General features: G+C 36.5%; 2 protein-coding genes across 7 annotated transcripts; both read left to right on the top strand.

Annotated features, from left to right (window-relative positions):
* Window positions 1–59,333: 59,333 nt before the first annotated feature.
* Window positions 59,334–128,739, top strand: LOC131049518 (transcription initiation factor TFIID subunit 6). Of its 6 annotated transcripts, XM_057983590.2 has the most exons (14): window positions 59,335–59,697; window positions 60,947–61,057; window positions 70,007–70,150; window positions 86,834–86,920; window positions 96,390–96,491; window positions 96,586–96,694; window positions 96,955–97,061; window positions 97,244–97,381; window positions 97,467–97,562; window positions 98,190–98,314; window positions 127,189–127,321; window positions 127,573–127,698; window positions 127,985–128,099; window positions 128,195–128,739. In XM_057983590.2, exons 3-14 carry the CDS (start codon window positions 70,025–70,027, stop codon window positions 128,584–128,586), a joined length of 1,656 nt encoding a protein of 551 aa, XP_057839573.2. In that variant the 5' UTR covers window positions 59,335–59,697; window positions 60,947–61,057; window positions 70,007–70,024; the 3' UTR covers window positions 128,587–128,739. The 6 variants fall into 6 exon arrangements, with proteins under 6 accessions (XP_057839578.2, XP_057839573.2, XP_057839574.2 ...); XM_057983595.2 differs by lacking the exon at window positions 60,947–61,057 and having other exon boundaries at window positions 59,334–59,420; XM_057983591.2 differs by lacking the exon at window positions 60,947–61,057 and having other exon boundaries at window positions 59,335–59,507.
* A 53,380-nt stretch (window positions 128,740–182,119) lies between these two features.
* Window positions 182,120–277,393, top strand: LOC131049496 (mRNA-decapping enzyme subunit 2). Its single transcript, XM_057983563.2, has 8 exons — window positions 182,120–182,407; window positions 196,871–197,022; window positions 198,240–198,367; window positions 220,186–220,284; window positions 275,090–275,242; window positions 275,683–275,786; window positions 276,680–276,747; window positions 276,911–277,393. Exons 1-8 carry the CDS (start codon window positions 182,328–182,330, stop codon window positions 277,126–277,128), a joined length of 1,002 nt encoding a protein of 333 aa, XP_057839546.1. The 5' UTR covers window positions 182,120–182,327; the 3' UTR covers window positions 277,129–277,393.
* Window positions 277,394–288,358: the final 10,965 nt, after the last annotated feature.

Below are 288,358 nucleotides of genomic sequence, written 5' to 3'. Positions count from 1 at the left end.
AGCTTTTGGGATTGATATTATTTATAAGGGTATCATAATCCTAAATAATATTTCACTTAGGTCCACGCCCACTAAGATCTCTTCACCACAAGATATTTTTCATACAGATGATTTGACCTATATATTTTAATTAGTTACAATAACCTTCTCAAATAGACCATGTGCATTGTGTAGCTTTCAAATAATTCAAGTCTCACTACTAAACCCATTACCCAAAAAGAATTTAAATATTCAAGACAATATTTATATACATATATTCTTAGAGAAAAAGGAAAGACATTTCCTTAAATATGAAAACCAATTTTTGAAACTAATTTAACATTAGCCAGAGAAAATTTTGCAATACTTGTCCATTACTTTTAAATTAATTTAATTGAAGAATCCTTATCTAGGATTCCGAAGTGTCAAAGATAGTACACATATCTAGCATTGTTCCATACAAAGTATTCATAAATATAGCCCACACTTCCACTACCACTAATCTGCTTATGAAAGATTTCCTTTGTGCATCCTAAAAATAGTAAAATTATATTGAAAATGACAACCTAGGAACCAAATCATGTGGTTCTCATTGCAATACTTTTAAAAGAAAAATAGGTTATTTCACTTATGATTGAAAAAATAATTGTTAGAAAGTAAAGAAGATTGGAAAAGATACACCTTGAATCCTATGAAATAGACGGATGAGGAGGTAGAGAAGAACTCTAGAGTTTTTTTGGTGACTGGGAAACAATTTTTTAAGGACTAGGAATGAGAAAGTATGATATGCCTTCATGCCTACAGAGGTTAAGACAATGAAGAACAAAGAAAAATTCATGATGGATGTACAAGAGATTTTAGAATATTTCTCAAAAAAATTAATGAATGAGTTGTCAAATGGATTGCCACCAAGGACAAGCATCAGTCATTGTATGGATTTCATACCAAGGGATAGCTTACCAAAAAAATTAATGGAATGACCCCAAATAAGAAAGATGAGAGAAACAAACAAGTGTAGGAGTTGTTGGACAAAGGTTCAATCAAAGAAAGTTTGAGTAGATATGTGATATGTATCATCAGTTTCACACCAAAGAAGGATGTAGAATGGCAAATTTGTATTAATTCTAGATCCACAAACAAGATAGCTACCAAGTATAGATTTCCATTGCCTCAAATGGATGGTATGATAGACTAGTTGAGTGGAACTAGATACTTAAAAAATATACTATAAGAGTGGATAACATCAAATAAAAACCTGAGGAGATGAATGGAAACTAAGTTCAAAATGAAAGATGGTTTGTATGAGTGGATGGTGATTTTGTTTGAGTTGACAAATGCCCCAAGTACCTTCAAGTGGTTGATGTGACACAGGTTTGTACTTTTACCCAAGTACCTAGTTTTACTAAGTATGTAAAGTAAATTATTATGTTGTACAAGGTGTGTGAGAATTGACATGAACACATAAATTGGAGTGTTTTACAGATGACATTAAAAATATCCTTTCTAAATCTTAGAACTTGGAATGTGACATCATTATAATCATGATAACACACAAGAACATACATGCCCTAGAAATGCATCCTAATGTTGTTTAGAAGAAAATATAAGAAAACACTTATTCCCACCTACATATTTTCTAAGAATACAAAATAAATATATAAAATAAAACCAAATAAATAAGGAATGAAATTAACAATCAATTCATTAAAACCTATAATAGGACTTTAATTATTTTTTACATGAAGAGACATAACTAGAAGGGGTAGAGTGTCATGACATAAGCATGTTAACAAAAACTAAAAGACAACTAAAATTATAAAATATAATAAAGTAACTCTTATAAAATAAAGTCAAATAATGTATATAACCTAAAGTAATTCTTAAATATTTCTAAAAAATGATTCCTTTGAATAAATAAAAATAATTCAAAATAAATAATATAAATTAATTAAAATATTTTTTCAATAATTCTAAAATAAAAGATAAATGCAATTAAAATATCTATATATTTATTTTTTTTTAGTAAAGGGGTAAAAACTTTATTAAAGAACAGAATCAAAAATTACAAGAGAGAACCAGAGTCTCAAAGCCCCATGAGGGAACCACAAGCCCAACCCAAGAGAGAACCAGAGTCTCGAGGCCCCAAGGGGGAACCACAAGCCCAACCCAAGATCAGTTGGCTTCATAACTATCCATATCCTCAACAAATATCATATGCAGGTCCTAACAGTAATCCAATGAGAGTTGCTCCCAACCTTCAACTTTCTAATCATCATTATGTTCTGAGGCCCACTTAGCCAAACAATCAGTTGCTCTATTCCATTCATGAGGAATGTGGATGAAAGACACCTTCTCCATCATAGAACTAATATCAAGAATATAGTGAACAATCCATGTTGTTGCCAATGAACCCCACTCACCTTTTGCTCAATCAACAAGTTAACAATAATTTGCGAATCCGATTCGCAGATAACCTTCTGCCACCCTAACTCCAAGGCCCTCTCCATAGAGTACAAAATTTCCAATCCCTCCATAAAGTTATTAGATTGCCGCCCTTTATGCACCAAGAAGAAGAAAACGACCTCTCCCCTACTATCCCTACCAACACCGCCAATCCCAGCAAGGCCCAAATTACCCCTAGAGGAGCCATCAGTGTTAATCTTGATGGACTCATCCTGAGGGGAAATCCACCTTCCCATCCTCTGAGCCTTCTTCATAGCATGTCTACCTCTCCTTACACATGCAGAGGCGAGTGACATCTCCTGTAGACCCAACCTACTCACAATATCAGCCTCTCCTCTATCTAGAAGAAAATTCACCACACATTTAGCTTCCACCATCTCCCGAATCATACCAATGATTCTATTCCACACTTTTTTAACTAACAATCTGACCTCCCTAAATATCCTTCTATTCCTCTCTAGCCAAATCTGCCATAGTATAAAAATGGGCCCAATATGCTAAATAGTCTAAAGAAGAGAGGACAAGATAGGAGGTCTGCCCAAACTGCTCCAAAACTCTACCAAAGAATCTACGTGAACACAAGGATGCTTCCACACCCCCCACCAGTAATGCCAATTTAGCAGCGAGAAAGGGCATCTGAAGAACAGGTGTAAGGAATCCTCCTCCCCATTACCACACAAAACACAAATGGAAGGCCCAAGGAAACCCCTCTTACGAATGTTGTCCCAAGTTAGACATCTATTCAAAGCCAAAGTCCAAGTGAAACAGTTACACTTCGGCCAAGAAAAATTATTCCACACATGTTTCCACCAAAGAACCTCCCTCCCCTCCAATCTTTGGGACAACAACTCCTAGTAACCAATAGCAATAGTGAAAATGCCCTTAGGATTCGAAGACCAAGAAAGTCTATCCCTACCCTTAAGGGAGCTACAGTGTCTACTTACCAGAATGACATACAGCTTAGCACACTCTTCATCCATACCAATAATCGGCCATTCATTAGGACCCTTGCACCGCTTCAACTCCAAATGCCCACACCTATAAACAGCCTTAAAGTCTCTCACCCTAGACCACCCTACCTCCAGGAACCTCTGGAAAAGGTTCCCAAGGTTGGGAAACTGATCAAGGATGGGGGGATACCCATCCCAAGAGTCAAGCCAGAAAAGCACCTCTTCCCCCCTCTTACATATCCAAAAAAGTCCTTCCTTTATAAGAGAAGCCCCTTTCTTGAGAGTATTCCAAATTGAAGAACCTTTTCCCTCAAGTGGATATCTTGGGATTTCCTCCTTTGGGATCCTCTGCATGTATTTGAAGGCCAAAATCCTAGCCCAGCCTAGATCTTGTTCAACACACCAATTCCAATACAATTTAGCCGCCTCTCCAAATAAAACAGACTGCCTTAAGCCGAGCCCACCCGGCTTCTTCAGGCTACACACCAAGTCCCAATTGACAAGATAACATTTGTAGGAGGACGGGTTGCCTACCCATAAGAACTGCCTTGCTAGAGAATCCAATCCCTTCAAGAACCACTTAGGGGCCACTTGGAGCATACACCAATAAATCGGAAGAGCCTAAACCATTGATTGGATCAATTGAACCCTCCCAACAAAGGATAGCCATCTATGTGTCCAATGTTCAACCTTCATACAAATTTTTTCTAAGATACCTTGCCACGAATCCCTAGGACGGTTACCAGTAGAGATAGGTATACCCAAGTAAGTCAAGGGAAGAGAACCGACCTGGAACCTAGGGATATGAGCAATCCTCCTCTAAATATTTCTAAGTGTGTTGAAGAAGATAATGGAAGATTTATCCTCATTGATCAACTGGCCCAAAGCAACAAGATAAATATCCAAGACTTTGCGCATATTCAAGGCTTCTCTAATCCGAGCTAGTCCTATCAGGGTCGTGTCATCAACAAACTGCAAATGGGATTGAGGATGCAAGTCATTTCCCCAATTCCAACCTTGAATAATACCTAGACCCACATTATGCTTAATCAACCTCCCCAGACTCTCAACCAGAAGAATGAATAAGTATAGGGAGAGGGGGTTACCCTGGCAAAGACCCCTAGAAGCACAAAACAACTTTGTATGATCTCCATTGATTAGCATAGAGAAGGAGGTAGACGTAACACAACTCATTACCCATTGAATCCATTCATCAGCAAAGCCAAAGGCCCTAAGGATCTTCTAGAGAAAGGACCAACAGACTCTATCATAAGCTAGGCTTAGCCATATCCAACTTAATAAACATAGCTTTTTCCTTGGAAGCCGCCATAGAATGAATGGCCTCAGTAGCAATGACCACACCATCTAGGATTTGGCGACCTTCCACAAACCCACTTTGCTCCTTTGAGATGACATCCTCAAGCCAATTCTTCAACCTCTCTGCTATCAAATTAGAAATGATCTTATAGATCACATTATAGAGAGAGATAGGGCAAAACTGGCCTAATCAGTCAGCCCCCTCACACTTGGGGATTAGTGCAATGAAAGCCGCATTCAAAGCCCAAAGCATCTGCTTATTCCTTTGAGACTCCTAGACCACCTCCAATAAGTCCAATTTGATAATATCCCAGAAATCTTGAAAGATCTCAATTGGGAACCCATCTAGACCAGGGGCTTTTCCTTTCCTCGTGAGAAAAACAATCCTCTCAAGTTCTTCCAACAAAATAGGACCCATAAGCTACTCATTCATCTCCCTAGTAACTAGAGAAGGAATACAAGCAAGAACCTGATTCTCCTCTTTCGAATCCTCCTGAGTATCCTCGCTAAAGAGGGACTAAAAATAATGTAAAGCCTCCCTAGAGATCTCCTGCAAGGATAAACATTGCTCCCCTCTATCATTGACTGGCATAGGAATAGAATTACCATGTCTTCTTGCTTTCACTGAATTGAAGAAGAACGCAGTATTCTTGTCCCTTGATTGAAGCCAATCAATACGAGCTCTTTGTTTCTAATAGATTTCCTCCCTAAGATCCCATTCCTCTAAATCCTTGACAACCTTTCCTTACTCCCTAAGCAAGGCTCCAGACAAACCATGCTCTCTTATAACCCTGGTAATGTCTATTTGAGAAACTTTCTTAGCATGAAAAATATTCTCAAAACATTGGCAGTTCCACCGTTTAAGCTGAGCCTTAACAAATCGCAGCTGCTTGGCAAAAGTGTACATAGTAGTGCCAAAAGCTTGCCTCCCTTTCCTTCACCACTCCACAACATGATCCTACAAAGAAGGATCTCGTAACCACATAAGCCGGAATTTGAATGAAGGAGTGTGAGCGACCCGAGCAGAAGAAGATACCAACTTTATGGGCCAGTGGTCCGATCCTCCCCAGTCAAGAATCTCCGAACATGTAGACCACGCCCCACCAACCCAAAAACTAGAAACCAAAAAGCGGTCCAACCTCTCTGCAATCCAAAAGTTCCCTACCCTCCTATTGTTCCAAGTGAATAGACCATTACCAGGCTTAATGTCAACAAGATGCAATGAAAATATACTATCCCAAAGAAGGAAAGAAGAAGGTTTCAAATGCATAACACCACCCTTCTTCTCACACAACTCTAAAATGGCATTGAAATATCCCGCCATAATCCAAGGATGAAAAGGGAATATGCCTCGCATAAAAGAAATGTGAGACCATAAATTTTGCTTCCCTTGAAGATCAATGGGGGCATAAATGTTAGTAAATAAGATATATTCCCCAGTCTCAAGACTAGAGGCTACCCCAGACAAAGAAGATCTGGAATCAACCCACCAAATAGGATGAATCCTCAAGGGGTTCCAAAGGCAGACCACCCCTCTAGAGGAGCCAACTACCCCAATACATTGACACTCGCCTCGCCCCCAAAGCTTCGGTGCCACACCCATCATACTCTCCATAAAAAGTTTAGTTTCTTGCAAGAACGGGACATCAGGTGAATGATTCCTAATCAATTCCCGAACAACTTTTTGTCTAGGGCCACTGTTCAAGCCCTTCACATTCCATGATAGCAAAATAATTTCAGAGGATTGGAAAAGTGAGAATCTAGAGTCTTTATTGACCCCAACTCAACCAAATTATCCCCCATCAATTTGATCTTATCCAAATCCTTTTTTCTGCCAACCTTCGAATTCTTCTCTGAAGCACTTTTCATAATATCTTTCTAATGAAGACCCAGGTGTATGGAGGTCTTATTACTTTTGACCCCCACCGGTTCCAATTTCAAAGCTATCAGAGAACCCTCCCCCCCAACCAAATTCACTTCCGCACCAAAAGTGGGTCCCAACTGGACCACTACTGGCTGATCCATCTCCATTTGCTGGCTTCCAACCACTTGTAGAACTTGGGTAGAGTCCCCGATCACTCTTTCCAGAACCACTCCTAATGCACCTTGATCCAAATGGATTAACCCCGGATTCACTTCCTGTTGGCTAAGGTCATCCAAGGCTTCAAATATGTTAAAGGTGTCCTCCTCTTGTCTCTCCTACAAGGACCTCTTTTGTCCTTGATTCATGTTCTTTGTCTTAACTAAGACAAAACCATCAGCATCCACTACCTTGTCCGACATAGCAGCTTTCCCTTTATCAGCCCCATCTAGGTTATGGCTTGGTTGCTAAAGTTGGCGCACCAATAGTTTATATCTAGGGCACTTGCACTGTAAATGACCATACTCATGACACAGATGGCACCGAAATGGTAAATTCTCATAATCTAACTATTGAACCCAAGAATAAGAGCCTACACACATATATATATATAGCATTTGGCAAAGGTTTACTAAGATCAATTTCAACACAGATATGAGCAAAAGTCATTACCTTTCTCCCCAGGGTTTGAGTTGAAGATCCCACTGGCTTCCCAAGTAGTGAGGCAAGCATCCGCAACACATCCTCCCGGAAACATTCCACCAAAAAATGCGGTAAACGAACCCACACCAGAACCTTATTCAAGAGCTCCTTCGAAGGGTTAAACCCCACATGCCAAGGTTTGATGAACAACCCCACCTGGTTGTAAAAATACGGGCCTCCTTCAAAAACCCTATTGCGATCCTCCATGTAGTTGAAAGGAACCATGAAGTATTTGTTTGCCAGCAGCATAATCTCCATTTCCCCTTCCGGTGCCCAAGTCCTCTACGCCCAGTTTTCCAAAAACTACAAACAAACCCTCATTCCCAAAAACTTGCAATATAGTGAGTGTTTTGAAAAGTATTCAACATCTTCAACTATCATCTCTGGAGGAATAACCAGTCTCGGCCTCTCATTGCATCTCTCCATACAACCATTAATCTTCATAATCTGAGAGCCACCAGCACTACCAGACCTCGAATCAGAGGAAAAAAGATTATTTTTAAAAGTTTTCATACTTTGTGATGGGGATTTTGAACCCACGGCAACACGAAAATCCATGGCGGGAGGTGCCTTCGAGGCCTCTCCACCAATACTCGACATTGGACCTCACAAAAAAAAAAAAAAAAAATCCACAACCCAAAGGGGGCAAGCTAGAAAACACGGCACCCAAGACCCTACCCCTCCCAAATACCACTGAGAGGCAGAGCCAACCACAACCCCCTATCCCACTGGCAGACCACAGGCCCATAGAGAATCTTGAACCCTAGTTGCGCGTAGCACAACCCCCCTCCCGCAGATCACCGCTCAACCCCGAACACCCTCAGCTACTCCCCGTCCTGCACAATCCTCCACTGCCCTCCCCCGACGCACCGGCAAGCACGGCCACCCACGAGCTAGGGCATCGGTGCCCTAGCTCAACAACCTGCATTCTCCCGCACGCACGATGCCATCACATTCTCCCACTTCAAAATATCTATAATAATTATTATTATATAATAATAACAATATATTTAATTATGATCAATACATTCTCAATATAAAATCTTTTTTTAATATTTTTTTTAAAATTTCTTAGTATAACTATAACATAGACTCCCTAGTTATCTATTTAATTAATTTTTTTAATAATTGTAATTTATTGTTAAAATTAGATTTTTTTTGGTTAACCCATTAAAATGTAATTATTAATAAATAAAGATAAAACAATTAATCGATAATTATTGTATTTTTTCCTAGATATTGTTTCTTTCAATTTCTTTTGCCCTGCATTCTAATAGAATGTGAAAGGATTTTTTTTCGAATTGGAATGGATTTTTTTTCAATGGAAGAGAATGTGAAAGGTTTCTCATTCGAAACGACTGGAGGAAATGTGAAAGGTTTTTCATTCGAACGGACTGGAAGGGAATATGAAAGGTTTTTCATTGTTTATTTACTGCGTGATGAATACAATTCTTTATTTCATGCGTTGGAAAAATCTATATGAATGGATGAAATGTGTCTGAACAAATCTGCAGATGAAGAGGAATATGATCCTCAGAATTACAAATGGATTCTTCTGGAATGTGAAGCTTTTATGGAGAGATGTACTGTGTGGGGGTTACAATTATGGAAATGGTTTTTCACGGTTCTGGTTGTTTTTTGTGGGAGGCAAGTTTGAAGAGTATACACTTGTGCCAGTCCACAGTGATAATGGATTTGTAAAGAGGGAAATCCTTCTGTCAAGAGAATGCACGTACAACCAATTTGTATTTTTGAATACTCGTTTATACTTCACTAATCCTCATATGTCTGTCTGCATGCCAGAGTTCCAGCACTCATCCATGTCACATGCACAGAAGTTATCTTCCAAGCATGAAGACTGAAAGAATAAATCTAAAAACATGTATGCAAAAAGAGGGAGCGAATTGGTGTGCATCGACTCTTGGGTGCAATTAAAATATCACTTATTTCCATCTCCCATAAAACTTTTGGAGGGAGAGAGAAAAGTATCTCTAGAAATAGAGATTTGTCATTTGAGAAACAGAATCCATTCTCGAACTAGAGATGCTCTCCCCTCTCCCTCAAAAACTTTTATGGGAGATGGAAATACATGATATTTTGAATTGTACCGAAGAGTCAGATGCACAACAATTTGTTCCCTCTATTGTCATATGTGTTTTTAGATTTTTTCTTTCATTCTTCACGTTTGAAAGATAAACTTCTCTCCAATAGTCTTGCTATGGAGTCTCCAAATTTTTATGACTGCATGTTATTTTGGATGACTGCATGTAGTTTGTATTGTATGATTAATATTGATGCTAAGAGCCAATGTTCTCAAACGCCTAACTCTCCTGAAAATGTCGAGAAAACTACATAGACATGCCAAAACAAATAGGACCACACAATATCAGACAAATCTGCAGCTCATGGTTTTTTCACTTCTGGGAAGATAAATATGTTTGAAACCTTTTTCTTAATCTTGGTAGAAGCTTGAATTGGAATTCCATCTTCTATAAGTACTTTGAGGAAGATGATATGCTCAAGTTAATGAGAAAATAAAACAGACAAGCAGAGTCTTTTCTCAATATGAAGGAGCCTTGGATACAAGTAAGGATCATTGCATCATCTCTTACAAACTGGGTGGTATGCTATTTAAAATTATTCATAGTGAATACTGCATATAAATGTCACTCTCAACATATAACTGCATCTAGTTTTGCTTGGAATGTTGGCTCATTTCATGTTTTCCTTGCAATATTTTTTATCTAGTTCTGTTAGCTGTTTCCGGGGATACATTGACCAATTTATCGGTTTGTGGCAGGTGAGTGTATTTATAGAAAGGAAATCAATTTCTCAATCTTAATGACTCCAAAACAGCAGTTAAACAACTATACAGAGTCGTCAATGCAGTCGTGAATATAATCATACTAATTCTTTTTTTAACTCTTATGGAAATTGCCACCTTCCATGTTATTGTTGTTATATTATCTCAACTGCTACTTGTGGCATTCATGTTCGGAGAATCGGAAATACATGCAAAGCACATGCAAAACAATCTTTAAAGCTATTGTGTTTGTATTTATCATGCATCCACTTCATGTGGATGATCGGTGATTCTTGGTGTTATTGATGAAGTTCAGATAAAAGTCATCATTAAGGATGGAATATTTACTAATTTTCACAGATAACTAAAATGGGTGATTTGGTAATAGTAATACATCTGGCTCAAGTAGACGAGAGGAGTGTTCACCAGCCTGGAATTTGACAGTCACCCCTACCTGTCATATGAATTTTTTATGACGGTGTAGTCATTTCAATGTCTTTTATTTGACGTTTTCAGAAAAATATTAACTGTCAAAAAAAATAAAAGTAGAAGATTGAAGCAATGAAAATCAATGCACATCTTTCTTGGGAAGAAATGAAAATCATTATCTTAATGAGAAAATAATGATAAATTAGTAATATATGCAAAAATTTTAAATTTATTAAATAAGTTTCTAAATTAATACACTAATATATATTATATATTAACATTAAATGATAATCAATTAATAATTACTAATTTAGTAATAATAAACATTTAAGTTTTAAAATTATATATTATGACAAGTTTCTATAACAATCTTATTAAATATATTTAAAAACTTAAATTGACTAAGTTTCTAAATTCATATATAAAAAAATAGAATATATTGTAAAAATTCATATTAAAATATTTTATCAATTATATTCTGTGATTTCAATTATGACAAGTTTCTAAATTCATATGAAAAAATAGAACTATTCTAAAAAATCGTATTAAAATATTATAAAATTAGAAACAACTACATCCTTCAATATTACCTACTATATTTTTTTTACGGTTTATTTATAATTTGAAGTGTCATCTATACAGTTTTAGAAAAAAATAGCATGTCAAGCATACGTTCTACTAATTTTTTAAGCTGTCAAATACAGTTCAAAAGTGAAAAAATGACCATTTTGCCTGAATACAACCTTTTAATGCTGTACTACTCTTATCTATCAGGTGAAGGATATCCCAAAAATAGTGTAGGAATGACATTTGAAAAATGACCAGGGCTAAAGGGATCCATTGAAATTATCCTTGGCTTACTTCTATAAATTTAAGATCACCTTTTCTATCAAGAAGTGGATGCTAATTTTGTTGAGTCTACTGCAGATGGGTACACATTTCCAATGAGTTGAGGTAAAATGCAAAAGAAATTGCATTTCGAGCTTTCATATATTTCCGTCTCTCCTTTGATACTCTTGGGGCTTTTGGAAGAGGTAAATGAAGAATATATATAGAGATATATATGAAGGATATATAGAGATATATATGAAGAATATATATATATATATATATGGATGGGGAATGTTTCCATTGTCGATTGAAGGACTGTATCTATAACTATTGTGGAATCTACAATAAGAATTATTATGATATTTTTTGGATTGTGTTTTGCAGGCAACAAAGCTATATTGCTTTCTATACAAGGTATGTGTTTCTGGGAATTGCCTTCTCTTGTCAAACATAGATTATATGAGGAATGAAGTGCAGACAAAAACATATTCATTTGGCTTAGCTGTTTGCATAGGTTTTGTTTTTCAAAATTTCCAGCATTCTCTCCATCATAAGAGTCTGGGAGTCTTAGAAAACAAATAAGAGAAAATGTGATATTGGTTATAAGGGTTTTGTTGGGTCTTATGTTCGACAGCATTCGAAACTTATCTGATTTATATCAGGAGGGCTTATGAATCTTTCTGTTAGTGTCAAATTGATTCAATCAAAAATTGTTTAAAATTGTGGTCATCATGGTGATACATCAGTTTCTTGTTTGGATCTACACCTTTGACAAAGATTGAGCCAGATGCTCCAAATAAGGCTTCCTTTGTTGAACACATTCGACATTTTAATACTAAAAAGGTCCACTTTGCAACTGTCGTTGTAGTGTGCTTCTCTTGCAAAGGGAACCTTCATTGGTATGTGTATGATAGATTCAATTGGAGGTTTCATAGAGATGAGTGATGTATGCTTTGGATGTTTTGTATATTTGTTGATTGTGGCATTGTTGGTTTATTTCAGATTTTTCTCAAGTTGTTTGTGATAGCTTTAGACATTGTTGGGTCTTAAATATCACAAAGTTCAGGATGGACCATGCAATACGTCTAAGGATTATAGATAATTATTTTGATTACCAATTTGAGATTGGAGGTTACAATGTTTTGAAAATTGCAAATTGAGATGAGATGATTATGCATGGTCATGGTTTGGAGTGAGCGCAAGTGAGGAGAGTGACTCGCTGATCGTCAACTATAGATTGATCATCCTTAATTGGAAAGTGATTGGATCAATGGTTGGAGATTTCAAAGCTTTGCTTAATGCTCTTCCAAATGTTCATATGGAGAAGAAATGATAGAATACTGATCAATAGGAAGGAGAATGTAGGATAATGAACATTATTAGTTCTAGTTGTAGATTTTAATTTTCTGTTTTGTTACTCTTTTTGGTCTATAAATGTACAACATCTATTTGCAAAACTTAATGGAAATTGCCGGAAAGCTTTCTCTTTTAGGTTTTAAATTTCTTTAACCTTGCATAGGCATGTCATGAACTCGGGAATGAGATGATAATGACGCTGTCAAGTCACTTGGAAAGCAAGAATTTCCATATAAAAGGTGTTTTATAATGTTCCCAATCAAAGTATTTCTGCAATATTATGATTATTTTGTAATTTTCTATATTTCTGAACAAATAAATATTTATTTATTTTTATTTTTTTGAATAAATGCTATGGCAAACTTTATCAAGACACTCTTCGATCTGAACATATAAATGATGTAGTAGCAGATTGGAAACAACAAATAAATTTTGAAATTTTATTTCAACTGTTGAAAATCAGAAACAAAGTCCTCCAAACTGATATCCCCTTGAGCAAAAATTAATGGTAGCAATAACGGATGACGCGGCTACCATAAATGCATGAAAAACTCCTCCAAAACCCTTAGATCTGTAACTCGCCCTGCCCATTAAATTATTTCTGAATTTAATGGATGATGTACGGCCCCAACTTAAATAGCAGCAAATACCGTAGATCTGAGTTGTCTCGCTTGATAAATTTTTCCTGATTTTTTTGAAAAGTGATATGGTCTTGAAAACCTCATAAATCAAATATCTTCAAAATGATTCACCCTCCCCTGAAAAAACCCTTGAAAAAATGAAGTTGTATAAGTCACTGTCATAAAATTCTGTCAACAATGATTTTAAGGGTAATATGCAAAGCTATTTCTCCAGAAGGTATCATCCTACTCAGTTTCAAAAAGTTACAACTACTTTTAAGACAAGAATTAGCTTTGATTGTGCATACTGAAACTGAGTAGGTTTGGAAGGATTTGATAGTCCTATTGGGGTGAGCCAGATGGTTTCTTTCCTTGTGTATGTAGGTAGAGAGTTTCCTTGTGATCCAACAGCTTGGCTAATGTAAATCACTGTTTCTCAAGACTAATATAAGTTGCATATCTTCCCATAAAAACAATTTGAAAAAGTTTTTTAAGAACTGCAAGTACAAAAATAATTATTGGCTATGGAAATGCTATTTGCAAGCTATCATTAGTTGTTTGACAATGGTCTGTTCCAATGTGAGACAAATGATTCTTAGCTATGGAAAAGCTATTTTACACTCTATAATCAAGAGTTCCTTGAAAGTGAGGCACACAACCAATTGCGACCTGCAAGAAAGGTCATATCCAATAAAGAATAACTCTAAAACAATGAGAAAAATAGAAATCAAGGTGCGTTCTCTCATTAACTATGATGGATAAAAATAGAGAAAGTTTTAAAAAATAAAGGGGAAGTTCTGTGTTCTATATTTATAGCTAAATTATTTGCATAGGGAAAGAAACAGGAAATGAGAGTGTATACCACACAATTTGAACATTACACAGCACATTATTACATAATTCAACTTTGAGTTTTAAACCTGAAAATCAATTACAAAATATAAAGAAGACCAGCAAAGTAATTATTGTCAATGTCCTCTATCAATGTCTCTTCTGGGTCTAGCAATATGGTCAAGGCAAGTAAGATATAGCTTTCTATGCCAAAGATGTGTATTAACATATGCAAAAACATATGAGAATTGATCAGAAAACTAGTGCGAATAGGGTAGTAACAAAGCAGGGTATTGAGTTAATATGGTCAGTAGAATTGTATAAGTATATCGTGTGCAGAATCTCAAGGGAATGATAAGTAAAACTCCAAGCTAAATATAAAATTAGCAAAAAGTGGCTAATTAGTATAGTGCTAATTATATCATTTGTAGTGCCTCAAAGAACTGCTAAAAAATTTCCAAATTACATATGTAATCACAAACAATAAAGAAATAAGTAGCAGTTGTGTAACAATATCACCAAATCCTCTGCAAATGATTAGCTCCCTTGGTCAATCATTATCAGTGTTTATCCAAGTTTCGGGGATGGGCGGACTGGAGGACGGGGTATTGGCAACCATAAATAAAATAATATACAAATTTAAGATTAAAATTTAAAAAATACAAATAATGAAATAAATTAAAAATACGAGCAAATTAAAAGATTGAATTTTAAACATCATGATTATTTACCCTCTCTTCCCCCTTGCTATTGTTGTCGTTTAGTGGATTATTTTTTTAATGTATACATATAATACTATCTTTATATAAATAGTAATGGGCACTTCTAAGTTTTATATATATATATATATATATATATATAAAAGTTGCAGCAAGGAGGATGCCAAGGAAATTCATCTTTTAGGGAAAAATAGAGAAATGTCTTGATGTCCTCCTAGTTTTTTCAGGTGGCTTGGCTTCAAGGATGTCCCCTGGGGGATTACTGATCATTATAAGTTCTACCAGATTCCTCTCTAAGGGTGACAAATGAAGACCTATATTCAATATGAGTTAATAATTACACAAAGCTGAGAAGCAATTGCGTTACTTGCACATCTCCTATCATACACCAGATCTGAAAAACAGCTTTTAAATTCAATTGCAGCTAAGTAAGAGTTTCATTATGTCTTAAAAGCCCTAGAATGTTGACATAAGATTGTAATTTGAAACTTTGTCTAGGAGCTCTTGTTGAAAGGTATTTTTTGTTAAATCTATGTGCATCACTATAATTAACATCCACTTCACTTCAAGAAAGGAATAAGAATATGGGATTTTAGCATCAACATTGATTACTTAAGACAAATCACTATATTTAATGTTCAACAAAGCCCTCTTGATTTTAGATTGTGGGTTAAATTTCCAAAAACTAGGACAAATTTACCTCAGATATCAGTATGGTTAAGAAATAGGATACCAGTATAAATGCCAAGAGTATTGTTTGTTACAAAATTGTTTTGGAAGAGCCTACAAAATTGGCATTATATATCGATCATTATCATATGCAAAGAAAAAGAGTGTGAGTGGATGTAAATTTATTAGAGCAGAGAAAAGCATATAATAAATATAAAACAGAGAAAGAAAATAGCACAAGGACATGAGACAATGAGATTTTTAGTGGTTCACCATAAAGGTTGCGTCTACTTTCAACCAAGGAATACATTTCTATTAATTGTTGTCCATTATATGACTATACGTGCATTTATTTATACATTTACATTCAGATATGAAACGAAGAGATGGAGAATGTGAAAAGTCATGTGACCATTGGACTTCACATTCCCAACAGTAAATTCATAGAAAACTAAACGAAAACCAAGCAACTCATTGAATGATAGAGCCTATGTAAGGTGAATTTGTCACTTCAAAGAGCGATTCAGTGGATTCTCACCCCAGTGGCAATTTGTATGACAATATTCATAGTTGAGAGGAAGAGGGCCCTCTACTTTGTCTATGGATACAAGCTTGTTAAGATCTGTTCTACTTTTGTTGGTTTGGAATTTCATGTTTGATTAAAACAGAAGTTGAGATTCCAAACCACCAAAATTAAGCAAAAAGTTAATTCTTAACACTTTTGAAGGGCTCCCTTCTTCGAAAACATTTCCTCACCACCATTAATACTGCCACTTAAATTACCCACATGGGAACCAATCTCCCATAGAAAATAATCAAAACCAAGAAAATCCATTTCTGAATAATTTGGTTCTCTGAAACCCCAGTTAAGGAATATGTAAGAAGAAGGATGTAGGTGTATGATGTCACTAAACTCTTTTTAGGTGTCCCCATGTTGATGTTGAAGGTTGTCACTATCAAATTAGGTGTTCTAGGCCACACTACAAAAGATGACAATCTAGAACCTAGTGGAGATGGATGTAGAACAAAATCCAGAGAGAAAGGTATCTCCTCTAAAGACAAAGGTGCCTCCTCCAAATGTTACTCAATAGTGGCCATAGTCATGTCAAATTGTGAGGAATGATCATGTGGGTAATGAACAAGAGGTCAAAAGGTTCCCCCTCAACACTTGAAGAAGATGAAGTAACTTCATCAAAGAGAAGATGTATGTACCCAATAGTGTCCTCCAAGTCTGCAAGATAGGACTCGCAAAGCAAACCTGCAATGTTTGTCATGTACTCATCCCAAGTAGTTGTGTCTAGAAGACAATGAATGTCCCGCTACACTGAATCAATAGGAGCCATGGATGTAGCGATACTAGTATCATCAGAATTCATTATCATTGTAGGAGATGAAGTATCAACATGTCTCTTGAACTTCAGTTGAAAGAATACCAAGATTCACTTGACCATATTGAATCTCCACAAAAGTGTCCACACTAGATGCCCGAGTTTGTAAGTCAGCCAAAGGAACAACAAAGGAAAAATGTGAGAAGGTGTATACTCGAGATTGATAATCCACCTCCCTAACTGCAACAATATCTCTGCTAAAATTGGTGAAATCACCAAAAACAACCCTGTGTAGGTACCTTGTGTACTGCAAAGGGATCTTTTATTTAATTTTATAGTTTTTAAATAAAAGTTATAATAAACTTTTAAATATAAAACAATTTTTTTTTTTGAAATAATATATTCTTTTTTCAAAAATAAATTTGTACCGTATTATGGGTAAGGGGTCAATTTTGTCTCAAATCTAAATTTCAGCAAAATATAGAGTATCTTATATCAAAATTCATTTGTTCAACCTTCTATACTCAATGGTGATGTCCTTTTGACTAAAAATGCACCTAGAAAAAGCTCATTGTTGAATTTCTCTCAAATTCAAGAAGAGGCTTGCAGATATGGAAGCTCTGATACCATGTTAGAGTCACTGATGGACTCAATCTCCCAAGATCAATCTTCTACATGAGAGAAACAATGAGGATAAAATGTTGGAATATGGTGCAATAATAGAATAATGATTATCACACTCAAAATGATACAATATAGATTAACACTCCCTTGTACTAACTGGGTTGATATGTGCTCAAATGGATTGAGTTGTAAGGGAGAGGCGAGTACTAACTATATAGGAAAATGTGAGCAAATAATTCCAAGAGGAATAATAACTCCCAAATAACCAAATTAGGTGGGAGTTGTACCTACTTGGAAAATGCCAAATGCATGGTTATGCCAACACAGGTAAAGACAAGAAATGATTATAGGGAGGTGGCTAATAAATCCAAAAGAGGGTGTGACATTCAACAACCCAAATGTTGGTGTGAATGACACATGTGATTGTAGGATTATGCCACATGTCCTCATACAAACCATCCTAATGTAAGCTAAGTATGCTTAATAATGTGTAGGAAAAATAAACATTCAAAACCTACGCTAACAAAATTCAAAATCATAATTGCATTTTTTTGCTGCATATACCATGCTCAAATTTTTAAGAACAAAATAATTAGGAAAAAAGACTAACTTGGTTGAACATTGTTGGATGCATTTTCCTATAGCTTACTATGATGATTTTTTGGGGGGCAATTTTCAATGTAGCTTTAGGACTATAACCATTCTCAATATGATTGCATTCTTGATAATTCACCCAAATAAGCAACTTAATGCATTGCAAACTAAGATGAAAAAATTAAATCTCAATAGCATTAAAAATTCCTCTAGATAAAGTAGAACAACCTTTAGTATAGCTTGCAACTCAACATTCACTTAGACATGGTTAAATTCTAATTCACTAACTTTATCTTTGTAAATATCCACAAAATGACTTAATATCCATAACATATAATTTATAGATTAAGGACATAGCTAATCACATCCTTGAAGAGAACCAATTTTTTTTTTTGTTAGTTTGAAATCTATTTGACTCAATTGACACTTATGACAACCAGTAACACAAAAAGAATTATTGTTGCTTCATTAATTACAAAAAATACTCAATACCATTTCAATTAGAAAAGTAGAAAAAATGCAACAAATATAATTACATGAAAACCTTCAATTAGATTTGTCTTTCAAAAATTAGGTGCACATCTAAAGGACATCCTCAAAGAGGACCAATCATTTCTTTTTGAGATTATACAAAATTTTAGTTATATAACAATATAAATGTATACATAAATCACTTATATCAATTGAGATGTTTTTTTCTATAGTCTACTTATTTTGAACATGATTAGGTTATCAACAATATAAGTGGTCCATAGATAGTTGTTGACTATTGACATATGTGAAATTTGGAAAGATCATTAAATGAGAAATTAAATGTAAAGACAAAGTTTAAAGATAGTCCACAAAGAATGATTGCAAGACGTAAAGTGGCCAAAATAAATAGAAAAAAGGATTTGGTATAAAATGAAATATTGCAACCAAGTTTCAATTGAATACTAGATTTTTTTTGAGTGATCAAATGCCTATAATAATGAGATGCATTGACAAAAGTATTTGAATGAATAAGATACTTACTGTCCCTTTGAAGCATATTAGTCTCAGTCACCTATTTTGTCATTTTTATTAAAAGTATTCCCATTTTGATGAATTGAAGGAATTCTAAATATGTCAATAGAAATCTAACCTAACCCCTATGCACTTTCAACTTTGTAGCATAAGTTGATAAATTTGTAACTAGAGAACTTAAATCTTCCAGCTTGAAAAAATCACCCCAAGATGTTTAACTTTAGATGGTTTGTTTGGGAGTGAATAAAAAAGTTGATCTCGCTCATACATTGTCATTGAATAACTTCATCCTTTATTGTATGAATTATGAAAAACTTGGTCGACAAGATGCACACAAATGAAAACTTTCATTCTTTTGCTAGCATAACAAAAACTCTAAAAACTTCATCCTTTATGTGTTCTCTCCAATTTTCCTTTGATCGTGAGCTAGATCATAACCTATGTGCACCACCTTTACTACTTCCATTTCTTGAACTCGATGTCAATTTTAATAAGTTATTTTTAGATGATCTTCAAATCTTCTAGCCAAAGTCAAGCTGAGTGATTTAGATACGAAGTAAAATTAAGACTAGAGAATGGCAATACAACCGTAGATTATGATCTAGTTCTCACTAGGATACTCTTGTGAAGTCAATAAAGTTATCCAAAAACTTAGTCTATTGAATACTTGTATAAATTACAATAGTGTTAAAATACAAGCAACAAGGACATATATGACTTTGTCATATATAGAAACATAAGTGTGAGAATAATAACTTCATAGTCAAGTTTCAACACAAATTTGAATACAATGCTATAGGTAAACAATTGTTATTGAACACAATAACTTATATATAGTATAGGGACAATTGATATTCCAGAATCAATAAATCATAAAAATTGAGAAGTCTAGAGAGACAGACACATACACACACACTTTTATACTAAGAAAGGGGGTGAATCAGTATAAGACCAAAAAATTTAATTTTTCATTTTAACAGTCATAAAGCAATAATCAAAGCATCCACACAATTAAGATCTAATAATAGAGAACATGAGATGCCTACATGATTTTACATAGAAACCCTTGCGAGAGAAAAACCACAGCAAAATATTGCTTTTATAGAAAAATTATTTCATAGGCACCAACCTACTAGAGACACCAATCCTCACCATAGGGCACCAATTTTGCAAGAGACACCAATCTCTCAAAAATGAGATACCAACCTCCAATAGAATATGGTAAATTTTTTAGCTTCTTTATCGATCTCTACTTTGTATATGTTCTCAAAATTGAGTAGATTTGCCTCAAATGTCTTCACACAAAACTACTCAATTTACCTTGAGGACAACTTGATGAATTCTTCCACAAGTTTGCAATAATTCGCTAAAATCATATACTCGTGAATCTAAATTATTCCTTCACACAAATTTGTATCAAGATCATCTATAATTATTCGTGAATCTACAATATAGCCCTCACATAATTTGCATAGTATCGCCTTGAATATTTTCACTAACATGTGTTTTGTAATGTCCCCATTCACGATTCACCTTGATTTAGACTTGTAGACACCTAAAACTTGCACAAATAATTAAATAAATTTTGTATTCATTTAATCATCATTTATTCGCTTATTAATTAGACTAAGGTTTAATTGATATCCCTATTCTTCTAATCAGCCTATTAATCAAATTAAAGATTTAATTAAAATCATTTTCTTCTACCCTAACCTATTAATTAAACTAAGGTTTGATTAAGTATCCTTTAGCCATTTAATTGAATAAATCCTATTTATTTAATTAAAACTTATTTTCCCTTTTAATTGAATTTACATTTGATTAAAATCCCTTTGCATTTAAATAAATCATTATTTATTTGTGAATAGTCCCCCACTAGCAAAATCCTACAAATGCAAGTTGCATCCCTTTTGGCTAAAATAAATCTTTAATTTTATCTAAAAATACCTATTTTCCTCCACTTGCATTCTCCTACATTTTCCATTAGCATGCTAATATTCAACTATAACCCCTCTAACCCCTCATTAATTAGCCTAATTCCTCTAATCATGTCACATCCCTAAATTTGGGGGAGTCACTTCTCCAAATTTGGAGAAAGTCTTCAAAATGTGTTGAAGACTTTACCTTCTTCAACAACTTAACATGTTGAGTCTTCCAAACTTGTAAGGTTATCTAAATTTCAACAAGTTAACCTCCAAAGTCTTCAAATAGCATTTAATGTCTCTTACAAGATATCATTCTAGCCCATGATGGTTGTCCCTTTGGCCATCCCTCAACTTTGCACAAGAGTTTACCTCTTGGACAATAACATGCTCCCTTGGATAATAACATTATCCAATGATATCATCCCTTGATGATGTCTGTAATGCTTACTTAGCATTTAATGCTTGTTTAGCATCCTCTCAAGCCATCTCAAGGTGACATTTGTCAACTTGGTATTGGATTGAATTCCCCTCATGGATTGATAACTTTCAATCATATCCCTTGTTAAGATTACTCAATCTTGGCCATCCATTTCTCTATTTTCTCTATAAATAGAGCCCCTTCCTTCACTCTTTATCAATCCATCATCTTTTGCATCCATATTATAGTTATTTTATTGTACAAGTTATCAAGGAGTTCAAATTGTTCACCCTCAAGCATCTAGGCCATCCTAATTGCATTATGGTTTAGATTATATCATGTTTTAGATTATCATTTAGAAAAATTTCATATCAATTCCATAGCATTCTCATATCTCATCTTCATCTTAGCTTAATTACATCGCTTAATCTTTCAATTTGGAAATACATCTCCATCTTGCATATCATATCCATAGTTTTTCATCTAATCACTAGGATCTTAGTTGCATCTATTTTGATCCTAGATCATCTTTCATATCTCATTCTTTAGGTTGTCATCCAAAAGATCAAGTGCTCTTCCAAGTGAGGGTCACCTTGAATCGTGAAGATCCTTGGAGATAGAGGACCATGAGACAGTTTTGAGCAATTTGACTTGATGAACATGTTTTCTTCATTTGGATTTCTTGATATAATGTTTCATGGGTGCATTTGATATTTGCTTGTTGTCTTGCAGGCCTCCAACAAACTAGGTGCACATCCTGAAACAACATTTTTAACTTAAAGTGAGAATTGTACAATACATTTATAAATATAATTTTATTAATTCCGGAGACATTTTACTATAATATTGAACTCATAATACTAAGAATAGTTTTTGGAAGAAAGAACTTATCTTGATAAGTTTCCCAATATCCCCTCTAAACCATGTGTTGACTCTTGTTGTTGATCATGTTTTACTGCAACTTTTATCCGATTGATATCTCACAATTAGTGAAGGATGGGTAAAAAACACAAATAATTTTATCAAACAAAAATCTTCAATCTTCAACATGTTGTGGACTCCTCTTAGACCATCATTGACCTTTTGGTAGTGTTGATTGTTCAAATCACAATCAATAATCTAAAAGACTTAGGTGAGGCTGAAATAAAACCACAATCAATATTCCAATGTCTTCCAAGTGGGTCCCATGAATTCCCTTTAGTGGAGTTGCTGCTAAAAACACAACAATAATGGTGAAATCTCTGAAACATTTTCTAATGGCTGCAAACACTGTTTTAGGATTCTTTTATTGTAGAAATTATCTGAATAATTATTGTGTGTGCCCACAAAGCAGTTTGGCAAGTTATTCTAATACTAATAAATCTGAATTTCTGTTGAAGTCCTCTTTCTTTAACTCTGATATCTAAGTCAGATCAAAGATCCTCCCACGTAAATTTTGACGTATTCATCAAATCAAATATATCATCGTAATATATTTGCTATCCTGCTGGTCTGATAATGCATGGTAATTCTGTGACGTGTTTGTTATGTCGATATACTTGAACGTCAATCACAAGGTGCTGCTATATTCGATGTGATAATTTGGGTATTCAACAAAGATGGTGATATTCGCTTAGATTGGTGAAGTTGCTGTGTCTAATCTGAACATATATTCTAGCAACAGTAATGGTTTGTCTCTAATGTATATTTAGATCTCTTAATTGATCGATTATAATCTCCTTTATGTATCTATCCTCACCGAATAGTTGCATCTTTGAGAGACGTACATTTTCTTTAATTTGTATCTTTTCACTAGAGACCTATCTCTTCATAACAACACTCAATGCGTAATTGTTCTTAATCAATGATAGTTATAATGTCATTGGATCTCTTTATTCCTTTATAAATCGTTGGTCATCGTGCGACTTCCTTTAACATAATCTGTATTCCTTCATACTGATCGCACCATGGTCACTCCATTAGGGTTGCTGATAATAGATATCGTCTTCGATTTGTATGGGTTGTTAACAACCCCAACATAATGATAATTTTTTAGATATCGATTATTATTCCGTCGCTGATCATCACTTGGATCCAATCTATTCCTCCTAATGTAACTAGGAAACCGTCTTATTTTTAAGACCTCGCAATTTCCCCATATCTAATTCTTCTATTAACATATAACTACTTCTAACTACTACTATAACTTTTCTAGCTATTGCTCCCACTTCTTGATCACTAAGTACTTAATTGTTTTAGTATGACTGATTCAAGAATGGGGACATTACAAGTTTGAATAAATCTACTCAAGTATATGATAAATAATTTTTTTTCTTCCCTTCATAAATAAGAAGGTCTACTCTAAAAATCATAATGATTTGCAATGAATTGGTGATATAATTAGAGTGCCAAAATACCTCACATACACCTTTTCTAAAATGTTCATATCTTTTTCAAAACATGTCACGAACCGTATTTTTGATAATGTGTTATTATGAGATATAATGTAGGTTTTTATTTATGAATTGAAATTGAAACAGATAGGAGCATTCATTTTGAAGATAATGCAGTTGTATACAAATAATAGGAAATGATGTATGCATTTTACTCATGCAATATGTAATTCGATATCTAGTATTATCTTAATTGGGGATCGTCAATGCTAATGAATTATTGAGTGCAAGTGATGCAGGGACAGGTGAACGAAGATGAAGGCGAGAACATGACTCAGGTAGAGTTGTTTTTAGCTTATGACTTTGATAGACTAGGGGAATCTCACACACCACAATAGAAAAATTGTTTGTGCAAATATGACTTCATCAATGCATCATTGCTTGAATTGTGACTTCGTCGATGCTTATTTTTTAAATTGAAATGATTTAAGTAAAAATTAGTCGTTACATTGATTGCATATTTGAAAATGTCCAATAGTTGAAAATTAGGGTTAATTAATTAGCGACTTAACATTTTTATTAAATCTGATTTAGAATGTAAACTTTATGTCGACATGATTTCAATGGTAGGAAGTTGATTATTGTTTTGTTCGTTGGAAAATGAGTATTATGGTCTCGTTGATTAAGTTATTGTATGGAGTTCACATATGTTATTAATTTATTAAATATCTTAAAAGTTTTAATTAGGTTTTCTTTTTATTTAACATTTAATAATTAAATGCAATGTTTATATTGTAACTTTTTTAGGCATTATAGATTAAAGTTTATGCAAAAAGGTGGTGGGTTGGTTATTGACTGTTAGAAGTTGATAGTCGATCTGCAGTCAATTCCTCCACACGGTGGCTCACGACCTTTGGGGGAGGAAGGCAACTTGGCACGTAGTGCCATGGCAAACTAAACCTGCAGATTACTTCCCTATCTCACGGTGGTAGTAGTCGATTTGGCACGTAGTGTTCTCTGCAAGAAACGATTGCAGTTAACTCCTTGTTTCCACGGTGATAGTTGTGAAGTTGTTCCACAATCTATGGCGAGAGGAGATCGACTCAGCTCACCATGACTATAGAGAACAACCGTGAGGATCCAAGAACCATAGACGTGTAGACTAGAGAGATCGCTAACTAGTAGCACTTTAGGAAAAGGAAGATGTGGAATGGTTAAAGCAATAGACCTATCGATAATGCAGAAAAGACTTCAAATTGATAACAATAATCGAGCCTTAGACGTAGCATATATCATAGGGAAAAATAGTATAAATGCAAGATAGGTTTGATAGGAAGGGAGAGGAGAAAAGATAGAAATTAGCAAGCAGAGTGGATAGAGAGATATTGAGCTAGAAGAGAGATTAGAGAGAGAGAGCATTTTAGAGCAGAGATAGAAGGAGAATAGAAGATCTGTGAGAGAAATTTTGATCCATCAAGGAAGAAGTTGACCAATTTAGAGGAGGCACGAAAGAGCTCATTCCAAGCCAGCCTCAAGCATAAGAAGGTAGGAACTTTATTTCATTTTGGTTATTTTGCAATAAGGAAGGTTAGTGAAATAAAGCTATGGTTGTAGCATACGATTTCAATTATGATATTCCATGTGTTTTTTTATTGAATTTGTTTATTTATTCCTTGAATATACATAGAAGAAAATCATTGGGTGAAATAGTTAAGATATGCAATTATATTGTTTCAGAATGGTGAATAATGTCAATGGGTTAGGATAGATTTTCAATTATAGAATTTGTACTCAAAATTTAACTCACTTATATGAAAAAAAATCATACTTGCGTTACACCTTCTTCTTACTTTGTATTTATTCAAATATTTTTGATGAAAATATATTTGTTTATCGAATTACGAAAGATTGTTTGCAATTAGGTGAAAGTTATGAAATAGTGTTTAATTTATGAAAGTAATAGGAAATTTGTTAGATCAATTAGTCAAAAGATTGTATTCTTTAAATGTATTCTTGTTTGTGAGAACCAAGCTAGATAGGCTTGTGAATGGAAAGTTACCTTCCGAGACGGGTGTTGAATATGGAATCTTAGAGAGAATAGTTGTTTTTTCCAAATTATTTATTTTTTCTATGCATGGCATTACACTTGGCCGAGTAATGAATTGAATTATCCATTGAAATAGATGGAATTCCTTATTTTATGCTCTCTACCATATCCTTGAATGATGATGCTTGTTTCTTAAAAGAATTAGAAAAATAAAAATGCATGTATCATATAGGCACTCACCAGATTCCCTCTTGTCTTTCGAATTATTTGGTTAAAACGATTCGTGCAGGGTCGGGTATTCTTGATTGACCAAGAATTTCGGGGAAGCGTAATCTTCAAGGTTGGGCGGAAAAAGCATCTGAATCTTGTTCTCGTCTTCATTCAATGGACTAAAAGGAAGTGACTCAGATTGGAGATCAACGGATGTATCTCACTTTCTTTATGTTTGTATAATACTTAAGGCAATTAGAAAGCCTAAGTATGGTATAATGATATGTAATGAGAAATTTGTACCTTCCATTGTATATGAAAATTTTATTTAACTCTTTGATATCTATGATGGTTTTATCAATTTATTAAACTTATTTTATATTATGTATGAAATAGACTTCTTAATTGACCTATGAGTTTATTTATGATTAAAGAGTAGATTATGTCTTATAGATTAATTTATGTCTTTACAAAACACCTTTTCATTCTGAGGGATACAACCTATAAATCGGGTCGACCAACAAGTAGTTATTTTTTAATTTCTTATTGCTTTAAAAACTCTTGCCCAAAATGGGCACACCAATCAAGGAGGTTGTTCCTCTTGATAAGGGACACCAAAAATTAAATTAGAAATTATTGTAATTACCCTTGACAAGGGGTGGCTCCAAGAGGGGGTTTGTCCCAAAAGGAAATTGCCTGAAATAAGTCACCTTTATCATGGATGCCATAATTTATTATTTGTGTAATTTAGTTAATAAATTGCCTTCCCCTTGATTTATGAAATCTCAATCTCAATGTCATAAATTTAGCATAGTGTAAACTACACACCACTAACTGGCCCTTTGAGATCAATGGTAATACATCCAACAGTGCTAAAAGAATATCAATATTAGCAAAGGTTGAAGCATGACACTAGTGTAAGGGGCATTAACTAAACAAATGAGCTTTAGGAAGATTATTGTGTATTGGAGCAAATTTCACTTTATTTAACAAGTAGAAGGTACAAATAATAGTAAAGATTGAGAAGAATATATAATGGAAACTAAAAACAACCAAAAGATAACTTTATTGTTCCTTCCACCACATAAGAAAACTATGATTGTAGTCTCTCTTTTAGTTTATATTTCTTAAGTTGCATAAATGTTCTCTTGATGAATAAAATATGCATCACGACATATTAAGGTGTTAGTGGGAGGGTGAATAAAATACTTTTTGGAAAGGTGGTCTAGTGGATTTGCCCACCTTGTGGTGTCCATTGCACACAATATCTAACTCACATTTAGCATTGAAACACAATGCATACATGTTGTTTCACATGAAGATTTGGATTGTGGAAATGATGATTGGGTAGTGACTAATCTACACTTTCGCTTTGTCCAATTATGCAAATTGGATTTTTCCATCTAGTTTCTATAAAGATAAATAGTTATTTACTTTATAGTTTTCCTTTCATTTAGTTATACCTCAACAAAATATACAAGTAAAACATTTCTTAATGATCTTTCTTACTAGCCTCTACCTAGCTTGCATGGTGAACATGTTTTGGGCATTGTTTTTATTTAGGTAAGTAGGGTTTTGAAAGGGCTTAGAACCTTTTACATTAAGAGAGACACGACATTAAGCATAGGATGTCAAAAGGACTCTTAAAGAAAGACAACAACAAAACAATAGACACAACCAACCACAACTAAGATGTTTTGGGCATTGTTGAGAATAAGTTTACACTTATTATGTGGGTGTTGCTTGCAATCACACAAGATATTAACATATCATTCTTAGTATAACAAAACAAATATAATAATTGCTAAATAAATGTGATCACAAATCACTTTCTTGGGAACTAATAATGCCTTGCTTCATCCAAAGCCCATCATCCATTACTTTGTCAAAAACTAAGAATTCAACCATATAAACAATTATAACATGTGATATGAGCTCATATTATGAAACTAAAATTAAAAAATTAAAAAATTAAAATATTGTTAAACTAATTAAACATCTAAAGAACTTGAACAACATGAAAAACAAATCTACTAAAAAAATAGAAAACACAAGAACACAAAGCCCTAACTCTTGAAATTCTGAAATGTCAACATATAGAAAGGCACTAAACAAATATGTTAAAAATTGTAGCTAGCTCAGATCCCTGACTATTGAATTTTAATGTTGTCAATGACAATTAAAATTCCTATGTATTATCTCCCATGCAATTTGAACCACTTAGGGTTGGGCCCAAACACATGTAACGTGAAAGCAAATGATGTAACTTAGGGTTGCGATCAAATACATGTAACTTGAAATAATATCTTGCTATGGAAAGGACAAGACCTATATATAATGTAACTTGTGGATAGGACAAGACCTATATATATAAATGTAACTTGTAAATGATTATTGGTCTGACCCTATATTGGGCGCCAACCTTGGATTATTATGAAATTATTTAGCAAGGGCGACCTAAGGCTTCTAGGTTAGTTGGTCACATATATATATATACAAAGTCATCTACAATCATTATATATACATTTTGGAAAATACATTCCTATCTGTCATAAGCGAATTACTTCAGTGATCAGCATATTATGATCAAAGATCAGCAAACATCATCTAAAGGCAGCAATCATCATTGAGTGCACAAAGAACATAATCAAGGGACAACGAACACTATTAGAAGACAACGAATATTATTGGAAGCTCAACGAACCTTATCTGAAGCACTGCTATCACCTCGGGAGGTCAACGAATTCCATTTAGGACAGCAAACTTCATCCTTAGGATAGCAACGTCTGAATTGCAAATAAGTTCACTCCCTAGATTGAAGCTATTATTCTCCATTATGTGCTGACAACTTCAAGTACTTAAGCATATTGTAAAATCTCTTCTGATTATTGCCTAATAAACATCTGAGACTTGTTGTTGGGTTTTTCATCTCCAAGAGGGAGTTTTTCCTAGGGTACAGTTGTGTTATGTGTGTTTTCTTTGTTATTTTCTGCTTACTATGATCTGTCTAGTCTTAAAATTAACATGGTATCAGAGTGGGTTCCTTCTATAAAACCTAACAGCTTGAAGGTAGATCTTGTATTACTTCTTTTGTAGGACTAGGGCTAGCATGAACCAGCAACAAATCTGGACAATATACCTACTGGAAAATTGAGGGCATCGATGGGATGATAGCAAGAATAAGATTTTAGGTGTTCTCATTCCTCTATTCTCAATTGTAGGGTCCACTTGGTTTGGAGATTTGCATCTGATTGCCTTATTATTACTGGTGTCTTATCTAGTGCACAAAGTTCTCTTGCTTGTTAACTACTTCATCTGAGGGTGCTTTCTTATGTCGGTTTGTGCACTTGTTTGTTCAAATCTTAATATTTCTTTAAGGGATGCATAACTATCTTCCTAGGGTTTATAACAAATCACCCTAGTTCGAGCTTTGTTCTTGTGTTAAGAATTTGTTCTAATCCAGTTTGAATTATTGAATTTAGTTATGCCCTACTCTCTATTTTGAGTATGTTTATCTCTCAACCTACTTGATGTGGTTTGTAATGATACGAATTGATGCTTTGGCACTTAAGTGTATTCAGATATAAATCTAGGAGTATTATGATGGATATAACAGCAAGCACAAATAGGAAGATGAATAAATTTATAGGAGATTCAGAAACATGGAACCTTAGTCATTGGTGTGGTAGGCATGTAAAGGTAAGATGTCTTAGTCATCCTATTTAGTATCTATGCCCAATGATGACCTTACTATCTTCATCTGATCCTTTATGATACTTGTTGCATAGGTCTGATGCACCGTATTCTATCTAAGTCTTCAAATGCTCAATAGTCTTGCTGCTCTAGATTTATATACTCGTATGGTGTGTCTCTTGATTTGCATCAAATCTTTTATGGGTTGTATCTTATGTTCTATGAGTGTTTTTGTTTGGATAAGGTTGTCATGTAGGGTTGTGGTCGTGCAATGCTTGGTTCTCTTCAGCTCTTCGTAAAGCTCTCATGATCCTTGTTATACTTTTATTATAACCTTGCTCTGCTCCTCTTGTGTAGAGGATTACCTTTAGCTCTAATGCATTTTCTGTCATGGCTTTCACCATCCTCACATAATATTCATTGTGATATTATCTCTTCAATTTGAGCATTCTACCTATTACATTCTTTGAAGTAAGTATTCTCTTGATGATGAAACCTAAGATGAATGAGGTATCTAACTTATTGAAGTTGTATTTTTTGATCACATGCTTGTGCTCAACTACAATGTGTATCCTTTTGAATTATTGATACTGATATCTAATTTTATGCATTGGCTGGAAAGACAATTTGGCTTATATACCGTGCTTATGGATTTTGTAAAATATTTTCTAAAGTCATACACTTGCCTTAGTTTTTCTTATATATCTAACTCTCTGTTATTCAACTATGGAAAACAAATTTAGAATGTTTTGTAGCTTTAGACTATGGTTGAAGTTGATCATAGACTGGCAATATCCTTTTGAGCAATCTTGGCATATGTTATCAATGGTGGAAGTCTAGTCAATAAAGAGATAAGTTACTTTACATGTTAATTCATTCTATTGGGATATTTAATCATGTTGATGCTTCTCCTCAAGAGATTATTGAATTACCATGTCTTCAAGCTTAAGAGGGAGCTTAGTTTCTCCACTTGAAGGTATGCCTCGATCATAATGATTGTGCTATGGGTCCATTTCGTAAAAGTGAAGTAAGGAAAAGATTGGCATTTCTCATCTTTGATTTATGGTTGCCTTCCTTGATTGATTCTTATATTATGCAATCTTCATGAGACTTGATTACCATAATTTAATATTAAAGCTCAAGAGGGAGCTCCATATGGAAGTGTAGCTCATAGTTAGAAGGAAACATTTGCTCTTGCTACTATATGTACTAATATTAGAACCATTATAGCTAATGATGCAAGCTGGAAGTTAGATATAAAGACCATTTTCTTAATGTTGTCTATATTGAATAACTAGAAAGTTATGAGAATCATGATAGAGAATCTCATGTGTGTAGATTAAAGGAAAAAGTTCTTTATGGCCTCAAGCAAACTTCTTGAGCTTGGTATGAGAAGATTGTCAAGTATTTGATTAGTTTAGGATCTTGCAAGAATGATCTGTTGATTCTAATCTTCACTTTAAACATATTCAATAGTGAACTGCTAATTATGTTTCTTATATATATGTGAATGATTTATTTCTCACTATTGGAGATAGTCTCATCATTAGACGTAAGAAAGAATTAGCCACTTAATTTGGAATGAAGGATCTAGGTCTAATGCATTAATGTCTAGGGCTAGAAGTATGGCAAAGATATTATCCTTAGTTAAGAAAATATGCCATTTATATGATGGATTGCAAATCTATGTCTACTCCTATGGAAACTAGCTTAAAGAAGTTGAGTGTTTCTGCAGCTAATTCTGATGTTACAGATCCTTCAGAGTCCAGGCAGTTGATTGGATCCTTGATGTATCTAGTTAACACTAGACCAGATATTTGCTATGTAGTGAGTGCACTTAGCCAATTCATGAACCAGTCAAAGCATGTTCACTTGGTGGCAACCAAGCACATCTTGAGATACTTGCATGAAAGAGTTGGCTATGGGTTGAAGTATCCAATCAACACAGTGATCAATTTGGAAGGCTAATCTAATTTTGATTGGGCTAGAAGTGTTATTGATAGCAAAAGCACTTCAGGAATTTGTTTTAGCTTGGATTCTGCTATGATCTCTTGGGCCAGTAGGAAACAGTCCTTAGTTGCATTAAGTACTGCAGAAGCTGAATACATTGCTTCAAGTGTGGCAACGAGAGAAGCAGTTTTGCTTCGCAAACTTCTTGTTCAATTGTTTGGACAACCTTGGGAATCCACTGTTATTTATTGTGATAACCAGAGTTGTATTAAAATGTCTAATAATCTCGTGTTTCATGACAAGTCAAAACACATGAAAACTCATTATCACTATGTTCGTGATATCGCACAAAGAGGTGGGCCATCTAGCTGAAATATATCAACACTGATGAATAGGTTTCAGATGTTCTCACCAAGCCTCTAGCTCAAGTGAAGTTTAAGTACTTTAGAGAGAAGCTTAGAATTGTGGAGAACATAGTATTGATTAAGAGGGAGTCTCAATCTTAGTGATGCAATTTAGTTTGCATCTTCCACCCTCTGCGGGCAATGCAAGGTGGAGTCACCCTCTGTAGGCAATGCAAGGTGACATTGTATCCTTCTCTGGGAGAAGGTTGCGGTGTAAGACCTCTTTCACCCTCTACGGGCAATGCAAGGTGACATTATATCCTTCTCTGGGAGAAGGTTGAGGTGTAAGACCTCTTTCACCCTCTACGGACAATGCACTTGAGGTGACATTGTATCCTTCTCTAGGAGAAGGCTAAAGTGTAAGACCTCTTCCACCCTCTACGAGCAATGCAAGGTGGATCAATCCTCTACGGGCAATGCAAGATGGACATCATGAAATGCGTTCATGATATTTATGTGTTTTATTGCAGGTATACTCTATAGAGCTTATACATTCATCCTTGCAGGCAATGCAAGATGAAGGTCATGAATGGATCATGACAAGTGGCAACTATCCTCCCTAGCTAAGAGGGAGCGTTGAAAATTGTAGCTAGCTCAGATACCTGACTATTGAATTTTAATGTTGTCAATGACAATTAAAATTCCTATGTATTATCTCTCATGCAATCCAAACCACTTAGGGTTGGGCCCAAACACATGTAACATGAAGGCAAATGATGTAACTTAGGGCTGGGATCAAATACATGTAACTTGTAATTATATCTTGCTATGGATATGACAAGACCTATACATATAATGTAACTTGTGGATAGGGCAAGACCTATATATATAAATGTAACTTGTAAATGATTATTGGTTTGACCCTATATTGGGTGCCAACCTTAGATTATTATGAAATCATTTAGCAAGGCCGACCTAAGGCTTCTAGGTTAGTTGGTCACATATATATACAAAGTCATCTAAAATCATCATGTATACATTTTGGAAAATACATTCCTATCTGTCATAAGCGAATTACTTCAGCGATCAGCATATTATGATCAAAGATCAACAAACATCATCTAAAGGCAGCGAACATCATTGAGTGCATAACGAACACAATTAGGGGACAATGAACACTATTAGAAGACAATGAATATTATTGGAAGCTCAATGAACCTTATCTGAAGCACTGCTATCACCTTGGGAGGTCAACGAATTCCATTTAGGGTAGCGAACTTCATCCTTGGCATAGCAACATCCGAATTGCAGATAAGTTCACTCCTTAGGTTGAAGCTAAATTATTGTCCATTATGTGATGACAACTTCAAGTGTTGAAGCATATTGTAAACTCTCTTCTGATTATTGCCTAATAAATATCTACGACTTGTTGTTGGGCTTTTCACCTCCAAGAGTAGGTTTTCCTAGGGTACTGTTGTGTTATGTATGTTTTCTTTGTTATTTTTTGCTTACAGTTATTTGTCTGGTCTTAAAATTAACAAAATGGATATATAAACTCTGGATAAAAACTGAATCTTATTTCCATTTTTATTTAAATTAGAAAAAATAAAAAAACAATTTATGCCAAGACAAGAGATAAAAATAGAATATTGAAAGGAAAAAGTTAATGAATGAATGAATGAATGAAGGAGTCTTAATGATGTCCACGAGACCCAACAACCTAAGGAACCTAGAATTTCCAAATTATCCCAGTTTCAAGTTCTTTTCCATGTTGAATCTTCTCTTATGAATCATGATTAAGAGGTTTATTGTTTTGTGAAGGCTAGCTTGACTCTTCAAAACACTCATTCAGATTGTCCACTTTTAATACATTATCAAGTTAGTTGTGAATGTCTTCATATGTTGCACACTACATAATGAAATGCCATTATGTTTCTATTGCCTTCTTGCTGTAAAAAATGCACTTTCTTTCTTCCCACTCTTATTTTGGCACCTTCCATCTACTCGTTTCACATCTCAAATGATGAGATCCAGTCCTTAATTATGCAATTAGAATTTTGGCCTTTACATTGATTGCGAATCTCAAATATTCTTTTTCATCATGCTCTCAAGTAGGGTTGAATTCTTTAATATAGTCTATTTTTTTCCTACCTAGCTGGTTTGTCCATATGGCCTTCCTGAATTTCTCTAACACCCACTTTTTAATCCCCTCTTTACTGCTAGGACAGTCATGTCAATTTATGTCCCACTTGTTCATCCAATGTACTCAAACAATATTCAATTGTAACTCGACAAACTCGATATGTTCACCTCGACAGGATGACTCACTCACTCATGAATGTTGATAGGTTGATGATTAATATACTTAGGAATTCACCATGTATGTACATAGATTGATAGTTTTGGTATTATTAGTGACCTTGTTATATATATTAGCTTCATGAATGTTATTGTAGCGTCGTAAATTGTACGCACTCGCTAGGGTGGTACAATTTCACACCTAGTCTACTCACAAATTTCATCACTTTCCCTAGTAAGCATTAGGTGATTTTGTGATCTAACGTTTGTTTTGTAGGGTGCGGTTCCTAACTGTGTACTGCAGATACCGCTGGGGGCTTCGTCCGATGACTTATGGATATATCCTTTTTCAAATAATGTTTACTTTTCTGTACTTTAGCTTGCATATGCACGTAGTACTCATATGACCGCTAAAGTGGGGGCTAAATGTAGCGTCGTAAATTGTACGCACTCGCTAGGGTGGTACAATTTCACACCTAGTCTAGCACCCGCCTTAGTGCATTTTGCATTCTGCATTGCATTTCTCCTTAAGCACTTAATTAATCAAATTAATTAGGTCTAAGGTCTTATTTCATCATTCTCTACATCATAAAGTTGGGCCCTTTCACTAAAGCGCGCCCTTCGCATTTTATTCCTCCAATACATCACTTAATCAAAAACCCTAATTAAGTCCTATTTCGAACTTGGGGGCTTGGTTTTGGGGGTCTAAACATCTCGAAATCACCTGTAACTTCGGGATTCTCTCTAAAATCATCATATCCGACGGCCCTGAAAATTTGGTGAAAAGTTGTCGGGACCATGGCGCCCGTGCAACATGGTCCCGGACATTTTTCCCAAAATTTTGGGAGCACGATCCAATCATAAAATAAATCTTAACCCCAAGAAATTGGCGGGATATTCAATCTCTAGGTCGGCCAAAATACGAATTTACGACCTAGGGTTTCATACATAAAAGCTCTCTTTCCTCATTTGAAAGGATCCGATTTTTGTTTCCAGGAACTTGATATGCAGCGAAAGGGCAGATCTTTGAAGACTTCAGCATCTTACAACATCTTTCTATCAAGCATCTATTAAATTCACTCATCCACTTAGGGCTTGGAAGACATTGAAGAACAATAGGAGATTACCGACTGAAGATTGGCTTGTACTCCTCCCTTGAGGGTTGGGTATGATTTCATATTGTTTTCATGTCTTTACATAAGCTTTGATATATCATTTATTCATGCTTTAGATCACATTGCATCTTGATTTAGAGCATTTGCATTATCATTTACAAGCAATTAGGGTTTACTTTCTAGGTTGCTCTAGTTTGCTTTCTTGCATTTTGGACCTTGCACACACACTAGGTCTGCACACACAATACATTTTACAAAACAACTTGGCTATTCGTGGAGGTGGAAATCACCGAAGCGGGGGTTTGACTAAGGCAAAACCCTATATAGCCGCCCTTCCCCCCTTTTTCAGATATTATTGTAGGTTTCGGGATTCGGACGACGCCGCGGGATACAGATCCGGAGAGAGAAGGCTGAGACAGAACCCTGTGTGCAATTGCAGATTAGAAGACTGGGACAGGGGCGCTGGGCGCCCTGGTCCTGCCAGGACAGGGGCGCTGGGCGCCCTGGTCCCTGGGACAGAGGCGCTGGGCGCCCTGGTCCTCCGGACAGACAACTTTCCGACAGTTTCCAGACAGTGTTTCAGGGTGCAGAACGGTGGTTTCCGGTGCAGTTTTCAGGACAGTGGCGCCCGCGCCCCCGTCCCGAACATTTTCAGTCCGATTTCGACTCCGGGTACATATCTGCATTCTTATTTTATCCTTACATTTACAGCTGTTCATTGCTTAATCTCAATTCTGCAAACTTGTTACTAGTTCATACTTACATTTTGAGGTTAGGGTTTGAACTTGTATCATTTTAGCTTTCAATTTCAACAAGGGAATAGAAATCCTAATAGATATCCCGTGGCTCTCTCTTTCACCAAAAGAAGTAGCCAACCGTGTGATATCTCTAGGCTCTTTCGTATTCCGTAATGTGTGTCAAAAGGTAGGATTAGGGCATGATTAACCTAGTCTCGCTTTTTCCCCTACACATTTTGGTGAACCCGACGTGAATCTATCATTGCTTCCTCTTGCATTGCATTTGTTAGATCTAGATCTAGATTTAGTGTGTTTTTCATTTCATTAAAAGAGAAAAAGAAAAAAAAAAAGAGAACTTGTGTTTCTTTGCATTGTGTGTTTCAATTTTATGCAATCTTTTCAAAATGTCAGACTTTTATTTGCAAAATGTTCATGCATTTGATGATTATTATGAGTATAGCCAAGATGAATTAGATGAAACTTTAGATGAGTTTTTGAACCCTAAGGATGCTAAACCTTCATTTTACCAAAAACTCATAAACCTTGTTACTATGCCATTTAGGTGTGATGAGAAAGATAAGTCGAATGATTCCTCTCAAGGATACATTCCTATCCACTCTTCCCCTGAATCTAGTAACATGGTTGTTTTCAATAATCCCCTCTATGAGGAGATGTCTCCTTTTGAATCAAAAGACAAACCCTTTAACCGATATGATTATGCTTTGTTGGATTATGCCCTTGATGACTTTGTGGCTTTGTCGAAACCTATAAACAAAAACAAGACCTCTAAGTTGGTTAACATGATAAATTTGAATGAATATAACAAACCTCTCTTTGAAGTCCAAGGTGCTTATCCTTCTCCCACCTTTCAAATTCCTAAGACTCCTCTCCTTACTGTCCAAGGGAGGTATGATCATGATTCCTTTTGTACTCCGAATAAACCAATCATTACCATACAAGGAAGACAACCTATAAGTCCTTATAATTATGCTAAGCAAATAACTAGAGAGAGTTATCATGCGGTTGCCCATACCTATCATACCAGAAATAATAGGCAACCTAATCCTCCTCCTATTGTTCTAGTCTCTCTTCCTAATCCTCAACCAATTCTTCCTCAAGCTCCCTGTATTTCGCAAGTTATGGGTAAGGAATATGATCTCATAGAACAGCTTAAAGCTACCCCTGCTAAGATATCCCTTTGGGATTTGATTCAAACTTCTTCCGCTTATCATGGAATGTTACAAGATGCCTTGAAAGATTTGAATGTTCCTCCACCGAATACATCTAGTAACATAGCATCTTTTGTTAACTCTGTGATGAATCCTAAACCTCAAATTGTGTTTACGCAAGATGAGTTGCCTACTAGTGAAGTCCGACAACAATATGATCCCTTGATGATTGTGGTTGTCATGAAAGACACTGCTATAAGACGAACACTAGTAGATAATGGCTCTGGCCTTAATGTGTGTAGCATCAATCTATTGCATAAGATGAATGTGGATACATCTCTTATGGAGCCTGACTCTCGTTCCATTCGTGGCTTTGACAATGTGGCTAAGACTTCATTGGGTATCATCACCTTACCTCTCACAGTGGGACCTGTTACTTTGCCTACTCCTATCCATGTTATTCCGGGAAATTTAACATACAACTTGTTATTAGGGAGGCCTTGGATTCACAGCATGCAAGCTGTCCCCTCTACATTGCATAGACAAGTTAAATTCATCTATAACAATAAGACATATACTTTGATGGGAGATACTAATTTTCAAGCATGTCTACAAACATCTAAAGGAGATTCTCCTAAGCCATCCTCGTCTAGTGATGACTCTTTAAACAAAAAACCTATTGATGAGTCTTCGTTTTCCGAGGATCAAAATCCTTGGGATGAATCTGGAATTCCTAAGGAAGATCCTTCTCGGCTTGAAACTACACATAAAAAGGATTTTGATCCTGAGAAGGTTCTCGTAGAAGATGATTGGGGATCTCTTGACTTTAACCCTACCTTTGTGGGTGAATATAAAATTCCTTCTAGAGAACTCAAAGTTGAAAAGAAGGAAGAAACTGAAAATCACAAAGTTGAAAAGAAAGAAGAAACTAAAAAACAATCAACCCTGCCTGAGGCTATGAGTAATAACTTTGTGGTCGCTTCTCAAACCTCCTCTTCTCACATCTATAATTATGAAGAGTTTGATTCTTTGTCTTTTGAAAAACCACCTTCTCTTCCTGAAATGGCTGATCGTTATGGTCGTGGTTTTCGCATTTTTGCTAAGCATGGGTATCATGGAAAAGGTTGTGGTGCTAATGAACAAGGGATTAGAGTTCCTCTAGAGACTAATTTTCACAATTATGCCTTTGGACTTGGTTATAATCCCTGCAGACGTACTAAAGCCTCTAAAAGACCATGCATTAGTGTTAATGCTATCTCTACATCTTTATCAATACAACACCCTGAGTATATTGATGAGGATTCTTCGGGTGATTGTGCTCTAGATATCTTCCCTACCGACGATGCTTTAGCTGAGTTCTTGGGAGCCTATGACACTCTTCCTCGTTATCATCACAATAGGGGACTCCCTTATTGTTTGAACACTGAAGCTTATTTTGGAAAAGAGATTGATAATGATAAGATTGTGAAAGAATTCCCTCAGTTAAAGGATACTCCTCAACAAAGTAATCTTCTCATAAGTGACACCACTGATGTTAAGATGGATCCTTGCAATAAAGAGAAAGTCATTAAAGTTGGGAAATGTTTGGATGAAGAGGAACAGAAACAATATGAAGAACTATTGCATGAATTCCCTGAGATCTTTGCTTGGGCATATTCTGACATGCCTGGTATAGATCCTAAGATCGTTACTCATAATATCGTCTTAGTACCTAATGCTAAGCCCGTAAAACAAAAGATTCAAAAAATGAATCCTAAGATAGCTCTGCTTGTTAAAGCTGAGATTGAAAAGTTATTGGAGGCTGGATTTATCCGCCCTATTGACTATTCCCCATGGATTTCAAACATTGTCGTTGTGGCTAAACCAGATAACAAAATAAGAATGTGTACCGACTTTCGGGATCTAAATAAGGCTTCTTTAAAAGATGATTTCCCTCTTCCAAACATTGACATGATAGTTGATTTTACGGCAGGACATGCCCTCTTATCCTTCATGGATGGTTTTTCAGGCTACAATCAAATTTTCATTAACCCTCAAGATCAATACAAAACCGCTTTCACCACTCCTTGGGGTACGTTTTGTTGGATAATGATGCCTTTTGGACTTTAAAACGCTGGTGCAACTTATCAACGAGCGATGACCCTTATCTTTCATGATTATATGCATAAGATTTTAGAGGATTACGTTGATGATATTTTGGCTAAATCCTTTCTTCGCATGGATCATGTTAAAGTCCTTCGTCAAATCTTTGAAAGAATTCGTAAATATCACATGCGCTTGAATCCCCGAAAATGTGTTTTTGGTGTGGATAGTGGAAAACTATTAGGGTTCATAGTTTCGCATCGTGGGATTGAGGTGGACACTAAGAAAATAGATGCTATTGTTAACATGCCACCTCCTCGAAATGTCTCTCAACTTAAAAGCTTACAAGGAAAGATTCAAGCTATTCGTAGGTTTGTGTCTCATCTTGCGGATCGTACCTTTCCTTTTACTCAACTTCTTAAAAAGGATATCACTTTTCAGTGGAATGAGGATTGTCAGCAAGCATTTGAAGATTTAAAAGTGTATTTGGCTAGTCCTCCTATTCTTCAACCTGTCGAACCTTCTAAACCCTTTATCCTGTATACAGCTGCTTCTTCTCATGCTCTCGCAACATTGTTAGCACAACATGATAAAGATGGTAAGGAGTGTCCGGTGTATTACATAAGTCATACTTTACTCGATTATGAGACCCGATATTCTACGATAGAAAGACAATGCTTGGCCATGGTGTTTGCGACTCAGAAATTGAGACATTATCTTTTAAATTCAGAAGTCCACGTCATGGTTAAGTTTGATCCGTTGAAGCATCTTTTCTCTAAAACTGATTTATCAGGACGTCTCGCTAAGTGGGTTATGATGTTAACTAAATTTGACCTTAAATTTGTTTCACAAAGAGCAATTAAAGGACAAGCGTTGACCAATCACTTAGTTGAGGCCCCTTCACCCTTCTCCTTCCCTAACCCTAAGTCCTTTCCTGATGACTTCATTCTTTCTATAGAGAAAGATGAGACTTGGGAGTTATACTTTGATGGCTCTAAGTGTCATACGGGATCGGGGGCAGGTGTTGTTCTGGTTTCTCCTACAAAGAAACCTATTACCTTATCATATCGTCTAAATTTCCTGTGTACCAATAACATTGCTGAGTATGAGGCTCTTATAGCAGGAATAAAAGCAGCCTTAGCTCTTAATATAAAACACATACATATCTATGGAGATTCGCAATTGATTATAAGACAAGTAACAGGAATATATCAAGCAAAACAGGACAAATTATCACAATATAAAGACCTTGCTATATCTTTATTACAAAATTTTGATTCTTATACCATGGAACCTGTTCCTCGAAAAGATAATCGACATGTGGATGCAATGGCATGTGTGGCTTCGTTAGTATCTTTAGAGGACCCTATGGTCGATCTTAACTTCGTTATTCACAATCTTATTTCTCCAGCTATTGAAGATGATTCTAGCTTGGTAACATGTTGTGACTTTGTAGACTCAGATGAATGGTTCTTGCATATTGTAAGATATTTGACCGATGGTACCTTCCCTGATTCTGCTAATAGGAACACTAGGGCTAGAATCCGCAAGTTGTCTGCTAGATATATCATCCTTTCTAATGTCCTTTATCGAAGGGGTTATGATGGTCTTCTCCTTCGTTGTCTTAACAAGTCGGAAATCCCTATTGCCCTTGAAGAGGCACATTCGGGTGCCTGTGGGGGGCATTTTGGGGGCAAATCCCTGGTTCATAGGCTGCTTCGTATGGGATACTATTGGCAAACTATGCAGAAGGATTCCTTTTCATTTGTTAAGAAATGTCATCAATGTCAACAACACAATAACATGATTCATGCTCCTGCCCAAGAACTTCGCTCTCAAGTAGCTTCTTGGCCCTTCTCCGCATGGGGTTTGGATCTTATTGGAAAAATCTCTCCTCCTTCATCTCAAGGACACACCTTCATTATAACCGCAACGGATTACTTTACGAAGTGGGTAGAAGCTATTCCTCTTCGCTCTACTACTGCTGAAGTGATTTGTCAATTTCTTCTAGAAAACATTATTTCTCGATTTGGGATACCTTCCACTATCATCTCAGATAATGGAACATCGTTTAAGAACAAGGACGTGAAGAAATTCCTCGAGAAGTATCATATCAAACATCGATTTTCTACAACATATTACCCTCAGTCAAATGGTCAAGCCGAATCATCCAATAAGATAATTGAGCAAATTCTTCGTAAAACCGTAAATAAGCATGGTAAGGATTGGAGTAACCAGCTAATCTACTCTCTTTGGGCTTACCGAACAAGTGTACGAATTGCTACGGGAACTACTCCTTATAATCTTGTTTATGGTGCTGACGCTATTATGCCCTTAGAGTTAGAAATTCCATCACTTAGGGTTTCTCTTAAAGGTATAGTAGATGATGACTCTTATAGAGAACAACGACTTCAACAGCTTGAGATGCTTGATGAACAGCGTATAAACGCTCTTGAGCATATTCAAGCGTATCACAAAACTCTACAGCGAAGCTATAATGATAAGGTTATTCAACGTTCCTTCTCAGTAGGTGATCTAGTCCTTTATGAGAATCAGCACAATGTGAATGCCTTGCCGGCCGAAAAGGGAAAATTTAGCCCTAATTGGCTTGGACCACATGTCGTTATTGAGGATTATGGATCAGGTGCTTACAAAATAGCGGATGTAGACGGTACGCCTCTTAAAGAACCTATCAATGCTATGCACTTGCGTAGATATTATGCTTAAATTCTTCATTTCTTATCTATCTTCTTTTCAAATCTTCAACATTGGATAATATGTTAGTGTTTCTTAATTAAAGCAAAATAGAATTAAATGTTATATTGTTTAATCTATATTGCTTCGTTCCTGACAAGCATTTCTTCTTACTTTATAGTTTGTTTTGAATTCATTTATGTAAATTGTGCAAGATTTACATTTCCATTATGCTAGCATATTATACAGTGTCTTTATGTGTGTTAAGTAGAATCGTATCATGTTGTGTTTAAGTTCAAAATTAAATCACATTAGTTATATGATTCTTAGACTTAATGCATATTTCTTCCTTATCATCAATGTTGTACTTGATTAAATATTTTAATTAAGTCACACATGTATCAATTTAATCATGGAGCATTGAGAAATCAATCACATAGAAATTAAATCCTGAACATACATGTACATTTACCAAATGTATTAGATTTAATCAAAACAAAATATACATTGTTTTAGGCATTAAAGATAACACATTTGAGACAAAACGAGAAGCATGTATATATACATATATATGTGTGGATCGTGTACAAACATGGGTCACTGTATATCCAAAATGTGACCTCTCTCTTACATCATACAATCATCTCCTATCCCTAGGGCTAGTGGCTGGAGAGTGTCGACTGGATGCTCCCTCCTGATCTGGCCGTGGAGGTGGACCCATGGGTGTGTAGCGCGATACAGATCGTGAGTGACTCCGAGAGGAACTCCTACGATCTCTATCCATGAGGATCGCACGATAGGTGGTAGCCTCGGTGTGGGCCGCTACTAGATCTCGCCGCACCTGCTGGAGGTCCTCTGATAGGACTCTCTCTCTCTGCCCCGCCTGATGGAGATCCTCTGATAGGACTCTCTCTCTCTGTCGCGCCTAATGGAGATCCTCCGATAGGACTCCCTCTCTCTACCGCGCCTGACGGAGATCCTCTGATAGGACTCTCTCTCTCTCTCCCTCCATATATCTACCTGTAATCGGAATGGGAAAAACAAATCCTCATGCCGACCTGCGTTCCCCTGAGGCCTGTAGGTAATCTGTGAGGAACTAGGAATCTGTGCTATCATGGAGATGTCTGTCATTGCCTGCTGAATCAAGGAACGCCATTCCTGCACATTAGCTGTGGCAGTAGAATAGATCTTTGTTAGTACCATTCTATATCATCAAAGCATTAATCAATCAATATAAACCTACTATACCTGGATCTCCCTCGCGCCAGTAGGGATCATGATATGGTAGCATCTGTGACTGGGAACCGCTAGGCTCCCCTCGCTCGAATACTCTATCCACGATGGGTGTAGGCTGGACGGTACTGGTGACAGGTCTCCGTATCGCCTCCTGTTCCCCCTGTTGGGGAATAAAAGGTGGATCCAGAGCTATGGTATCGTCTCTTGAATGGTGGGGAGCTGCATCCGACTCCTCCTCATCATCTCTATCATCCTCCTCCTCGTCCTCCTCGTCATCCTCATCCTCATCCGCATCATCACCTGCATCCTCCTCGTCCTCCTCATCACCTGCATCCTCCTCCTCCTCCTCTCTATCTGCATCCTCCTCCTCCTCCTCCTCCTCATCACTGGGCTGATCGCCTGTAGGTGGATCAGGGTCTCCCGCCTCCTCATGACCCTCTCCCTCCTCTGGCTCCTCTGACCTGGATCCCTCGTCCTCGTCTCGGTCTCCATGTCTCCATGGGCCTGGATAGCCTGTCGGATGATCTGGTGGAAAGATAGGACCTGGATATGATCTCATGAACCATGAAATATATCTACGATGTGCTCCAGGCTCTGCAGAATAGTCAGTGACTACACCCTGATCTGATCCCTCTAAGTCTGTCGTCTTGATATCATCCACCGTCGGTCTCGCTACTGCTCTAGGTCTGGGAAGGACCCGTGAGTGTCGAGTATAGATGGGCACATCGGCTGGAACACACTGCTCTAGTCCGAACTGCCTCCGTACTCGGTCAAAGTAGAAAGGGACTATGATGTGTGCATATCGTCCTCGCAGTAGGCGGTTCCTCTGTAGACATGCTAACTGTCTCTCCATACCATCCCATCTGTGCATCCGTAGGTAAGGTCTCCACACTGTCACCTCGGCTGTCAGTCGGTCAATAGTCACTCTCCAATACAACAAATCTCCAAATCTCCACTCGCGGGTAAGTGGATAAGCGAACACCCTAGGTCGCTCGCTCGCTATACTCAGTGGAAAGCCGACGGGCCTGGTGCATGTGAAGTGCTCTAAGATCCACACCTGCAGAAGTGTGCATGTCATCAAACTACAACCCTGTCCGAATACATACTCCTCAAGGTCGTGATAGAGATGTGCAAGCATACTCCGACCCCATGCATAAACTCTCCTGTGTCTCTCCATCCCTCTGATACACCATGTGAGGCCCCCATGCATGTGTGTCCCTCGCCCATTAGGGCAGACGGCTAGTGCTATGATGGCTATCATGAGGCGTCTCAGAAGTGGTATCTCCCCTGTAGGATGTAAGAGCCAACTGACCATGATACGACCTCTCGTCTCGCTCGGCATGACTCTCCCTATGTTGTACATCTGCTCCCTCTAATGATCCTCTGCTACCCGATCAGTCGCATATGTGACTGTCGCTCCTCTGATAGGAAGACGCAGTATACGGTACACATCCTCGAGTGTGATCGTCAGCTCTCCTACCAGAAGGTGAAAGGTACAGGTGTCAGGATCCCATCTCTCCATCAGTGCCATCAGCATCGCAGGATGAAATCGAATGGCAGGCATAAGAATCACGTACCACAATCCTACTATCGATAGGGTGTCTCTCTCTGACTAAGTCAGCCGTGGAATCTGATCTCGCAAAGTGCGAAGAATGTGTCCCGCTGTATGCTCTCTCATGTACGGGAGACCCTGCAAAACGAAAACATGACCATAATCAGTACTCAATCATCAAAATCGCAAATGCAAATTGTCACACACTATATGCTCGCCTTGTAACCCCTCGCCAGGCCCTGATTGGGGACCATGGCGCCCTGTCAGGGACCATGGCGCCCTGCAGGGACCATGGCGCCCCTGTCAGGGACCAGGGCGCCCTAGGTGGGCCCCGGTCGGCGTTCCAGGACCGCATTCGATCACGGAAAAGTCAAACATGCGAGAAAGCAAAAGTCAAACGTTCAGTCAACTCACCTCGTCCAGTGGCTTGTCGTCGATCACGGCCTGGCGCAGGATCTCGATCCTCGTGGGACGCTCCGGTCGTCGTGAAGGCATGGTGATGGCTAGGTGGGCTCCGCTGCACTGAATAGTATCCTGAAATCGACAAAGTGACGAATACAAGTGTCACTTTCGAGGTATATACTCTCGTTTCCTTATTCTTACTTCTTGAAACCCTAATTTTTCTCCTATCCTTCATTTTATCATAACCTGAGTTTGGGAGATGCGATTTTCGAACCGTTTGTTGCGTTGGAATCGTATTTTCCTTCTCCTACTCTCGGGATGTTCCAAAAAGTGCTCTGATGAAGCCTATTTAGTGAACACCCCTCATCAACACTCTATTACACAATTTGTCGCAAGTAAACATGCTACCCTGTTTCACCTCCCTAAATAAGCAAGTCGAAACAGGGGGGGGCATATAGCTACTCACAGATTTCATCACTTTCCCTAGTAAGCATTAGGTGATTTTGTGATCTAACGTTTGTTTTGTAGGGTGCGGTTCCTAACTGTGTACTGCAGATACCGCTGGGGGCTTCGTCCGATGACTTATGGATATATCCTTTTTCAAATAATGTTTACTTTTCTGTACTTTAGTTTGCATATGCACGTAGTACTCATATGACCGCTAAAGTGGGGGCTAAATGTAGCGTCGTAAATTGTACGCACTCGCTAGGGTGGTACAATTTCACACCTAGTCTAGCACCCGCCTTAGTGCATTTTGCATTCTGCATTGCATTTCTCCTTAAGCACTTAATTAATCAAATTAATTAGGTCTAAGGTCTTATTTCATCATTCTCTACATCATAAAGTTGGGCCCTTTCACTAAAGCGCGCCCTTCGCATTTTATTCCTCCAATACATCACTTAATCAAAAACCCTAATTAAGTCCTATTTCGAACTTGGGGGCTTGGTTTTGGGGGTCTAAACATCTCGAAATCACCTGTAACTTCGGGATTCTCTCTAAAATCATCATATCCGACGGCCCTGAAAATTTGGTGAAAAGTTGTCGGGACCATGGCGCCCGTGCAACATGGTCCCGAACATTTTTCCCGAAATTTTGGGAGCACGATCCAATCATAAAATAAAGCTTAACCCCAAGAAATTGGTGGGATATTCAATCTCTAAGTCGGCCAAAATACGAATTTACGACCTAGGGTTTCATACATAAAAGCTCTCTTTCCTCATTTGAAAGGATCCGATTTTTGTTTCCAGGAACTTGATATGCAGCGAAAGGGCAGATCTTTGAAGACTTCAGCATCTTACAACATCTTTCTATCAAGCATCTATTAAATTCACTCATCCACTTAGGGCTTGGAAGACATTGAAGAACAATAGGAGATTACCGACTGAAGATTGGCTTGTACTCCTCCCTTGAGGGTTGGGTATGATTTCATATTGTTTTCATGTCTTTACATAAGCTTTGATATATCATTTATTCATGCTTTAGATCACATTGCATCTTGATTTAGAGCATTTGCATTATCATTTACAAGCAATTAGGGTTTACTTTCTAGGTTGCTCTAGTTTGCTTTCTTGCATTTTGGACCTTGCACACACACTAGGTCTGCACACACAATACATTTTACAAAACAACTTGGCTATTCGTGGAGGTGGAAATCACCGAAGCGGGGGTTTGACTAAGGCAAAACCCTATATAGCTGCCCTTCCCCCCTTTTTTAGATATTATTGCAGGTTTCGGGATTCGGATGACGCCGCGGAATACAGATCCGGAGAGAGAAGGCTGAGACAGAACCCTGTGTGCAATTGTAGATCAGAAGACTGGGACAGGGGCGCTGGGCGCCCTGGTCCTGCCAGGACAGGGGCGCTGGGCGCCCTGGTCCCTGGGACAGAGGCGCTGGGTGCCCTGGTCCTCCGGACAGACAACTTTCCGACAGTTTCCAGACAGTGTTTCAGGGTGCAGAACGGTGGTTTCCGGTGCAGTTTTCAGGACAGTGGCGCCCGCGCCCCCGTCCCGAACATTTTCAGTCCGATTTCGACTCCAGGTACATATCTGCATTCTTATTTTATCCTTACATTTACAGCTGTTCATTGCTTAATCTCAATTCTGCAAACTTGTTACTAGTTCATACTTACATTTTGAGGTTAGGGTTTGAACTTGTATCATTTTAGCTTTCAATTTCAACAAGGGAATAGAAATCCTAATAGATATCCCGTGGCTCTCTCTTTCACCAAAAGAAGTAGCCAACCGTGCGATATCTCTAGGCTCTTTCGTATTCCGTAATGTGTGTCAAAAGGTAGGATTAGGGCATGATTAACCTAGTCTCGCTTTTTCCCCTACACAGTTATGGACTTGAAGCAATTGGCTATATTTTTGTTAATACAACATAATGCCATCAAATGATGTCAGTTGTTCCTCGTTAAAGAACATAAGCATTATGCCAATTATGGCACCATAAGTTAACTGAGTTTCTATTTCATCCTTCATATCTAGAATGCAAGAAGCTAGTCTTGTCTAGAACATCTATATATAAAGAAACTACAATGAACAAACATGGAAAAAAAGAGAAAGGATTTTAGTTGGATGACTGAGGATTAAGAACTATATATGGTGAAAATGGATAACAATAATAATGATATTGAAAGGCTAAATGAATTCAACCACAAAACCCTAGCCTAACAACAACAAAGATCCACCATAACATATGAAGATTACCTAAGACAATGCAAATCAAATGAAATCACAAAGATTATACCATCACATGTCCAATAGGGTTTGGATCTCCATTCTTCCTATCTCCATTGATCTTGCTTGATATATTTGCTCTCGGATTTTATGTGCACAAGAGCTCAACAAAGAACAGAATGTGGTTGCAAGTAGGATCGCCTATGTTCAAAAGCATAGTGTAGTCAAGTAGTCAACGAGGGCTTTGATAATGAAGGAAGCATCTCCTTATATAGAAGACACTATATGAAATAGAGGGATAAGATTGAGAGGTGTAAAAGGAAGTCAGCTATGATTAGAGGGTAGGTAAAGAAAATAATAAAATAATGAAAGGGGTAGGTAGTGTAGGAATTAAAAGATGAATGACATGTGTCATGGGTAGAAAAGGTTAATGAATTAATTAAATAAATAAAGATTTTTTTAATTAATAGGAGTGGGATAATTAAATAAATAAGATATTTATTTAATTTAGAAAAAGGAAAATTTAAATAAATAAATGTATTTATTTAAATAAGAAATAAGGCTAGAAAAGGATAAATGAATTAATTAAATAAATAAAGATTTATTTAATTAATAGAAGAATTAGGCTAAAATAGTTAAATAAATAAAATATTTATTTAATTAGACATGACAATTTTAGGTGTTTACATTTTGCCCCTATTTGAGACAATGCGGCTTGTCGCGTTGTTTCAAAGAAGGTAAGATGAGCTGATATAGAGTTGCCCCAAGATGGGAATGATATGCCCCCTCGAGAGATTGGATGAAAATGTCTGAAAAGATCGCAGACAATCTCTTAATAAGAAAGATAGCTAGAATGGACTGACTGGATAGGATAGAGTGACAGAATCACGAGATAATGAAGACTGACACAGGAGACTAGGGCTAGGGCTAGGGTAGTCTATAAGATAGACCACGAAGGGAAAACATCCTCATTGTCATCCACACATCCAAGAGATCAGAGTGCAGAGCGAGATAGAGCAGCAGCAGTCAACATCGATGGCAATGGCTCACAAATTCGATCGCGTTCGTCGATTTCAGAGGCCAGCAAAGGCAGGAGAGCCGGTAAGTATCACAAAACCTCCTTGTGCGTTGATACATTTATTGTTGTCATTAATGCATGCTAGGTAGAGTAATAAATGCGCTTAGAATAGGGTCCAAAAAATGTCAAAAATGTGTAGGTATGTTTGCGTTGGTGCCAGGCGCATTTATGCGGTCTAAAAAAGCATTTATGTCATGAAAGCACGTTTGTGTCCAAAAATGTGAATTTGTGTCTTCTAGGTCAAATCGACAGTTCTGTGATGAACATACGCTGTCGATTGGATAAGCTGCTGAGAGGATACACTCAAGTAGGTCCTCTAGAGAAGACTAGGATAACAAATAGGGCTAAGATTGACAATTCTGTGATAGAACATATGTTGCCAATTAGAAAACTTCTCAAGAGGATTCACTCAAGCAGAGGCCCTAAGATAGGATAGATCAAGGCACTTTGTGATGAACAGTGAGTACCAAGATATAGTACTTTGTGATGAATAGGGAGTACTAAAATATGAGTAGCACTTTGTGATGAACAGCGAGTGCAAATATGAGCAACACTTTTTGATGAACAGGGAGTGCAAATGTGAGCAGCACTTTGTGATAAATAGGGAGTGCAAATGTGAGCAGCACTTTGTGATGAACAGGGAGTGCAAAACACGTAGTACTTTGTGATGAACCAGGAGTACCACTAGGATAGAAGCAACACTTTGTGATGAACAGTGAGTGTCACTAGGACTGAGATGATTGATTTGTGTGACTGCAGGAGTATTTGTCTATGCTAGAGTCACGGGAAAGATTCCCATCGACTTAAAAGTTGCAACCTGAGTTGACAGCCGAGGACTGAGCTGCGATTGAGGCTATGGGATTGAGACATATTCTGTATGTGCCTGAGTTTTGGGCGAACATGGGATTGCTGACTGCACTGGCAGAGAGGTGGCACTCTAAGATTTGCACTTTTCATTTGTCGATGGGGGAGATGACAGTCACCCTGGAGGATGTATAAAGGATTCTGTGGATATCAATTGATGTGGAGCTGATTCTGTACGATCGAGATGAAGACAGGGATGCACTGAGACGAGTGTTTCAGGATCCAGGACTGGAGATGAGGGTGGGACATGTGGCATGGGATACCATGACATGGACAGGATTAGCACTACCAATAGTGTTGGCAGGAGTTATCAGTGGGTTCCTTTGTCTGGATAGGGCGACATGAGGGGTGGCTGCAGAGGACACAGGGGCCAGGAGAGATGATCTTGGGGCGGGTCCTTCTAGGGCTCAGACTCTGTCGAGGCTAGCTGGCTCTGAAGTAGGGAATTCATCATAGTCGTAGAGGGCTCTCTATGTATCAGTATTGTACCATTTTTGTATGATGATGTAGACACCTGCGGGTGATTGTAGCCATATGATTTTGACATCATTGTATCATGACACTTTATATATATATATATATATGAGATGATTCATCTTTGCGATAGCTTTATGCATGTGTACCTATGTGACGAGATGTTCTTATGTGATGCTTATGATATGGATGCAAATATATATATGATGCAATGCAATATTTTATTTTTTTTGTTCTTTTATGTTTTATATGTGTATGCATGATGCAAATGTGAATCTATGTAATGTAGATGAATATGATAATGCAAATGTAAATTGTGCTAACATGTGTTGTGTGTAGGATGTGATGCAGTTGTGATATCTATATGTATGTATGAAATGCTTATATGTGGTAATGCAGGTGCAATTACATGAAATGCAAATGTTTTTGGTGTGTCATTATACTCAGTCATGTGATGGCAGGCTACGCGGACTTGAGAAGGACGATAGAAGTCAATCAAGAAAGGGGGATGGAAGACAGAAGATATGAAAGTGAAAGAGCTTCTTGTGCTTTATCATCATTGAGCTTTATTATGGCAAAATAGGTTATGACAATCAAGGCATATGTTCGACCCAGAAAGTCATTGTACCCATTTGCATGGAGATAAGACAGTTGCAAACAAGGAATGCCCCAGTTCACACTAGACTCTTAGTGTCCTCATATCTGTGGACAAGTCATAGCATTACTAAAAGACAATCCACAGACAGCAAATACAAATAGGTGACGATACCCCATCCTCGCCTTTCTAGTCAAAGACATCCTGGAGATAGAATCTCTAGTCGGAGACATCTTGAAAAAGCTAAAAGACATGTCACCAAAAGATAAAATCAAAAGAAAACCAAGACTCGACACCAACATCCACTGTAGTCCTCAAGTTTAGTGTCTCTTGTCACTTGTATAAGCCTTGTTTGATTGTGGTCACAATGTTTACTTTCATAAAAAGGATAGATAGCACGGAACCATATGTTGTATGAGTCTGTTGAAAGATTTGATTTTGTTGAAGCCCATTGTTGCTGTTGTCTCATCTGAAACTAATTGAATCCATGAAACTGATACTTTATTGTGGAGAAGATGAAACTTTATTGCGGATCTGTGATACAAATGTTGCTTTATTGCGGATTGTGTGTGGATAGACTGAAGAAAACTAGATTAAATTGTACTCCTCAGAACATGTGATGTTCTCAGTTCCACACCCATCACTAGACATAGGATTTGCCTTAGCCACAGATAGGAGCTGATTTATTATGGATGGAAAGGGAGGTGAAAAGGGAGGTTTATTATGAATGGCTAACCAATCTTGGGTAGATCAATAACAAGCCATGACGGGAATGGGTAAGTTTATTGTGAATGAATAAGTTGTGAGTGTGTGCCAAGTGAAAGGATGTGATGGAATCCTAAAGGAGGGAGGAGCAATGTCTCTACGCATGGTGCTGGTGACCCAGTTTTCACCATGGTACTTGCCCAGGGCGCCATCGAAGTGGTTTTCATCATAGGAAAAAATTATTTCTCTTTACTTTTTTGATTTTCCAATATTTTTTGTGTCACAAGGCGCCTGTTTGCTAGGTTTTCACCAAGTAACAATTTTTTATATTTTATAATTTTTTTTGTATTTTTGAATTTTTTGATTTTTTTTTGTATTTTTGAAATTTTTTATTTTTTTGTACTTTTGAAATTTTTGATTTTTTTGTATTTTTGAATTAGGATATTCCAAAGAGCTATGTGTAGAACCTACGAAGATGCATGTTGTTGATAGGATCCTCCAAAGGTTCACCTTCTGTAGTTGAGAGCTGATATGCCCCAGATCCATATGTTGTTGTAATGATGTAAGAACCAAGCCAATTTGGTTCGAACTTGCCCTTCTTCTCTCTGTCTTGCTAATTTTTGGGGTTTTCTCTGAGAACCAAATCACCTACCTCAAATGTGTGAGGCTTGACCTTATGATTGTAACTGCATTGTTTCTCGACTAAATGATGTGTAGCTCAAGTGACTGTCTTCCTTGATAAAGGAATTGAGATAGAATTACTAATGTGTGGACTACGTAGGCCCATATCCATGTCACCTAAAGAAGTTTGGACATCCTTGACAACAAAGTCCTTCGAGGAAGCTCCATTAAAGGTCCATGATGTATCGCCAAAAAGGGATGGATGTGTGGAACAAGTGGATGAGGAATGAAGGCTTATGATTGCAAAAAGAATTGAAAGTAGGATAGCATGATGGAGACTTAGGATCAACAAGTATTCTTTTTGACTTGCAATTGTAGAAATTTTTGAATTTTTGCCCCTAGTTATTTTGATATTAGGGGAGATCAACTCTTGTTCCTTTTCTTTCATAGGATTTTTATCCTTGACTTTGATTTTTGCAGAGTCCAATAGCTTTTGATTTTGATTTGGACTAAAGGACTTCTCTTTATTTTTGACTTTTAGATTTTTCTTTTCAAAGCTTGATTTTTGATCTCCAATGAGTAAGGGCTTTTGTAATTCTTGTTGATCCAAGTCTAGAAGTGGAGTGGAAATGGAATGAGTGGATGATATGGTAAGGCTATGTGAGTTATCAAGAGGGTTGGCGATACACTCAATAGATTCTTTGCTAGAACCACTCTTAGGACTATTGATATCAAGAGCTGCTTGCACCACTAGAGGAGATTTGCATTCAGACTTAGTAGCCACAACACTAGGTGGTTCACACCCAATTCCTTGGCATTGCAAATTGTTTGTAGTTTGTTCTTGTCGACTGAATATCTTACCAGATAGTGGGAGTTGATCAACATGAAAGATATACTCACCACATCCCAGATCTTTAGTCTTGAATTTTTCTTTGAGCTCTGCTTGCTTTGATGTAGAAGCTTTTAAGGATTCTAGATCCACATATGCTGAAGAAGGAATAGCCTCTCGATTGGCTGGAATTGTTATTCCTGATCGAGGTTGTAGATTGTTGCAATATATGAATGGATATGGGTCAGCTTTGATAGTCACTTCAACTCCATTGTGTGGAAACTTGATACATAGATGATATGTAGATGGGATTGTGCTCATTTCATGAATCCATGGGCATCCCAAGAGTATGTTGTATGTGAGATCGAGGTCAAGGACTTGACAAACCACATCCTTTGTAACTGGCCCAACCCTGAGAGGTAAAATGATTGTGCCCTTGGATGAACACTCTTCATCGTCATATGCCTTGATGGTGATTTTGTTTGTAGAATTCACAGCTTTATCAGAATATCCCAATTGTTTAATTGTGCAATGTACAAATGTTTAGACCTACTCCTTTATCTATCAAGACTCGTTTGATTCTATGTTTGTGTATGAAGGCTTCAATGTGTAATGGTGCATTATGTGGCTAACTTACGGAGGCATCATCGGCTTCTGTGAATGTAAGGGAATGTGGAACGGAAAGGTATCCCACCATGGCTTGAAACTGGTCCACGTTCAGATCAGTAGGAATGGCAGTGTCTCTCAAGATTTTGTCCAGAATAGCTTTATGTGCGGGGGATATGCGTAAGAGCTCAAGGATGGAGATGAGCGCGGGTGTCTTCCCTAACTGTTCTACAAGGTCATACTCAGGCTTAGTTGATGAGGAAGTGGTGTTTTTAGCTTGAGCACCTTGCAAAGTGAATTGACCTCAACAAGTTGTAACATGACATTCAGGGGTAGGTTAGAAAGAAGATCCAATGCCTTTTAGGACAATCTTGGGTCTTTGGGTAGAATTCTCAGGCATTTTGTCCTTGATGATAATGGTAGAGACGTAATTGTCCATCGAAATGTGATTGATAGTTGAATCATAGGTATAGGTTGCTCTGGTATAGTTGGTTTGGTCATCTGTGGCTTTAGCTTTTCCTTTGTCATGTTTTGGGAATGGTTCCTTAAACATTTCATGTTCTTGATTGGATGAGTGCCCTTCAATCTCAATGTCACCCCTATCAATGAGATCTTATATGATGTTCTTCAGTTGATGGCAATTTCCAGTCTTATGACCCTTGCTCTTATGAAATTCACAATATTCATCATCATCCCACCAATTTGGTTTAACCTTTGGTTCATATGGAGGAAAATCTGGAACTGTGATTAACTTGTTTGCCACTAGCTTCTTGAAGACTGACTCAAGTGGTTCTCCCAATGGAGTATACTTCCTTTGTGATTTAGAAGTTGTTTGAGTATTCACTTGATTGTTTGTAGAGCTTGATCCCGAAAAAATGATTTTGGGTCGCACTGTATTGGCATAAACAACACCATCATCGACTATGTTCTTGTTTTTATTCCAAAACCTTGGCTTATCTTTTCCTTTAAAGTCATCTTTGTTTTTCTTGAATATCTTAATGACTCCTTGTTCAATTAGGACCTTCTCTATTGCTAAGCCTTTTTCAATGACGTCCTTGAAGGTGGACAAACAAGCTTTTCTTAAATCATAACCAATGTCTTTGTTAACATTCTGGGTGAACATCTCCACCATTTGTTTTTGTGAAATTTCACAAGAGCATCTGCTGGCTAGATACCTCCATCTTTGTAAAAATGATGCAAAAGACTCTCCCTCTTTTTGCTTGGTGTTGCACAAAGTAGTGACTGATATGTCTGTCTCTATATTGTAGGAGAAATGTTGAATAAATGCCTCTGCTAAACCACACCATGACTTAATTCAAGGTGGAAGTTGGGAGAACCATTCCATAGCTTGATCGCCTAGGCTCTGTGGGAATAATCTCATCAAATATGTCTCTTCTGTTGCTACCTCAATGCAGGTTGTGAAAAATTGTCTTATATGTGCCTTAGGATCCCCTTTTCCTTTATACTTATCAAACTTAGGCGTCACAAAGTATGTAGGAAAAGGAGGCATTGGAATGCTCTTGTCAAATGGATAAGGACGTATGTCTCTCATTGTGTATGTTGGCTTTGGTGTATTTATGTCCTCCGTTTTCTTTTGGAAGTCCCTAATTTGTTGCTCCAAATTGTTCTTAGGTGGAGATCGACTTCTTGGACCATACCCTATGCTTGAGGCACCAATTGGAGGAGAAGCATGTTGCATATATGGATGATATTGATCATACACATGTTCATACGGAGGAGGTCTATAGTGATGCTGCATATATGGACCACTTGGTATAGATTCATGTTGAGGAATGAAATATCTATTTTGTCCATGTATACCATACTCTACAGGCATGTCATGTTCTAATGTGTTGCCCCCAAATTTGACACGGAGTTTCCTTGTGTCTAAATTTTGAGCATGCCTTTGAATATCCAATTGCTTTGGTGGTTGATCCTTAGCATTGGTATGTGATTGAGCATATCTTTCTCTATAAGACTTCCATAATGGTCTGCGAAGGTGAGTATCATATGCTTGACCATGTGTATGTGGGACCTCTAGTTTTTGAAACAAAGATGATGGTGATTCAGGAACCATATGTGGTCCTCTATTGCCTCCACTATTAGGTCTCCTTTGATCCATGTTGGAGTGAGATTGTTGCAAAGGTCGATTTTCCATTATTTGAGACATGTCAAAATCATGAGGTATCTTGGCTCCACTTTGTGCCATCATTTGTAAGAAGTATTGTCTATCCCTCCTTATTATTTCCTCAACCAATCAATTGAAATGGGGATCCATAATGGATTCTTCTACATTTGTTGAATGTACTGAAGAGTTGTCCATATCATCATTGTGTGTATCATTGTTGTTTGTAGTGTCCATGTTCTCAACATTTGGAATGTTTCTATAGGCATCCATGTCAGGTAATGTGTTATGATCAATATTGAAAAAGACATCATTGTCATACTCATAGACACTCATATTTGCGGACTCTTGAGCCTCTTTAGTTTCTCTCCTAGATTTTTGAAGACGGGTTTCAACCATGAACTAGGTATTGATCGAGATGTGTGAGACTAGATGAAAATGAAAAAGGTATGGAAGACCAAGAGTTAGATGTAATGTAAATGAATCTGAGGTTTACTTGCAATGTCCAAAGTGTAAGACCAAGCATGTATGTAGTAGAGTAGGTGTGATTTCCAAAGAGAGGATAGTTTCTCTTGATGAAGTAAGTTGACCTTGACTCTAAGTAAAACCAAATGAGACCCGAAGGTGATAGACCTTGATGAGGGACCACTTAGCAAAGTGTTGTTGTATGTAGTGTGTTGACAAAGTATGACGAGGACAAGCAAGTGACCTTTTGACTCAAGTTTAGACAAATGTAAATTTAATGCAAGATGTAAAGCAATGATGGACTTTGTGAGACCCAAAGACAAGTTGAATGCTAGATGAAAACCTAGAGAAACAACCTAGGAAGCTCAAGAATTTTGAAACTGATTGCTCTTGTTTGTTGGACTGTAAAATTTTTTCAATTTGTGAAGTTGTTGGTTGTGACCAAATCTGAATGTTTGACTGTTTTTCGTGACAAGAGGACACAATGTTGATGAGGATTCAATGTTTGCAAGTGTTTAGACTCAAAATGACTCCAAGAAAAGTGTGTTGTTTGATGTAAAAATGTTTTGCATATACTTGAAGACACAAAAGACACAATGTTTTGTTGTTTGGTCTTGAATGTTTTGAATGCTTAAAATAAGTCAAGCATAATTCTTATGGCTAGCCAAGACAATAGTTGTTGATCCCACATGAGGTTTTACCCCCGAGGCTACGCTATTCAGAGCGGATACTTAGATGCTTGATCTCACTGGCTCCACCCTCGACACTCACTTCTCAGGTCAGCCAAGCATCAGTCCCCACGAAAACTCCCCGTGGCGAACTTTGTATCTCTACTAAGAATCGTATGTATGTGGGCCACTACCAGAGGTTCGACCTCCTACCTCAACAACTAGAAGGATTTTGGCTTCTAAAACAAAAAGGTGCTAGTAAGGGCATCCGCTCATGTGGCCATACATGCGGCACTTTTAGCTTTGTAAATACAGAAGGCTCCCAGCCGGTAGGGGTTACGCCCTACAACTGATCAAATAAATTTGATCAAACGAGTTTATGGGGAGACATAGTGTCGGTATGAACTAATCAACACACGTTATCCATAGTTTTCACCATGAATACAGTTGTTTATAGTGGTTCGGAAGAGGTGGATTTTCCTCGCTACCACTTGGGTCGTTCTCTTCTCACTAGTAGTCCTAATGACCACACGGGAAGACAGACCCTCTAAAGATTAAACAAAAAGAGCCTATTGCTCAAGACACAAAAGACAATGATTTAATTTTAGTGCACCAATTGAAGTGTTTGCTAGTCTATAAAAATAAGGCACACAATAAAAATCCAAAAACCCTTGCCAAGGACCTGCAACAAAGATTTATTAGTAGTTTGGATTGTTTCAAATGATCACCCCTTCCTGCAAGCACACAAGTTAGGTAAATTTTAGATCCAAAAGACTTTGTGAAATAAGGGCCTTCAATAATGCGTTTTGTTGACCAATTTAAAGATCTGATTCATCATAAAAAAAGACCACCTGTAAAATTTCAAGAGATTTCCAGAAATGTAAGAAAATCCAAAAAAATTGCTAATTTGCTCCAAAAATTAATTTTTTTATGAAAAAACATAAAAAATTCATATAAAATGCAAAATCGATCCAAAAAATCTGAAATTTTTACTTGAGAGTCCTGATGGTCTTCCAAACCTGCATAAAAAAATTTCTATAACAAATCCAAGCAGTTTGTGGGATATGAGTAAAATAATGCAAAACCCTAATTTTCGAAGATCTGATTTTTGAGGAATAATTTTGCATCAAATTTAAAATCACAAAGAACAGATCCTGTGTATAATTCTAACATATTTCCAAAAATGTAAGAAAATCCGAAAAATTCGCTAATTTGCTCTCAAAATTAATTTTTTATGAAAAATCATAAAAAATTCATATAAATTGACAAAATGATCCAAAAAATCTAAAATTTTTACTGAATCCTTCTAATAATTTTCCTAACCTACACAAAAAATTTGATGTCAAAATTCAAAGCCGTTTGTGAGATCTGATCAAAATAAGGAAAAACCCTAATTTTTAAAGATTCGATTTTTAGGAAAATATTTTGCATCAAAATTAAAATCACAAATAACAGATCCTATGTATAATTATGAGAGATTTCCAAAAATGTAAGAAAATCCAAAAAATTCTCTCATTTGCTCTCAAAATTAATTTTTTATGAAAAATCATAAAAAATTCATAGAAAATGAAAATGTGCTCCAAAAATTTTGAATTTTGGATTTAGATCTCCTGATACTTTCTTCAACCTACAAAAAAAAATTTGGTGCAAAATTTCCAAGCCATTCATGAGATATGATCGAATCTCTCCAAGATCTTGATTTTGTGTCCAAAACCCTAGTTGCACAAAATTATTCTCCAAATTGTTTTACAAAACAGCAATATAAGGTTAGAAAAATCTGCAAAAAACACAAATCTAACAAAAATCCATGTCCCACAGGGCGTGCCAAAATGTATATGGTGAAAATGGATAACAATAATAATGATATTGAAAGACTAAATGAATTCAACCACAAAACTCTAGCCTAACAACAACAAAGATCCACCATAACATATGAAGATTACTTAAGACAATGCAAATCAAACGAAATCACAAAGATTATACCATCACATGTCCAATAAGGTTTGGATCTCCATTCTTCCTATCTCCATTGATCCTACTTGATATATTTGCTCTCAGATTTTATGTGCACAAGAGCTCAACAAAGAACATTATTCTCATCACCCTATCAACGCCACATAAATTTAATTCAACATTTCCCTAAATTTCTTTTTTAAGATGCACCTTTTTTCACAATATTCATTTATTAATTAAAAATTAAAATACAATAATGTTTTATTTTAATTAATTAATAATCATGATTAAAGGTACATCCTGTATTCGGCAGTCGCTATAAATTAAGTCTGCACCTCTTTTAGTCGTGGTTTTTTTCCCGGTAAATTTACCATCGCCGGCGCCGCGATCGAGTCCCGGGAAAATTCAATTTGGTGCAGTGCAGAAGGTTTTCGTATGTGCAATTTTGAACATCATTTTCGTAGATTTCTATAAGTGCAATATCGAGTGTTGCGGTTTTAGGTCTTGCTCGTTATTTCAGGTTTTGGCATTCACTGTTTTACCAAGTGCAATTTTGAGCATTTGTTGTGTGAGGTTTTCAGGAGTGCAACTTGGGCACAATTAGTTTATTTCTTTACCTGTTCGGCTTTGATGCTGTTACCGACTGTGGGGAAGGATTCCGTTTCCATCGAATTGCTTTTATGAATGCCATTGTGTGCGTGGTTATTTAGGTTTGTGTGTCTACAATTTAAAATATCTTTATTTTTAAGGTTCTGACCGGCAATTTTGAGCATTTGTCGTGTGAGATTTTCACGAGTACAAATTTTAGCATCATTGTTTGTTTGTAACGCCACAATTGTACGATCCATTTTGTCACACTCATTTTCCATGAGTACAATATCGAGCATCATTATTTTAGGGTTTTAATGCACAATTTGATAAATCATTATTAAAAAGATTTTCGTAAGTGCAATTCTGAGCATTAGTTGTGTTTCATAAGCACAGTTGTGAGTATCTGTTTTAGGTTATCATATGCTTAATTGAGTGCATAATTGTTTTAGGTTATCATATGCTTAATTGAGTGCATAATTGTTTTAGGTTTTAAAATTGCAAATTTGAAAATATGTTATTTTAAACTTGCAGAAATGCACCTTTGGACGTATTATTTATTTTAGGTCATTTACGTAAATGACGGTGGAAGGAACCTCTGGGCAGTGAGGCATAAATAGGCGGCCCTGACCCTGAACTTTCTTTTCTTTCTCTAGGATCACATTTCGAAGTTTTATTCAGTGTTTTTTAGTTTTTGTCAAACTTTTGGATTTTTCATTGTTTTGTTATTGTTTATTTGCTTCATCCGTAAGTGAACACTATGGTGACCATTTATCATTTTTATGCATTTGCCCAATCATTTGTACACAGCTTAGTTCTGGTTTATTTTAATTTTGTTTGTTAAGCATGTGCTTGAGTGGTTGCTTCTCTATTTTCTTTGCTCGTGCCTTTTGTGTTCAATGAGTAACCGGCGTTTTAGAGTTTCTGTTGATTATTTTTCTGAAATCATAAACATTTATTTGTTTGATGATAATATTTATGGAAGAAGTTCTGTAGGCTTTTCTTGCAGATCATTTTTCTTGAATGAGGTGTATGGTTACCTCGTTTGCATATACAGTTCACTGTCAGAAATGATTTGAAGGAACTGCTGAAACCTGAAATTTTAATTCTAGCATTTTGCATTGCATATATACCCAATGTATGTTGCCATAGGAATTGAGCCTGAGTGATCTCATGTTTTCTAGCTGGTTAAAGTGGTTATATAGGTTTCTGTGACACTGAAATGTTGAATGTCTTCTTGCAATTCATATTGGTTTCTTATATCATGGATTAGGTACTTCTCTTGCCAAAGAACTTTGCATGGTAACTTTGCAATGAAAATTTGCCTTTCTACCAGTCTGCTTAACTCACCTGTGTTTTGCTTCCAAGCAGGCGTGGCATACTTTTCTGTACCAAATTCTCACGTTGTTTAATCACACTGTGCACTTTTTGTGAAGTTAAGCTATTTAGCAGCAGTGGCATGTTTTTGTTGTGTACACAAAGGTATGGAGTGCCATGTTTTGTTTTTGAAAAAAAAGGATGCAGCCAATCTATGCATTTTCTTGTTTATCATTTTCAATTGCCCTTTTTGTCTTGTAACATCAGGATTTTATTACCTTTAATGTTATTCTGTTCAGCTCTTTATAACGAAACACAGCATGGAACTAAGGCATACATGAGTAATTTATTTCTAGGACAATTAGTATGAGTATCATTTTGTAGTCAATCTTATCAGTCCTTGACTTTACTAGGGAAATTTAAGCTTTGTATTCTACCTCCCATAAATAAGCTGTGCAATATTGATCCCCATAAATATATTTACAGGCAAAGCTATAGTATATTTCACAACTGTCACGTCCTTCTCTTTGATACTCATTTATGATACCTTAATATTTTAAATTATTGTTACTAATTTCTTTATCTATTAGGTGAAAAAAATGAATCAAATTTTAATTAGTTAAATTAATTATAATTAAATAACCAGCCATGGAACATGTATTTTTAAATGCTAAATACAAATACTAATTTGAACTCATAAGTTTATTTTCCACTTTCCATAAGATGGTAGTTGTACCATGCATTAAGTAATGGCATTATTTCCCTCCACATCACCTAGTTAGATTCCTACCTAATCTCCCACGCCCTCATTAGCACAAAGACATGACAACTTAAAAGGAAGAGTAGGAGATGCACATACCCATGTTACCTAAGAAGTGGAGATCAACTCCTCTTAAAAATACTAAATACAAATACTAATTTGAACTCATAAGTTTATTTTCCACTTTCCATAAGATGGTAGTTGTACCATGCATTAAGTAATGGCATTATTTCCCTCCACATCACCTAGTTAGATTCCTACCTAATCTCCCACGCCCTCATTAGCACAAAGACATGACAACTTAAAAGGAAGAGTAGGAGATGCACATACCCATGTTACCTAAGAAGTGGAGATCAACTCCTCTTAACAGCACAAAAATGAGAAGAAGCCATGGCAACTCTTTCCACGCCACAGAAGATTGGAACTGAAGTTTGCCATATTGTACAATAGAACAGGGACTCTTACTTACGTTTGAGCAAGAAAGGAGGAAAACATAGCCATAAAATAAGGTGGGGGATTACTTCCATAGCAAGTTATTGATTCTTCATCCATTCTTTGTTCACATTTTCTGAGATTATCTGCCACTTTACCATCAGTCTCAGGCTTCTATTAACATTTAGTTGATATCAAGAGTAAAGGAGGTGGGTAGTTGACCTTGCTAGGGGGAAGGAAGAGCACTATTGCTATCATATGAAGGGTTCAAGCATCGTGCAGATTACATAGTCAATCCTTGGCATGCTCCATTAATTATTTGAGCCTTTCTTAGAGAATGGAAAGGAGGGTCAAAAGTTGATAGAAGACATGACTTGCTGAATTGGATTCATTTTGAGGGCAAGAGAAGTAGCATGACCAAGCTGTGTTTACAGGTTGCATAAAGGTCTGAGCAAATTTAGTCTTCAACTTAATTAAGGGAGTGATAACAGGTATGTAAATCTCTACACAATCTTTGTCTTATGGGAATCCATTTGTAAGTTCTTAGATTAAGCCATCAAAATATAGAATGATCGATTCATATTATTTTATAATAAATTATAAGTTATGCTGGGATTTTGATACCAAGGTTCCTCTAAACTTAGATACAAAATAAGACTCTTAATATATAGGTACTCATGCTTAATGATCCTAGAAATACATATACATGGAAACTATAATAGAAGCTATTGAAAGATATAATTATATATATAGCAATGCCATATAATCATACCTTTCAATAGCTTTTATTATAGTTTTCATGTATATTCAAATTTTCATGGACACGAATACAGATACAGTATTGAATGCGGATATGGCCATTTTCTAAGACCCCCAATATTAATATGGTTGGATACGACATTCATAAAAAACACACACAGATATTTAACACAATTTTCTAAGTTATTGGAGGAGATTTTCATGACTTTAAAAGCAATATAGACACTTAATTGCTACATAAATAATTATAAGTTGATTTAACAATTTACAATATGCAAAATTGTATAGTTGCATTGGAAGGTAACCCCAAAAAATGGGTTGCAGAAATAGAAAAACATTTCATTTGTCTTTCTCATTGGTGTAGGTTTTGTTTATACCATTTTTTTTAAAAATTGCATGAATGAAGTTTTTTAAAATTAAATATAGGAAGATTTATGTCTACTTTTAAAAAATTAAATTAAATAGCATTCGGCACAGTTGGAAATCAAGGTTTTTTGGGCACACATGGGTACGATATGTGATATGTATCTGAGCCATATCAGATACTTATCCATTTTGGTTACGAGAATACACGTGCCCAGGAAGGGACAGCAAAGTATCCAGCTACTTTGTGCATATATCTCCTTGAACAATGTTGTGAATGTAGAGATGTTAGAAATTTATGTAAACATTGCATCTTGTGAGACATTTTTGACAGGATTAAAAACATCGATAAGACTCTTAAATATCCTACTAGATCATTTTCGTATGATAAACTAATTATATTCTTCTTCATAGACTTTCTATCATATTCTACTCAGTTTTTGTGTCATTATGTTGGCTCTTGAATTTTAAAGTCTAAATTATATGGGGGCCTAGACAACGCATTGAATTGATTGATAGAATGTCTCAAAGAAGCGTGGTCTCACAGACTGCAATAACTTAATTTATGCAAAGGATGGATTTATTGAAAATAGTAAAATACCTTAGGCATGTCCATGCAATTGCAAATAGATTAACTTAAAATCTTTAATACAAGTCTTTGTGTTATTATATTAATACCAAGTGTTAAGATTAGTGCACGATTAGACATAAATGGTACAAAATTGAAACATATATTATGCATGTAAAAAGATGGGAATAAATGGATAGAAATGAGTATAAGATACATATATAGAAGAGAGAACTCAAATTTTAATTACATGATTATATTGCAAACATAAATTTTATACATGGCGATATGCTATTTGTTGAAGACAATAGTTTATGTCATATAGAGTTATGTAGACTTAAATAACAAATAATAAATATATAAAAAAGATTGAGAGTACTAAATGTATGAACCATAGTTGAACTACTCACCAAAGACAAAAACTCACCAAGGCCCGGAAAAAAAAGTCGACAAACACTCAATGAAAACTTGGCAAAAAACTTGGGAGCTTGAAAAATTGCTGAAATTTAACTAGAAATGCATTTTTTTTTTGCAAAATTCAATGAGGAGATGCATCCAATGAGTCAATAAATGAGTAACACAAGAAACAAGCTGAGTCTAGATATATTTAATATATTTAAATGCAAAGTGGGTACAAAATCGCATCCTCATGAGGAATGCTGATGGCTGGAAGCAAAATAGTAAATAGTTTTTGTAAAACTAAAAGTAAATACATTAATACAATTACATCTTCCTTTTCCCAACTCCAATAAAAACTAGGGGAGAGGTAGAACTAGAGGGTCCAGTCCTAGAAGTCTACTGCGGTTGTGCCTCCTCACTCGGTACAATTGGCTATGGCTTGACCTCCATCTTGGTTGTAGCTCTGTCTCTAGCTGCTCTTGACACTGGCAATGGCTCCTCATCATCCTTAGCTTGCTCAATGTCATCCAGTGTGAATCCAAATCCACCCCCTCCGTAATTTGCCTCTCCAAATCATAGATGTCATCCTCGGTAAACAATGGAGACTGCTCCTGCAATGTCCAATCACCGTAAGGATCTATATCATTTAAATCAATTGGACCAGCTAGTGCTTCCTCTACCTTCATTATGTGTAACCAAAGATTATATTGCACAAAGACAAGGTCACTGAGGCGTTTTTGAGCTAACTTGCCCCTCTTCTTCATGTGGATAGCGAACAAGCTCCAATTGCGCTCACAACTAGATGAACTACAAGGCTGGCATAAGTTTCTAAGGGCAATGTTTTTGAGATTTGGGGTATTTCCACCCCAACTTTGCCACCAAGCATCTACAAAATAAGCGAAGGGAAAAGTGAAAACATATTTTAGACTCCAAATATTATACATGGGGTTTGAGTGGTTCTTCCTCTCTTAGCCAGCTCTGAAGAGAACAGCATACCCCTTGCTTCCTCGTAATTTTGGAGTTCAGCCACAACAAGTTCTCTCACCTCAACCTCAAGTATCATCCTCTGAATGCATGTAGTGACACCCTCCATGACCTCTCCATTGGGATCCGAGTAAGAATCCTCGAACTTAAAATGACGGTTGAGGTAGTACCCTATTGCATGAATGGGTTGGTGGCGCTGATTGTTCCACCACTTATCAATAATTTCCCATATGGGATCAAATTGAGTCTATCCACCTTGTAGTGATTTTTGATAGACTTCTTGGCCCTATCCATGTCCTCATAAGCATACCCCATTGGGGTTTGATCCACATCTACCAAACTCTAACCAAGGGCTCTGACACCTACAATTGAAAAATAGTAAAATACAAATTACAAAAAGATGAATTATTAAAGTTACAAATTAATAGTGAGAGAATTGAATCAAGAATAATTAAATATTCAAATTTTGAAGTTACCTTCACAATCTCAACAACTCTTTGTGCAAATAGGTTGTCGAAGGCTATGCTTTCAACACCCTCTCCTTCAGACTTCTTTGAATAAGGTAAGTCTAGCCATGCTTGACTCAAACATTTGTTTCAAAGCTGTCAATGCACCAAGAATGCTTTGCAACGTTAAGAAAATCGTTGCAAACCTTGTGACACTCGCTCTTACCAATTCTTTCCCTTGGGCGTGCACTCTTATCAAGTGAAGAATCCAGAGGTGATTGTAGATGTATTTTGTGATCCTCGTTGCATCTTCTACAACTGGTATCACCCAATCAGGTTTTCCTATGTCTTCCAAAAGTGTCAAGGACATGTGCTACACAAGGTGTCCAAAAAAGAATGGGGTGTCTCTCTTGGAAGATTTTACTTGCTGCCACATATGCTGCTGGATTATCCATAATTATTTGCACCACATTGTCAACTCCCACCTACATGACAATTTGCTCCAACATTAGAGCCAATGTTTCAGCATTTTTCACTTTGTTGGAGGCATCCACCGATTTCAAGAACACTACATTGTTCTTGCAAGCAACCAAAAAATTAATTATGGTGTGGTTTTTGCCATTTGTCCACCCATCGGAAAGAATAGTGCAGCCATATTTTTTCCATTCTTTTCTTTGGTCTTCCACCACTTGTCTTGCCCTATCAACTACATTTGTGAGCAACCTACAAGTACAAAGTGAAATTAGGTCTTAGCACACAATTTTGATTTAAAAAACAAAAAAACAATAAAAAATGGAAACAAGTGGACTAAGTTACTAACCTCCCACCCAAGTCCCTGCGAGAAGGGGCCTTGTATCCTTTTCCCGAAATTGTCAATGTGGTAACCAAATTAAGCCAATAAGGATTGTTTGCCACATTGAATGGGATGTTGCTGAAGTACCAAAAATCGACAAATGCAATATCTATTTTCTCGTGCACCTCCCTATTCCACACAGTTGCCTCTAATGATGGTTGTGCTCCAGGTGTGTTCTTGGTCATAAAATAATTACTTATAGACTGTGGCACTGATGGTGATGTACTAGGTGCTCTACTAGAAGACGCTGAAGTGGTGGTTGAGGTGTTGATGGGTTTGCGGATACGTGAGCCACGAAGGGAGCCCACTATGCCTTGAAGTGCTTCTTCTTCTTCTTCAAGGTCAATTAAAGCACCTTGAGATTCAACTATGGATGCTCTCATGGCTAGTTTTGCCCTCTCCCTTTGCAACTTTTTCTCTTCCCTAGTTGCAAGTATGGCATTAATGTCACTTTTAATTTCTTGTGGCCCTAGGACATACCCTAGCATCATGCTTCTCGATGCCTGCAAGGTGGTATTTGAGGCTGTTTATGCCTCCATGAAATAATTTCACATTTAATGCATATTACCAACTTAGGTTTCGGTCCTTGAAAGGCATACTTCCAAGCCTTGTCTCTCGCACCTTTAGGACGAGTGCCTACATATCCAGATGGGCATGCATCTACTGACGGGGTAGACCTTATAGCTGAACTCGCTGTATTTGACATAATAAATTAATGGATAACTTTTAACCTACACATACAAAGTGAAAAGACAAAGTTAATATTTTAGTTAAAAAATTTAGCAAACTAACTAAATTATTTTAAATTTTTTAGACATTATTGAAAGTCCATGTAAAAGTATTCAAATTTATGTTCAAAATTGGAATGTTAAGGATTTTATCTTTCCTTAATTTCTTAGACAATATTCAATGCCATTAATGTGTGCTCTCTTAGTTATTTCTGATCATGAACTGAAACTTCTTTGGTTGCAGGTGGCTGTAGATGATATTTATTAATTTCGATATTATCTTCAGCATGCTTCACGGCACATATATAGGCATTGCCTTGTGAGATCAAGGCATGCCTTGACCGGACATGTCTCATGACATGTCCAATCAAGACATGTCTTGATTCAAGGGTGGTGCCTCTTTGTGGAGCAAACCGATAACTATTGGTTAATGTCAAAGCCGATTCATAACAAATGCTAATCGGTTTGTTATTAAATGCGGTTTGCTTATCATTGTATCCGATAATAAATTGGTTAGATTCTAATGCAATTTAATCATTAACCGATCATCAATCGGTTTATAGTTAATGCTATTTTGTGGTAATCGGTGGTAAATGTAACCTGATTATGAATCGGTATAAGAGCAAAAATATGTTAAGGTAATAACTATTGTAGTTATCAGTTGTCATATGACAACTAGAATAGATATACAAAACCGATTACAATCACAGCATATGAAATCACTGTATAGCAAATACAATCATATCTTGATGCTTATAAAGATGATTATGATGTCTTCCATTAGTATGTAGATTTATTGATAGGATAGATGATTGAATGAGAGACTTCATTTATCTCTCATTCAATCATTTATCTTACCGAAGCTACATTGTTTCAACAGTCCAAAAATAAAAAAAACTGTTAGGGTTTGAATTTTTTTGAAAAACTAGAGATTCTTGAAAAAACAGTGAAAAAACGAATTAAAATTGTCAAAAAAATGATCCTAAATCTTGTTCATATGACTCTAAATCAATTTAGACCACTTAGGAAAGGCCATTGTTGATTTTCTATTCATCTAGATGCAACAAAAAAGAAACAATGTTTTAAAAAAAACATAGGTAAAAAAATCAGAAAACCTACATAAGAATCCGATTCTGCATTGGAAACCACTCCAAATCTGCTTATAATTGATAAAAATTGATGGAAGTCAGGTTGGAAATGCTTGGGAGGGTGTTTTTCCTCTTAGCAGCAAATTACTGAACACAGAATGATGAAATGATGAACTTTTTTGACATTTAAATCTTATGTTGCTGCATGGCCGAATTTTAAACACGGACTCGCTGAGTTTTCACCAAAAACTCGCTAGTTTTTGACTACTCGCTGAGTAGTCCATCTATGGTATGAACTACTTCATTTGTGGAGAACTTTAAATGTTATACATCTTTTTCATTTTAAGCTGTATTGTTTATTTTTCAATAATATAAAAGATCCCATTACAATAAAGTATCAGCTAGATAACAAATCATAAGTTGTTAGGGAAGAGAACTTGTCCATTTGCAATGAGTTTACCTTTTATTGAGCCATGAATAAGAAAATTAAATATAAACAATTTAAAGAATTATGACTCCAATAAAGTAATACTAAAGTTAATAATCTGCTGTTTCCAGATTAGATTGTGTGTGAATTTTTGCATCAACGTGAGTGTGATTCGAAATGTTGATGCAAAAATTCACACACAATCTAATCCGGAAACAGCAGATTATTATCTCATGGATTGTGGAAACTTAATGTCTATCAATATTAAATTTTAAAAATCCTCACTCTCATTTGAAAGAAAATTAAATTTATTGTATAGGATTTCTAATTAAGTAAATGAAGGATTTAAATATACGTTAATACCATTATAGAAGTTATTTACCAACACCATTAGGTATTTCTTTAGGATAAAAATAATTACGTGGAGGGTGTATAATTTCTCTCATCAAAATTGCACAACTTATTATGCGGAGGGTGTATGAAAATAATTCTGCGTATGAGTTCTCTCATCAATATTGCACAACTTATTTATTGGGGGCAGAATACAAAGCTTAAGTTTACCTAATAAAGTCACGAGGACTGACAGGATTGACTACAAAATGATACTCACCCTAATTGTCCTGTAAATAAATTACTTATGTATGCCTTTGTTCCATGTTGGATATCACAGCTAGACATGGAATTACTGGGAATATGAAAATAATTTTCAGCATTGTTTTAGTTTCAAACTTCTAGTTTATTACCAAGTAAATTGGAGACCATAGGAACCAAGAGAGATCATGATCAATTCTATTATTTAATCATCTGGTTTCTTTTTTTGAGATTCCCTGGCTTGATTTGACAATTGACTTGCACCACTTTGTTTTTTCTTGTGATCAATACAATAACTCCCATTGTTCTTTTGAAATTCAGTCAAAAATTTGAACTAATACATATTTTCGTGTCAAAATATTGATGGACACGATAATGGTTTACATCATGGAAGAGTACAATGTTATTAAGAGATAAGTGATGTATGAGAATCTGGAAATGTTTTTCACATATTTTATAAGGTGTATTTCTTTACCTAATGGAAGCTATTTTTGATATAAGTATATTTCTTTATCCAACTGAAGTTATTTTGGATAAAACTGTATTTTTTAAAGCTAGTGAATGGACTCTGAAGATCATTAAGAACTAACTTGGATTAAGTTCTAGCCACCTAAATGGAAACAATAAATGATGATGTGAAAGATCATAAATAAACTGTTTTAAGAGTAATTCTTGTCCTTTATTAATGTCTGATTTTTATTTTTTGGTGGCTTTAGGCTTCAACCTTGGGGAGGATGGGTCTTCTTCCAAATGATACAATAGAAGTGATAGCTCAAAGTATTGGTATAAATAATTTGTCTCCAGATGTTGCCCAAGCTCTTGCTCCAGATGTTGAATATAGAATGCGTGAAATCATGCAGGTTCTTAATTTTGACTTATATCCATGTTAGTTCTTTTGTCTATTCTGGATATTTATTTCTCAAACTGTACATGCTTGTAGACAAATAGTATACATACATAAATATAATAGAACTTTAATTGCAATGTAGAATTCACACTCTTGATGCTAAAACTAATTGAAATTCTTTAGGAACTATATAAAATGATCCTAAATCTTATGTTCATGCAGAGTTTGTTTTGCCTTACTTCTCTATTTCGTGTTCAAGATTCACAAGCTAACAAGAATTTTTGTTATAATTTTAATGATATTTTTACTCATTCTATAATCGAGGTAGCATGGATTGTAAGGGTACAAGCCAATCAGTGTTGCAGAAGACTTTTAGATGAAAACCACTACTGCTTTGGAGAACAACATTGTTGCTTAAAATCATATGTTATTTGCAGTTTGAACAATATAATGCTCTGGCTACTTTGTTGAAATGTCTTGTGAAGAGTTGAAAACAGTTCTAGATTATTGTATGCAGCATGTTAGATAACTGTTTAAGGTTATTAGAAAAATGCATGAAGATATTTTACTTAGTAAAATCGTCATTGAGTCCTGTAGATTTTCTTTTATATAAATAATTATTGGGATATTTGGTAGCAAGAAACGTATTTCGTTTGGATCTAGATAAGATCAGATTTGTGGATGAAAGCATCACAAATGGAAAAAGTAACAAGTCTTTTTAGGACACTGGTTATATTGTAAGAGGCTTAGAAACTCTATCCATATGTTCCCATCCAGTATAATATTTGTAAAGAGAGATTGGTATGTTCTGAATAAATTTAAACCAATAAGCTTTTGGTAAGTTGAAATTCTTGTGGGTTTAGGCACCAGTTCTATTTCATCTAAGATTTTATAGATAATTGCATGTGCATGTAGATGCAACAAGTTGGGAAATAGGATGTTCTTTTGGCCTAAGGAGGAGATTAGAAGATGGATCACCTAATTTGCTTTGCAAGCAGGTTGTTCACTAAAGTGCGGTGAAAAACATACTACAGTTCAAAAAGAGGTCTTCGGAATGGTCTATTTGATACAAAATTTATGCATCATTTGCTTGCAAACAATTTATTTTTTTAGATCATCAGCCATCAATGTTTATCGTTAAAAAATTAGTGATGCATGGATGAATTTCAAGATGGTGAGTTTTATTTCACAATTTTATTTCTCCCAGAATTGCTAGCATAGGGGAAAATGTCAAAAATCAACTAAATATTTTAGGATTTTATGGTCCTATACCATTTATAGTTTTGTACTACTCAAGCTAGATATTTTCTCTTTGTATAAGTCGCATGCAATTCATGACCCACAACATATTAATTCAATCACGTGTAATTGTGAAGGTTTTGTCATACATTAGAAGGATGCTTGAATGACATATAAAAAATTAATGTAATCATGTGATTGTAAAGGTTTTAGACTTAGTATAATTTCAGGGACCTCTTAATGATATATGAAAGCCACCAAGTCATTTATGGTCTATAAAATGTCATGTCAAAAAAAAATTTGTGTTACAAATGTTTAGTACTGTTTAGTGTTTGATCACCCATGCCTCATTGTTAGTGAACAGATTTTTGCCTTTCTTCAAATTAAATTGTTTTAAACTCCGTCGCCTTCTTTGAAAGACAAAAGTTCAACTAAACAGTTGGGTAAGTGTGACATACACCACTTCCCTTTGAATTTTTGATAGGTACAGCTCCCTCCATTAGTTATTCAGGGAATAATCTAATTAAATTAAACTGGTATGCTTTTAACCTGAAAGCACATAAGGCTGCCTACTTCATTCTTAGATGAGAGGCTAATGGTTCACAAATATTTCAGAGAAAACTATTCTTCAAAACGCTTCAACATGAAAAACGGAGGTGATCAAAACAAAGTTCAAAAACACCGATTTAGCACTTCATAAAAAGAGGTAAGAGAAATAAAATCTCTTTTCAAACACATCTTTTAAAATCACACAAAAAGGAGCTCTAGAATAATAACAACATTTACCATCAGAAAGGTGATCACAGTCGTTCAATTAGATCAATATTTGCAAAGAAATACCACTCCACGGATTCAAAACTCAAAGGTTTTTCTTCTCCAAAACGCATATGATCTTTATATATATATATGTATTTCATGCAACAAAGACACAACAATACACGTATAAGTTCTTTCTAATTTCCGATTTCGAGAAACTGGTGATTTCCTTCCAACAAAAACAAAACTTCTAAAAACAAAATCTAAGTAACTTCTTCTAAAAACCCCTTCTCTGTCTATCTTAATCTAATTTATAGTAGCTTTAAAGAATAGAGGAGGTCTCCCTTAAAACCCGACCTCCTTTGAAACAGTTATAAAAACCAACAGAGTATTTTAGGGACAGATGTCCCGAAGTCATTGCAAGATTATGAAAAACACATAAAATAAAAACAGAGCATTATCATCATGCTACGCTTCTTCTCCATCGTCATCCTCTCCTCCACTTTTTTGGGCATCGTGGGCGGTTGCAAGCTCCTGAATTATAAACTGGCTAAGATTTTTCATGGCATTGATCTTTGCTTTTGCGGCTTCTTTATCCCACCTGTGCTTCACCATTTTCTCGGCATGCTTAGGTAACTAATTGTTATCGATAAATGTCATGGACTCAATTCGGGCGACTTGCGTTATATCTTCGGGAATGAAATTGCCTTTGGCCTTAACTTTCTCCATGTGCAGCCTAAAAGCCTTTATTGCGTCTTGCGTGTTCAGTCCATAGATTCCCAGTTGCCAATCGTGGTCTGGATTAACCACTTTGTTGTCATTAACCAAGCTGCACTAAAGGTCTTGAAGGCTCATAAACAGAAGTCCTGGCATCAGAAATCACAGACTTGAATGTGAGTACCCGCCACATTATAGTTTTCTTCAATACGAAGAGTTGGCACTCATTAGTTACCAACTTGATTGAGTTTTCTGTCAAAAATTTTGTGGCTCCATACTCTTCTATCTTGGTGAGCATGGGTAAGACATTTTCCCATTTATGCTCTTCTTTTTCCCATGGCACAATCTGATTCCGAATCTCTGCAATGAGGCTTTGCATTTCATCGCATAACTTCCTGGAGCTTGTGATATACTTTTCACCATCTCTAATCACTCCTTCAATCCATTTCTCCACAACCCCCGCGATGCTTTTGGCTCGTTGAACTTGACCCATCAGCTTCTTGTTCTTTGGCGTAGTAGGGTCAAAACTTTTTGAAGCGTGTGATATGGGAAGTGCTCCAAAGCAGTCGATACTATCAATGAATTGAGCAAGAATTTTGATATGCCGCTTCAGCTCTCTTTTCTCTTGCCCATCTTTTTCTGACCTAGTGAGCATCTTCTTAGCCGATACTTGGAAAAGGTGATTATCCGAATCCCTACTCATGTTCCCGAGCTCCACTTTGGTGATCTCAAAGTCCTCTGCATTTACCTCCCTTTTCTCATCTTTGGGCTTATAAGAAGCGATCTCGGCAACCCACTTCCCAGTCTCTTCATCAGCATCCAATTTGGCAGTTGTTTTGAACTTCTTTTGTTTGGGACCCTTCTCCGTGTACTTAACCACCATGTCCTGAATTGGGATGGTTACGGGAATGAAACTCCGTTTCTTGCTTACTGAAGTGGTTAGCCATTTAGGAGTTGCACTTGAACTAGCTGTTCCTCCGATCACCTTAGGTGGCGGCGTCATGGCTACGGTGACCGCATGAGAATCCATGGTGTTGACAATGTCGCTGTCAAGGTCATCGACTTCGAAAATTTGAGCATCAAAAATTTTGGCTTTTGCCTCTGTGTCTTTGATCTGGTCCATTCTTTTCTGCGCAGCACTCCGTGACCTGGTATATCGAGGAGCAGAAAAGTCTAGAGCCGGGTTAGACTTGTGCTTGGTGTAAGGTGGCTTCTTATCTTTACCTGCATGAATAGGCATAGAAGTGGGGTTAGAAAAACGTTTTGGGGAACGTAGAGCAACTTCACTACCTCTTGCAGAGCCAATCTTGATGCCTAGTTTCATTGCTCTTCTCTTATTAACCCATTCTGCGGTTCTTTCCAAGACCCTCTTTGTTTTAAGCTATATGTCATCCTCTTCTTCCACATCCCAATTAATGCAGGATGTTTCAGGTTCAGCTTGGTCCAGATATCCTTGTTCAAAGAGCTCTAGATAATCCTCTTGGATTCCAGTTATATCAAGTTTCACTTGTAGTGAAACCACTTGTTCCAGAACCATTCTCATGTTTGCTCTTTTGAACACTTCAAGCTCATCATTGCAATCTTCCCAGAAATCCTCTAGGTGTGGGATTGGAAGGTGTGGCATCAAACCAAGACTCCGTGAGAAACCTTTATTGTCAAAGCCCTTTCTTTCATGATACAGTGGAAAATTGAAGTTCTTCAAGTCGGCTCCAATGCTTAAAGCATCTGACGTTGAACTACAAGATAAAATACCCAATTGAATAGGAAAATGATCCTACCATTTATCTCTGGGTTGAGTCTTCTTAATTATGGTAGCCAACTGCCTACAAATCTCAGCAAGAACAAAACAATTCGAACAAAAACGAGGAAGCCTGAAAAGCTCTTCCTCAAAACCGCCTACTCTTATGTAACAAAAACGAGGAAACTGAACAAAGAAACTACCATATCGCTTCACTAATGCCTGTGCATCTTCAGACATCCTCTTGGTTTTCATGTTCTTTAACTCATAACACAAATCTCCCAGGAAAGCATTATGTACTCTCCTAAAATCTTGCAATGCATTATCCTTTTGTAACATAGGGTAAAAGTCATACACAAAAACCTCTCCCTCAGCGAGCTGCCTAGGTATTCCCACTATCTCTTTAACACATGCCAAGCAATATATCAGATACGAGGACATAAAGAAATTTTGCTTGAACTTGTTCGCCATACTCGGTTGTTCCCTCATGGAGTCAGCAATCAGGTCTGCCCAATCAAGATATTGCTTTCCTTCCAAATTATTTTAAAGATGCTGCTCAAATTAAAGATTTTCTAGAGTGCACCCATTCATTTGAGCATTTGTATCAAATACTTGCCAATGATTCACGTTGTCAGGGACACTAGGCCTATAAATCATTTCAATCCTATAAGAATCATCCTTAAAATATGGGTGTGGTAACAAGACAGAAGCTGAAACGGCCAATGAATCTGCCCTAGTGTTTTGCTCCCTTGGTATAGCTTCAATTGAGAAAGCATCAAAAAACTCTATCTCGTTGCAAACCCTGTTTCTATAATGTTTCAGTCTATCATTCGGCAAGGATGGAGAATTTGATCAAAGAACAATTCTTGCCTTCAGATTATAGTATACATGTGAGGAGGATGAGACAAAACTTGAAGCAAAAAGACATGGATGTAATGTCTTATAGTGAACAATTTCACAAATTGAGTATTAGAGGAGGATATGAGGAAGAAGATGAGAAGGTAGCCAGATATGTCAATGGCTTAAGGTATAACTTGCAAGATGAGATTGGTCTACAAGTACCAAAGACCATTGGGGAATGCTTTCAGTTGGCTATTAGAGTAGTAGAAAAGGTGAAGAGGAGACAAGAAAGAACAGGTAGAGGAGGTAATGCAAATAGAGGAAGAGGTGGAAGAGGACAAGGACCAAGCCATGAGGATAAAGGCAAGGAGTCATTTTCAGATTCAAGGGGTGGATACAATCAGAGAGGAGGAAGAGGATTTGGTCAAGGAAGAGGCACATTTAGATGTTACAATTGTAATGAACCAGGGCACCCATCATTCAAATGTCCTAAATGGAATGAGGACAAGAAGGAAAGGAGGGTTAATTTGACACAAGAAGACAAAAAGGAAGAACAAGAAGAAGAAATCATGATACCACCAAAGGAAGGAGAGTTGTTACTCATGGGGAAAGTACAACCATCACATCAAGAAATGATCTTCAGAACAAATTGTAAGATCCATGGCGAGGAATGCAATTTGATTGTTGATTCAGGGGCTTCTCACAAGTTGGTTGCTTATGAGGTAGTCAAAAAGTTGAATTTACAAACCCTTGCACATCCTAATCCATATTTTGCTACATGGGTCAATGAAGGTCAAAATATGTTGATAAGGGATCAGGTAATCATAAATTTCTCCATTGGCAAGTATGTTGATAGCATTTTGTGTGATGTTATGGATATGAGTTGTGGTCATCTCATCTTGGGCAGACCTTGGCAATATTCTAGAAAAGTTATACATGATGGTTATCAAAATACTTATTTGGTTCGTAAAAGTAAAATTAAGTATAAGTTGTGTCCATTGTTTCAAGGTGGAAAGGATCATACTGTTATGTGTTTTGGTGATGAGTTGTTTGTCAAGGAACAGGATGCAAGGAGGGCTGATTTGTAACCAAAGGACAGTCCGGTTCATGAAGAAGTGTGGGGTCAAACATATGTACAAGTGGGTGCAGTACAATGTCCTATTGTTGGACAACAAGGAGAGAGCGGGTTTGATGAATTGCAGCTGCCTCAAGGCAGAGGAAAGAAGGCAGTTGTAACAGCAACATCAACCAAGGATACCATTGGTTTGGGGCAGCCAAATCATAATGTTTTTGTTTCTAATACTTGGTGTGTGAGTGCAGGTCATTCCAAGAAGAAGCAGGTCACTTTGGGGGACTATCTTGTTCCTACATATCAGTTGCACACAAGCAAAACCAAGGGAGAAGCATGGATGAGTTCTTGGGACAAGAACTTTTTCATTCATGGGGAGTATGGTGCAGGGGCACCAAGACCAACAAAGGCAACCATACAACCATCTGAGGCTAAGAAGGAGCTTAATTCATCAATGAATGTCAACATGATCAACTATGAGTTGTTAAGGCCAATAATGGCTTTTGAAAAACAAAATTGTAAAATGTTGTCATTTTATCCTGAAAAATTGTCATTTATTGTCAAAAAATGTAAATTTGGTCAAAACACCCAATAAAGGATCTAGGAAGGTTTAGGATGGTTAAATATGCCATATGGGATGCAAATCCATCATTAATAATGTTGGTTTTCAGTTTGTAATACATTTTCCAAAAGTTGAAAATTCAAATATTTGAATTTCAACGTCTATAAGGAATTAGGTGGGAAACTTAGATTAGTGGTTTTTTTATGCAAAATAAATATTGTAACCAACCAATAAGTGGTTGAACAACCTTGGGGGAGTTATTTTAATGCTTGGTATGGATTGCAAGAGAAGGTTGAATAAAATTCAGTTCTCAAGCCATTTTTCTGCTATTTTATGATTTTGTGAGACTTCCTATGCTTGTTATTTATGGTATATCATTTTTGAGTATCAACTTGGGCATATTATACATCTTTGAATGCTTTAGGGTCGTTGTTTAATCAGCTTTTTGACTGTACATTTATTATTTCAGCAATTTAGACTAGTTTCTTCACAATTTCTGACAAGTTTCTAACCATGGAGGGTCATTCCATGAATGTTTGATTTCTGTTTCTCATGGATAGTGAAGAGGCTAGGTAGGATGAAGGTTGGAGAGATCTATCCATTGGAGGGGTACATTTTATGATTTGGATAGATGTAAAATTCCTATCTAAAGGTGTAGCAACAATCATTTGTTTCCAGAAGTGAGTGGAAGTGGGAGATAGGAGAAACCCTTGGTTTTAAGGGTTTAAGAGAAGAATTTGGGGTTTGTGGGCTTAGAGGCCTCATACATTGAATTTGATTTCATTTTCCGCCCTTATTTGCCATATTATTCTATTGTTTTGAGGTTATAAGTGACAGGGAGTCATATTTTCAGTACTTGCTTTGTAAAACCACCCTTTTTAGTGCTAAAAAACAGGGCATGTTGTAAGGACAGCATATATTTTTCAAAACAACTTATTAAACCCTTTGAATATGTTATAGAGGAGCCAAAAGGGTATCCAAATCTGTATTTTATTTGTCTTGTGTTTTGGAAGTTTTTGGAGTTATCATTAAATTTCTGTCATTGTTGCGCTAGTTGAGATTCTAGGCCTAGAAGGAGCAAATTTGGAGTTTGAGCTTTTGGGTATTGAATAGAAGACTAAAACCAGTTGAATCCTTTTATATTAGACCTAAGAACATATTCTAAGTCATCATTTTCCTTAGGGGAAGTCTTGATCCATATTTGGTCCATTTGAGCCATTTAGGGTGTTTGTAGGCTGAAGGAAATTTGCCATTTCTTACCTTGATATCATACAAAATATTCATTACCTATTTGGGAATTGTTTCATTACCACTTTGATGCAGAGTAGGCAGAAATATGGTGGTATAAGACAATGCCCAAACAGGTATATATGACTTTGTAAAATATAAGGGAAATACAAGGTAGGAAGTGATAGATCCCCTTAAGCCTACAAACACCCTAAATGGCTCAAATGGACCAAATATGGATCAAGACTTCACCTAAGGAAAATGATGACTTAAAATATGTTCTTAGGTCTAATATAAAAAAATTCAACTGGTTTTAGTCTTCTATTCAATACTCAAATGCTCAAACTCCAAATTTGCTCCTTCTAGGCCTAGAATCCCAACTAGTGCAGCAGAGAGAAATTTAATGATAACTCCAAAAACTTCCAAAACACCAGACAAATAAAATGGATATTTGGATACCCTTTTAGCTTTTATATAACATACTCAAAGCATGACATAAGTTGTTTTGGAGAAAACACGCTATCCGACCACTGAGCATAAAATATGGTGATTCTACAAAGCAACTACAAGAAATATTATTTCTGGGTACTTCTAACCTAAAAACAGTCTTAGTAAATGACAAATGATGAAGGAATCCACAATAAATTTCAGTTTGTGAGGCCTCTAACCCCCAAAGCCCCAAATTTTCATCAAAAGCCCTAAAATCAAGGGTTTCTCCAATCTCACACTTCCACGCACTTCTGGAATCGATTGACTGTTGTTTCACCTTTAGATAGCCAACATACAACTATACAAATCATAAAATATACCCCTCCAATGGGTAGATCTCTCCAACCCTCACCCTACCTAGCCTCTTCACTAGGCTTTCCAAGCAAACAATGGTGATCACAAACAGAGTGCACCTGTTCATTTGAGCATCTGTCAAAATAATTTGGAAGGAAAGCAGTATCTTGATTGGGTAGAGCTGATCGCCGACTCCATGAGGGAACAACTGAGTATGGCGAAGAAGTTCAAGCAAAATTTCTTTATGTCCTCGTATCTGATATATTGCTTGGCATGTGTTAAAGAGATAGTGGGAATACCTAGGCAGCTCGCTGAGGGAGAGGTTTCTGTGTATGACTTTTACCCTATGTTACAAAAGGATAATGCATTGCAAGATTTTAGGAGAGTACATAATGCTTTCCTGAGAGATTTGTGTTATGAGTTAAAGAACATGAAAACCAAGAGGATGTCTGAAGATGCACAGGCATTAGTGAAGCGATATGGTAGTTTCTTTGTTCAGTTTCCTCGTTTTTGTTACATAAGAGTAGGCGGTTTTGAGGAAGAGCCTTTTAGGCTTTCTCGTTTTTGTTCGGATTGTTTTGTTCTTGCTAAGATCTGTAGGCAGTTGGCTACCGTAATTAAGAAGGCTCAACCCAAAGATAAACCGGAGGATCATTTTCCTATTCAATTGGGTATTTTATCTTGCAGTTCAATGTCAGATGCTTTAAGCATTGGACCCGACTTGAAGAACTCTAATTTTCCACTGTATCAAGAAAGAAAGGGCTTTGACAATAAAGGTTTCTCACGGAGTCTTGGTTTGATGCCACACCTTCCAATCCCACCCTTGGAGGATTTAAGGGAAGATTGCAATGATGAGCTTGAAGTGTTCAAAAGAGCAAACATGAGAATGGTTCTGGAACAGGTAGTTTCACTACAGGTGAAACTTGATATAAGTGGAATCCAAGAGGATTATCTAGAGCTCTTTGAACCAGGATATCTGGACCAAGCTGAACCCGAAACGTCCTGCATTAATTGGGATGTGGAAGAAGAGGATGATATACAACTTAAAACAAAGAGGGTCTTGGAAAGAACTGCAGAATGGGTTAATAAGAGAAGAGCAATGAAACTAGGCATCAAGATTGGTTCTACAAGAGGTAGTGAAGTTGCTCTACATTCCCCAAAACGTTTTTCTAACCCCACTTCTATGCCTATTCATGCAGGTAAAGATAAGAAGCCACCTTACACCAAGCACAAGTCTAACTCGGCTCTAGACTTTTCTTCTCCTCGATATACCAGGTCACAGAGTGTTGCGCAGAAGAGAATGGACCAGTTCAAGGACACGGAGGCAAAAGCCAAAATTCTTGATGCTCAAATTTTCGAAGTCGAGGACCTTGACAGCAACATTGTCAACACCATGGATTCTCATGCGGTCACCGTAGCCATGACGCCGCCACCTAAGGTGATCGGAGGAACAACTAGTTCAAGTGCAACTCCTAAATGGCTAACCACTTCAGTAAGCAAGAAACAGAGTTTCATTCTTGTAACCATCCCAATTTAGGACATGGTGGTTAAGTACATGGAGAAGGGTCCCAAACAAAAGAAGTTCAAAACAACTGCCAGATTGGGTGCTGATGAAGAGATTGGGAAGTGCGTTGCTGAGATCGCTTCTTATAAACCCAAAGATGAGAATAAGGAGGTAAATGCAGAGGACTTTGAGATCACCAAAGTGGAGCTTGAGAACATGAGTAGGGATTCGGATAATCACCTTTTCCAAGTATCGGCTAAGAAGATGCTCACTGGGTCAAAAAAAGATGGGCAAGAGAAAAGAGAGTTGAAGCGGCATATCAAAATTCTTGCTCAATTCATTGATAGTATCGGCTGCTTTGGAGCACTTCCCATATCACAGCTTTAGAAAGTTTTGACCCTACTATGCCAGAGAACAAGAAGTTGATGGGTCAAGTTCAACGAGCCAAAAGCACCGCAGGGGCTGTGGAGAAATGGATTGAAGGAGTGATTAGAGATGGTGAAAAGTATATCACAAGCTCCAGGAAGTTATGCGACGAAATGCAAAGCCTCATTACAGAGATTCAGAATCAAATTGTGCCATGGGAAAAAGAAGAGCATAAATGGGAAAATGTCTTACCCATGCTCACCAAGATAGAAGAGTACGGAGCCACAAAATTTTTGACAGAAAACTCAATCAAGTTGGTAACTGATGAGTGCCAACTCTTCGTATTGAAGAAGACTATAATGTGGTGGGTACTCACATTCAAGTCCGTGATTTCTAATGCCAGGACTTCTGTTTATGAGCTTCAGGACCTTCAGTGCAGCTTGGTTAATAACAACAAAGTGGTTAATCCGGACCACGATTGGCAACTGGGAATCTGTGGACTGAACACGCAGGACGCAATAAAGGCTTTTAGGTTGCACATGGAGAAAGTTAAGGCCAAAGGCAATTTCATTCCCAAAGATATAACGCAAGTCACCCGAATTGAGTCCATGACATTTATCGGTAACAATCAGTTACCTAAGCATGCCGAGAAAATGGTGAAGCACAGGTGGGATAAAGAAGCCGCAAAAGCAAAGATCAATGCCATGAAAAATCCTAGCCAGTCTATAATTCAAGAGTTTGCAACTGCCCACGATGCCCAGAAAAGTGGAGGAGAGGATGACGATGGAGAAGAAGCGTAGCATGATGATAATGCTACTATAAATTAGATTAAGATAGATAGAGAAGGGTTTTTTAGAAGAAGTTACTTAGATTTTGTTTTTAGAAGTTCTGTTTTTGTTGGAAGGAAGTCACCAGTTTCTCGAAATTGGAAATTAGAAAGAACTTATACGTGTATTGTTGTGTCTTTGTTGCATGAAATACATATATATGTATATATAAAGATCATATGCGTTTTGGAGAAGAAAAACCTTTGAGTTTTGAATCCGTGGAGTGATATTTCTTTGCAAATATTAATCTAATTGAACAACTGTGATCACCTTTTTGATGGTAAATGTTGTTATTATTCTGGAGCTCCTTTCTGTGTGATTTTAAAAGATATGTGTTTGAAAAGAGATTTTATTTCTCTTATCTGTTTTTATGAAGTGCTAAATCGGTGTTTTTGAACTTTGTTTCGATCACCTCTATTTTTCATGTTGAAGCGTTTTGAAGAATAGTTTTCTCTGAAATATTTGTGAACCATTAGCCTCTCATCTAAGAACGAAGTAGGCAGCCTCATGTGCTTTCAGGTTAAAAGCGTACCAATTTAATTTAATTAGATTATTCCCTGAATAACTAATGGAGGGAGCTGTACCTATCAAAAATTCAGAGGGAAGTGGTGTATGTCACACTTACCCAATTGTTTAGTTGAACTTTTGTCTTTCAAAGAAGGCGACGGAGTTTAAAACAATTTAATTTGAAGAAAGGCAAAAATTTGTTCACTAACACTCATGTATGCCATTATGGAGTAAATTAATAAAACAGGGTCCTTGTATTTTTCTCATGCTCTTTTTTCATTGACTTGGTTTTTCACCAATGTAATATTTTTGGTCGAGTCCGAAATGATGTGGTAAGTAGTAACTAATACTTGCTTATGGAATAATTAAAACACCACACATGAATTATGGAACTCCTCATTTATTCCAGTTAAGGCCAAGAAATGTTCTCAAGGTTATTGTACATCTCTTTAAGCTTTGAGGAATCATGTATCAATCATTCATGGAGACTTGAGGAAAATTACTATCATTTTATTGTCTTAAAATCAGTGTCCATAACCTGCGATATTAATATTTTATGATGTCATTCTAGATGTGCTCTGTTTAACATCCATCCAAACAAATTACCATCAAATTTTGTTATTTGAAATTCATTCGTCTTCCTATCAAGCTGTTTGCAACCTGTGTTAACAATGCCTAGTCTGAAAGTGTCTGATCTACGGTAGTTAATACAGATGCAAAAGCATATGGATTTCAAAGAATCGATGTTGTTCAATTAATCAAGGAGACAAAGCTCCTTTAAATAGAGTTACAAAGACGATGTTTCTAAAAGAAACAATCGTTAACTAGAGATGAAATTAGAAACAACTTAAATGACCATTAATAACACAAAGAGAAAGATATTATTCTAATACCCTCCCTTATTTCGAATAAACAAAGAAATTTTTCAAAAAAAACTGTTAAAAATTCATGACGAATTTTTAATTGAAAAATTATTTGGAAAATAACCAAGGCTCTAATACCATAATACAGATGCAAAAGCATATGGATTTCAAAGAATCGATGTTGTTCAATTAATCAAGGAGACAAAGCTCCTTTAAATAGAGTTACAAAGACGATGTTTCTAAATGAAACAATCGTTAACTAGAGGTGAAATTAGAAACAACTTAAATGACCATTAATAACAGAAAGAGAAAGATATTATTCTAATACTAGTGGCATTGTAATTTGCAACATCTCACTCTTCATCTGCATCCTAATATTTCACTATATTCAATGTCTCATCTTCTTGTCAAAAGCACTTTAGTGGTTTAACATTACATCTTTAATTTATTTCTCAATACTCTGCAATTTTATCTTTAGGAAAGTGTGACTACATCATGCCAGATCTGCAACTATCACTTCTTCATGTGCTTAATTGTGTCTGACAGTCCTCTATTTTTAAGTGCTTGTTATATGGAGAGGTGCTCTGTAGTTGTGTATGGGTATGAAAACCTGTGTACACGAACACTATACATAATTTAAATTGACACCTATTTAACTGTTTTAGATGTTTTACAGCTACCGTGTAGCATGCATAAAAGCTTTACCCCCAATGGTCGACTATCCTCTAAAAATCAATTAGCAGTATAAAGCGAAGAATTTTATTGAAGTAGTTTTTATGAACATGGGCTTTTCACACCCATATACAACTGTAGAATGCCTCTTGGCATAACTAGAAGGTGCTTTTGTAGTGATGTAGACATGTGATTCAAACATATTATTATATAATAATATTAAATATAATATGATATAATTATTGTATTATATTATTTATTATTTTATATATGAGTACAATATGCACTTTAGCAAGAATGTCTTAAAGATATATATGCTAGTTACTGTCACTGACCTTCTGCCAATTGAATGCATTTTTTTCCATATCAATACCAAACTGGCTTCTTTTTTTCTGCTTTTTGAAGTCTCTACCTTGATACAGTCCAATGCATTCTATTGCATCATCACACAAACAATGTCCTCAAACAACAACTTGTATGCTCTTAATGACTATCAACACACTCTTAACTGTGCACTATGACCTTGCTGTCTATTACACCTCATCAACTGAAGAACTCAATTCTTTGCCTTGGCAGACATAACAATTTGGCCGCTTCTTCTGCAACAGTCAACTTTAACTTGGCTTTTAGTCACGTTACAATGACATGGCTATATCACTACAAAAACGCCTGCTAGTACCTTAAAACCAGAATGTAAGCCTGTGTGTGAGGTCATTTCTTCTCTGGCAGGCCAGGGTCGCAGTGACAGGCTAGGGCATGGTTGGTGATCACACTTGAACTGTAATGTCCCCTACCTGATCTATTTCAATATACTAAAATTGATTGATATTTTTCAATTAGTTATTAACTAGTGCTTATTTATTTTTCTCATTAGATGATTAATTTCATTATTCATAGTTCTTAATATAGATATTAGACCCTGCTACTACTACAGTTTTAAGGGAGAAGGGTTTATGTATGTTACCAAAGTGCTTAGAGACCAAATACAATAGGCTCCCTCAAAGTTTACAGATCCAAGCCCTTACCTATCTTGGGTCTATACCCTCAAGGTTTATGGGTTGCTGATCCCCACCTGATCCCCACCCTATCTTGGGACTTAACCTATTGTTTGGATTTAGATTGCCCCTCTTTGGAACATCTCATTCCCATCTTCTTAAATACTGCCAGTAATAACATGATCTAGACTATAAGTATACTAATTTCTTATGTATTATGAATATATATATATGAAATTAAGGATGCCTGTCATACATATTACAGTCCATATTAATATTACTATTAATTCTCATAAGAACATTATCAGGCTTCATATATTAAGCATACTTATTAAACACATCCCCATGCATACCACCAAGAACAAGGATGCTACTGCCTGTATTTTAAAACAGTTCTGATCTGATCTGATCCGATCCATGTGATGTCACTGGATGCTTGTGGTTCCTTTCCTTTATATCCCTCAATGTGAAGGAGAGGTCACACCTCTTCATCATGTGTGCCCTTTGGCAAGAGACACACCCTTTGAAAGAGTGTAACTTTTCATTATTTATGCCCTTTGAAAGGGACACAACCTTTCACAATCAGATCTGCACTTCTCATTTTCCAAATTCTAGCCCCCCTCAAATGAGGTTCTCTTCTCCCTTTTATATCTCACGTTTGAGGGAGTCACAACTTATCATTTCATGCCTTTTGACCATTCATTAACTTTAATCAAATTTTAATTGTATTCTTTTTTTTTTTTTTTAATTTTTATTTTAATTCTTTTGTATTTTAATTTTTATTATTAAATTATATTTCAAAGTGGAGACATTACATGAACGGTCTGGGAAAAAAATGTTAAAGGCAAGGCATGCATCTGTAAGAGCAAACCAGCTGCAAAAATCTATATTAATTAATTTCTGTTCATATTTGCAGCATTATCATTGTAATAGCTATTATGATGTTTTACTTTAATTAGTTACTAGCTTGGCATTTTAATCCTTCCAGTCATATTATGATCTGTTTTATCTGTTATAGTCTATTGCTTAGACTTGTTTTATAGTACAGGTGGTCTGGCAACAACTGTAATATAAAACAGTTCATCTTCAAGGCAGACTGTTTTTTTTCTCCCCTTTGCTACAACAAACTCTTATCTGGTAAACCGTAATTCACATCAATTTCAGATAATCTACTTGAAGTTGAAATCCTTGACCAAAGATTTCTTCTTGTTAATCTCTGTTGACATTTTTAACCTGTATTTATCCACTATTATAGAACGTGTTTGTCAATCATGACTTGGTGGGAATGCATAGTTTTACATGATAATATTATAATGAATTTTATATGCAAAAAATCGTTTGTGAAATGCATATCATTCATCTGCGCTTGTTCCTTATAAGGCAGCAATGAACCAGTGTGCTGTTGGAATGATGTGGTTATGTATATAAGCTTAGGAAATGAAGTCCAATAAAATAATATTGTATGGAGGATTTGCTTCAAAATGGTCATAAGTCGCCCCCTTTTCAAAGTCACCTTGTCATAAGGACTTTTTTGACAGTAATGTCTCTCCTTTTTGTGGGTTGGTAAATTCCTCCTGTGGGTTGTCCTTAGGCTTGCATACCACAACAGATTAGTAAATTCCCCCAAGACTTGCACCTTGTTGCATATTTTGGGGTACACCGACCGAGAATTGGTTGTTGTAGTTTATCCAATTCATCATTCAACTTTCGGCACACTTAAATATGTTATGTGCTTTGAGTTTACCCCTTTTGATGATGGTGGCATCACTTGTATAATAACATAGGCTTTCTACTAAATTTGATATTTTTTAAGAAATCTTCCTTGAATTTCTTGAATTCAAAACTGGAATTTCTTGTATTTTCATTTTGCTTAATTTCAATGATGTTATTCTTCAGAAGTACACCATCTACTACTGAGTTGCATACATCTATTTCACTAACTAGGATGATAGGAAAAATGAAGCTTTCTGTTGTATTTCTAGGGACCTGAAGTTTACTTTTAATGCAACTTTAACTGCTTTATCGTGGCAGGAAGCTGTCAAATGTCAGAGGCATTCAAAGCGAACTATTTTGACTACTGAGGATGTGGATAGTGCACTCAGCCTCAGAAACGTGGAGGTAAGACTTTATATCATTAGTATCTGATGATCTTTTTGATGCTTGCTGGGATGATTTAAAGTTTCTATCTTTTGATCATTTCATTTGATTTTCTTTCTTGAATTGTGAGTTTGTTGAGTGTCTATAGAAGAAATGCATGGTATTATAGGTTTTGATTGATGCCATTTCCTTGGGCCATAAATGTTTCCCTGTGAGGGAAGGAAATAAATTATTGTAATGTCCATAACTAAAGAAAGTTAGTCAATGGAATTCAAAATTATATTTAGTTGCATCACAAAATTAAGCAAGCCAAAACAAATCCTACTTTTTTCAAAATAATATACATACTAAAATAACAAGCATAACGAGAGGGTAAATATAAACAGCTAAACCTTTAACCATATAATACTAAGTGCATGTTTGAAAATCCGTGCAAGGGGAGCACCCTATAATGTAACAAGGAGTCCATGAAGATAAAAAACTGGAGAGCAGACTGGGTACTATTACTGCAAGTATCAAGCCATGTGTTAGAATAAACAATACCATCATCCATACCATGAGAAATGAAGGATATGAATCATGATAATGTTCTAGGGAGAACGCCCAGGGTTAAGGGGACACAAGAACTCAGAGGAAACATGACTCTGGAATCTCTTGCTGTCCAAGAACCTCCTTTAGACATGAGACATGTAAAACATTATTAATTTTGGTTTCCCAACAAAAGCTCTAACTCATATGCTACTTCACCAGTTCTTTTGATGATTCTATAAGGTCCATAAAACTTGGTATTGAGCTTTTTAGTTCCATTCTTTTTCGATGAACTCTGTTTATAAGGCTGCAACCTAACAAAAACCAGATCACTTATCTCAAAAACTCTTTCTGTTTTCTTGTTGTTTGCATACATATTTTGTTGATTCTATGCATGTTAGAGATATTCCTTAAGTGACTTGAAGATTTCTTGACTTTGATTTATAAGATCACTTGCTGCAGGCAGTCTCTATTTGAAAACAGTAAGTCAGCAAAAGAAAGTGCATCATATCCATAAAGAGCTTTGAAATTGACATGCCTATAGACATGTGATGAGAGGTATTGCAACAACACTCTCCAAGATGCAACCATTTCACCCATACATCTTGTTGATTTGAAAAATAGTTTTTAAGCTATCCTTTTATCCATTTTTAAACTGTTTCTGTTCGACTATCAGTTTGTGGATGGTAACTTCTATTTGGTGTCAATTTTTTACTTATCAAGTGGAAAAGCTCTTTCTAGAAAGAGCTGAGGACTCTACTATCCCTATCATTGACAATGTTTCTAGGCAATCCATGCAATTTGAAAACATCCTTGAAAAACAACTCTGCTACTTGTGATGCCTTTAATTTAGATGTAATAGGAAAGAAATGTGCATACTTTGTTAATCTATGCACCACTGCATAAATACAATCTTTACTTTTAATTTGAGAAATCTTGTGATGAAGTCTGTAGAAATGCTTTCCCACTTTGTTTAGGAATTTGTAATGGTTGGAGTAGTCCTACAGAAAAGATATGCTCACATTTTCTTTTGTTGGCAAACTGTTCACTCTTTGATGTGTTTGAGCACATTCTCTTTAACCCCTTCCATGCAAACCTCTCCATGATCTACCTATAAGTCTTATAGTACCCTTGATTGTTGAAAATGTTAGCTAAGTTCGGATATCTGATTATCAAACTTTGATGTCGTCAAATGACAATCAAATATATATGTATTATCTCAATGTACTTGTTATTGGGCTGGACCCAAATGTAACGTGGGAAAGGCAATTCAATGTGTCATTGGGCTGGGCCCAAAATGTAACGTGCAAAGGCATTTCAATAACTATTGGGCTGGTCCCAAATGTCCAACGTGGGAAATATAAAATAACAATATAACATTAAATAAATAATGTTGCAAGCTGACCTAAGGATGTCTACTGCCAAAAGGAGGATATATATAATCAACTTCAAGATGAAGTCAAACACACATTCATTGATATAGCAATGCGATCTGCTCTTCTACACTTAGCGATCTGCTTTTCTACACTTAGCGAATCTGCTGTTCTACACTTTGGCAAACTTCAAGGACATTGTTGAGCAAAGTTGTCAAGATCGTCTATGATTCTGCTCCAGCCTATTGGAGTCATCTTCTGCTGATCTGCTCCTTTGGTCATCTACCGCTGGTTAGGGCTGCATCCTCTATCATCTTGCCAACTTGCTGTTTGGACAGCAATCAGAGATAGTCTGTTATGTTGTAATTGCCTATCATTGAGAATTTGAGATAATAAATTTCATAGTTTAAGGCTGGGTTTTTCACCTCCAAGAGGGAGGTTTTCCTAGGGTATTGGTGTCTTGTGTCTTGTGTTTCATTACTATTACTGTTTATTCACAGTCTGATTATAGTTAATTGGTTTGTTTAACATCTGAGCACTTAAAATTAACATTGATGACCAGCCAAGGGTGTATCATGAAAAGCTCTCAATATTTTCTCCTTAATCTTGGATCTTGGCACCGAAAAAGTCTCGTTCTTATAATAAATCAGCCCATCAACCATTGTGTATTTGTCATCCAATTCATCCAAAATACTAGAAGCAAATGAATCTTTTGAATACTTTTAAATTATGGAAACCTTCCAATCAGCAGAAATAGTGGACAAGGAACATAAAGTGGGACTACTAGAAAGAGCATCAACCACTTAATTTTTCTTTCCTTTCATGTACACAATTTCAAAATCATATGCTTGTAATTTAATTACCCACTTCTTTTGGCGGATATTCAAGTCTTTTTGATTCAAGAAGAACTTGAGACACTTGATCAGTCTTCACCACAAACTTTTCACACAAGGTACCATATAAAATTTTCAAGAGTATGAATGATTGCCAACATTTCCTTGTCATAGATTGAATATTGTAATGACCCTTTTGGGGAGATTCTTATATTTTGCCCTAAAAAACCACAAATTAATTAAAATAAGAAATGTAATGTAGTTAAGAGTATATATTTACCAATTGAAATGTCTTTAGCAAGAAAAATCCTGGTTTAGGTTCTGCAATCATGTTAGTAAACATTAGAAATGTAATCCATGAGGCCAACTATTTTCATATGAGTTAGAAATCATATAAATACATACATAATCAGTAGCAATAATAATTATTAAAGCATATTCATATAGTAACCGTATTAGGAATTAGATAGGAACTTCGCAAACCATAATCTCAAGGATAGTTGTCCTTGTATTGCGAGAGCATGGTTGGAAAGTGGTCCACTCCATCCCCTAGTCCACCTTGGAGGCACTCCATCCTTCTCGATCAAGCCTAGGAGCATTACTTAGCCTCCTAGCCCACGGGCGCTCCATCTTGGGGTGGCGTGCTTGATAGGAGCATGAAGACTATCTTCTCCAAGCTCAGGAGCACACATATGCCTCTTGGCCCAAGAGCTCTCCATCTAGGGGTTGCATGCTTGGTGAAAGGTGGGTTCTTCACCTCTTGTGAACTCGAAAGGTTGGTCGGCCTTCCTATTTTGCAATTATTTCTATCCAGTTCAAAATAGATTAACTAAGGAATATGCCATCACATATTTATCAAAGTAGAAATACAATAATTCTACTTGAATCAGAAAGCAATACTTAAATTGGAAAACAATACCATTACTTACAAATTATCACTAAATAATTTCAGCAAGGAATAATTATTTAATTCCTTAATTCATATCAAACACAACTTACAAATTCGAGGTTGATACCATCACTCAGATTTCTGCTTTTGTTTTGTAGTGATTCTGATTTCCAATCAAATACTCATATCATTCGATTTTCTGTTATTTATTCCATTTTTTCCTCTTTCCCCCAATAATCACATCCCCTTTTTATACCCCTTGTGGTGGGATGAATGGTCACAACTTCTATGATTATCTCACCCCTTTCATAAACCAAGCGCTGCATGTCAAATCACCTTTATTAAGAATCATTGCCAATTAGTTTTGATTAATAATAGATTGCTGCTGTTGGCATATAATCTAATCTTTTTTTATTATGTCATGACTTGACCCAGTACCAAGTGAAACAGTTAATCATAAAAATGAAACTGTCTTATGAAGTAAGACTTCACAGTTTCAGAAATCGAACATGCTACATCAATTGGGGTATTACAGATAGAGATGATAAAACTTGGCATTTGATCAACCCTCTCTCCCTCTAGCAATAGAAATCTTCTCTAGAGAAGATGAAAGGTTAGTTTAGTGATAAACAATAAAGCATTAAGAAGAGCAGGTTAAGCATGAAGAGTCAAATGGTTGAAAAGGGACACCACCCATTCAACGGTCACCACTTAAGGGAAAGACATAAGCCTCCACCCCGATTGAGGGGTATAAAAAAAGCAACTTTTAGCATCTAAGGACCATCAAAGAACAAGATATTTTGAGAGTACCGAGCATCAATCCAACATACAAAGTCAGCAACCCACATGTGGGGTATGATGTGCATATAAGTATATGGCCTAATAATTATGCATTATTAAATGCTAGATATAATCTTCTTGCTGATTTTTTGTAGATATTAATATCTTTGCCATATCTCTGTCTGTATATATGTAATACATATGACAATTCCCATAAGGAATTCCTATCCATTGGGCTATCTCATTTTGGAGGGGAGACATGGTACATACAAAGGATTGCAAGCAGCTAGGAAGCCACATTGGTAGAGACACCCCAAGTGGGGCTGGGAGGTGAGAATAGAGATTGTCATTCCATGCTTGTGGACTAGGTGGAACAGCTTGAGGCGCCTTGTATGATGGTCTCCCAACTGGTGCTTCCTAATGATGATGAGTTGGTTGGATAGATCTTCAAAGGGAATTCCATATGTACATCTTAGATGTTACAATAGCAAATCTGAATTCTATTTGTTCAATATTGGTTTATATGTTTATTTATATTGTGATACTAACTTTGTTTCAGCCTACATCAAGAAATTGCAATAACAATTTCCATTTCAAAGAATTATTCAAACCCTAATTGGAGAATTTTAGGGCAGATTTGTTGACATATTATCGGCTTATGTGTTTAGCAGCGGGAGACATCTCAAAGATATTAATACGTTATGTTTTATATTTGCTATGTGGGCCAATCACCATCCAAGTTGTATTTATTATGGGGCCGACATAACTAAGGGACATATATCTTCGCCTTGGATAGTCGCTACCTTAGAAGAGTTGTCCCTCTTGTGAAGAGGGCCGACTCATGAGAAAGGACAATCGGGTATATAATGAGGTTGAAGTCCTCATCTGTGGCATCATCATAGGATATGTTGTGGTTGCATATGTGATACCTGTGATAAAACAAGATTATGTTAAGTCCTAGTAGGAGACGTTACATATTTTGATTATATTTTGGTGTTTAGAGAAATCGATGGAGGCAGAAGAATAACACACAACTTTCCATATTTCAGATTTATTTTTATGTTTGTTCATTGTCATCTTAGTCTATTAATCGATCCTTAATAGAATCATTGTTTTATTCCATTGAGTCTTAAGGGCTGCAATTTGACTGAGATAAAGGCTGTGTTGTAATTGTTAAACAAGCTGCAATCTATCTCAGCGGGGGCATGACAAATATCCTCTTTGAAACTTGCTTAATTTATTGCTATCAAATGCTATTTGATGTCCCTTTTGAGTTAGGATAGCTCCTATACCTTCTCCTGATGCATCACATTCAACTAGAAAAGGTAGAGAAAAATCAAGAATTTCAAGCACTGTGCATGAGCTCATTACCTCCTTATTTTGTGTGCTTCCTTTGACAATGCAAAGGCTCCCTTCTTGGTCAAATCAGTCAATGGGGCAACAAGCTTAGAAAAACCCTTTAGAAGCCAATCTAGGATTGCTTGAATATCCTGTTGGTCTACTTGAACTCCCTTGGAACAGATGACAAGCCCCATCTATACAATTTTAATCAATTCAAACTCACATTTGGACAATTTAGCATAGAAGGATCGCTGCTCCAAAATGCCCAAAACAATATCGAAATGCTCAAAATGGTTGTCCCATGTTTTGTGACATATCAAGGTATCATCAAAAAATACCAAGACAAATTTTTGAGCTGTTTACTGAATACTTTGCTCATGCAAGATTGGAATGTTGCTGTAGCATTGGTAAGGCCTAAAGGCATGACCAAATTCAAAGTGCCCGTAGTGGCAATAGAAAGTTGTCTTTTCCACAGCCTTCTCCCTCATGCTAATTGGACGATACCCAAATCTCAAATCAATTTTGGAGAAGTACATTGCTCCATGTAACTCATTTATAACTTCATCTATCCTTGAAATGAGGTACCTATTCTTAATAGTCTTCTTGTTCAATGCCCTATAATTTATGCACAATCTCAAGGTACCATCTTTTTTCTTCACGGGCAGTAGAGATGATGCAAATGGGCTAGTAATTGGTTTGATGAAGCCCATATCCAGTATCTCCCTAATAGTTTTGTTTGCTTCCTCTTTGTAGCCTCTTGGATGTCTATATGTAGTGGTTGTAACAGGTTTCAATGATGTGTCTCTAGAACTACCCTTAGTTTCATTGAAACCTACACTATGCTTATCTAATTTTTTTTTTTTTAATTTCAAGATGAAATTTACCTTGTTCTTTGGAAGAGCTGGTAGGATGAATTAAGACACTCGCTGCCCAGACTACTTGCCCCCTTTAAAAAGTCCTCTCCATCTTCTTTGCTGTCACCACTTTTGCAGCTGTATTTGATAGGCCTTTGAAAACTACTTCTCTCTCATTTGATTAGAACTTGAACGCCAGAGCTTGATAATTTTGATAATATCCTCCAATTGAATGCAGCCATTGAACACCCAACACCCAACACAGCGCTGGTCTCTCCAATACCAACAACATAAAAATCATCACATACCTTGTAATGACCCATTGTCATATCGAGTTGCCAAATCACTCAGGTGCAAGGCATAGTGAATCCATCTAGGGTTGTGACATTGAAGCCTTCAAACTCGTCTTTAGCCTTCATCACCAGTGTGGGTTGATCCACTATCAATCAATACAATCATTCTTTGTTAAGCTTGAGTACCATGAACCCTAAAAGGACGATATCTAGGAGCTCCAAACAAAGTTGCTAAAGAATCTCTCTTGCTGATATCTTTTTCTTCTTCCTCATGAACGATACCTTTTCTTTCATGATATTCCTCATTCTCATCCAATTTATGATTTGAAACAATCTCAATAAAATGCACTTGCCCCTTACCCAAACAAGTATGGCTTGGAACCCATGGCTCAATGCAAGTAAGACGGAGCTTCTTTCTCCTAAGCTCACTCTTTGTTTCATCGTCTACCTTATTATTTGCTGCTGGGTGGTGCATTCTTCTATGTAGGGGTATGGTAGGTCTTTTTCTGAAAAACCCCCTTATGTTTCAATAGAGTAGAAACCTTAGCTTGTGAGTCACAATTTTATTTGGAATGGAGATCTCAAGTTGCAAGCTGCTTCTAATTGCCTCTTGTAAGGTAGAGGGTGCAAATTTTTTGACAAAACCCCCTTAGGGTTCTTCAAGCCCTTCAAGGAAAAGATGATTTTTTTTCCAACATACTAGGTACCATCATAACAATTTTCTGATTTTCATCTACATATTCATTGATGGTGATTGTTTGTTAAATTTTTGGACAGCTCTCTAAAAATAGTCATCATCCTTGAGTTCAAATCTATCCAACAATCATTGATTGTAATCTTCAAATGTTTTTGCTTGACTCCGGCCTTGGGTAGCCATCCCATGATACCACCAATCATAAGCAACGACCTCAAGATGTAGGGTTGCATACTAGATAGCAGCTTTTTACTTCATAGGGTTGACAGTGAAGAAAGTCTTGAACTTCTGTAACCAAGTTCTCTCTGAAATCTATCACTTTCATCAAAAGTTGGAGTTGACAATTTGTTTGATTTTCTCTTGAGCTCTTTTCCACCTTGGTCCTGATTTCTTTTATATCCCCTTCTTGGTAGCAAAGTATTCATAAACTCCACATATTCCCTGAAAGGAATTGAACTTTTGAATGCCTCATCCTGATTATTATATTTAGCTCGAATTGAAGCTAAATCTCCTATAGTCTCTTCATAGGACTGATGGAATGGTCAACTCTTGGTTGCTCATTCTCAGGAAGGATGTGGGTTGTAGTGTCTTGAGAGTAGAATGCTTTGAAGCCTTGGAATCCATTAAACAACTCCTCTCTGGTGCAGACACAAAACCATGTAGTTTTCAGCTAGCATTTTCATAACATCTCTTGTTTTCATGAGGATGTCTACAGTTCTTTGATTTTCTTGGATGTCCAATAGGGTCTTTTTATGTAATTCTTTAAGGCTAGACATTTTACTCTTCTTTTGGATTAAATATCAGATCTGAAAATAAATTTATCTATTCATTTGCGCATTTTATCAAACTCATTCAAACAATTGATGCCAAACAATGAAAATTTGAACTTAAAAATGTTTCCAAACACCCTTAATTGAAATTTATTATCATTTCCACAATTAATTACAGAAATAGAGATTTGTTACAGACATTCTCTATGTGCAGCAGGTTATGCTATAATATATAAACTCTAATTAGAAACTCACACCAAACAGGACTAATTCATTTAGTGCAGGGCACCTGAAAAGCTAAAAATATATGGTAAACTCTCCCAAAATTTCATAGTATGATCTTGGTGTTTGGAAAGAGGGTATCTATAGTCAAATAACAGCAACTACAACTACTTATACAGAAAACTCAATAACCAATCAAACCTCAAACCTAGAACATTGGAAACCACTCCAACAAATCCTATAAACTACAGCATTGGAAATTGCTAAAACTACAAACTTTTCCTGTACAAGCATAACCTCTGGATGAGATTACTCACTGCAATACAAGGCCTCCTATTCTAAGATCATCCGAAACCGATGGGTATCTTGTCAACAACCCTCCAGCTCCAATGGTTTATCAGCTATTGAAGAAACACAAGCAAAGTTCTGTGAGATTCAAGATAAAATGGCAATAATTCTAAATGAGAATTTTCATGTGTTAAATATGCAAAAGGCCTAAAATTGGTGTCCAAGATTAGCCCCTGACAACTGTTGTCACCAATAAGCTCCATTGGTTATAACGGTCAATTAGTCACTGAATTTCTCTTCCAACAATTGCTTAAAGACTCTAAAAAGACCCCCATGCCAAAGAGAGCAAGTTAAATAATTATTTATCATTTAACTTAATATTTTGTTCAAAATTAAAATATGAACAAATAAAATATTAAATTAACATCTTTTTTCTCAATGTTGTCTTGTGACCCTAATTTATTATTTCTTGACAGTGGGAACTTACTATATTATGGAAGTGCTATTTTTGGAAAGGGGAAATGACTGATTGGCTAGATCAGTTTTCTTTTATTTTGTCACAATTTTCAGCATTTTACATTAAATGGTTAATTTTGCATCCTAATTATGCTCTGTTGTGGTTTAGCCCATTTATGGCTTTGCTTCAGAAGATCCTTTGAAATTTAAAAAGGCAGTGGGGCATGCAGATTTATTTTATGTTGAGGATAAAGACTTGGAATTTAAGGATGTAAGTTTCTCTTTTTTTTTATGGAATCTTTATCAACTGTATTTTTCATTGCATGTCAAATGCTACTCTCTAACATATATAAATGGATTGGCAGGTTATTGAAGCACCTCTACCAAAAACACCACTGGAAACTGCAGTGGTAGTTCACTGGCTGGCCATTGAAGGAGTGCAGCCAGCCATTCCTGAAAATCCTACATCTGGAGGTTTCTATGTTCATCCCTTTCTCAACATTTATATGTCATTTGAGTTAAAGCTGCTTTTCCTTAGTTGGATTTGGAACCTTGTAGATTTTTAGATAGCCTTAATTATATTTTTACTGAGTCAGTCAGACTGACCAAATTTCATTCTGTTCACCCTTGGATTTTCATATTTGACAATCATTCCACATAAGCTTTAAAATATTTGCTAACCTGCTTTCTGAAATTGCATTGGCCCCATTTAATATTTCTGTATCTGTTTTCAGCACTTGTTGTTCCCTCAGAAAACAAGAAGACTGAACATGACAAGGATCATGGCCTTCCTATTGATGTGAAACTTCCTGTTAAACATGTGTTATCAAGAGAACTCCAGGTATAATTAAAGTTTTTTCTGTACGCTATTTAGTTTGAAACATGGACTGTATTTGTCAACTTGATGGTCAAGTCCATGGAGAGCATTACAAGCTTATACTATCCATTAGTAGTAGTGTATAGATCCAAAAGTCCTTTTGATGTGCTAAGAAAGTGTTAAATGAAACAATTCCTTTGATGCAGCTATACTTCGAGAAAATCACTGAACTCATTGTTACACAAGCTGGCTCTACGTTATTCAAGGAAGCATTAGTTAGTCTGTCTACAGATTCTGGACTTCATCCATTGGTCCCATATTTCACTCAGTTCATTGCAGATGAGGTGATTTTTCTTTTTAATAATAATTTTCAAACAGACAGACATAATTGATGAGATGTGGCATCAATACTTACATGTTTCATGTCAGGTAACCAGGAGTTTGGGTGATTATGCTCTTCTTTTTGCATTGATGCGTGTGGTGCGGAGCCTTTTACACAATTCACACATACACATTGAGCCATATGTAAGCTTTTAACTTTTTCATTTCATAACATTTACAGTTTTTTAAGAAAAGTTTTGTTTCATGGATCTACCCATGTCAACAGCAGTACAAAACAAATGCACACAGGACATTTTAGCCAGGCAAAAGTGGAAAATGATATTCTACATTTTTACATCAGTTTTCTTTTAATATTGGCACAATATAATGAGAGCAAATGAAGCCACTAGTCAACAAATGTGTCTTTACTTCCTTTTGCACCCCTTTTGCATGCTCTTTTGTAGCTTATAGCTCACATGCTGTTATAAACAAAACAGAAACACAATATGCAGAACAATTCCACAGCTTTCACCTCCTCCGTCTTTTTTCTAATTGTGTACTTGTCACACAATGAACCTTGTGCCTTTAACAGTTGAATTTTATTTCTTGTCGTATGTTTACATGATTACATCTAATGAGAGAGCTAAGTTTCCTATTTTCTTAAGTAATGTGTGTCTCAATGTTGTTTCAATCCTACATGTATGGAAAAGCCTTAGAAATAGGCAGGTATATATTTATTCATTTGGGTTGTGCAGGTTAATGGCATTTTGCCTCAGTGTTTATGTTTCCTTTATTTTTAAGGGCATTCCTGACATAGGAATTCATATGCAGTTGCATCAGCTTATGCCCTCTGTGATTACATGCCTTGTTGCTAAAAGATTAGGAACACGATTCACTCAAAACCATTGGGAGCTTAGAGATTTCACAGCAGATCTGGTCGCATTTATATGCAGACGGTATTTATATAACTTATTTTTGTAACCTGAAAAGTTTATGTATTAACTTACTGGAATATAACCTGCTGAAAGAAATATGCATCTTTATTTATTAATTATGATATCTTTTCAGGAAAGTTTGGCAAAATATCCTCTGGCATTTATATTTTTTGTTGCATTTGAATTATTCATTTTGTAACTTAGGAATTTCTGTTTTTGGATATCGTTCTATTATTCTGTTAGTGAGAACCATCCCAAATAGTTATATAAAGATTCCAAAATCTACATATTTGTACCAAAGAAGGGAAGAAAGAAACTAGGTAACTGTTTGAGTGATTAAAGTAGGTCAACAGTAAAACGTAAATTTGGTGAGAATGGCAAATTACTATAGTAACACTACATCTTTGATTCTTTGTTGGCATGCACATATTTTCCGAATTTCTTTAGATTGAAAGGGCAACTATATAAAGGATTTGGCTTATAATACCAAAATGGGAAAAAATAACTCATGCAATCTTTTCATCAGGATGCCTGTTCTGGTTCCAGGCAGCACCTTCAAGTGAAGGTTGCACACCAGGAGTATTATGAGGAACAAAGAACACATGTGAGTGTGCAACTGACTAGATAATCTCCAATGAATGAATCCCATATCCATGGACCAAGAAAAGAGTCCATTACATCAGTCTGAGTCAGGAGGAGAATTTATTATTATTGCAAATTGCAATTGCCTCTTCTTTTCTAATTTATTCTCCTTGTACAAAGCAAGGACTCTCTGTAATGTTCCTTCTTGCATTTAGTCAGTTTGAGGTTTCCATTAGCCTATTCTCGGATTCCCGTAGGCTAAGTGGATGTGGTTAGGGGACTCTGTCTTGTGGAGAGCTGTAGCAAGTGTTTTCAGTGTTTTCCAATAGACTTTGTATTTTTAGCATATTGCTATTTTTAGTGCTTGGTCTTGGCTTCTGTCTCCTCTCAATTCAAAGTGAAATACTTTCCAATTCACTTTATAACTTGAATGGAGGGGTTGAGTGTTCATAAAAGTGTTCTACCTATTGCTATGCCTAGGGAAGGGGGTCAACTAAAGCATTCAATAAACCTATTATGTGAGCTCATAAAGGGACACCTACTGAGAGATTTTAATATTGTTTCAAAAGGTTTAATGAGAGGGAAAATAATTCATATTTAAAAATGTGTTGCCTTAATTTCTCCTTATAAATATGGGTTTGAGCTTTCATTTGCATATACTAGATTTGACAATTAAGAAGATGCTGTTGGAATGAGCTCTAAGAATTCTTCATTTGCAGCTTGAGGATGAAAACCGTCTCCTTGGTTGTTGGTTTTGGCTTCAATTTCATAGTGATTTTGGCTTGTGTTGGAGCCATGGTTTTGAGAATGGTGAAGATTTGTGAAGATTTATGATATGGGTATTTAGTTTTTGGAATGGCGTGTTGGAGACCAAACTCTTCTCTACAAAAGACATAAATATGGGAATTAAAAGGCTGGCTGGTGGTAAATCTCAGGACATAGATGGTCTTCAAGCCGAATTCTTGAAGTGGGGTACGAAAGCTCTTTCTCCACAGATTAAAAAATATATTTAATCAAGTAATTCCAAATGGTTTTCCAGCAAATTGAACAACTAGTATTGTCGTCCCAATCCTCAAGAGCAGTGATGTCACAACCTAGCAAATTTTTGCACAATAATGAACAACCCCCTATTTGGTAAGGTCTTTGGAAGTATGGTGGAACATAGGATCAGTCTTTGGGCTGAAAAAGAAAAAGGCAAAAGGTCAAGCTAGTTTCAGACCAAGGCACTCTACTATTGACCATTGCATCACGCTTAGAAGGTTTCGGAAAAATAGGATGAAGAGGTTTTTTGCTGTTTTGTGGATTTTAGAAAATCTTTTGACTCCATTCCTAGAAGTAAACTATGGCAAATAATGGAAGAATTGGGACTCCCAGATCATTATAGGGCAGCAATCCATAGGCTATATGAGCAGGTTTAGGGCAAAATTAGAACTAAGGATGAGCTCTCACAAAGTTTTGGAAGTGACATTGGAGTCAAACAAGGGTGTCCTCTATCCTCCACTCTTTTTGGACTCTATATAGACAAATTGGAGGATTGGATAGTCAAATCATGTGGTGAGAGTTTGAATTTGGCTACTTATGTAATAAATTTAATGTTATGTGCTGATGACCTTGCTCTTCTAGCTAAAATGGCTGAGGGTCTTCAAGATCATCTAAGAGCTCTAGAATCCTTTTGTCATGAAGCGGTAATGCAAGTGAACATTGGAAAAACCAAAGTTATGATTTTTACTTTGAGAAGAAAAAAGAAGCAGGTAAAGTTTGAGTTTAAGGGCAGCCCATTACAAGTGGTGAATGATTACAAATACTTGGGCCCAGACTTTCATAGCAACCTTAGTTGGGAGGCCTGTAGAATGAAGAAGATACAAGGGGGATGGAAAGCATTATACATGCTTCAAAACAGATGTAGATCAGCCAAGTTATGGGATTGGAAAACTATGACGACATTATTTGTGTTACTTGTTATTCTGGTGGTTCTGTATGGATGTGAGATTTGGGGCAGCAACACCTCAATATCAAGATGGAGGCAAATAGAAATATTACAAAGGTACCTTATTACAAGCAACTTCAATATTAAAACCACAGGCCCATACGAGATGATCTTAGCCGAAGTTGGAGCCTTCTCGGTTGAGGCTGCTGCAATGATTAGGCTGCTAGGCTATTTGAAGAGAAGAAAGAAAGTGGAAGATCTCCGTTGGCCCAAAATTGAACAAAGAAAAAGTCACATAGAATAAAAAACACTTGGATGAAACAAAATATCAAGTGATTGAGTAGATGGGGAATTAATTTGCATGAATGTCTAAATGTGAATGTTGAAATCAAGAAATATGTGAGAGAGTTAAAAGTGACATTGTGGTCAAAGCAACTTGGAAGAAAAAGGGAATACGGCATCTAACATTTTTAATCCCACATGTGAACATCAACAAAAGCACCACATAGAGGTGGATATAAAATGGAAAGCAAAAATGCCAATTGCCCAATTAAGAACTAGCTCACACCATCTTAGGTGTGAAACGGGGAGGTAGAAAACACCCAAAGAGGAATGGGTTGACAGGGTTTGTCTTCTTTGCACATTTGGATCAGTGGAAACAGAATGGCATTGCATCATGGATTGCACGGCTTTTAATGACCTTCGGAGTAAATATACAGATATTCTAAAAGTTGGATTGTTCAGATGGCAGATTACTTGGTCAAAATTCACAGCAGAAGAAGCCTGATTAGCAAGGTTTAGTGATCGCTGTAGGGCTGCTTCCAGGGTTGGTTGGTCGGTTGGCTCTTTAGAGATCATTGTGTTGTTTTCCGTTTCGGTCCGATAGTCTGCCTAGTTTTGTGGACTTTATTAAAAATCTTCATTCATTTATTCATCTCTTAGAGTGCTGTTTGAGTTTTGTGGTGATTTGGTGCTTTATTTAGTGTGTTGGTCCTCATTTGCTTAACTTCAAGGAAACCAGATTTTATTCATGATTTGTAGCAAGGCATATTAACTTCTAGGTATTGACTCATACTTCTTTTCAAACCTTGGCGATCACTTTTGATATGTCATTTGTGATATTTCATTAAGATTTGAATCTGATAGGAAAATCGCCCTCTTAGGTAGAAGTGCCACTTTCCTTGCTGGGCACATGGGAAACTTGGAGGCTCAAAACCTCCACTTTGTTTGGTTCTTTCACTTGCAACTGAGGCGCTTGGATGACGAGAATCGTTTGAGTTTGATTTGAACTGCTTGGGGAAGTGTTGGAAGAGTTGTGATACTTGGCTTCCAAATTTCTGTAGCAAACTTCTAAGTGCTTCTTTATGAGTGTTTTGAAGCTTTTTTGTGAGGTTTATGGTTGCAGACTTGATTAAATCTTCATGGCAGACCTGTGACTACATTGCATGAGCCTTTGATGGTGATCATTGGGTGTAACAGTTTGTTGTGACCATTTCACACATCGCCCCATTAGAATGGGGGCCCCCTCTTTTTCGCTTGGTTTTGCCTGTTCCTCTCTCTGTTTTTAGGGTTTTGAGTGAGTGAGTTGTCTGGACTAGGGTTAAGCCTTAGGGGTTCCTTTTGGATATTTTCAAGCCAAGTCCAGTCGAATTTTGGAAGATTATTAAGCATCCTCCCGAAGATTGCAAATTTTGAAATAGGATGAGCCTGTCAGAAGGTCAGGTATGTCTCAGGATAGGTCCAATCAGGATTTTGAGGGCAAATTCAAGTTATGCCTAAGTGTTAGCATTTTAATGATGGAATTGTACATTTTGTCTAGGTGAATTTTGACCAAGTTTTTGGAAGCAAGATAATTGATCCGGGCCTTGAAGATGACCTAACCCTGCATGATGAAGTGATTTGAAGAATTAAATTGTGGATATTTTAACTTGAAAAGGTGAAATCGCCCCTGTCCCTCTCCCAGGGACCAAGGCGAAAATGTTGTTTAAATGCATATTTGTCTCTAACTTCCTTTTATTGTTCTATGCAGGGTCGCCAGGGGATATAATTGGACGTAAATTGAAGATTTTGAAGATTTTGAAGACTCGAAAATGATGAATTTTGAAGATTTAAGGTGAATTCGCTCCTGTCCTCCACTGGAGGACCAAGGCGAAATAGTTTATTTTGGTCATTTTTGGCCTTGGTTGACCAAATTGAAGCGTTAATGACACAATGAAGAATGAAATGAACATGATAGAACATCCAGACTTAGTCAAAGGCAATGAAAGGTTGAGCAATTTGTCCAGCAAAATGAATTCGCTCTTGTCCCTCACCAAGGGACCAGAGTGATTTTCTTTGTACACACCTTCTTGGACCTTTTCTGGATTTGGGCTCTCATTCATGGATTGTTAAATGATGATATTTTCCCCAGCAAAGGAAATTTGAAGTGAAAAGTGAAAGGATTTGGCCTTGAGGACAAAAGGCGCTCCTGTCCCTCACTGAAGGATCGGAGCTTGAATTCCAATTTTGTATTTTCCTTGCAAGATTTAAGTGATTTTACGATTCGAAGACGCCAAGGTAAGTGTGCCTTGTCCATTGAATATAACTTGAGTGGGCCACAATGAAGAAAACCAACCTAAGTGACAAAATCGCTCCTGTCCCTCACCAAGGGACCAGGGCGATTTTCAAAGGAGGCTCATGTCCCTCAGCAAGGAACCAAAGCGATTTTCTAACAAGGCAAATATCTGGCAAAGGAAAAGCAAGTTTCGCGTTTGAGATGAATAAAGGAGGGCGTAATCAATCCATTGAAGATAATTTTGAGTGTTAGCAAAGCATAAGTATGCTCATAATTGCCAAGGCGCTCCTATCTCTCTCCAAGGGACCAGGGCGAAAAACACATTAACAAGCCTTCCCTTCCAAATTTGGACGAATCCAGACCAAGGCACAAGATTGGAATGATATTTAAAAGTGTTTCAAGGAAGAATGAAGTTGCAAAGATCACGAAATTTGATGAAAATGGCTAGGGCGCTCCTATCCCTCTCCCAGGGACCAGAGCGAAATCTTCAAATATGCCCAATAGCCTAACATTTTCGAATGCTACTTTCGTTCCAAGACTCAAGATGGAATAAGGAATGATGTTTTATGCCTCGAGGGTCATTAGAAGTTGATGTGATCATGAATTTGTGCAATAAACCAAAAATCGCTCCTGTCCTTCACTGGAGGACCAAGGCGATTTCTGTAAAATCAACAATTTTCCTCCAAAGCCACGCCAAGACAAGGTGATACAAGATGGGAAATGCCTTTTGAAAAACAATGGACAAAGAATTGACCCCGAGAATCAACAATCCTAGGCTCAAAAACTAAAAATCGCTCCTGTCCTTCATTGGAGGACCAGGGCGAAAGTCTTTGGGAGGCACATTTTTGTCTTGGAAAGCAAGTTGAACATGCATAGAACGAACAACAGAGATCATTGCTTACCTCCAAACTTGAATTGGCGATTTAAAAGACAAAGACCAAGGCCAAAGGGTGGAATCGCTCCTGTCCCTCACCAAGGGACCAGGGCGAAAATGTTTTAAGGCAAGCTCCTTCCAAAGATTGAATAAATCAAACTCAAAGTTCCAAATGAAAATCCCATTTTGGATGTCCAGGAAGAGATTTTAAACGTGAAAGCAAGGAATACAAGGCCAAAAATGAAAAGGCGCTCCTGTCCCTCTCCCAGGGACCAGAGCGAGGTTATTAACAAGTTGATATTTTTACCATGCCTAGACGCCAATGTCCTCCAAATCACATTAAATGCCAATTTCACGAAAACTCCAAAATATTTTAAAAAATTAAATTGGTATTTAATAAAAGCGCATAGCATTTAAATAATTAATTTTGAGCCTTAGAAAAATCGAAATTTTTAATTATAAAGGCATTCAAAATTAATTATTATTAAATTAAATTTAAAAATGGAGTGCTTTGAGGTATTATTTTAATATTTTGTCAAGTCGGCCTATGGGAAAATGAAGTGGTGAGTGCCTATATAATGGAGGTGTGTTGAGCGATTTTAACCCATCATTCAATCATTCATTCAAGTGCGATTTGGAGAAGCAATAAAAGGTGCGAAGTCTGGTTCAAGTGGAGCGAATTTTATTGAAGGAGAGGCGCATTTTGCTAAAGGGAGTCTTAATCTACATTTTTTTTGCCTAGCAAATTCACCTTATTCTTGTATCGTTTTCTAGAGTTAATTCTCAAGTGGAGGTATGGCGAGATTATCCTAGTCTCAATTTTGAATTTTGAATTTTGAATTTCAAATTGTGTAGTTATATTTAGGAAATGATAATTCAAAGATTTATCATGAAGTTTCCTAAATTAAAAGCTTCAATCCTCTTCCTAGTCTATATTTCTACGTTGCAAAATATATTACTCATTATGAAATATTATGTAGGTATCAAGATGGCGACCCCAAAGGCAGGAGCATCCACTAGTCGTCCAACTCTCATGAAGGAAGATCAAAAGAATGAAGAATTGGAGACCAAGATCGTGTCGAAGTGGAGCAACATTGGAGACACCAACTTGGGAAACATCAGTGTGAAGAAGTTTCGAGAGGTCCCTTACATTGGAAAGCCATCACCTGTCGCAAAGAGAATAATTGAAAGTGGCATCATCAAGGCGGTCGGTTTCCCTCCAGCAGTCCAGTGCCATGAGCTGATGATCGAGTGTTCTCGCCATTATGACCCACAATCAAGATCAATCGTGTCTAAGGAAGGGAACACTTTGGCTTACCTTTCAGAAGAGGCTATAAGTGAGGCTCTCCATCTTCCAGAGCATAGAGATATGATTTACAAAAGCTTAGAAGGAGCTAGGTCCATGTACGAAGATGATCCAGACACTTGCTTGAGCATCATCAATAAGAATTGGTTACTCAAAAGTCATCCTCGCCTGAGCAAGATTCCCAACACACCACATAGGATTGACTTCCAGGAGGAGTATAGAGATTTGATAACTTTGCTCAACCGAGTTACAGGGGCTCCTCAAGCCTTCTATTTTGAGAAGTGGATGTTCTACTTCATCCGAGTGATAGTTCAAGGAAAAGGAACAATTCATTGGGCTAGAATGATTAGCCATTGCTTGGACGTGCAGTTAAGAAGACTGAAAGCTACCAAGTCATTCCACATGAGCTCGTACATCATATATGCCTTGATCAGGAGTTTTGAATATGCAGGACTACCTCACAGAGGATTGATCGGAAGAGGACCCGGGGAAGTCAGAGTTTGTGATTCTTACGTCCATTTGCATCATCCACTTGGAAGTGACTACAAGTTAGTCAATGATACCTTCACGATGAACATCACCAGGACATTGTAAGGCAGGATTCACAATCGGCTATCTCAAGATGCACAAGAACTTGTAAAGAGGTATGGTGCTTGGTTCATCCAATTCCAAAAATTTACATATATTAGAGTTCATGGGTGTCCTTCACCTCCCTACATGTTGCCGAGATATCCGACAGACAGGATAGTGCTACTTGAGGTGACTAGACAGTTGGCAGCTTATGCAAAGGCATTCAGACACCGGCATGGAAATGGAATTCCTATGCCTATCATACTAGGAAATTCAGTTGAGGTATGTCGTAATGCTCTAGCCATGGATGACGCAGAGAGGGAGTTGGCCTTATATTCATTTTCATTCTTTGCCTTGAGAGAGAGTTTTGATCCTTATGGGTATATAGAGGAGACAGTTGGTAGAAAGTACAAGCATGAATTTCAGGTAGAGGACTTTTGGATGAATCTCTCAAATGATTTTGAAGTAAAAAGAAAAATGCATTCCAGATTGCCTTCAGATTTCATCAGGAGATGCAAAGTCTACAGAGTGGCCGATCAAGCTCAGGACAGTGGCAGACATCTCCAATCGTCCTATGACCGAGAAAACAAAGCAGTGAGGATAGATTGGAACGAGCCTGAGGTTTTGGATCTAGATGCTTTGATGGCTCCAGTTTTGTCTTGTACTCGTAGATGGGTTGATGTGCAACATCAAAAGTTGAGAGAACAGAACATATCTATGACTTTTACTTTGGAGGAAAGACCAGGGGAAGGAGGAGCAAGTGTAAGCGAAGGCAATCTTCATCCCAAAAGCACAAGCGAAGGCAACCTTCGAAGCGCAAGTGAAGGCAATCCTCATCCTAGAGGCTCGAAGAGGAAAGAGAGACCTGAGAAAAGGGAATCCTCCAAGAAGAAGCAAGAGGCCAATCGAGATCGCTCATCCGGCACATCTTCTCGACAAGAGAAGAGGACACTTGAAATGGAGGAATCTATGGAATCAATGGTACAGAATGATAAGCATGAAGAAGGACAAGCACCTCAACGTTCATCAAGTCGATCTCTCCAAGTCAATGAGCTACATGAAGACAAGGATGGTGACGAAGTGACATCTCCTCTCCGAGAAGAAGAAACATTGCCTAAAGAGATACAAGTTAGAGAGATGAGATCTGCCATTCCAGATTGGTTGAAGGAGAGATTAACAAGGGTGATTGTGATCGAGGATGAGGATAATGTGATTGACTTAGAAAGCCTTGTAGGAAACTCTCAGGGAGTGACAGAAAGGAGGAAGGCCACCAAGATGATCAGAGATGAGACAGGATCCAGGAAATTGCAAATAGCTACACCAGCAGTGGACAAGTATGAAGGTGAGATCCTTGCAGAAGAGTATGATGTAGAAACGTTTGAGCTTGGTCCACTCACCGTCGAGCAAACACTGGATGAGGCAACTGACTCATTCGAAGCACTTAAAGACAAGCTTAAGGAAGAAATGGAAAAAAATAGAAAGCTTGAGCGAGAGGTCGATGCTTGGAGAGGCTACTTTAGCCATCTCAATCAGCCTTTGGAACGTCAGGATCCAGCAGTATCTCCTATGCAAGCACTTCCTCTTGAATCAGTTGGTGAGGCAGAGAGAGTCAAGAGCTTGGTCCAGCTTATGAGCTCTTGGATTGACAAATCCCATACAGTTGTTGTTGAATTTGCAGCAAGAATGATGCAGACCATCCACCGAGCTATCTAGGTTCTTGAGATCACCCACAACCTAATGATAACTGTAGCTGCTTTTGCTCATACTAAGGATGTTATCATTCCTATTCTACAAGTAATCAAGCAAACATCAAGGAAGATCCTAGCACAAGAAAAGATAATGGATGGAGGATCTCATAATTTACTCCAGTGGTCAACTTTACTCCAGATGAAGGAAGTTCTTTTCGAAGACATCAATACCAAATGCAATCAAGTTGAAGAAGTCATCCATCCGATTCAAGACAGGGTGTTCGAAGTGTTATGTACTATTCTTGGCAGGAGGATCGAAGTTGAGACAGATGTGGATCTTCAAGAATTAGAAGAAAGAGTCAAGGTCATCTTTTGCAAAGATGAGAATGTTATCACAGATGAGCAACGGGATCAAATGTTTGCTACCATGCTCCTGATCGAGAAAATCAAAGAACTTGAACCTGGATGGGATGCGGCTCTTCTCAAGGCTTTCAATCAGGTCATCCACTTGGAGGAACGAATGAGGAATCTTCCCGAGATTCCTATTGCTGAGATTGAAGGAATCATGTCTAGATTCATTGCAAATGCTAAGAAAGAGCATTGGAAAGGGAATAAGATTCTAGAAGAAAGGTTGTTATAGATGATGTGGCACCTTAATTGTCATTGGTCTATGTTTCCTAGATTTTTGTGCCAATTAAATATTTGGCTATGCATTTAATATTGTTCAATAAAAAGGGGACTATTTGTAATAAACCCTAATTAGGGTTTAGGTGTCATAATCTTAGCCATTGATCTTCTTTTGATCTGGGCCGTTCATTGTAATTGACCGTTCATTGTAATTGAGGATGCTATATATACCCTCACTCATTTTCATTTTGTCATTAGAAAATAGGAGATTAGATGAGAGACTAGATATTAGAGGAGATATTAGATATTAGAGAGAAGAAAGTTATTTTGTAGCAAGATTGAGCATTGAAGAAAGAATTCCAAGCAATTGTTGTCTATGTTGGCTTTGGGATCAATAAAATATTGAAGTCATGGTGTTTTATTCCAATTCTTGTGGCTATCTTCATGGTTGTTTACTTTCTTGAATCATTCTCAGTCGAAGTAGTATTTAAGTTCGAAGGACTAAGTGTTGGGCTTGATCTTTGGTGAGATTCACGTTCCAAACCACTAGCTTCTTACTGATTGTAAGGACACCTTGTGTGGTCAACTGGAAATATTTGGATTGCTTAAACCTTCAATCATTATTGGATTATTGATATGTACCTTCATGGTAGTGTCTATGATTCTTGATGATTTGAAAATCAATAAATCACCTTAGAAGATCGCATCAATCTTATTAGAGTTGTAATTCCTTGGCAATACTGAAATTGGTCGAATCCTACCAAGTCTAGCCTACATTGAGTCATTCTTAAGATTAGATTAGAATCTATCTCTTGCAAACCCTACCTTTTGATCTTTTTGGGAATTCATTAGTATTAGGAAATTCTGTTCTTGCAAATTCGGATACGTAAGGCCCCTTGATGAAACAGCATTCACAACGACCACTGGTGCTTATCCACACGTAGAGACCCTACATCAAAGAACCTTGGAGTCATCCTGATTGATCCTTTTTCGCGACATCTTCAGCAATCAGAGGCTTTATTCAAGAGAGGATAGGGTACCCTTGGGTATTTTATTCTGTGTTAGGCAGTGTACAAAATACACGTCAACACAGTTCTATGACAGCAAATGAACTTTCTATCTTGTAGGTTTTTAATGTTAATATTATCTTGTCAAGTATTTACTGTTTGTATTGCCAAGTTGAAAGATAAAGGAAATCAGATTTTATGAACAGCAGTATCATTGGCTTTCTTATTTCAGTTTGGATCTTGTTTGTGTTTCTTTCATAGATATATGTTTGCTTTGAATGTTTGGGAAACAATCATATTGGAATATTGCTTGCAAATCCTTGGCAAAGCCTTGCATGCTAAATTTTACATCAGCAAGACAAAATAAATTAGTGGTAGACATGTCAGTGGTATTAGAGCCTATCTTTCTTGCCAACCTGTGTTGAACAATTATTTACGGTTGCATACCTTCTATGATTGAGAGAGAATAGAGGTAGTATAAGAGGAAGCAAAGGAAAACTCATTGGCAGCCCCCACAAGTTCCAGAAGGATAAATAACATTAGATGTCCTTGGGATACCTCAGAACACTACATGAGACATTGTTAATCCTACGTGGAACCGGTTAATATTGAGAGGGGGGGTGAATCAGTATTAAGACCAATTCAACTTAAACTCAAAATCAAACTTATTTCAGCTTATCTCAGATATGAAAATATCTCAACTTTTGTAATCAGATCTAATAACCTCTTTACCAGATTTGCTTAACACATTAATCAAATCATTTACCAATACTTTCACCACCAAAGTAATCATATAAACTTGATCAATTACCAATTCATTAACCTTATCAATAAGATCAAAAAATTTCTCAAACAACTTCTTATCAGTACCGGTAACCTCTGATAAACTTCTGATAAAACATCATAACCGGTTTCTCAGAAATAATGCATGAAATGAAATATAAACAAGAACATCACATGACACATTCCACACATGAACACCATAAGATTTTGACGTGGAGACCCAAATAGGGAAAAAACCACGGTGGGAGTTGGCACCCACAAATATTTGTACTCTTTCAAAGTACGCCCTATTAGGAGCTTAGCCTTGTTAGAAGCTTACAATACGTCAGTTAAGAGAAGACCCTATCAGGAGTCACCCGGTTAAGGGATTTGCCTTGCAACTCGATTAGGAGCTTGATGATCTGTTAGGATCAACCTCGTGAGAGGATTTAACACTCTTTTGAGAGCTGCCCTTTTAGGGGACTTAAATGATTAAGTCTGTTAGAACCTACCCGGTCAAGGGATTTAACTTGCTGCAACTGTTAGTGAACAACAGTAAGAAAATGATTTGTTTTCTTGCACTTCTCTGCTTGCTTGATCAAATCTAGTTATACACAACACTCTGCAACTCTCAGGCAGATTACACACTTCACATGGACGGCTTAACACATTTTCTAAGACCACCGACTCAATAAATATCAATTGTGTCTACATAAATAGCCATCTCAACTAGGTCGGCCACAAAACCTAATTACATCAAGAATTTATAATAAGATCACGAAAGATCATCGTAGATCGCTATCCAAATCATAACAACAAATTACAATGCAATATCAATAGTTGATTGATCATAACTCATCACGGAAATCCGATCTGTATCCTCAAAACACTCTCCAAAGCATTTCATTGGTTTCCAAGAAAATCTTCCTTGAATCGTGCTAAAACAGCTTTAAATCCTTCACGTGGGTTGTGCCGTGTTACCAACTTTAAGTGGACTCGCTGTTGATCACCGTCATAACATAAATCATTATCGGTTTGAAGATTTCACCAGTCCTTAAACCCTATTAAAACCTTAGCAAAACTTCATCAGAAATTGAAACACGCCTTTCGGTAATCATCACAAGTTCCGATTCTGGTCACATACATCTTTCCATGATACAAGTTCACCATCCAAACCGCAAATCACCAATCATTGCCAATCGATTAATCCAATCAAAACAATTCTGCTTTACCGGTTAAAGTCCTAATTCACAGACTTTAGATCATTGCTGGTAAACCCTGTCTTCCAGTAAACCAAATCACTTAGATGCTAAAACAAAACATCAGGAACATTAGTTGCCAGCAATGACAACACAAATAACTGATCATGTCATCTATTCATAGAATCTCAATCTCTTCATCACAAATGGACTTCTATCTTTTACTGGTGCAGTCATCCAACTTCAACTGTATGACCTGATCTGCATCAATTATGCCAAATGCCAACAGACATGGCAGACAAAGATAAGAGGAGAGCTAGTTCTTATTAGTCCCAACACTAGGATTGAGAGGAAGTTAGGCAGAATGACAAGCATGATGTCACAGCTTGTCATGCCCCACCTAAGGTTAATACAAATCGTAGCAGAAAAAGTGAACAAGTAAAGGAATAAGAAGCCAACCTAGGATTTAAGTGCAAATAATAAAAAATGACTAGTATATAACAAAGGGTGACCATAACAAGGGAGCAGCAATTAAATTATATTTACCAATGATAGGGCAGCAATTAGGAGAAGCAAACAACAATTAATAATGGCCGACTTCCTTCTTAATATAAAACAATTTGTATATAAGAGTAACAGTCCGATGGTTAAAAGACATCACCTTTTGGAAGAGACATGGCCATGGAAAAGCCTTCACCACCAGTTGAGGGATATATATATTGCAGATCGGCACTCAAGGGAGGGCATGAGGAAAATCAAACAGATCAGATATCATCATCTAATTTGCACTCATCGAGTAAAAGTAGAAGACAACTTTCATCAAAGAAATCACATCGGATCAGATATACTTAATGCAACAACAGACTATAACTGAGTAACCTGGAGATAACTTGTATTCTACAAGTATTGGGTATGCATTCTAATGATAATATATTCAATACACAATCTTTCACAAATATATTGAATATAGGAATAATAAGAGATGACATTCAATGTAGTTTCCTGACTTATTTATGAAATTACTTATTTCCCCAAACAAATAAGCATGTGGAGGCGAGTAAGGAAATAGAAGGAGGGAGAGTAGATACAAGATCCCCTTCTAAGTAGGCCACCCAATGATGGATGACTGACGTGTCTTCCATATGTGGGCCAAGGGGGTATTGCATTCTGCCCTTGGGCTTAGATAGGAGGGTTTTTGGGTGCCCTATTGTGGTTTCTTCTCCAATCTCTACAATGGTTGATTGTTGGAGAAGTCACAATCATAGACGAGTGAATAGGGTGACATGAATAGGGAGGGCAGAGACAAGCTTTCCCATTAGGTAGGCCATCCCAGGATGGATTATTGACGTGTCTACCACATGTGGGCCAAGGGGTGTGGTATCTGCCCTTGGGCTTAATGTGAGGGATGCTTTGGGCACCCTATCGTGTTTCTCTCATTCAACCCCAATTATGGTTGAACTCTAAAAATGAGCCATGGATGTTACATGTTTTGTCTAAATGGTAAAGATGATTATATATATATATATGTTTGACCCCTAACTCCTGTAGAAATAATTTGTCTTATGAATTAGGTTTCCAATATTGTCTAACATGATTACAAGACTTAAACCAGGATTTATCTTGCTTAAAACTTTTTTATTGGTAAAGTTATAACTCTAACTATATTATATTTCTTATTTTAATGGAACTTGTGATTTTAGGCAATCCCAAAATGGGACATTACGCAACTCTTGGGTAAGATTGGACCGAGCATTCCAAATATAACACAAAATAACAAACAGGGCAATCAAAACAATACACACAGTAGCCAAACATTTAGTGGGGAGAATAATTCCACAAATCAGCAGGGAAATAGTGAGAGGCAAACTATAGCAGTAGGTTCAACCGTAGTTCAAATTCCTTTCCAACCTGCTTTTATCTAGAGAGATGCATTATAGGTACTTCATGAGACCCCTCTACCATTGGTGGATGAGATTCAGAATGCCTATGTAGAGTATGACACCCTTCCTGAAGCTATTTAAAACAATCTGACTTTCAATGACTTCATGGATCAAAAGAAGAAAAGGGGTGGAGGTAGAACTGATCATAGAGGACCAACAGTTCAGAAGGACCTATAGTAGGCATTGGGCAAGGTTACACTCACTCATTTTGATGGTAGTGATAAGCGTAGAACTAGGGAATTGGTATAAAATTTGGATAATTACTTATCCGTCATACCTATGATTGAGGATGAGGCAATTAAGTTTGCCACTCTACATTTTGATGGAGTTGCTCATGAGTGGTGGTATCATGGATTTATCACCTTGGGCCATAGATCTATCATTACTTATAATGACTTCAATAGAAATCTCATTGAGAGGTTTGATAAAAAAGACCCTGAGATGCATTTTAGGGAGTTAGCTTAGCTAAAGCAATATGGTTTGATGGATTGCTTATATGGTAGAATTTTAGAGGCTTTCAGATGTGGTTTTTGGGATTACTGAGAGGAAAACTGAGAGGAAATTGGTAGTCTTCTTAGTGAGGGATACATGGAGCCACTTAGGGGGTGGATTAAGGTATTTGATCCTCCATTCTTGCATATCCTATGAAGAAGGCAAGAAGTATGGAGTGGGCTGCCCCAAAATCTAAATTTCAGTCCGTCTTTTTCAAACAAAAAGGATAATTTTTCTTTTCACAAAAGATTCCAATCAGCAAAAGAAATCAGTCACAAAACGTGATTGTGAGTTAATGACTTGAGGAAAAAGAATTTATGCTTCATATGCAAGGAGCCTTGGGCTTGAGGACATAAGTGTGCAACTAAAGGGAAGGTGAATCAAATAGAGTACTATTCAACCAAAGAATCATTAGCAGAAAAATTAAACCAGCAAATCGATTAATATGAAAAAGAACGAGAATAATCTTCAAATGAGTCTAACAAAGGACAAGAGAGTGATGGAGTACTTGCCTAACTCCCTAGTTTTCAGAAGAATGAGTCCCTATGTATTCAAGGATTGTTAAGAGGACAATGATTGGTTGCTTTGATAGATACAAGTGCTACTCATACTTTCATAGATGAGGGACTTGTAGCACATAGGGGACTTTAGACAAAGGATGCAGATGTTTTCAGGGCAATGGTTGCAAATGTTTTCACTATTACATGCACCAAAATGGTTCCACAATTGAACATGCAATTGGGGAACTGTAAAGTCAAGGATGATTTGTGTGGTGAGAATTTGTGTGGATGATTTCATTGAACGATGTACACACGTATATATAGAGGTTACAAGATGATGTTCTATAAATAGAACTAGTCGTTAAAGTGAAATCAAATAAGCTTAAAAAGCTAAATATAGCTTAAAAGGCTAAATAATAAAAAGCTAACTGAACAAGCTAAATAAATCGACTAAAAAGCTAAATAGCTAAATAAGTCGACAACTAAGATGATTGCTAAAAATAGAAGATGACCATTATAGAAGATATTAATATCATTTTAACAAATTGGTGATACAAATGCAATATTTGGAATACAGTTGCTATGTTTCGTTGGTGAGATAACACTTGATTTTCAAACATTGGAGCTGAAATTCAAATCAGAGGGTAAGAATGTGGTCTCGAGAGGAATGTCTAATGGAGGGCCATGAATAGCATCTTTCAAATGCATGGAGAGGGTATTTACGCATGATCAAATTGAGTGGGTATCAAAGTGTGTAGTGATGCTATGGTTCCAAAAGAGTAGAAGAGATCATTCAAGCTTTGACATTCAAGCTTTGCCATTCAAGCGAAGCAAGGTTTTCAATAGCACTCCTCCATGTAAGTCTCTTGACATGGGTATCAAGCATGTGATTGAGCTAGAGCAGCGAGCCAAGCCAAGCCAATTATCACCACACCATACATGCATCTTAAGAGGCACAAGGATGAGATAAAGAAAGCAATTAAGGAGCTTCCCGATATGGGCCATATTAGAAAGAGTAAGAGTCCATTTGCTTCTTTTGTTGTGTTGTTGAATGAGGATGGACAATGTGCATGTGCATAGACGACAAGGCATTGAATAAGAAAACCATTAAGAATAGGTACCCCATCCCACAAGAATATTTGTACTTAATTAATATCATGTCAATCACTTTGTTTCCATATTTTCTCTACACACCTACACTAGACATTTTAGCTCTCATCCACAATGTTTTCCGTTGGACTACCTTGGATATGGATCAATGTAGGTCAAGATGATGAAGATACCATTAACCATTTTTTTTCTCTTGAATATCTCATTAATTAGTAAGATTGTGTAATGCTATGATTCTCATTAAATATCGTTGTATACGGCGAAGATGAGGTCATTAATGAGCTACATGGAGCAGTCTATTTTTCCAAGATAGATTTGAGATTAGGGTGCCATCAAATCAAGGTCAGAGAGGAGGATATAGAGTAAACAACATTAAGGTGTCATTTTTGCCATTTTGAGGTCCTTTTCAAGCCCTCTGTTTTGAGTAGTGTACTTGCTACATTTACAATCATGCATGAACAAGATATTCAGTAAGTAGTTACACAAGTTTGTTTTGATATTCTTTGATGATATACTTATTTTCAGTAGTCCTGGGAGGAGCATTTGAGACATTTGGATAAAGTTTTAGGTATCCTTGAGAGTGAGTCATTGTTTGTTAAGGAGTCCAAGTGTGAGTTTGGGATGACAAAATTATTATATCTTGGGCACATAATCAGCTCTAAGGGTGTTAATGTGGATTGTGAGAAAATCAAAGCTATTTTTGATTGGCCTCTACCCACTAATCTCACACAGTTGAAAAGGTTTTTTGGCTGTTTGGCTTGTAAAGGAGGTTTGCCAAGGGGTTCTCATAGTTGGTTGCCCCACTTACAGATGTAACCAAAAAAGGGGCTTTTGTTTAGTTTGAATCAGTGCAGCAATATTTCGATCACTACAAGCAATCGACGAGTACATCTTGTTTTAGCCATTCCGGACTTTTCTAAGTGATTGGAGCTTGAGTATGGTGTTTAGTTGAAGGTATTGGGGCTGTCCTAATGCAAAACAAACACCCAATTGCATATGAGAGTTGGAAGTTGAGGGGAATTGAGAGGAGCTACTCCATGTATGATAAGGAAAGGTTAGCCATAATGCATGCATTGGCTAAATTCAGATGAAATTATTGATGTGTTTTTAATGACACCTTGAACATAGAATAAAATACCAAGAATTATATCCTCTCTTGAACAAGGAAACCTCCAATGCTAAACACTGTGATCAAACAAGGCAACCCCAAGTTTTACAATGCGACTTTATGATGGATAGACTTAGTGAAATGATGTGATATTGCTGGTAACACAAAGGACTTATGCTTTGCTAGAACTTGGAATACTTAAGTAACTTGGAAATAAAATACAAAAGAGAGTAGGATTGAAGAAATCTAACCTAAAATCCTAACAATGCAATAAATGATTGTTGACTTAGTGAAACCAAACCAAGCTTTCTTCACCATTAGGAAACAACTACACAAAGATTGTGCAGTCTCTTAAGGGTATGCAAATGATTTTAGAATCACTTATGCACATCAACACCATGAACAATGAGCATAGAGCAATTGAAGTTAAGCTTTCACTATGGGTTCAGACTAACAATGCACTACATTCCAAATGGTACGAACATATAGGCTTCACCATAAATCAACAATAAGATCTTCCATTCAACTAATCAACTCCATGTAAACAAATCTAAAACTTGAGAAGTAGAAACTTTGCAACATGTTGAAACTCATACAAAGATCCATCATATCTTCAATGAAAGCCATTTATTTATTTTGAGATAGTCTTGGCAACAATCTCTTATCTCCTCCTACTGCTACTTCTACTTTCTAATGCAATTGCTCTATTACTAATATTTTTTACAAATGAGAAGGCAAAGCCTTATATAGAGCTCTTGATTACAAATGAAGGGCCAAGATTGATTTGAAATCAACGACCAACATAATTCAAAGCAAATCTTGATTGGGGTTGTGTTGTGACGTATTCACACATTGCCCCATTGCAAATGGGGACCCTTGCTTTTTGCTTTCTAGGGTTTGTTTTCTAGGTCTTTTAGGGTTTTGTCTGTTAGCCTTTATCTTTCGAGTGTCGCCAGGGGGATCGCCTAGATAGCAGGTTCTGGAATTTGGCTAAGTCTGGAATGTCCTGATCCTGAAATTTGACTAAGTTTGGAAAAGTGAAGGATCCTCCAAAAACTAGATTTTGCAATATAACTCCTGGAGGTCTGAAACCACTCTCATACTTAAATGTTATATTCTATAGAATGATCCTAACGGAGAGTTCAAAAAGTCAAATTTCGCTCCCGACCCTTCAGAGGGTCCAAAGCGAATTTCGCTGCTGACCCTTCCAAAGGGTCTAGAGCGAAAATCAACCTAGGATTCATTTCTTGCCCTATTTGACCAAATTTTGATTTGCAAGGCATTTTGAAGTGAAAATTGGAAATGTTTGAAAACCTTGAAAAAATGATGGATTCTAGCTTGGAAGAAGAATTTCGCTCCTGACCCTTCCAAAGGGTCCAGAGCGAAATTCATCATAAACTTCATTTGCCACCTTGTTTGAGCTTGCAATCCGGTTCCTAGCCTTGAAAGTGATCTAACTTTGTCTTGTGAAATGGTTTGAAACTTAAAAGACTGAGTAGTTTAGCCTGGAATGAAGAATTCGCTCTTGACCCTTCCAGAGGGTCCAGAGCGAAAATCTTATTTGAGCTTATTTGTCACTAATTTTGGCTAACTTTTCTATGTGCAGGGTCTCTAGGAATGAAGATTGGACGTCGTTTGATGCATTTAAAGATTTGGAAGCATGCAAAATGATGAATTTTGGACAAGGAAGGCAATTTCGCTCCTGACCTTTCCAGAGGGTCCTGAGCGAAATTTTGAATAGCTCTCATCTTGCAATGAAAAAAGTCAAGTTTTGGGGCATGGATGAAACAAGGACAACTCCTTTACCCTCCGGAGTAGTTTCAACTTAAAAGAATAAAGGATTTTGCCTAAAACCAAAATTTCACTCCTGACCCTCCCAAAGGGTCGAGGGCGAAAAAACGTAAAATCACACTTTTCCTCCTAAGTTGAATAAAACTAAAGTCTGGGATGCAATGAAAGAGCCTATTTGGAGTGCCTTGAAGAGGTTTTTGAACTTTGAAAATGAAAATTTTGAGCCCAATTGTGAATTTCGCTCCTGACCCTTCTAGAGGGTCCAGAGCGAAATCCCCCTAAACGCACTATTTCCTTCAAAATTTTGATGAGATAACTCAGTGGTGCAAGGAAATGGATCCTGGAGATCGATTTGGAAGAGTTTTATGATCAAGCCAAGGTGGATTATGACCTAGGATAAAAAATTCGCTCCTGACCCTTCTAGAGGGCCCGGGGCGAAATCCACATTTTCACCTAATTTCCTCCTGTGAAATACCAAAATTTGAAATGCAAGACTTTAATTAGGTATGAATTCACCCTCCAGGAGATTTTGGAGTCAAGGTATGAGATATTCAGGACTAAATTGAGCAAATCGCTCCTAACCCTCCCAAAGGGTCCAAGGCAAAATCATTAGCAAACTTCATTAGGCCTTGATCAAATGTTGATATTCTCCAGTTTGTACTAAATCGCCAAATTTGCTAAATTCAAAACATTTGGGAGGATTAAATTAAATTCGCATTAATTAAAGGCATTTTTAATTTAATAAATTAATTTTTAGGCCTTGAAATAATTAAAAAATTCACCTTGGGGGCACTAAAATTAATTTTTTTAAATTAAAAAATGCAAAATGAGCGCTCAAAATCATTATTATGCCTTTATAGGCAAGTCGGCCACCTTTTTAAGGAATTTTTATTTGTTTTTACCCCTTATTTGCCAAGTCGGCCTTGAAGGGATTAGGGTGAGCGCTCTATAGAATGGGGGAGTGTTGCTTCAAGTTTCAAATCATTCATTCATCCCTTCTAAATGTGAATTTCAAGAGCAGATTGGAGGAGCAAATTCTGGCAGACTGGAGCGAATTTCTTGCTAAGATTGGAGGAAAATTTCCAGAAATTGTTGAGTGGTTGGAGGCTAGTGGAAGGCGAAAAGGCTAATTGAGGCATATTTCATCCAAAAGAAGGCCAGAAATTCAATCTTTTTCCTACAAATTTTGAGCTTCTTTCTTCCATTTTTTCAAGGTTCATAGTTAAGCATTCAAGGAGGAGGTATGAAGAATCATTTTTTTTGAAGTTCTTATTCAAGACTTATTGTGATTTCATAGCAATTTTGTAAAGTCTAAGTCTTGAAAATCCAATTTCCATTCATAATTAATTTGAAAATGTATAATTCTTGATTTATCATGTCTTTTTCAAATTAATATCTTAAAGTTATACCCTTGAAAGCTCTTAAATTTCATGCTTTAAGGTTTGATGCTCAAAGACTAACTTTAATCTGTTGTGTAGGCATCAAATGGCGACTCCAGAGTCGGAAGATCAACTACTTGGCGGACCCTCATCAAAGAAGATCAAGTCAGAACAAGGACGACCTCCTCCTGTCTAGCATCGACAAGGACGGCCTTCTTCGGTCAAGCATCATTAGGAATAACCTCTTCCAATCCAGCATTCCAAGGCGAGGTACATCATCATCCTGCACATCAAAGACAAAAGAAGTCAGAGCAAGGGTTTGTTGAAGAAGCAGAGAGTTTCAGATGAATTAATTAAAGCTAGCTTCTCAGCATCATCGAATTGGATATCTATCAAGTTGCACGTATTAGACAAGGTGGCATCCTAGTCATCACTCCTCCAGTCAGGTTGGTCCACCTCAGCATGTCCAGATTCAATGTACCTGACTCATTAAAGGTGGCACAAACTTCAATGTACCTACCCTAACTATCCATTGGTCGAATATTCCAGAGAAGACGTGTCCAATTAATACAATTATTTCATTGGTCAGAATTGAGTTTGTTGTAACAAACCCTAATTAGGGTTTTCATTGTAGAATCTTGGCCATTGATCTCAAATTGATCTTAGCCATTGAATTGTATTAAGGGCACTATATAAGCCCCAACTCTTCATTTGTAAAGGCTAATAGAAAGTAGTTAGTGAATAGTGGAAAAATAGTGGGTAAATAGTTAGTGAATAGTCAGTTAATAGTATAGCAATTAGAGTAGAGTAGAGAGAGAAGGCAAAAATTGTTGCCAAGATGTTGTAAAAGACTTGTAAAACTTCATTGAAGAAATGGTGAAATCTATGGGTCGATTCAACAATTTGCATGGTCTCTATACTTCTCAGTTTTGATTTCATGTTATTAGATGAGTGGAAGAAATGCGTTTGATTGATGGTGAAATTCGTATATCCATACTACTAGCAGTTTGTTGATTGCAGACTTGCCTTGCGTAGTCAACTGGAATCATTCAGCTTAAGCTTAACTTCAATTGTCGCTTCTTCATTGATATGCATCAGCCTGATGGTGTCTATGCTTGTAGTGATGATCTGAACATCATAAAGCTTTCCTCCGAAGATCGCACTAACCTTGTGGAGATGGTCCTGGGATGTCAAAACAAGACTTAGTTAGAATTTCAGCAAAGATCAATCATTGCTCCTACATTTCTTAGTATCAAAATTAGATCCTTTCCTCGACCTCGTCCTTTTTCCTTTTTTTCAAATCTAAGCCAATAAAATCTTGTGATTGTAGCAAATTAGACGTTTAGGTCATCAAGTGTAAGTCCCCTTGTGATTCTAGCAAAATCACATCATACCACAGAGAGCTTATCCACACATAGAGATCCTACAGCAAAGAACCTTGAAGTCATCCTGATTGATCCTTTTCATGACATCTTCAGCATTCGGAGACTTTATTCAAGAGAGGATAAGGTACCTTTAGGTATTTTATTCTGTGTTCGCATGTGCATGAAAAACACATCAACAGAATTGGCGCTAGGAGGGCTGAGCATTATCATGCTGTAAGCAGTTAGACTGCAGATCCTATCAATTCAATCTGCAAGGAGTTATCCAGGACTTTTGTCCCTCCTCCCGCGCTCAACAGAATTGGCGCTAGAAGGAGGGTTGAGCATTATCATGCCGTGAGTAAATGAAATCGAGATCCTAATTCGCAAGGAGTTATCCAGAGCTTTTTACCCTCCTCCACGCTCGATAGAATTGAAGCAAAAGAAAGGTGAGCGCATACGAACTCTTGAATCCAAGGAAGATCAGTGGAAAGCCTTTTCTCAAACACTCGACGGAAGTGATACAAAGAAGGAAGGTGATCGTTGGGTCGTCAGTTGGACTTACAAAACAAGGAATCAAGCTGGAACCAGTTGAACGTTCAAGTTGAATCTGAGATATTCAAGATCTCTCTTATTCCAGAAAAACCAAAAAATCCAAAAAAAAGTGAAAAATAGAAAATCCAAAAACAAAGGTGAAAATAGAAAATCAAAAAAAATCAAAAAAATGTAAGATTTCTCAATGGAGCGGCAACAGTTTCACGAGGAGCAACAAGTTGACTTTCCTGAACTTTGGTGGAGATTAGATACATAGCTTTATCCATGCAGATTGTCCGAGTTTGCAAGACCAAGGCAGTGTCGAGTTCACGAGACAAAGGAGCATGATGAAATGCATTGCTTGAAGTACTTATCAAGGATGGAATCAGCAGCGTAGGGAAAAATCTTCTTTTGGGATGTCCCCAGGCCAAAAACAGAAGAAGGCAGCTTCAGTGTCCCAAAGAGCAAGGATCCTCTTCTAAGCTTCTTGTGGATGATCGAGAGTTGGCTCATTTTGAATGGTGAAATGTGTTTAGAGAACACATTACTACCATTGTGGTGTAGAATTCACAACTCACCTCACTCTGAATTTACTTGCTCAGTATGTGAAATGGCTATCAATCAAGTCAGAAACCAGTTTGGAATGCCAACTTTGTCCGAGGAAGAATGTATTATTAACAGATCTTGGGGTGCACATCTTGCAATTGAATTCAAGAGAACCTATGAACAGGACATTGCTCCAACATTTGATTGTGAGAAGGATCAGTTGCAGGTTGACGATACAAATACACCTGATGATCAATGTATAGATAGCTTGCCATGCCTTGCACCTGAAAAGGAATACCATGAAACAAAAGTTGAAGAATCAGTTCAGAATACTCAAGCAGTGATAAAGGAAGATCGAGGAGTTGAACAAGCAATTAAAGGAGAAGATGACTCATTCCTTGAAGAATTCTCATTTATGCTACAAAAGGAGATCCTTGAGATTGAACAACGGGAGGTTTCAAATGGCCTCATTGAAGAAGACAATCAAGTTGAGATGTTGAACAAAGAGATACAAATCATCATAAGTGAGCCCAGGTATGAAGAACAATTCAAAGGGGCACTTGAAGATTTCATCACCATTATGCTATTTGAGGAAGTGTTGAAGGATCTTATAGAAGAAGTACAAATGGAATCACTGCCAAAATTTTTTCAAGATAAGCAAGTTACTGTGAGTGATAAGATCCGTCATCAGCTCCGACCTCCTGAGACTATGCTTGAAGAAGAAATGCCACCAGAAATTATATTTGATCGACTAGAGGAAATGTTTGAGGCTCAATCCATCAGGGAGTGCTTGGTTTTTGAAGATATGCTAACAAAATTTCATGAAGATGCCTGGTTTATGCAAGATATCTCAGTAAAAATAGAGAATCTTGAGCTATTCGAAGGGGTGCTGAGCTTGTTTCAAGAGGAACTTCCAAATCAAGATCAACATACTACAAATGCTCGTGGAATGATTCATCATCAATGGCGACCTCCTGAAGCGACTGGTGACCTTGCTTCCGACAATACAGTTCCGTCTGAGCCTAAAATATGCCAGGTTGTCTTTTTCTTTAATCCTAGCCTTGAAAGTTATTATGATTTTGATTATGGGGATTTTGGGAAAACAACTTGCATCTGGATTGATCATGGTCCTAACGAATTACCTCAGTTGATCATTTTGAGTGAAAATTTGCCTGAGTATGAGAGATGCATGGTGAGAGCTTGCTTTTCTGTGTTTAAGGATGAATTTGCCCGACTGAGAACCATCACGTTTGCCATGCTCCTGTTGCACAACCTGAGAAATCATGTGAAGTCATGTATATATTTTGCTTCTTTGAGTCATGTTGAGTCTAGGAGTCTTGTATATAGGTTTAGAGTAGGTTTTCTTTTCGTGTCTTTAGTTAGAGGTCTTTTTGAGCCTTGTTCTTAATTTGCCTTGAGTCAGTTGACTCATGATCTTGAGTGGCTCAGTTTGCTTTTGGTGTGTGCTTTAGCTTATTTTTCCTTGGGTCAGTCTGTCGGTCGTTTGCTTTAGTTTAGGTGTCTTGAGTGGGAGCCTCCATCTTGTGAGAAAGGCGTTTGTGTTGTTGCTCACACACTAGCAATATCCTGGATCTTATGTTAGACTCATTTCTTAGATATCTATTCATGAAGTGCTCGAAATCCGAGGTTGTTCCTCTCCAGCTTTATCATCTGATCAGGACTTGTACTTGACCCGGAAGGGAACCACTTTCTGTGTCTTGATGCCGACATCTGTTGATTACTATATCTTTACACATTAATAGACTCCGAGTCATTATGGTTTTCAGGCAAAGCTGTGATTAGTGAAAAATCTAAAATCTGGCTTCAGTGCCAACGCAATCCTCAAACCCTAGTAAGCTTCACTGCTTACAAGCCAAAGGAATTGACGGAATGAAAAAGCAATATCAAAAGGAAAAAATGAGAAAATGAAAGAGAAAAATGAAGAAAAAAAATAAAAATGAAATGAAATGAAATATCAAAATTGGCTAATGGGAATATACGGATAACTCCATCGGGGCTATAGACGCCTGGTTGGCAATGGAGCAATGTTCGTGAGCTTGTGGCGATAACCTCGTCGGGACTATGGACATCTGACTGGCAGCGAGGCTCTATCCAGGATGCTTTTGAGGTTCAGATAAACTACGTAGCCGATCATAGGGGAACCTGAAGGTCATATTTGTCTTGTTGAGAGGAATGAATACACTTGCACACACCTGGGTAATCAAAGACTAAGTGTCTAGATCTGGTCAAAGATTTTCCTTCCACTTTGAGTACATTTTCTAATCTCTTGATGAGCTAGGTTGAATTTTCCAGAGGTTCTAGGTGTCGATTGAGTCTTTATCTCTGAAATGTTCAGGAACATTTATTCAAGGTGGCACTAGATGTTGTGACGTATTCACACATCGCCCCATTGCAAATGGGGACCCCTGCTTTTTGCTTTCTAGGGTTTGTTTTCTAGGTCTTTTAGGGTTTTGTCTATTAGCCTTTAGCTTTCGAGTGTCGCCAGGGGGATTGCCTGGATAGCAGGTTCTGCTTGAGTTAGGCCAAGTTGGTGAGTGATGAAGTTTGGAATGCCCTGATCCTGAAATTTGGCTAAGTCTAGAATGTCCTGATCCTAAAATTTGACTAAGTCTGGAAAACTGAAGAATCCTCCAAAAACTAGATTTTGCAATATAACTCCTGGAGGTCTGAAACCACTCTCAAACATCCTGAAAGTATATATGGAATATAACTTAAAGTATAACTTAAATGTTATATTCCATAAAATGATCCTAACGGAGAGTTCAAAAAGTCAAGTTTCGCTCCTGACCCTTCCAGAGGGTCCAAAGCGAATTTCGTTCCTGACCCTTCCAGAGGGTCCAAAGCGAATTTCGCTCCTGACCCTTCCAAAGGGTCCAGAGCGAAAATCAACCTAAGATTCATTTCTTGCCTTATTTGACCAAATTTTGATTTGCAAGGCATTTTGAAGGGAAAATTGGAAATGTTTGAAAACCTTGAAAAAATGATGGATTCTAGCCTGGAAGAAGAATTTCGCACCTGACCCTTCCAAAGGGTCCAGAGCGAAATTCATCATAAACTTCATTTGCTACCTTGTTTGAGCTTGCGATCCGGTTCCTGGCCTTGAAAGTGATCTAACTTTGTCTTGTGAAATGGTTTGAAACTTAAAGATTGAGCAATTTAGCCTGGAATGAAGAATTCGCTCCTGACCCTTCCAGAGGGTCCAGAGCGAAAATCTTATTTGAGCTTATTTGTCACTAATTTTGGCTAACTTTTTTATGTGCAAGGTCTCTGGGAATGAAGATTGGACATTGTTTGATACATTTAAAGATTTGGAAGCATGCAAAATGATGAATTTTGGACAAGGAAGGCAATTTCGCGCTCCTGACATCTTTTTTGGCGTGTCGGGTTTGTGTCTTTTTGTGGCAGTGATCATGGATTCTTTTTTGCACCAAGGGACGGCTTTGGTGAAAGTACTTCCAGACATAATAATCGATATGATTCTTACCATGCTTTGTTGGTTTATAACTTTATAATTTTGTCCACAAAAATTATTCTGATGGGTTTTCACAAATTTTTTTCTCTTCAAAAATTCTGGGAGGGTTTTAATAATTTTTATCCTTAAAAAATTATGTTGTGTTTTACTGTTTTACCTCAAAAACGAAGTTTTGTATTCTGATCTGTGCCTTGGATTTCTGTATGTGGGTTTTGGTCTATTTTACACCTCAAAAATTGTGTCTAGTTTTGATCGATTTTATCTCCTCAAAAATTGTGTCTGTTCATCTGTAATTCATGATGTTCGCATGGGATTCCGGGTTTTCTTTGATTTTTAACCTCAAAAATCATGGGTACAAGTGTTCCTGTCTTAGGGTTTTTACCATTTGTTTCGAAAAAAAAACGATGCTTTGTAATCTTCAGTTTCAGGTTTTGGTGATGTTTTCCTCAAAAGTCGTGGCTTCTTGCAATCTGTTTTGGGGCATCATGCTCATCTGCAAACATTTGTGGACGATTTGTGTTATCCAAAAGTTCTTTAGATTCTAGGAGGGTCAATTGCTGGCTCATCTCAGTGATAGGGTTAGTGGTAGGCTCTTGTCGCAGGACATTCTGAGAAGAAGTGGGCAGCCTTCTCTGTTTTTCTCTAGGTAGTGAAGACGATGACCATTAAGGGAGGGTATTAGAATAATATCTTATACTATTTGTTAATGGTCATCTTAGTGTAATTAGTTAGTTTCTTATTTTGTCTTCAGTTATCGTTTGTTTCTTTATAGAAACATCGATCTTGTAACTCTATAAATGATCTTTCGATCATTCATTCAATACATTCACTTTACTAATTACCTGTGTAATAGCGAGAACTTGGACAAGCAATTCACTGAATTATCTTTTGAACCTGCACTATCATTCTGTCTGAAAGTTAAGTCATTATGCTGGTATGCTAATCTAATGAGTTCAACTGCTGTATGCTGGGTACTGATGATTAGGAATTTGTCTAAACACATATATCTCACGGTTGAACTGCAATGGTTTGATGTTTAACATGCTTTTTTTGAGGTTTGTTCTCTCTGCATAACTATTTTGGATGTCTTTATAGTTTACCCAGCTATGGGTTAAGGTACTATTTGGTTTTTTTCAGACTTTGGTATTCATCTACAGTATATGTATCAAATTTTTGAATTCTAATCCGTCGGGCATTATGAATCTTTTGTAACAACACAGAATTTTGGTTCTTCACAGTAATTTTTTGTCCATAAGCCTGCTTAGATTTTGTTTCATGCTCCAGCAGGCCATTCAAACTCTGTACAGCTGTGTTTCTCCATACTATAATGGATTGTCTGTTGCTGATTATAAGAAAAGTGAATACTTAATTTTTCAGTATATTGCAAGAAACTCTTGGAATGTTAGTTGATAAGAAAGTTGGTTCTGGGTAAGAAAGCCAATGACCATACTTCAAAAATAATATTATTACAAATTCCATTCAAAGTTTGTTAAGTTGCTTTTTCTATAAATTACAATAAATTGTAACTTGTGAGTTTGGTGGCAGATTTGGACATGTGTACCACAATCTTCAACCACGGGTGACAAGGACTCTTCTTCATGCATTCCTTGATCCTAAGAAGGCATTGACCCAACACTATGGTGCTATTCAAGGCCTTGCAGCTATGGGACCTAGTGTGGTATTTGATCACTTCCCTGACACACGGTGCTATTTTTTGTTTATCTTTTCTTCTTGATTTTTATCAGGTGCCTTGAAGCACCGGTTTGACATTTGTGGTTTAAAACAATAATTTTTTTTCTTGTGGTGTGATAATAGGTCCCTCCAAAACTTGTTCAAGTTGAAATGCCAATCGAGTCTGTACCACCTAGATTGCATATAATGGTTTATATTTTTTGAGGAGTATTTCTTAATCCTATTTTAAAATGTCAGGTGCGCTTACTGATATTGCCAAATTTGGAACCTTACTTGAAACTACTAGAAACAGAGATGGTACTTGAGAGTCAGAAAAATGAAATCAAGCGTCACGAAGCTTGGCGTGTGTATGGTGCTTTATTGGTAATGTTTTCTAGTGCATTACAAATGACAAAAACAAGAGAGACCCACGTCTTGAAATGTTATGATTTTTCAGGAAAGGAATTGACATTATTTCTTAAGAGTTGGTGTGTGATGAGTATTTTCCCACCATGTTTTTTTAAAATCAATCAGTAATGCACATGGGAAGGTGAAAGGAAATTTTGCCTAAACTTATTTCTTCTCTTCTAATTTTAGATTTTTTGTTTTAATTACATGACCCTTCTAACTTAAGGTTTCATCGTTTTACTATGTGCTTGCTCTCTTTCAGCAAGCTGCAGGTCGATGCATATTTGAGAGGGTAAAATTGTTTCCAGGTCTTCTATCTTTACCTGTCCGGTCTACACTAGAGAGTTCTTTAAAAGTGGCGACAACATTGGATCCTGGTAAATATAAGATTTGATTCTGACTACTCATTTTCTTGCTGGATCCTGTGTATCTCTCTTATTCATTCTTGTCAATGGATTGCGATTCCTCCCAGATACAGCCAAAGGCATTGTTTCTCCGGGAAATCTGTCAAGCACATTAAGAAAGCGCAAAGTTGGTGAAGTTTTTTCTTCACAACAGTCGTCAAAGATCTTGTCTGAATCTTTGGCTGATTCTATTGGAGCTGCATCTGAAGGTCAAGCCAATGTCAATCTAGGGGAGTCGGCTCTTGTTAGGGCCACTGGACAAAATTCTGATGAAAATGTAACAGGTAGCAGTAGAAGGGAAAAGGGATTGCTGAACAAGAGTGAAAGGGTTGGGAGTGTTCTTGCTCAGGCGTGGAAAGAAGATGCTGATGCGGGGCAACTATTAGCCTCTCTTGTTGATTTGTTTGGGGAAGGCATGCTGATGTTCTTCGCTTCAAGAGAGATGTCACTTTTCTTGTAAGATCCAAAAGTTCATGTTTCTTCCAATTTATCTAAATGCATCCAGAAGTAGATTTTTCTCCACGCTTTTGACGCTCACTACAAATATTTACGAATATGGAGTATGGCTACTTTCTGAAATTTATTTATAATTTGATAAATCATTTATCGTGCACTCCATGTTATATTATGTATGAAACTGACTAATGAGGCATGCTTGAAGATTACAACCTGATTGAGATCAATTCTTTTGGTAAAACTATGTGATATATTTGATTGCTTTATATTTCAAGAATTGCACTTAATGTCTGGAACTGGTTCGGAATATTTGATGACGAACTTTTTAGTCATACTCACAGATGAGGCTTTTTCGATTACTGAGAAGCTTGGAAAGTCTTCATTTCTAGTTTGGAAGGAATATGAAACCCATCTCGATATTTTGTATTTTGTTTGCAATCGATGTAAATAAAAATATTTTGTAAAACAATATTTTTCCAAGATTTAAGCATAACTTGCTAGTTAAATGGTCACTTCACATTCAAATATAGTGGAAAAGAATATGCGTTTCTAATCACTGTAAGTTGTCTTTTTAGTTGTTGGGTTTACAGGCTTCCTGGCTCCCCTTGAATCCTGAATGTTTACATTCTTGTGGATGATTGAATCTTGAACTAGAACTATTGGGAGTTTCGATAGGGGAGAGGATCTAGTACCAGAGCAGTTCTAATGATTGTGATAGTAGTTGTTGATTTAATGTCCACACTTTTTGATTTAATGCCCACACTTTTTGATTTAATTTCCAATCTTTTTGACAACATTACACTAATAGTTGCGACTTTAAAGTTGTTATTGCTGGTGATGACTACACAGTTGTTAAAAGCAAGCAATCATGTGATGACACATCAGCTGCACAACTATGGGTCTCCCCTTTGCACAACCATTGGTCTCACCTTTTGCCTTTTTTTGTGCTATTTTGGACACCTTGCCAAAAAGCTTGCTGATGTGGCATCATATTTGATGATGTAGCTCTAAAACCTTAGTTATAAGTAGGAGACTTGCCAAGTAAACTGTTGTAAAAAATTGGGAGTGATTTGAAATTTCCATGTAAGATTTTGAGAAGCATAGTTAGGGTGATCAACTATTGGGTCCTCTCCCCTAGTTATAGGAACTTTGCACTTCGACTCTGAAATTTTTCAAAGTATCTATCTTTATCGACAACTTCACGGGGAGTAGGAATAACAATAGGTATCAATTAAGCTCCTCAAATATCAATAGGTATCAATTAAGCACCTTAATAAGACAAACTCCTTGTTCAAATTTCAATCAAAATTACCTCTTGCTGTTGAAATGTAGCTAGGTCAAATCCCTAGCATAACTAATTTTAATGCGGCCCTTGGCCTTAAAATTAATTGTATTGATATAATTGATTAATGTTTAGTGTTGAGCCCCAATTTCGATAGCTTGTAATTGGGTTGGGCCCAAATAGATATCAATGTAACTTGTGAATGTTAAGGGCGAGCCTTATTTGGGCACTCAACTTATGTAACTTATAATGGTTATGGGGCAAGACCTATTCATTGTGTAACTTGTAATTCAATATGTAATTTGGCACCAAGGCCGACCTAGGCATAAGGGTTAAAGGCATGTATATAAAGGAAGTGACTTGAGGTCACAAGACATACATTTAGCAAATATCCTCTATCTTCATCAAATAGCGAATTGCCTTCTGTAATCAACGAATCTCATTTAGAAGACAACGACCATATCTAAAGGATAGCGAATCAGTATTAGAAGTCAGCAAACTTGATTGGAAGATCAACGAACATAATCTAGAGGTCAACGAACTCCTTCCAGTTGTGAGTGAACTACTAGTCAGCGATTTCCCCCTGTGTTCTGATCTGCAATCTTCAGCAAGCGAAGTAGAGTTACAGCCCAACGAACCCTAACAAGACTGAGAGAACATCTTGCAAGCCTGAGTAAACTTCATACAAAGACAACAAACTCAAATCTGCGCTGCCAAATTGAGCTACAAGGATTTGATTCTTCAAGGTCAATTGATCAAATTATTATATCATAGATAAGTTGTGCTTGTGCCCTAGAAGGCTATATTGTAAATCTGCTTTGTGGTTAATATAATACAATTTAATATAGTTGTTGGGTTTTTCACCTCCAAGAGGGAGGTTTTCCCAAGGTACATGTGTGTTATGCGTATGATTTACTTTTCATTCTGATTTTTTGTTCTATACTACTAATTTGATTGCTAAAACTAACATGGTATCAGAGCGGGTTCCTTCTATAAAGCCTAACAGCTTGAAGGTAGATCATGTATTCTTTTTGCAAACTAGGGCTGAAGAAGTTTAGCGTGAATGATTGAGAATCGATTGTATCAAATAGTTCTACAACAACATAACAGCTTGAAGATTGAGGGCATTGATGGGGCCGTAACAAGAGTATGAAGGCTTCAAATAAAATCTTAGAATACAGGTGTCCTTATTCCTCCACTCTCTCTTGTTTACTTTTGTTAAGAAGGGTTCACTCAGTTTGAGGATTTGTATATGTTTGTTTTGTTGTTATTGGTGTTAGTTTTTTTAGTTGTAACCCTAGTTTGGGGTCTTAACTAGAGCATTGGGTTTTCTTGTTTGTTAACTATCTCATCAAAGATATGTTGGTTTTGTACATTTGTTTTCTTCTAGCTTCAAACCCTAGTATTCTTTGTATTTTATTAAGGGTTTGTATAATTTTCATCCTAGGGTTTGTGAGTGTCACCTTAGTTTGAGCTTTGTCTTTGTGTTAAGAATTTGTTCCAACTCTAGTGCGAGTTATGGAAGTTGGTATTCGGTTATTCTCTATTCTAAGTATGCATACCTCAACATTATTCTTAAATCCATGATTTGCTATGAGGAATATGCAATGATCCAAATATCAATGATGATCTGAATATTGATGATGCTTTGATGCAATGATCTGAATATATCATAAAGTTGGAAACATATAATATATAGTGGTCTATTCTTCTTCATTCATTGTGGCACATATGCTTGGTATTTAGTTTGTATGGGGAACACTCCCTATTACATTTTGAAGTAAACATTTATTAAATAGTAATGCTTGATTATTTTGCTGCTTTCTTTTCATTAAAGCATAATATACTTGAGACTTTGTTCAATTTCTTGATGATGAAACCTAAGAACAATGCAAAATAAAAGTATCTAACCTATTGAACAGACATTATTCAGTTAGAATGATGTGGGTGCTCCCACCATGGAGATTTTGTGGCCTCGGTTCTTTTTGGTATTTATCAAAAATATGTTTGTGCTCAACTATACAATGTGTCTCTTCAATTGAGTGGTTGGTGCTTACATAATTATCCTGTATTTCTTCTTATTAGTTGTACGCATTGGTTGGAAAGATAACTTGGCTTATGTACATTGTTTTTCTGAAGACATACACTTGTTTTAGTTCTTTTGATCAGTCACTTTTTTGCAATTCAATAATACAATAATATGATCAGATGTGATCAACATATGACATTTTTCAGTTCTTTGCACAAGTGCGATTATCTTATTGTTATTTTATCAATAATTTACATAATGTTGTGTAGTTTTATACTACGATTAAAGGTATTCGAATTGATCATATTATATCACAACGACCTCATTTAGGAAGAGTGATTGATGATTGTGAGCATCTTCATATTCCTTAGACTAGCGATGTACAGTTTGCTCTCATTGAGAAGTCAATGGATATATTGACTTGAACATTGAATTCATCAATCAAAGACAACCACCAAATTTGAATTAAGGCAATTCACAAGGTTGAAGGGTGAAGTTCCAAGCAACCCTTGCGTGTAACTCCAATATGTCGTCATTGAGCTAAAGGTAGATGATATGTGATGGCAAGGGTCGAAGGCCATGCAGCCATTGGAGATCCATGGGCTTGAAAATGGACCAACTTAAGAGCGTTGGTGGATTGTGTAGGAGTCTAGCCAATAAAGAGATAAGTTCTCTTATGTTTGAATCATGTTCATGAATTTTCATGTTATTATTATTCATTCTATTGGGATATAGAATCATGTTTGATTGATGTTTCTCTTCAAGATATTCTTGAACTATTATGCTTCAAGCTTCAAAGGGAGCTAGGGAATAGACATGAGAGCCTATACAAGCTTTTAGCTCATTCCTTCACTTGAGAAGATGGTTGAAGGTATGCCATGTTCATAATGATTGTGCTATGGGTCCTTTTTGTAGAAAGTGAAAGTAAGGGAAAAGAAAATTATCATTTCTCATTCTGACTTATGAAAACTCATGATGGTTGCTTTCCTTAGTATCTAGTTGTCATAATTTTATATTAAGGATTAAGAGAGAGTTCTATGTTCCCTACAATCCTCAGTAAAATGCTTTGATGAAAGAATTGACAATATTCTATAAGCTTAGGAATTTGTAAGCATTGTGTTGATCCTATCGGTTTAATGTTGAAATGTTAATTCTGATTTACATGCGATTTCTAACTAGGAAGAGTTAGTTTCAGAATTTGGAATAAAACTAGGCTTAATGCATTACTCTCTAGAAGTATGCCAAGGATCCAATGAATTTATATCTTGAATAATGGATTGCAGTGTTTCTACAGCTAACTCTGATTTTGCAGATCCATTGGAGTACAGACAACTGATTGGATCCTTGATGTATCTAGTTAACACTAGACTGAATATTTGTTTTGCAGTCAGTGCCCTCAGCCAGCTCATGAACAAACTGAAGCATGTTCATCTTGTTGCAACCAAGCATATTCTGAGATATTTACGAGGCACAGTTGGCTACGGGTTGAAGTATTTAATCAACACTGTCATCACCTTCGAAGGCTGCTCTAATTCTGATTGGACAGAAAGTGTAACCGATAGGAAGATCACTTCAGGAATTTGTTGCAGTTTGGGTTATGTTGTTATCTCTTGGGCCAATAGGAAACAGTCCTCGGTTGCATTAAGTACTGCAGAAGCCAAGTACATTGCATCAAGTGTGGCGTCAAGAGAAGCAGTGTGGCTTCGCAAGCTTCTTGTTGGGTTGTTCGGACAACCTTGGGAACCCACTATCATTCATTGTGACAATCAAAGTTGTATTAAGATGTCTGCTAATACCGTGTTTCATGACATGTCAAAACATGTGAAAACTCATTATCACTATATTCATGATATGGTACAGAAAGGTGTCATTCAATTGAAATATGTCAGTATTGATGAGCAGATTGCAAATGTTCTCACCAAGTCTCTAGCTCGTGTGAAGTTCGAGTACTTAAGAGAGAGACTTGGAGTTGTTGAGAACACAACCTTGGTTGTGAGGGAGTCTCAATCCAAGTGATGCACTAAGTTGCATCTTCCACCTTTTGCGGGCAATGCAAGGTGGATCCATCATCTGCGGGTATGCATGATGGGTATCATGGAAGGAGTCCATGATGTATATTGAATTCATCCTCTACGGGCATGCATGGTGAATATCATGGAAGGAATCCATGATGTATCTTGGAACCATCCTCTGTGGGAATGCATGATGGATATCATGGAAAGAGTCCATGAAGCATGGTCACGTTGTAACTTGATTATTCAAGGGATCCTCCCTAGATAAGAGGGAGTGTTGAAATGTAGCTAGGTCGAATCCCTAGTGTAATTAATTTTAATGTGGCCCTTGGCCTTAAAATTAATTGTATTGATATAATTGATTCATGTTTGGGGCTGAGCCCCAATTTGGATAGCTTGTAATTGGGCTAGGCCCAAATAGATATCAATGTAACTTGTGAATGTTAAGGGCGAGCCCTATTTGGGCGCTCAACTTATGTAACTTATAATGGTTATGGGTCAAGACCTATCCATTTTGTAACTTGTAATTCAATAGGGCGGGACCTATTGAATATGTGACTTGTAACTTGGGGTAGGTTCTATGTAATTTGGCACCAAGGCCAACCTAGGCATAAGGGTTAAAGGCATGTATATAAAGGAAGTGACTTGAGGTCACAAGACTTACATTCAACGAATATCCTCTATCTTCATCAAGTAGTGAATTGCCTTCTATAATCAGCGAATCTCATTTAGAAGACATCGGCCATATCTAAAGGATAGCGAATCGGCATTAGAAGTCAACGAACTTGATTGGAAGATAAACAAACATAATCTAGAGGTCAACAAACTCCTTCCAGTTGTGTGCGAACTACTAGTCAGTGATCTGCCCTTGTGTTTTGATCTGCAATCTTCAGCAAGCGAAGTAGAGTTACAGCCCAACGAACATCTTGCAAGGCTGAGTAAACTTCATAAAAAGACAACAAACTCAAATCTGGGCTGCCAAATTGAGCTACAGGGATTTGATTCTTCAAGGTCAATTGATCAGATTGTTATATCTTAGATAAGTTGTGCTTGTGGCCTACAAGGCTATATTGTAAATCTGCTATGTGGTTAATATAATACAATCTGAGATAGTTGTTGTTGGGTTTTTCACCTTCAAGAAGGAGGTTTTCCTAGGGTACATGTGTGTTATGCGTATGATTTACTTTGCATTCTGATTTTTTGTTCTATACTGCTAATTTGATTGTTAAAACTAACACTTGCAACAACTCACAAAAATCAGCAACAAAGTGAAAGGTAAACTAGAACTTAAAACATGAAATATTTTTTGGGCAACACAAGGTTGCTCGTGAATTTGGATGCTCCTACATTAGACACATCATTTAAGTGAAGTGTTATGTGAGTTTATAACTCAAACATTTTTGCAAGTCTAGAATTAAAATTCATACTTGATTCTAAAGATTTCATCCAGGAGGCTTCATTTGTAGCTCTATCCTTCTAATGAACTAGGTATTTCATGTATTCATTTCCCCTCTTTCTTTTAGTCATGTGAGAACCAATCACTTTGTCAAACAAAGATGTTTCTTTTCTAGCAATTGATGTATCTATCTTGGTGCATCCTACAAATCTACTTGTGTACCCCCTAGTGTGCTTGTCTCCCCTTCATGATACTCATACAAATTAACAATATTAAAAATGGGATATATTATGTCAATTTCATAAGCATTGGATGAAAACTTCCTTGAAACCCTACATGGCCTATCGTCTTCCATTTCAATTTATTGTATGTTCCTTGTGGGAACTTCTCCTTCAAATGTGCCATAATTATATCACCTACTTGAAAATCTTGTTATTTTTTTATGCATATCAACACTTTCTCCAAATTATCACTCTCCTATGTTAGAAAATATTACAACACTTTGCCTAAATATGAAAAGGACTTTTCTAAACACTCTTATTGACTAAAATATTGTAAGAAAAGTTTAGTTGAGCTAATGTCAAGTAATGACTTATCACCTTTTAAACATCTAAATTTTCCAAACTCCTATTTACAACTTTGGTTTACCTATTAGTTTTGGTTTACCTATTAGTTTGGGCATGATATGATGAATATGATCCCAACTTTGTACCCAACTTCTTACATAGTGTACGCAAAAATGGCAAACAAACTTATTGTCTCTATCTGAGACAATACTCGTAAAAAATATGTGTAGCCTAACTACCTCCTTGAAAAACAAATTCGTTGTGGGAATCATTATTGTTTCTTTGACATGGTAAAAAATGAACCATTTTCAAAAAACATGTTTACTACACCAAAGATTGAATCATTACCTCTTTGTTTCTAAGGCAACTCCAAAACAAAGTTCATGTTGATGTGCTCACATGATTCTTAAAGAGTAGGCAGTGGTTGATACAACTCTATGTTATGTCTTCCTTCTTTAACATATCGGTACATTCTACATCCTTGCACTAGCCTTTTCACATTTGTGCTCAACCCAGGCTAAACATGCCCTTCATTTAATAGTGTTGTTTTATCCACAAGAAAATATCTGCATAGACCTCCACTATACTTTTCTTTGATCAAATTTTCTATCATTGTTCTTTCCTGTATGCACAATCTCTTTCCTTTGAACAATAAACTTTTTTGAATAAAATTTTCCAACCATGAAATCTTACCCTTCTCCATTAGATTCTTATAGATTGGTGATGCTTCTTTAAAATTTATATTAAATATTTTGTAGCATCAAATCCAACAACATTCACCTTCATATCATTCAACAACAAACACCTTCTATTAATTACATCTACTATCTAATTTGATTGACCACTCTTATGCTTCAAAACAAAGGAATTATAACTCTACAAAATTCCTATCCATTCCATGTGTTTTGGTTGTTTATGAACTATAATGCTTCACCATATAAGTTGAACTCCTTGCGTATCAAGCAGTGCCTTCCTTTTTCAATGCTTTCACTTTTGCAAAAAAATATTGGTCATATATTGAGTACCATACCTTTTATGATTCATTTAACTTCTCACTAAAGTAACCAATGGGTCTCCCTTCTTGATTTAAAGTACACTAATTGCACATTACTTGTGTCATAATCAAATTGGAATTTTTCACTGGCAAAGACAACATCAAATATTGTCGCTTTTCTTTTGAACAATTGAAAAAATTTCGATGTTGCATTTGTCCAATGAAATTATTTTCTACTACCCTTTTATTGTCTTTGTGATTGGTGCAAAAATGCGACAATTTTTTTGATGAACTTCTTGTAGAAGTTCATCGAGCCATGAATTTTTTTGTATTGAAACATACTTTTGGGTGTAGGCCAATCCACAATGGATTTGACCTTCTCTAGGTCCATCTTCAACTCCTCTTTAGACACAACAAAGCCTAAATACATTCATTCCTTTTCATACAATTGCAATTCTTGAAATTAACCATCATTTTTTTTCTCTAAAACTTGCAATGATGCTCTTATAGGCAATAAATGCTCTTCTTTTGTCTCTAAAAATCAAAATGTCATCTAAGTACCCAATCATAAACTTTTGAAGAAAAAAGATAAAGGAAATGACCAATACAACAAAAACTATTCAACTCTGATTTTATAAAATAGCATTTTTATTTTGAATTTCAAAATGATGTAAATTGATGTTCAATGTAAAAAAAATCATGAAGATTATGTATTTTATTTTAAAACAAAAAAAAAATTAAAAATGATATTCCTTATATATATGTAAAGGCAACTTTTTTATTGTTGAAAAATGTTGAAAATTAGGAGTCTAGTTGGCGTCACCAAAAAAAATGAAAATAAACTTATTTATTTCTAATTTCAATTTTTCAAATAGATAACATACATATGCAATGCATGGAAAATATTTTAAAAAAATTGATGTATATTTTTCTCATAATAACATTCTAAAGCCCAACATAGTTAAATTTGATAGTTTTCATTCAATGTCACTTTTTGTCTATTAAGGTTGTCATTATCAAAAAACAAATTATACTCTTTTGGAGAAGATTTTCTCCTCTAATGAACCATATATTTTGTAAAATATTTTAATATGATTTAATATTTTTCTTTTCATTTCGAATCAACCTCTTCTCAAAATTTAACCTACTTGCAATATTTAAAAAGTAAAACATATTAAAATTAATCAAAACATTAAAATAATTATATCTCTAGATTCTTGATTTTGAGCTCTACAAGGGTATTTTTTAGATTTTTGAAAAAAAAATGAATTTTGATTTCAAAAAAATATAGCATAAGTGAAAATTTTCAAAATTCATTGAAAAATGATGATGTGGTTGTCACTTAAATTGTCACACAAGCATGTTGGCCAATATGGTTTTGGCAAAAAGGGGTTCAACCAAAATCATATCGGTCGGATAGCTTTCAGCCGACTGGTAGCAATTCCCCAAGTGATCGTGATCCAACCAAGCTCCTACAAATGGAGTTTTTATTTTATTTATTTTTCATAAAATCTATATAGTATTTCAAAATATTCCAACACAAGCAATTAAATTCAGCAAGAAAAGCTTCAACTTTTTTCAAGTATGTTGATTTTGAACTTATTTATTGATTTTTATTTTATTTTTTAAGGATAATATTTTCTTTTCACAATTCACTTGACATGTGTGCATGTGTATATATGTGTGCAAAAGAATTAAAATTCAAGAGCAATTTGTGCAATGGGGAACAAAAGGACTATATCAAGGTTGTATGACTGGAAAAAGAGACAAAAGAAAAGAGATACAACACCTAATGAAGAACAACCCATTGATGACCAAGTTACTGTAACTAAGGTATGGCAAGAAATTGGTCCTAGTCAATCTAGAATTTTTTTTCTATGGTATGAAAATTTTGATGGAGATAAATGAAGATTCGCTTTTCAATGAGATTTTAGTTGAAGATCTATGATACCCAAAAGCACATTAAATTTGAACTATAAAAAAAATTGGGATGAATTTTTTTAGGACAAATCTCTAATTGGAAGAGCACAATTATGTGTATAGTTATTTAGGGGAAGATAAATGACTCTAGTTGTGAAGTTGTTGGATGTTGATAATAAAAAAAAATCATCAGATAAATTAGTAAAACAAACAATCATTGAAAACTTGCAAGTAGCATTATTAAACTATATCGAAAACACAAGTCGAAATATTGATTTAAAGTGTTGCACGTATAGCATTGATGAGTATGATTTCTATTAAGAAATTATCGCATAGAAAACAAGTTCAAGAAATTTGTCAACTACTAAATGTATCTAGAAGAACCATTCAAAGATATATCAGGAAGAGAAACATGTTAGATGGAAATATTGACTATAATTGAGCAAATATTTGTAGGGTTCCTATAAAAGACAATTTTTGAAGATGGAAAAAGATATCTAATTGAATATTGGACCAACCACTATCATGTTTCTTTCAATAGAAGGGACAATATACAAATGATAGGTGAAGATGGTACAAAAATTGCACATCCAAAACATTTTATAGACACAACACAAAGTGAACTTTTTGAAGCATTCAAGGAAGAATTTTTAGATGTAAAGATTTGTCAGAGGATGTTTGGGAGATTATGGCCATGTTTTGTATGTATAAATAAGGTACGTGAAACTTGTTGCTATCAAAATCATATTGAATTTCATCTACACCTACGATCATATAAAAAACCATGGCAGTAACTAATCCAAATGTAGTCATCCCTGGAAGTACAACACAATTTGTGAAGTCTATTTTATGTGAAAAATTAGAAGATATCTAGATGAGTTCAATATAAATGTATAAAAAATACATGCAACAATTGTGGAGATTTGAATAAATTTTTACAAATTGAGAATATTGATCTTTTAATGCAAGTTATGTGGAAGAAATATGAATATGAGAAATACCAAACAAAAACAAAAGATGAATCTAAAAAAATTATGTTGACAGAGAGTGAACTGTCTTACAATGAGTTTATGCATAGATTTCAAAATATCATATATCCATATATCCAACATTGTCATGGTGCAATGGCAAGCTAAACAATTTTGTAACTCAAAAAATTGCTTTCCATCAAGTTGTATTCTTTCAATTGTAAATTTCTTTGAGAACTATGCATTTAGTCTTCACACAGAGACTCAAAGTCAATATAATCCTTATGATTAGGTTGCAATCTTTGTACAAGTTTGTTATAGACATGTCGAGTTTCATGTGGATGGTGTAGAAAGTGGCAAAGATTAATGCATTATCATCAAGGAGGTTCATTTTTATTTCAGTGATGATACAAGTCATGATAGGAGCTATGAAGACCATTGTTTTGGAATATTTTTTGAATTTATGATACAACATGGGATAAATGCTTTACAACATTGGATTGAGTCTGATGGATGTACTGGTAAGTGTACAAATTGATTTCAATTTTCATAGTCTTTTAATTAGTTCTTCAATTGAAACATGTTAAGTTTATGTGTGTGTGTGTGTACATATTTAGTTTTTTGAACTAATATTTGGTGTTCATTTTTGGATTTGGTTGTAACTTCATATGACAATTTAAGTCTACAAAAACATTTAATTGGTTATCACAACAACATACTAAATGTAACATAAAGTTTTTGTGGAATTTTTTCGAAAGTGGACATGGAAAAGGAGAGCACGATGTAGTAGGAGCATGTGTGAAGCATGCCCTTCACTAACATGAACTTGCAGGTACATGTTCAACATATATATGCACTTGGTTCTAGAAACCTCAATTTACTTATGTATCTTATGGGTCCACTTTGCTAAAATGAGTTCTTGTAGGTAACACAATGAGAAATTCAAATGAAATTTTTTAATGATACAAAAGTCAGTTTGATGTTTGTGACACAACATACAAACAATGTTATTTTTGGGAAGTTAAAGGTAAATCAAGTAAATTCCTTAAATTTCACATGAATATCTAATTTTGAAATACACAAGTGAGTTTTTTAATTAGATGAATCTTAAGAAATTTAATTTCTTGAGACTAAATAATTTTTTTTTCATATTTGTAATAGATATTGATCAATCAAATCTTTATAATTGTCAAACAATTAATGGTATTAGAAGTTTACATTAAGTCGTGCCTATGGGACATTGCAAGCCGCTTGTTATTCAAATAAGAGAAAATTCATGTTTTTGTTTTAACTGCATTGAGAACAACACAAATATTCTACAATGTGAGAACAATAGAGATGGATATGTTTCACAATGAAAAATGAAACAATTAGTCACAATATCTTCTTATGAAGATAATAACATTGTAGAAATTCATGATCCTTTATATTCAATTGATTACAAAAGTGTTTTTGATTTAGTCGTTACAAGTGCACATGCATTATAATTTTTAATTTTATATGATTTATAAATAAAAATTTAATTGTGTATAGTATTGAATTTGTAAAATTGATTGTAATTTGTGGTCTACAAGTGATATTTTAATCGTGGTTGCAGATCCTGACAATATAGAAGGTGGAGAATATTATCTACCAAGATATACAAAATCAAAATGCAAATTGTCAAAATTAATGGAAGATGATGATAGGCAACAATATCCCACTACATCAATCATTGTTGAAGGCACCTATTATCAACAAACCGAGATAGATAAAAATGATGTTACATTTATTGATTAAATGTCAAGCCAAAAAGTTCTACATTACAATCACTTAGTTATAGTGACAAGATTGCATTTGGAGACTTTACCAAAAACACGACATGGCCAAAAAAAGTGGAGGTTGCCATATGAAGATCACGAAAAGATTTTAGAGATAATAAAAGGCAAAGAGGATCCAAATTATATGTATTGAAAGCTAAGTTATTGGTACTTGAGTGAACTCATATTTTCTAGGACCGTATATATATACATACATGTTTATTTGGATAATTAATTTATTTAAATAATTTAACTCATGCACTTTTCCATGTTATATTTTGTGGATCACAATTTGACATGTGGTGTTCATGTGGTGCATATCAGTATGTTGCATGTGCATATTCTTAGGAAAAAGGGAAACATTGCATTGATGGTTTAAATGTATTATGGTTTGGAGCAACCTTTTCCTTCATGCTTGTGAACTCTTTTTGTTTGACTAATAGATCATACTTGAGCATGGACCATGTATTATATGTTGATGGTTGTCATTAATGGTTGTCATTGATGTCAACATATGATTTTATGGTTTTGGCATTGGTGATCCAAATGTTGTGTTCCTGGAATATTTGGTGCTCCAAAAGATGTGTTATGGTTGATATTTTGTTTATATGTATTGATGGTAATCCGGATTTTTCTATTTACTAGATATGGTGGTGATCAATTGTATTCATGAGTATCTTGGTTTCATTCTTATTTTAATTGTGTTGGGTAGTGCTATTTTGGGTCCCAATTAGGTCTTGAATTCGAGAATGAGTAACAACATTTGTGTACCATATGAGTCATGATTTGGGTGTAGAATTTGTGATGGATGTAAAGTGTTGATCTGACCGATGATGTGTGTTGTCGTATGGTCTACTTCTTATTCCTTTCCACCATCAGAATGTTTAATGTTGACCTATTTCAAATCTCTATCTTGGTTGTCTTAAAAAATTATGTTTCTTGGAGATAGTATAAATAAGTGGATGATCTGAATGTGTTAGATATGGAAGATGTGCAAGACTGAAAAAGAAAAATCCAATTGATGTTGATGTTGGTATGTGAAGTGTGTTGGTGTTGAGGCACCGAAAACAGTTTCGATATTGCAGATTGTGTAACAGTGGTGGATTCTCTTTTTCTTTCTTCTTCCTTCGGAAGTGAACCTTTTTCTGGGCAGTGAGCCCTCCTATGGTGAACATTCTGGCAGCGAGCCATTTTTTTATAAAAATAACCTTCACCGGTGTCACCTTAACTGATGCTATATATTGAGAACTAACATTCTCCATGGTTTTTCCCTTCTTGGATTTTCCACGTCATATCCAATGTTCATTGTGTGATCTATTGTGTGTATGTGTTTTCATATTATATCTACTTTAATTAATTCTGATGGTTATTTCAGATGTGTAAAATAATTCAAGAAATTTTTTTTTTTTTTTTTTTTTTTGTGTGTGTGTGTACATATATGTACATATGTGTGTGTGTACACACACACACACATATACATATATATATACATACATGCATACACATATATGTGTGTGTGTGTGTATACATATATGTGTATATATGTTATACATTTGTGCATATGTGTGTGTGTGTGTATATGTGTACATATGTACATATTAAGATCTTTGGAGGGGGAAGATAAGAAACAACTAAAAATAACAAATCTTTGGAGCAAAGGTAAGGGGAACTCCCTTTCTTTTGAGTTATGAAAATTCTTTCATGGAATGTTAGGGGAATGAATGCCCCTACAAAGCAACGCTTGGTTAGATGCTGCATAAAAATCTCTAAGTTGAAGGTGGTCATGCTCCAAGAAACTAAAGTGAATAAGGATCATATTTCCTCTTTCACAAAAAAATGGGCTATTGGGAAGTGGAATTGGAAAATGCAGGAACTACAAGTGGGTTGACTCTTTTGTGGAACCCAAGGAAAATATCTTATTTGCATCTTTCCTCAGATAAACATTGGATAACAAGAATACTCTCTAGCTTTCGGGAAGATGTTAAGATTTCAATCTTCAACATTTATGGACCAATTTAAAAGAACATGAAATTGGTGTTATAGAAATATTTAGAAAGGTTAATGCAAAATATTCCCCAAAAAAATGTGGTGTTAGGAGGGGATTATAATGCAGTTCTTCATCTTTCAAAGAAGTATGGAGGCATTAAGAAGGAGTCTCAGTTCCAAATTGACTTTAGAGATTGGGTAGTCAAGAACAACCTAATGGATGTAGTCACTAAAATTGAGTTTTTTATTTGAAACAACAAAAGATTGGGCTTGAGCTATATAGTGGAGAAACTAGATAGATTCTTCTTTAAAGAGGATCTTTCCAAAGTAACTTTTACCCTGAAATCAACAATAATGCATGTTTCTAGTTTAGACCACTATCTGATTCAGTTGTATATTTCTAGAGATAAGAAGCCCATAAATTGCTCTTTTAAAATTGAAAAAATGTGGATGAGGGATCAAGACTTTGTCACTCTAATAGAAAAATGGTGGAAAGAAGAGAGTTTTGAAGGTTCCAATCTTTTTTGCTTCATGGCAAAATTGAAAAAGATCAAACAAAAACTTCTAATCTGAAATAGAGAAAAAAAATTAAATATCTTTCATGAAAAGCTCAAAATTGAAAAAGAAATAGAGTAATTGAATCTAGAAGTTTTGGATCTTGGAATGGATCAAAATATGTTTTTAAAGGGGAAGGAACTGCTCTAGCTTCATGAAGAAATCCTAGCTAAAGAAGAAATATTGTGGAGGCAAAAATCAAGAGATGTATGGCTCTCAGAGGGTGACAGAAATTCCAAATTCTTTCATAATAGCACTAAACAGAGAAAAGATTTTAATAAAATTATGAGTGCTAAAGATGAGCAAGATAACATAATTGAGGATTTTGAGGAAATTTCAAAAATATCAGGGTCTTTCTTTTAGATATCCTAAATAACTAGGAGGGATTGAAATTGGATTCGCAAAAGGATTGTCTGAGTAATATTCCAAAAATATTGTCAAAAGAAGATAACTCAAAGATAAATCAAAAAAATTCCTCTCAGGAAGTAGAAAAAGCTCTTAAACAACTCTACCCAGATAAATCCCCTGGGCCAAATGGTTTTCCAGCTTGTTTTTTCCAAAAAAGTTGGTTTATTCTAGGTAAAGAGTTAACAGAATCCTTAAAGGCAATGAGAAATTTAGGAAGGTTTTTTAAGGAGATCAATAACACTTTCATTGTGTTGGTCCCAAAGAGGGATAAATCCTTAGAGTTTAAGGATTTTAGACCTATCTCCCTTTGTAATACCTTATATAAGATTTTCTCAAAAATCCTAGCAAACAAATTGAAGATTGTCCTAACCCCAAGATTTATTCTAGGGAAATCCATCTTGGATGGAGTTATCATTGCCCAAGAAACAATCCACTCCTTACAAATCAATAAGCTTCCAAGTATGCTGATCAAATTGGACATCAATAAGGCAGATGATAAATTATATTGGAGGTTCTTATGTAAATGTCTAGAGGCCTTTGGATTTTTAAAAAATTGGATCAACTTAAATTTTTATTGCATCTCTACTCCACGCTTCTCAGTCCTAGTGAATGGATATCCTCAAGGTTTCTTTGAATCTTCTAGAGGGCTTTGGCAGGGAGATCCAATCTCTCCATTCTTTTTTATCTTATTAGCTTAATCTTTGGGTATAGCCTTTCACAAATATCAACATGATGGAATGATTAAAGGCATCAGGATCGTAAATGCAGTAGAGGTGGTTACTCATTAACAGTTTGCAAATGATACAATGTTATTTGGTAGAGCTAAAAGAGGAGAAGCTATCTATTTCAAGAAAGCTCTGAGGATGTGTTGGGTCTCAAATCAACAGATTGGATAGGTTCTAAGGAAATACCAACTCCTATGATCAAACCCTCCAATTGACTTGGCCAACTTATAGAGTGAACCTATTTGGTTACTAACTCTCTCACTTTAGCTGCAAGACCTAGGCGGGTATACCTACTCACTAGTTGTTCCTTCAACTAATGTTTTTTATAGCAGATTTAGTGTTTTAATCTGATATCTCCTAGTCTCAGAATGGCATAAGTTTCTTAAATAGACTGATTTCAGATGTGTGTATTGATCTATGTATCTTACAAAAGTATATATGTTAGACTTTGGCTAAATTACCTACTATACCTACTCTACTAATCCTAATGCTTAAAAGTAAAGGGTGATTGGTATGGTTAAAGGGTTTGTTTACAAATGATCGGTGTCTTTCCTCTTATTTGGGTTACAAAGTCTCATATTTCTTTAGGACTTATTGTGTAAAATTATGAGACAGTTTTTAAACCCACCCCCTCTCGGTGAGTCTATCAGTTACTGTTTCTTATGAGCTCTACTTCAATGTCTATATTATAAACTGTTTGAATGAATTTAACCCTAACTTTAAGAGACCATCCAAGGAAGAAATATAGGGAACAATTACAATTCACAAGTAAATCTTTTTTGATCCAAATCTACAATATGAAACACAGAATTTCACTGGAAGAACACAAATAACCTTATCTCCTTTAGATAATATCACAAGCAATTGCCTTCTAAAAATATGTTAACTCTCAACACATATGAGAAAGAAAATGCAACTGGTTATTTTTTATAAAAAGTTTTAAAGTACAAAATTGCCTCCACCTCTTGTATCTCTATTCCCTCCTCTTTACATTTTACATCACACATATATAAGTGGTTGAATGGTTTTCATACCCCTTTGGGTGAAAAGACACCCCCCTTTTAAATAAAAAAAATTCCAAATCCCGAAATTGCCTAAGTTTATGTAATTAATTGTCACTTTACAAGTTGTTTAGGCATATTAGAGGTGTTTTAAGGCTATTTTATGGGTATATAATGGATAAATGGTCTTTAAATGATGTAAATACCCCACTTGGTGCTTCACAATCCATTTTTTATGCCCATTATTGTGTTTATGTTATGGTTTCATATTGTACAACAAATATAAAACATATTACCTGTACCTATTCTGTGTGTGTGTGTGTGTGTGTGTGTGTGTGTGTGTGTGTGTTTAGAATTTTTCTTGTTCCTTGTCTTGGAATCAGGAATTCTAAAAATTGCAAAATTTAGGGTTCCAACAGGATGTATGTTTTGCCATTAGGTTAAATGGTAAATAAATTTAAATCATATATTTTCTTCTTTAATGTAAAAAAAGAGCATAGGGTCCCAAATTCTTGATCTCCTTAATTTTAAGGAAGGGAAACGTCCTTATATTTACCTAGGCTTACCCTTAGACAAAGGTTGTAGCATCCTCAAATCGCACCCCTTTGCAATTTTGACCGTATTTGGGTCCTTACCTTAGTGTTTGCACCCCTTGGCTTGCTGGGGACCTGATTATGCTCATGTCCCTTCCATATTGCAGCCTATTCATAAGGCACTTGATCCTTGCCTCAAAATAGCACAGGACTAGGGCGTAGAGCCCCTCAATGGGACCATGTCCCCCTCATATTTGGGGCCCCTTTAACCCATTTTCACATTTCAAATATGAGCAGGAATTCCCTCTCAGTGTCGGCTCATGTCGAAAAATTAATCAATTTTTCCTATAGGCAAGTATTTAAAGAGGATTTCCCCTCTCATTTGACATCGAGGACATACAAGAGCAAATTCAAACACACATGAGATCAAGAATGAAAGCATTCAAGAGCAATTGAACATTTTCAATCTTCCTTCAAGCCTTGGAGCAATGATAATGTCAATATTCAAGTATTGTAGTGGAGATATAAATCCTATTTCACGAAACCCTAATTTCATGTGGAGGCAAGAAAAACTTTACAAGGAGTCATAATCATTCAATTTTTAGTCATAATTCAACATCTCCCTCAAAAGGAGAACCTTTCATTACAGTCATTTCAATTTCATGGTTAATTCCAAAATCGGGGTTTGACCTAAGGCAAGCCCCTATTTCCAACCTTTTTCCCCTTCTTTATGTGTGCAGGAAACAGGTACAGAGTTGTACTTCTCAAAATAAGCTTCATTCATAGAGATGAATCAACCATTTTCAACGCGTGGAAAGTTTGGAGGACTATGGTGTCATGTCATGGTCCCTACTTTTTAGGAGCTTCTTCGAGGGTCAAATCCGACTTGGCTTATACTGCTCAATTCTAGGTGCACAGCTTAATCCCGCATTTGTAGCTCATTGCTTTCTCCGTTTTATCTTTATTTTTAAGCACTTTACCTTAAATCAACATTTCAATTTATAAAAGAGTGAAAAAAAATTCACAAAATTAATCCAATCCATTCATTATTCAATCCTTATTTGATTTGTGATTGAATCTAGTGGATTCCCTTCCCTTTTTTGAACGTAAAGGCTCCAAGCGAAATTGATTTGGTGATTTCTCCCTTCTATGTTGCAAATTTCCAAATCCAATTTTCTCCTTTACAAAGGTATTAGAACATCTAAGGTTTGGGATCTGATGGGAGAAAGGATGGACAAGAAAATGGAGTCCTGGAAATCAAAATGGCTCACTTGGGCGGGAAGAATAATCTTGTTGAAGACAGTCCTTTCAGCTATACCTATATATCTTATGCCATGTTTATCTCTTTCAATTGGAGATAATACCAAACTAGTTAAGAAAATGAGATATTTTTTTGGCAAGGAATGACAGCAAAAAGAAAAATGGTTTTGATAGCATGGAAAAAGTTTGTAAACCCAAATGCTTTGTGGGGGTAGGCTTGAGGAATCAATTATGGTAGAATAAAGTTTTAGGAGCAAAGATAACTTGGAAAATTTATAGTGATTCTAATTGGATATGGGTAAGAATTCTCAAAGAAAAATACCTAGATAACATGAGCTTAGAAGGAATTTCAAAACCCGCCAAAAGGATCAAGGGTATGGAACTTTATTTGAATTGTTGAAATACGATTTTAGACAATATTTCATGGAATGTGAAAGATGGAAGCAAAGCTATGTTTTGGTCAGCTTCATGGGGTGGCTACCCAACCTTAGATTTAGAACTGGGACATATCAACCTTGAGGCTATTGCTGAAAACAGACCTGAGGTTTCTTTGTCAAAGATTATATTGAAAAGGATTAGGAGAACAAATAATTAAGTTGAAAATGGAATTTTTTTGAAGAAATACCAACAAACAGGAAAGAAATAAAAGCCCTTAAGGATATCCTGCAACAGAGGTCTCTAGTAATTAAAGATGACTTAGATTCAATCATTTGGATAGAGGCAAATTCAAGTAGCTATAGCTCAAAGGATGGATATAAGGCTATAGTCCAAAATCATAATTTAGAAAAAACTAAGATTTATGTTTCCTTATGTTGGGAGAAAAGATGTCTTCCCAAAGCTTGGTATTTTGCATGGGCAACACTGCAGGGAAGAATCCTAACAACAGAATGGTTCAGAAAGATTGGGTTTTTAGGACCTTCAAAATGTGTCATGTGTGAGTTGGAAGAAGAATCAATTAACCACATTCTCCTCTCTTGTCCTTTTGCCTCTAAGTGTTGGCAATGACTTTGCACCAAATTAGGATGGTTTACTGCCCTGTTAATGACATATTGAGTTTTTTCAAAAATTGGCCCAATGTTTACTCTTCAAGTTTATTTCATTCATTATGGATTACTTCCCCTTCAATAACTATTTGGGAAATTTGGAAGGAAAGGAATAGAAGAATATTTAGAGGGAAAGAATTGCCATGGGAAAGCATAATTAACAATTTGGAAGCAACTATTGTGGAAGTAGTAAATAGTGTAATCTCAGTTCAAGTACCAAAAGAAACACAATTTTCTTGTTGGGATAGTAAGATAAGAGAAAATTGGTATGACCTAAAGATTCCTCCCTTTTTTGGAAAGGGGGGTGAGGAGACAAAAATTCAAAGAAAGAAGGCAGAATGGTCTCTACTGAAATCTGGTTGTGTAGCATCCTAAAATTGCGACACTTGCAATTTCGATCGCATTTGGGTCTTCACGATGGCGACGCAACACTGAACCTGAATGGAGACCCCGAAACTTGTTCATGACATCAAAAACTGCATTTTTTTCAGCACCCTGGCCTGATCCTCCTTGCACCCTGTTGTCCCTGGAGGTGGGACCATGGCGCTCAGCGCCCTGGTCCCTAGCCCTATTTTGGGCCCAGTTTTTTTTGGGGCCTCGGGTCTTTATGTTGGCAATTTGGAAAATAATCTTTCCTGGTCAGCCTAAGGTCAGAAAAATCAGTCTATCAACCCTAATTGACAAGTATATAAACTACATTTCCTCTCCCATTTTAGGGAGGGAGGACATATGTGTACAAGACGTGGAAGCGATACTCAAACATTCAAGCATTCAAGCATTCCTTCAAGCAATTGATCATTCTAAGTCTCCATTCAAGGCTAAGTGTTGCATTCAAGACAAGGATTCAACCATTGAAGAGGAGATCACATACAACATACGACATACAACATACAACAACATTTACACCTTTGCATGTAAGAATACAAATATTCTTACAACAAGGTACTAGTACTTGTTTACATTACAATCATTTACATTTACAGCATTCTCATTTCTTGGTTAATTCCAAAACCGGGGTTTGACCTAAGGGCAAACCCCTAATCCCTAACCCCCCAATCGTCCTCTCTTTTCTGTGTGTAGGTTGCAGGTATGCGGTTGTAATTGAAGATCTAGAATCCTTGTGCAGAAACGAACAGATCCCATTCGTTTCGCGGATTTTTCGGAGGACTGTGTGCACGCCGGGAGCCATCGTCCCATCAACTTTTTCTCAAATTTGCAGGAAAGCGCCGTCTCGACATTTTACTGCTAATTCCAGGTCCGCAGCTTCATCCTATATCCCTATCTCTGTTTATAAGTGAATCTTTCTCACTTTTCATGCATTCCTAGCTTAATCCTTCTATCTACATTCTTTACAAAAGAGGGTAGCCTTGCTGTCTCAACCCTTGAAACTCATTTGGAATCCAATCTTGCATTGTGTGGGATTGGATCTTGTGGGTTTCAACCCCTCTTTTGAATGTAAAGTCTCCCCTAAGTGAAAACCGTCAACCCTAGTGACCTCCTTCCCCTCTCCTCGGAGTGGTGGGGGGAACACTTAGAGTTCGCTCACGATTTTCCGCTTTACATTTTGGTGAACCCGACGTGAACATCCTTTCTGATTATTCATGGTTAGATCTGAAAATTGGATTCCTTAATTGCATTTCCATGTTTGATCTTTTGCAAATTTTAGAGGTGAATGCATAAAAACCCTAAATTTTCTTTTTAGTAATTGAGCTTGCGAAATGTATAATTGTTAATGCTTGTTTCAGATCTACCCTTCTATTGCAAATTATCAATTCATATCTATGCTTTAGTTTTGAAAATTAAGTGGTTAAGTGTCAAAACCCTAATTTTTAAAACCCTCTTGATTCAACCTTTGATCGATAATTTCACTGATCAAAACATCTCCAAATCGGCTGTAACTTTGGATTCCGCAATAAAATTATAATATCTTTCATCCCTGAAAATTTGGAAAAAAGTTGCGAGGACCGTGTGCACTCCGAGCGCCATCGTCCCCGACATTTTTTCCGAAATTTCGGGAGCAAGATCTTACTGTATTTTTCTACTAAAATCCAAAATTTTGGCTGATTTCATCAATTCTAACACTTTCAAAATTAAAGTCAAAGTTGGTCTAGTGATTGCTTGGATTAAGGCTTCTAATCATTCAAAAATTGTTGAAACTGAAATTCATATCAAAATTGTGTTTCTTACTATCCTAAATCTGAAAAGTGTGTTGGCATTCATTCGAAATTTCAGTGCTTTATTCAAATTCTTGCAATTTGTGACTTTTGAAATTAAGTGTTTAATTACACCAACTTTGATTTCCGCTTTCAAAATTGAATTTTGCGTGAAATTGAGTCAATTTTAAAAATTCAAAACTTGCATTGCTTTTGGTATTCCCTCTAAAGTCATAAAATTCAAAATTTCAGTTTCCCTCTCTTTTTCAAAATTCAAATTTTGCATTTTTCAACAATCTGGGTAGGGTTCAATTTTGAGATTGCAACTTTAATTTGGCCTATCTACAGATCGTAAAATCACTCAATTTTTTCAAATTAGCTTTAAAATCATCATAACTTTCATCCCTGAAAATTTCGAAAAAAGTTGCGAGGACTGTGTGCACCCCGAGCGCCACGGTCGCTGACATTTTTTCTGAAATTTCGGGAGATTGTCGTGATTGCATTTAACAGCTTAAATCTAGGAGATTGGCTGATTTTATTGAAATTTGCTACCTCTAAAATTCAAAATCTTCTCTCCCTCTCTAGTGCATGAGTTTTACAACAATAAGCCCTACTTACACTATTCCCGTTAGACGAAGCCGTAGAATTAAGTCTTTCCGAGGTGTAATTACCGAGGAGATGGAACTTAATTTGAATGGCCTTTTTAACGAGGACACGGGTAATTCCTCTAATCCTCCTAATGATGAAGAAGCTCTCCATGAGGTTTCTGTAGAACAACTTTCGAAATTGGATAACCAATTTGATGATTTTCAGCAATGGATGTCTCAAGAGTATCCCGATAGTCAAGCTCTTTCATTAATTGAGGGTCTAAAACGTATGGTTCAAAGTGATAAGAATGGAATTGATATTTTGCGTGGTATTGCACACATTGTGGATTCAAATGTGATGCCTATGAAGAGTTGTGCTGAAACTTTAGGTTATACACAACCTCCCACTCAAGTCAATCATTCTATTCCGTTGACAACTTCTATTGCTAGCATACCTACCTTTACATCAAACATAATGACTACCTCTATACAAGACATTCCGCCTATGATCACCAATCATGGGGGCAATCCTTCCTCTTCAATTAACCCTCTTCCTTCATTCAATCTGACTTCTTCATTCATTCCTTCAATGAGTGTTCCTATTACATCTCCACAAATGAACCTGACGCAAGGGGGCAATTCATTTAACCATTCCATTCCTCCTTGTAGTACTCCTCTTTTCCAATCCTCTCCTATGACTAATTATCATAGTGTTCCACCACCTTACTCTCTACCTTCTTTCAATAACATAACACCTCCATCACAATCTAACTCTTCGACTGAAGCGACCATTAACAATCTTGCACAAACTGTCTCTTCTTTACAGCAACAAGTTGCCTCTATGAATCAATCTAAGTTTAGTGTGCCCACATTTGATGTTGCGAGCCCACTTTCTCTTGACATTGTTCGAGCTATCCCTCCTAAACATATTGAAATCCCACATTTGGAGCTTTATAATGGTAAAGGTGATCCTCTAACACATGTTAAGACTTTTCAAACAATATGTACCGATTTTGCTTATGACCAAAGGTTGCTTGCAAAACTGTTTACTAGAACATTAAGAGATAAAGCCCTACAATGGTATTGCTCGTTGCCTTCCTGTTCTATTACTTCTTTCAAACAACTTGCAAATGCTTTCATTCAACAATTTCAAAACAATATAAGTCCTAAAGTTACTTTGATTGATTTAATGCATTGTAAACAAGGTGTTAAAGAAAAAGTGACTGATTTCATTGGTAGATATAAGCATTTGTATGCTCAAATTTCTTTTCTAGTGCCTGACAATGATATTCAAAGAATCTTTATTTCTAATTTACAAAAAGATATTCGAGATAAACTTCTATTTTCTGAGTTTACTTCTTTCCAAAAGTTGTGTGCAACTCTTCACAATTATCAACTGACTGTGAGTCAAATGGAACAAGAAAATCCTATGGCTCCGAGTGATAAGGGTGATAGTAGTCAACAACCATTTGGAAAGTTTAAACCGAACAGAGAGTCCGTTAAATTCAATGAAAACATCATCAACAACAATGTGAATGCAGCATCAGGTGTGCCTCCTATTTCTAAGTTTTTCAAGAAAGAAAGAAAGTTTACTCCTTTGAATGAATCATTGCATAGTATTATGAATAAGTTATTGGAACAAAATGTGCTTACTCTTCCTCCTATAAGGAAAATCGATCCTACAAAGATTAATTCACCCTATTTTGATAACAAATCTTTTTGTCAATTTCATCGTCAACCTGGGCATGATACTGAAAAATGTTTTGCTTTAAAGGGTAAAATTCAAGATTTGATTGATAATAATACTATCTTTGTTTCTGGAGTGAATGATAAAGGCAACACATCTGTAGCTCCTCCTAACCAAAATCTTAAGATTTTTACTGATCCATTACCTTCTCATACCTCTAATGCGATTGAGGCTAATGATTCCTCTTTCTCATTTGATGGTCTTGTGTCTATGACTCCGAATGTGATTAACTTTGTAGAGCAGCAAGAAAACCCTAAAGAACCTTCCATCACATTTGATTCTAGTGAAACTATCAGGGCACCTGATGGTCCTTTATACATAGTTGCAAAAGTCAAGAATACACCTTGCCGTGGAGTGCTTATTGATCCTGCTTCCATGGTTAATGTTATTACTGAAGAATTTCTTTTTACTTTGCAATTGAATCAAGTGATCTATGACAAAACAAATGTGATTGTGAAATTATTTGATGCATTTTCTTCTCCTGCAATTGGTTCTATTACATTACCTTTTGAAGTTCATAACAAATCCCTTGATGTGAACTTTGCTATTATTCCTTCATCCGAACAATGTCGTGTGAAGCTAGGCTATCCTTGGCTATCTTCCATGAAAGCTATTGCTTCTCCTAATCACAAGTGTTTGAAATTTCCCCATAATGGTGAAGTTGTTACTGTCAATCATAGTCTCTTTAAACCAGCTGAAAGAACTTCTAGCGTTCCTATTGATTATTTTTGGCCTAAACAATTCCAATCTCTTCCTCCGCGAAGTGATCATCTTTTCAAATCTTATCAAAAGTGGAAAACGGATATGATCCTATCTCTAAGTGAACCTAGAACACCCAAACTTGATATTCCTATCATTCTTGAGAAGGAAGTTCTTCCTTTGAAAGATAAAACTAATGTCTTTCCTCAAGAAGATTCCCAACCCATTCCTATGGATGTGACTATGTCTATGCCTAATAAACTTTCTAAAAGCAGACCTATACCTCCTCGTCATGATGGACTTGGTCTCCTTCCTAAACCAAATATTCCTCCTTTATATGGAGCAGTTCCTCCTCCTTCCTTTTATAGAGAGAAGAGACCTTCCTCTTCTCCTATTATCCAGCCTAAGAGACCACAACCTAAACACCTAAGTGATAAGGATGAGAACATTCCTCCTCCTCAATCTTCTCCACTTCCTACTAAGACTAGACGAAATCGTTCTGCACGTGAACGCCGACGAAAGCGTCGTCTTAGAGCTCAGGCAGCTACTTCTCAAACTTTACAATCTCCAAAAACACCTTCAGCAAGCATTATTCCATTTTTCCCAAAACCTCCTAAACATAAGATGCATGATGGTCTTGATCCTATGCGAGTTAAAGATCCTATTTTTATAAATCTTGATGATGATATAGATGAAAATGTTATTCATGATGAAAATGTTACTTCTCTTGCTTTTGATAGTGAACATGAATATGTTGATGTTGATAACTATTTATCTAACGAATTTTCTAAAGCACTTATCCTAGCTCCTAGACAAGAACAACGTGGCTTGGAACATGAACATAGCCCTTGTTTGGATCTTGTGATAGCTCCATCTACTGTTTTGGATGTTCCTCCTCTAGCGTGTTCCCTACCTTCCCGAAACATTGATCAGCAAGATCGGGGGTAGATGACGTGCTAGACTAGTTTCATTAGCATAGCAGACTCTCTCCTCCTCTCTTTTGTTACTTCTTCTATGTGTTATTCTCATTCTTCTATTCGTTGTCCTTAGTGTTGTCTACTTGAGGATGATGCAAAGCATTGAGATCTCTTTTGGTCTCTCTCATGTTGACTCAAAAGACACATGTGTTCCCTTCTTCTAGGTGACCTTCCTTGATTGGGGAATGAAGAACAATTATGCATACATACATATGATATACATGAATTATCATACAGCATACTGACCCCGAGGAAAGCGAAGTCACCTTGTGCTTTGTGTTTTGTGTCTATTATCCTTGGGTTTATCTCACACTTGGGGGCTAAATCTTTGTGATAATGTGCTCCTTTTCTTTCTCATTTCTTATGTGTATCGCTACCTTAAAGCAATCACCCCCGTTGAGGTGTGTGCGATCGCTTTAACGTAGGGGGCCATACACCCCGTTCATATCTCTTCAAGATACTTGAAAATTTCTTGACAAACTTAGCTTTGCCTTGAAAATTTTTGGTATTTCTCTTGCATGACTCATAGTGAGGGAACCTTACTACTGATAGTCATGTTTCTCCCTCGTGATCTTCCCTTTTACTTTGTCAATCGAAGTCGTAAGATCCTTAGTCCACTGGGGGCTTGGTGTATCTTGCCTCCTTGACGTGGTGAAAGTTTTTCAATGTTGTTTCCTTGTACTTTACCGGAAGTATGAGCGTACGCTTATACTCTCGCTAAAGTGGGGGCTAAATGTAGCATCCTAAAATTGCGACACTTGCAATTTCGATCGCATTTGGGTCTTCACGATGGCGACGCAACACTGAACCTGAATGGAGACCCCGAAACTTGTTCATGACATCAAAAACTGCATTTTTTTCAGCACCCTGGCCTGATCCTCCTTGCACCCTGTTGCCCCTAGAGGTGGGACCATGGCACCCAGCGCCCTGGTCCCTGGCCCTATTTTGGGCCCGGTCTTTTTTGGGGCCTCGGGTCTTTATGTTGGCAATTTGGAAAATAATCTTTCCTGGTCGGCCTAAGGTCAGAAAAATCAGTCTATCAACCCTAATTGACAAGTATATAAACTACATTTCCTCTCCCATTTTAGGGAGGGAGGACATATGTGTACAAGACGTGGAAGCGATACTCAAACATTCAAGCATTCAAGCATTCCTTCAAGCAATTGATCATTCTAAGTCTCCATTCAAGGCTAAGTGTTGCATTCAAGACAAGGATTCAACCATTGAAGAGGAGATCACATACAACATACGACATACAACATACAACAACATTTACACCTTCGCATGTAAGAATACAAACATTCTTACAACAAGGTACTAGTACTTGTTTACATTACAATCATTTACATTTACAGCATTCTCATTTCTTGGTTAATTCCAAAACCGGGGTTTGACCTAAGGGCAAACCCCTAATCCCTAACCCCCCAATCGTCCTCTCTTTTCTGTGTGTAGGTTGCAGGTATGCGGCTGTAATTGAAGATCTGGAATCCTTGTGCAGAAACGAACAGATCCCCCTTCGTTTCGCGGATTTTTCGGAGGACCGTATGCACGTCGGGCGCCATCGTCCCATCAACTTTTTCTCAAATTTGCAGGACAGCGTCATCTCGACATTTTACTGCTAATTCCAGGTCCGCAGCTTCATCCTATATCCCTATCTCTGTTTATAAGTGAATCTTTCTCACTTTTCATGCATTCCTAGCTTAATCCTTCTATCTACATTCTTTACAAAAGAGGGTAGCCTTGCTGTCTCAACCCTTGAAACTCATTTGGAATCCAATCTTGCATTTGTGGGATTGGATCTTGTGGGTTTCAACCCTTCTTTTGAATGTAAAGTCTCCCCTAAGTGAAAACCATCAACCCTAGTGACCTCCTTCCCCTCTCCTCGGAGTGGTGGGGGGAACACTGAGGGTTCGCTCACGATTTTCCGCTTTACAGGTTGGTATAAACTAAATTTTGATGGGGCCTCTAGAGGAAACCCAAGGGTCTCATGGGCAAGCTGCATCATTCACTCTTCAGATGATCAAATCCAAGCGAAGCTAGCTAAATATTTAACAAAGGATTCCAATAATGTGGCAGAAATTCAAGCTACTATAGAAGGTCTATTAATTTGCAGGGAACTTGGTTTTAAAAAGATTCAAATTGAAGGAGATTCAACAATTATTATCGATGCGCTCAGATCAGGCCACACTCCAAATTGGAGACTTAACTATTTCCTAAGTAGAGCAACTGATTTACTTAAAGACTTTGAAGCCTTCACTATTAATCACATTTATAGAGAAGCCAATGGGATGACAGATTCTTTAGTAAATAGAGGTGTTGATGAAAATTTTGAAAAATTTATCAAATCATAAAGTTCTCAAAATTATTTAAGCTTTCTAAAAGAGTTACTTTTCCTCCTCTCCTCATTATTTTAATTTTGCTTCATCGGGAAGGATTTTCAATAATTGACTTTTTGTGGAGTTTGTGATCCTAATGGATGTTTTAGTGGGATGAGACTACATTTTAAAATTTAAAATCTAAATAGATTCTAATTCTTGAGCCAACAGACATATTGAAAAGATCTTATAGCTTTCATTAAGGCAGAAACTAAAGGACCATTCTCTAGGGCGACATGAGAACATTTTTAAATTAGGATGAGGAGGGAGGATATTTTCATTACTTTCTCACCTCCATTAGATGTTGAAAGCAAGGCTTGAAAATGCTTCAGCTATTAACTTCTCCAGCATCTCAACCATGGTAGTTGAAAGTATTTAATACTCGGTGGAAAGATTTTTTAAAATAGTGGTTATTATCAAATCATGATGTCCTTTCTTGTCTCTGTTGATAGTTGATCTTTTATTATTGATCCCTTCTTTAGTAGAGATTTTTGCTTTTAGTAATCTTTTATTTTTTAGTTATCCACTTATATTGTGAGCCATAGTTGTCAAAGGCAACGCTTAAAAATATGGCAGAGACAAGATGGGATTCGAACATTTTGGCTTCTTCCTTGTTCATAGTGCCTTTTGTCTCCTCCAACCTATCAGAGCATTATTACCTTCTTCATCCTTTTTTCCATGCCATCTATTTTCAACTCCCGAAGGTTTGCTTATTTTTTCCAAGTAGTTTCTTCGTGATTACAGGTGAAGATTCAAAGTTGAGTTGATGGATACCCTAATTCGGCTTTTGTCATCAAAAAGGCAAATGGCATTCTTAGGGGAGATTAAAGAGAAGATGCAAGAGGTATTGGTGGAGTATCATTTTTTCGTCTCCAAGGGAGTGAAGCATATCTTGGGTGATATTTGTTTGAGAATGAACCACAAATATAGGGTTAATACAAAGATTCTAGCAGTCTTCCTCGCCACCCTCCTCCACTTTGGTTTTTCGAAGGAGAAAACAAAGATTCTTTGCAGGAAAATGTTTAAGGCTTATTTGTTGGGGGGTTTGTATTATGTCCTCAAGAATATAATCTAAAACTTGACCATCCCTTTGTCGATTGACTTCAATGTGACCATTAGGAATGGGAAACAACCTCCAAGGTTCCCTATTCTATATTTTAAAAATGAGAAAAGCTTTAAAGCTAGAAGCTTTTCTAGAATGGAACACCCTTTCTTTGGGCACTATTTAGGTAGATAGAGATTCAGAATGCAAATTGGATTAAAAAAATCCTAGACTTTCATGGATATTTAGAATTTTCCTTAAAAGATCATTTGTTAGTTTGGGAGGAAGAATTAAAGGAAATTATGGTTTGTGGTGGACTAACCCTAAGGAAGTGGTCGATTGCTTTCCTAAACCAAAGCAAATTAACTAGGGGAAGCGTGTTCCTCTCATTTTTTGAGTGGGTTGATCCTCCTCTCCTATCGAGCTCTCCCTCCTCTGTTGGGTGACTTCCTGTTCTGTCAAAATTCTCTTTTTTGACCAAGTCAGGAGGATTAATTTTTATCATTACTTTTGGTTTAGTTTACATATTTCTAGCCTTCTACAATTTTGAAGTCTGGTTTCTAGTATTTCTAGTTTTGCCCTCTTTAATCTTAGGGCAATTTTGTAATCTTGTTTAGTCTAGGGTATGTTCTTAAGACTGGTAAACTATTTCTATATCTTATGTTTATATTAATATCAAATATATTCAGCTATGGCCCTTTACTGATCAAAAAAAGAAAAAAAATCTTACATAATGTAGTTTTGCTAAGACACGCCATAATAAAAAATGAGAAAATGTTGATGCATTATAAACTTTAACATAAATTTTAGAAATTGGATTCAAAACAATAACTAATATGAAAAGGGGAATCTAGGACTAAAATTCTAGGACCCTAGAATGACACATAAACATCTATGCAATGTATTGTTATTCATAGGGCAAATTGCAATGTAAAGCTCTAGTAAAACATATTTTTCTTAATTTAGCTTCTGGATTAGATTGTGTGAGTTTTTTTTGCATCAATGTTTCGGATCACACAATCTAATCCAAAAGCTAAAATAAGAACTATTATGGATTGTGGAAAACTAATATCTTTAAAACAATTTTGTTGGGCTCAAAGTTCATGCCCAATTACACAACAAAGAACAAGTATGAAAAAGAAACAATCTAGGTGATTTTAAATGATTTTGAATTAGACACCTAAATTTGGTTAATTAATTTAATCAAATTTAAATCCTATTCTTCCAATTAATTAATCTAATTAATTAATTTCCCTGTCCCTTTCTTCTAATTAATTAATCCCCCAATCCTATTCGTCTAATTAATTTATCCAATTAATTAATTCTCCGACCCATCCTCCTAATTAATTAATCTAGTTAATTGATTATCCCATCCTCCTAATTAATTAATCCAATTAATTAATTTCTCCTTTCCAAGCCCATGGATTAATTAATTTAATTGATTAATTTGGTTCAAATCCCATTTGAGCACATGGCTCCTAACTTTTCTTTCTAACCTCCTTCCAACCCACTTCCCTAACTCAGTCAACCCTCCAACCAACCTTATCCTATCCCTTCTAACCTCCCACACATGTGTGCACATCCTAACCACCTTTTCTCCTTTTGAGGAAAATATCCTATTTTGGGTGGCTTTTCCCAAAATAAACATGTGTCCTCATGGACACATGTCATTCCTTTTCCATCTAGTTGATCCACTTGTCCTTTTTTGGAGGACAAGTGTCTCCTCTTCACCTATCCTTCCATTCCTCATCTTGCCTATTTAATCCCTCCATTTTTAGACCAAATGCTCTCTCTGATCCACTTTCACTCAACCGTACCGTTACTTTGCAAAAATCATTACTCAACCATATCCATTATCATTTTTTATCAAATCCATTAATCATTGCATCAATATCATGGAGCAATATCAAACATCCGAAGACATCTTCAAACATACATAAAAATCAAGGAACTATCAAATCTAAGCGAGATTTTGGTTTTCATTTGCTATTTCATTTGAATTTCATTTTCATGTTATCGTTCTAATCTTGAGGTGTATGATGTCTTGTGCTTGTTTGGTTAATTAGCTTTATTTTTAGCCCTTACTTTAGCACACACATTTTTCATTGCACGTTTTCTAGCATGCCCGGTGGGACCCACTTCACGGGTCATTCTAACAGTTTTTGTTGTTTGAGTGCATTTTTTGACAAATTTTGAGCACTTGTAGGCAAAAAATTGGATCTACAAGTTGATTTCCGCCTAGGCGAAAATCTAATTTCTCAATCTCGTGATTTCAAGAAACAACGGGTTTGCATCCTGAAACCATGGGTTCGCTATTATCATTTTCATACGACAGTGGGTTTGCCATTATCATTTTTGTACAAAAGGTAAAATTTTCATTAAGTTTTGGGTTTTTACAAATGATAATTGGTTTTTGTCTATGAAACAATGGTTTCGCTATCTTGCACCAATGGGTTCGCTTAAACCAACAGGTTCACTATCTTGCACCAATGGTTTCACTTAAAATAACAAGTTTGCGCCACACAGTAGTGAGATTGCTAATTATCATTTACATGACTTTCTCGAATGTTATTTTGGTACTAATCAGCTAACTTGTGTGTTAGCATTTTACATAGACAATGGTAACACCTTTTAGACAACCAGTGGGTTCGCGCCTTGAAGCAGCGGGTTTGCGCCTTGAGACAACAGGTTTGCATCTTAAAGCAGCGAGTTCGCTTAAAACAACAAGTTTGTGCCACACAATAGCGGGATCACTAATTATCAATGTTTACATGATTTGTTAGAATGCTATTTTAGTACTAATCAGCCAATTTGTGTGTTGTTGGGTGGTTTTGCTAGCGTTTGTGCAACATTTCGAGCTATAAGAAGACCCCTAGAAGCGTTTAAGCACTAACATTTTGCTTGTAGGACCACTAAAGAAAATGGGGTTTCGTTGAAACAAATTTGTTCATTTCATTTGTTTCATTTCCTTCTTTATTTTGTGTCTTATTGCATAATTAGGCACACTTCAATTCAGTTAAGGGAATGGACATGTTGTATCTTTTGAGTAATTAGGCACACTTCAATTCAAATAAAGGAATGAACCCTGTCTTTTGCGTCTTGCACGCTTGTACGTACACTTGTAGAGTGGTCCTATTGCTAACACACACTATTCTCTCCCTTTGGCTCTCATGGTCGTAGGTGTAAGAGAAAAGTGTTAGCGACACTCATTTTTCATTTTAGTAGTGAATCACCTCTTGGGGGCCTCATCACCTCAAGGGAGTGTTTCAAAACAGGGACACGTTGGGGATAGTATCTCTCCCAACACGACCTTAAGCGGTGTTTTTCGAGTCGCTATATAAAAAACCTGGTCAAAAGGCTGAAGTGTTGAGTGAATTCGTTGTATGTGGAGGCCTTCTCTGCACCAATAAGCTCAATTAAAGTCTTAAGTGGCTTGCTTCAAGAATTTGTTGTTGGACTGGACCCGTCAGAAAATTACTATGAACTATTGTTATAGTGGCCCCAATCCTTCTATGTGTTGACTCAGGTGTTGTGATATGCACATACTAAAGAAAAAAAAACCTCATTTACCCCCCAATTCAAGAGAGAAAAATCACTAGCAAGTGATATCCCAAGAATTCGAAGCTTGACATGCCCGAGAAGTGTGTGTTGAGGGTGGAGCTAGTGTTGTCGGGCTTCTATCTATCCAGTTGGATGTGGTATTTAATGGTCAGGAGATCTAACACATATTGTTATTTGACCGTCCATAGGGTTGTACTTGACTGATTTTATCTATTTTATGGTCATAGATTCATGCTTGATGCGTTTGGTGTCAAGTCTCAAGTGTCAAAATGTCAAGTTTGGTGTCACACTTTTTTAAAGGAAATGGTCAATGTTGATTCAACTTTTTAAATTAACTCAATAGAAAGTGAAATATATGTTTTAAATTTTGAAATGATTTAAAATAATAAAATTTATATTCTTTTGTCTATTTTATGTTTGTAATTTAAACAAAAAATTTTAAAATTATTTGAATATAGTTTTTTATAAAGTAAACACTATAATTTAGTTGTTGATAAAATGGTGAAATTGAATTGAAGTGTGCCTAATTACTCAAAAGACACAAAATTATAACTAAATTATTTCTTTACTTGAATTGAATTGAAGGGACATGTTGTGTGTGCTGAAATATAACTCTTTCCAATTGCTACCACTTTTTTTCTTAATTATTTATCTAAATTAGAAAAGAATTGTATCATCTTGACATATATTCTTTTCTTTATTGCATCATATTTTTTCAAAAAAAGTAAATACTTTTCCTTGACAAGAGAGTCAACCTTTAATTTTAAAACTGATGACCTACTTTTCCATAAAAATAAAATATAAAATATAAAAATAATTAAAATATTAAAAGATATATATTTTGGAAAATTCACTTATAATTCACTTATAGATCTATAAAAGGGTATTTTCACATTTCAAAAAAATATTATTTATAACAGTAGGAGTTGTTGAAATATTGAGTTTTTTTAATTTTGTTTTGGTAATTAGAACCAAAGTGGTATAAAATATACATTTAGTAGACATTTCCAATTGAAAAATTTGTGGTCCATATACAACTTAGCTATAATGAATCTATATGGACCATATGTTTGACTAAAATAATTTTTTAGTTAGAATTACTTAAATTCACTTGTGTTGATAAGTTGGCCTGAAACGTGACATAGTTTTGTGCTTTTACCCAGATATATATATATATATATATATATATATATACATATACATATATATATATATACATATATATATATATATATACATATATATATATATGTATATATATATATATGTATATATATATATGTATATATATATATATATATACATATATATATATACATATATATATATATATACATATATATATATATGTATATATATATATATATATACATATATATATATACATATATATATATATATATACATATACATATATATATATATATATACATATATACATATATATATATATACATATATATATATATACATATATATATATATATGTATATATATATATATGTATATATGTATATATATATATGTATATATGTATATATATATATTCCAAATGTTGCTAACATAACACCTTGAATATAATTAAAAACTCAAACTATGTGAACAATATTGAAATTAAAATCTGGTCTTCAAACTTTAACATGTGATCTAGCTAGTTTAAAATCAATTAAAAATTATCATAAAAATTTATGTACCCTATTTGCAACCTTTGTGGCTCTCTCAATTCTACTCACCTTAGAAGCATCAAAGAACACATTATCAATACTTGTATCCATAAGCATACTGGTATAAAAGCCTCAAACTCCAATATGAGGTGTAGAATCATGTTGCATGTGTTGGGGGGGAGCTACAAGAACATGCAATTGTGTCATATGCTAAGGGGGCTCAGGTGTAGGACCAACATATGTATGTTGAGGAGAAGGTGTAGGCTTAACTGATGTATGCTAAGAAGGGGGTGTAGGATGTACTAAAATATCCTCTCGTCTCACTGCACCCTCAGAAGCTTTGCCACCATGGCTACTAGAAGTCAGCCTACCATGACATTGTTCACATGTGTTGTTACATCGTGGAGAGGGATCCCATACTCAGAAGAAATAAACTGATAGGCATCTAATAGATCACTTGAGAGGCATGCACTCATGCGACACAAAGCATCAACCTCAGACAAATGTGCAACATCAACAAGAGATGGTATGTCAACATAGATGTAAGGATTATAGTTGGTAGAAGGAATGTTAACCTAAGAACATAACAAATATCTCCCAACATAATCAAATGACATTTAATCAATTTGAGTCACAATAGTCAGTAATGTTAGAAAAAATGTCTCGTCTAGTATCATTGGTTGCACTATGTAATGCATGTGATAGTTCCAAATGTTTTGGAAGAACCAAAATTTTGGACCAACTAATGCCTGTTTATTAATGGGCACTGACAAATTCGAATGTCTAAAATTTTCACAAAACTTGCCTCTCCCCTATCTAGTGTATGATGAAAATTTTGTATAATCTACATCATACTGTAAATGAAACTCTGCATATAATTGTTTGCAAAAACAAAGTAGCAAATCATCCTTTTGGGGTCATCTATGATGAGCTGCCAATCGTCTAGGATATATGAATGGTGCCATAAGTACATCATTGCACTTGGTGATGAGATAACCTCTAACTCTATCTTTCCCTTGATAATGGGGGAATTGTTAGAGTAAAAGGTATTAATTTACATAATTAATTAAATTATATTGATTTAATAATTAAGTCACCTTTTCTCTATTTCACTTAAGCTAAATTTAGGAAGCTAAACTTAGGAATATTAATAATTAATTCATTATTAATTATTAATTGCTTTTAGGGTTTATGTTTTTAGGTTTTGATCTTCTTTCATAAGGTTTGATCCCTTTGTAATCCTTACCAATATGATTATTATTATTGCATTCATTTTCTCTAGGTTTTCAAAGCAACCTTTGTGTTTTGTGAATCTTCCATTGTTATGATAGGTTATTTCCATACATGTGTTCACTAGGTTCTATGAGGTTGTATTTCACAACTTTAATAGGAACATGCTATGAACATTAGCAATAGAAACCTCCTTAGAGATGGTTTTCCATCTTGTGCCACCAACAACACTATGAGAAAGAGAAATATAAAAAGCATTAGTGCTAATATCATCATAGGGATTATATGATCGAACAATGTTAATCATATGTAGTAGCTCATCCCAAATATTGAGTGTCCTATCTCTATTTGTTAGGAGAGTGGTGTTATGTGGTGTTGGTCAAATTGTTATATTGCACGTTGTAATGTATCAATGGTTTCACCATAAAGTCAAGCCCTAAAATCTATGTCATCAACAGGTCAAATTGACTAGATTGATGAGACGTTTGATCACCATCACAATGAACACTAGCCTCAGATTGAGGATTTGAACTCCAATTAGCCATGCGAAAAATATTTGCATGTAGTTAAAAAAAATTTAAAAAATTTAATTTAAACTTAAAATGTTATTTAATATTTTTACAATCATGTTGGCTTGTTCATTAAGCCCTGGCATAGTGGTTTTAATGCGATAGAAGATATTCCTACTCGGGTTCCTGTTTGGGTGCGTCTTCCATGGCTGCCGTTGGAGTTTTGGAGAGAGGATATTCTGCTTCGGATTGCTGCTCTGTTGGGGAAACCGGTTGCCATTGCTCAAAATACTTTGGAGAAAAAGGTATTTTCTTATGCTCGCATCTGCGTTGAAATTGATTTAAATAATCCTTTGCCAGACTCTTTGGAAATTTTTATTGGCTCGGCTTCGTGGATTCAACCGCTTGATTATGAGTCCCTCCCTTTTCGTTGCCGCTTCTGTCATGAGTATGGACACCTTCAGCGCCAGTGTCCTCGGGCACCCAAAGCTGCTGGGGTGTCTTCTTCTCCTTCTTCTGGGCCCTCGGTGGAGAAAGGGGACAAAGGGAAGGAATCTGGGGTTGAGGGTGGGCCTGATAAGGATGGCTTTATCCCTGTTAAGCAGAGAAATAAAGGGAGGGGGTACAAGCGGGCCTTTAAGGACAGTCAAAATGATCAGGGTTTCAATCGGTTTGAGGTCCTGGATAATCAGGCTGTGGAGGAAGGGATTCCTGTTGAGCTTTCTGCTGGGGTCTCTGGTATGGATGCTGGGATGGATACAGGGCTGGAGAAAGCGATTGTTGTGCAGAATTCGTCTTCGGCATTGGTGCAAGGGAGTTCGGAGCCTCTTGGGGCCTCTGTAGATGTGCAGGATGATATTGTTTTAGCAGATTTGGCTAAGGCAGTGTTTTCTTCAGGCAAAGGGCGAGGATCGTCTCCTTCCTTGGGGGTGCTGCAACGCCCTCTCAAGAAGGGACATTTTGAATTTTCTTCGAAAGTTGGTCGTAAGAAGGATGCAGACAAGCTTAAATCTGCTGGGGATCTTTTGGTGGAATCTGGGGCTATTAAGACCCTTGAGGCCCACTTCTCTCAACCTTCCTCATGATTATTCTCTCATGGAATGCAAGGGGGTTGAATAGCACCCCCCGTCGAAAGGCTATTCAAGATTTGATTGCTGTTCATTCTCCTGATATCTTTTGTATCCAGGAAACTAAGCTTCTGGTGGATCTCATGTTTCAACATGCTCCTCGTATTTGGTTTTCTGGCCAGTGTCAGTGTATTGGATCTAGGGGAACCTCTGGGGGTCTGGCTCTTTTTTGGGATCCTCGTAAGGTTGTCCCTCATTGGTGGATTTCCAGCCAGTCTGCTATTTCTATGGTGGCCTCAATTTTGGAATCTGGTGAGACTATTTTGGTTAGTAATGTCTATGCTCCAATTGATATTCGTGGTAAATCCCAGCTTTGGGCTCATATCAGGTATGTTAGGTCCTGTGCTCCCTTTCTACCTTGGATTTTAGCTGGTGACTTCAATGCTGTGTTGAGCTTGGAGGAGAAAAGGGGAGGGCTGCCTAGGCTTGGCCCTGCTTCAGATATGTTTCGGACTAATGTGGACTCTCTAGCTTTGATGGATGTAAAACCCTCTAATGGAGTTTTCACTTGGAATAATAGACGGAGTGGGCCTGAAGCAATTGCCCAGCGGCTTGATCGTTTCCTTGTCTCTTGCTCTTGGGTTAGAGGTAGCTTGGTCATTTGCTCTGAGATTCTTGACTGGCGTGGTTCTGATCATTGGCCAATTAAGTTTTCGACTTCAGCTTTTCAAAATCCTAAGAACCCCCCTTTCAAATTCCAGCTCATGTGGTTGCGTGATCCGTCTTTAGGTGATCTTGTGGCTCAATGGTGGCGGGATGGCGCCCCTGCCTATGGTACATCTATGTATTCTCTGGTTAAGAAGTTGCAATATGTTAAGTTTCATCTTAAGCGATGGAATAGGTTGAGTTTTGGTAATTTTCGGGCTAGGAAAAGAGAAGCGCTGGACCGCCTTGATGTGATTACCCGTTAGATTCAGGATTTGGGCTTCTCGGAGGCTCTTGGGCATGCTGAATCCCAGGCTCTGAAATTGGTGGAAGAGTGGGAGCTCCGTGAAGAGATTTTCTGGAAACAAAAGGCTAGGATTGATTGGCTTCAGGAGGGTGATCGGAATACGGCTTTTTTCCATTATTCTGTGCAAGCTCGTCGAAATAAGTGCTTTATCTCTTCTCTTGTTAACTCTGAGGGTATTTCAATCTCTGCTCAACATGCTCTGTCTAGAGAGGCTCGTCAGTACTACTCTAATCTTTTCACTGAGGATTCTGTACCTGCTGAGGCTGATGAAAATAGAGTCCTTGCTTGTATTCCTTCTTTAATTTCTAATGAGGTGAATGCTTCTCTTATTCGCCCGGTGACTCTGTCTGAAGTGGAGGAGGTGGTGTTTGGGATGAACAAAGGGAAAGCCCCTGGCCCTGACGGGTTCCCAGTTGAGTTTTTCCAGGAGTTTTGGGATATTGTGAAGCAGGATTTGTTAGAGGTGGTTTGTGAGTCTCTTCATAGTAAGCAGATGCTTCGCGCCTTGAATGCTACTTTTCTGGTTCTCATTCCTAAGAAGGAAGGTGCTGACAAACTTGATCTCTTTAGACCTATTGCACTCTGTAATGTGGTGTATAAGATTATTACGAAGTTGATGGCTGAGAGACTCAAATCTTGTTTGCCAATGATTATTTCTGAGGAGCAAGGCGGCTTTGTGGCTGGGCGGCAAATTCTGGATGGGGTGGTGGTTGCGTCTGAAGCCATTCATTCAATGGCTACTTCTCAGGAGAGGTCTATGTTTATCAAGTTGGATATGGCCAAAGCCTATGACAGAGTTAAATGGAGTTTTCTTCAGAAGATTCTGTTGGCCTTTGGTTTTTCCTCTGATTGGGTGAGTTGGGTGTTGAGTTGTGTGACTTCTTCCTCCTTTTCGGTTATTATGAATGGGGAGCCTTCTGAGCTTTTTGGGGCTACTAGGGGTCTTCGTCAGGGGGATCCGCTCTCTCCTTATTTGTTTATTATTCTGGCTGAAGGGCTTGGCCGTCTTCTTAAATCTCAGGTTTCACATGGTTTGATTCATGGTTGGCAGTGGGGGATGGGCTTGCCTACACTTTCTCATCTCCAATTCGTGGATGATACTTCTCTTATGGGTCTGGCTCGTATTAGGGAGGCTGATTCCTTCAGGAAAACTTTGGACATCTACCTTGCGGCTTCGGGCCAGAGAGTCAATGAGCAAAAGTCTTCTATTTTCTTCTTTAATACTCCACAAGCTATCCAGCATAGGATTGCTGCCATTCTACGGTTTCAAATTGGAACTCTTCCCTTTGTTTATTTGGGTATTCCTCTTTCTGTTGGCCGTCTGCCCAGATCTTCTTGGCAGCAGTTGCTTGATAAGCTTAGGAGAAAGGTGTCTCATTGGACCCATCATTGGTTGTCTTCTGCAGCTAGATTGACTCTTCTTAAGTCTGTCATCCAGGCCCTTCCCATCTACAGGTGCTTTGTTCAAGCGGCTCCTATGTATTTCCTTAAGGAATTTGATGCTCTTTCTCGTCAATTTCTTTGGAGCGGTAATTTATTGTCTTCAAAATGGAGCCTTGTTAAGTGGGAATCGGTGTGTAGACCTAAGCAGGAAGGGGGTCTTGGTTTACGCTCTGCTATTTTGAATGGAAAAGCTCTTGCTGCTAAGCTTTACTGGCGATGGTGCACCCATCAGCACCAGTTATGGGCTCGTATTCTCAAACTTAAATATCTTCGGGGTGTTGCTTCTTTTGAGGTCCCTCGCTATCCTCTGGAGGGGGGTGGTTCTATGATCTGGCATACTTTGAAAGTGGGGGCGCAGTTGATTAAGGATGCTCTTTTTTGGATCTGTCATTCGGGTTCACAGGCTCTTTTTTGGTCAGATTCCTGGGATGGTCACCCTCCTATCCTTTCTTCTTTTCCTCATCTCCAGCCTCTGTCTGAGGTTTTTAGCGCAGCTGGCTGGGATACTGTGGAGCATTATAAGGTGGCACAACATGATGGTTTGGTTCTTCGGTTTCGTTGGAAGCACCCTTCTGAGTGGCCTCCAGGAGGGTCTGAGGGGGATAGGCGTGAGCTTTCCCAACTTTTGGCTTCCCGTGCTTGTAATTCTTTGAGAGGAACTGATGTTTTGGCTTGGGATGGTTCAGACTTGTCTGGAAAGTACTCTGTGGCTGCTGGTTATAAACGGATTGGTAGGCAGTTGTTTGGGGACATTGAGGTCCCTTGGTGGAAGCATGTTTGGCACAAGTTGTCATGGCCCAAGTGCAACTTCTTTATGTGGTTAGTGGCCCAAAATCGGTGTCTCACTTGGGATAATTTATGTAAGCGTGGTTTTCAAGGCCCTTCTATGTGTGTTTTGTGTCAAGGTTGTGAAGAGAGTGTATCCCATATCTTCTTCCAGTGCTCCTATGCTAGGGAGATTTGGCACTTCTGGTGGGGAGTGTGGAATACAACCTGCTGGCATGTTTCCTCTTTGGTGGAATTTTGGGAACGATGGGGAAGGGCCCCTGTTTCTACTTCCTTTCTCTAGGCTGCTTGGGCCATTGGGCCTTCCTTTATTATCTGGAATCTTTGGTTGGAGAGGAATAGGCGGATCTTTCAAGATTTGCAGCTGATGGCTCCTCACCTTTGGAGGAAAATTTTACACTCCTTAGGGGAAACTATTGGGGCTAAGTGTGATATGACTATGCGGGTGGACCCTCGGGATGTTGATTGTTGTAATCGTCTTCATCTTCCTCCTCCACAATGACAACTCATGCGTAACAGGTGTAGGCATCCTACCCCAAAGGTGAATAGGGAGGGAAGATGGTCCCCTCCTCCCTTGGGAGTCCTAAAAATCAACTCGGATGGCTCTTCTCGTGGTAATCCTGGTCATGCTGGCATTGGAGGTGTGGGTCGTGATAGCTCAGGGGATGTTTAGTTTATTTTCTCTGAGTATAAGGGTCTTCATACAAATAATCTTATGGAGGCTCAGGCTATTTTAGTGGCTATGGAGCGGGCCAGTCAGTTGGGTTGGCGAAGGATCATATGTGAGTCTGACTCCCAGGTTGTGGTGAACTTACTGAAAAGGCAGTATATGGATAATGTGAGCTGGCAGCTGGCCTTGATTGTTGAACAAATTCTCACTCTCTGTGCATCTCTGGAGCATGTTACTTTCAACCATATTCCCCGTGAATGGAATGGTGTGGCTGATTGCTTGGCTAAATGGGCTTCCGATCATATGCATGATTGGAATTTGGTGGATCGGGGCCATCTGCCCCCGGATTTGTCTCATCAATTGGATCACTTGGTTGATCTTGATAGGGCCATTTAATGGCCTTGCTTTGTAATGTCTCCTTGGTTTAATAATATTTTTACCCCTTTATGTTGAAAAAAAAAAAAAATGTTATTTAAAATTTAGCTATACATGTATCAAAACTAATTAACAAAATTATCATAAATAAACAAGCATTTGAAACATAATACAAAATATTTTGAAAACTATATTAGATCTAGTAATCTAAACTATATGATCTGGAAAATTACATACTCATAATTTGTAAACCTTGTCATAATGGGGATATGATGCATGAGAAGGTCATGAGTTGAATTTGGTGTAGGAATATATACCATGCAAACTTTTCATTGCACAAAAGATAATCTAATTGCAAGGGAAACATTGCATTGATGGTTTGAATGTATTAGGATTCGTCATTAATGGTGTCATTGGAAAATCTAATGAGTGATAGAGGTAATTAAATAGATGAAAGAAAAATATTGAAGCTTGAAAGAAGGTTAGAATAAGATATGCTAGATTCATTATCGGATTGGAGATTAGGATTGGATAATATAATTGATGTAAATAACTTTACTTAAACTTTCTTGAAGAATGAAGATTAGAAATTGGATAAATATTAAGACTGTTGATTTTGTAACTAGGTTAGGAAAATAAATAGGATTCAGATTGCCTCAAGGCATCATCCAAATCCTTATAGGGTTGGGCCCTGCTTCATTAAGGAAGCGTGTAACTAGGGTTGGGCCCTATCTCTAAGTGCACAAACTCGAATAGGGTTGGGCCCTTTATCTCCTACACGCCAAGCAACATGAAACATGTTCATCATATTATAGGGCCGACCCTATATCACTTCATGTAACGTGTGGTCCTAAATAGGTGCGCTCCCCTTGCAATATAACTTAATCATTATTAGTACGCCAAAATAGGGCAAGACATAATGTAACATATAAGCCCTATAATTGTAATTAAGTCTTGGCACAAAACTTAAGATGAAGTCGACTTAAATTGGTCTCCGCGCCAAATATAAATAGAGATTAATGTGTATGCATTCATCATTCAGTTTTCATCATCATTAATGTGAAGTTAGCTCTGCAAGATCTGGAGGTCAGCAAATATTCATTGAAGGCAAGCGAACCACCTCTAAAGGTCAGCAAATTACTTCTGCCATCAGCATTTGCCATACATGCGATCTTGGACAATGAATACATTGAAGAGGATAGCAAGTTCCTCTTGAAGGTCCACAAACATCATTAGGTCTGCAATCTTCAATGAAGAACTACGAAGAGCTGGAAGTTGTATACTGATGATATTCTTATATAAGAAAGAGATAAGTCTGCTATCTTCTGCTATTACATTGTGCCCTAGCTAGGTTACGACTGTAACTCTAATTCTGCCCTAGGTTGACAGTTATATCAAATAAGTAATCTGACCTTTATTGCCATTGTATTCTACAATTAATAAAAGGATCTAGATCTAATTTGTTGCTGGGTTTTTCCTCCAAGAGGGAGGTTTTCCTAGGGTGTGTTGTGTCTTGTTTCTTGTTCTATGCATCATTACTTTTCTGTTCATTTTGTTAATCTGATCACGAAAACTAACATGGTATCAGAGCTCTAGGTTCTTAGAAGTTGTAAAGGTTGTGGTCAGATTTGTACTTGTCTGTCTAACCTATTGTTCGAAGGTTTAGTCATCATGTCTTCGTACATCAGGGCTGAAGATAGACTAGAAGGTCCTATAAACTATGCTTCATGGAAGGTCAGGGTAATGATGCCATTGAATGATCTGGCTAAATATGTTGGCAAGAATGCTAAGGAACCTGAGGGCGAAACTGAGAAAGTAGAGTGGAAGAAGAAGGACTTCCAAGCTCAAAGGATTATAATAGACCAGTCAAAAATCGATTGGTTTCATTTATCTCCATGAAGAAAATAGCTAGGGAAATGTTCACCACATTGGAGAAGATGTATGAAGTCAACAATACCAGCTTCATACTTGCCCTGAGGAATCAGCTTTCTTGCATCAAATTAGAGGCAAAAGAACCAATTGTTGATTACTTCATGAGAATCTCTGAGCTAAGAGATCAGCTTGCCACCCTTGGGAAGAATGTTGAAGGGAACGACTTATCTATGACAGCCTTAAATGGCCTTCCTCCCTCTTGGGAACCATTTGTTCAAGGAATCAGTGCTAGAGTTGAACTCCCTAAATTTGATCAGTTAATGGGAGATTGCATTCAAGAAGAATCCCGGCTGGCTGCAAAGGGAAAAATTAAGAACCCTTATAATGAGCAACATGTTCTATTTACTAAGAAGGAGGGCAGCCATTGGAAGAAGAAGAATGATTTCAAGAGAAATAGAGACTTCAACTCTTCTACTTTTCACTCAAAAAAGAGACCAAGAGATTTGTCCCACACTCGATGCTTTTGATGCAACAAGCTTGGTCATTTTGCAAGGGACTGTCAATCCCAAGGCGAGCAAGAAGATGCAAACATAAATGAAGTATCAAATCTTCAGAATCATGAAGATGATTTCCTCCTTTGATCTATTGGTTTGTTGATTTTCTGATCTTATTGTTTATTTCAGTAATAATGTGTTGGAATCTAATCCTTTTAGCTACTCTAGAGTGAAAATTTTCAGGTCTACAAGCTTATAGCAAGAAGGTCCACTTCAGCTCTTGCCATCAGTCTAAAATTTGAAGGACTACATAAGATTTCAAACCTTCTCCTCCATTAAAGATACAATTGTTAATTTTGTTAGATTTGGGTTTGGTCAGAAACCTTATTTTGAATTTATCAGTCAAATAGAGTTTTAGAGGGAGCCTCATGTTTTCTTGATTTTGCTGAGTTCTAATCATTGTGTTTCAGGTAATGAAATTGATATGTCTAAATGAATTACTTGATTATTACAAATGTTTATTTTATGATGATACTAACCATGATACACAGGGTGTATCATCCACCCTCTGCGAAGTGCAAGGTGGTAGTTCTCGCTCACCCTCTGCGGAGTGCAAGGTGAGTCCACCCTCTACGGAGTGCAAGGTGGCAGGTTTCTCTCACCCTCTGCGGAGTGCAAGGTGATTCCACCCTCTACAGAGTGCAAGGTGGTAGGTTTCTCTCACCCTCTGCGGAGTGCAAGGTGAGTTCACCCTCTGCGGTGTGCAAGGTGACAAATTGTCCTTCTCTGGGAGAAGTTTATGTATCCTCTACGGTTGTGCATGATTTATGTTATATGGTTATATATATCTTTGAGTATTAATTATTGTTGGTGTGCATATGGAAAAGTCTCTTTCATCCTCTGTGGATGTGCATGATGAAAGATAATGGTGTTATATGCAGGTTCCCAAGAAAGTGTGAAGTTATGAAGCATTGGCTTCTTCCTCTACAGGCATTGCTAGAGAAGATCATGTAAAGGTTCATTGTAATGTAATTGCGTGATCAAATCATGAATTGTATATTCATTGAACTATTAGGGTTGGGCCCTAATCCTAAACCTTGTAAATGTTCATGCCATGGGTTTGTCCATGTGAATTTGGTTATGTATTTATTTTCCTCCCTAGTTAAGAGGGAGTGTTGATTTTGTAACTAGGTTATGAAAATAAATAGGATTCGGATTGCCTTAAGGCATCGTCTGAATCCTTATAGGGTTGGGCCCTGCTTCATTAAGGAAGCGTGTAACTAGGGTTGGGCCCTATCTCTATGTGCACAAACTCGAATAGGGTTGGGCCCTTTATCTCCTACATGCCAAGCAACATGAAACATATTCATCATATTATAGGGCCGACCCTATATGACTTCATGTATCGTGTGGTCCTAAATAGGTGCGCTCCCCTTGCAATATAACTTAATCATTATTAGTACGCCAAAATAGGGCAAGACATAAGGTAACGTATAAGCCCTATAATTGTAATTAAGTCTTGGCACAAAACTTAAGATGAAGCCGACTTAAATTGGTCTCCACGCCAAATATAAATAGAGATTAATGTGTATGCATTCATCATTCAGTTTTCATCATCATTAATGTGAAGTTAGCTCTGCAAGATCTGGAGGTCAGCAAATATTCATTGAAGGCAAGTGAACCACCTTTGAAGGTCAGTGAATTACTTCTGCCATCAGCATTTGCCATACATGCGATCTTGGACAGTGAATACATTGAAGAGGATAGCAAGTTCCTCTTGAAGGTCCAAAAACATCATTAGGTCTACAATCTTCAGTGAAGAATTACGAAGAGCTGGAAGTTGTATACTGATGATATTCTTATATAAGAAAGAGATAAGTTTGCTATCTTCTATTGTTACATTGTGCCCTAGCTGGGTTACAACTGTAACTCTAATTCTGCCCTAGGTTGACAGTTATATCAGATAAGTAATCTAACCTTTATTGCCATTGTATTCTACAATTAATAAAAGGATCTAGATCTGATTTGTTGTTGGGTTTTTCCTCCAAGAGGGAGGTTTTCCTAGGGTATGTGTTGTGTCTTGTTTCTTATTCTGTGCATCATTACTTTTCTGTTCATTTTGTTAATCTGATCGCGAAAACTAACAAAGACATATTGGATCTCTCTATAAAAGTAGTGGCCAAGATGATACATGAGCAAAAAAATCCCATCAATCCAATAAAAAGTATACAAGAATTTTCAAAAGAAATGTATTTAAAGATTGAAGAACAGGATGTGCAAGGATTAACTATGCAACTTGAGGTGACAATTAGACATAGGGATGAAAAGGGGAAAGAGGCAAGAGTAGAATAATTTTGGGGATATGAAAGAGGATTTGAGATTTTGAGGTTGAGAAAAAAAACACAAAAAAAAACATATACAACACGTGAATTAAGGAAATAAAATGAATCAAAAGAGGAAGAGACCTATTAGACATTAGATGATTTCTATGTGGAACTAATAGTCATGATAGGGTTCTAGATGATTTAGAAAATGATAAAACCCCTCTAAAACTATATATCTATGTAAAAACTAGGAAAAATGAACAAAATCTTTCCAAGTGTATATTTTCTCTTATTTTTCAACTTCTAGAGATTGATAGAAACGTGGGGAATAAAAAATAAAAAATATTTAGTGAACTTTAACCAAGGGAGACCCTTCCTATGATTTTTTGAAATTAAGTTATAGATGATGGGAAAATGAACTTAATCTAATTTAACTCATGTTCTTTTCCATATTATATTTTGTGGATCATAGTTTGACATTTGATTTATAATTTGACATGTGGTGAATACATGGTGTTTATTAGTTCATGTGATGCATATTAGTATGTTGCACATGTGCATATTACATGTGGCAAAGAGTGCATCCCATTTTGATGTCGCACTCTTTGCCATGTGTAATATATAACATATAATGTATGTAATAAGTTATAAGAGTTCATCTGATGTCATAAAGATGTGTAAGAGCATCTTATAACATAACAAAGGCAATCTAGAAAAGCAATAAAAAAGCATGCACTATACCTAGGATGATGATGTGCAAGTAGATGGTATAATGTTGATTCTCTATTTATACTATACTAGGATACTCTTACTTTTACTTCTAGGACGATGATGTACAAGTAGATGGTATAATGTTGACTATCTATTTATGCTAAACTAGGATACTCTCACTTCTAGGGGGGCACAAAACAACTAACTTAAGGAAAAGGTTGAAAATATCTAATTTGAATTTTGAGATGTAAATTGATAAACAAGGTTTATTTTCAATTTAGTATTAGCATTTCCTTAAGTACATTTTTTTCTAATAATTTTTTTGGATTGGATTGTCAAAATCTCATACGATTGAAAACAGTTATAAAGTTTACAAACCATAATTTTACTTGTGAAAATGATAATATCCTAATTTGGTAATTCAACTTATTAGACCTCCCAAGATAATTTTTCATTCATGGAATAAATTTGAGCTTGTTACCTTAAAGTTCAAAGCAAACAACAAAAAAATAACAAAAAATTGAAAGCAAGCAAAAAAAACCTAGAGGTTTGAATAGGCGGTGGTAGGTGGACTTTAGGTTTCGGTCGAATACACTTAGCAGCTCTTGCAACCCTCTAGCAACTCTCACACAAAATGTTAGGGGCTGTTTTTTTTGTTTGTTTTTATTTTACATTCTTTTAGTTGAATACTTCTTGGTTAGATAATTTTCAGCTGAATAGATTTTGGCCAAAACCCCCTCAGCGGAAAACATACTGCCATGGGGATGCCACGATGATGCCATATTCGATCGAAACATATCCAACAAAAATATTTTTGATCAAAATTATTTCAACCAAAATTATTTAATTGGCCTAAAATGTGACGTAGGTTTGCACTTTTACCCACCTACTCTCATTGGCTCATTTTTTTTATTGCAATGCTTATTGTTGTTGAAAATGGAAAAATAATTTAGGGGCTTGCCTCAATCAAATCCTTCCTACATGTTTTGACACTAGTAGTTGATTTTTTAAAAAAATTTAGTGTATCCCTATAGTGTTGGTGTATGAAAATATTTCAATGAAGGTTGGTGTATGCAATAATGGTGGATCTCTTAGATGATTGTACAAGATCTAGCTATGTGTAGATGTAAGTGGACGTGCTAGTGCTCCTAATCATCCTATGATTTATATTTTTATAAATTTGCTTAAACAAACATTTTTAGGGTTAATCAAATTTTTAAACATGAACAAGGGTTAGAATTTAGGGGAAAAGGTAGGCATCTAAGAGAGACCCAACTTGTTCTTTCTAGATGGATAAAATCATGCACTAGTATTGATTAAAAATCCTTGAAAACTAAACCACTTTTTAAAAATCAGTTGTGCAATGACTATTTTCATTTGTAAGTAATTGAAATTATATACATCTTAACATTGAGTTTCCCAGTACTATTTTCTTAAGTTTAGTTTTATTACATATAGTATGAACTTAAGTACTTTGTTAGGAACACATGATTTCTCACAACTAGTACTTATTACTATAATTCATCTTTAATGGAGGAACATCTATGGTGTAAGAGGAAGCTTGCATCAACCAAAAATATTTCCTTTCACATTGGTTTACTTGCAAATTTATGATCATATTCTAGTCATCATATGTTCACTACAATTTGTGGTTCTCAACATAGAGACACATTCCAATTCTAGACTCATTTTTAAGCATATTAGAGTTACAAACCAGATTCATTATTTTTTTGTTTGTAATGATTTAATGATATTTTTAGTGGCCCTTAGTTATATGTCCAAGCTCATTGGTTCAACAAAGGTTTGTGGTGAGAATGACATCAAGATTCAATTTCTAGTCCTCATTACATTCACGTTAGAAGGTTCTCTTCTCCACATTTCACCAAGACACAAGCTTTATGTTGATTGCTGCTAATGCATAACATTATAGATGTAAGGTGTTGAAAATAGGGTTTCACAAGTTTAGGCATGAATCCACTTATTTCCGCACCAAACATTAAAAGGGAGAGTGAACCCAATAGATTCACCCTTGATTATATTAGGAAGAGGGTTGAATATTGATAGGATTATATTCTCTTTTGTCTAAGTTGAGGATGTAATTTGAATGCGAGATCTAGGGTAAACGATGGAAAATTGACATAAAATAACTTGAACAGTAAGTTATAGGCACAATATGTAGGCACAAAACTAAGTTTGAGCAGAAGGAACAAAGGGGAATCTGTGTTAGGAAATTCATCATGAAAGTGCAAGACAATGTGGCAATTAACATCCCGGTCCCCATCTATCAGATGTAGACAAACAAGGTATTTTTGAGATCAGGATGTCACTCAAAATCTATTCCTAAAAGCTTGTCAAAAATCCACTTTGTGGGACCATGTGGCATTTAGGGATTTGGTCCTCCACTTTTTGCTCTTGTAAAAGCTGGATTTGATCTTCATTGAATTGTCTATATTATAATCTTCATTTGTGGCTCCTGAATTTGTCACCTACTCACAAAAAGAAGGAAAATGGTATTGTTGATAAGGGGTTTCCTAGGTAAAACCCTAGGTTTGGAATTGACCCTTGAATTGAATTGAAATGTTGAAGTAAATGAAAAATTGATGACAGATGATGGTGCAGTGCACTTTGGATGCAATCACAAGTGTTGATGCAATAAATTGACTTGACTTAATTGAACACCTATGCTTGCATGAAGATTGATGTACATTTGTTGCTTCATGATGAAGAATATGGTGGGATGAGATGCTACCTTCAATGCTTGAAGATGCTTGATGTGAATGCAAGATTGTGGATGATGAGAGATGTTCATGCGTTGATGTGATGATAAAATGAATAGGAAGAATACTCTAATATAGGGTTCCTAAGGTAATTTACAGATTAGGCCGACCTCCAACAATTAAATTGAAAAACCAAGAATGAATATAATTGAGGTAGAAAATTACACTGACATGTTTAATTTTGGTCCTGGTTAAGGAGGACCAATACACCCTGTGCACCATGGTTCACCAAAAACAAGGTAGACAAGCGGGGAAGCAAAGTGCACAACCTAAGGCACAGGTTCAGTTCTTTGTGCAAAAAGATGACATTAGATTTGAGGTGAAAAGGTAAAAAATGGACACGGGGGAGATCTAAGATAGGACACACTCAAATTAGGGGCACAAAAGGTGGTGTAAATTATGTAGAGTTTCAAATTTAGGTGTCCACACCTAGTAATACAAATTATATTTTTTGACCTTTCCTATTATTTTTTCTTAAAACTTTGGTAACAAAAACCCTTGAAAATATGGTTTCAAGGAGCACAAAAAAGTGAGTTTTCTTGACGAGGTTGCAAAAAATATAATGAAAAGTCATTAGTAGTGAGATAGAGCTTAGGAGAATAAGTTTAGTAGTATAAATAGTTATATAATAATTTTTTATAAATTTTTAAATTAGATTTGGGTCCTATCTAATTACTTCTAGTTATTAGAACAAAGGTTTCTTATGAGTTAAACAAATAGCCCAGGAGATGTTGATTCCTCAAACAACAAGTTTGCAAATGTGATATCTCGAATAGTTATGTTTGGTGCAACATATAAAGTCCTATGTCAAAATTACAAATATAAATATCCATAATACAAGACTATTTATTTTGAACACAAGGTTGTCCATCATTGTCCTTTTAGATGGCTACCTTATAAACTTCTTCTCACATGCTAGCCTAACAATAAAGGTCCTAACTTGGAAATGCCAATGGAAATCTCCATTGCATGGAAAAAATCTACAACCACAATTGTATTATCACTATAAATCACAATGATTGTTTTTCTCTAGGCTGACAATCCTTTAAATATGTAGATTATATTGAAATTACCACAATAATGCAGGAGTATTAAATTGGCATCATTACTAGGAAGAAGTATACAATACAACAATACCACCAAACAACTTCTCTAACATAATAATCTATAAATATTTAGTTACAAAAATCCCTTTAACACATGAACACTCTTCTAGGATTATAATTGAGTTTTCCTACCCAAGACTATTGATTTTTGGCACTTCTTATCGAAGACCTAAACATGACTTGGTCCAGTAGAAATTAATCACAAATATAAATAGATGCATGGGTAACCTCAATCAAGATATATACAAACATTACTATATTTATATTACATTTTGGATATGTTCAAGTACCCCTTGGGATCACTTAAAATTATTCTATTATGGTGGTTTTACTTTTGATCTACTTTAAACAATGAGCTTCTACAAAATAGTTGACAACCAATTTACATATATTCAAAGTAATGCAACCATACAATTTCCTTGTGTTGCATTACTCAATAACACTATTTATTGAATGTCTAAAAAAGACTCAATCCAGTGAAAACCAACCACAAAGATAAACACATGCATGGTTAATCTCCTTTAAGAATAGAATGAAAGAAACCATATAGGTATATTATATTTGTGATGTATAAAAATTTAAAACCACCAAATAAAGTAAAACACATTTCATAGTTCAAAATGTCTCCATGTGAATAAACAAATAGGGATCTAACAATATGTATCACAACACTACTATATATTAAAATAACCATAGACTAAACCATAGAACCAATGCTTTCATTTTAGAGATAACAACATATTGTTTTTGAGAACTCCATGAAGAAAATTAGACACATTTTTCGTAGAGTCTGAAAATGTCACCATTGAGCTTGCAATGACAGAGGATAAACTTGTGGTAATTATATGGATCCTGCGGTGGGGGAAAAGGATCCCATAATGAAGGAGGCAATGATTGACGAGTCCATTAGAAATGAGATATGCTTTTAGGGATTACAAGCGCTTTAAGTTTATTTTTAGTGATTGCCTCTAGGGATAGGTTATTTTAGTAGTAAACATATGATAGTTTAGTATTAGTTTCTAAGTAAATTTTATTAGAAATATGATATTGTATATGTAGGTTTAAAGTATTTTGAAAACAATAATAGTTTAGAATTATTTAGTTTTTGATTAAGATAAACGGGTTTTACAGGACTTGAAACCCAAAATCAAATAGAAAATTAAGAAAAATGAAACAACTGCTAACCAGTCCAAAATCAACAACTAAACAACCACCGAAACAAGGCAGAGTCCACACAAAACAACAACCAACAAAAAGCCTAAACTAAGAACAACACAAAAAGAGATTTAAAATTATTTAGTTAGTAATGTCATGTTGTTTAATTTCATAGTTTTATGTTTTCATATTATGAGTAAATGTAGTTTTTTAAGGACGATGACAATACGAATTTGTGTGTGTTTGTATATAATTTTAGGGAGGAATAGTTAAAGTAAAATTGACGATGGAGTGTGATAATTGAATAAGATAGGGAAGGGGTTGAAAAAGTGATGTTTTGTACATTTTTCATAATTTTATGTATTCAAGATATCAATATTGATGACATAGACTTGAAACTTTAGGTTTAAGTAACAAACTCGTTGAAAAAGCTAATGTTAAATTTTTAAATCATTCGACTTCAACATATAAGATTTTTAAGTACATGATATTAAGACGCACAACTACAAGATTTTCTCCCCTATTATTTAATTATGCTTCACCATAATGTTTACTCTACCATTAAGTGTACTTAACCAAAATGATTCCTCCATAATATAAATCTGAAATCCTAAAGAAGGCGGCCACACATGCCTATCATAAGTAAAAATTAAAAAGATATATTAAAAAATTAATTAATTAGAAAAATAAGAGAGAGGAAAATGTGACAAAGAGGATTTGATTCTCTCCTTTTCCGAAAGGCAGTCACGTTCTCTCTTTTCAATTTCCATTCCGTCTTTCTTTGTCATATCCTATAAATACCCTGCAAACATACAGGCAAAGGAACATTGAAATTTGCTATGCAGCTATTACAGAACACGTTTATGTCACTTCTCTTACCGCATTTTTTTGTGGGATTTCGATTTTCAAAGTGAAGAAAGAAGAAAATAAACATGTCGGGCATATCTCGGTCGCAGAGCGTGCCCACAAGAAATGCGCTTCCGCCGCGGGAGCTTCTTGATGATTTATGCAGGTTATTTTTTTTTTCCAAAGCTTTTTCGAAAAAAATTTTTAGAAGCCGATTCTGCAAAGGTTTTGCTAAATTTTCAGAAAGAAGGATCAGAATTATGGACTAGTAAATTTTTAGTTAGGGTGATTTTGGCTATGCGCTCAAATTAATTTTAATTTAGAATCTGCACGCGTTCCGCCGTTTTTTAAGTTAGGGCGAATCTTGGTTACGCAAAATTTAATTTCAAGAAAATTGTGGAGTGTACTGCTCAATTATGTTAATTTTTGCTCTCAGGAGTTTCACTCGCGATTATTTCAAAGTTTTTTGCAGCAGTGTTATATGTTTTCCTTAAAGTAGGGTCAATATTATCCAGAATTAAATTGAAATTACGGAAAATTTGATTGATAAGAGTGAATTATAGCTGTTTTCTGTACAGAAATGTAACCTAGTTTCAGTACCTTTAAAAAAACCACGAAGAATTAACCTAATTTCAGCAGCATTTAGAGAAGCTTTATTTGAAATCAGTCAAATTAGGGTACAACGGCAGGGCTAAATTAGGACGGGGCTTAATTTCCAAATAGAGTGGATTTACAGAGCTGGTTATTGGAAGCCAAGTTCAAACAGTTTGTTAGAGATGGGTTTACGTTAGCATGGTGCCTCTACATTTATAAATTACAATGTTATACAGGAATGCATCCCCCCTCCTCTCTGCCACCGACCTCCCCCTCAAAAAGAAAAGAAAAGAAAAGAAAAAACCATGTTTTTGGGATGGGGACATCCCACCACTAGTCACCTAAGTGTCGGGGATATTTTTTGGGGACTTTTGGGGGACTCCGGGATGCCCTTGTGACGTCCAGGGGACTCCCAAGGGTCTTCCTAGAGATGCCTAGGCATCTCCTATGATGAAAAGCTGCAAACCATAATTTAATTTAATTTTTTTTGAAATGCAAGCCGCCACACCTGAGCTCTAAACACTAAAAAAACTTACAAATAGGCATCTAAGCCTCAGTCCAACTCACTTTAAAGTTTCAACAACATAGTCGAAAGTTGGAACAACAAGCTATGTGGGTGAAATAAATTGCAACTGAAGGCATTAGGGTTGAGGAAAGGTGAGAGGAAGAGCAAGAGGAAGATTGACAGCAATCCAGCATTGAATCAAAGGATTTAAAGCATTATTCAAGCATCAAGGTAGGCTTCTTTCATGTCTCTTTGTAATTTTACTTTTCCATTGTTCAATTTAGTAACTAATTATTCATTTGTAATTTTTTTTTGTCAAATTTAGTGATACCCACTATGCGTTCTTATAAAAGAAGCAATAGTTTCACCTAAACAACTAAACAAACTAAAAAAGTCAAGAACTAAGATGACGAACTAAAAAGCTAAATGACTAACTAAATGACCATTAATAGAACCACTAAAAAGGTAATAAGTGACCAAAAGAATCAATTATTCTAATACCCTCCCTTAATGGTCATTCTATCAACTAAGTACCCGATAGAAGACACTACTGGTCTTTTGATCACAAACGCAAGAACACTCTGCTGTTGTAGAGACCCTCCCAGGATCTGCAAAGTGGTAATGACCAAGAATAACTGATTCTGGGTGACTGATGTAACCCTCAGACACGAATTATAGAACTGTCACACACAAATTACTGAGCTTGAAACCATGATTTCGAGGAAAAATCGGCAAACCCTCCAAAGAGCAACAAACACAATTTTAGCAAAAGACGCAAAAACTTTTGCAAAAGAGTATTGAGCACTGTTTGCTCCAAAAACTCCAAAATAGATTGCAAGATGCCACAGTTGCAGATGTTTGCCCCAACAACCCTAGGTGTGACCCAAAATTGACTGCATCAAAGCACGTTTTTTGAGTAAAAAACCATCAAACTTTGAAAAGTGGATTTACAAATCATCTTTTTTGTGGAAAAAATGATAAAACCGAGATAACCAAAATCCCATGCGAATATCGCGAATTACAAATGATAATTTTAAGGAATAATTATAAACCTGTTGTGACGTTTTCACACATTATCCCATTGCAAATGGGGACCCCCACTTTTTGCTTTTTGGGGTTAGCCCTTTTGGTTTTGTTGTTAGTCGTTTTAGTGTCTTAGCCTTTACATTGAAGGGATTGAGTCAGGTGGATCTCCTCAAGAGGTCAGGTCAATTGAATGATTAGGGGTTATTTAGATCACTCCTAGGGTGTTTTTTGTGTACTATCCGATCACACTTCAAGTTGCTAAATCAAACCTTGGTTGAATGCATAATGTCCTCCTAGGTCCCATCCCTTACATCAAGGACAAAGCAAATTCGCCTTAAGAAGTCTGGAATGCCATCCTGATCCTTAAATGTCCTGAAATTTGGCTAAGTTTGGAATGTCATCTTGATCTTGAAATTTGACAAAGTCTGGAAAATTGAAGAATCCTCCAAAAACTAGATTTTGCATTATAACTCCTGGAGGTTTGAAACCACTCTCAAACATCTTGACAATATATATGGAATATAACTTAAAGTTCTTTCTTATACTTAAATGTTATATTTCATATATGAATCATGACGGAGAGACTAACATGGCAAATTTCGCTCCTGACTCTTCCAGAGGGTCCAGAGCGAATTTCAATTTCGCTCCTGACCCTTTCAAAGGGTCCAGAGCAAATTTCCTTATATCTCCCTTCTTGGTCCTATTTTGCCTCATAAACCTTATCCCTATGGCGTGGTTGAGAGAGTATTGATGTGTGAAACAAAGTGAAGTGAAGAATTTGTGCAAAAAGCAAAATTTCACTCCTGACCCTTCCAAAGGGTCCAAAGCAAAATTTTTCCAAGCTCTTGACCCTTCCCTTCCAAAGGGTCCAAAGCAAAATTTTTCCAAGCTCTTGACCCTTCCCTTCCAAAGGGTCCAAAGCAAAACTCTCCAAAAGACTTATTTCTTCATTAGGGACATTGAATGGTGGTCATGCATGGCAGAAAGAAGGATCAAAGATCAAGTCTAAAGCAAAGCTAAGTGAAAAGGGGTAAAAATTGAGCCAAAAAGAGTAAATTCGCTCCCGACGCTTCCAAAGGGTCTAGAGCGAATTTCTCCTTAAATCATTATATCTTGCTCAAACCTATGAACTAACTCATTCCCAAGCATTTTTTGAAGGCAAAAGACTTGTTTTTGATGATTAAAGGATGAGAAACGGAGTTTTGTGAAGGAAAATCAAGCAAAATGCAAATTTCACTCCTGACCCTTTCAAAGGGTCGAGAGCGAAATTCCTTTTAAGCTCCTGACCCTTCCAAAGGGGCCAGAGCGAAATCCTTCTAAAGACTTATTTCCTCAACATAAGCATTTGAGTAGACACCACTTTGAGAGCAAGTTGGCTTGAGTATGATAAGATAAAGGGGAATGGACAAGTCCTAGGCAAGTTGAATGAGAATTAAGCCTACAAATGCAATTTTCGCTTCTGACCCTTCCAAAGGGTCCAGAGCGAAATCCTTAACTAGACTCTCTATTTTGTCTAATGCACTAAAAGGACCTTGTTTTGAGCTAAATAGATGGCGAATTGACTTGATTATGGAAAGAAGAGATTTGATAAGTCAAGTTTGAGGTGAGTTGAGAGGAAAAGAAGTGTGAAATGAGCCTAAGGGAGAATTTCGCTCTTGACCCTTCCAAAGGGTCCAGAGCGAATTTTCATAGAATCCTGTCTTTGCTTCATTTTTGAACTAAATTTTGTGCCTTGAAGCCTTAGTTAGGATTTCATCATGCCTTAGAAGCAATTGAGGGGTAAAAAGGTGGAAGAATTTGGCCTAAAATGTAAATTTCCCTCCTGACCCTTCCAAAGGGTCCAGAGCGAAATTCCTAAAAAGTCCTTTTGCTCCCAATTTTGTGTCAAGCCTAACGTTGATGGAGGTTGATTGAACTTAGAGTCATCCTTAGGCATTTATTTGAGTGAGTTGTGGTCACAAAATGTGAAGAATTTGTCCTAAGATGCAAATTTCGCTCTTGACCCTTCCAAAGGGTTCAGAGTGAAATTTCCTAAAAACCTTCTTTTGCTCCTTGTTGAGACCAAGATCTTGATTTCTAAGGCATGGTTTGGAAAGAATTGATATGTAGTTGCCCTTGAAAGGTGATTTAAGGCAATGAAGTGATAGAATTGAAGCTAAATCACCAATTTCGCTCTTGACCCTTCCAAAGGGTCTAGAGCGAAATTCCTTATAGGTCCTATCCTTGAGCGAAATTCCTTATAGGTCCTGTCCTTGGTCAAGGTTTAGAGCGAAATTTCTTAAAACCCTTTTTTGCTCCTTGTTGGGAACCAAGAGTTTGTCTGTATGGCATAAGATTGATGTATTCTTGCCTTGAAAGGAGATTTGAGGCAAAGAAATGATGAAAATTGAGCTAAAATGCAAATTTCGCTCCTGACCCTTCCAAAGGGTCTAGAGCGAAATTCCTAGTAGGTCTAATGTTTGACTAGGTACTTGAGCAAAACCCATTCCTAAACAATCTTGGAGGCGAATGATTTGATCTTGGTAAGGTAAGGTTGAGAATGAGGTCTAATTGAGCAACTTTGTCCAATTTCGCTCCTGACCCTTCCAAAGGGCCCATAGCGAAATTCCCTATAGGGCCTGTCCCTGGAGAGGATCCTAAGCGATTTTCATTCTAATACCTTCTTGTTGATGATTTAAGATGAGAATGCTATATTAGAATAAATATATTATGTATACTTAATCATCTTTTGTTTATTTTACAGATCAACAAAATCAAGTTCAAGGGAGATCAGGTCAGGAAGGGGCGACCTTTTCCAGTTCCATCATTCATCAAAGACACTTCAAGCACATACAAGAAGACTCAAAGTGTTAAGGACTCCAAGTGATCAGAGGGTTGCAAATAATAGACCAAGCTATCCTAAAGGACTTCATTCTAACACATGGAGAAACCACAAGATATCAGAAGAAAGATCTTATAAAACTTCAAAGCGATATGAGCTACCAGAGGAGGAGTCAAGCACATGGGAGTCAAGGAGGCACATCATTCATTGAGCGCATCAAGGATGAAGGAGGATCAACCAAGGTCAATGCAAGGGTACGTTGAAGAAGCAGATAGTTTCAAAAGAGTTAATCAAAGTTAGTTTCTCAACATCAACAAATTGAGTATCAAAAGAGATACGAGCAAGTACCAGACAAGGTGGCATCCCAGTCACCGTTCCTCTAGTTAGATAGGTCCACATCAGCATGTCCAGATTGAATGTACCTGACTCACCAAAGGCACCTACCCCTGACATCTATTGGTCCATTCTTATGAAATGTAATTTTCTCATTGGCTAAGAGAGTTTGTTGTAACAAACCCTAATTAGGGTTTCCATCTTGTAATCCTAGCCATTGATTGTAAATCAATCTGAGCCATTGAATTGTAAATCAATCTGAGCCATTGAATTGTAAAGAGCTCTCTATATAAAGCTCTAGCTCTTCATCTGTAAAGGTTAATAGGGAGTTAATAGTTAAGAGTTAGCTAATAAGAGTTAGTGAATAGTTAGTAAAATAGAATAGCAATAGAGTAAATTAGGAAGAGAAGGCAAGAAATTGTTGCCTTGATTGTAAATGAACTCCATTTTTCATTGAAGTTATGGTGAAGGGTGTTGTTTCTTTGCAATATGCATGGTCTCTTGTTGAATCTTCATTTTAGATGGTAAATAATTAGATTGAATGAAAGAAGTTATTGAATACACTCGCGTGGAATCCGCCTAGTCCAAACCACTAGCCTCTTGCTGATTGTAAGGGCGCCCCGCGTGGTCAACTAGCATTGAATGAGATTAATCTCGAGTCGTTACGTGTCTATTGGTCATGCATTAACTTGAATGGTGATTAGTGTTTGATAGTGATGATTTGAACATATTTGAAGCATCCCTTAGAAGGTCGCACTGAGCTAGTGTGGAATTGTTCAGTTTGATGGTGAGACCTAACCTAGTAGGACTCCACCTAGTTGTTCATTCATCTTCTTGCATTCTAGGCCTTAGATTAGATTCTCCAAACCCTGTATCTTTTGCCATTTCTTTATCTTCCAGCTAGTAAATAGGACTTGAGTTCCAACAGATTAAACGCTCAGGTAGTCAAACGTAAGTCCCCTTGTGATTCCAGCAAAATCACATCATACCACAAGAGCTTATCCACACGTAGAGAACCTACATATTAGAACCTTGGAATTGCATCGATTGATCCTTATGCGAAATCTTCAACATTCGGGGAAACTTTGTTCAAGAGAGGATAAGATACCTTGGTATTTTATTTTGTGTTTGCATGTGCATGAAAAACACATCAACAAAACCCTACGAACAATTTTTGAGGAAAAAATCGTGAAAACCCAAAGACCTGTAGGATGAGAGGCCTTGCCCAAATCAATGAGATCGAGGCAACGATACTCAAATATCATCATCATGCGCTCTTTCTAGGTGTTGTAGTTGTGGCCGTTAAACTTCTAATTGTGTTCCAACATGATATTGGTCAAAGATGCCATCAAAATGAAGGTTGAATCAATTCAACTTGGTGAAGGCACAAAAAATGAGGAAGAAGAATTTGATTAAAAAATCAGAACAGAAACAACTGCACAAAGGATATGAAACCTTGGAACGAAATTCGAGGCACAAATCCAATGCGCAGCTGAAAAAACTTGGAAACTTTCTTGCAAACCCTAGATGGTAGAAAAATAATCAGCAAAAAAGAGGCAAGGAACTTAAGGCACAAATTTTGGAAAACCTAGAAGATTTTCTGACAAACCCAGAAAATTCAAATTTTCTGCAAACTTGAAACCTTAAATTTTTATGAAAATAATTAGAAGAATAATAATTGGCAGAAAATAATATTATAATAACCTTTGATTTTTTTTTTTTAAAGTAGAATAAAAAATTGTAGCCGAAACCCTAGGTTGTGGCAGAAACCCATTATTAGAAAAAACTTTCACGGCGCCCAAAAAAAAATTTCGTAGGGCAGAAGCAAACCACAAACCCTAGATGTTGAAAATACCAGTTCGTGGCAAAAGATAGATAAAGCGCGAAATACGTCGCATAGTCGTTGGATGAGACAAAAAAAACACAAGTGATGCAAAAAAAATAGTGTCGTGAAATACGCGAAAATCGCATGTAAGGCAGAAATAGATGTAGACCTCGACGCGATTTGTAGGAACTCAGCCACGATTTTGTAAAAAAATTGAAAAAGAAGACGCGAATTTCCTTGGCAAAGAAAAACCCTAGCCGTCGCTTTTTAGACCCGAAAAAAATCGTGTCGGAAATTAGACCGTCGTCCAGAGAACAAAAAAACGCGAACCGGACCTGCAAGTAAACTTGGACCACGAAAATTTTCAATGCTGCTTCAACTACCTGCAGAAAAATTGCCCACAATTTGCCCAAAATACTTGGGTTTTTCAAAGGGAAAAACCTCAAAAAATTTCCAGAAAAGAATGTGCTAAAAAAGCTTCACTAAAAAAATCCCAGTAGGAAAAATTTTAGAATTATAAGTTTTTCAAAAATTTCAATCCATGCTTTTGTCTGGGAATTTTTTTTTGAAACTTCACACGTGAAAGCGAATTTTTGAACCTTCCCAAAATCTTGAGCCCTCCTGTGAGGGATTCAGATCCAGACCGGCTCCGGCTTTGATACCATAAAAAATAATTGAATGATCTTGAATAATCAGATTAATTAATTACGAATATACAACTGTATATAAAGGAATTGTGTTCTAAAAAGAACGAACCGATAAACTAAAGCTTCAACATGAAGCTAAAATGCTTAAAACGCTAAATAAAGCTAAAAGCTAAAATCTGTAAAGCAAACTATGCGTTCTTATAAAAGAAGTGATAGTTTCACTTAAACAACTAAACGAAGTAAAAAGCTAAATAAGTCAACAACTAAGATGACAAACTAAAAAGCTAAATGACCATTAATAGAACCACTAAAAAGGTAATAACTGACTAAAAGAATTAATTATTCTAATACAATTTAGTAACTAATTATTCATTTGTAATTTTTTTTTGACAAATTTAGTGATTAATTTACAGATTTACAATTGATGTTGTTGCAAATTTCAATTTTAATTCATTATTTTATTTCTACAAATAAATAATGATCAAATTTTAAATGTTTTAACTTTATAACAACATTATTTTATTTGCTAGATATTCATTTTTTTGTCAAATAAGGATTTTAACTTTTGTGTATCCTCTACTTTTGCATTTTGTGTGACATAAGTAAGAAAGACACAAACAAAATCATTGTGTCTCAATCCCTTGCATTATGCATGATTTGAATTTGGATTCTAAATTATTAATTATAAATTTTATTTCATTTGATGCAGTCTCATTATGAGTTCTCACAATATGAGCTTGAAGAGGTTGCAGAATTAAATTTGATTACGCACTTGATGAAAGTATGGTAGCGAAGAGGGGTGAAGCCATTAGATCCATCAGGAGTGCGAATGTTAGTTGTGTTAGAGACATGGACCCGCTAGGAATCGAATCTAGGACCTTCTATAACACTGTTGGAGTGCTCTACCACTGAGCTACTGGCCCCTCTTAGACCAGTCCATCGTTGGTCCAGGTGTGGCTTATTTCAAACACCAAAACCCCCCCTTAAGCCACACCTCTCGTGTGCTTGGGGCTCCTAGCCTAGACTTGGCTCTGATACCATGTTAGAGACATGGACCAACTAGGGCTTGAACCTAGGACCTTTCATAACGCTGTTGGAGTGGTCTACCACTGAGCTACTGGCCCCTCTTGGACTAGTCCATTGTTGGTCTGGGTGTGGTTTATTTCCAACACCAACAAGTTGACCTTCCAAAATGCTACAAAAATATTCTAAGGGTCCTTTTGATCCTAACTTCCCTTTGAAACAATTTGCAACTAATTTACAAACAAAGCTTGGGGCATTTGGGGGTACTAGGTTGTGGAAGTGCCATTTTTGTAAGCTTGAATTTTAGGGCAGCATTAGTAGAGTTAATGCCCACCTTCTTAATATTCCAAGCTAAAGTGTAGAAGTATGTGAAAAAGTGACACAAGACCTGAAATATAGGGTTGAGATAAGTAAATTATGGGGTGGTTGTAAAGAAAATGCACCTCTATTTGGTTCTTTTCCATCAAGAGGGAGGGGCAATCATAGTTTTGCTTTTACTACTTTGCAAAGGCCTTATGCACATATTCTAGTTTCTTCTAGTTCAAGGCAATGGAATCTAAGGGGAAATATAGCTTTACTAGTGATGCTCCTAACTCTAGCAATTTTTTTCAATGGTGAATTGAAGGATGAGGTAGATACATACTCAATGTGTTATTCTGCTTGAGCTCCTCATGTTTGAAAACACCATCGATGTCCATGGTTGATCTCCTCCAATTGTAGTTTTAGAAATAGTTGTTAGTTTTATGTTAAACTTAGCAATCAGATTGACAGAAAAGAACAAGAAAACACAAATGCACACATAACACAGTGATATTCTGGGAAAACCTGCCTCTTGGACGAAAAACCCAGCAACAATAATCTCAGATCTGATTTGATCAAGCAGATTGCAGGTTTACCCTTCTAGGGCATAAATCAACTATAGCAAAACTTATCTTAATCTGGAAGTCAGGGAGATGTGCAGATCGCTGTCAAACTTAAGACAGCCTTTGGGCAGCCTTGACACGCTCCAGCAGACCTAAGACAAATTCGGCAGCCCAGAAGATCTTCGCCCAGCTTAGTAGACAAAGCATTCACTGCCCTAGAGTGCAGCTCCAGATTTGCTGATCACGGATGCTGATCAATGAAGGAAATTGCAGATCGCATACAATAGAAGTTCGCTAACCTTGCAGAGGTAGTTCGCTAAGTGTGTATATCTTATGTTGATGCTTGCATTGCTTTGAATATATATGAGCTTTTACATCTTATTTGACTTAGGTCGGCCTTTACAGGAAATTTATAAGGCATCTAAAGTTGGTGCCCAAAATAGGGTCTGACTCATAATAATTACAAGTTACATATTATAGGGTTAGCCCTATCACATCAACAAGTTACATTGTATCACCCATTTAGGGCCCAACATGAATCACAAGTTACAATGCCCATTTAGGGTCAGACCCAATTACAAGTTACACAAGTTGAGCGTTCAAATAGGGCCTGCAACATTCACAAGCTACATAATATAATCACATAAGAAGGCCCATCAAATATTTACCAAGCTAGGTCGGCCCAATCAAGGGATACGACCTAGCTATATTTCAACACTCCCTCTTAGCTAGGGAGGATCCCTTGAATAATCAAGTTACACCGTGACCATGCGTCATGGACTCTTTCCATGATATCCATCATGCATTCCCACAGAGGATGGTTCCAAGATACATCATGGATTCCTTTCTTGATATTCACCATGCATGCCCGCAGAGGATGAATTCTATATACATCATGAACTCTTTCATGATACCCATCATGCACATCTGCAGAGGATGGATCCACCTTGCATTGCCTGCGAGGGTGGAAGAGTTCTTACACCTCAAAGAAACTACCACCTTGCACTCCGCAGAGGGTGGTCCCACCTTGCACTCCTCAGAGGGTGGGTCCACTATGCCTACTTGTAGAGGGTGGAATGAGGGCTCTAACCTCAGACTTCTCCGAGAGAAGAATGCCTTAACCGAGGGCTTTCACCTCAATCTTCTCTCGGAAGATTGCCTTAATTGAGGATATGGCTTCCTCTAAAGCTGAAACAACAAACAAGCTCCCTTTGAAGCTGAACCTGATCGCAGTATCACCAACTAAGCTATGTCTCTTAGTCTTCAGCCTGTGATGCTTCTTCACAGGATGTCTCAAAACCTTCCTCTTGAATACAATCATCATCTTTATGCTCCTCAGTCCGTCTTGAAAGCATTTAAGAGAGGTTACTAATAGTTCAAGACTATCATAAATTATTCACTATCCAATGAATTGATAACAACATGAAAAATTCAAAAAATACTTCTCTTATAAGTTAGTTTTCAACATAACCATCCACTTAGATCACATTGAATCATCTGATGATGGCTGCATGGCCTTCGGCCCTCGCCATCACTAAGAATCCATTCTCATCCATAAGCACTTCATAAATGCCCTCGCCACAGGAATGTGAATTTGGTTTGAAGTCAGGACACTGCATGACATTAGCAATCAATAGTTGTGAATCGTTTCCCAGTTTGTATGAGTAGAGCGATAAGCCTGATAGAATTGCATTCATGCTAGTCTTCTTCAACACTTCTCTGTGCTACCTACTTTGATTTCTCAGTTTGCAAAAAGGATACAAGATCTACCTTCAAGCTGTTAGGCTTTATAGAAGGAACCCGCTCTGATACCATGTTAGTTTTATGTTAAACTTAGCAATCAGATTGACATAAAAGAGCAGGAAAACACAAATGCACACATAACACAGTGATACCCTGGGAAAACCTCCCTTTAGGAGGAAAAACCCAGCAACAATAATCTCAGATCTGATTTGATTAAGCAGATTACAAGTTTACCCTTCTAGGGCATAAATCAACTATAGCAAAACTTATCTTAATCTGGAATTTAGGGAGATGTGCAGATCGCTGTCAAACTTAGACAGCCTTGACACACTCCAACAGACCTAAGACAAATTCGGCAGCCCAAGAGTTCGCCCAGCCTAGTAGACAAAGCATTCATTGCCCTAGAGTGCAGCTCCAGATTTGCTGATCACAGATGCTGATTAATGAAGGAAATTGCAGATCACATACAATAGAAGTTTGCTAACCTTGTAGAGGTAATTCGCTAAGTGTGTATATTTTTTGTTGATGCTTGCATTGCCTTGAATATATATGAGCTTTTGCATCTTATTTGACTTAGGTCGGCTGTTACAATAAATTTATAAGGCATCTAAAGTTAGCGCCCAAAATAGGGTCTGACCCATAATAATTACAAGTTACATATTATAGGGTTAGCCCTATCACATCAACAAGTTACATTGTATCACCCATTTAGGGCCCAACATGAATCACAAGTTACAATGCCCATTTAGGGCCAGACCCATTTATAAGTTACACAAGTTGAGTGCCCAAATAGGGCCTGCCCTTTAACATTCACAAGCTACATAATATAATCACATAAGAAGGCCCATCAAACATTTACCAAGCTAGGTTGGCCCAATCAAGGGATACGACCTAGCTATATTTCAACAATAGTCTCCATTTTTTTGTTGCATCATTGGTCTTGGAAGAAGTTTTCCACAACCAACTTACCTCACATTTTCTTGTCTAGAATATCAATTACATCGATGAGTAGGGCTTCCGTTATGCTTTGATCATGTACATGCCTTGCTGCAAGCCTCCTCAACCTTATAGTTGCAATGAACACTCTCTCCCCAATCGATATGTGAAGCGTAAACAAGCTTTGAAGCTGGTACAATAAATTCTCCTCTATATGTACGCATTGCACTCCTTTAACGGTCATTACACTTGCCATCTTCCTAGTCTTACCTTCAATCACCTCCTTGAAGAAGAGCAATGTAGATGCCATTGTAGTTTATCCTTTTAGAAATGCTGAAATCACGTGTTGTGCTTTAGAATTTGGATTTTAATCCATACATTTTTCCATGTCCAAGATCCTTGAAAGATTTCTTGATATCTCTGAATGACATGACCTACGTTATCAGGATACTTGTCTCCTACCCCTGAGACGCATACCGGAGACAGACCTGTCTCCGGTACTGGAAACGTCTTCGGGAACTTCAAGATGCATAGGCCACTTAGATTGGCTATGGTGCCAGTATTATAAGCAATTTAAATTTAAATTTTTGTTCATTTTGAAATTAGCGTTAAACTTTACCACAGTTCTTGTTTTCAAAGTTCTATGTCATGATATTTTCTAGAAATTATTAAATTATATTAAAAAAAAATTGACGTCTCAAAGTACATGTGTCCTATTTTTGAAATTTAGCTGTACCGGTACCGATACCAGTCTCCAAGTACCCTTGTAACCTTGGATATGACTAATAACCTACGTTCGACGACATTTTAGAGACGGGGACGACGAGATGCCATTTTTTGGGACATCCCCTAAAGGGTCATTTTCAAGGGACGACATTTTATATATATATATTTGAATTTTTCAAAATATATTAATATATTATAGAGAGAGAGGGAAAGAGAGAGAAATGCCAATAACTGATAACAACAATATCAAAATGTAAAGAAATCATGCAAGCAATAGTATAACAGTATAATAATTTTCAATAAAGCAGTATAACAGCAGTATCAAATATTAAAAGCCCATGGTCTATCAATATTTAAAATTTTCAAACATGTATCCAGAAATCTCAATCATCAAAATACAGCAATCTATGAAACTAAGCCTCCTTCGGGCTATCAATATCCAAAGACCAAGAATTGTCTGAGTCACTATCACCCTTTGGCAGAAGTGGATCATCCAATGGTAGCCCAACTAGTCCTGGTGGCACCTCCTCATCAACTCGTTTTGTTCTACACAACTTAATTAGCCAAGAGGTTCTCAACCCTATTAGCTTCTTGGTAAATGTACCTTGGAGAGAAATGTTGTAATCTGTCTTATATTTTGGTGATGTCATCTATACATTTATTCCACTTCCAATTCATAGATCTTCGATTAGACCGCTACAAATTGCATTGATGCAGACCATAAAGTTTCTCACATCAATTAATCTTACGTTCTTTTGTTCACACAGTTTTAATCCTTCGAAGAGAGCTTCAAACTCTACCTCATTTTTTGTACATTTCTTTGATCGTGCCCAAATGAGAGTTCTCGACTCATCCCGTATGGTGCAACTTGCACCTAAGGCCTTGGTATTTCCTTGCGAGGCCCAATCAATATATATATATATATATATATATATATATATATATATATATCTTTGTTCAGTTTATCCTAAAGTAGGATCAAATTAAGCTCCTCTCTCTCTCTCTCTCTATATATATATATATATATATATATTCGTTTACCCTAAAGTAAGATCAATATTGTGAGTTACTTTCTTAACAATTCTTCGTATTTATTAACTTTCAAGCAGGGTATGTAGAAAGTATGCTATTTATTTGCTTACCAAAGTGGGATTGCAATTTTTCAGTTGCTGCTAATGGTAAACAACATTTCAATAAATTTATCGAAACAAAGCAGTGTTCGCAGAAACTTTGTTAAATTTTAACTTAAGTGTTTACCTATCTCTTAGGTGGGTTGGAAGTTCTTAGTTGGCTATAATAAACTAAAATTCAAGAAGTTTGTTTTTCAGCACTGTTAAACGTTTCTAAAGGAGGTCACTTTATGATACATATTTATTACTCTTTCCTTTCTTTTGTTCTTTTTACTAAAATTTGCAGTTCTGCTAATTTTTCACTATGTCAGGGTTGAAATTAGAGATCTTTTTTTTAATTATCAGCACAGGCAGAGCACTTTTTTCTGCTTTGGTTGAACCAGCTCACTATTAGTGGATAAAGTTAGAGGCTTTGCACTATTCTGAAGCTACTAATAGTATACTATATTTAATGCAGTCGGTTCGTTTTGAATTGTCCTAAAGAAGACCTACAGTCGTTTGAAAGAATTTTGTTTCTCATAGAATGTGCACATTGGTTTTACGAGGACAATGCAATGGAGCAAAATCCATCCTTAAAGTCCCTAAGCCTAAGGGAATTCACATCTTTAAGTATCCTTTGAATTGATATTTGTTGATGGTAATATTAATAAATTCATTGTTGGTTTACTATTGCAGTTGAAGCATTTAAATGATGTTCTGCACATATTTTTTGCATATTTGTTTTCTGTTGCAGTAGATTTAACGTATGGTCCACATTATCCTCCTAAATAAATTTGAAGATGAGTTTTTTCAAATCTTTATTGAAATAGTTCATGAAAGGACTCAATATATTGTTTTTGCAACAGAAATATGTACAGTGACATAATGATAGAAAAGTAAGGCAGCATAGCTGTTTGAGTTTGCTTAATAAGAGGCAAATGGTTATGCCTAAGCCAGAAGCTTGTAAGAATCTTTTGTAATGTTATTGTTTGTATTATCAGGCTGCCGACATCTATACAGGGGTACCATACAATGTAATTTTACAGCTTGTTCAGTAATGCTATTGCTAACAGGTTGTTATGGTTCTAGAGTGGAATACTGACTATCTTAGCAAAGGGATTCTAGCAAAATTTCCACACCTATGGAAGGGTTTTGTATGCTTTGCAAGGTGGGGCCTTTCTCATCCTCTGCCTCTTTTTTTATTGCTTAAATTTTATGATTTTGAGTGGATTTTGGTGCAGTAACAATGTCAAAAGCACCCATTTTGCTTAAATAAATGATGGCTTAAGCCAAAATCTAGAGAAAGGCAAGTTCAGAAAGATGTGGGGGTATGATGGAAACTGGGTTGTAGCTCTCGTGTAAGACATTGCAAGAAATCTAGGTTTCAATATTGAAAAGTAATCTTAATCATTACTGCAACAACAAAGGTTCCACTTTTATAGAAATTTGCCTATTTGAGTTTATGATATGAGGATTATTATATAATAGTGTTAATCATACATGTGCCGTAGTTATACATGTGGCGACTATAATGTATCAAACTGAATAATATTTAAAATGTTTTTTTTTGTAACATTATTTCCTAGGGATTTACTGGCTTTTGCAAGTTTAGGTTTATGCTTGCATCATGTGTATTTGGAGATATTTATGTGGAAGACTTTGTGCAGTGAAAATCTTGGAAAAATGTGCTTAACTACTCATTACCAAGTTTCTGAATATTCATACTTTGTCATGTTATATACTTTGGTGGGAGATGATTTTGATGTGGATTATGAGCACATTGATTATTGTTTGTGTTATAATTGATATTTATTGTCAGTGCAAACATATTTCTTTAACTCCATAAGTGTTTCAGAGTTGTGCTGCATTGAGACCCTATATTGCACATATAGATGACATATACAAGGATTTCACTTCCTATAAAGTTCGCGTGCCAGTAACTGGTGCAATAATTTTGGATGAGTCGTATGAGCGGGTATGTATAGTGCTTTCAACTTTAGGGAGGCTTTAAATAAGCCACTATTTTCTAATTTTGTGTTTGGTAAAAAGTTTATTTTTCCTGTTAGGAATGCTAATGTTATGCAATTTTTGGAGACCTTTCTTGTAAACATTTATGATATGTATTTATACCTGTTAAAGTTTTTCTGTTAATGTTGAAGTGTTTCTTGAAATTAAAAACAAATTAGGCTGAATGTAAAAATCTTGCATGATGTGAATGGTGGAGGCCTGTGCATGGAAGAGAGAATAAAAATAAGAGGAAATTGACCTCTATAAAGCTTCTCAAACCCTCTGAGATATTCAATTAGAACTGCAAAAATGCATAAGCATTGGATGAATGTAAATCAGGTTGTGTGGGAACTTTATAAAATTACACTTCATTTGGGTGGGAACTTTATAAAATTACACTTCATTTGAGCAAGAAATCAACTTCATGCAATAATTGTACAATTTAGAGCAGATTATATTGATGAAAAAATTGGCAATGTTTCTTTAGAAATTACACCATTAAGAATAATGAGAATGAATATGCAAAAAACATATAAATTAATCTCCAGAAAGAAGGATAATGTCTTTGGGAGGGAACATATCATGTCGGTTTGATTCTGTGTGGTGTTCCTTTTTAAATTTTATTTTAGTATTTAATCCAATTTAATTTTTTATTTCTATAAAATAATATAGTTTCCAAAAATCATAAATATTCCAATTGATATTTTGATAATTAATTTAATGTGCACAAAGCTGTTCTCCATGTTAGATCACTCTAAGGAGTTATTTATTTCTGCCCTCCAATTCCAAACCTAGAGGGGTTTCGTCCTCAGATTGATTAAACCACAGTTCTTGCTGCACAATGAGTAATAATCAAATTTTAAGTGCATTCACCATCCTTCCCTTCTCCTTTGCCTGGTCTTCTTCAAATATCTTTGTTCCCCCAAGAGTTACAACTATTGAAGTGCCTCTTGACTATAAACTTCAATAATTTTATTTATATATTAAAAATAATCTTTAATCATAATATCATTTCAGAGCTCCTTTTGAAACGAAATTCTGTTGCCTCATTTCGTACATGCTGCAAACTTTATCTCTTTTGGTGGTTTCTAAAATAATACAGTGGTGACCTCTATTATGGTCTTTACTCAGCGGCACCCAAGTTTGGCTCTACAAAAATAGTGTTTGACCTTATTAATTTCTGCAATAGCTTTACTTTACTTTGTCCTGGGCAATTGGCTTCTCTACCCTCCCAATTCTGGTGACAGCAGTAAGTTGGCTGTAGTTTGTGAAAGGGCCGGCCAACTTATTCAGTTATAATTTATCTATCATTAATAAATCAGCCAGCGGCAGCTAACAATTTCCTAGCAGTATCACCTAAAATAAGCAATAGATTTAACCATTTCCACCATTTTTCAAATAAGCTTATTACAGTTCCTTTTAAACATGGTTATTTCAAAAGGGGACATTGCATTGTGAGTCACACACAGTCAATAACTGTTCATCTGCAGTATGCTAATCTCATGTACTGTAATTCTAAACTCATGGTACTTAAACTGCAGATGGTTACAAATCTCAGACCACCCCAACTGTGCCTGCCTAAGTGCACTAACAAAATATGGGACGCCACAGATTGTTCTCCAATTAGTAGATTAGCTCCTAATTATTGGAATCATACCTGAAATTGGGAGCTCTCAAACTCATGAAAACTGATATTTTCTTAAAGTAAATAAATTAATAACATGTTTTAAGATCTAAGGTACAAAGAATACTTATGAGTGACAAATTTTAACAATCTAGTGCTGAAACTGTTAAGAATACCAAGATCTTCTCCCAACATCTCAATAGGACTTTCCTATCAGTCCAGCACTCCTCAGCTTATGGTCTTTGGGTTCTTTTTCCCCCTACTTGGCAATCTGTATTGATTTCCTGACCACATACTGGTGTTCCCTAACTGTATTGTATTTTTATTTTTGTTTCTTCCCCTTTTGAGGGCCTCTTTAGGATTCTCTTCTTAGACCATCCTATTGTAAAATAATGTACTCTTGACCAACCCAAAATAATTGCAGAATGTTTTTAAATTCCAAGACAAATTTGTTGGCACAAAATTTGAGTTGCGGAAAACGAGGCCGCAACTCGAATCCAAAAAAAATCTGAGACCAACCCAGAAAAGCTCTTGAAAAACCCACCAAGAATCTGAAATCAAAATGCAGATCCAATGGCTCAAAAATTGAAACATGGAAAACGATGCACCTAGAAAAATCTGATGACGACCCAGTTGAGGTCTTGAAAAACCCACCAAGAATCTGGAAGCAAAATAAAATTTCGACTTGAACTGAAGGGTCAAAACCCTAGTGGAAAATTGCAGAAACCCTAGGAAAATTTTCAATCTGCAAAAAAAAACTCCAAGTTGCAAGCTCGAAAATCTCCAGAACTCTAAAAAACATGAACTGCTGCCCAACACAGAAATTCGCCCACAAACTAGAAACCCTCAAAAAGCCTTCTAAAAAGCAAAATCGTTTTTTTTAATTCAAAAACAATTAAAAAAATCTGGAAAATATTCCAAAAAGAAGTGCATGAATTTTTATTAAAAAATTCGCCAAACTTTAAAGAATCCATTGACCCTAATACCATGGTTGCAGATGTTCGCCCTGGCAGGTGCGAACCAAACTGACTGCGACAAAGCACGATTTTTGAGGAAAAAACCATCAAACCCATCTGTAGCCAATTCTGCCACGCATCGTGTTTAGAAGGAATTTGCCTTGTATGCGTTCATGGCCCAAACCTCCTCTGATGATGTTCAATCATCAACTTGGTACATTGACTCTGGAGCCTCTCGACATTTCACACATCGTCAAGATTGGTTTGCAGAGTACATGCCTTTCACTGATTCAATGATCTTTGGTGGAGGTGAAGACTATACTGTTGTCGGCAAGGGCAATGTTTAGATTTTATTTGGTGGGAGGGATTTAATATTCCTCAATGTATACTTTGTACCTGGTATGAAGCTCAATCTACTGTCATTCAGTTAGATTATGTAGCATTCACCACAGTTGGATGTCGTCTTCGGGTTGCACAAGTGCAGCATTGTTGAGAGGGAGACTCGCACTACAGTTGCAGTTGGTATTGAGGATCATGGTCTTTATAGACTTGTTGATTCTACTGGTTCTCAGGAGCTTGCCATGGCAGCTAGGAGTACTTCCATCAACACTCTTTGGCATCAGCGATATGGGCATCTCAATGTCCACTATCTCTCTCAGTTGGTTCAAGAGGATCTAGTCGTAGGATTACCTGAGATTCAAACTTAGAATCATGGAATTTGCGGAGCGTGTCAAGCTGGAAAGCAGCATAGGACTTCGTTTTCAGAAAAGGCCCTCTTTCTTCATCAAATACTACATCTCGATTGAATATGAGGTGATTAGTGTCTATATCAACCAACCGATATGCCTTGTGGTTGTCACTGTAGCCGATGAACATCAATTTCTGCCTCTTTGGATCCAGTTTGGTGTGCGTGGCATCTGGAATCCAAACATAAGCTGTAGAGCCAAAAACTTTCAAATGATTGATTTTGGGCTTCCTGCCAGACCAAGCTTCCTCTGGAGTCATCTTCTTAATGGCCTTTGTGGGAGATTGGTTCAGAAGGTAGATTGCAGTGAAGATCGCTTCCGCCCAAAAGTGTTTTGGAACATTTCCTATGCTCCAACATAGACCGAGCCATCTCAGTGACTGTAGAGTTCCTGCGCTCAACAACACCGTTCTGTTGTGGGGTGTAAGGTGTGGTAAGCTGATGCTTAATGCCATGTGATGCACAAAAGTTGGTGAACTCTGTAGAACAAAATTCCCCTACATTGTCGGACCGAAGAGTGACTATTTGATAGCGAGACTCTTTTTCCACTAAGGCCTTAACGTTTGAAACATGGTGAACACCTCTGATTTCTGCTTAAGAAAATAAACCCACATGCGTGTGGTGAAATCATCAACAAATAATAGAAAATACTTGCATCCAATGACTGATGGAGTGTTCATGGGACCACAGATGTCTGCATGAACGAGTTGCAAGACCTTGGATGCTCTCCAAGCGTCTACATTTGAAAACAGAGTCCTATGCTGCTTTCCAGCTTGACACGCTCCGCAAACTCCATGATTCTGAGTTTGAATCTTAGGTAATCCTATGACTAGATCCTCTTGAACGAACTGAGAGAGATAGTGGACATTGAGATGCCCATATTGCTGATGCCAAAGAGTGCTGATGGATGTACTCCTAGCTGCCATGTCGAGCTCCCAAGAACCAGTAGAATCAACAAGTCTATAAAGACCATGATCCTCAATACCAACTGCAACTCTAGTGTGAGTCTCCCCGTCAACAATGTTGCACTTGTGCAACCCGAAGACGACATCCAGCTGTGGTGAATGCTGCATAATCTAACTGATTGATAGTAGATTGAGCTTCATACCAGGTACAAAGTATACATTGAGGAGTATTAAATCCCTCCCACTAGACGAAATCTTAACGTTGCCCTTGCTGACAACAGTATACTCTTCACCTCCACCAAAGATCACTAAATTAGTGAAAGGCATGTACTCTGTAAACCAATCCCGACAATGTGTGAAATGTCGAGAGGCTCGAGAGTCAATGTACTGGGCTGATGATTGAACATCATCAGAGGAGGTTTGGGCCATGAACGCATAGAAGGCAGATTCCTTCTGATCAGGATGCGTGGCAAAATTGGCTTTCTGTTTGGACCCTCCATGTTTGGATTGCTTGGATGCTATCAATTTCCGACAATCTTTCACCAAATGGCCATATATGTGATAGTAGGAACACTGTAAGCTCTTCTTTTTGGAAGACTGCTGAGGTTGACCTTGACCTTGTCCTTTCTGCTGGAAGGATGAAGCTTTACCCTTGCACTTATGCGAAGCTAAGGCTGTGAAAGCCTGTTCAGTGGATGAACTAGCGCTGCTTCCAAACTGCTGCTTCCATCGATCCTGTTGGAGCAGCTTGTTGCAAAGATCAGGAAACTTCAAATCAACACTAGTAGAGGAGATATTGAGCGTATCAATGAAATGCTCGTAGGATCACAAATGAAAAGAACACCCTGCTGTGGTGGAGACCCTCCCTGGATCTGAAAAGTGTTAATGACCAAGAAATACCAAAATCCATCCAACCTGATGTTGGGTAACCAAATTGAAACTTAAAACCATGATTTTGAGGAAAATCGGCAAACCCTTTTGCAGAAGAGTGTCAACTCCAAAACTGACTGCAACATACCACGGTTGCAGATGTTCGCCCTAGCAGGTGTGACCCAAACTAACTACAACAAAGCACGATTTTGAGGAAAAAACCGTCAAATGCTGAAATAGGAACCCTCCAAAAGAGAATTTACGATTTTGAGGAGAAAATAAAAAAACCATGAAATCTGAGGTTACAAATCATCTTTTTTGTGGGAAAAAACGGTAAAACCCAGATAACTAAAATTTACGCGAATATCGTGGATTACAGATGAGATAATTTTTAAGGGAAATTTATAAACCCTGCGAACAATTTTTGAGGAAAAAATCGCGAAAACCCTCCCATGATTTTTTATGGAAAAAATCAGAAAACCAATAGACAATTTTTCAAGAAAAAATCGTGAAAACCCTAGAACCTGTAAGATGAGGTCTGGCCTAAATCAATCTGATCAAGGCAACGATATTCAGATATCGTGAACATGCACTGTTTCCAGGTGTTGTGGCAGTTGTTGAACTTTTGTCTGTGTTCCAACATGATGCTGGTCAAAGATGCCATCACGGAATCTGAGGTTGAACGTGGTCAACCTAGTGAAGGCACAAAGAATGAGACGGAAGATTCTGATTAAAAATCAGAATAGAAGCAGCTACACAAAAAATTTGAAACCCTGGAGGAGAATTCTGGCACAAATTCTAAGGTGCAAATTTCGAGGTTTGGAAGAAACCTAGAAATTAAAAAATTTCTGTAAACTTAAATCCTTAGGTCGGATGTACAGCATAAACAATGCCCAGAAGACACCAAAATTCTCTACGTCCACAAAATTAGTAGAAATCGTGGATTGTTTTTAAAATCCAAGGAAAATTTGCAGGCATAAAATTTGAGGCATGGAAAACAACGCATATAGAAAAATCTGAGACCAACCCAAAAAATCTCTCGAAAAACCCACCAAGAATCTGAAAACAGAATGTAGATCTGACGGCTCAAAAATCAAGGCATGGAAAACGATGCACACAGAAAAATCTAACGACGACCCAGTTGAGGTCTCAAAAAACCCTCCAAGAATTTGCAAGAAAAATAAAATTTCGACTTGAATTGAAGGGTCAAAACCTTAGTCGAAAATTGCAAAAACCTTAGGAAAATTTTCAATTTGCAAAAATAAAACTCCAGGTTGCAGGCCCGAAAATCTCCAAAACCCTAAAAAAAACATGAACTGCTGCCCAGCACAAAGAAATTCGCCCACGAACTAGAAACCCTTGAAACCCTCAAAAAGCCTTCAAAAAAGCAAAATCGTTTTTTTTTATAAAAAGCAATTAAAAAAATCTGGAAAATATTCCAGAAAGAAGGCCACGAATTTTTATTAAAAAATTCGCCAAACTTTAAAGAATTCCATCGACCCGCTTTGATACCATGAAAAATAAATTGAATGAATTATTCAATAATCGGATAATTACATTGAAAGATATACACATGTATATATAGAGGTTACAAGACGATGTTCTATAATTAGAACATAACGTTAAAGTGAACTACTAAAAAGCTAAACGCTAAATAAAGCTTAAAAGCTAATTAACTAAAAAGAAAAAGCTAAATGCTAAATAAAGCTTAAAAGATAATTAACTAAAAAGCTAAATGACCATTAAACAAAGAACTAAATATAGGTGACTAAAATATAATTAAATATTCTAATAATACTGGTGTTCCCTAACTGTATTGTATTTTTATTTTTGTTTCTTCCCCTTTTGAGGGCCTCTTTAGGATTCTCTTCTCAGACCATTCTATTGTAAAATAATGTTGGTCCACCAGAAATTTCTTTCTTTCTTTCAAACTTCTTCTTGGGAAGAGATTTGGTCATAATGTTGGTCCACCAGAAATTCCAGAAATTTGTACACAAACTTTAATTTGGTAACAACCCTCAAAACTTTGTCCAAAATGTGTATTCAGATGTGAATGTGATGCAGTTATGTTTGCTGTAGAAGATAGTTGTAGGCACTTATAATTTGGTTGAGCATGAAGAGAAACAATGCTCAGAAGTGAATTTCTGGTTCTTTGCATTACCAGCCTAGTTGGAATCAACAAGTCATGTATGTACAAGCTTGAATTACTTGCACATATATGTTTCATCTTTAAGGCACCCCTAAATTGCTAGAACCATGTATGGAAGCCTTTGAATAAGTCATTCTATGTTTCACGCATACTGGCCGAGGGTATATTGGAAAATCTGATTGCAAGAAGGCACAATCTAAACAGCCATAACGGCATGCCACAGCAGAAAAATGTAAAAGGTCTATAAAAAATGCTTGAATTTTGAGAATTTAAAAGGAAAGATAATGAACAAGTTGAAGATTATCTAGTTAGAGTAACAAACAATGAATAAGACTAGAACATGTAGTGAGGCAGTGAAAGATGATGTGGTTGTGAAGGAGATCTTGAGATCTGTTACACCCAAGTGCATGCATAGTGTTATGTCAAAGGCAAAGATCAATAATAATCAAGGAGCAATTTCTATTTTTTATCAAGGCAATTAGGTCTCTCTCCAAGGGAAGAGGACAAAGTAAAGGCGATTGTATCATAGGAGGCAGAGGTATAGTACAGTGTTATTATTGCAAGAGATTTGGTCATATAAAGAGAGACCGTCAATTGAAGAAAGAAAAGCGAATTATGCACAATATACACAAAGAATACAAATGGAGGTCCAAAGAAAGGTAAAGATGAAGTTCCATCGTACTACTCTTCATTATGCAGTGAAGTTGAAAACTATGTTCCATAGGGATGTTTCCTTGGACTTCAAACTGCTTTCCTCATCCTTGCCCCAAGTGGTGTTGTGGTAGGGTGGGATGCCAAGGGATGTTTCGTGGCCGTACCCAAAAATCTTCAAATGTTTGAAATGTTTCCAAAATATGTTGCATTGACTCTCTCTCTCTCTCTCTCTCTCTCTCTATGTATATATCATGATGGGTTTTTGCGTGGTTTTGAGAAGCCGATCTTGGTGTCTCTAGACAAAGGGAGAGATAGCTTTTTTTTACCCAACATCATGTTGGAAGGATTGTGGTAGACAAATTGAGGTAAACTTCGTCATATCCAGAAATTTTGTAGAACCAGGTAGGGTGGTAGTAGGCTCATGTCACAAAGCATTTCAAGGAGAAGGGGGGCAGCTTTCATTGTATGCATTGCGAAATGACCTGTAGATTATGTCAAGTCTTTTGTAGGGTAGTTAGTAGAATGCCAGCAAGGGAGTATGTTAAAATAATATTGTAATATTGCTATAATGGTCATTTTAGTTGTAGTTTCTTTTTAGAATGTTTCTTTCTCTTTCTATTCTTGATTGTTTCCTTTATGGAAAGATCGTCTTGTATTCTCTATTTAAGGAGCTTTCGTCTCCTTTGTATATATCAAATATAGAACATTTATTATTTTAGCATTCCCTTGCAAAACTTTTTAATGAAGTGGTTAGTTTAGGTTTTCCTCATTCTAGGTCCTAGCACATAATTCATCCTATTCATAAATTTGGAGATCTCTCCCTCTAGGCAAGTACATGACCACTATGATTAGGCATATGTTTGTCAGACTTTATGCCATGGTGTTGTATATGCAACTTTTAGAGCACTTGGAGATAGGTAATCTCAAATCTAGTGGGTAGGGTGGCTTCGAGAGAGACCACTAGACTATTGAACACATTGTTATGCATTGGGCGATTATTTAAGAGGCTTGTCATCGATCTTCCCAAATCTTTTGTTTAATTATAGACCTCAAGGTCTTTGTCTCAGTTTTGGGACACCTAGTTTTCTAGAATTTGTGTGGTGTTGGCATTCTAGATTCTCTCATCACCATAGGTTTGAAGTTCTACGAGTCAATTATAGACAGTTCAGTATTTCTCACGGTCATTTTGACTTTGTGAGGAATACAACCATTGGGGTCGAGTAGGGATGAGCTCTCTCATTGATCCTCTTCAACATATACATTGATGAGTTCCTTTGGTAGCATACCTACATTTATGATGGTTATATTTTACATGGGGTGGTTATAGCCATACACTACTTTTTGCCCATATTGTTCTTTTATCTCTATTTGTCAATGGCCTATAGTGCCAACTTGATACCTCTTGCTTGTTTATGTGACCGTCATGAACTTCTTGTTAACCTTAGTAAAATTCAGGGTATGATTTTGAACATCTCCAAATGCACATTTTCCCTATTTGAGTTATCTAAAGGGGATCCTTTGGATATCAAATCAACATACACCTATTTGGCAATCTAGTTTTACGACTCATCCTTCAGCATGAACCTTGGCTCTCAATCACACCCTTGTAAGGGATATGCCTCTTTTTTTTGGTCTTGGAGCTTCATCAATTTTAGATCCACTTCCAAGATATCCCTTCAAATATATGCCTTCTTAACACAATCATCAAACATATAGTTTTATATGGGTTGAAGTTCGGGGATTAAGTTTGGGGTCAATTGACTAGGCTCATATTAAGAGGATCCAATTCCTCATGTTGTAGTGTCCAATCCATTGCAAATGGACCATTCCTCAATGCATTGTCCAAGCTAAGTTTGTTGCCTAAAATCTACTCCTTGAGACTATCGTTAGGCTTACTTTCTACATACGTAGGCTTTAGATCCATGGGAGGTTTTGTTGATGTGTTTTTTAGGACACTTCAAACACAAAATGAAATACCAAGTATTTTGTCCTCTCTTAAACAAAGAAACTCTATATGCTAAAGAGTATGATCAAATGAGACAACTTCAAGGTTTACAATGCAAACAATCGACTTTATATTCTGGATAGACTCAATGTATGATGTGATAATGCTGGTAATTGTTGTGTAGCTTGGCAGTAGTTTCTTTAGCGAATGACCTCTTGCTTGAGAGGGGATGCAATGCAACTTCTAGGACATGTCAAGGTATCAGTCTTAAGTGTAATGAGTAGTCAAGCGGGCAAGTGGGCATCTTTAGGTTGGAGCATGGAGGCGAGGAGTGATCAAGAAGTAATGAGAAATCAACTGAGAAGAAGTGTTTGATGAGTAGCAACCAAGGTCTTGATGGTGATAAATCTTGGAGGTGGCAATGAGTGAGTTACCCCTTCCTTCCACTTCCACTTCCACTTCCACTTCCTTCTGCTTCATGCTCAAAACCCTGGCTTAGATGCACATACCACTCCACTTGTTGAGATCCACGCTTGGTAGAGGTTGAATACTTGAAGATTTTTGAAAGACAATGTTGAGTGATGCCGAGGAAGTCTACTTAGCGAGGGAAGATAAAGATGCCTTGAAAATATTAACCGAACAAAAAATATTAATGTGGAAGGATAATTCACTACTTCCACTTGGGGACAAAAAGCCTGGCCAGCTTGGTTGACTTCTAGTGACCCTCCAAATCCATGGACTTCTAGTGCACCCCCATAACCTCGGCCATTATCATACAGTCTTCCAACTGCACCTCAAAATCTTGGTCATGCATGAAATTGGCAAGATTAATCCTTGATGGCAAGATTTTTGAAAGACAATGTTGAGTGATGCCGAGGAAGTCTACTTAGCGAGGGAAGATAAAGATGCCTTGAAAATATTAACCGAACAAAAAATATTAATGTGGAAGGATAATTCACTACTTCCACTTGGGGACAAAAAGCCTGGCCAGCTTGGTTGACTTCTAGTGACTCTCCAAATCCATGGACTTCTAGTGCACCCCCATAACCTCGGCCATTATCATACAGTCTTCCAACTGCACCTCAAAATCTTGGTCATGCATGAAATTGGCAAGATTAATCCTTGATGTGAAGAAGAAATGTTGAGCTTGTTAGATCTAGGATGCTTTGAAGTGAATTGAGTGAAGAGTGCTTGAAATCAGCAAGTTTTAACAATAAGGTAAAATACTTCCACTTGCTGGTCAAATCCACGGACTTCTAGCCCACCTCCCAAAAGTCGGGCCAGATTCATTTTACTTCCAATATAGGCCCAAAACCCCGCCCATGCTTCATTTCCAGTTAGCATCAAAAAGCTCGGCCATCTTGCATCAACTTCCACTTCATGTTGAAAAGTCCGACCTACCTTATCAACTGCCACTTACCCCTCAAAAGCCCGACCTTCCTCAGAACACGTCCAGTCATCCTCCAAAAGCCTAGCCATCATGGTACCATATCACTGCAAGCCTAAAAGCCCAATCTTCCTAGTAGTCTTCCACTTCATGTTAAAATACATGAATCAGACCTACAAAGGGTGAAGTCTAAGACTGAAAGCATGAGAAATCAAACTTCAAAATATCAGTGAAATAGACCTTGAAATGTGAAAATCAGAACTCAAACAAAGGGAATTCATTTCCAGATTTAAAGAATGACATTGTTCTCTAATGTGTTTTCTTTTTAGGTTATGGAAGCGAGGGCAGAAGGCCTCACCAACGGGTAGAAGGATACAAGGAAGCTGTTCAAAGGAAAAGATTTCACAAGATTACACAAGAAGGTGGATTGATAATTCATCAACCTTACAAGAAGGAAGAATAAGACAAAATCAGACATAAAGGCTTCATTCACCAAGTTTGATGCAAAGGTAATGCATGGAATGGTGTTGGACGCAAGAGAAGGATATCAACATCTACAAGGCAAGAGGGAGGGTGAATTGATCTAGGAATGAGAAGAATTCTAAAGATGAAGGACATTGTAACCTTGCAAGAGAGAGGCATCATTACGTCAAGCAGTGCATATGCAATGATCAACATATTCGAGGATACCGTTGAATGAAAGATGAAGAAGACAACAAAGAGCAAGCATGAGAGTGAAGGTGCTAAAGGAAGGAATTTTACAAATATCTTGAGTTTCCTTTAGAAATTTAAGAATCATTGCTAGTATAGCATGAGAGTAATCCAAGATAGAGGCTTTAAGTGAAGGAATTCAGGATCAAGTATAGGTGAAGATGATTAGGTCAGAGAAGATGCAATTTGGGAATATCTTCCACCATCATATCATTCATCACTAGCTTGGAAATGTTGAGTATCAAGAGATATTGCCTAATCTTCCTTGTGATGTACAAGGAGTAGGCTAAGGTGGCGTCTAGTCATCTTCAACCTAATAATATCATTCCAAGTCAGGGCGTCTAGATTCAATGCACTCGACTCATCTATTGAGGAGGATAACTACCACATGTGGAGGCACAAAGTTCAATGTACCTAACCTCATCATTCATTGGTCAAACATTCAAGGAAAGACATGTGTCCCATATATTGTAATCTATCATTGGTCAAACATTAAATGCTAAGTAATGGGTGTAACAAACCCTAATTAGGGTTTCTATCTTTCAATCTTGGCCATTGATGTGGATTTGATCTTGGCCATTCAATTGTATTGAGAGCACTATATAAGGTTTGCTCTCCTCATTTGTAAAGGTTAATAGTGAATAGCAGGTTAATAGTTGATAGCAAGCAACTTAGAGTAGAGTAGGAGGAGGTTAATAGTTGATAGCAAGCAACTTAGAGTAGAGTAGGAGGAGAAGGCAGAAATTGTTGCCAAGCTTGTAAATAAACATCCTTTTCATTGAAGATATGGTGGAATGTGTTGGTTCTTCTACATGTTACATGATTTCTTGTTGAATCTTCATACGAGATGGAGTTCATTGATTGTGATGGAGTAATGTGTGGATGTTGATAATTCCTTATTCATGCTATTTGGGGTTGGATGATTTTCAATTGCAATGCATAGGTAGCCTGAACATTAAAATGTGCTAAGTTCAATCGTGGATATGTTTATTCAAGTTGCACTAGTGTATTGGGTATTTGGGTGAATGATTCATGACATGAAAACTTTTTCATTTCCTTGGAAGATTGCATCGGCTTTGTGTAGTTGTTGGCAACATGGCGAAGCAAAGCTTGGTTAAGGAATGTGTTCGTCCTAGCATGATCCAGTGCTATCATTGATCTTAGGAGTAGATTAGGTTTCTAAACCCTCATCCATTTTCTCTTTTTTTTTTCAAATCAAGTAAATATCCATTTTCCTGCAGCATTCAAGCAAGAGTTGAAGTATGAACGTAAGTCCCCTTATATTATTGGCAATATTACATTAACCATTGAGCTTATCCACACATCAAGACTTGACATTTGGAACCTTGGAGTCACCTCAAGTGATCGCTTTGTTCAACATTTGAGAGGATTTTGTTCAAGAGAGGATAAGATACGTTGGTAATTTATTCTATTTATGAAGTGCATTAAAACACATCGACAGTAATCACAAAGGGACTTACGCTTTGAACTCGACTAGAATGTGGAATCTTACTAAACTTGGAAAACTAAAGACAAAAGAGATGAAAGGGTTAAGGGAATCTAATCTAATCCTAAGAACAATGATAACAATGGATGATGCTTTGATAGATGGATTACATCAACTCAAACCTTGCTTTGTCATTATGACAACTACACAAAATTAATGCAGTCTTCCAAGGAAATGGAATTTTACACTGTGAACACATCATCGAAATACCCAATGCTGGTGCAACTTGAACAAGTATCCACAATCGAATTTAGCACAATAACATGGTTTAGACCAACTTTACAGTATAGCTTACAATTGGCAAACCACAAAAAATATGAACCAAAGAATTCATCACATATCATTGCATTTCTCCATCATAATCAATGAATTTTATCTAAATTTGAGAAGTAACAAGAAACTATGCAAATTGTAGAAACAACACAGAGATCCACCATACTTCAAGGAAAATCATGTATTTATTTCAACAAGTCTTGGCAACAACTTCAAGCTTCCTCCTGCTCTACTTCTAATTGCTAACTATCTATTAACTAACTATTAACCTTTACAAATGAGAGGATTGAGCCTTATATAGAGGTCTCAAGTACAATTCAATGGCTTTGATTGATTCAAGGTCAACGACTGAGATTACATGATAAAGTCTTAATTAGGGTTAATTACAACTAACTACTTCTGGCCAATGATAAAATTCCAATGTTTTGGACACATGTACTTCTTGAATTCTAACCAATGAGGGATGGGGTTAGGTATGTTGAACAATCTCCAACGTAATGCCATGTGTCACTTGCTCCATCACAAGATGAATCAAGTTCAATGTATTTACCCCTGTTGATGTGGCACAACTTGACTGGTTTGATGATGATTGGATGCCACCTCAACTTGCTCCTCATGTAGATCATCACAAAGAAGCGTTTATGTTTCAAGCAATATCTCTCGATACTCAACATTAACCAAGAGCTTGAAGTGATGATGGGGCATATTCCCAAATTGTATCATCTTTGGGTGATCAAGTATCTAATTTTGCTTAACTAAAAACTATCTGACTTGATCATACTTGCACTTTCACATCTTCTTGTTTGGGAATTCACATTGTGTTGTTCCTAATGATGTTTGATCCTGATTTTATGATGTCCACACTTGATCTTCTTGTGCAACCTCATCTCCTAAGCTGGGAACTTCATCCTTGTATAACATTTCATATTGAATCTTGCATTGATGTAAGGGTATCTCCATGGTGTACTAGCCTCGAATCTTGTATTTCTAAAGGAAATTCAAGATATTTGCAAAATTTCCTCCTTTCATTGCCATGCCTTGAACCCCTTGATGCTGTAGAACTATCTCCATGTGGTGGTTGTATCCTTGAGGTGATGCTTGAGTCCTTGTCTTGATGTTGATCCCTTTAATGTTGCATCATTGAACTTGTGGATCTCAATGCAATGAAATGCATGTCCACCATTATATTGAAGACCTTGATGCTAGCATCCTTTGGTATTCTTGTGTTTACTGATGAAGTCTTATCATTTGAAACTCTTGAACTTGCATACCTTGAAGTGTTATTGAAATCCTCCTCTCCATGTAATGAAGTTGCTCATCCTAGGCACATCCCCTTAAGCTTGTCATCTTTGCTGAGTAAACCTGAAATTTTTTTTTTTTTTGTATCAAACAATATGCATTTAATAGAAACAAGATAAGCACTTAACACATCAGACCCCTAAGACCCCTTTTCAACCTGGAAACAGTATTGACAAATCAAGAAATATGCATCTGAAAATGCATTCTACTGGCAAAAAATTGTCTGCTTCTTATATTCGCAGGACTTGAATTGATTTAATTGATGTTGAAATGGGAGCTGGTTGCTCTCTTATAGGCTTCTTCACCTCTTACACTAACCTCTCTCATCCAGCCAACCTAGGCCTTCCAAAATTATTAATTTTGCCCTTCTAAACTTGAATTTGCCTTCTGATTAGGGCCGACCTGCATACCCTATTGGATGAGTGGATTTTAGGGGGCTATATGCACAAACTAGGGTGCAAGTAGAGTGCCCTTGTGCACAATTCTGAGTGCACTTGAAGGGTAGCCAAGCAAGTTGGCTAGCTTTAATGAAATTGGTTTGTTTCTTTTTTTTTTCTTCTTTCTGATTAGGTTGGCTGAGCAAAAGGTTTACCCCTTGATTGGGTACAAATATAAGCCGTATAGCCCCTACTCAACATCATTCATCACTTGGCATATCAAATTAATCTCCTCTCTGCTCTGTACATTAAGATTAGGTCTGACTTAGCAAATTTTGGTCTGATTTCATGTTTTGTAAATCTGAGTTAAATGCCTTAGGTCTCCCTTCCACTGTATGTCTGAGTTTTCATGCCTCAGGTTTGAGTTTGATGTATCTTTAGGCCTGTTCTTAAAACTTGATTGCTGATCTGGTCTGATTTTCCATGTTTCATTTCTGATTTTTAAAATTTTCAAGGTCTCATTTCCAAATTTTGAGGTCTGATTTGACCTGATTACTCCCTCCCCATGAGCGCATATGAACCCTGGGCTTGCATAGCGGGATGAGGGTGAAGCCTTGCATTACAAAGAGTGGAGCGGGTATAAGGGGTATCACTGCACAAAATGATGAGTGCACTTGGACCATGTGTTTGCACAAAGTTGAAACATGGAGCGCATTCGAAGGGTCATCATTATTAGAATAATTAATTCTTTTAGTCAGTTACCTTTTTAGTGGTTCTATTAATGGTCATTTAGTTAGTAATTTAGCATTTTAGTTCGTCATCTTAGTTGTCAACTTATTTAGCTTTTTGCTTTTCAGTTCGTTAAGTGAAACTATAGCGTTCTTTTAGAAGAACACATGGTTTGCATTTTATATTTTAAATTTTAGCTTTATTTAGCACTTGAAGTGTTTTAGGTTCATGTTGAAGCTTTAGATTAACGGTTTGTTCTTTTTAGAACATCATCTTGTAATTCCTTTATATACACTCGTATATTTGTTATTAATTAATTCAATATCATTCGATTATTGATTCAATTATTTTTCATGGTATCAGAGCGAGCGATAGGATATTGTAGAGTTTGGCGAATTTTTTAATAAAAATTCGTTGAGCCTTTCTACCTGGAGTGCTTTTTCAGAAATTTTTTCTGAGTTTTTTTTTGACCAATTTTATCAAATTCGTTGGCAGATTTCTTTTGCATGTTCCAGGGTTTTTTTGGTCTTGACGATTTTAGCACTAGAAATTTCGTGTGGTTTGCAGGTTTGGATTTTTTGAGGGTTTTAAGGTGGCGACAATAATGGAGAGGGCATCGAATTAAAGTGTTTTTTGCAGAGCTGTGATGTCCCCTTTATGTACCGAGACAATTACATTGCCAAATCACTTGCAAGAGGCTTATTTTCCCAAAGTCCTAATTAATTCTTAACAGAAATAATCGAAGCTGCTGGATCGCAAGAATGAAGGTTTACAATTACCAGTTATCAGAGACAATTATATGAAATATTATTATTATTACTTATATTCTGATATTACAAGATGTATACAAGCAAGTATCGCTGCCTTTCTGGTACGTAACATTTGCGAGATGATCCCCCCGATTGTCTAACTTCAATTCCCTTCCTTTATCTTGGAGTACTGAAAGGGTAGGTTGTATTCCCGGACGTGTCTTATGCCTCTTCACAATCATCTTTCTTCATAACATCGATTTGTTAAGCAAATCGTACTCCTTCACGAATTACTTAGTATACCAATCACACTCTTTCTTTAATTACTGGCACTTAACTATTTTGATCGTATTCTTCAGAGTATGTCCGTTAGTCAAATACTCTTTATTGCACCCCTTGATATCATTATCAGCGAACCACTTAATTAATCAATTTTTCTTTGATTATCGCTGTCAATATACTCGCGCGATGTAGACATGGGCCTTAATCGATGTTGCTATCCACCTTCCGTAGTTGTCATTCATCACGTCTTACATAGTGGCATTGCTTTGGACAGTGTAGTGTCTCAGTCTTTTGGAAATTATCGGGTATATGTGTTCATGGGGTTGGGGGGGGGTCATCACAGTTTCCCCCACTTAAGCTTGCTTGTCCTCAAGCAATTCCTGTCTTCTTCCTTTGATGAACCTGCACTTAGATTAGTAGTATGGAACATATATATAAATCAAGGTAATGTTAAATGTTAGAAGATTTACTACTTAGATTCTGTTGCGTATATTGCAACTTAGAGGGGTTAGCTTCCTTGAGCCATTGCCCCGTTTGAGAGGGACTGACTTCTTGGAGCCAGCTGGTCCTCATGTGGGAGATTGGCTTCCTTGAGCAACCTCTATCCGATCTTGAGAGACTGACTTCCTTGAGCCATCTCTGTCTAACTGAAATGGATTGACTTCCTTGAGTCATCCTTCTTACTATGGGTGTTGACTTCCTTCAGCCAAGATGGCCCATGTTTGGTTTCCTTGAGCCCTCATTCTTACTTAGGGTGCTGACTTCCTTGAGTCAAGCTGCCCATCCTTGGCTTCCTTGAGCCTTGTTCTTCTCAGGGTGCTGACTTCCTTGAGTCGAGCTGCCTATCTTTGGCTTCCTTGAGCCCACATATCTAAAGAGGTGCTGACTTCCTTGAGCCTAGCTATCCTCATTGGCTTCTTGAACCGTTACATTATAGAGGACTGACCTTTTGAGTCATCCTACTTTTCTAGAGTGATGGCTTCCTTGAGCCATACCCTTGTCTAATAATTTGATTGCAGAAATTTTGATTTGTACATCTTTCTCATATTTACACCTGAATTACAATGGTATAAATTTTACATATTAATATGGCTCTCCTTCTGGATGGCCTCAAAATCTTCTTTCCTTTCCCATGTGGCATCTCCCCTTGGTAGGCCCTTCCAATGGATAAGGAATTCGGTGATGGTTCTATTCCGTAGCCTTCTTTCTTGGGTATCCAAGATAATCTCTGGTTCTAGCACGAGTTTCCCCTCATCATCCAATGGCGATAGTTGTGCACATGGAACAATTTGTTGCCCTAGGATCTTCCTCAATCGGGATACATGAAATATATTATGGATCTTGCTATCCTCGGGAAGTTCTACTTCATAAGCTACTTCCCCTATCCTTCTCAAGACTTTGTAAGGACCATAGAATCTGGGTTTGAGTTTTTCCGCTCCACTTGGCTTAATTGAGGACTGCTTGTATGGCTGTAACCTCAAAAACACCATGTCCCCTACTTCGTATGTTCTCTCTACGCGTTTTTTATCAGCATATAGCTTTTGTTGATTTTGTGCCTGCTGGATGTTCTCCTTTAGGGTCCTCAGGATGTCAATATTCTGCTGCACAAAGTCCTCCTCTCCGGGTAACCTACTATTTTGGACAAGGTGTCCAAATGATGTGGCTTCATGCTCATACAATGCTTTGAAGGGACTCATTCTCGTGGACATGTGATGTATATTGTTATAGCAATATTCCCCAAGGTGCAGCCACTTAGGCCATGCTTTTTGTTGTCCTATGACGTAGTTCCTTAGGTACCCTTCTATCCATTTATTGACGATCTCGGTTTGACCATCCGTTTGTGGGTGATAGCTTGTACTAGGAGTAAGTTCTGTGCTTGCCAATCTGAAAAGTTCTTGCCAGAATTGGCTATCCCTGTCACTCACTATATTCCTTGGTAAACCATGAAGTCTCAAAACTTCTTTAAAGAACACTTCTGCCGTTTGGACTGCACTGTAGTTGGTAGAGTTGGCAAAGAAGTGAGCATATTTTGTAAGTCTATCTACTATAACATAAATACAATCCTTTCCTTGCACCTTTGGTAGTCCGGTTATAAAATCCATGGAGATACTCTCCCACTTCTGGTTGGGAATAGGTGATGGTTGTAGGAGTCCAATGGGGTGTCCTTGTTCCACCTTATTTCGTTGGCAAGTCATACACTCTTGCACATATTTGAGGACATCTTTTTTTAAGTCCTTTCCATGAGTATCTTTCACGAATCTGCCTATACGTTTTGTAATAACCTTGATGCCCTGCTAGGGCGTTATCATGGTACTCCCTCGAAATCTTCTCCTTCATCCTTGAATTTGTTGGTAGGTATACCTTGTTCTTATATAGGATGATGTCTTCATTTACCTTGTATTCATCATTTGGTATTCTTCCTTCTAAGATTCCGTTGGCAAGAGGGTCTTTAGCATATTCTGTGAGGATGTCATTCTTCCATTCTTTCATGATACTTGTAATGGTATTCAAACAAGGCTGTCTTGATAATGCATCTGCTACCACATTTTGGGTGCCTTTGACATATTCAATGTCAAAGTCATAGGATTGTATTCTACTTATCCATTTTTGTTGTCGGTCGTTTAAATCCCTTTGATTCATAAAGCAGCGTAGACTATTGTGGTCAGTTTTAACATGGAATCTTCCACATACAAGGTATTACCGAAATTTGGCTAAGGCATGCAAATAGCTAGCATCTCTTTGTCATAAATTGAATAGTGCCTTTCTAATTCGGTCAACTTTCTACATTCAAAAGCGATTGGGTGCCTTCTTTGCATGAGGACCGCTCCAACCCCCCCTCTCGATGCATGACATTGTAATTCAAATGGTAGTGTGAAATCTGGGATAGCTAGAACCGGACACGAACTCATGGCTTCCTTCAATTGATCAAACGCTTGTTGCCTTGTAACGTCCCACGAGAAGGCTCCCTTATTGGTTAAGTCTGTGAGGGGTGCGGCCATTTTGGAGAATCTTTTGACAAATCGCCTATAATAGCTGCATAGACCAATAAACCCCTTGAGTTGAGTCAACGTCTTGGGCGTAGGCCACTCCTTAATAGCCTTGATCTTCTCCTCATCTACACTCACCCCTTCTTCATTGATCTTATGACCCAAGTAGAGTATCTCTTTCATACCAAATTCACATTTGGACTCTTTGGTGTACAAAGATTCTTTTTCTAAGATGCTTAGGACCTCCTCCACATGTTGAAGGTGCTCTTCCCAGGTTTTGCTGTAAATGAGGATGTCGTCAAAGAATACGAGCAAGAATTTCCTTAGTTGTTGACGAAAAACATGGTTCATACATGATTGGAAAGTAGCTGGTGCATTCGTAAGGCCAAAGGGCATGACCAAAAATTCAAAGTGCCCATAATGGCATCGGAAGGCTGTCTTGGGTACATCTTCCTTCCTCATTCTTATTTGGTGATAACCTGTTCGTAGATCAATCTTGGAGAAATATTTTGTTCCATGAAGCTCATCGATTAATTCATCAATCCTTGGTATGGGGTACATGTTCTTGATGGTTCTTTTGTTGAGGGCTTGGTAGTCTATGCACATTCTCATGGTTCCATCCTTTTTCTTGACTAAGACAACGGATGATGCAAAGGGGCTGCAACTTGGTTGAATGTGCCCCATTTTAAGGAGATCATTGATGGTTTTTTCGATCTCCTCTTTGAATCTTCGTGGATGTCTATAGGGGGTTGTGATTACTGGTTTGGCCCCTTCTTCGAGTTCAATGGCATGTTCGAACCCTCTTCTTGGCAGAATTCCAGGTGGTATGTCCTTGAAAACCCCCTTATGTTGTTTCAAGATGGGCTGCATATCTATATGAACCAACGGTGAATTTGGACTAGATTGGTCTAAGACCAAGCATTGAGCAATCCATTCTCCTTACCCATGTTGGATGATCCTTTCTACATTTTTGCAAGAAACTACTTTTGGATCTCCATTAGGAAGGCCCTTCATTGTTACTTCTCCATCTTGCTGGAAACAAATGTCAAAATTTGGAAGGTCCATAGTGAAGCGACCTAATGAGTGGATCCAAGGTCTCCCTAATATTATATCATTATATGACCTCTGTATGAGTCATAGTAAAAATCTTCAAATTCGACAAAGATTTGCATGTCACTGATATTGCATGGTTCAATATTTTTGAACTATGTTTTGTCTTAATAAGGTCTACTTAAACCATCTCATATAGCATTAGTAAACCTTCATGTGCTCATTTGTTAATCCTAAAAGAATCTCATGCTGTGTACTTTTTGCCTTCCTAATCAGAAAAAAATTGTCAAATGAATATCTATTTAGAGTGTACAAATGTCATATACAAAATGAGCTTTCTGTAACGTACTGCTACTGTTTACATTTCTAATGTTATGATTTTCCAGTGACAGTAAAAAATGTGTTCACCAGCTGGTATCTTGTTTTATTTTTTATTTGCTGCTGAGTAAGGACTATGTAACCTTTGAACTTCAAATTTGTGATAATGCCCATCTTTTGTGGTATTAGATTCTGTTTACTGGAATGGTTAGACGGTAAGTTGGTGTGGATAATTATTACTTATTTGAAAGCCCATTTCTACTCTGCAGTGCCTACTTGTGAAAGGTTGGAAGGCAGGAGCAAGCTGGAGTTTCCCTAGGGGTAAGAAAGCAAAGGATGAAGAAGACCACATGTGTGCTATTAGAGAAGTATGCTCTATGAACCTTAATTGATTTAGTTTTAAATTGACACTATTAGCAACTTCCTTCATGCACTCTATGCATGTTTCCTCCATGATAAAGTAAGCTTCCTGATGGATGTTGTATAGCTTCTGGATATTACATTTTGAATATAGATTCTTTAATTAGCATGTTTTCCCCCTTTTCTGGTGAACTGCCTTGTACAATACTTAACGGAACAAAAGAATTGCATTCTTCTAACTTGAATTTTTGTTTCAAATCTAGCCACAGCACTTCTAATTAATAATAGGCAACTGATGATTGAAATGGATTTTCAAATAGCTGATGATTTCCCTTGGCTTTATAATCATCTGTATTTGTTACAATCAAGTTGGATTCTCATCTTGACCAATCAAAGAAATACACATTTTTCCTCACTGACTACTAGTTTCACTTGAACAATTGTGTTAAAACACAAATTAATGCCATTTACATGTTGAATTAGTTTAGATCTGAAGTTTGAACACTCAACGAAACACATGTGAGTAGTTAATGATCTCATGGCACTGAGAGTCCTTTGATTTGTTGGTTTACTCTAGCTACCTTTAACAAATAACCAAAATTATCTTCTGCAATCATATAAGTAAAACATGCGAAGTGACATCCTTTTTGAATAGATCTCTGTAAATGAATAGGGTTTGACAAAAACATTTTTCACACAAAAGCTCTCAAAAAGAGCCTTTGCTGATCTATGAAAAAAGAATCTACATGCCAATCGATTCAACATAGTTAAAATTAGAAGGAAATCCACATGAAATCCCTTTCAATTTTATAATAAACTATATTACATCCGCTGCAAGCAGATGTATGGAAGGTGCTAAAATCCTTGTCAAAAAATCTTTGTAGATGAGTAGGGTTTGACAAAACTTACTTTGGATTATCAAAAAGGGTCGTTGATCTATGAATAAAATATCCAAATCCTAACCAATCCAACATATTCAGTATGAAATTCCAGTGCATTTTGTCCGAAGGTTTATAATCAATTTTCAAGAAGAGGGCCTGTTGGCCAAGCTCATGATTCCAGTCAAGACATTCACAAGATTTTATAAGATTAATAAGAATGAGTCTGCCTTCAATAAAACTGGTTTCTTCCTTTCTTGCCATCTGGGCCACAAGGAACCTAATTCTTTGGCTAACTCTTTCTCTAGAATCTTGTAAGAAATGCTGCTAAGGATTATGGAACATCAATTTACTGCCAACTCCCTTTTGGTACCTTCAAGTTTGAGCCTGATAAGGCATGCATTTATTAGCTTCCCCATATTTATGCATTAAATAAATGCATTCCGTATCGGGCTCAAACTTGAAGTCCCCATATTTATGCATTAAATAAATTCGTAGCACATCTTTAAGTCTATATAGCTAATCACCTGCTGCATCTTGTAAAAATTCACCAGAGGAGTCTGATCCTGGAGACTTTTAATTCTCTAGTTCCTTCATTGAAGCTTCCATTTCTGTTTCCTTTTAAAGGTAAACCCTTTCATTAGTTAAATTTTTTTTGAGGTTCATCCTGTTTGACAAAGGATCTAAACTCTCAGATGTTAGAATTCTTGGAGTAATCATAGAAGATGTTGTGGATTGGCGTCTTATCCTTAGTGAGATTTTCCTTCACTCATCTATTGCATGTATCTCTAATTCTCTTCCTCTTTCTGAGCCACAATTCCAACTCACCGGGTAATTTACAATTCATCTAATTTAAAGGGATTGTTTCCACGTTTTGTTTGTCAATGTTGGAATCTAACTTGGTTTTCTTTTCTTAATTCTTGATTGGGAAATTTTCTTGCTTCATCCTTTAAACAAACTTTGCTGGACAATGTTGGCAGTAGCACCCTTCCACCAGAAGATCCAACTGCACTAACACCAAATTATTTCAAGGGTTATCTGACACTTTTCCAATTGTCATATGAGTGGAAATAGGATAATCACTTGATGTTTACACAAACTCATGCACATCTCTTCCCATTAGAGAAGCTCACATGTGAGTTTTGAGACAACGCACGAAAAGAAGAAAAGTAAAATCCTTGCGCATAGAGATCCGACCATAACCCTGCCGATTTTTCCAGAATTGGGGTTGCATTTTGTAGAGAAACTTGCCAATAATGCAGCTAAAATTAAGTAGAAACTGACAAGTTTAATAAGCCAAATAACTCGCGATTTTTCTTAAGAAACCCTTTCACGATTTTTTTGCTCCTTGCAGATCTGCAAAGAACGAATTTCGAAAATTCTTAGAACCATAAAAAACTTCAGACGAAAATCCACCTTCAAACATGTGGAAAGCAGAGACCTGCAAACTTCGGTCTGAAAACCCTTCGGAATTTTATCTCACGCGAAAATAATTGCGTATTACAGACCTGAAACATGACCCTTCAAAAACTCAAACCCCCATAAGGGACTTAGAGTCAGACCTGATCTGATACCATGTTCGAATAATTCAATATTAAATAGAGGAGACGAAGGCTCTTTAAATAGAGGTTACATGATGATGTTTCTAAAAAGAAACAATCAGTTAACTGAAGCTTAAACAAAAGCTAAAAATAGCAACAAGCTATTCTAACTCCAAGACTCTAAAAATAACTTAAGATGACAACTAAGATGAGCATTAAATAAACATTACATTATTTTAATATGAATACGATATTATGAATATTTATTGGCAATTATGGATTTATGTATTGGGAAGTTATATTGTATGGATCGTAATAATCATGCTTTTGATGTTTGCACACATACACACGCACACACACATGTGCACACACACACACACACAATCAAGGAATTTTTTTTGTCGTACCTTCGAATTTGTACTCGAATTGGTAACATAGATTCGTGGTGCATCTTTATCTACAGTGAGATTTCCCTTCATCCATCTAATGCATGTGTTGTTTGGTTCTCTTCCTCTTACGTTGTAGTCAAATTTTCAATTCCAACTAACTAGGTAAGTGTTGATGTGTCTTTTGTACACGACCAAACACAAAATAAAATACCCAGAGGTATCTTATTCTCTCTTGAGTAAAGTTCCCAAATGCTGAAGATATCGCAGAAGGATCAATTGGAGGAACTTCAAGGTTTTGTTATGTAGGATCTCTACTCGTGGATAAGCACCAATGGTCGTTGTGTTTACTGTTTTACAAGGGGCCTTACGTACTTTCAAAGAAAGCTTGTTCGTGCAACTACTTTTTGATGAGGAACTGGATTCTCCTAATACTAATTGATGTTCAAAACAAAGGGCAAAAGATAATGGTTTTAAGGAGATGAGACTAAACTAATCCTAAGAATGACTCAATGAGGATTGGTCCAGGTAAAACTCTACCAATTTCAGTATTGCCAAAAGATTACAACTCCACTAGAATTGGTGCGATCTTCTAAGGGGATTCAATGATTTTCAAATCATCAATGAGATAGATACTATCACTAAGATACATATTGATATCTCCACTAATGGTTGAACTCTTAAACAATCTTAATGTTTCCAGTTGACCACACAGGGTGTACTTACAATCAGTAAGAAGCTAGTGGTTTGGAATATGAGTCTTACCAAAGATCAAACACAACATTCGTCCTTCAATCTTAAAACTTAAATGCTATCTCTACTAAGAGTGATTCAAGAAGATAAACAACCATGAAAATAGCCACAAGGATTGCAATAAAACACCATAACTTAAATATTTCATTGATCTCATAGCCAAATAAAACAACAATTGTTTAACTTTCTCTCTTCACTACTTATTTCTTTGCTGCTGACAATATTAAACTTATTTCTCTTTTTTGATTCTAACTCTCTAACTCCTTAAAATGAAATGAGTGAGGGCTTATATAGCACTCTCAAATACAATGAACGGCCTGGATCAAAAGAAGATCAATGACTGAGATTTTGACACCTAAACCCTAATTAGGATTTGTTACAGAAAAGACCCTATTTAGATAAACATGATCAATCCATAGCCAATAGAAATTGGCACAAATAACAAGAAAACATAGTCCAATGGGAATAAAGTTGCCACATCATCTCATAACAACTTTTCATCTAGAATTTTGTTTCCTTTTCTATGTTCTTTTCTGGCATATTCAATGAACCTGGACGTAATCCCCTCAATCTCGGCAATGGGAATCTCATGAAGATTCTTCATTCGTTTTTCCAAGTGGAGGACTTGATCAAAAGCTGTGAGAAGGTCGTCTCCCATCCAGGTTCTAGCTCTTTTGTTTTCTCGATCAGGAACATAATAGCATACATCTGACCTCGCTGCTCTTCTGAGACCATGTTCTCCCCCTTGCAAAAAATGACCTTGATCCTGTCTTCCAACTCTTGGACATCCATATTTGTCTCGATCTCAATCTTTCTGTCAAGGATCGTACACAATACATCAAACACCTTGTCTTGAATAGGGTGGATAGTGCCTTCAACTTGGCTGCACCTGGTATTGATGTCTTCGAAAAGAACTTCCTTCATCTGGAGTAATGTTGACCATTGCAGAGGCTATGAGTTCCTCCATCCATTATCTTCTCTTGTGCTAAAATCTATCTTAGCGCCCTCCTTATCACTTGCAAGACCGGGATGACAACATCTCTAGTGTGAGCGAATGCATTTACAGTTATCAATAGATTATGAATGATTTCAAGGACTTGGATAGCCCGATGAACTGTCTTCATCATTCTTGTTGCAAATTTAATGGCTACCTTGTAAGATTCATCAATCCAAGTACTCATGAGTTGAGCTAAGTTCTTCATCTTTTCTGCCTCACTTATTGACTTGAGAGGAAGTGCATACAAAGGTGATATTGTTGGATCCTGTCGCTTCAATGGCTGACTAAGGTGACTAAAGTAATTCCTCCAAGCACTAACCTCCCTTTCTAGCTTCTTATTCTTTTCCATTTCTTCTTTGAGTTTGTCATTAAGTGCTCTCACTAAATCAGTTGCTTCTTCCATGGCCTGCTCGGAGGTAAGTGGACCAAGATCAAATGTTTCTAGATCATATTCCTCTGCTAGAATCTCATCCTCATATTTGTCCACCACTGGTGTGGCTACCTGTACCTTCCTGGATCCTGTATCATTTCTAATTACCTTTGACATCTTTGTAGCCTTCTTCTTTTCTATCTCTTCATGGGAATTTCCTATGAGACTTTCCAAGTCGAATACTTGTTCTTCCTCTTCGACCACAACTACCCTTGTTAGTCTTTCTTTTAGCCAATCTGGAATAGAAGACTTCCTTTCCCTCACTTGTATTTCCTTAGGCAGAGGTCTATCTTCTCTGAAAGGAGATGTTGCTTCATCATCATTCCTTCCTTCTTGTTGTTCATTAGCACCAACATGGAGAGATTGACTTGATGAATGTTGAGGTGTTTGTCCTTTACCTTGTTTATCATTCTGCACCATGGATTCCATAGATTCATCAATCTCATACACTATTTGTCTTTGATCTTCTCCTTGACTTGTTTCTTTTTCGTGCCTAGAAGACGTACTCGGTGGACGATCAGGATTCACCTTTTGTTTCTTCTTGGAAGGTTCTCTCTTCTCAGTTCCTTCCTTTCTCTTCGATCCTTTGGAATAAGAAGCATTCTCACTCACACTTGCTTCTCCTTCTTCTGTTCTTCTTTCCACGGTGAATGTCATGGATACATTATGCTCTTTCAATTTTTGATGTTGTACGTCCACTCATTTGCGAGTGCAATTTAAAACAGGATCCATCAATGCTCTCAGGTTTGCCACTTCTGGCTCATTCCAATCTATCTTCACCTTTTTATCTTCCTTCTCATAGGATGATTGGAGATATCTACCATTGTCCTGGGCTTGATCGGCTACTCTGTAAACTTTACATTTCCTAATGAGATCCAAGGGTAATCTGGAATGCATCTTTCTTTTCACCTCCATATCATCCTGAACATTCATCCAGAAGTCCTCTACTTGAAACTCATGTTTGTACTTCTTCCCAATTATCTCTTCCATATGACCATGAGGGTCGAAATTCTCCCTTGAGGCAAAGGATGTGAATGAATATAGAGATAATTCCTTCTCTGCATCCTCCGCGGCTTGAGAATTAGGACACACTTCAATTGAATTTCCTAGTAGAATGGGTACAGGGATACCATTTCCATGCTTATGTCTTGATGCTTTAGCATAAGCTGCCAACTGTCTAGTCACCTCAAGTAATATTATTCTGTCTGTAGGATACCTCAGCAACATATAGGGAGGTGAAGGACACCCATGGAGCCTAATGCAGGTGAATTTTGGAAACTGAATAAACCATGCACCATGCTTCTTCACAAGCTCCTGCGCTTCCAGAGACAGTCGATTGTGAATCCCTCCTTGCAATGTCCTGGTGATATACATTGTGAAGGTGTCATTGACTAGCTTGTAGCAATTCTTAGGTGGATGATGTAATTGAACATAAGAATCACAAGCTCTTATTTCTCTGGTTCCTCTCCCAACAACTCCTCTATGGGGTAACCCTGCATACTCAAAACTTCCGACTAGGGAATATACAACATATGAACTCATATAGAATGACTTAGTAGGGGATAACCTCCTCAACTGCACGTCCAGGTTGTTGCTAATGATTCTAGCCCAATTGAGCATTCCTTTTCCTTGGATGATCACTTGAATAAAGAAGAACATCCACTTGTCGAAGAAGAAGGCTTGAGATGCACCAGTAACCCGATTGAGCATGGTTATCAAGTCCTTGAATTCTTCTTGGAAATCAATTCTGTGTGGCGTATTAGGTATTTTGTTTAGGCAAGGCCTACTCTTTAGTAACCAATTCTTGTTGATGAAGTTTAGATAGGTATCAGGATCATCCTCATAGATAGACCTAGCTCCTTTTAAGCTTTTGTAGATCATATCTCTTGGCTCCGGGAGATGAAAAGCTTCACTTATAGCTTCTTTTGAGAGATAGGCTAAGATAGTTCCATCCTTGGCTACGATCGTCCTTGAATGTGAATCATAGTGTCGGGCACATTCAATCATCAATTCGTGACATTTGATTGCAGGAGGGAAGCCTGTGGCTTTGATGATGCCACTCTCAATTATCCTCTTGGCAACAGGTGACGGCTTGCCGATGTGTTGATGTGTTTTTTGTACACATGTGAACACAAAATAAAATACCAAGGTATCTTATCCTCTCTTGAACAAAGTTTCCCGACTGTTGAAGATCTAGCCGAAGGATTAGTCGAAGTAACTCCAAGGTTCTTGTATGTAGGGTCTCTACATGTGGATAAGCTCTTTAAGGTATGATGTGATTTTGCTGGAATCACAAGGGGACTTACTTTTGACTGCTTGAACGTCTAATTTGCTTTGGATATTGCTGGAACGTGAGATTTTACTGGTCCTAGATTTTGAAAAAAAGGGAAAAGGAGGAGGGTTAAAACGGGATCTATTTCTAATACTAAGAATGTAAGAGCAATGAATGACCTTTGATGAAATTCTAACTAAGTCTTGCTTTGACATCCCAAGACCATCTCCACAAGGTTAGTGCGATCTTCTGAGGAAAGCTTTATGATGTTCAGATCATCGCTACAAGCATGGACACCATCAGGCTGATGCATATCAATGAAGAAGCGACAATTGAAGTTAAGCTTAAGCTGAATGACTCAAGTTGACTACACAAGTCAAGTCTGCAATCAACAAATTGCTAGTAGTATGGACATACAAATTTCACCATCGATCATACACATTTCTTCCACTCATCTAATGACATGAAATCAAATTTGAGAAGTATAGAGACCATGCAAATTGTTGAATCGACCCATAGAATTCACTATTTCTTCAATGAAGTTTACAAGTGCTTTACAACAACATCTTGGCAACAATTCTTGCCTTCTCTTTCTACTCTACTCTAACTATTTCCTATTCTCTGACTATTCGCTATTATCTATTCTCTATCAACCAACTATTAACCTTTACAAATGAGGAGCCAGGGCTTATATAGAGAAACCCTTTACAAATAGATGACTCTAATTGATTTAGAATCAATGGATAGGATTACAAGATAGAAACCCTAATTAGGGTTTGTTACAACAAACTTCCTTAGTCGATTAGAAAATTACATTCCGAGGGTGAGAACCAATAGGAAGTAGGGGTAGGTGCCTTGAAGTTTGTGCCGTCCGCGATGAGTCAGGTACATTGAATCTGGACACGCTGAGGTGGACCAATCCAATTGGAGGAATGATGACTGGGATGCCACCTTGTTTGACACTTGTAATTTGGTTGATGTTGAATTTGATGATGTTGAGAAGCTAACTTTGATTAACTCTTCTGAGACTATCTGCTTCTTCAACGGACCCTTGCATTGACCTTATTTGATTCTCTTTTGTCTTTGACGTTATGGATGGGTGGTGTACCTTTCCTTGAAATGCTGGCAACGCCTTTCATTGCCATCTTTTGGTTCCTTAGTGTGGCAAAGTGAAGGTTCTGGAGGTAGCTGGCAATTCCTTGAACACCTTGAGTCTTCCCTTTTGCCTGTGGAATGTCCTTGACGATGATGGACTGGAATTGGTCGTCCTTGATGATGCTAGACTGGAAGTGGTCATCCTTGATGAACTGGAAGAGGTCATCCTGAACTGGAAGTGGTCGTCCTTGCCCTGGCCTGGTTTTCTCCATCTACAAAATAAACCAAAAGGTGATTAAGTACATATGACATGTTAATTTCAACAAAGCATTTTCCACCTTAAATCATCAACAAGAAGACTTCAAAATAAAGTTCGCTCAAAATCCTTCCCAGGGACAGGCCCTATAAGAATTTCGCCCTAGACCCTTGGGAAGGGTCAGGAGCGAATTTTGCATTCTTGGCTCAAATTCTTCTCATTTTGTGACCATACTTGCTTAGATACATGTCCAAGGATGCCCTCATTCTCAACCAACACCAAGCTTGATGTAAATTTGGGGCAAAATAGAGGTTTTAAAAATTTCGCTTTGGACCCTTTGGAAGGGTCAGGAGTGAAATTTGCATTTTAGGACAAAATCTATCATGTCTCTACTCCAAAATGCCTTCCAAGGCAAGCATACACTAGTCTTCTCTCCTCTAAAGCCTAGGAATCCACAACATGACCTTCATCATGAGCAAATTAGGTGAAATTGAGGATTTCGCCTTGGACCCTTTGGAAGGGTTAGGAGCGAATTTCTTGATCTTGGACAAAACACTCACTTCTTTCACTCACAACCCCCTCTAAGGCATGCTTGAGGCGATCTTTTAAGCCCAGTCACCCTCACCAATGATTTGACCTAACACAATTTTGAAGGAAAAAAGAGATTTTGTGAATTTCGCCTTGGACCCTTTGAAAGGGTCAAGAGCGAAATTCAAGTTTTAGGCTTGATCTTACACTTCCTTTACTTTAATTCACTTTACAAGGCAATAATACCTCACTCCACCTTCAACCATGCCATAGGCATTAAAGTTTTAGCTTCACTCAAGGAGGAAAAGGGTGGTTTGAAGAAGCGAAATTCATGATTTGCTTGTTTTCCTTCACCAAGGTCCATCTTTTTCACTTTCTATACTTGGAATCCCATCCTTGGATCCTTCTCCCATGCTTGCAACATTTGCTTGACCTCAAAATGACTAGAAAAGAGAATTTTGCTAGAAATCATGGCCAGGGACAAGACCCATAATAGATTTCGCCCTGGACCCTTTGGAAGGGTTGGGAGTGAATTTCTTCCTCTAGCCCAAAAATCATCATTTTTGGAGACAACAATCCATTCAAGGGCGATCTCAAGGGCTTCTATCACCTTGGTCTCGGCTTGGCTTGGCACAAATATGAAAGGAATAGGTGGTTTTTAGGAATTTTGCTTTGGACCCTTTGGAAGGGTCAAGAGCGGAATTCATGATTTGAGCTTATTTTCTCATTCTCTCAACTCCAATCCACCTCCAAGACCAAGGATACATCGCCTCACTCCTATCTAGGCCATAAAAACCAAAAAACTTAACTTGATTTGCAAGGAAAATAGGTGATCCTAGGAATTTTGCTCTGGACCCTTTGGAAGGGTCAGGAGCGAAATTCTTGATTTGGCTCAATTCCTTCATGTTCACGGATCACTAGCAACTCAAAGTTTTTCTCAAGGACTTCTCCAATCTTACCCCATCCTGACCCACACTTGACTTAGCATAAAATTGAGAAAAAAGGGTGGTTTTGGGGAATTTCGCTATGGACCCTTTGGAAGGGTCAAGAGTGAAATTCAAGATTAGGACACAATTCCATCTCCTTCTTCCCTTGCTATGCCATGATTCTCACCTTTGGACTCCTTCCTAATGAAGACAACACTTGTTTGACCCCCAAGAAGGCCTGGAAGGAGAAATTTGCTCAAGACCATGGCCAAGGACAAGACCCATTTTGATTTCGCTCTGGACCCTTTGGAAGGGTCAGGAGCGAAATTCATGTCCTAGCTCAAAATCATCATTGTTGATGGCAAAAAATAAACTCCAAGGCATGTCTAGGGATCCTTCGAAGCTCTATTCATCTTTATCCATGCTTTAGCTTGACACAAAATGAAAGAAAAAGGTGGATTAATGGAATTTTGCTCTGGACCCTTTGGAAGGGTTAGGAGCGAATTTCCTTTTCGAGGACAAAATCTTCACCTTTCATCGCTTTCAAACATTTCTAAAGGCAAAACATGTCCATTCTTCCCTTCAACATGCCTTGGATATTAAAAATTTGATCAAACAAGGAAGAAAATGAGGTTTATTGAGATTTTCGCTCTGGACCCTTTGGAAGGGTCAGGAGCAAAAATTATGTCTTAGGCTTGATTGTTCATTTTTTCAACTCCAATCTTCCTTGGGAGGCAAACATAGACCATTCTTCTTGCATCTCCACCATGGTCCTGATCTTGTCTAAGGGGAAAATGAGTGTTTTCAAGAATTTCGCTCTGGACCCTTTGGAAGGGTCAGAACCGAAATTCAATTTTTAGGCTAAAATCCTCCATTTCCTCCACCTCTAGTCATTCCCTTAGGCAAAACATGTCAAACACGTTCATACATGCCTTAGAAACTAGGAACTTGATCTTGACAAGTGAGAAATTGAGGTTTGAGGGGATTTTTGCTCTGGACCCTTTGGAAGGGTCAGGAGCGAAATCCCTACTCTTGGCTAGTTTCTCACTATCTTTCATCTCATTCTCCTTTAAACTTGATCAATTTGACTTCCTTTCACCATAATCAAGGCAATCCACCACCAAATAAGCTCAAAACAAGGTCCTTCTAGTGCTCAAGGTAAAATAGAGGGTCAAAATAAGGATTTCGCTCTGGGAGCCTTTGGAAGGGTCAGGAGCAAAATTCATCCTTCAGGCAAAAAATCTTCATGTTTTTTCATGCGTCCAACCACCTTTCAAGGCAAGAACACCAAAAGTTAACCAAACCGAGGAAGAAAATGAGGTTTACAAGGATTTTCACTTTGGACCCTTTGGAAGGGTCAGGAGTGAAAATCATGTTCTAGGCCAAAATCCTTCACATTTTCACATTCCATCACTTCAAAACTAGAATGTTGGTCTAAACAAGGGAGAAAATGAGGTTTATAAGGATTTTCGCTCTGGACCTTTTGGAAGGGTTAGGAGCGAAAATCATCCTTGGGATCAAATCTTGACTTCATTTTCACATTTCTTCACTCCAAATAAGTGTTTTGCCTTCACAAATGCGTGGGAATGAGCTAGTTCATGACTTTGGGCAATGTAGAATGTCTTATGGAGAATTTCACTCTGGACCCTTTGGAAGGGTCAGGAGCGAAATCTGACATTTTGGTCTCCCCGTCAGGATTCATGTATGGAATATAACATTTAAGTATAAGAAAGAAGAAAGGAGTTATAATGCAAAATCTAGTTTTTGGAGGATTCTTCAGTTTTCCAGACATAGTCAAATTTCAGGATCAAGAAGACATTCCAGACTTAGCCAAATTTCAGGATCAAGAAGACATTCCAGACTTAGCCAAATTTCAGGGCATTTGAAGATCAGGATGACATTCTGGACTTCATCACTCACCAACTTGACCTAGCTTAGGCCTTCAAGGATGATACTCACTCACCAAGAAAAGACACAATTAGCAACAAGAGCAAAACCAGGCCCTGAGGAAGACTCTCAAAGAAACCCTAATTCTGGGGCCCCATGGACTCACCTTGGCTCGAGCAGAGCCTGCCATCCTAGTGATCCCTTTGGCAACACTCAACATGCAAAGGCTAACAGACAAACCCTAAAAACCTAGAAAGCAAATCTCAGAAAGCAAAAAAGTAGGGGTCCCCATTTGCAATGGGGCGATGTGTGAATACGTCACAACACGATGTAGGGCGCTTCTCGAAACTTCTTCACATTGAAGTTTCCTAGATTGGTATCTCCGATATTGCTCCACTTGGACATGATCCTAGTCTCCAAATCATCGTTCTTCTGATCCTCTTTGATGAGAGCCTGCCGGGTAGTGGATCCACTGGCCTTGGGGGTCGTCATTTGATACCTACAAAAAAGAGGCTTAAGTTAAGTTTAAGTATAATACCTCAAGATAGGAAATTTGAGACCTTTCAAAGAAATGATAGATTACAATTTGAAAATAGTGTGCTAAACCCTTAGAATTATGAATTTTCAAATTGATATTGCTTATGAATTAAATCAGATCATGAAAGACTTAACTTTACAAAGGATTGATATAGAAAATTAAATCAAATCTTCAATATGCTTTCAAAAATCTGATTGCACATACCTTTTCCTTGATTTTTAGCTATCAACCTTGAAAAATGGATAAAGGAAAATGGAGATTTGTAGGATGAAAGGTCTTTGATCTGAATTTCAAGTTCTTCCCTTGATGACTTAGCCTTCAATCAGCCTCCAATGAATCTTCAAGCAGCCTTCAAAATCTGGAAATTCACCTAAATCTGCTCAATTTCGCACCTTTAATTCTGCTCTCCAATTCGCATAAGAAAGAATGAATGAATGATTAAAAAAATCAAAATACACCTTTCCTTATAGGGCGCTTTGACCATTTGTCCAATAGGCCGACTTGGTTAATGTGTGAATAAAATAAAATAAAACCTTGCATAAGCTGGCCGACTTGGCAATAAAACACAAAAAATGTGTTGAGCGCCAAAATGTGGATTATTTGATTTTAAGTTAATTTCAAAGCCTAAAGGTTGATTTTGCCAATTTTAGCGATTGCTTAATCAAGGCATATTTGCTTTATTAATCAAGGATAAGGCTTAGTGAGTGATTTGAAATAAGAAAAATGTGCCTTTAAGAATTGCGCTTGTGAATTATTTAAAGAGACAAGGTAAATCAAGGAGACGCTTTTCATAGTCACTAGAATGTCTATGATATGAGAGAGGTTTAGATCACCCCAAGGAGGCTTGTTTGACTATCTCACTTAGTTATATTTACTCCATTAATCAACATCTTCACGACCTTGATTTATCACCACTTCATGCTGTTGTCATCATTTCTTTGCAACTTGCCTTTGTCTTAGTCCAACAAGGTGAAGAATAGGCTTTTCCAAGGATTTCGCCCTGGACCCTTTGGAAGGGTCAGGAGCGATTTTATTGATTTTGTCTTAATTGCCTCATTTTTTCACTCCAAAATCCTCTTAAAGGTGAGCATATGCTAGCTTTAGTTTAACAAAGCCTAGGGATCCAAATTTTTAGCTTCCACCATGGATAAATTAGGTGATTATAAGAATTTCGCTTAGGACCCTTTGGAAGGGTTAGGAGCGAAATTCACCTTTTATGCTTAATTTTTCATCTCCTTTACCTCAATTCATCTTGCAAGGCTAAATAACCTCACTCCAATCTAAACCACACCCTAGGAATCAAAATCCTAACTTGACACAAGGGGGGAATAGTGGATTTGAAGAATTTCGCTCTGGACCCTTTGGAAGGGTCAGGGGCGAAATTCACCTTTTGCTTGTTTATCCTCACTCAATTCCATTCTTTTCACTTTGTTTCCTCTAGACTTCCTTTTTTGAATCCATTTCTCAACTTGGCAACATTTGCTTGATCCTCAAAAGCCTTGAAAAGGAAAAATTTGCTCAAAAACCTAGCTAGGGACAGGACCTATCCAGAATTTCGCTCTGGACCCTTTGGAAGGGTCAGGAGTGAAATTCTTGTTTTAGCTCAAAATTTGCATTTTTGGTGATCAAGAATCATTCAAAGGCAATTCAAAGGATTTTTCTCACCTAGGTCTAGGCCTGATTTCACACAAAATTTAGAGAAAAAGATGGTTTTAGAGTTTTTCGCTTTGGACCCTTTGGAAGGGTCAGGGGCGAAAATCTTGTTTTGAGCTTATTCTTCCATCCTTTTAACCTCAATCAACTTCAAAAGGGCAAGAACACCTCCCCTCACACTCATCAAGCTATAAAAACCCAAAGTTTGACTTGACCTGCAAGGAAAATAGATGATTTTAGAAATTTTGTTCTGGACCCTTTGAAAGGGTCAGGAGCAAAAATCTTGGTTTTGCTCAATTCCCTCAAATTCCTGGATCACTAGCAACTCAAAGTCATTCTTAGGGACATCTCCAATCTCAATTCACCTTAGTCTGCACTAGGCTTGGCATAAAATTTGGAAAAAAAGGTGGTTTAGTGGAATTTCGCTTTGGACCCTTTGGAAGGGTCAGGAGCGAATTTCCTTTCATAGGACAAAATCTCCACCTTTTGTCACTTTCAAACATTCCCAAAGGAAAAAACATGTCCATTCTTCCTTTCAACATGCCTTGGATATTAAAATTTGATCAAACAAGGAAGGAAATGAGGCCTAGGTAGATTTTCACTCTGGACCCTTTGGAAGGGTCAGGAGCGAAAATCATGTTCTAGGCTTGATTGTTCATTTTTCCAACTTTAATCTCTTCTGGGAGGCAAACATAGACCATTTTCCTTGCATCTCCACCAAGGTATCGACTTTGGCTAAGGGGAAAATGAGTGTTTTCAAGAATTTCGCTCTGGACCCTTTGGCAGGGTCAGGGGCGAAATTCAATTTTTAGGCTAAAATCCATCATCTAATCACTCCCTCAGGCTAGAATATTTCAAAACACCTCCAAACATGCCTTAGAAACTAGGAATTTGGTCTTGACAAGTGAGAAATTGAGGTTTAAGGGGATTTTTGCTCTGGACCCTTTGGAAGGGTCAGGAGCGAAATCCCTACTCTTGGCTAGTTTCTCACCCTCTTTCATCTCATTCTCCTTCAAACTTGATCAATTCAACTTCCTCCTATCGCAATCAAGACAATCCATCATCCAACTGGCCCCAGGCAAGGTCAAACTAGGTCTTTAAGGCCAAAAGGAAGGCTAAATGGAGGATTTCGCTCTGGACCCTTTGGAAGGGTCAGGAGCGAAATTCTCCTTCCAGGTTGATTTTCATCATCTCAAAGTCTTAAACCTCCTCTTTGAGGCAAATATGCATGAAAACCTTCTCAACTATGCCTCAAAAGTCAACAATCTTGGTCATATCCTTGAGCAAAGTGGAGGAAAAGTGGATTTCACTCTGGACCCTTTGGAAGGGTCAGGAGCGAAATCCATGCCTTGGGTCAAAAACCATTTTTTCAAACATCTTCAATCAGTTCCTAGGGCTAGGATATGTCAATTGGCCCTTACCAAGTCGAAGGAATCAAGGTTTGCAGTGCAAACAAGGAGAGAAAGGGTGACTTCAAAGAATTTTGCTCTGGACCCTTTGGAAGGGTCAGGAGCGAAATTCATCCAATTAGATTGATTTCACACCTCTTTCTTTCTCAACTTACTTCAAACTTGGTCAAATTCGCCTCTCCTTATCACCCTTATGTCTTCTTGCCATCCACTTGGCTCAAAAATCTTCATTTTCCATGTCTTAGGCCAAAATTGAGAGTCAGATGAGGATTTCGCTCTGGACCCTTTGGAATGGTCAGGAACGAATTTCCTCTTCTAGGCTAACTTCCATCATTTTGTCACTTCAAACCTTCTTGCTAAGGCAAATATGCATCCCAGTCTTCGACACCATTCAGTAGAAGTTTCAAACTTGGTCAGGACAAGGAGCAGGGCAGAGGAATATGAATTTCGCCCTGGACCCTTTGGAAGGGTCAGGAGCGAAATTCATGGTTTTGACTCATTGTATACCTCAAAATTCCTTTCCTTGCCTTGGATATAACTTTTCAAGACTTCTTCAATCATCATCAAGTGAATTTGCTCATCAATTCTTGAAATTGCCTCCTGAATCTCCCCTTGGCCATTGACTCTGCTTAAACGACTGTGACCTGGAGGAAAACAAGACTCTGACAAGAAAACCAACATTCCTCTTCATTCTCCTGAAAGGTAAAACCTCAAAAACAACCTTAGGGCTCAAGGCAGACAACAAATGGCTTCCTAAAACCAGGCTTCACTCAGCTTTGAAGCAAACCCTAATCTACCCAGCCCAGGTGACCACTCACTCACTCAACATTTAGCAAGCAGAGAAAAAAGCCTAGCTAAGGGAAAGCAAAACCCAAGAAAAAGAGGGGGTTCCCATCCTAATGGGGCGATGTGTGAAATGGTCACAACATTAAGTTATGATTCAGCAGATTGAGAGGGTCTATTTTCACACTTATTATGTAGCTTGTTGATGTTGGAATCTAACCTGATCTTCTTTTCTTAGTTCTTGCTTTGGAAATAATCAATAATGTTACTCCATGCTCTTCAACTTGCTGGACAATCTTGGCAGCCCTCCACTAGAAAATCTATTCTGTTTGCTACTTAGTGGGGACACCAAATTATTTTCTTGGCTGTTTGACACTCTTGATTTAGACTCAATAAGAGTTGATCACAAATTATTTTGTGGGTGGAAATGGGATGATGATGATATCATGCAATGGATGGATGCACATGCATGTATCTCTTGCTATGGTCACATATGAGTTTGCATAGAATCTATTATGAATGACTTGGATGTGCATTCCTTTTGCTCGTTTATTAGACCACACATGCCACCCTAACATCTGAACATGCTTTCGATACCATGCTGTATTTATCACACCAAGGACCTTTTGCGTTTAGGATGCTTTAGTTAAATTGAAAGGTTGTATGAGGCCCTTAAATGAATTTCATTCCACTTGTCCATTGTGAAGTCACTTCCAAAGATCCAATCAATATTTGATAGTTTCCAAGAAATCTAATGCCATTATTGATTTCTATTAATGGAACTATTGAGGACATTATCAACAAACTCCACACTTTGCTAGCTAACATAATTGTCATCCATTTAAAGCTTGGCTAGGAAGAAAGAAAGAAAGAAAGAAAGAAAGAAAGAAATTATGTTAATGTCCATGGATGACCCAAAAGCAGGTCAACGGGACTATAGTTTATAGTAGTTAATAAAAGAAAATTCTTGGAAGAAAGAACCCTAGAATCAAAAGAATAGAATTTTATAAGATAAAATAAAATAGTGTGCTACTACCTAATAGCTGCGAGAGGAGAACAAGAGCTCCAAAAGCATGTCTTGGTGAAGATTGGAAGAAAATCTCATCAAATATTGTTGTTTGCTTTTGAAATGGAGTTGTTGTTTCAGCCATAATTAGTCACTATCAGAGCTAATGCTCATAGAGGAGTATACAAGGTCGAAAGTTCACCCTGGGATAGGATGAAAGGAATCAAAACACACTGGAAACATCCCAACATCTAAGGCCAATGTAACTCTCCTAGTGGAAAAAGAAGCTTGTAATATGAGTTTGCGCTTAACATGTTAGTGTATCATTAGAGTTGCCAATGGAAATAAGTGACTTGGTTTCCAAGTATCAAAAGGGCTTGTGAGTGGTAGGGATTAGGGAAGCAGTGGGGATAAGTGAAACTATTCTCTTAGGGGACCAAAGTGCTAAAAATGGATCTCTCTTTTTGAAAGTGCTAAAAGTGCTAGACGGTCATTGAAAAATAATTGAATGAATGATTCAATAATCGGATAAATTAATTGAACGATGTACACGTATATATAGAGTTTACAAGACCATGTTCTATAAAAAGAACAAATCGTTGAAGTTAAAGACTAAAAAGCTAAACGCTAAATAAAGCTTAAAAGTAAATTAAATAAAAGCTAACTATGCGTCTTTAAATAAAGAAGCAATAGTTAATACTTAACGAGCTAAAAACTAAAAAGCTAAATGACCATTAAACAAGGAACTAAATATAGGTGACCAAAATATAATTAAATATTCTAATACCCTCCCTTAATGGTCATTCTATCTATCACACCAAGCTGCCCTCTTAATTTGAGAAACTTTGCCGGGCTCAAAGACTTGGTGAGGATATCTGCAGTCTGATCTACTGTAGGAATGTACAGCAGTATCACCGATCTATCTTCTACATGTTGGCGAATGAAATGACAATGAAGCTCCACATGCTTTGTCCGCTCACGGAAGACTGGATCTTTGGCTAGTTTCAGAACCCCTTGATTATCACAAAACAAGGGAGTAGGTCCTGGTTGAGACATTTGCATGTCTGCAAGCATCCTACGTAGCCAAATTGCCTCACATGCTTCCTTAACAGTTCCCCGATACTCTGCTTCAGTCGAGGAAAGAGCTATTGTCTTTTGCTTCTTGCTGGTCCATGTGATTGCACTTGTACCCAAGCTGAAAACATACCCGGAGGTTGACTTTCTGTCATCAACACAACCTGCCCAATCCGAGTCTGTCAAACCAACCAGCCTAGGATCTTTGCTTCTGCTGTACAAAATGCCAAAATTAGGAGTGCCCTTTTCATATCTTAGCACACGCTTTGCTGCCACACAATGTTCAACTTTTGGGGCTGACATGAAGCGAGAAATATAGCTCAGAGCATAACTGATGTCAGGTCTAGTGGTGGTGAGATAGATGAGGCTGCTCACTAGTTGCCTGAATGAAGACTCATCCACTACAGGTGAATCTGATTTGGCTGATAATTTCAGCCCTATCTCCATAGGTGTAGATGCAAATTTGCAATCTTGCATTCAAAACTTATCCAGTAGGCTCTTGGCATACTTTGACTGAGAAATGAATATGTGGCTATCAGTTTGCCAAACCTCTACACTGAGACAATAATGGAGAAGTCCCAAATTTGTCATATCAAAATGCTTACACAAATTCTATTTGACTTGCATTATCAAATGTGTTGCACTGCCAATAATTATGAGATCATCAACATAGACTACTAGAAATAGAATATCATCACTAGTATGTTTGACATACAAATTGGGATTTGAAGGACTCCTCTAAAATCCTTGATCAATCAAGTACTTTTCAATTTTTATGTACCGTGCATGAGGAACCTGTTTGAGGCCATAGAGTGCTTTGATTAGTCTACATACCCACCGTTCCTTACCGGCAACCTTGAAACTTGGAGGCTGCGTCTTGTAGACTTCTTCCTGCAAATCACCATTGAGAAAGGCACACTTGACGTCCATTTGATGGACTTTCCATCCAAACTGTGCTAAGAGAGTGAGGACAAGCTGAATGGTACTCATCTTGGCTGTGGGAGCAAATGTCTCCTCATAGTCGATGCCCTCCTTCTGTGAAAACCCTTTTGCTACTAACCGAGCCTTGTACTTATCAAGGGTTCCATCAGCTTTATACTTGACTTTAAGCACCCATTTGCAGCCAATGGGCTTCTTCTCTGGAGGAAGATTTGATAATACCCAAGTGTTGTTTTTCAAAGACTATGTTGCTCAGCTGCCATAGTCTTTTCCCACTCAGGTACACCTTTAGCTTCTGTATATGTCTGAGGATCATAAATATTGTGAATGTTGGCCATAAGAGCAAAATTAACTGTGTTTTGCTTGCTCTTAGCTCTATCTAATCTACCCTCAATGAGCTCATCATCATGAAGATCACTAATGGTCTTGGCCCACCACTTAGGCCGGAGAGTAGAAGTACCAACATTTGCTGCAGGATGAAGAAGATTACCTGGAATATCTGGAGCAAGGTCCTCTGGATGTGGATCCAGAAGGTCTTGAGGAAAGTCAGATGGTGCAATGTCATGCCTGGGAGACCCCACAATGGTAGAGTCAACTGAATCCTTCCCATTAGGTGGAGCTAAGGGAAGGCAAACACCCATACTTGTAGCCTTTGGAGGCTGATCCTTAGTGCTCAAATAAGGAGAAGAAGCCTGAAAAGGCCCTCGTTCTTCATCAAATACATCTCGACTTAATATGAGACGATCAGTGTCTACATCAATTAGCCGATAAGCCTTATGGTTGTCACTATAGGCGGTGAACATCAATTTTTGACTCTTTGAATCCAGTTTGGTGCGCTTGGCATCTGGTATCCAAACATAAGCTGTAGAGCCAAAAAATTTTATAAATGACTGATTTTGGGCTTCTTGCCGGACCAAGCTTCCTTTGGAGTCATCTTCTTAACGACCTTTGTGGGACACCGGTTCAAAAGGTAGATTGCAGTGAAGACCGCTTCCGCCCAAAAGTGTTCTGGAACATTTCTATGCTCCAACATAGACCGAGCCATTTCAGTGACTGTACGGTTCCCGTACTCAACAACACCGTTCTGTTGAGGGGTGTAAGGTGCGGTAAGTTGATGCTTAATGCCATGTGATGCACAAAAGTTGGTGAACTCCATAAAACAAAAATCCCCTCCATTGTCGAACCAAAAGTGACTATCTGACAGCCAAACTCTTTTTCCACTAAGGCCTTAAACTTCTGAAACATGGTGAACACCTTTGATTTCTGCTTAAGAAAATAAACCCACATGCGTTTGCTGAAATCATCAACAAATAATAGAAAATACCTACATCTAGTGATTGATGGAGTGTTCATGGGACCATAGATATCCACATGAACGAGCTGCAAGACCTTTGATGCTCTCCAAGTGTCTCCATCTGAAAACAGAATCCTATGTTGCTTTCCAACTTGACACGCTCCGCAAACTCCATGATTCTGAGTTTGAATCTCAGGTAATCCTATAACTAGATCCTCTCAAACCAACTGAGAGAGATAGTGGACATTCAGGTGTCCATATCGGTGATGCCTAAGAGTGCTGATGGAAGTACTCCTAGCTGCCATGGCGAGCTCTTGAGAACTAGTAGAATCAACAAGTCTATAATGACCTTGATCCTCAATGCCAATTGCAACTGTAGTGCGAGTCTCCTTGTCAACAATGCTGCACTTGTGCAACCCGAATACGACATCCAGTTGTGGTGAATGCTCTATAATCTGACTGACTGAAGTAGATTGAGCTTCATACCCGGTACAAATTATACATTGAGGAATATCAAATCCCTCTCACCAGATGAAATCTGAATGTTGCCCTTGCCGACAACAGTATACTCTTCGCCTCCTCCAAAGATCACTGAATCAGTGAAAGGCATGTACTATGTAAACCAATCTCGACGATTTGTGAAATGTCGAGAGGCTCCAGAGTCAATGTATTAGTTTGTTGATTGAACATCATCAAATGGGGTTTGGGCCATGAATGCATAGAAGGCAGATTTCTTCTGATCAGGATGCGTGGCATAATTGGCTTTCTGCTTGGACCCTACCTGTTTGGATTGCTGGGATGCTATCAATTTCATTCAATCTTTCACCAAATGGCCATATATATGACAATAGGAACACTGTAGGCTCTTCTTCTTTGAAGATTGCTGAGGTTGACCTTGACCTTGTCCTTTCTGCTGGAAGGACGGAGCTTTACCCTTGTGCTTATGCGAAGTTGAGGCTATGAAAGCCTATTCAATGGATGAACTAGCGTTGCTTCCAAACTACTGCTTCCATCGATCCTGCTGTAGAAGCTTGTTGCAGAGATCAGGAAACTTTAGATCAACACTAGTAGAGGAGATATTGAGTGTATCAATCAAGTGCTTGTAGGATGTGGCAAGGCTTTTTAGTGTGATCACTACCATATCCTCCTCCACTATGGTTCGACCTATATAGCTTTCTAGCTGGTCACGAATGTCCTTGATCTTTGTAAGATGTGCTTGGATAGATGACTTCTCATCCATCATGATAGAAAACAACATATTCTTCAGAAAGAAAGCTCAGCTCTTGTTAGACATTTCATGAAGATCCTTCAAGAGATCCTAGATCTCTTTAGCTGTTTTGCCTGAAGGCACTTGAGGGAGTTGATCATTTGTGACTGAGAGTTTGATAAGCATGACAACCTCTCAATTCTTCATATCATGTTTGTCTTGATCATCACCTGTTGTTGTAGGATGAGATTCGTTGCCCAAAACAATCTGATCAAGGCATGATGCTAAAAAATGGTCAACATGCGTTGTTTCCTGGTGTTGTAGTTGTGGCCGTTGAACTTCTGATTGTGTTCCAACATGATGTTGGTCAAAGATGTCATCAGGGATTCTGAGGTTGAATGAGGTCAACTGAGTGAAAGCAAGAGATAGAAGAATCTGATTAAAAAATCAGAAAAGAAGCAATTGCAAAAAAAAATTGAAACCCTGGAGCAAAATTTTGGGCACAAATCCCAATGCATGAATTTCAAAGTTTGGGAGAAACCTAGAAATTGAAAATTTTCTGCAAATTTTAGAACTGAAATTTTCTTGAAAAAAGTAATTAGAAAAATAATGATGGGTAGAAACAAATAATACCTCTGATTTAAATTAACAGAAAGAAAGACATCTTTTTTTATTAAAAAAAAGGATAAACAAATAGGGTCAAAACCCTAGGTTTGAGCACAGGAAAAATGCTGGCAAAGGGTGAAATCGTAGGTGGGCAGATTGCACAAATCGCGAAAATATAGGCGCTGTGAACCCCATGAAAACCACAAAGGCGGATAAAACCCTTGGTCGTGGGCACAAAAACCTAGTCGCGCACAACCGTGCAGAAAATAGGAAAATCTTGGGCAGAGGAGGGCACGTCAAAAATGCGCGGAAAAAAAATAGACTATTGCCAGAAAAATTGCGTTAGCCTTCGCGTGGAAAAAAAATCTTGCAGGCCGTGGAAATCATGTTAAAAAAAATCCCACCTAAAAAAAAGTAGTCGCCACTAAGTAGGAAACAAAGCACTACTTAAATTCACGAAAAAAATCACGGAAAGGGCACAAGATGAAGACGGAAATCTGTAGACAATCGCGCCCAAGTCGTGCCGCCGCCTCAGAAAACACACAGCCTTCAAAATGTGAAAGTTGCAGAGATAAAAATCCATCGTGGGAGGTATAAAAAACGAAGATACTGTAGCTCGAAAACCCTCACTGCAAAAAATCGCGAGCCCTAAAATATTTGCTAGAAAACCCTGCAAGAAACCTCCAATTTTTCCAAAGGAATTAACTCAAAAAATCTCTTAAATTTTTTTTCAAAATTTTCGATAAAAAAATGCTGAATTTTTTTTTAATTTTCGTGCTTTGATACCATGAAAAATAATTGAATGAATGATTCAATAATTGGATAAATTAATTGAATGATATACACACGTATATATAGAGTTTACAAGACGATGTTCTATAAAAAGAACAGATCATTAAAGTAAAAGACTAAAAAGCTAAACGTTAAATAAAGCTTAAAAGTAAATTAAATAAAAGTTAACTATGCGTCTTTAATAAAGAAGCAATAGTTAACACTTAACGAGCTAAAAACTAAAAAGCTAAATGACCATTAAAGAAGGAACTAAATATAGATGACTAAAATATAATTAAATATTCTAATAGTCATCTATCTTTTGAAGCATAGATGCAACAAAACACATATCCCCCTATTTTACCTTGTGAGGAGCTGCAAAATCTTCCTATTCCAATTATCCATTGACAAACTTGATTTATGTACTCTAATTGAAAACCTTTTGAAGGAAAAGCACACGTGGATGTAGATTGACCATAATCAAGGCTGCATGATACGACAACCTCACTCCCTTGGTATGCATATCATTGTACTGAAACGGATATGAATATGGTATGACTTAGATACTAAACAAACACATTTCTAAAAAACTTCCTAATTTCAGCCATATTGCATTTGGAGGGATTCGGCTGCCCAAAAATATTGATCCGAAACTGCACTTAATTGCAGTAAAATTTTAAAAATATAGAAAAACCGATCTAAAAGAAAACTTATAAATAACCCTAACAAATGTTTTCCTACTACATTCATATTTTTTTGAGGGAATTTTCGTGGTATTTTTTTGAGGGTTTCTTGTAGTAGCACAATACAGGGAGTAGTGACTTCATTTAGTCTGGTATGATCCGTTTGTTTGTTGAGTTTTTAGGCCATTCATTCTGTGACTTCGTGTTGTGTGATTCCATGCTTCTCCCATTGCCATGCTTTATTATAGTTGCGTTTAAATTTTTGATAGTTAATATAATTAATATTTTTAAAAATAATATAAGAATATTTACATAAAATAATATTAAATTTTTCACATTTAATAGGTTTTAATATTAAATAATTTACATTTAATAGGTTTTAAATAAATGCAAATTTGATTTGAAATTCTAAATTTGTTAATTTAATTTAAAATAATTTTATAGATTGATTTTTTTTAGTTTTGATTTTTGAATGTAGAAATTTTAATTTTAAGTTATAATTTCTGTTTAAAATAATTTTAAAGATTTATATTTACTCGCCATAATCATAATTTAATTTGTAATACTAATACATGCAATTTTGTAGACACTTGATTTTATGTTGGAAAACTAAAAGCTATCCAATATTTTATTTATATTTAGTTTCAGTTTATTTATAATATATTATAATAGTTATATATAACATATAATTTTTTCTTTATTAGTGCATTTAATAATTACTCTAGATTTAAATTTGAAATAGTAAATAGTAAACATATATAATTATTTTTTTAAATTACATTCTTAAATCAATTTATAATTATTTATTAATTTTTTTATTATTGCAGGTTATTAAGCATGGCATCCTCATCATCATCCAATGTTAGAGCGTCAAAAAACGATAAATGCATCAAACCATACCCTAAATCTTCATTGTGGAAATATGTCACCATCCTTGACAAAATTCAAGGTGGTGGTGATTCTAAATGGAAGTGTAATGAGTGTCTAAAACATCGTAGAGGTTCCTATACTAGGGTTCGTGCACACTTTTGCCATATAACAGGTACAATATGTATGTCATGCTTTGGTCCAAATGTTGGTAATGTCTAGGGAAGGGGTTGTCAACTGAAAAGATCCCTTCCCTAGACATTACCAACATTTGGACCAAAGCATGAGGTACATATTGTTCCTGTTATATGGCAAAAGTGTTCATGAACCCTAGTATAGGAACCTCTACGATCTTTTAGACACTCATTACACTTCCATTTAGAATCACCACCACCTTGAATTTTGTCAAGGATGGTGACGTATTTCCACAATGAAGATTTAGGGTATGGTTTGACGCATTTATTGTTTTTATGGTGACATAAAAATTATTAGAATATAAAAAAAGAAGTTGAAGTTGAAGATCATTTTCAAACATTAAAACAAAGATCAACTCTAAGTCTAAATAGACCCCCTTTGCATCCAGAATCAACTTTAGGAACATCTATAGGTCACAAGAATAGCAATTTAGAACCTCTTGAAAAAAATATTCAATTTCCAAAGTCGAGAGGATACTGATCAAAATATTGTCCTCTTTTTTATTCAAATGGAATTCCATTTAATGTGGTGTGCTTTTCATATCGACAAGATGTCACGTCAACTAATGAGGCACTGAAAGAATACAAAAGCCTAGGCTACAATAAGGTTTTTACCACCCTTTTGGCTAAAGAAAAAGACATTATTGTTGTGAAATATGGATCGAAGAATAATGATAGCGATTCTGGAAGACTGATTGCCGTGAGTTATTGATCGTCTCCATCATTGAATCCGGTTTAAATACAAGAGGAAAGGTTGCCTCCGTAGGGACATGTCCATAGAGAGTGATATATTAACAGAGCATACAGTTTGGAAATTAAACATAAACAAACTAATTGTTATGAACGGTTGCCTCCGTAGGGACATGTCCATACGTGGCAACTACGGAGGCAACCGTTCATAACAATTAGTTTGTTTATGTTTAATTTCCAAACTGTATGCTCTGTTAATATATCACTCTCTAGATAATAACCGATTTACCATCAGTTAGATTCACGAGGGCTATATCTTAACACTCCCTCTTAGCAAGAGTGGATCTAAGTAATTTTCTTGGGAGCATATTCTGTCATGACTTCCGACACAATTCGGGACAACATTTAATATAGTCTTGTCATGACAATAAACTCAATATCATGATATTCGGCTCAGTCCAGGACAAAAGTTGCCACGTATGGACATGTCCCTACGGAGGCAACCGTGCATAACAATTAGTTTGTTTATGTTTAATTTCCAAACTGTATGCTCTGTTAATATATCACTCTCTAGATAATAACCGATTTACCATCAGTTAGATTCACGAGGGCTATATCTTAACACTCCCTCTTAGCAAGAGTGGATCTAAGTAATTTTCTTGGGAGCATATTTTGTCATGACTTCCGACACAATTCGGGACAACATTTAATATAGTCTTGTCATGACAATAAACTCAATATCATGATAACCGGCTCAGTCCGGGACAATCACTTAAGAAGTCAATCACGAGATGATCACATACTTTAGGATCAAGATATCCGGCATAGTCCGGGACAACAACTTAATGTAGTCAATCTTGACACTTGGTCAACTATTGTCAAGATCGTCACCTTGAAATAGTAACCTTAAACATAAGAAGATCGTCATCTTCTTGAACACAGTTAGAATATTGGAATATACATTTTATTTATTTATTCATGAACAAATTACACACGGTAGGAATTTCATCCTAATAATCTCAATTATAATCTAGTCATACCAAGTTTACTTCTGAAGTATTCTATCTTCAATCTTGCAAGTGGCTTGGTGAAGATATCAGCATTTTGTTCTTCAGTACTGATGTACACTAGTTTTATGACGTTTCGATCTACCATATCTCTTATGTAGTGATAAGGGATCTCAATATGTTTGGATCGATTGTGAAAAACTGGATTTACTGAGAGTTTGATACAGCTCTGATTATCACAGTGAATTATTGTTGAATTCAAAGTTTTTCCAAATAATCCAAATAATAACTTTCTTAGCCATACCGCTTCACGAGCTCTCATGGAGGCTGCCATATATTCTGCTTCGGTGGAGCTTTGTGCAACTGCTGATTGTTTTCTGCTTAACCAAGATATCATAGCAGAACCAAGACTGAAGCAACACCATGTAGTACTTTTCCGGTCAGTGGTACTTCCGGCCCAATCAGAATCAGAATATCCTTCAAGTTGAATCTCAACATTTTCATACTTTAAGCCAAGTCCGATTGTGCCTCGTAAATATCTTAGAATGTGTTTAGCAGCCATTAGATGTATCTTCTTAGGTTCACACATTAAGTGGCTTAATACATTTGTAGCATAGGAGATATCAAGATGAGTATTTACCAAATACATGAGTGAACCGATGATTTGTCTGTAGAGTGTGGGATCTGTAGGTTTTGAATCTTCTGTCTCAATTTTCAGCTTGTGCAAATTAGTTTCCATTGGTGTAGCTAATGGCTTACACTCCATCATCCCAAATCTAGTTAGAATATCTGTGGTGTACTTTCCTTGATTTAGGAAGATGTAGTTTTTCTTCTGCCATACTTCTAATCCCAGAAAATAATGTAGAAGCCCTAGATCTTTCATATCGAATTCTGCTGCCAAATCTTGCTTACATTTCTCAATGAGATTATCCTCTCCTGTTATCAAAAGATCATCCACGTAAAGGACCAATATAATCATATTGCTATTTAAAGCCTTGAAGTAGAAGTTGGGATCTGCTAGGTTCTTGGAGTACCCTAGTTTGGAGAGATAGTTGTCTATCCTTGCATACCAGGCCCTAGGTGCTTGTTTTAACCCATAGAGAGCTTTCTTTAGTTTACAAACATAGCAATTTTTATCACGTATGGTGAATCCTTCTGGTTGTTCTATATATACTTCTTCTTCAATTGAACCATTTAGGAAGGCAGTCTTTACGTCCATTTGGTGAATTTTCCATCCGTTGGATGCTGCAATTGCAATGATTGTTCTTACTGACGTATACCGGGCAACTGGGGCAAATGTCTCTTTATAATCAATTCCTGCTTTTTGAGAGAATCCCTTGGCCACAAAGCGAGCTTTATGTTTTTCAATGCTGCCATTAGATGCATATTTGATCTTGAATAACCACTTGGATGAGACAACTGATTTGTCTTTTGGTCTAGGCACTATATCCCAAACATCATTCTTTAGTATAGATTGATGTTCTTCAACCATAGCATCTTTCCAAGCCTGTTTTGATAAGGCTTCTCTGACATTTGTTGGTTCAGAATTTGTGAGTTCGGTTAGAAGTGCAACATAACATTTTAGAGTTCTTGTTCTCTTATTTTCTTTGGAAATTTCATTTGGTTCTACATTATTCTCTTCAATCATTTTCCTTGCCCATAGAGGTCTTTTCTTGTTATTGAGTGTTTCAATATTTTCATCAACAAGAGGTTCAAAAGCTCTTATGGTGTCCTCCCTCTAAGTGTTTGAAGGTTTGGAATTTTCTATGATATTCTCCCTCTCAATCTCATTTATGTGATCTTCTTCTTCTTTAGTAATGTTATCATCCTCAGGTTCTTTGAGTGTAGTGTTTTCTTCAAACTTTACATCTCTACTTATCTCAACAGGTTTTTTTACCTGGAATGTAAATGCGTTATCCTTTAGTATTTTCACTATAGCCAATGAAGATACCTCTTTTTCCCGATGGTTCTAGTTTTGTCCTTTTTTTTTTAGGAACATGTATATATACGGGACAGCCAAATATCCTTAAATGACTTAAGTCTGGTTTATTCCATGTAAAAGCTTCTTCAGGAGTTATGTTTTCTAGAACTAAGTGCGGACATCTATTTTGAATGTAGACTGCTGTATTTGAAGCTTCTGCCTAGAATGAAGTGTGTAAGTTTTGGTCATGCATCATGGCTTTTGCTGCTTCAATTATGGTTCTGTTCTTTCTTTTTGCTACTCCATTTTGTCGTGGATTATATGGTACAGTATACTCCCTCTTAATCACAACAGAATTACAAAAGTCTTTGAAGTTGTCAGATGTATATTCTCTCCCATTGTCGGATCTTAACACCTTAATTTTCTTCCCTGACTGGTTTTCTACTAGTGCCTTGAATTCTTTGAACTTAGATAGTACTTCATTTGAGTCTTTGAACTTTAGAAAATATATCCATGTTTTTCGAGAGTAGTCGTCAACAAAGATTATGTAGTATAAGGATCCAGTTAGGGATGGTGTTGACATGGGACTGCATAGGTCTGAGTGAATTAGTTCTAAAATAACTTTTGATTTGTGCTCACTTGAGGGAAAAGAAACTTTCACATTCTTTCCCAAGGCACATCCTTTGCAAATGCCTGTGTGTTCAGATTTTAGTTGGGGCAGTCCTGAAGTAATCTTCTTTATGTTGGATAGAGCACTATATCTTAGGTGTCCTAATTTTTTGTGCCATAATTCATTATTATTTGAAACTTCAAGATTTAGTGCTTCCTTTTGATCATTGCATAGTTTGTATAGGCTACCATCTCTTGAACCTACTGTTATGGCATTTTTGATATTTGTATTTTTAGGCCAGAGTAGAACTTTATCTTCATTGAAGGTAACCCGATATCCTTGATCAGCTAGGCCTGAAATTGAGACTAGATTTCTTTTTATTCCCAGTACAAACAGAACATCCTTTAATTGTAGAGATACTCCATTTCTTAGTTTGATAGTACAGGTCCCAATTCCTTTCACAGGATATGTGGAGTTATCTCCAATAGTAACCTCTTCACTTGAGTGCCCGTTAAGTTTTTCAAACTGATTTTTGAATCCAGTTATATGCCTTGATGCTCCACTGTCTACGATCCAAGTGTTTTTATTTGTATTTATTTTGCTTGATAGGGCTAAGAAGAAAAGTGACTTTGGCTAGAGTAGCTTGTGTTTTCTTCCTTTCTGGACAATTCCTGTGAGTGTGCCCATATTTGTCACATTTGTAACACTGAATTTTAGACATATCTCTTTTCTGATGGTTTTTATTTCCTCTCTTCCGTTTGGAGAACTTTTTATTTTTGTTGAAGGTATTTGTATTAAGTGCTTGGATTTCTCCTTCTTTATTTGTCCCTAATCCTCTTGAGATTAGTCGAGATTCCTCTTGAATGCACTCATTCTTAAGTTGTTCAAATTTGGGTAAGGGGGGTGTTCTGCTAATACATTGAATGTAGGATTCCCATGAAATTGGTAATCCTCTTAGGGCTATGAGAGAGATTTCTTGATCATCTACCTGATTTCCAATAGTTTGTAATTGGTGTTTACTTCAGATATCCTTGAAAAGTATGTAGATATTGTATCATCTTTATGTTTAAAAATTGTTGTTTCAAGGTTAACATTCTGCTCGCATTGTTAACTTCATATGTATTTTTAATGGTTTTAAATACTTCATATGCTTTAGGCAGTCTGGCTATAGATGGAAGAATATGATCTTTGACTGAGTCAATAATTATTTTCTTTGCTTTATTATTACGCCTTTTCCAGTTAGATTTCTCTGGTTCATCATTTGGCATGTCTAGATTTTCTTCTATGTAAGACTCTAATTCTAGTTCTTCAAGAATGGCAATGATTCGTATCTTCTAGGAAACGAAGTTGGAGGCTCCTTCGAGTCCATCTTCCACTCTCATATTACTTGACATTTTGAATATTTTCTTAGTCGGATATATCCTCTGCGTATATGGCCTTTGCGTTGATTTGTTATTTACTTCCGATAAATGCTTATGAGTAATATGGCTGTCTAATTTATTCTCTTAATATGCTGGCTCTGATACCATGTTGTGAAATATGGATCGAAGAATAATGATAGCGATTTTGGAAGACTGATTGCCGTGAGTTATTGATCATCTCCATCATTGAATCCGGTTTAAATACAAGAGGAAAGGTTGCCTATGTAGGGACATGTCCATACGTGGCAGTTGCCACGTATGGACATGTCCCTACGGAGGCAACCGTTCATAACAATTAGTTTGTTTATGTTTAATTTCCAAACTGTATGCTCTATTAATATATCACTCTCCAAATAATAACCGATTTACCATCAGTTAGATTCACGAGGGCTATATCTTAACAATTATTGATAAAGAATTGCAGGGTATTCAAGCTTCATGTAAAACCTTAGGGGTTTCTATCAATTTGTGATGGATGGAAGGATGTTAGAAATAAACCACTTATCAATGTGATTGCAATGAGCCCAAAGGGGGCAATTTTTTTGAAAGGAGTGGAATGCAAGGCTGAAGAAAAAGATATCAAATTTATTGCCTACTTTGTGATTGAAGCAATTTAGTTAGTGGGCCAAAAAACGTTGTTCAGGTGATTAGAGATAATGCAGAGCAATAAGGTTGGTCGTGGAAGCAAGATATCCAAACATTTGGTGGACCCCTTGTGTAGTTCATTCTTTGAACTTAATGCTACAAAAAATTAGCAAAATTCTATGGTTGCAAAAGATTTATGAAGAAGCCAAAAACATTTAGACGATTATTTGTAATCAACACGTCAAAAGCCATTACAGACAATTCGCTAAGCTAGAGTTGTTAAAAGTAAGTTTTTATTGTATCAGAAATATTCAAATGTATTATTTTTAGAATTTTTTTTTGAGATATATGTAAGATTTACATGTTTTTAAAAATTATTGTTTTTTAATTGAAGGTGGCTAAGACATGCATTGCAATGCGCTACATTGTTCTTAAAAGGCTTGTAGATGAACGAGCCTTGACAAGTATGGTGATTAGTGATATTTGGGTAGTTTGGAGGCAATCTTAAAGAAATAGAGCAAATAATATTTGAACATTAATTCTTGATGATGATTGGTGGGCTCAAATAGACTACTTACTTTCTTTCACTAAAACAATGTACACCCTTATTTGTTGTTGTGATACTGATAAGACAATATAGGGTGACATCTATGATTGCATAGATACAATGGTGGAGCAAGTTAGAGATTATTATAGCAAAAGAGCAAGATCCCTCTGAATGATAAAATGGCAACTCCTTTGCAACTTTTGGCATATGTTTTGAACTCCAAGTACTACCATGTTGAGATGTTAGCATTGCAAAATTGGACAACACCAAATACATGTTGAAGCTCTTGATGGATATAAAAAGTTTTCAAATTTTTTTATAGACCCTAGAGTTGCTATAGAGATACGTGATGAGTTTGAGACTTTTGCATTCTATGATGGAAATTATGTAGATGTTGACCCAATAGCAGATAAAAAAGAAATGGACTCTATAAAGTGGTGGAACTTTCATGGTGCCAAGACTAAACGTTTGCAAATGTTGGCCATCAAATTTCTATCGCAGGTTTAACTTTATATGAATTATATTCTAATTCAAATTACTTCTTATTTTAATTTTTATTTGATTGTTTGTCTTTGTAATTTTTAATATCGACTTGTTTGCATGTTTCAAGTTCTACATCTGAGAGGATTCAGAACACATATGGCTTCATCCATTTTATGAAAAGAAATAAGTTGGCAGCCAACAAAGTAGAGGATCTTGTATATGTTCATTCAAATCTTCATCTCTTGTCTCATTTCTCCGTATACTACATTAAAAGACTTAGTAGACTTTGGAAGGTACAACCTGAGATGAGTGACATTGGTGTATCCATAAATGCATTGATATATCTCAATCCCATTGTTGAGAATCTTGCCATAGTAGGAGGATGTTCTGGTGAATCTTCATTTGGTTCTGAGAGTCTAGTGGGGGATCACACTCAATTCAACTATCCTAACTCTTTAGAGAATCTTGATGATCTAGTTTTCTAATTTCAAGAGAATAGTGATGAGATATTTGGATAGCATGTGATTTTAGCAAACTATAAATATAAATATAGTATTTTGGAATATGTAGCAATTATGTGTTTATATTGCTTACACTGATGAGTTTATATTGCTTATCCTGCCATATCCATATGAGAGGTTTTGAAAAATGGTTGTATTGATATCCGATATGGTATTTGTTTTTTTCTAACCATGTCAGTGCAACGTTGACTATAATTGATGGAATTAATAGCTCATCCTTATCCTCCATAAGCTCCTCTATTATTCGAGGCCACAGATCATGGACAACACTCTCCAATCACTGCTTGGTCTGTAAATGTCATGGATATTCTAATGATCAGTGCATGTCTTGCTTATGAAAGTGACTGAAATTAAAATTTATACCACTCAACTTCAAAAACTATGCTAAAAATTGCAGAAAATAAAATGTTTACTGACACAATTGCCATTTTAACTATTAAAGAGTTAAAGTGACTGTAAAGGATCATATGAACACTTTGTCAACCCTAGAGAAGCTGATTGCGGGAAAAATCCAAAATGGAAATGGGCCATGCCTTTGCTCTTCCATTAAAATTCACCAAATCAGCAATGCAAATTAGAAAAAGTTGTCTCAATGAGGTACTTGGACTATTGTGGAATGATAATTTCTTCAATATTCTAATCATATTTGCTCTACAAAATCACTCTTTTTCCTTATATCCAGTTGCAAACTTTATAGAATGCTCAATTATGAGCTTGCCGCATGACTTTATAGCAAAGTTGTACACACACAAACGCTGATATAGGTACGGATGTGGTATCAGATATAGATACGACTGTTTTTCAAGACCTCTTATATGGATACGACATAATACAACATTCATAAAAAACACAAATATTAATAGAACATAATTTTTAAGTTAATAAAGAAGATTTTCATTATTGTAGAAGCAATATAGACACATAATTGCTACCTATTCCAAAATACTATATTTACATATAGTTTCATAATTAAAACAAAATTCAAATATATTAATTGTTTGATAGGATCACATGCTATAAAAAATATCATCATTATTGTCCTGAAATTTGAGTTCTAGATCATTAAGATTCTTTGAAGAGTTAGGATAGTTGGATTGAGTGAAACCACCAACTAGACTCTCAAAACTAAATGAAGATTCACTAGAAGATCCTACTACAATGTTAGGATTCTTAACAATGGGATTGAGACGTGTCAATGCATTTATGGATACATCAATGTCATTCATCTTAGATTGTGCATGCTAAAGTCTACTAAGTCCTTTCATGTAGTTTGTAGAGGAATGCGACAAGAGAGGAATATTGAAATGAATATATACAAGGTACTCTACTTTGTTGGCTAACAACCTATTTTGTTTAACATAATGGATGAAGCCATATGTGTTCCAATTCCTCTCAGATGCAGAAGAACTTGAAACTTGTAAAAATGTTTATATTATAAGTTACAAAGATACAAACATCAAAAATAAAAATTAAAATAAGAAATAATTTAAATTAGAATATAATTCATACAAAGTTACACCTGTAATAGAAGTTTGATAGCCAACTTTTGCAAATGTTTAGTCATGGCACCATGGAAGTTCCATCACTTATAGGGTCCATTTCATTTTTATCTGCCATTGCACTTACATTTGCGTAAGTTCCATTAGAGGATGCAAAAGTTCCAAACTCATCTCAAACCTCCACAAAAATTCTAGGATTTGTGAGCATTTTTTAAAAGCTTTTTTAAATTCATCAACAACGTCAACATCCATATTTGGTGTTGTCCTATGTGGCAATGCTAACATATCAACATGGTAGTACTTGGGATTCAAAGCATATGCCAAAAATTGCAAAAGAGTTTATCCCATCTCTTCTTGACTACCTCATTTATTTGCCTATAAAAGAAATTCAAAAGGGTTTTTCTCTTTTGTTATAATAATATCTCTAGCTTGTTCCACCATTGTATCCATGCAATCATAGATATCACTCTATATCGGCTTATTAATATCACAATGACAAATGAGGGTGTATATTGGTTTAGTGAAAAGAGTAAGCAGTCTATTTGAGCCCACCAATAATCATCAAGAATTAATGTTCTGATATTATTTTCTCAATTTGTTCAAGGTTGCCTTTAAACTACCCAAATATTATTAGTCACTATACTTTTCAAGGCTTGTTTGACATCCACAAGCCCTTTAAGAACAATGTAGTGCACAACAAAGCATGTCTCAACCACTGTCAATAAAAAAGGATAATTTAAACAAAAACATAAATTTTATATATATTTGAATATTTCTAACGAAAACTTACCTTACCTTTAATACAAATGAAAACATTTCTTAAAAATTGTATATTTGAATATTTCTTGACAAGTGGTACTTCCCCTACCCCCTCACTATCCCATATCTTTTTAGTCTCCCTTGGTTTGCAACAATTCATTTCTCTACTCCTTATGCTCTCTATCATCCTGATGATGAATCACAAAGTGTGATTTGAAACGTTGATGCAAAAAACACAGACAATCAAATCTAGAAACAAAAAGGAGTAACTCTAGCTAAGTGAATTGTTTGTAAATGGCTTGTGACATGTGATGACTATAAGTAAACATCAGAATTTTTTTGGCTTTTTCATAAATCTTTTGTAACCATTGCATTTTCCCAATGTAGCATTAAGTTCAAAGAATGAACTACACAAGGGGTCTACAAAATGCTAGGATATCTTGCTTCCACGACGAACCCTGCTGCTTTGCATACGTTTGGATTATCTGTGACCACCTGACCAACACTTTCTTTCCCCACTAACTCAATTGCTTCAATTAGAATGTTGACAATAAATTGGGTATCTTTTTCTTTAACCTTGAATTCCACTGTTTTCAAAAACATTGTTCGCATTGGGTTCATCGCAATCACGTTGATTATTGCTCTATTTTTAGCATCCTTCCATCCATAACAAATGATAGAAACCCACAAGTTTTTCCATGAAGCCCGAATGACTTGCAATTGTCGATCAATAATGTTTTTTCTTTAGCCAAAAGGGTTGTATGAAGTATGAATTTTTCTTTTACCTTGGGCTTTTGTATCCTTTTGGTGCCTCATTAATTGACACAACCATATATTGCCAATATTGAGAGCACACCACATTAAATGGAATTTCATTTGCATACAAAAAACGAGCAATATTTTGATTTGTGTCTTCTTGACTTTGCAATTGTGTTTTTTCAAGAGGTCCTAAATTTCTCTTCTTGTGACTTGTAGATGTTTTTGAAGCTGATTTTGGATGCAAAGGGGATTTATTTAGACTTATAGTTGATCTTTGTTTTGATGTTTCAAAGGGATTATTAGCTTCATCTTGCTCTTTTTGATAGTTTGCAATTTTTTCAGTTGACAACCCCTTCTTTGGACAATCACTAACATTTGGACCAAGGCATACTACACATCTTGTACCTGTTATGTGGCAAAAATGTTCGTGAATCCTAGTATAGGAACCTTCATAATCTTTTAGATACTCATGACACTTACATTTATAACCAACGCCACCTTGAATTTTGTCAAGGATGGAGACATATTTCCATAGTGGAGATTTAGGGTTTGGTTTGATCGACTTATCATTTTCTGATGCTTTTACATCGGATGATGATGATGATGCCATGCTTAATATCCTGCAATAACAAAAAAAATAATTAAAAGTATAAAATATAAATTCTGTTTATGAAACACAAATTATAATTTATAAATTCATTTAAGAATAATATTATAATATATGTTTGATATTCACTACTTCAAATTTAATTTTACAAAAATATACAAACTAAGGATCTTTTCACATCTGCCCTTATGAAAATTTCTGCAATATTGGAACATCTTAAAAAGATTTACAGATGCGACTATAGAAGCTGCTTTTGCACATCATCAAAACAACAACGATTAATTTTATATGTTCTGGCGAATTTGGGAAGAAGTCCTAACCATGCGAAAATCGACTCCAAACTCTGGGATTAAGGTTTTCCTTCACCCAACCGTCCTTTGATACTCTGCAACCATTCTTTATCTTTATCTTTATCTTTTTTGGATTTTTTGACTAATTATAGGGTTAGGATAGCGGATTATTTTCTAATAAGGTTTTTGCATGTCCCTAACATTGTTTGTTTACAGATTAGCAAGACCGATTTCAATCAGACACAAGGAATTGAACTTGCAAGTGCTCCTAAATTCATGCTATACAATTTTTTATTCTCTTTTTCTTTTGTTTTCTGAATTATACATTGGGATTTTGAAAAAAATGTGCAGAAAGAAACCAAACTTTACTGGAGTATGGAAACCAAAGCAAAATGAGAAAAGTTTTGCACTCCCAAGGAATGAAACGACTCCACAAGAAGTGGCAGATACCAAGGATATGGAAGGGTGGGCCAAAAGAGATAAATTTGTCCGAAGATGAATGGGAAGTGGAATTAGACAAAGATGAAATTGGTGTGATTGACCCTATATGTATCAGTCAATCGGCCACAACACTCCTGGAGCCTTACTGTTGTGACGTATTCACACATCGCCCCATTGCAAATGGGGACCCCTACTTTTTTTTGCTTTCTAGGGTTTGTTTTCTTGGTCTTTTATGTTCTTGTCTATTAACCTTTGCATTTGGAGAGTTGTCACAGGGATCATTAGGTAACAGGCTCTGCTTGAGTTGAGGTGGGTCAATAGGTGATCCAGGTTAGGGTCTCTTTCAAAGCCTTCCCCAGGTCAGGTTTTACTCTTGTTGCTAGGTTATGCATTGTTTGAGTTTGAGGAGGTCAATGAAGCTTTGTGAGTAAGTATCATCTTTGAGGGTTTGAGATTGGTCCAACTGATAAAAGATGAAATCCTGGGCATTGATTGATGTGATAATCTATTTATCCTTTGGGGACGCCTTGGACAAGTCTGGACTTGGAGAAAAGCTCAAACTTTGAGCCTCAAGGATGAATTTCGCTCCTAATCCTTCCAAAGGGTCGAGAGCGAAATGCTAGGATAGGTCTTGTCCTTCCAGGCGTACTTGGGCGAAATGGCTAAGATGTCTTTGTAATTTAATTCTTTTGAGCCAGAAACCCCTCAAGGTGATTTGTTAGAGGTATGACCAATATGATTGAGGTAAAACTTTGAATGTTTGAGTAATGTCTAAGGCAAATTCACCAAATTCGCTCCTGACCCTTACAAAGGGTCCAAAGCAAATTTCTCTTTCCTGGTCCTAATTGGCATAAGAAACCTTGTCTTTATGGCGTAGTGAAGAGCAAATTGTTGTGTAAGACAAAGTCAAGTGATAGAAGGTAAGGAATTTGAGCATAAATGAGAATTTCGCTCCTGACCCTTCCAAAGGGTGATCAACATTTCCCAACAACTTGAGATTTCACCTAAAGTCATTGAATGGTTGGGTTGATTTGCATGGCTATGGAAGGAAATGCATCAAGGATTGAGTCTAAGGAGAATTTAAGTCAAATCCAAGGTGAATTAAGCCTAGAAGAGTAATTTTGCTCCTGACCCTTCCAAAGGGTCCAGAGCGAATTTCTCAAAAAGGCATTCTACCTTGCCCAAAACGAAGAACTAACTCATTCCCAGGCATTATTGAAGGCAAAGCACTTGTTTGGATAAGGAAATGTGGGAGATGAAATCCAGATTTGAGCCTAAGTGTGAATTTCGCTCCTGACCCTTCCAAAGTGTCCAGAACGAAATTCTTAAGAGACCTTATTTCCTCACTAAAATCTTGAAGAAAACACTACTTTGAGAGCAAATTGACTTGATGATGATAGAAGGAGGCTTGAGAAGTTATATCCAAGGCAAGGAAAGGAGAAAGGAGGTGTGGAATGAGCTCAAGGATGAATTTCGCTCTTGACCCTTCCAAAGGGTCCAGAGCGAAATTCCTAAAAGGCACCCTTTTCTTCCTTGATTAGACCAAAATATTAGTTCCTTGGACATAGTTGGAAGTGGATTGATATATCCTTACCTTTTGAAGTGATTGAAAGTGAAGGAGATGAAGGATTTTAGCTAAAACACAAATTTCGCTCCTGACCCTTCCAAAGGGTTCAAAGCAAAATTCCTCAAAGCACCTATTTTCTCTTGGTTTGAGGTCAAAACCTTAGTTCCTTTGGCATAGTTGAGGGAAGATTGGTATGTATTTGCCTTGCAAGATGGTTTGAAGTTAAGGAAGTGATGGGATCAAGCCTATATCTTGAATTTCGCTCTTGACCCTTCCAAAGGGTCCAGAGCGAAATTCTCAAAACCTCATTTTTTCTCCCAATTTTGTGTTGAGCCAAGCATTGACCAAGGTGAATTGAACTTGAAGATACCCCTAGGCATGCATTTGAATGAGTTGTGATCACAAAAGGTGAAGATTTTGAGCTAAAACTTGAATTTCGCTCTTGACCCTTCCAAAGGGTCCAGAGCGAAATTCTCTATAGGTCCTGTCCTTGGCCAGGGTCTAGAGTGAAATTCTCAAAAATATATAATTTGCTCATGTATGAGTTCAAGATATGGAATCCTAGGCCTTAGTGGAGAGAAGACTAATATTTTTTTGCCTTAAGATGCAATTTGGAGCAAGGAAGTGGTGGATTGAGTCTTAATCATGAAAATCGCTCTTGACCCTTCCAAAGGGTCCAGAGCGAAATCCTTTGAAATCCCTATTTTTCACCTTGTTTGAGTTGGGCAAGGGGCTAGTTGTGAGATCATGATGGGAGGAGGTTTGAAGGTTAAGTCCAAGATTGTAAAATGTTGAAAATGAGGTCTAATTAAACAAAATTAGCAAAAATCGCTCCTGACCCTTCCAAAGGGTCCAGAGCAAAATTCCTATAGGGCCCGTTCCTAGAGAGAATCCTGAGCGAATTCTATTTTGATGCCTTCGTGTTAATGATTTAAGGTAAGAAATGCTATGTTGGGATAAATATATCATGTGTACTTAATCATCTTTTGGTTTGTTTTGCAGATGGAGGAGGATCAGGGCAGGATAGGGGCGACCTATTCCAATCCCATCATCATCGACACTCCAAATACATGGAGAAAGACTGCAAGTGTTAGAGAAAAGCATTGGGAGATTTCAAGTGTTTGAGGTGTTCCAAGCTATCCTCAAGGACTCCATTTTACCACATGAAGAAGCCATGGGATGACAGAGAAGGAGGATCTTACAAACACTTCCAGATAAAGAGAGCTACCAGAGTAGGTGACTTGACTATGACTTCCTATCACCATAATGCAAAACCAAGGAGGAGGCTTCATCAAGCACATGGGAGTCAAAGGGGTACATCATTTATCGCATCAAGGACGAAGGACGATCAACCAAAATCAGTGCAAGAGTACATTGAAGAAGCAGATTGTTTCAAAAGAGTTAATCAAAGTTAGCTTCTCGGCATCATCAAATTGAGTATCAAAGAGATCAACCAAACACAAACATCAGACAAGGTGGCATCCCAGTCACTGTTCCTCTAATCAGATAGGTCCACCTCAACATGTCCAGATTCAATGTGCCTGACTCACCGGTGACGGCACAAACTTCGGTGTACCTACCCTTGCTTCCTATTGGTCTACACTCATTGACTTTAATTTTCTCATTGGCTAAGGAAGTTTGTTATAACAAACCCTAATTAGGGTTTCCATATTGTAATCCTAGCCATTGATCTTAAATTGATCTGAGCCATTGAATTGTATTGAGAGCATTATAAAAGGCTCTTGCTCTTCATTTGTAAAGGTTAATAGTCAGGGAATAGTTAAGAGTTAGCTAATAAGAGTTAGTGAATAGTCAGTAAAATAGAATAGCAAATAGAATAGCAATAGAGTAGATTAGGAGGAGAAGGCAAGAAATTGTTGCCTAAATTGTAAATGAACTCCATTTTTATTGAAGTTATGGTGAAATGTGTCGTTTCTTTGCAATATGTTTGGTCTCTTGTGGGATCTTCATTTTAGATGGTAAATAATTAGATTGAATGAAGGAAGTTATTGAATGCACTTGTGTGGAATCCGCCTACTCCAAACTACTAGCCTCTTGCTGAGTGTAAGTGCGCCCTACGTGGTCAATTGGCATAGAATGAGCTTGATCTCGAGTCGTTACACGTCTATTGTTCATGCATTATTGTGAATGGTGATCAATATCTGATGGTGTACGATTTTGAATATATTCGAAGCATCCCTTAGAAGGTCGCACTGAGTTGGTGTCGGATTGTTCAACCTGATGGTAAGACCTAGCCCAGTAGGACTCCACCTAGTCGTTCATCTATCTTCTGACGTTCGAGGTCTTAGAATAGATTCTCCAAACCTTGTATCTTTTGATGTTTCTTTATCTTCCAGCTAGTAGATAGGACTTGAGTTCCAACAAATCAGACGCTTAGGCAGTCGAATGTAAGTCTCCTTGTGACTCCAACAAAATCACATCACATGAACAGAGCTTATCCACACGCAGAGACCCTACATTCCAGAACCTTGGAGTTGCCTCGATTGATCCTTAGGCGAAATCTTCAGCATTCGGGAAAACTTTGTTTAAGAGACGATAAGATACTTTGGTATTTTATTCCGTGTTCGCATGTGCATATAAAACACATCAACACTTACAAAGGGAAGAAAAGGGGGGGTAGAAAGACAAGGAAACAAAAGAGAGAGGAGGAAGCAATTGAGAAAGGTCTGACATCAATTAAAGAATTTTTCACAAAATCCAAGGGAGGAGCCCCTTCCCTTGGAGGGCAATGAATATAATATCATGGAATGTCAGGGGTCTAGACTCTAAATGCCCCTGACAAATGACGCTTGGTTAAGCGTCAATTGGAAAAGGTAAACATGGATATCATAATTCTACAAGAAACAAAATTGAACTTAAATTAAGTAGAAAAATTTGTCAAGTACTTCAGATTATGGTCCGATGAATTTGCAGAAGCTACTGGTGCAACAGGTCGATTAGGTATTTTTTATGGAAAGATGTCGGTATAACAGTAAATATAACAGAATCCCATACAAACTGGATGGAATGTTAGATCAAAAGTTTTAACTCCAATGAATCTTAAAATTTATTCAATGTCCATGGGCCAACAAAAACCAAGGAAAAGAAGGAAGTATAGACTCAACTGGCTGATAGAATCAAAGAGTTGGGCAACATCATGATTATTGCAGGCAGTGATTTTAACGCCATTTTGGAACTTAGTGAAAATAGTGGAGGGATAAAGCAAATTAATAGGACTATATAGTATTTTAGAGACTTTGTGGATGAGATAGGATTAGTGGATTGTCAAACATCAAATGGCAGTTTTACTTGGACCAATCGAAGACAAGGCATCACTAACAATTCAAAACGATTGGACCAGTTTTTGGTTTCATCAAACTAGATCGAGGAGGCAGTAGTTTTAGAAGCAATGATACTCCCACTGACGGTATTCGATCATTACCGAACAATCTTGCATATAAAAAATGGAGATCAGCTTTCCAATGCATATTTTAAATTTCAAACAATGTGGTGGAGAGAACAAAAATTGCTTACAGACTTAGAAGTGGTGAAAATCATTTCATATCTTTGGAACACCCAGTCATGTTTTGTTTAAAAAGTTGTAGTACATCAAAGCAAAACTTAGAACCTAGAAAAAGGAAATGTTCAAAAACATTTTCAGTGAAAAGAAGAGAATTGAAAAATTCGAACGATAAAATAATAATCACAGGGATGTTTAAAGAGGATTATGAACATGAGAAAGAACTAAAAAGATTGTACAGAGAAATACTAGCAAGAGAGGAAGAGTATTGGAGGGATAAAGCTAGAGAAACATGGTCAAAGGCCGGAGATTTGAATTCCAAGTTCTTCCTTATTTTTACCAAGGCAAAGAGGGGAAGGAATAGAATTCATGAGATAAAATCTGAAAATGGAACAACATGCATAGATAAGATTGAGGTGGAAAATGCTGCAATCACTTTCTTTTAAATTCTACTAGGCACAAATAAAAGCAAGTCTTTCAAGTCAGATTCTTTCCTATCATGCACACCAGCTTGCATTAAGAAAGTGGACAATGAAATGTTAGAGGAGAAAGTCAACTTGGAAGAGGTTAGAATTGCAACTTTTAAGCTGAATCCTGACAATTCTCCAGGACCAGACGGGTTCACAAGTAGTTTTTTTCAGAAATGTTGGCACTTGCTGGGACATTATATCTTGGAAATGCTGGAAGATTTCAGAAAGAAGAAGTTTGTTAAGGATATAAACAACATAGTTGTTACACTCATTCCATAGAAGAAGGAATGTTTTTCATTCAGTGTTTTTTGGCGGATATCATTATGTAACACAAGATATAAAATTCTGGCTAAAGTATCGGCAAACAGGTTGAAGAAGACTTTGAGCACAATCATATCTGAGGAACAAAATGGATTTACCTCAGGGAAAGAAATCAGTGATAGTATAATTTTATCAAATGAGGTCATACACATGATGGTTTCAGAGAGAACCAACGGAATTTTGATAGAACTAGATGTTAGTAAAGCATGTGACAAGGTGGATTGGTTTCTGTGAATCGTGGATTAAAATGATTAGGGGTTGTATTTCATCACTGAGCCATTATATTAATATCAATGGATCATTATGCAGCTTTTTTAATACCACCAATGGCCTTAGACAAAGAGATCCTCTGTCACCATTCCTCTTTGTCATTATGGCAGAAGCAATGGGTAGATCTTTCAGAGAGAAGTATCATAGTAAACTATGGAAACACATTAAAGCTGTAGATGGATTGGACAACATAACACATTTCCAATTTGCTGATGGGACGATACTTTTTGGAGGACCTAAGTATGCAAGAGGCCAAAATCATTAGAGGCAATTGAAGATTACACAAAGATCTTGGGTCAAGCCATGAACAAAGAAAAATCCTAAATTTTCTTCTTTAACACTAAGAAACCACTTTAGGGAAAAATTGCAAAAGAACTTGGTTTTAAGACTGCAAACATTCTGTTGAAGCATTTGGGAGGATATTTGGTTTATGTTAATCCAAGCAATGGGAAGAAATTGTGGACAACTGTAGACACAAAATGGCTGCATGGAAATCCAAATGGTTGACATTAGCAGGTAGAATAACAATGATTAAGCAGTTCTACCAGCAACACCCATATACTTCATGTCATGTTTCTAGATTTCAAACAAAATTGAGAAAAATCTAGAAAGTATATTCAAAAAAATGTTATGGGAAGGTTTGAAGTAAATTAGATGAGTCTCCTTGATACATTAGGATCAAGCATGTCCACCAAAGAATGTAGGAGGAGTAGGGCTAAGGAAGATGAGAGCTCAGATTTTAGCCTCAGGTGCGAAATTAACAAGGAAAATGTACAAGGAGTCAAACAGGCTATGGTGCTAAATTTTTTGGATTAAATATCTGGATGATAACGACCCTACTAGAATCTTTACAATTGGTAACTCAAATGGTGGATCTGCAATATGGAAGTTTCTTTGGGAGAGTAGACATTTAATTACAGAGCATTTAACTTGGAAAATAAGTAATGGGGCAAAAGCAGATTTTTGGCAAGATTCTTGGGAAAGCCTACCACCATTGATAGAAATTGTGGGCATAAAAGAACATGTGGAGTCTATTATTGACTTGCATGGTTCGTAAGTTAAAGACTATATTACTGAAGAGAAAGATGAGGATGGGCTGCACAACAAATGGATTGATGTTGATTTTCTGCCATTATTTGAGGTGACCAAATCAAGTCTTGAAACTAAATTGAGTAATCAATGAATAATAATTGAAGCAAACGATGACGAGGTAATTTGGTTTGGAGCATGTTTTGGCAAGTATTTTGTAAAGATGAGTACACAAATACATAAAATGATTGAAAAAAGATAATAGTTGGCCAACCCCTCTATGTTGGTATCTGTTGACTTTCGAAAGCAGAAGCTTTCCTATGGATAGTGGCACATAAAAGAATTTTGACAGCAGAAAGATTAATGAACCTTAGAATATGAATGGGCCAAGTAGATGTGTTTTATGCAAAAGTGATAATGAAACCATCGATCATCTTTTACTAAACTGCTCATATGCCTTAAGAGTGTTGGAATTGGATACAAAAAGAGCTTGGGTGGTTTGGACCAAGGTAGAATGATATTGCGGAATTCCTCTCAAGTTGGCCTCAACCAAGGAAAAATGCTCTTTGGTGCAATATCTGGACATTGGCACACTCCTTGATTGTGTGGCTTATTTGGAAAGAAAGGAATAGGTGCAAATTCTCCAATATAGAATGTGATGTAGTGGAACTCATCAGAAGGCTAAAAATGGGATATGTGATATTTCGTATGCAAGGGCCAAATTGAAATCCTCAACCGTGTTCACAAATTAGGATGAAGAAAATTAGAAGAAATGGATGGAGCTGAGAAGACCTATTGGGGTACATAGAAATAAGAAGGAAAATAGGCAAAATATCTAATGGACTCTGCCACATGATAGCAAGCTCAAGTTGAACTTTGATAGAGCATCTAAAGGAAATCTAGGGCTGGTTGGATGCATTATAAGAAAACATCAGGGTAGGTGCATTTGGGCATTTTCAAAGAAAGAAAATCAAGACAACAAGAAGTAATGAAGCGGAAATGGAGGCTATGGCTTCAAGATTAAAACTGTGTATGGACAATAACATAAAACACAGACATCAAAGGAGAATTCAATCCATAATAAAGGAGACTCCAAATTGGAAATCGAGCAGATGGATTACAATAATATAGGAGATGCTAACCAAGTTTAGCGATTACACTATCTCGCATGTATATAGAGAAGCTAATGGTGCGACAAATATCCTGACAAATATGGGGGTGGAACAATTGGAAGATCTTATCATAAAAGATTACCCTAGACAATGGTCGAAATTACCAGAATGGATTAGCAAGGAGGGATGAATTCATACAAGGCAGATAGATTAGGCTATTGGATTTTAAAGAACATTATCCTTTTGATAAAAGGTGGACACCACCAATTGACTACTTGGAGAATTAAAAATATGATAAAACTTAACATCCTCATGAAGATACGAGCGTGGAATTTGTTTGAGCTCTCAAAAATTGGTAGTGATCTTACCACGATTGTACTAATTGAGCTAGGTAAAGGAACTAGATGCTCAAGTCATATCGAACCAATGTAGACATTTGTTGTAGACTGAAGAGAGTCTGAGAATATATCCTAATCATTTCAAATATCTTATTAGGGTTGGCTATTTAGAGAAGTTGAAGGCCATTGACAAGCATACAAAATACACCGAGATTGGAGTTTAGCATTATCAAGCTTATGGTAGGAAGGAAACACTTTGGGGTAGTGTGTCATTGCCCAAACGAGGATATTGATCAACAGTTAAGGAGGATATTTCTCATCGAGGAGGAAGCAAATATGCAAGCTATCAAGAGTGTAATTGGGAATGCATTCTCTTCAAGAGGTCATAGACATGATGGGTTAATTTTGGAGGCACTCATCACAAATGTGGCATAGACGATAGGACTTGTTTACAAAGCTGCAAGAATGGCACATAGGTTTGCTTAAGGAGGAGATAAGGCATGAAGTGCTCACTGCAATTGCCCAACTGAATCCAAACCCAAAAGACAAGGCTTCATTGTTGAGGCCTTGGAGTTGTTTCGAGATTCTTTGGCTAAGGTCAATCTTGACCCCTTTGCTAACTTTCAAAGTATATATGGGGGTCTATTTTCCACCTCTTAGTTGGAGAGGACAAATGTAATGGCTAATGAGATTTTAACCATAGCCCTTTGGATATATTGATTTGGTTATGAATAGAAGGGAGCTACCCCCTATGGTAGCAACTTACCTTCAAAAAAAAAATCTATAATTATATGCACAATAACTTTCAAATTTAAATCTAAATTAATTATTAATTATGAAATAAATTAAGTATAATAAAGAAAAGTAAAATAAATATATTATATATAACTATTATTTGATGAAACTATTATTTAATTTCATCAAAATTATAAATTTAATAATACATTATAATTTATCATAAAGAAGCTAAAAACTAAATATCAAAGTTTTAAAACTCGGACTCACCACGGTCTCGGCAAGCCAAAAAATTGGACCTGGATTCGGACTCGCGAAAGACTCGGCAAGGACTCAGCAAAAAAAAACCATAGTTTTACAAAAAAACAAAAAGAAATTAATGCATTTAGAGAACATAAGAGCCATAATTGAAACATTACACATGTCATATGATCTCCAAACACTCAATATTTGAAATCTAATCATTCATACTCATAGGTTCAAGCTTTAAAATGTATAATAGAAGCATAAGTTTATAAATTTTTACAAAATTACATATAATGATAAGTCTAGATCTTGGGGGAGAGAGGAGAGACTGAGATAGAGACTGGTAGAGAGAGGGGATTGAGGAAGAGTGATAGGGAGATATATAGGTCTAAAATTCGAGGTAGATAAGGTGAGTGAGATAGAGAGGGCGAGAGAATGCTAATAGGAGCCTACTGATTACTGAAATTTGACTGTCTGAAAATTTAAAAGATCTTCTAAAACCTAGAATTTGCATTATAATTCCTAGAGATCTGAAACCACTCTCAAACATCTTGCCAATTTATACATGAAATATAAGTTAAAGTATAAGAAAGGAAAAAGACATATTGAAATGTCACTTATACTTGAATGTTATATTTCATGTATATATTTTGATGAAGGGAATGAGACTGACTTGGAAAAAAAGATTTAGATAATTTTTTGATGTGTTTCCTGGGTTGCACGAGTTTAGTCAAAAGACTCTTGAGTCCAAGTGAAAGACTTGCGCAAGTCAATTAGAAAGACTCGCGAGTCTTTCAAAAAGACTCGCTAGGACTCGCCTTGCGAGTCTGTGGTGAGTCCACGAGTCTTAAAACTATGCTAAATATAAATAAAATTTTGGATAGCTTTTAGTTTTCCAACCTAACATCAAATGTTTACAAAATTGCATGTATTAGTATTAAAAAATGATCATGGTGAGTAAATATAAATCTATAACATTATTTTAAATAGAAATTATAATTTAAAATTAAAATTTATGTCAGGATAAGGTGACATCAACCTTACAAATCCTAAGCCATTCACATATCTCCATGTTCCCTAGGACACGTGAGAAAAAATATTTAATATTTGTACTTTACAACTAATTATAATTACATTTTCAAGAGGTGATAAAGATAAATTAAATTGGACAAAATACACTATTTCCCATGTCCACTTTGTGACATGAAGGGCCACGCATTAGGCGGCCTAAGTTTGGGAAGAGCAAAGGTTTCCATTTGGGGATCTGAACAGTCGTTGGGAGTTCAGAGTGCTTGGAATGTCAACAGTCTAAGTGGCTTTGGGTTTGGCACCCAAGGAGGGGTCACTTGAAGAGTTTTATTATTTTATTATGTCTCTTAGCTATTCATTCTCTAAAGCGTGGGTTTTTGTCCCTTGTTTTGGGAAAACAGCAATGGTTTTTTTCTCTTTTATTTGACTATAAATTAGAGCCAAGGCATAGTTGTGTTATCATAAGTTTCTTTGAGGTTTCCAAGTAGTTGCGGGTTTAGATGGAGAAGCCAAGTGAATTGTATTATTGTATCTTTTGAAGATTAATAATATATTTAATATTGCCCTCATTCTCTGGTGGAGTTTTTTCCCCTAAAGGGTTTCTCCACGTATGGTGCAATCACATGTTTATTTTAGATTTATTTTTCAGTTGTGTAATCACAAAAGAAAGTTAATATTGCAAGCTTCACCTTGTTTCTCAACAATTTATACATTCAAAAATCAAAACTAAAAAAAATTAATCTATAAAATATTTTTAATTTATAATTTCAAATCAAATCTACATTCATTTAAAACTTCTTAAATGTAAATTATTTAATATTTATTTTATATAAATATTATATTATTTATATACTATCTTTGTAAACATTTAAATTTTACTTTTAACTATCAAAAAATTATATACAACTTTACATTTAAACTTTTAACTATCAAAAATTTACATACAACTATAATGAAGCATGGACGGCATGGCAGAAGCATGAAATTGCAGAACAGACAGCCTAAAAACTCAGAATACGAATGGATCATACCTTATTCAATGAAGTCTCTCCTCCCTGCATCGCGCTGCTGCAGGAAACTTAAAAAAATCCCACGAAAATCCTATCAAACAAATTCGAATGCAGTAGGAATGCATTTGTCAGGGTTATAAAGAAGTTTAAAATAAATAAATCAGTTTTCTTTCTAGATTTTTTAGAATTTTACTGCAGTTAAGTTCTGATTCGGATCATTATTTTTTGGCAGCCGAATCCCTTCGAATCTGTCAAAATCAGGAAGTTTTTTAGAAATGTGCTGGTACAGTATCTGAGTCATACCATATCCGTACTCATTTCAGGTACGATGATATGGGTACCAGGGAAGTGAGTCTGCTGTATCCTGCAGCTTTGCTTTCTAGATGTCAAAAAAGTTGGACTGAACTTTTTAGGTTTTAAGTCCCACCCTTGTTTTCATGCTTCAGAAGCTCAAATGTTGCTAGGAAAAAATACAGAAGTTTCTGGAAGTGTGTTGATAAGTTTTTCAGGTGCCAAATATGCTTATACAGATCATGTGGGATTTGGTTCCCTGTTAACTTTCTGCTGCTCCTCAACATGTTTGACCGTGTTAATCAATAATGGTTTTGGAATGGGTAGTACCTATCACATTTATGATTTTCTTATATCTGCTGCAGCCTGGTGATCCACTACAGACATGCTCTTATAGCCTTAGTTTTTGGATGAAATGCTGGGTCTTATATGTGACAGTCATCCTTGTTTTTATTCTTGCATGATTTGTAGGTGTTTTGCTGCTTTAATTGTGTCTAATTCTTGTTTAGATGTTTTTGCATCTTTATGGTGTTGACTGTTCCATTTTGGATCATTGCTTAAAGACTGCATAAATTTAACATCACCATCTTTGAAGAGATATATGTTCTCTAAGTCATGAGTAGGTATTGATTAATTGGCTGGTTCTAAATCCAGAAGGATCTGTGACTCTGATCGGCTCACAGTGAAACGGTGTTAAATTGTGCCATATGCAGTTTGTTGGTACCTTTAGAACCTCTCTTAGATCATGTGGACACTTAACAATATCCTAATTCCTTGTCATTCATGCTGCACAACTCCAACATTATCAATGTTGTTCTATAAGGTTTCCAGAAAACAACAAAACAGAGGATCTAAGCAGTCACCAGTGTAATCTTCTTTTATTGTTTCTTCCTTCACGTCTAGGAGGATGGCAGAAAAATCTACACCAGAGAGGTAGTCTTTATAAATACTTCAAAGGTGATAGAGACTGCTTTGTAGTGATTTCAGTGACAAATTGGTGATTTAGAGTAACATTATGCATGGGGAAAATCAAGGATTTTTTATCACTTCACTGAGCACCTACAATACACTTAATTCCTTTCAGTCTGGTCAATCTTTCTGAGTAACACTTTGCACTCTCTATTCAACGTCCTTTCATTAAAATTTGAATTTGTTGAATTTTATTGTTCCTATCTAAAACTGACTTTTGAACTTCCTTGTTCCTCCACATTATCTTGTGCATTATGTTCAAACTCTTTCGTACCATGCTTTGATTGACTTTGTTGACCATTTTTAATAAGTTCATGATTCTTCATTCCTCACCTCAAGGAGTGGAAATTATGTTTAGCTTGTTTTGTGTTTTTTTTTCGGTTTGTTTTCACTTGCCTGAGATTGTTTCCAAAGTTTCAGAATTTTGAGCCAATTGCTTATGAGGGAAAGTGTTAATTGTTTCTTATTTGTGTAACCAGCAGGCCATATTCAAATGGGAAGAAAATAAAGGAACAACGCAACAATGATGGTGGTGACAACCTTAATATATAGGGCCTTTTGGACAAGCGTGGACTTCAGATGAATCTACGAGGGAAACGTTCTCTAGATATCCACCTCTACATAAATTCTTGAATCAAAGCATCCATGGAAGTCTGCACTACCTGATTAAAACTTGAAAGTGGCATGGAATGCATAGAAATTCTATCTGGAGGGGATAATGATGCTGAGAAGCTAACACTGAGTTGGAGTGTGCCAACACACTAGAGATCATTCATATTCCACCCTCAGACACAACTTAAGATTCCACTTCTTTGTCTAGGACCATACATATGTAATCCTACAAAAGCCCTTAGATGATTCCACCGTCTAGCCTCAAATGCACCAAAATGAATTGTAAGTTAGCATGCAGAGTAGGTTTATGAATAACTGTGTTAATCCAACTACATTAATCCTAGATTTGTGGCACACCAATTTTATGTGATAGATATGTCGAATCACCACGTGTGACATACCCCAACGATGAGACTGGGCACAAGACTTGGGTGAATTTGATGGAAAAGATATCCCTTGGTTGTGGCCTCTAATCTGAAGATCAACTCACAAGGAAAGTTTTTCAATTGAATAAAAGATGTGATGTCAAACATATAGATGGCAATGCAAAAGCAAAAATTGAAAATTTCTGGATATATGTATATTTTTTAAAAGACTGGCATTTATGAAACAGTGCAAGGCATGCAGGGATGGGTAGGGTGATGAATGGATTGAATATCCTATGAAAGCCTATGAGGAAAATTAGATCAGACAAAATATAGATTTTGTGGGTGCTTAGAGCATTAGAAAATATGTATGTAGGATTTAGATGGTGTATGAATCTCAGTCTTACCTGGAAATGCGTTTCCGGTCTAATGTAGACCGTTTCGGGGACTTGGGGACGGCCGGAAACGTTTCCAAGCCGTCCCTGATCCCCAAAAAATTTCGGAAACTGTCCCGGAAACTCGGACACGGTCTACTATTTTTCCAGGGACCGTTGACCGTCCCTGGGACAGCAGGGGATGCCCAAGCCGTCCCCTAGCCGTCCTGGGGACAGGTAGCCATTTCCGGGGCTAAGGGCAATTAAAAAACAATTTTTTTAATAAAAAATTAAAAAATATTATATTTCAGTTTTGAAAGCAATTAATTTTTTTTTTAGAAAATCCAGATCCCTGATAGCAGCGCGTAAAGTTTTTCTGATTTTTAAAAATTAATCGTTTGTAAATTATTATAATATTTATGACATATAATAAAAAAAACAACAATTCATTATCACAGATTGGCAGCACTGGTACAGTTCATGTAACACTTGTAAAATCATATAACCACATTTTCTACTTCATAAATCTGTATGGCATATGTTATCAGTGTATCTAGCTTTTCTAACATTAATAATTGGCACTCAAATTGGCCACCTCTTGGTCATTTCTGGGTTATATGTACTTTACTTTTTTTTTTCTTGTCAAATTTTTAAATATATTCAGAAAGCCTAAAAACGTATAAATTTATCATCTTCCATCGTTTTAGTCTATTCATGCTTCTAGTTAATTTATTATTTGCTCACTTACTTTGACCTGTTAGCAAAAATCCTGAACTTTGCATCATAGGCTCTTAGGAAACGATCAGAATCAGTTATCAATATGGTTAACCTGTGTTTGAGGGGAGGATTTTTCACCACAGTTCAGGATTTCATAAAACTTCAGAAAGGTTCAGACATAGGTTTGAGGCTCAGACTTATCTTGGACTTGTTGGCAACATTTTAGAGTTGGAAATGGACTTGGCAAATACTCAGCACAACTGGGTAAACTTTAAAACCATAAATTTTGAAAAACTGAAATTAAACTTTGAAGAAGCCGCCATTAAACCTCAGCATACACATTTATTTTAAGTGGAGACTACTTTACAGGAACTATATATATATATATATATATATATATATATATATATATATATATATATATATATATATATATATATATATATATATATATATATATATATATATATATATATATATATATAGCCATCCGCTGCTGTCCCCTGTTCTGGGAAAAAAAAAGAGTCGTGTGCAAAAAGTACTCTCAATAAACTGTCCTATAACCAGAATCTTTTCCTCCAGTGACACAAGTTATGGAAATGATTTTTTTAAAATGTGTTAGTCTTTCCAAAATGAAATCAATTGTTCAGAACATGGAGGATGTCTACACTACCATTTGAAGAACAATATGCTGATATATTATAATTTTTAAGTTTTAATAGATTTTAGCTGATGTTTATGTAGTAACAATGTTTTACTGAAGATGTTATAGATTTTCATGATGAATGCATGACTCTTAGATGCAGTGCATAGAAATGATGGATAAGCTCTATATTAGTGGCTTTCATACTAATTTTTAGGAGTGAAACTTGGTTTCCCTTCCGTTGTAAGGAGTTCTCCTAGCCTGACTTTTTTGGACTCACTCCAAGGGGAAAGTTGGTGCCTATTTATATTGGCTTTACTATCTCCTTGATGAGCAGTGGCTCTATATAAATATATTTGTAGAGATAATGTGTAATATCCAGTTTAGGGACCCTGCACCCACATATTCTGGTGGCTATAATTGAATATTGTATAGGTATACCTCTCTTCATTTATTGAAGCACCCTGATTTCAAATATGCTTCTATCCATATACGTGTATCTGTACCCCCACATCTCCAAGGGAATATGCTTTCCATGATATCAATTTGGAGTACGATGGAAATGAAGGAATTAGTTTGTTGGTTAATCTTTACTCCACAGAATGCTGACAATGAAGTGAAGTAATGTCTATAAGGGATTTCCATTTTAGATTCAGTGACAGTTCCATCCTTAAGTCATTTGGAAATAGCTATTCTCTAGTTCTTTTATAGTGCTTGAATAGGGATAACTTTTTTTTTAAAATTATAATTTATTTAATGTAATAAGGAAAAGTGGAAATGGATTTAATTTAATAATTGGATGGAAATGACTTTGATTTATTTAATTTTATAATGGGATCGAAATGGATTTATGTAATTTATTTTAATAACTAGTGATGTGAATTTAATTAGTGGAGTGAATTGTGGTGATGCTTAGACATTAGTTTAGGTGTGCTAAATAATTAAATTTTAGGTGTCTACAGTATGAGCAGAGGTTTATTATTTCCATGTATGCATGTACAAGGAAGGTGGTATGTTACATTGTTATCCCAAAATACTTTAATCTATTATAAAGTTTGAAGGGTGATTATATTGATCTCCTCTCTACTCTTTAAACTTGTCTTATAAGGCTGCTTGCACCATTGTTACTCTATGCTATATATCATCGACAACATATCATTTATCAACAATCAATTCTGTTATCCTAGTTTCTTATGTTAATTTTTGTTTTCATTTTCAAATATCGATGTCATATCATAATTGCTATATCCAATTCTCTGTATTGGAAGACAATACAACAATGGCGGATGATTTGTTGCTACAAATTTGCTATATTTAAGATGTTACTCCCAAATTTTCATAATAGGATTTATAGTTAAATTTTGATTTTAGTGACATTTATATTTTGAAGGCCACTATGTTGTTTTTGGGATAAGATTGCTTCTATGGAATACATGTGTGAAACAAAATGAAACTTTATTCAATCTAGATTTCTTGAATAGAAGTATCATTGGGGTTGCTGTCAGCTCTTTATTGGTTAGAGTTATGCAATTGTTTTCACTTATTTGGTAATTCTAACAGTTGTTGTCTCTGCAGAGATTTGAAAAAACTCTCTAACTTTTAATGTTTATTGAGGCCCTGTAATCTTTAATAGAACTTTATTTTTCATTGATCCCCTTTTGTTCCTTTCTGGTAACCGAATAACATGCATGCTCGTACTTTTTTCAGCACTAGATAAGTTTGCATGCATATATTTTCTTGGTATGTAAAGGGTAAGGAAGTTTCAAGATGTTGCACATGCTAACTTCCATTTCTGATTGCCTTTTTGTGCTCATGATCGTTGTTGGAATCTTTGATTGCTTCCTTCTGCTTATTCTTAACTTTTGTTAAGGTTTCTACATTTAGAATTATTATGTCTACTCTCTTTTTGACGATTATTATAAATGTACTTTCCCTCGTTGTTATCTTTTTAAATGAATATTAGAGGATTCGAATTAATCTTTAATGGTGGATTGATGGTTTAAAGTCTAGAAATTTCTGGTGATCATACCCCTTTGTATGCTAATTAGAGGATACCTTTTTCTCTTGTTCCAATATTTGCAGGTATTGGAAGAGACTGGATTTGATATATCTAAGCTTTTGAATGTCGATCACAATATTGAAGTTACTGTAGGGCAACAAAGAGTGCGTCTGTACATCATTGGTGGAGTAAAGGAAGATACCGTTTTTGCACCACAAACTAAGAAGGAAATCAGTGTATGTTAGATTTCCTTTCAAAGAACCTTCAAATATTTTTCATCTCAAATGAATTTATAATTTCAGATCAACCTTTTGTTCCTCATTCTATAAAGTTTTTATGTGTGTCTTTGTAAGCCAATGTGATGGTATTCTATAGGAAGGTCTCTTCTTTACTCTGGCCTTGCAGTTAGGAAAAGAAAGTAACAAGTCTTCTTGTTTTCTTAAAATAGTTCTATAGTTGAAAGTTTGAAATTGATATTGGTGGTCCAAATTTTTAGGATCTCATTTTGGGCCCTCATTTGGTTTTCAGTTCTAACTACATAGAATAATAGATCGAAGTTTTTAGAGGCTAGATGCAATGGCATTTTACGACATGGTATAAAAGTTGCAATAGAGCATGAATGGGATCCAAATTAGGGATTAGCATTTAATTTGGTAACTCATTATTTAAAATGCAGGAAATTACTTGGCATCGAGTAGATGATCTACCACCTACAAATTTTGAGGCATCTTCTCGGGGTCCAAATGGAATGAAGTATTTCATGGTTGGGCCATTTATAAGGTAAGAGTGATTGTGTAATGAACCTGACTAAACAAAGAGAAGACTATATATATGAGTATAGTTGATTATTAAATTTAAAATCTTAAATATCCTACATTTGGGAAACAACCCTTCTTTTTGTAGGTATGGGGATGACATATAACCTTATACCATTCTCTTGTGACAGTCATCGTGTCAATGAGACCTAAACATTATAGAGGTCTCATGATATCAGTAATAGGCTTTTCTCCATCCTAGCAGTTCTTGATGGGATAAATGAGTCCGTTCTTTAAGTGGGTAGCATATTGTTATTTGTTGATCAGCCTTTATTATTTAACTTTTAAATTCAATTAATTTTATGTTTCTCTAGTAGCATGTTTCAAGTCTTGCTTTTACACATTACAAGAGAGGGGAAGTAGAGAGTATGGATTACATTCATTGTGAATTACTGGTAGATGATTGTTAAAGGTGGATTCTTTGGTACCTAAAACATGCATTACATTCACCATTTATGTTTTCTAGGCTGTAGCACATAATATTCTTGTTTAGAGGAGATGATTTCAACCATGCTGAATAAATGCCTTCATCTTCTTGATAAAAGGCATGCACCTGTTCTTGCCAGTAGCATTTTCTCCATCCCTTTGAAAATTGAACCAAACCAGTTGGCAGAAATGCCGCTCATACTCTTTCTTCAAAATTGGTTCTCTTTTCTCATGATGCAAGGGCATTGCAACTTTAAAAGATTGTCAAATATTTTAAATTTTTTTTTAATTCTACATAAATGAGAAGTATCACTTGATTACTTCATTGGGTGAGTACCTAAAGGGGTATAATTGCAGTTGTTAGAATATTTGATATGCATCTGTTAGAACTTATCTTGCAATGAACTATACGTTGAAATTTCAATGAAACAGACCACTGAAGGCATGGATTCAGGAGAATTGCCCTCCATTGACAACAAATGGTGAAGCATCAGTAAAAGGTACATTTTGTTTTGTCAGAAGTTGTTCCTTGCATTCAAGACATTGGCCTTTTATACTCTTTTATGCATCTGCAAGATCGATGCTCAGAATTTCAGAATTTCAGCATCTTTCTTTTGAAAATTTCAGAGATGATAAAATAACAAATTGTTAGTGTGCCTCTAGGGTCAAGCACATGTGTTTGGAAGGCTAAATCCAGTTCTCCAAGTAGTGGTTCGGGTTCAGGAATCAATTCTTTAATTGAGAATATACACAGCATGGAGTCCCATCCAAGCAAAGGTGCTGTTCTAAGTGATGATTTTCCAGGAAAAAGTTTTCGAAATTTCAGATTTGATTCTAAATACATTCTCCAACTGATTGATGACACGATATCTTCTCAATAGATCAACATCTTACTTCACACTGTAGTTGGAGCTCTGTTTGGGGCTTCAGCATGAATTTTAAGCCTTTGTAAATGTTTTCAGGTGTACAGAGTTGTAGCTTCTGTATTGTTTTCAGCTTCTAGAAGCATTCAAGTTCTGTAATTTTAATCATGTCTCCTTGTATCAGTCTCAAAATGATGGCATTTGGTATTGCATAGCCAAGACTTTGTTCCCTTTACAACTGTTATAACATAAATGAATATCACCAATCTAGAATTTTGTGTAAGAGTATATCTTTGAACTTTTTGATGGGAAGTCTTTGGTGTACGTGTGTCTTGGACACTAAAAAAGCCATTGCAAATTATTACATTTGTGTTTGGTTTATTGGAACTTATTTGATTGCATGAATTTAGAAGCACCAATAAATGTTTGTTTAAGTAGGGCTGTAATTAATAGAAATTTAAGTGGGGTCTATTGGGGTTCTCACCTTTGACAAATAAAAGCTTACAAACTGTCAGAATAACATCATAAACCAAGCACTGTGAACATGAGTATGGAACTCAGGACAATGAACAAAGGGATCACTTAATCATACTGAAACTTCCAATAATATTGGAATAGAAACATAATACTACACCGAAGAGTAAAAAAGAGGAAGCTAAGAAAGATCTAAAGAACCTTAACAACTAAACAAAAGAGAATAATCCAAAAGCAGCAAGGCTAACAAGCGAATCCTGCTCATGCATGGGCAACTGCCAGTCTACTGTCCTGGGAAGGAAGAGCTTCCATAGTCCATTGTTAACCATCATCGAATGATTTCAAGGCTTCCATGAGTAGCCTTTCTGCTTCATATTTTCTCCCTCTTTCTTCTCAGGCTTAGTGGAAGAAAGAAATCATTGACCATGGTAGACAAACCACCCAATCACTCCAACAAGCCTTGAGCAGTAGAATGATTATAAAACATGAAACCATCCTCCTCTTGAGTTGAAATCTCGTATTTAGTTGGTAGATCTGTAGCCACCTCCGTCTCTAGATCAAAATCCTGACCAGCCACACAGGCATCTCCCAGAGTCTGCCTGCCAAAAAGGAAAGAGGTCCCTAAATCTGATACAATTCAGCTCCTGAAGAATCCTTAGCGTTTGTCTGAGGAGATGCCTCTTTACTTCTAGAAAGATCATGCATAAAGCATCCATGGTTCATATCATATCTTTATCAAGTTGCCATATTTTAATATTTTGCATCTTACTTGTTTTAATATTTTAATGGTTCATAGCAAATCTTTATCAAGTTGCCATATTTTAATATTTTAATGCTTCAATGCTCAACTATTGGATCTGCTCCCTTGATTGATTGGATGTATCAGATAATTTATTGTTTCATATTGCAAATTACACTACCTTGAATAAGTACAAAAATCAATTTTGTTTGGCACCATTAATGAATTTTATGTTTTATAATTAGAGGCATTTCCTTCTATTGAGGACTTGCAAAACTTTTAATAATTCCATTCTAATTTGAGGTATTTCTTAACCGAATCACAAAAAAAACAATGTATCATGAATCCTATTATGGGGCGTTGCATACCTAAATCAATAAAATTATACATCATCTTATTTGTCTTTATCTAAACAAAGTGCTACGATCCATCTATAAACTATCTCTTATTGGACTCTCCTTACATTTAAAAACTATTTAAAGGGGCGGCGTCTTCAATCTCTGTATATAACTTCTACGTGGTCAAAAATTATTGCATTTTTGTCTACCATAGCATTTGGAATGCCCACGAGATGGTCAAGTCATTTCTTAATTGGGCTGAGAATAAGTTTCAGATTACCCTTTCTTTTAACGATCATGGCCTTCGTGGTAACCTATTGTCAGTAATGGAATTATTCATCTTGTAGGAACCCTTATCCAAGCTCATCACCTTTTGAAGAGAGATTAAAATACTGTGAGACCTAGTTTCTTCCATAGATTTGACTCCTTGGTTATATTTTTAAAATAATTTCAATTTCATTCCATTTGATTTGGCTTACATTTGGAGGTTCAAAAAGAGTTTATGATAGTTGTCATGCTTCACAAGCTTAGTTTACGAAAAGTTCTACGATCGTAGAATCTTTATATGGATTTCAAAAACAATAAGCGATGCAGGAGCATCCGGATCCATAGACAATCTTGAAACTCTCCAAAAAAAGAATGTTAGTTTTTATTTTTTTTCAATTTTGGTCTATTTGGATGTTTTTTGGAATTTTATTATATAAAGAAATCTCATATTAAATCAAGTTTGCATAATTGAAAATTGTCCGATTGTCAATACCTAGTTTAGCTTATTGTTTCTCAAAATTTGTGCGGGCTAGAGGAAAATTCTTTTACAAGGATGTTTGTGATGGTATCTTTTCAAATGTGGCAAATTTTCATGATCAATGCAAAAAAAAAGCTGTTCTCCAAAACAATCGACACAATGTAAGACTTTCAAAATGAGAATATTCTTTCCGTTGAAAAAAACATAAAATTGAATATGGGGAGCAGCTATTGACATCCATAAATTCTCAATTATAAAATAAAAAACCACTACTACTAAGTCTACCATTGTTTGAAAGCGGCTTTGATGGTCAAGTCCCCTTTGAAGGAATAAATTCTTCATGTAAATGTTTATTACTGCTTTCATATTTGGAAAGCCCTCTTTATGAGGAGTAACATACTCTAAATAGAGTAAAGAAAACTGGAATTTTAATGATTAAAGGAAGGGTTGAAATAGGAGGGGATTCGCCCATTTGTGAATAAAAAATAACATGCTTAGGGGGGCTGTTTTCCATTCTTTTAAGAGATTCAGAAACAGCAAATTTATAGATATCAACGAGGCTGTGTAGAAGATGAGTGGAGAAGAGGCGAGGCTTGAAAACATGTTAAGAAAGGCTCATTTCTCTGGGCTGGTGAAATCAGCATAAAATCCATCTTTTGGGAGATAATAACAGGAAAGGAATGCATAACATCAGATAGAAGAAGTGAGAAAGAAAGAAATAGATGAGGAGTCATGAAAGATCATGAGATTTGTGTCATGTAGTAGATTTTGCATTGTAACAAATTGTAATTTTTTTAGATTAATATAAGAAATGAATAATTATTTATCATTTTTATTTGTTTTTATTAAGTAAGATGAGTGCTGCGAGGATTGGGTACCCAGTTATCTGTATCAACAAGCTTGGCATTCTCTACAAATATATGAATCTTTTTTCTTTGGGATTTCACAATTTGTAGGAAGGGGGATTTGAATTCCTCAGCCATTTACCTCCATATATGTGAAAGGCGTCAGGATTGAGCAATAATGGTTTTACTTTCTATGGTGTCTTGTTCTGAAGGCTTTCCTATATGTGAAGAGTTTGTCATTCAGATTTTTTCAATCCCAAATTCATATATTATGACAGGCCAACAATTCTTAAATACTCTTTTTCCACATCCTCGTGAGCTCAATAGGCCTAGAAGTAGATTTAAAGCATTTAACCCTTTTCATCTCAATCCATTAACTTATTACTTTCTCCAAGGATCATGCTAGTTGTCCAAAGTATATTGATCTTATTTATAATTTCTTTAAAGCTTCCATCTTGTTTCAACTATTGAATTCTAAAAATACTGATATTGTTGTATAAACATGTCTAGGTTTTTAAAAGTTATGACAACATGTATGTTCTCACTTTGATACGTTTTTAGATTCAAGTACAAGTCAATGCAAGTCAACAAACTCCAACATCTAGTTAATCCCAAAGGTAGCATGCCTTGTGGCCTAATTGGATCATGACCTTTAACTTTTAATTCATTCTCATTAACAACACAACCATTTCCATAAGTATTCACTTTTTGGGCTTACCTTTCTTGCATCTTGATCGATAGGGTAGACATCTCCAATTTCCCTTAAATGTCGCTTCATCTTTTTATGCAAACTTTAAGTGCATAAAGTGGTAGATCATTTTTACTAAGTCCATTGACAAGATTGGGACATATTGGTTTCTTTGTCTCTTGTTAATTTGATCATTCATAAAGACTGAAAGGCTACATGTCCTCTCTTATGGTAGTCTTCTATGGTGCTCTCTATCCCACTAAAAACTGATTTGCCTCCTTGCCCTAACATAATACCATGTTCCCTTTTGGGCATGGTTGAATCTTGATGTGAAATCTTTTGTTTTGCCTTTGTTTGATAGGGCATGAATAAACAATGAAGCACTTTTAATGTTTGATCGATAACATTTCAAAATGTTTTTCCAATGAAAAAGACAATTTAAAGAAAGATGCACTCATATATAATAAACCATGTTAGTAGAAACTACATGCAAATTAATAGATAGATTCTTCCCTAAACCACCTTAACATCGTACAACACACGATAGTAAGAGTCAAAGTCCAATAGAACAATATCCAATAGAGCAATAAACATGTTGATCTAATTAGAACTTGATTTAAGTTTGAAAATATTATACTTGATTTAAGTTTGAAAATAATTTAATATTGCAAATCAAAGTTGTAATTTGAAGTTGGTATATAAGTAAAAAATCATATGAAATAGAGAACATTTAAAAAAATATATGTAAAGATTTTAATGGGCTCTCAACCATCCAAACACGATTACAATCAATCCTATATAAGAGAAACCTACACCAAAGGAAATCAAAGCATCAGAAAGGCACCGCTGCCACATGAGTCTAAAGATAACTAAAGAATGTAATAAGAAAAGGGTGTCCTAGCTAAAAGCTTGCATCCCATGAGTTGCCAACTATGTACCTCAAAAGCAACTACCACCACACACATTGCACATGCTTTAATGCTAAATTAATGTCATGAATATTATGAAAGTACGAAATAGATCACCCCATATTTCCCGGACAGCTAATCAAAAGAACAGACATACAAATCCTGTACTGTCTTTTCTGATGAAAAAGCAGTAATTAAGAGGACTTAAAAAAATTATTACCTTTTCTTAAACCCTCTCTTGCCTTGATATCATCCACCACCAAATATGAGGAGTCAAGGTCCACCCCCTCTTAATCAGGTACTAAAAATTGATGGGAGGAGGACATTTCTTCAAATGAACACATGTTAATAAGGCTTTCAGACATCAACGATTTTGCCAATCAATTGGAGCAAGTCCTTTTAAAGAGAGATGTTTGTGTTTTTGGATAAGATTGAAGGAGATTGGAAGAGGATGATTGATGTATATTTTTATCCATAAAAAAATACATCAATCTGGATAATGGTGTAGGTAAATATTTAATAGGATGTTGTTGCAAACAATAGCTGTGATGTTGGGTGCTAGTTCTAGAGATGGCTCTAGACATTAGAGACCTCTATGTACATAGATAGTTTTTAAGGTGCATCTATGAATTGAAATATAATGGGGCATTAGGGTCTTCAATCTTTTACAATTTAAAATATGTTGTTTTGTTTATAGACATTCAAAATCTATTTATATTTCCTAAAATGATTTTAAATCTTTATATTTTCTCTATCCAAACTAGGGATATGAAAAATAGTTAGGATTATTTAGGAACCTACTTTAGTTAGGCCCCTTGATGGTTTATTTATGGTTTATTTCAACCTTCGAAAATTCAACCAATAGATATTGTTTTGAGTGTGCGATTTTTAGTGAAATATGTTAAGTGACGTGTAGATAATTGTCACAAAAAGAAACCATAAGGGGATCACAAAGCTATGTGTATGAGAGACAAATATGAAATAAGGTGTCTTGTGCTGATTTGATAGTAGCTTAAGGGACAAGTTTGAAAATAGATATAATAAAGAATGTGTACAACAAAAAATATGAAATTTAGGGGTTCTTTGGATGGGAAGTTGAGAATACGTAGAATAAAGGTAGGAAGGGAAGAGGAAGAACAATGTGAATGACTTAGTGATGAAAGAATAATAAAGATGGATACGACCTACAATATGGCTTGTATAACACAATAGCTTGTTATAAAAGGGATTTGTAGACTAAACTTGATGTGTATGGATTTTCTAAATGTATGCTATGTTCAAAATGATCAAAATAGGGCAATTATGTTGAATGGGATTCCAAATCGACTGGTTTTAAGAGATATTATAGTTAGGGCATCCAAGACTTGACAATTTGAACCAATTTGAGTCAAAAAGGGCTTCAACATCCATATAACTTTTATCTTTTTTTTGAATTTTTTCTTGTAAGTCATATAATAGAAAATATAAGTAAGAGGAAAGCTAGGGGTCCTTGCAAAATATTTCAAAATATGGCATAAGGTTAAAAATTTGTATAAATGACCCTAAATTGTAACTATGAAAGTTGTCAATAAAATAAACATTAGACAATAAAATAAAGTTCACAAATAGGCAACTACCAACCTTCCAAAAAATTATATTAAAATTGAACTTTATGCTTGAGCAAGAGGTAGTTTAGACCACCACACTTAACCCTAATCTTTATTAGTTTCTCTAAATCATGAGCATAGAGGGGATCTTATTATTGGACTTTTTTGGCATATCTCAACTTAGGTAAAAAATTCAAAGTGAACTCACATAGGTTCTCTTGAAAGAAATCGAATTCCAAAATGGAAAATGACTAACCCAAGGTAGGGTTTGACACAAAGAAATTGAGCCTTTCTGGGGTTTTGTAAAAAAATCATAGTCAAAATCCATATGATTAAACAAATGATTCCATACAATCACACGATTACCATGCCAATGACCCTCATTCCTACAGAGAATCATACCTCATTGGAATATTCTTTTGTACCTTAGCCCTCATCATCTCTACAAAATCCATAGGACAAACAAGTAATTTGGTGTAGAGGCACAAATTTTTTAAAAATGAAATGTTTGACGTGGGTATATGTTACAAGGATGAATCTAGTTTGGAAGGTAAAGGAGTTTGTCATTGGTAGAGAGCTAGCCCCTAGTCCTAAGTGCTTGGTAACACGGGTCACCAACATCCAACAAACATGTTGCTTCTTTTTTCCAAGCCCTAAAGTAGTTTTACATAAAATACCATAACTTGGGCATACAATATTTGATTTTTACCAAAAAAAGGCATCGCAAAGATGGTTATGGGAACTACACAACTGGATTCATATCTAAGTACTTCTATTGGTGTAAATAAATATTCATTATGGATATTATTACACTTTATTTAAGTTAACTTAGGATAATGCATCTCTTCGTAGTTTGGATTTGAGACACATAGGGATAGAGCTTGTAGGAGAAATTCCACCTTTTGTGGTCTTATTTTGCTGTTACATTCCACATTCGGTGGGTCATCCACCTCTTGTGGAATATTATATTATTTCTCCTACCTACCCCTAGTATTTCTTACCTACCCTTGTTTCTCATTGAGCCACATGTCATGATTGTATGCTCATACATCCATATGGCCTTGCCAATATAAACAGGCCTATATTCATTGTATTGGTGAATCCAGTTGATCATTTTCATATTGATAAGAATACAATTTGTTCTTGTCATTCTTTTGTCTTTATTTTTATACTTTTCATTGTGCCCTTGATCTTGGCAAAATCTCACATGGTATCAGAGCCATTGGGGCTTCATTGATTGGTTTTTGGAGACATTTTGGAAGACTTCTATTTTCGGATCTAAGGAACAAGCATTTTTTGGAGGCATCTTAGAGCATTTTTGACCTCACTGTTACATCCGAGAGACCGTTTCCATAAAAATTGAGTATAAAATCGACCATTTTTGGGGGTGGAGGAGTCTTTTGCCCAATTTTGGGCAGTATGGTATGAAATTTTCGGATTTATAATTATATATATATATATATATATATATATATATATATATATATATATATATATATATATATTTATTTATTTTTTTTGAAGAAAAAAAATAAAAAATAAAAAATCGGAAAAGGTTTCTTTTTTTTTTGAAAAAAAAAATTTGGTTTTTGGGGGTTCGAAGACCCTCCCCTACCCCACCGTACCTTTCTTGCAGGCTTCGTCAGACCCACAGCCGCCTCAACATCCATGTTGTGTCGCACCAACTCCAACCACCGACGACCCCCACAACTCCTCGCATAGGCTCCGACAGCCCCGAGGCCATCGGCAGCTTCGACCCCGATAGCCCTGTCCTTCGACATTGCCCACTGCTCCGCGCTGTCGTTGCTCCCCGCGGATTCCCTGCTCCACGCTGTCGCTGCATCATGCCATCTCCGCCTCCACTGTCGGCACCACCCGCCAGTTGCCACCACTGGTCACGTAGGCTCCGTCCTCCAGCACCGCCCAGCCTCGATGCCTCCCGCCGACAACCTCCCGCCGGCCACATCACCCGACAGCTGGGCCCGCCTGTCCAGTCAGCACTGGGCCCACCTCTGAGCGCCACGCATGAGCCCAGTCACCTGCCAGGTCAGCAGCTCTGCCAAGTCAGTGCCACTTGACATTTTTTACATAGTTAGCACCCAGTCAACATTTTTTGGAAATTTTCAGACCCATCTCTGTTGAGCTGTTTGGTTTTTTGGGCCAACTTTGGAGGCTCATAACTTGCTCAATTTTGCTCCTTTTTGGGTGCAATTTTTTTTTTGATTTGGGCTAATTTTTCGTGCTCTTCACAGTGGTATGGTTATTTTCTGATTTTAGTGCATAGGTTTTTCGAAATTTTTGGATTCTCTTTGTTGTACCTGTCCATTCTTCAATTCTGCAACTTCAAAGGCATCGTTTGAGATCATACGACCTCCTTTTCAGGTGTTTTTTTTAAAGTGCATTTTTTTTTCGTCTACTTTCATAATCTACGATCCGATTTTAGAGATTTTGAGTGCTTTCAGATATTGGTCTTATTTGGCCTATTCGGTACTTGTAAATTGCTTGGATCTTAGTTTAGATCTCTTGCACTATTAGTTTGAGTCTCTTTTGGCCTTATTGAGGTAGTTGTAAAATTGAAATCAGAAGTCCACTTTGCCATTTTTTGTGAGTGGCCCATTGTACACGCACTAAGTATAAAGTGCCAAATCATCACTTTTGGGGGGGTTCTTTGATTGAGTGAATTTGGGGGGGTGTCTTGTGTGATTGTACCTCTCTTTCCTTGTGCGCTTTCATTTTTGTTGCAATGAGTCCTCATAAATTTCCACCTTTAACTCCACATAACTATGCATCATGGAAAATTAAAGTATGGAGCAAATTAATGGAAAAAGGTCTCACACATTACATAGATGGAACAATAGCAACACCACCTGATCCTAAGGCTGATCCTAATGCTCATTTTGAATGGCTCACTAAGAATTGCATGGCTCTTGGAACTTTGTGTAAGTATGTATCAGATGACCTCATTTTTCACATTGAGAAGTGTACGACAATCAAAGAGGCTTGGGATATGTTTCAAAAATTGTATGGTCAAATTGATGAAATCAGAGGTTACAAGATTGACAATGAGCTCACCAACTTGGATCCCAAGAGTTTTGATACAATCCAAGATTATGTCACCAAAGCAAATGAGCTAAGAGCAAAGCTTAAGGATTGTGGAATTGACAAAAAGGATGCTCAATTGATATTCAACTTGTTGGACAAGCTTGCACTAGAATATGCAACATTTGTGTCTAGCTTCGAAACTCATTGTTTGATAGTGGGGAGTTCCTATGTTATGCCTTCATTTGATGCTTTCACAAAAATGTTGATATTGGAACAATCTAAGTTGTTGAACATGGGGCTTCTCAAGTCTTCAAAGTCCAAGGATTTGGTGGCTAATCAAGGGAATCAAGGAAGTCAAGGCAAAGATTCCAACAACAAGAAGAAGCACTCTAAGTCAAAGCCACAATAGGAAAAAGGACAACCATCCTCTCCATCACAAGGCAATTTTTTATCCTCTTCCAAGAAGGGAACACCACCTAAGAAGGATAAACCAACTTGTGCATATTGCAAGAAGTATGGTCATGATAAGCAGCGATGCCACACCAAGCAAGTTGATGAGTTAACTAATCTTCTTAAGAAAAACAACATCAACTTGCCATCCGCCTACACAAAGAAGGATTCAACTCCTTCATCTTCCTCACATTCTAAGGGAAAAGGGCAAGCATTTGTGGCTACAACAGGTTCTTCATAGCAGTGGATACTTGACTCGGGTGCCTCATATCACATGGGTTCTACAAAGAATAAGTTTTCTTCATTGGAGCCATCTAAGGTACCTCACATTTACATAGGTGATGATACACAAGTAGAGGTTGAAGGGAAAGGTTCAGCTGACATGGATGATGGAACATTTGAGAATGTTCTTTATATTCCTAACTTGTCTACCAACCTTCTTTCTATCTACCAAATCACTCACTATGGGAATGGGAAAAAGGTTGAGTTTACACTAGATTCAGTTGTGATAAAGGAACTTGATGATGATGCCTTGGTAGCAGTGGGACAAGTCAATGACAACTCAAGGCTTTATTCATTCTCCCACTTTGTGCCAAGTTCACCTTCTAGGGCCTTGCTTACTCATTCAAATTTTGAAAGTAAGCTATGGCATGAGTGGTTTGGTCACCTCAACTACCGCTATCTTCAACAGCTCATCACGAAAGACATGGTCACGGGTCTACCTCGAATCAGTTGTATGATACATGCACGTTCTCTTGATCCCGCCTTTTGGGCAGAGGCTATCAGTTGTGCCACACACATCCAGAATCGGGTTCCTCACAAATCTTTGCAAGGTATTACTCCTTTTGAGGCTTGGGCTGGTAGGAAACCGATTTGGAGACATTTCAGAGTCTTTGGGTGCCCAGCATGGGCTCGCATACCTCCGCAGAAACGCAAGGCATTGAAACCTCAGAGTCAGCCTTGCATATTTGTTGGATATCCTGAGGGTGTTAAGGCATATAGATTGATGGATCCTGAGACACATGAGGTGTTCATTGAGAGGAGTGTTCACTTTGATGAAAGCTCTCCTAGCTTAGCCTCTCTACCTCCTCCACCTTCCTCCATTGTGGATAGTGATACTAGTGATTCAGATGATGAGACTTCTTCAACTCCGACTCGCAGGGTTACACCTCTGCAGGGTCCACTTGCAGTTGAGGAGCCTCATTCTCCACCTCCACCTAGACCTTGTTGGGCTCGACAGACACTTGAGTCAATGAGTTGTCTTGTTGGGGGTCCTTCAAATACATGGAGAACTCGATCACAACATCAGGATCTTCCACATGCATTCATTGCTAACATTTCCGATCCACATACATTTCGGGAAGCATCAGGGATTCTTGAGTGGGACCAAGCTATGGAGAAAGAGTATAGTTCCTTGATGAGGAACAACACAT

The sequence above is a fragment of the Cryptomeria japonica genome, chromosome 11 (genome assembly GCF_030272615.1).
Source record: "Cryptomeria japonica chromosome 11, Sugi_1.0, whole genome shotgun sequence".
NCBI lineage: Eukaryota > Viridiplantae > Streptophyta > Pinopsida > Cupressales > Cupressaceae > Cryptomeria > Cryptomeria japonica.
This window is presented reverse-complemented; position numbering and strand designations above follow the sequence as displayed.

Bases quoted from the DNA above. Each gene is read 5' to 3' on its own strand.
- LOC131049518 (XM_057983595.2), top strand. From the start codon at position 70,025: ATGGGTCTTCTTCCAAATGATACAATAGAAGTGATAGCTCAAAGTATT. The intron at 86,921-96,389 runs GTAAGACTTTAT...GTTGTGGTTTAG, and splicing joins TCAGCCTCAGAAACGTGGAG to CCCATTTATGGCTTTGCTTC. The intron at 97,382-97,466 runs GTGATTTTTCTT...GTTTCATGTCAG, and splicing joins CTCAGTTCATTGCAGATGAG to GTAACCAGGAGTTTGGGTGA.
- LOC131049496 (XM_057983563.2), top strand. From the start codon at position 182,328: ATGTCGGGCATATCTCGGTCGCAGAGCGTGCCCACAAGAAATGCGCTT. The intron at 182,408-196,870 runs GTTATTTTTTTT...TATTTAATGCAG, and splicing joins CTTCTTGATGATTTATGCAG to TCGGTTCGTTTTGAATTGTC. The intron at 198,368-220,185 runs GTATGTATAGTG...TCTACTCTGCAG, and splicing joins TGGATGAGTCGTATGAGCGG to TGCCTACTTGTGAAAGGTTG.